Source organism: Platichthys flesus, chromosome 18, assembly GCF_949316205.1.
Source record: "Platichthys flesus chromosome 18, fPlaFle2.1, whole genome shotgun sequence".
Lineage (NCBI taxonomy): Eukaryota > Metazoa > Chordata > Actinopteri > Pleuronectiformes > Pleuronectidae > Platichthys > Platichthys flesus.
The window spans coordinates 4,901,568-5,159,070 of record NC_084962.1 but is presented as its reverse complement, the minus strand read 5'-3'; the positions used below and the strand labels follow the sequence as shown (position 1 = coordinate 5,159,070).

The 257,503-nt window shown below is 41.4% G+C and overlaps 8 protein-coding genes and 2 long non-coding RNA genes across 24 annotated transcripts; 4 read left to right on the top strand and 6 right to left on the bottom strand.

Moving 5' to 3' along the window:
* Positions 1-18,501: 18,501 nt before the first annotated feature.
* si:ch211-63o20.7 (Serine/threonine-protein kinase pdik1l-B-like) lies at positions 18,502-27,915 on the top strand. 2 transcript variants are annotated; one of them, XM_062411644.1, is made up of 4 exons: positions 18,502-18,660; positions 19,037-19,795; positions 20,488-20,713; positions 24,652-27,915. In XM_062411644.1, the coding sequence occupies exons 2-4, from the start codon at positions 19,055-19,057 to the stop codon at positions 24,894-24,896; spliced, it is 1,212 nt and encodes a 403-aa protein (XP_062267628.1). In that variant the 5' UTR covers positions 18,502-18,660; positions 19,037-19,054; the 3' UTR covers positions 24,897-27,915. The 2 variants fall into 2 exon arrangements, with proteins under 2 accessions (XP_062267628.1, XP_062267627.1); XM_062411643.1 differs by having other exon boundaries at positions 18,503-18,664.
* Positions 27,916-29,471: 1,556 nt separating this feature from the next.
* On the bottom strand, positions 29,472-50,714 carry elp3 (elongator acetyltransferase complex subunit 3). The gene is made up of 15 exons (XM_062411637.1): positions 50,446-50,714; positions 49,811-49,910; positions 49,331-49,469; positions 49,141-49,211; positions 48,817-48,880; positions 48,396-48,464; positions 47,754-47,908; positions 42,405-42,566; positions 42,133-42,259; positions 34,931-35,124; positions 34,470-34,560; positions 32,948-33,013; positions 31,867-32,094; positions 31,547-31,628; positions 29,472-30,497 (listed from the first exon to the last, which is right to left on the bottom strand). Exons 1-15 carry the CDS (start codon positions 50,465-50,467, stop codon positions 30,406-30,408), a joined length of 1,662 nt encoding a protein of 553 aa, XP_062267621.1. The 5' UTR covers positions 50,468-50,714; the 3' UTR covers positions 29,472-30,405.
* Positions 50,715-50,866: 152 nt separating this feature from the next.
* Positions 50,867-84,770, top strand: LOC133973650 (kinesin-like protein KIF13B). Of its 5 annotated transcripts, XM_062411633.1 has the most exons (42): positions 50,952-50,967; positions 51,086-51,181; positions 52,362-52,444; positions 53,593-53,686; positions 59,461-59,473; positions 59,567-59,627; positions 60,159-60,251; positions 61,367-61,547; positions 62,035-62,122; positions 62,281-62,415; positions 63,174-63,286; positions 64,140-64,251; positions 64,746-64,958; positions 65,059-65,169; positions 65,363-65,497; positions 65,631-65,761; positions 66,530-66,616; positions 66,824-67,014; positions 67,402-67,606; positions 67,713-67,875; positions 67,978-68,124; positions 68,234-68,383; positions 69,083-69,214; positions 69,672-69,845; positions 69,917-70,074; positions 71,092-71,224; positions 71,378-71,524; positions 71,614-71,643; positions 71,785-71,884; positions 72,753-72,879; positions 73,235-73,290; positions 73,375-73,493; positions 73,616-73,792; positions 73,929-74,021; positions 74,260-74,412; positions 74,662-74,739; positions 76,216-76,272; positions 76,893-76,986; positions 77,245-77,363; positions 81,328-81,399; positions 82,057-83,380; positions 83,457-84,770. In XM_062411633.1, exons 3-42 carry the CDS (start codon positions 52,375-52,377, stop codon positions 83,705-83,707), a joined length of 6,087 nt encoding a protein of 2,028 aa, XP_062267617.1. In that variant the 5' UTR covers positions 50,952-50,967; positions 51,086-51,181; positions 52,362-52,374; the 3' UTR covers positions 83,708-84,770. The 5 variants fall into 5 exon arrangements, with proteins under 5 accessions (XP_062267616.1, XP_062267618.1, XP_062267619.1 ...); XM_062411632.1 differs by having other exon boundaries at positions 50,867-51,181; XM_062411634.1 differs by having other exon boundaries at positions 50,868-51,181; positions 77,281-77,363.
* A 72-nt stretch (positions 84,771-84,842) lies between these two features.
* On the bottom strand, positions 84,843-107,366 carry hmbox1b (homeobox containing 1 b). 6 transcript variants are annotated; one of them, XM_062411642.1, is made up of 11 exons: positions 107,169-107,294; positions 104,371-105,054; positions 99,722-99,807; positions 98,350-98,460; positions 94,052-94,205; positions 93,679-93,761; positions 93,001-93,096; positions 92,046-92,140; positions 91,213-91,298; positions 91,038-91,131; positions 84,843-89,161 (listed from the first exon to the last, which is right to left on the bottom strand). In XM_062411642.1, the coding sequence occupies exons 2-11, from the start codon at positions 105,045-105,047 to the stop codon at positions 89,018-89,020; spliced, it is 1,626 nt and encodes a 541-aa protein (XP_062267626.1). In that variant the 5' UTR covers positions 105,048-105,054; positions 107,169-107,294; the 3' UTR covers positions 84,843-89,017. The 6 variants fall into 6 exon arrangements, 5 of the variants coding, with proteins under 5 accessions (XP_062267626.1, XP_062267622.1, XP_062267624.1 ...); XM_062411638.1 differs by lacking the exon at positions 91,038-91,131 and having other exon boundaries at positions 91,215-91,298; positions 99,722-99,810; positions 107,169-107,351; XM_062411640.1 differs by lacking the exon at positions 91,038-91,131 and having other exon boundaries at positions 91,215-91,298; positions 92,046-92,137; positions 99,722-99,810; positions 107,169-107,350.
* Positions 107,367-116,012: 8,646 nt separating this feature from the next.
* On the top strand, positions 116,013-204,611 carry disp1 (dispatched homolog 1 (Drosophila)). Of its 2 annotated transcripts, XM_062411717.1 has the most exons (12): positions 116,013-116,220; positions 118,316-118,400; positions 145,707-145,785; positions 177,187-177,931; positions 195,518-195,547; positions 196,052-196,175; positions 196,373-196,500; positions 198,596-198,690; positions 199,135-199,232; positions 199,356-200,945; positions 201,807-202,070; positions 202,219-204,611. In XM_062411717.1, exons 4-12 carry the CDS (start codon positions 177,228-177,230, stop codon positions 204,016-204,018), a joined length of 4,833 nt encoding a protein of 1,610 aa, XP_062267701.1. In that variant the 5' UTR covers positions 116,013-116,220; positions 118,316-118,400; positions 145,707-145,785; positions 177,187-177,227; the 3' UTR covers positions 204,019-204,611. The 2 variants fall into 2 exon arrangements, with proteins under 2 accessions (XP_062267701.1, XP_062267702.1); XM_062411718.1 differs by lacking the exons at positions 116,013-116,220; positions 118,316-118,400; positions 145,707-145,785 and adding an exon at positions 170,727-170,969.
* On the bottom strand, positions 125,123-128,217 carry LOC133973774 (uncharacterized). The gene is made up of 4 exons (XR_009924607.1): positions 128,148-128,217; positions 127,130-127,269; positions 126,663-126,752; positions 125,123-125,808 (listed from the first exon to the last, which is right to left on the bottom strand). It is a non-coding gene; the product is annotated as an uncharacterized LOC133973774 (long non-coding RNA).
* A 4,900-nt stretch (positions 204,612-209,511) lies between the features above and the next one.
* LOC133973537 (toll-like receptor 5) lies at positions 209,512-215,755 on the bottom strand. Of its 3 annotated transcripts, none has more exons than XM_062411466.1 (5): positions 215,672-215,755; positions 214,707-215,589; positions 211,571-213,860; positions 210,726-210,814; positions 209,512-210,099 (listed from the first exon to the last, which is right to left on the bottom strand). In XM_062411466.1, the coding sequence occupies exons 2-5, from the start codon at positions 215,049-215,051 to the stop codon at positions 209,860-209,862; spliced, it is 2,964 nt and encodes a 987-aa protein (XP_062267450.1). In that variant the 5' UTR covers positions 215,052-215,589; positions 215,672-215,755; the 3' UTR covers positions 209,512-209,859. The 3 variants fall into 3 exon arrangements, with proteins under 3 accessions (XP_062267450.1, XP_062267451.1, XP_062267447.1); XM_062411467.1 differs by having other exon boundaries at positions 214,707-214,766; positions 215,459-215,717; XM_062411463.1 differs by having other exon boundaries at positions 214,707-215,718.
* Positions 215,756-217,630: 1,875 nt separating this feature from the next.
* On the top strand, positions 217,631-220,298 carry LOC133973065 (uncharacterized). 2 transcript variants are annotated; one of them, XR_009924526.1, is made up of 4 exons: positions 217,631-218,290; positions 218,605-218,706; positions 219,015-219,107; positions 220,045-220,298. It is a non-coding gene; the product is annotated as an uncharacterized LOC133973065 (long non-coding RNA). The 2 variants fall into 2 exon arrangements; XR_009924525.1 differs by having other exon boundaries at positions 218,630-218,706; positions 220,045-220,296.
* Positions 220,299-224,112: 3,814 nt separating this feature from the next.
* LOC133973692 (thrombomodulin-like) lies at positions 224,113-226,223 on the bottom strand. Its single transcript, XM_062411706.1, has one exon. It carries the CDS (start codon positions 226,038-226,040, stop codon positions 224,418-224,420), a length of 1,623 nt encoding a protein of 540 aa, XP_062267690.1. The 5' UTR covers positions 226,041-226,223; the 3' UTR covers positions 224,113-224,417.
* Positions 226,224-226,485: 262 nt separating this feature from the next.
* On the bottom strand, positions 226,486-230,253 carry LOC133973693 (thrombomodulin-like). Its single transcript, XM_062411707.1, has one exon. It carries the CDS (start codon positions 230,124-230,126, stop codon positions 228,552-228,554), a length of 1,575 nt encoding a protein of 524 aa, XP_062267691.1. The 5' UTR covers positions 230,127-230,253; the 3' UTR covers positions 226,486-228,551.
* Positions 230,254-257,503: the final 27,250 nt, after the last annotated feature.

Sequence of the window (257,503 nt, the reverse complement as noted above, 5' to 3'; positions counted from 1 at the left end):
ACAATTAGCAGAACTAGGCTTTAATGCTCTGTATAGCTGAAGAGGACAGTCGATTTGTGTTGAAATTCACCATAAATTCCACCTTCCAATTATCAATATGAATATAATCATGGTCTAGATATTCAACCCCTAATAGCCCTTGACATCTGCCTGCAGTGTATGAGCAATGCGTGGGAGAGAAAGTAGCTTTGAGTTTTCATCAAGACTAGAATTTCCCTATATAAATACAGAGCATTTACCATGTATCAATATAATGAAAGCTGGATAATAGTGTACTATATTCAGCTAATAGATCCCTTTATCAAGGGTATAAACCAGAATCACATGTATAAGCATGCAGCGCTCGTCTTCGGTTTCTCAGAAATTCCCGTTCTCGTTAGTTCTCTCCCCCTAGGGAATAATCTCTGACCTGTTAATAGATGAGTGAGGAACATTGATCTTCATCTTTAGGCATGTCCTTACTAATTTATGAATTCATAATTTCATTTTCATTATACGCTCAGACACATGTAGTCATGTCCTTCTAAACCACGGGATGAGGGACGTTGTTTTTGCCTCCGGTCACAACCTCTCTATATAATGTGTGTTTGACTCCTGCAAGTCAGACTTCACTTTTGGCTTGTGGTGTCTCCGGGTCTCTGGAGCTCGTCCTCACCTGTAGAACTTCTTTGTAATAAACTTTACTATGCAAGCAAGTTCTGGGTCCACGGAGAATTCTTCCTTCACCATCATCGACATCTCTGCTGTTCAGAATATACCATAATAGCAGCCATAAAGAGTTCCACAACAGAACCTTCTCTAAAAGCACTGAATAGTACAATGTTGTGCAGGAACATAGCCATTCCCATTCATGGTGAATAAAATATTGTATTTCAGGAGAAGCATTGGTCTCATGGCCTCATCTGGTTTATGTTTTTACTGTTAGTCGTCTTGATGACTTAATGACTTGCTCTAAGGAGCTGATGCAGGAAACCATGTTCCAGGTTCTCCTGTTACTAGAAAGGAACTGATAATAAAATCTAAAAGCAAGGGACAGTGCAAAAAGTCAGTGTTCAGTAGATACACTTCCAAATAATAAACTAAGTGTAACCTGGAGTCTTCGGACGTTGTACAAGGGAACCTGGGCAACTGGACTTGGTTGACTTACTTCACAAGCAAGTCCAGTTGCCTATATCCACGTGTTCAACGTCTGAAGATACCAGGCCCTGGAAGACTGCAAATCTTCCCAGATGACTATGCACAGCATTTCAGATGAGCAAAGGAAATGTGAACCGGTATGTCCAATTATCAATAGTTCACAGATTAAAGTTGACCGTAAAATTCCCAGCGGTTTATTTCTGAAGAAGCTGCCACTGGAATTAACCAATCAGCTTAACTCTATGAGACCATTGTTTCCATTGTTCCTGTGATTAGCACCAAATGACAAAAGCCCCTAAGGTCTTTACAAGAAACTTACAGAGATATTATTATTATTATGGAATAATGGGACCCATAAAACAAAGCAGGGACTTTTACACTTTGTATGCAGCTGATGGATCAGCACTGTTGGGGCATTGTGTACTGCATGTTACTGTATGTTACTGCTCTTGTTTATAATTGAAGCTGTTTTAATTTGATTGGTTTACATTTGTATATGAAATTTTATAGTTTATTAAATCTAATATATTTATTATTTTTCCATCTTTTTGATTGTGAACCTGTTGAGATGAGCTGCAAAACCGCATAATATGATATCAATAGCAGATTGCAGATAAAAAATGCTCTTAGTGCCTTGTTGACTCACACTTGGTCTAAGTGGAATTCACATCACAATGTTCTCACAGGTTTGATGAAGACAGAGGCTATTGGCAGAAGTCACAGCTCGGTAACGACACAACAATAAAAACCACAATGAGGACGTCACACTTGATGAAAGTCAATAGAGATCTTCGAACATGCAAGGAGTGCGCTGGAGTAGAAAAATAAATGAATACGCGAAAACTGGCACATTGTGACCATTCCCACTTTGGCACATTACCACTCGCAGTCAATAGCATATGGTTCAAGTCGAGTGTGACTCTGGCCCATTGAAAATGATATAAATGGCTTTATTGGAAATCATTAAAGGGGACATGTTTGTTTGCTTCACTGAGATGTTTTGTACCATGATCGTTTGCTAGCCTGCTGACTAAGCCCATTAGATATTGTTATGTTCTCCCTTAAGTGGCCCACACTACGTAAGTTGAACAAATGAGTGAACTGGCAGCGTGTAATGGCGTGGTAGGCCCGTGGATACGCTCCAGTATCACAGAAATCTGTCTTTCACACATTAATAATGTGTTTTAATATAAACATTCTTTTGAAAACCATTATTATTAATGCTCCATGTTTTGCAATGTCATGTTTTGAGAGATTTATTTTGGGGCAATGGACGTCCATTTATTCACTTTGACACATTCGGATGTTTTGTGAATATTGTGATTCAGGCTTTTAGCTGAACAATATGGAGACAGTATCAGGTCATCTGGGGTAAAACATTTTAACGCTTCCACAGCAGGCTTTGGAAAGTTTGTATTTTTATTTCCCATCATGTCAAAACTGTAAATCTGTATTATTAATAATATATGTTCTACTGTGACAACCAAACATCAGAGAAAGCTGCCTCTGAGTGCAATTCTTCTTTCTTTTTAAAGCCATGGCTCATTTAAATTAATCCTTGAAATGTTTAACTATCACCAAATATTCCATGGCCAGTTGATTTATTAATTCATTCATTCATCGGCTTTAATAATCCTGTTGATTTGCCGGACAGAGACGTGTGGAGCTGCCGCCAATAGTTGATGAAGTGTATAAATAGCAATTTATATCTGTCTGAATGCTCGGGGAATGAGTTGCAATGAGTGGAAGCCATTACAGTCGGCTAGAAACAATTGACAAGGATATTAAAGGTTAATGGGCTACGTTGTCATCAATCTGCAGCCTGGCGGTGTTTGTAGAGGGTATGATAGTGAGCTGGTTGTAATGATTTGCATTGATCAGCCCATTGACATGGGATGGGTTGATGTGTCTCCAGTCGCTCATTGGTTATTTATTACATACCCGCTCACATCTATTTGCACAGCTCGTGTTCCCACACAGCACCGCACCCTTTAGAGCCTGGTAATTTACCCCATTAACCAGAGCGCTGCCTGCTGTGGCTTCACTACACTGAACATGTATGTAGACCAATGTATGGGGTTATTTTGTTGGTAGCTCATGTTGTTGTAGTAGCGTGGTCTGTAGCTGTCATCAGGACAGTGCATGTGAGGGGATGTCAGCTTCTGTGAAAATTCATAGAGACCAACCAAAGATCAGGGTAGGTGAAAGAATAATTTTCTTCCACAGAGAATAAATTACATTTTAGATGTTAAAGGGACACTGCAGTGATTTTACATATTAACGTTAGTTTATTCATTATTAGAAGCACTACTGAACCTGTGAAAGCAGATAATATGGTCTTTGACACTTGAGGAGCTTTTCCAAAGTTTGAAAAAAACTGATGATGTGACCAGGGTTATCTCGAGAGACACTCGAGAGAGAGAAAGCCTACATCACAAACCTGGGGTTGTGGGTTTTGAAAGAAGTGCATTAGACAGGGAGCATCTTTTTAGTAGATGCTTTCTAGTTGCATCATGGGAAGTATAGGATTTTGTGTTTTGTAGCTTTACCAATAAGTGGAAACAAGAATCTGAATATCTCACCCTCTGCTGCTTCAGTTTTTAAAGCTCCTATTCCAACCTGTCCTTTGTCAGTCCCCAAACCTTTTTTTATCAGTAAATTGTTACTTTGATTGTGTTGGAGTGGATTGTTTTTATCTGTGATGGGCTTTAATAATAATATCAGGGGAGGAAGTATTGAAATCGGTCCAATAGCGATTTAGGGATGGAGCCATAGCATCAAAAATCGAATTAAAACCCAACTTATCTGAAACATTTGATATACATCCGTGTTATAAGAACTAACCCTAACCCAACAGAAACCATCTGTAAGAAATGTTAATTTGATTTGTTCTTTGACTTTTTAACTTTGGTCCAATGTCGCAAACAATAACATGGAGGTGATCGGATTTATGATCTATACTGTGGCCAGCCACCAGGAGGCAATCAGGACACTTTGGCTTCGTTTCTTTGGGGCAATCATGTCATCCATATTTATATAGAGTATATACTTGACAGTATTAGTCCACCTCTTGTCTCCACTTACTTTTTTTTAAACTTATAGGATGGATTTCCATGCTATTTCTATACCCACAGTCATGGTCCCCAGATGATATATCCTAATAGCTTTGGTCATCATCTGACTACTGCCAACCATAAGGTTTGTCTCACTAGCTATTTGATGGACCGTCTTCATATTGGTAACAAACATCCATGTCACACACAAGCAAACAATCTAATAAATGGTAAACATACATGATTGACGTCAGGAAATTAAAACCGTGTCCATGTTAGAATGTTGACACTACATGTAGCTCAAAGCTTAAGTACACAGTCACAAGTGGCTATAGGCTGTCAACTTTTAAAACCAAATACTTTGATAATCCACAATCCTTAAGTATCTCTCTTAATGCTCATGGAAGCAGAATAAAGAAGAAGCTTTACACAAAATGGAAATGTTGTATATAGTATAGTGTGAAAATGTTAAAATATGACTAAACTAAAACATCATGATCTGAATGGCAGGGACATATACAAGCTGTTGTTTCACCAAAAAACTTCTTCTACAGCCAAGATGAGATGAAGCCCATAAGTGGTAGTCTGTAATAGTTGACTTAAAAAAAAAGAAAAAGACAATTGCTTTTATCAGACAAGTGAGCCTGTCACCACACCCGGGAGCTGTTCACAGCCAGGGGCCACAAAGAGTCACAACTTTCCCACATCTCAATAACTTTAAATTGAAAGTGTGTGACACTTTGAGTCATGAACGTACACCCTCATCTCTCTGCTCCATTTCAGCAATGATTCCATTCTTGGTCTCCATATTGCCGCACGGTACATTTTAGCCACAATTGCCTATGAATTTGCATACTATTGCAGCTATATAAAATGCTTCATAAAATTTGCATAATCTGAAAGAGCAGGCAGTTGACTGGTTGCAGGGGGCTGATATATGATGTACTCTACATGGATAAAATGGTGATTTTGACGCCCCTTCGCACAAGACTTTTCCCCTGGGGCACCAACACAACATTATTCTTGAAGGAGTCTGGGACGTTAGTAAAGGAAGAGTGGCCTTTGAAAATATTTATCATCATCTTCATCATCATCTGTAAATAGCTTGCTCTTCAAAATGAACGTTGGCATGAATAGAAAATGGAATATAGCAAATGACCTAGTGTCCCTCCGTAAATAAGTTTTTCCATCTTACACAGATGAAAGCTTTTACCTTCCTCTTTCCGAAACAGATATGCTACTTTGTGCTCCTATAAGAGTTAGGTAAGACCCTGAAAATGTTTCAAGGGGATGCATCAACAGGAAGCAATCAGAGTATCCATAAAAGAGCCGCTGGTCTCAGGTTTTGCTGAGTACATCTCTTGCCGGAGCCTAAAATACATAAGAGCAGGAAAATCACGAGTATTGTTCCACCTGTTTCCATAAGGGTCTCTATGAAAATTATTAAATGTGAGGAGGGGGGGTTCAGAAAGAGTTGAGCTTTCTATCTTTTCTTTTTTTCAAAGCGAGGATAGTCTAGACTCTATAGAAATATCTATTACAAGGAAGAGGTTCTCAACTGAGTTCTCTCGATCATGGGTTTTTGTTTACAGTCTTTAGAACACTTAAAACACAAGTAAACACAAGTAAACGACAGCTTGGAGGAAAATTATAGTTCCTTGAAAAAAGTTCCTGAGACTAAAGGTTCCTGAGACTCCTGTTGGATTAAAAAGCTGTCGAGAGCGCAGGAGGATTTGAGAACTTGTACTTAACCTTTCCTTGTTTCAGTCATCTCGTAAGTCTGATCAGATTTACTGTTAAACAAACAGCACTTTACTCGAGAACTATTTTGTCATAAATACATCATTTTCAGGTATGAAGGTGAGGGACTTGTTTGGTCATTGGAGAGACTACATAGAATATATTAATCGCACGAGTGAAGCTCTTGCTATTTATGAAAATGAAATATTGGATTAGAAGCCTTTTTGCATGGTCCTTGGCAAACAAATGAGTGGACGAGAGCGGGATTTGAGAAGCCCGTGCGAGGCTGCAAAGTGTATTTATAAAGGTAATGGTGGGATGAATTAGCATTAGTGGCTTTAATGAAGGGTGGAGAACGGGCCAAGGTGTCGTGAATGTGAGCGCGGGAGAAGAAAAAGCTGTGTGCACGTCTCTGACAAAGCTGTGACTCACTCTGTCTCATCCATTAGTCGTCTGCATGAAGCTGAAAAGCACAAAGGAGTCTGCTAATGCATAGATAACCTAGAGGTCTCTCTCTGTCTATTTCTCTCTGTTTCTCTCTCGGTCCATCTTACGCATTCCCTCTCCCATTCCCGTTGTTCCATTCTTCGAACACTCAAACCTCTTTCTCCGCTCCTCTCCTCTCTCATCCCTCCATGTTTCTCCCTCTCGCTCCACACATCTGTGAATTATGGCTGAGATCTTTATCTTTGATTACGTATCGCAGAGGTTTCCAGCCGCTTCCAGTGGTGAGTAGATCTTAACTCCCCTTCCTTATGGCTGAGCTGAAGCGGTGGAAGACACCAAAGATGGATGCCACTTAAGTGGGAGGGAAAGTGATTAAAATTCATATTATACCTATTGAATCTCATGATGCATTAATAGTCCTTTACTCATTTCTCATAACCCGAGGAGACTCATGAGCGTTGTATCACTTAACACTCTGTTATTGCTTGTTTAAAATGCGTTGATCTGGGATAATGGGCCAATAAAGTGTGTTTTAGTGGAGAAGGAAGAAGAGAGGCATCATTATATCCATTCACAATTCAAAGTATTTCCACTCTGTTTCTGTAAAAGAGCTTATTTTCTTACTTATTTATTCTGGTTTCCAGCATTAAAATGCAGCCGGTTAGATTTGTATAAAGATAACAACGAAAATTGATATCAGATATTAAATCTGTCAAGTCACAAAACTGTTGATATTGAACATATTCTACCTAAGTGCTCATGGGCAACATGTTTCCCAGCATTGGAACTGTTGGGTTTCATTCATTTTTAAGGTCTTCACATTCTATGTAAAGTGAATTGAGATAATGTATACTTTGATTCGATGCTATACAAATAAAATTGAATTGAATTGAGTCTTTTCCCCAAAAATGTATTTTATATTTATAGTGTCTCTTTGAAGGTCCTCCACACCTCTTTGATGATAAATTGCCAATCACCAGCAGATATAGGGGATCACCAGAAGATGTAAGGTACATATCATAAGCTGTGTACTCAGTGTCTAGCTCAAGCTCTATATACTGTACATACAGACCATTTTGTCAGAGGGCCATTCAACCATATGTTCCATTAACATCTGTTTTCAAAGACACTATCCAACATGTTCTGTTTAATATCCAACATAATGGAGACAATGTGTCTGGTGAGGTATGTTTTTTTTTTATGTAATTCTTCTAAAATAACAATTTGATGCGAACGGCTCCAGGCGGCCCTCTCAGAAAAAATCTATATGATTCTTAATTTCCAAAATGACTTTAGCAATAAATCACATTACTAAAAAACATCATGTTGGTGCCCAGCCATATCTGCTGTACATCCCCATCTTCCACAGTTAACATAATTATCATTAACTCTTAGCAATCAGGCTTAGGTCCGCTCACAACTGCACCAATAAAGTGAAATCATTTATTTAGTCTTTTAAAAATCGGTTACAGACTTGCAGCCTGTCTCTATTCTGCTGGAGCTCCTCTCGTCCCTCATCAGAGTGGTTTGTTTAGAGAATCGATTGATGTGTGGACGCATGAATAGTTATTGTGAAAAGTAATTTGGATACAATGGCACAAAGAAACAAGAATTCAAATTATCACTGCGATAATTTCTATTATTACTAGAATCAACATTGTAAATGGCTGTTGTTGATATAGATGAGCTATGCAAGAGTCACTGTACTTATGTGTTTTTAACCACAGAGTCTTATAAATCAGGTTCACTGCTCATCATGTGGTGACTCATCAGACCAGCCAATGTTTCTCATAGGTCACTGATTGCCTGCAATCAAACTGTACTCAATACGCTCGTTTAAAATCCCAGCTCCAATCGAATTCCTTCTTCTGCATTTGTTATTATGCTTCTATAACTGGTTGGAGAACAATTTATGTGTATAGTGCTATAATGCACCATCTCCAACCACGGCCTCGGGTTGTGTTGAATTGTTTTTTTCTTTTCACCAGCTTTGTTTGTTTGTTTTTTTCAATCAAGGGAGGATTTGTCTAGTCTTTCAAATGACGAGAAAAAGACAATTTCCTGTGGCTCAGAGATGTTTTTATATTGCTGGTCCAAAAGTCAGAAACCTTGGTATTTCAGAACCCGACAACAACGAGTGTTTAGAAATCTTGCTTGACAATTTACTTTTACCTAAATTGACGTCACCCCTTTGTCACTGAGCGACTGTTCAACTCACATCAAAGCCCCAAAGAAAACCACAAGAATTATCACCTCTACTGGAATCGTCACCAGGTATTACCATGGTTGCCCAGTCAAACCACAGATAACAAGTCACTCCCACAAACACCCTTGGTTTGTGGAGGATTTGCACGCACACAGCAACAGGATCATCTGCCACACAGCAGCTTTAAATCCCCCCTGCGCAGCTACAGATAAACGGCATGCGACTCAGCGGAAAGTTTAGGCGGCCAGGACAGGAGCAGCGGAAGGTGCACTTGCAGTGGTCGCCTTTCCTTGCAGGAAGGTTCCTGAAATGACAGATTAATCCGATTTCACAATTGTGCCTGTTTACACGCAGGTGCATTCGAGTCCAGTTACCTACACACACACGCAGGGCTGATCGATTATGAGGATCTTGAGGGGAAAGAGGTCAAGATTAAAGCTGACTGAGGGAAGGGTGACGCTGTGCGAACATCAGGCGAATTAATACAACTGTGATAACATGCGATTATATGGATTCCTCTTATCATCTTTGCTCTTTTTGTCTTAATCTCTGCGTCTCCATATCTATCACAGCAATCTCAATTCCTGCTGCTGTCCTTTTATCTTGCATTGCTTTTTATCTCCTCTTATCTCGTGTAGACTGCAGAGAACACAAATTGAGTGAGAATAAGGTAAAGTGCAGCGCTTCTTATTCTCGCCCTGTATCCCGCGTGTACTCGCGTCATACACATTTAGCACAGATATTAGAGGAGATAGGATCCTCTTTATGTTTGTTTCAAGGCACCATCATATCAGATCAATTGAGCGAATCATTACTATTGTGTCCCTCTATTATATTTGCAGGGTTCCTCTTAATTGGGAACGTATTTGCACCCGCAGGCAGAGCTGCTCTGCAATCAGTCCCAGCATCAGGTACGTCCCAAGGTACGTCACAATGGAAAGCACACCAGCAATCGTCTCATTTAGCCCGCACGACGCTGCGTTAATTGCCCCCCAAATAATACACTCACAGCGCACACGCTCGTAGGTGCTGGTGGCACCACCAGGAGAGAGAAGAGCAGCAGCACAGACATGTCGGCTGATAAAAAGGATTGGAGGTGTGTGTGTGTGAGTCTGTGTGAAATGGATGTGTTAGAAGACGGGGGAAATAAAGGCTTGAAGCTGAGATTGCAGGGGGGTGCATTCATGTGAATCTCTGCATTCCCCCTAAGTTATTGATGGAGTTGAGGTTTATTTAGTTTAACCTGGAGAACAGAAAGAGGCAGTGAGACACAAAGTCATATCGTTGCTGAAATAAAACCAAACTGTTGATAATGCACCGAAAAAAAGTTGGGTGAAAAATATTGTGTATCAAACCCAAATCAGCTCCTGGAAAAAAACCTAATATGGACATTAAGCCCTGCAGCGTTTCCTCCCGCCAGCCTCAGAGTGTATAGCGCTGAAATTCTGCAGTGTTAGGCAGCTGACGTGGTGTCATCACTGATCTGGCCGCCGGTAAGCTGCGTTGACACCTGCACAAATCCATTGGACATGGAGCCCGGGCAAAAGGAATCTAGCGCGGCCACACGAGCCCCCAACTTTTACACCGGTCAGAACAGAGAGGCTGGAAAAGACGTGACGAACCGATGAAGTGCAGGATCTCTGAGCAGGGAGGGGTGGGTGGGAGAGAAAGCCACCCTTTCTCTCTATAAGGGAACTTTGCTGCTGTTATTCCTCAGTAAACCGTGAGTCACTGAGCGACTGATCACAAGGACGATACAAAGCAGTCTAAATTAATATTGGCAGAGAGGCCTGTAAACACAGTGTAATCACTTCAGTCAAGCTTTTGTAGCTGATTAGAGAGAGAATACATGTGATGATCTGGCAAGGAAACAATTGTTTTTACTAGACAGAATAAATAAATGTAAATTCAATTTTGTGCCTATAATGCGAGAAACGATTTGATTAAACCTTTTTAGATTTAGAGGAAATGTGGAATTGGATTTACAAAGATTTAATTAATATAGCACAGGCTTTTTTATATTTTTAAAACAACCAGATATTGAAAGGCCAAATATATAAATATAGATTTTGATGTATTTTCAATAAGAAAAAAGCAGATGCTCAAACGCAAAAAGGGATTCCTATGTGCATGAATGGACTTTCTCTTATATGCTCTGCATTCTGAATACAAAATCTGTGAAATGAATTTTTGTGAAATTGTTTTTCTATTTTATTCTCACACTATGCACTTAATTTGAATGCATAGTGTGATAAGCCTCCAAAATAGTGTGTCTCCCTCATCCTGTAAACATATTCCATTCTTCAGTGCACAGTCCCCCACTATGGAGTCATTTATCTGTGATCGGAACATTAACCACCCATTTTCTCCCCGGTCTGCGCTGGTATCGTCTTTACTGATAATGGGAAAAGATTATGCACATTCATTACCATTATCATTAAAATCATCATCATCATACGCTTAGCATAATAACGACATTCAAGCGATTCACTTCTCAAGTCTTTTCTCTCTACTTGTTGAGGTTGACATTGGGGCTGCTTTAATAGAATAAAACACATTTTGCCAGATTAAAGATTTCAAGATTCCATGTGTAATACTTAAATATTTATCTGATACCATAAATAAGCAGCGTTCAGAATAAAGACTGATAGAGGTTTAAATAACATCCACGTATATCTGTGTATACACTGCAGCATTTATAGTGTCATTAATCTACATTCCATTAATCTTAAACTTATTTATACATTTTATATATTCTGTATTCTCTATTTTAGCCCAATACAAAGTACAGCTTGAGTGACTGACGGCTTGCTCAGCACAAACTTGGACTTTCACTCTTGTAAATATGATAGTTATCAAGTGCGTTGTGGGTAATGCTGACCGTGACTGTGGTTCCTTTAGAGCCGCTGGGAGACGAGAGAGATGAAAAAAAATAAAAAATCTACTCCAGTTGAGGAAAGGGTTATTTACACGTGATCCATTTCTGGAGTCAAAACCCCAAATCAGAGCATCAGAAACAGAAATAGCAGAAATTAGAGAATCAGTAAAATGAAAGAGGAAAAAGAAAGAGGAAGAGTCCTCCCAGTTGTTGTCTTCAAACAACAACATTCCCCCAGGATCTATTAGTCATTAGTTTGTGCATACAAGAATCCTCTCCTAATGAACTACTTTTACATCTCTAAGCATTCACATTTTTTCCACACGACCACACAGGCAGGTTCACATTCAAATACAAAAAGGTCATACTCGCTTACCTGTATTGGTGACGTAAAGATATTCTCTCAGAGTTCTCCTCCTGTCAGAGAGTTTGGTGCTTCAGCTCGTATCCTTAGGCTAAGGGTTTCAACAACTGAACACATGCCTCCTCTGAGGCTTCTTATAATTGCACACCCCTTCCCTCCTGGCTCAGCCCTCCACCCCCCTCCTCCCCTCCCCTGTACATCACCATTCACACCAGCAGAGAGGAGAGTAAGGGAGAGAGAGAGAGAGAGAGAGAGAGGGGTGGATTCCCCCATTCTGTTACGCACAACCCGGGGACAGACACACACAACCCCGTTGCCCCGCGCTGACGTAGGAGGCGCTTGCCTACGCCACTGGTTTCGTCTTCATTGAGCCAACTAATGGGGCTCTAAAAATACGCATCATCCACCATGAGATTGATCCAGAAGCCCCGTGTCTAAGGTGTCCATAAAACCTGCAGCCTCAATGCCAACCTGCCGCCAAGGTCATGGAAACAATGGCACACTTCAGGTGGTTGATCCAGAAATGCTGGTTGAGCGCTGGTGAGAGGAGCGATGCCATGGAGATGAAGATGGGTCGATGAGGTTGTTTGTGCTGGAGACAGGGAAAACAACAAGCCCTATTTTTGGTGGTGATGGTTCACCTGAAGAGGACACTACATTCTCCTTGTAGGTTAAATAATATACAATAAAGGGCAGGGCAGTCAATGGACAGAGCATGCAGCATGCGGCCTGAGTCTGCAGACGGAAGTTTTGTATGAGTCATGCAGGAAATTTGGGGATGAAAAAAATATAAAAAACCTGCCCGAAAGGTCCCGTGGGGTTTCACTGTAGGCTACAGCCCATAATACTTGTTGAGTGTTTGGTTAAGGTGATGATGTTTATATCAACCACATACTATATCAAAAAATTTGAAGACGGAAACAAGTGGGGGTTTAAAATGAGGCTGATGAGGAAGCAGGAGACATGAAATGAAGATAAGAAAAAACAGATTAAGCAAGAATATATACCAAAAAAACAGCCTGTGTGGTTTTAACTCAGGTGCTGCAGTGGCTCGAGCAGTATTTACAAGGTATGGTGCAATAGTGAGATATGAACCAGGAAGTCCAGTTGGAGGAACAGGTGGCAGGGTGGCCGTGGTGGTGCAGTGGTTAGTACTGTCATCTCACAGGAGGAAGGTTCTGCCTGCATGGGTTTTATTCTCTGCGTCCAAATGTACCCTACCTCTCGCCCAATGTCAACCGGGATCGGCTCCAATCCCCCGTGCAACCCTCAAAGATTCAAATGAATCTGAGGCTGTACTTACTGATATCAGCAACATAACAAGCTTGCAGTGACAATACTAATATGCTAATGTTAGGCGGTCAATAATTAAAAGTTTTACCATCTTAGTTGTAATTTCTTAGCCTGCTAACATTTCAGTGGCGGATTGAGGATTTTTCTAAATTCTGAGCCACAAAGGGGCCGCAATTTACACAGAGTGGCCAATTAGATGTTCAACAAACATACACAATTCCTTATTTAGTAAGGTGCACATTTAAGGTACTCATTGTTTAATGATAGCTCGATAGCTTAAGCATTAGACAAATTGTGTACTTAAAGCTTAGAAAATAAAATATCTTAACAAATTGTCATACTCACGAGCATGTAAAAGACTACTGACAGGACAGGGGCACTCCAAGGGCTCATCAGGTTTCAGCCGGGGCCAATGTCCCCCCTGGCCCACCCTTAGTAATAATCAAAATTAGAGCTGAGGTTGATGAGGATATCATTAGTTTTGCTGATATTTGTTCATAAACTAAACAAATTGAAAATTTGACCTTTTAATGTCACAACAAAGTTCTATAGTTATTACAGGGTTATCCTGTTAGGGATGCAATACTACATTTCATGGTCCATCCAACATTTCTTGAGATTATTGTACTCCGAACCATGAATGCCAATCTCATGGTGGTGCAGTATTAAAGGTCAGGGTATCAGTACCTTCATTAGAATTCATTATCTGGGAACCATGAATGTGTGTTCCTCCTTTTGTGCCTTCGCATCTCGCAGATGTATAAAGTGATATAAGTGATTTTTTTCAAGAGGTGGCACTTGGAGAAAAGTCAGCGGATCAGTTATTAGGATTCTACCTCTCGGGCTATGTATGCTAGTGTGGGTAAAAAAATAAGGCTCAGTAGCCATTGACTGTACATGTGAAAGAGATAGTAATGCTTATGTCTCAGAAACATACTTTATGGTCTGTAAGTTACACTGCAGGATCAACTCCCTTGTGATCAGGAGTTGGCATGAGCATTTCCCTCCCTGTGAAAATGTGAACACTGGCCCTGAACCTGTGTGAGGTCTGATAGTGATAGATGAATTGGGTACATAGACAGAGCCCTCGGTGCAGCTGAGATAAGGAGCCCTGAGGAACAAGCAGCCATTGGGAGGCCTGTCTGTCATTGATATCGCTGTTATCCACTGGCTGTCCAGTGTACATAAATGCTTCCAAGAGGCTGAGCAAGAGGCCGAGATTACCTTGATGACACAGGAAGCCATGCTTAACTTGGCACAACATAACATTAAAACCCCAGAAGTCCAGATTTGGTTATGGTGTTTTGTAAAATGTCTTGTCGAGCCATAAAAGGTAAAACCCCTGTGAAATTGGAACTTTCAACAATGGTCATACTATACACACACTCAATTGCACATCTATAATGTCGTTCATATTGCACATATCTATTTCTCATTTTTATAACTTATATATAATACATTTTCTATTTCTATATTTAAGCTAAGCATGCAAATCTACTTAGCAATAAAGACTCATTTAGATTCTTCATAACTAGCAGTCATATAGTACCCTGCACATGTTTCTCTTTTGCACCCGTTATGACATATTTTGTCATTTAAAATAATTTCTAAAATGAGCTGAGGTATGATTTTAAACCGGGAATATAATTTCCAAGAACAAAACTTTATTTCTGTATTTAAATAAAGTGCAAAAAAGTGTTTCTTATTGGCTGAAGCGTTCCTCATTCACCAATTCTCCACATGGATTAGAAAAGCAAATATCCCTCTTTAGAAATTGGCTTCCAAATAGCTCTACGACAACATCTTACTACACAGGATATCTCAGCAGAGCGTCCAAAGATGATTAATTAATTCTGATGTATGTAAAGAAAACCTATTGATTTGTATCAATAGAAAAATGAGTACTTAAATCAGAGGAAAAACAATCCTTTTTTCCAAAATCTGAAAATGTCGAATATAAAGCCTTAATAAGAAAGAAATTCTTTTACCAGGTATTTACATGCACCATTTGAGAGATGTGAGAGGACTTATAGCTTATATAAAAGCAGAAGGTATTATCCAATCAGAATAAATGTATTATATGTTCCAAGACAGACAGCTATAATGAACTCAGTTTCCAAAGACACGTAGGCAAATGGGAAATCTGCATGCACTGTACATTCCTCTTTTTTAGATTTACCACCTGAAAATATAACTTTATGTCTTGCACTAACCGCTGGATTCAGAGGACTTTTAGAGATGCAAAAAAATGCTGACTGATGGCTCACGGGCCCCCCGCCAAAAGCAGTACATAAAACACACAGGCGGCTGCAACCAAACCTGGGCGGTGTTTGACTTGTGTCGCCGAGCTCCTCGTCCCCTCTCCATCTCACCCAGCTGAGGTGTTTTACCGTTATCCTCCACAATGAAACCCAACGATGTGGAACAGGGGGGAAAGGGAGGGCGGGGGAGGTCTCCGCGCTGGTTTATGGCAGCTCAGGACTTTCACCTGTCAAGACACAATTGATTGTTATAAACAGCAGGGCCGGAAAATGAATTCTTGACGGGAAAAACGAATACATTTCCCTCCCCAAAGGCCGCCTTAATTTTGCAATAGAGGAAGAATTACGCCGCTACTCAAAAATCCTGCAGCGTCAACCGACCCCCCAAAAAAGTCAGGGATATTTGATTTCAGAGCCAACGCATTGTCCTGGAAGTATTTCACATGTTTGTATATTTGTCGCTCTTACTGTATAAGTCCCTCAGGATATTTTCTTTTTAGTGGCACCTGCAGTTATCAGAAGGGTGCCTGAAGCCAGAGGGGCCATTTCCCCCCCTCATTGATAAGAGTGAACAGGATGGAATCAATCCAGGTAAATCCAAAGACACTGGGTTTGCACAATATAAAGACACCAGGAGTGCAGTTGCAGACAATGTGGCAGCATTTCTAATGAAGCTTGGATTTACTGATGAGTGAAATGATCATTTATAAAAGAGTGTCTGCTGTGAAATTGAGTAGGGGATGCTGAGAAGGTGTTTACTGACGTTTACTCTGTGTGTGAGGGGAGCTCAGGATAGACCTGAGGATTAAATGCAAGGGTTTTGACCTCAATCAGGGAAATAATTACTGTTGCCCCTGCTGTTGGTGGACTCAATAATTAGCAAGCAAAGCCCCGACAGAAAACACAATTACTCTGAAAACAGAGGTGATTAAAACTATAATTCTTATTTGACTCATAACAATCTCTTGTGTTTGGCTCTATAGCTTTATTGAATTTGTCGGGAGGTTCAACGTGGCTCCGACTGCTCCATTTCCACGAAATATTTCCCAATAAATTCCTCAGCCAGGAAGCCTTTCATATTATGCCCAATGTCTTTACCCAGATATCTGTCAAAGCCAGTGAGGGGGGATAATTGAATAGAGGACATTTGCTTCCAGATAAAAATAAGTCAAGTGTGACTGACTCCATCTTCCTCAAGTAATGAAGAGTATTCATGATTGGCACCATTGATAAAAAGCTATGGATCTCACACACATACACGCACACACACACACACACCCACACACATACACACACACACATACACACACATGCACACACACGTACACACACGTACCCTTCAAAGCTCTTTTTTTCAGTGGGATTCAATGCAATGAATCGCAATGTTTCCTATTATATTCTCTCAGAAGAACAAACACACACACACAGCTTTTATCTGTCATCACCACTGGAACCACTCCTCCACCAAAAAACTGTCGATACGATACCGATGCAGCACCCACTCATTTCATGTGTGTATGTGTGTGTGTGTATGGATGTGTGTGTATGTTTGTGTGTGGGTTTGCTCGCTTTGTTCAGACTGTGATTAAACTGGACTGCATACAATGATGGAAGTTTGGTGTTTCTTCCCTTGAAAGACATGATAACAAGACCTTTTAACAGACCAGGGATTCAGATTAGTATCCGAAGTGAGACACTCTCAGAATCTCTGTCACAACCGCAGGGAAAAAATAAAGAATCTACCAAGATATCTAAACATACCTGAGACCAGGTTCTAATATTTGATCCTGTCTCTGAGCAGGTTTATCGATGGCCAACTGTGTCTAACTGGCCTTTGCTGATAGCATCCATCTACCTACTAATTCTACAAATGTCTTTCTGTCTGACTGTTTGTATGTATCTGAAATGCATATCTCACGAACTGTTCATCTTTTCAGCTTAACACTAATTTTGTGCAATTTGGACAGGTGACATTGGATATTAATAAAAATGGAATAAACAGGCGACCAGCACTCTGAACTGGTCAGTGGTGCCTTCAGTCAGTGGACCGAGTTGAATCTTCATCTACGTCATGAATTAACTATATAGGTGGTCAGCAACTGGCTGTCAGAAGTAATAATCCCCGGTCCGCCAGATCATTTTGATAATCTGATTATTTTAATTTCCCAATATCGTATCTCTTCCTTTTCAGCAAGCTGTCTACATTCTAAAAGCACAATGTTTGTTTTGTTGCTGAAATTCTTATATCGATCCATGTCAGAGCTTTTATTTCGATAATTTGTAAGCCTGGGTCTGAAGATTGTGTCCATCGCTTAAAGGGAGAGATCGTTCAAAAAGGAAGATTCACTCATTATCTACTCCCCATTTTGCCGATGGAGGGGTGGGTGAAGTGTTTGAGTCCAGTTTCAGGGTTAAACAGAGCTTCTGAAATAGCCGACACAAAACGTACGACAAAAATAACAACAGATAAGTAAATGGTCCAAACCCTTCATGTGAACAGTAAAGCAAATACATTTTGAATTTGTGAATTGTATGAGTGCCAACTATAACATCTTAAATGCAGATAACCCAGGTAGGATGAGCATAGTGTTTCTTACTTCACTCTGCAACCATAGACCGTTTATAACTAAATCTCTGCACACAACATCCACCACAGTAAATAAAAGTATATTGTTGAATTGTTTGAGGGGGACTCACAAACAAGCAGAGCAATCAGCACTGCACTTGTCTTAATAACTTTGTTAATTGTCACTACAGTGCATTTAAATTCAACTGTTAGCATTTGGGTTTAATCATGGACTGTATATTAAGATTATTTCCTATCAGGGGTTTAACCTGAGAAAACCTACTGCTTTAGAAAACTGTATCATTTAGCATTGCTGCTGCCTTAATAGTATTATTGCTTAAAGTAAAAGCTTAATTATATACTTTCTTTCCTTTTTTAAAACAATAGAAATTTCCCTTACCTTTAAAACCCTCACCTAATTGGCAGCACCTTCCAACTTCCTCATAAACACCACCAACCTGGACTGGCGTCTGTCTGCGAACAACCAATCAAAATTTGTGACGCGATTCAATTTAGAGCCAATCACGATGCACGTCTGCCCAGAGCGGGACGTTACAAAAGTAGACCCGGAAGTTTTCCTCTGCCTACTTATTTGCGTAGTTTAATAACAAATTAAAAAGAGCTATACTCGTAGAACATGGCGCCGAGCGGCTCGTCAGACGTGTAGATCACAGATTCACGTCGAGGTATAGCTCGTGAAACCAGCCGCAGAATCGTGGGTAAGTTTATTTAAAATAACGAGAGTTTACCTGAAGCGAGAGGCTTTTTGTTTCGCTTCCCTTTTAAACCAGGGTCTACAGACAGCGCCATGTTGAATTCATTCAGTAAATAAATAGCGAACTAAAGATTGTGTGTTGTAGTTAAAACATTTTAAAATTGTTATTTTTAGACCTAGCAGTCAGTGACGTTAGCGACGTTAGCTGTAGCTCATACGATAGTTGTGATTATACCTCGGTGTTGATAATCCTAGATGATCCTGTCAGAACACGCTTCAAATCACAAGGACAGTCTGGTGAAGTGCTGTAAACTGTTTCAATGTTAGTAACATGGTGTAGTTATCTCACTAACCCGAGTTATTTTCCTCCTCTCAGGTCCAGCTCCTGTAAAGCATGGAGGAGCTCTACACTTTAGAGAAGGAGGTAGGACGAGGCAGCTATGGCGTGGTCTTTGAGGGACATATGGTCAAAACAGGACAGAAGGTGGCCATTAAGCGGCTGCCCTGCAGCAACCCGGAGTGCATTGAGCTCTACCTGCAAGAGCTGTGGGCCATGAGAGCCACAGCCAAGAACCACATCAACGTCATTGCACTCCACAGCTGCCTCCTGCAGACAGGCCCCAGAAGCTTGAAGCCCCTGAAACCAGGGAAACTGCCTCTACGTCTGGTTGAGAGTGTGCTGAAGGGCAGTGTGGTGGGGGCAGCACAAAGTCAGGAAAGGATTCACGCCCAATCGACCGCCATGAAGAGGACGTATTCTCTCCCCAGGCTTCAGGACAGGACCAACACTGTCCAAGTCAGGCCTAAGCTCCAGGACACAACAAAATCAAATGCATCTGATGCTACAACCCCGCAACGGCCTCAAAACCAAGCCAGAAAGAGACGGGCCCAGAGCGAGGGGGAGCAGCCGGGACCCCTGCGATGCCTGGCCCTGTGGCTCGTGATGGAGTACTGTGACGGGGGCGACTTGAATCAGTACCTGCTCTCCAGGCCGCCAGATGCCCAGCGTAACCACAGTGTGGTGCGACAGCTTTGCCGAGCTGTGGCCTTCCTGCATGGCCTTGGCATCACCCATCGAGACCTGAAGCCCGACAATGTGCTGGTGTGTGTCACATCAAAAGGCCCTGTCGTCAAGGTAGGCAGATGCTGACGTGTGACCCCTTTTTATATCAGATTAGATGACACGGATGCAGTGGAACAAGCATGTCTGTGGTGTCAGTATTATTAGCAGTACCATACTCTATGTAGGCGATGTAACCTCGACACTACCAACTAATTGCCAACTCTGTAGAGCTCTCATTACTTAACCAATATAACAAAAAAATGATTCTACAATCAACACAATGACACTTGTAAATAAACAGTTTGTTATGCTAATTACATTTAGAGCAAGCTGTGCATTTTGTAAATATCACATGTCCCACCCGTTTTATTGTCTTCCAGCTGCATGTGTCATGTGATTATTGAGGGTGCAATCTGGCCTGTCATCAGATTGATTTAGCTCAAGATGGTCGCGCAGATACACAAACAGACACATTCACATTAGCATTGGAACATTTTGTTAAAACATTATGTCTAGGCTATAAATCAACCAATGAATTTGGAGAATTGTTAATTACATATTGTCTGACAACCTAATTTAGAAAACAGTTTTATAATTTTAATCGTAACCCAATACATAAAATACAAGTGTCACTTTTTTGCTGTATATTTTATCTTAATTTTATCTTGAGTAAAGGCCTGATATTTAAAAACGATATTTACCCCTTGTGTCTATATGAATGAACTTCAGCTGTGTCAAGACACATTTCCCTGTCCAACCTCTAGGTGGCAGACTTTGGTCTGAGCAAGATGAGTGAAGGTCTGGTGGACGGGGTTGAAAACATGCAGCACTTCTCATCCACCTGTGGCTCCGACTTTTACATGGCTCCAGAGGTGTGGGGAGGACTGACCTACACGGCCCAGGCGGACATCTTCTCGCTAGGTGTGATGTTCTGGGCGGTTCTGGAAAGAATAACCTTTCTGCAAGAAGGGACCACACAGGAACAGCTGGGTAAGAAAATGAATCATCAGTGTAGACCAGAGAGGAAGAATACCTGATGTTACGAAACAGAATGATAATGCAAACCAACACTACCCCAACAACTATAACAGGGCGGTTAAGATAAACAGGCCAGTAGTCTCAGACTACTGGACCCCACCTTAGTCTTAAATAAACGAGAATCCAGAATTTGTCAGTTACTATTTAGGTATAGGGTTGTCATGTGATGTGCTGCTCACCAATAGGAGGCCTCTCAGAAAGGTTGTGTGTGTGGCCAGGCAGCTTGATGACGCATCGCACTGAATCGAGTTTGACTTAATTAACTGGCACATATTAAAAATGTCACATGCTATACATCATACATTCATCAGCCATGGACAGAACAATCTTGAATCTAAATGGCAAAGATATGAATGATAATTTATGCACCGTAAGTTTGGATACAGATCTTGGTAGCTCTGCTTCTTATAATAAAATCTGACACTTTGTGATTAAGCATTCCTTACACCTCGAAGTGTTGTTGTTGGCAGCAGGTGCGATACCAGCTTGTTCAGAATAATACGTTATAAGTTTGTTTATATATTTATTTTATCGTATTTCCTTTGTTTTCTGATCAAGTTGTTTTGATAACATCAATTTACATCAATGAAGATCAGTCACATTCTCATGGTAAAGCAAAGATGAAAATTTGTTGCGTCCTGTTAATTCATTTGCTGTCTTTGTTCTAAATTAAGCTTGTCTTCACATAGAAGGTCGGTGTAGGGAAATGAACCCATAAACTCTAGCCGGCAGAGGCAGTGTGCCCAGCTCTCCAGGAGAGCTCTGGGATTTTAATCTATTTGTTTAATGTCCTTTTTTCCTACCCTGTCAAAATCCTGAGTGGCCATAACATGAGGCAGTGTCTTAATGTTCAGGAGTACAGGGCCCTGTCCTGCACTCCACTATCAGATAGGAATGAAACGGCTGTAATACAGACGTCTCCTTTTATTCACCAAATGGCTCTGATCAGCGGCGACCTGGCATCAGGGGAATATGAACCATTATCCCAAAGTTTAGTGCGTGAGAAGCTCCCTGAGTCATTGATGCTCCCATTAAGCTGAATGCAACAGTTATTTTGACTGGGGGTGTTTCAGCAGATTTAAAAAACAACAAAATGGCATTTAGCATCTCCGATCACAATCCTCTTTGTCAGTGAGAAAATGGGAAGAGGCAGCTGGAGGCTTTTTCGCAGACCGATAAAATGGTCTATTATTTTTACTTTATCCCCTCTCAAGACCCGTACACCCACACACTTATTTGACCAGGCAGGGGAGCGGGGAGAAATCGTAAGGGAGGGAGAGTCACTCTCTCCTGTTTGTCCTCTAGGCCTTGAAGTCTAGAGATTTTGTTATTTTAATTTTTTTTGCTGAGGTAGTTGAGGGAATCGTGACTTGCCTTCACCAGGACAGACCTGGACTTGACTATAAACTTCACCCGCAGTGATTAAATCAGGCTTTACTGATGGGAATCGGCAGAAAGAGACGCCTTGTATGACAGATGTGCTTCAATCAGGTTTTCATTAGAGTTAATTTATACTCCAACAAGAGATGGTCTCAAGGAACCTTGAGTTTAATTTGAATTGATGTATTTTTAACCACTTTCATAGATACTTCTTGTTAATCTTTATGTTTACCACCTTTTTAATGAGATTTTCTTCTTCATTAATCTACAAATTCAATTGATCATGTCGTAACAGAAAATGTCAAACAAAGACAAATGACCAATTGAGGTTGTTGAGCACAAATTTTTACCTTCCTAATTATTCTTATGAGCAGCCAAGAAATCAAGGTATTAAAGGAAGAAGAGGGAGCTAATCATGGTACTTGATCCATTTCAAATGAGTGCTGGGTGGTGGGTGAGTTTAGGGTTCCAAAATTCCCGGAATATTCAAAGTTGGAAACTTTCCAAGGGAATTAAAGGGAATATATATGGGAATATATATGGGAATATACGGGAAATAACGAGAATAAACTGGAATTTGTGTGGGTAATTTATACTAACTGTATTTACCTTGTCATATACAGACATAAATATAAACATTTTGTTTGTCATAGGCTGATTTGAGCCCTAAGGAGACTTTGGGCACTTGACTATATGCTTCTGCATCTTTGTGTCATTCTTAACATAGGTCTTTGCACACTATTTGCAAATGTACACAGCCTTTCCTTCTACATTGGCTGGGGGAAATGTCTCCACACATGAGAGAGTGCACGACACGTGGCATTGTTCTGTAGAATAAGATGAGAAAAATGCTTGTAAAAAAAGACTAAAACATGATAGAGATATAAATAGTTGGCCGAACAATTGGAATCGTCTGTCAAATATTTTAAAATTGATGGATAAATGAATAGAAATAGGCTAGATGAACAGATGAACAATCCTCAATCAGCATGCTAATATATTTTCCCCAGTAATATCATTGAAACTTACCTGACTAGTCCTGCACACTACAGCAGGCCTCTATAGCCCTGTGCAGGATGCTGGGAATTATCTGTGAATGTGATGGAGAAATGCACAGTGGAGGGTTGAAATTCAACGTGCAGCGTGTGCTGCATTCCATACATCTTTAAAATTGAGTTTTGAATGATGTTTTTTTTGCTCAGCGTTTAATTTGCGTATTTTTATTTATTTTTAATTTACCGGAAATTGTCCGCCCCTTCGCAACCCTAGGTGAGTTACACTAACCTTATGGTTTTATAATTCAATAAATATGTCGAGACAATCTTTAATCAGGAAATCAAATGCCCATTGTGGTTAGGTTGAATGGAGTGGGCGTGAATGTGGGTATGAATGGTTTTTGTTCTCTATATGATGGCGCTGTAATGGACTGGGACCCGTCCAGGGTGCGTCCTGTCTGTCACCCGATGTCTGCTCGGAATGGCTCCCCATCGAAAGGACGATCACTAGAGATAATGGTTAGATGGAAAAGGTAGTTAAGGAGTTTTGTTGTTTACATCAAACTATTCAAAACCCCCAACGTTAAGTGTAGTTTTCTGACATGGAAATGGAGAGGTTTCACCATCTTCTACAGTTTTGTTTTATTTTTTAACAGTGAGCAGCTCCTCCAGTTCTTATTCTGACTGTGTATTTCATGTCGCTCTTCCAGTGTTAACACATTCTCAAAAACCTGTTAAGTTTAGCGGACGTTATTAGTAATAATATGGAATGAGAACAGTCCTGAGGAGGCACTATAAGTGTGTGTGTGGGTTTGCTAATGGTCTGTCGGGGCTTTAACAGCACTTTGTCAGTGTTTTCTGTATAAAAATTAGCACTTCAAGAAAAGGTTTTCAGACCCGATAACATTCAAGTTTACGTGCTATCACGCTTCATGTCTGCAACCTCTAGTTCGGTGTTATATCAGGATTGTGCATCATGGCACATGCATATTGTGCTTGAGAATAAGCAAAACAAGGACATACTGATGAAAACATTGATCCATTGTGCTGCTGTTTTTTTAACTGTTAAAGGAATAGTGTATTAACTATTGTAGCACAGATATGCAGAGTGTCAGTGTGACTGCTGCATCTCTTTGAGTTAAGCTGGTAAAGTGTATTAGACAAACTCTATGTGAAGGAGTCCCTTTAACCGTCCCTTGGCTGCAGCTGATCACAAAACAAAGCACTGCTTATTGTTGCAGCAATGACAAGACAAAACCTTGATTTACCTCCAAATGTTGTGTTTTGAAAACATATCTTGTCATTTTGGCTCTTTTCCTTTATAAATATTTAAGTCATAGACTAATATAAAACTGCTAGATACATTAAGCCTCTCATAGCTTTATGTTTGCAGACTCTTTGAGCACTTCATTGCATGTTAACTTTTGTTTTGGCAAGTGATCGTCCTGCAGTCTGTCTTGTTGCTTTCAGCCTGATGACTTACCTCATCATCCTTTTTGTATTTTCTCCTGTTAGGCGCCTACGTGTGTAAGGGTCGCTCGGGCTGGTTGATGCCGCTGGGGGAAGCCTTGTGGGAGAACGCCGACCTCCAGCTGTGTATCCCAATGAAGTTTAAGAGAGCACCCCCGCTGCCACCCCCTCCCGGTCCATCTACGTGCACTCTGCTTTTAGACATGCTCGCCTCAAACCCGGATGCCCGGCCCCCGGCAGACCAGCTGGAGGCCAGAGTGCGATCCGCTCTCAAAGAGGACTCCCACTGACACAAAGTGCGCTTAAGCGACCATTATGGCTCTTACCACTGTACCCACTACACAGAAATATTGACTGTGCGCCCTCGGACCACAGTGCTTCCTATGTGTGTCAACAGGAACCACTTTGCTGCCACTGGGAAGTGGGGATAACAAATATGTATGATTATATGAAATTGAAGGTGCTATTTCTGTCACTGAAACGCCAGTGTGGTTTAGAAAACCATGTAGAAAAACCAGAAAAAGGGAAAATGGGGTTGAAATAGAAGTGGTCCCTTTTGACCCCCGAGAGCCTCTCGAGGAAATCAGTCTATTGGCCTTGGACCCCTGTAATGCACTGCAGACTAAACACGCAATGATACTCAAGCAAGTCTTTCTAGAGATCCAGAGGGACTCGCTGAGTTTCCTGTAAGCACCGTGCTGTTTAGGTACACAGGCGTTTGACAGAGAAAATCTATTTTGGTAAGTATAGAGCAGAAATTAATAAAATGGTTTGATGTTAGTGCTTGTGAACAGACCAGTGTTTGACTGACTCGCCATCCTGCTGTGTTTCTATTACTGAATTTGACATTGATTTTTTTTATATTGTTTTAACTTAATTTGTACTGGCCTTCCTGGCCGAGGTATTTCCACCTCATACTGATGTGGCATGGATTGAACAGTCTGCTTGGTTTCCAGATGTATTAAATACGTAAAGAGATGAAACAGATGTCTGTCAGTTGTAATGCCAGAATAGAGTCCTGTAATAAAACCCATCTGTAACACAACTTATCCAAAACTATATTGAGGGTTTTATGTCAACAGTAGTTCAGTCGTGAGGCTGTAGTGTTTTATGGAATGCATAATACAGTGACATGTTTCTAACATTTGTAGTATATGTAAATGAGCGGCTCCCAAATAATACCACCTCAATATAATGAACTTGATCTCTACACAATCTAAAAAAAGAGTAGGAGCCAAATGGTTGTAAGTTAGAAAGTTGTGTGAGAATGTATTTATTGCAAGGCTTTAATATTCTAATGTTAATTCCGCTTTCTTTAATTAGCTTTTTATTGATGTAAGAATGCGTCTTAAGAGATGATTGTGTTTGACACATTTTGCTTCATGCTCGAGCTGAGCGATAAGGCCAACAATTATTTCAAGTTTACATCAGTCGATATCAAAAATTCTCAATAAATGTCACATTATTTCTTAAGTTTAAGGACTTAATTCTTGTCTTGAGTGAAGGCGTTGGTTTCAAGTTATTCTATAGGAGTATGACCACCACTAGATAAACAACAGAACATTTAAACATCTGTAAATAATTACATGTTGTACCTCCTTATTGTATCTTCACAATGCCTACAGATTATCTGTATATTGCTTTTTTCGATGCTGTGATCATAATTTTATGTCCCAGCCTTTCTTTATACATAATTTTAAGAACAGATTGTGGGTCTTATTGAGATTTTTTTTCATTCTCTTTCACCAGTTTCTCTTTGGTTCAGTAACATTTTCTGCTGCTGCTTTTTAAAAGTAGAAGTTGACTCCAACTGTGTGACTGATTCCTGTGACGTGCATGTGTGAAACGTGCGATCAGCGAGAGACTTGACAATGAAAGTCGGCAATATAACATCCTCTCATTAACAGGAAATTAAAGCAGGCATTAGGATTGTTGCTGATCATATCAAAAACATTTATTACTGGCCATCGACCTCAGTCTCTGATCGTCCAAATGTTTCTGCCCATGTGACTGAAGAAAAGTTTATATGCATTCCGACATGCCGTGCCATACACACAGACATCGCCCGTCCTGTTCATTTGATTGTGATGTTTCAGAATCACCCCGTGGAAATTTGGCACAAACGATCACTTGACCTCAAGCATGAAGCGAACTTGGTGGTTAAAGGTCACACACTTTTGGCCATAAATCAGGATTGACATGTTTATTATACACTTACAAAATACCCATAAACCTTCATTATATGTAGTAGGTTCTACAGAATAGCTGCTATCAGACATGCACTGTTGTAAAAACTCTGTAGAATGTCCGAATAATGTGGTGCGAGAAAACAGAAGAGATCCTCGGCAGGATTTACAGCAATTACAGGATGAAGATGTCAAGAGAGAGCTTTTGGTGATAAGGGCCGACACTCGTGTCCTTGTGCTGTAAACAAAAACCAATACGTTACTTCGCCAACCCTCCCCTTAAAGCAGATTTCTGTGTTGTTGAGAATGCGTCCGAGTGGACAATCTCCTGCTGCATTGTACATGTGTGAAAGGAAGTGGTAATTATAATTCTACTCAAATGTAATTTAAATCAAATAAATGAACGAGACAAATGAAATTGTTATTCATGTTTTACAGTCTGGCAGGAAGTCGACCTCCAGGGGACAACATTTTAGTAAAGAAATGACAAAGCAGCAGTGATGGGACAGTAACCACTCACCTGTTCTATCACTCTGCCTGTGATAAGGCTCCTGAGCTCAATGACTGTGATGTAGAGATTTAAACCAGTGAGCTCGGCTTCCTCTCTCCCCGCTCAGTGAGGTGGTCTCTGACTGATCTGTGTCAACCTGCAGTGGTATGAGAGGGACCCCACCCCTTCTGCTGGCCAGACCTTCCTGCGTCCCAAGTCCTTTTACTGAACAGGAATGGAGGGTTCTTTCTATGTTTGAGTTTCGAATGTGTTTAGTATATAAAGGTTTCATACTTGTTCATGACTCATGGAACATGTGTTCTGTCCACACTGGCTGACAGGTGATGCCCCCTTCGCAGGACTTCAGTGTCAAAGATGTTAACAAAACCACTGCAATTTTTCATGGTGGGTGGTGACATGAAGGAGGGCTCTGTACTGGCAGAGGGTATTTTTCATGTCAGACACATTGTAACAGGACTCAATGAGGGCTGAGGTCCCCCCCCCATTTCTCAGAATAGGAATACTATTATGAAGGAATCAATTTTCCAGCCAGAGTGGACAGGATGAATGATTGCTGTGATTAAAATGTTCGATGTTCTGATGGACATGTGAAATAATGTAGAGTTGTCCTCAAGCATAATAAAAACATCACCCAAAATTTTCAAAATTTTAATTCTTTTAAATCTTTCTTAAAGGTCCAGTGTGTTGGAACGAGGGGGATCTAATTGCAGAGTTGATATAATATTCACAATTATGATTTCATTAGTGTATAATCACCTGAAATTATTGCTACCTCCGAATGAGCCTTTTATATTAATGCCAGGAGCAGATCCACCTCCACAAAATCTTTCAATATGTTTCACTTGAATATTTTCTTGGTTAATGTCAATCTACACTCACTACCTGGTCATTTTTTACTTTTGACACTGCTCTGGTCCACTTTAGGTGTAACATTTTAAATCAATTGTAAATTGTAAGACTTTTTTAACCCAAAATTAAATTAAAAGAAAGAAAGAAAAAGTAAAACAAGTTTTTTTCCTCGCTCAATGGCAGTTGCTACGTTACAATATTGGATCTATGAATTTGCTGCAGTTATATATTTATATATACTACACCTTTATATACACTAGGTGTTGGTGCCTGTTAAATTGATTTTACTCTTTAACTATTCTTGTGTTAAATGTGGCATTGATATTTATTTTTGTGTCAATCAGATTTTAACATTTGATACTTTTACTCTTTATGGGTTTATTTATGACATATTGTAAGGTGTCTAGAAAGGCACCAAAATCAATTATTCCTATTCTTATTATAGCCCCAAAGTGGTAAAACTTTACATTGTATAACTTCAGTGATGTGAAAAAAAACAATTAATTATGTGCCTTTATTGAGCTATTATATTATATATAAGGATTAACGAGGCATTGAGTGGAGAAGTGATATACAGACCTCAGCAGCCCCAGACCCTTTTCCACTCACCTTCCACTGGTAATTGTAGTAAACAAGTTCTGTAACCTTCACTTCAGCAGAGTTTAACTGAACCTGCTACACCTCCGCTCATGTTGCAGTGAAGATTAGACCAAAGTCTACCTCCTCCTACAGCACCAATCAGCTCAGCACAGACTCAGCGAGTCAGAGCGGGAGGAAAGTCCTTTCAGATTTCACAGCTGATTGCAGGAGTGAGCAAGCGTGGAGAGCAAGCCCCCCGCCCCCCCGCAAAAAAATGCCTTATCCCTCACTGCGTCAGGACTGCAACACACACACAGCACAGCACAGTCACGACACCGTGGCCGCATCCGGGAAATTACGCATGGCCGTTCAGCTTCACTCGCCCCCGTGCAGTCGGGATCTCTATGAGACATAGGTCGGTGCATGAGCCTCTCGTGCTTTACTGGTAGCTATTTTTCAAATGACAAACACTTTTCAGTAAGAGTGCGGCTGAACGCAGCATTCAGTCAGTGTTCACTAGACAGGTAACGGATGGAAATGTAATTGCAAAGGCTGTATCAAATGAGCCATTGAAACCCTCTCATAGGGCAATCATCAGGGGCCCACACCCTTGACACTGGGGAACACATTATAGGCCCCACTCTCACGACGTGACCTTTCTTTGGAAGCTAAAACCTCTTTTCCCATTAAAGTTTAATTATTATTAAAATGTCTTAAGAGACAACCAGCAGGACACAAAATGGTAACTGAAATATACTTTATTCTCTGAGGGCAAAAAAACAAAACGACGGTCAAGTGATGTGTCAACATCTGGAATTAACCAGAATACATGTAGCCCAAGAACACATGAAAGTAAAAACCAGAAACAGGATTAACTGTGGAGCTTTAAAAGGCTATTTATGTAATATTGAATTTCCTGCCCTATAAATCAAAATTGTGCAATTACACAACGGCTGCCCAGTGAGGACACTTCCCACTGTTCATTCATCCACTGCCAGCCGTTAATGAACGCTTGACTCATAATGGGTTTTCCATTTAGTTGCAACATAAACATGATTAACTCAAACTGTGATGCTTAACACATCTCTCGTCCTAAATCAACACCGAAACGTAATATTTCAGTGGCGGTAAAAAAATGCCTCGGCAGCCCTGTTGTCATTTTCTGGTCAAAGCGACTCAATGCTGCTCGCTGAAACCGAGGTCATACACGCGACAGTGGCGGCAAACGTTCATTTCAATGTGTGAAGCTAAAAGTACCAACACTGTTTGTCTTATTTTGGTGCATGTTTAGAAAAAGAAACGGCTTAAATGTAACATTGAAAATGTCAAATGTCCACATCCACCTGAGGGCATCTCAGCCTGAACTCCAAACCTCGTTCCCAAGATGCTCGTATAACTTTCTCTCACTCCCGACGTCGTCACACTGTCTCCTTATCTAAACAAAACAGAAGACAGTGCAACAGCGTTTCTCGAGTGTGTCCCAGATAAAAAGCAGATGCCTGAGCTGAGAGGGGAAAAAAAACACACCCAACCACTATCTCCTCTGACGCTTGAAAAACAGAGAACTAAAAATACCACAGGAGGAATATTGTCCTGATAAATAACACAATTTGTGCGTGTACGCGCGTCTGCTTTGTTTGCACTTGTCCAGATAAAAAAAGACGTTGACGAGCTTCAGTCCATTCCAGGTTCATACAGGTCCTTCACCATGTAGGGTCCCTCCAGCTCGTAGCCCATCTTCCTGTAGTAGTTCCGTGTTCCCACTCCTGCAGAACAAACCAGGGACAGAGGACATCAAAACAACTTACTGTAAAAGCATCACACGAACAAGGAAAAACTATTTTCTTGTAGGTTATTGATAAAAATAGAAACGTCCCTTTTTTACTTAGGAGCACAAAGTCGCTAAAGCCAAAACCAATACTCGAGCATGGCTTATCTCCTATCTGCACTAGTCTTTAGAGCTGCAGTGACAGGACGTTAGAGGACATTATAGAGATACTGCACACTTAGTCATCACACATTATTGGTGGTTTTAAAAAAACATTTAATATCAAGTTCGCTCATTTATAATTCAATGTTGACTCACGCACTACCACACACACACACCAACGCCCGACCACCCACCCACACACACGCACGCACGCACGCACGCACGCCAAGAAAATCTGGAGGCGAGCAGCCTCTACTTCATTTGACATTTCTGTCGAAAAGCTGTGTGTGCTGCTACTGTAGTCATTGCTCATAGCTAGACAACCTAGATAACTTTGCAATTGGTATTTTGTATGCTTGTGCATGTGTGTATGTGCATGTGTGTGTGTCTTAGCCCCGCATCCCAGCTCAGCGTTGTCAAGGCAATTTTCAATTTCCAGGCAGGCAATTCACAATTCATTCCAGGGGTGAAGTTACACTTGAAGAAACGTATGCTATTCACGATATAATCCACTTTATTCACCTTCCATCATTTTAACATATAACTGTTGATAATGATGCAAAATGAAAATTGTTCATGTGCGTCAGAAATGTCCTTCTATTGAAACATGTGTTTTGCAATTGGTCTAAATTAATCCAACTGAATTTATTAAAAATTGAACCTAACTTTTGAACCTGATATGGAAATATTGTGAAGTTTTTGAAAATACATCTCAAATATTCAACCCATCAAAAGAATGCATGAAGGAATTAAAAACCATTAAGCGGCTGTGTGGCGTAATACTCACATATTAAAGTCATATATGGGCTAAGTACTGCAAAAGTTTGTGCTCTGATGTCTTTGGAAAGGAGAAATGATTCCCTGATGTGCTGTTGTGTTTCTTACCGGAGATGACGGCCAGTTTTCCAGAGCCGTGTTCATCTTTGGCAATTCTTGCTGCCTCCTCCATCAGCATCATACCGAAGCCCTACACAGGGAGGACAAATGACGACAGACACAGAAGAAAACATTGTAAAACCAGTATTTCCACAACATCTGACCTACTTATCCCTGATTTTGAGCTTAATCCCAGTGTTTAACTTTTCCAGTCCAGCACGGGGAGGGAAAGTACAGACCAGGAGAGATGTCTCAGTGTTGGGAGGGAAAACAATCAGATTCACAGCTGGTGGAAAAACCAAGGTGGTTGGGGGGGTAATCATAGCCACCTGATGCTGGAACTTGCTGGGGTCTCGGCTGCTGACCGGGACGACGCTGCCGTAAACATGCAGCTCACGCACGATGGACACGCCCCCTTTCAGCTCGGGACGGAAGGACTGTGGGGAGCAGCGGCGCAGCCGCAGCAAGCCAATCAGGATGTCCTGCTCCGGGTCCTCGTAGGAGAGGAAGGTCTCCCAGCTGCCGTTAGCCACGTAGTCCCTCCGCACGAGCTCCACCTGGGAACACGTTTGTGTTCATGTTAATCTTAAAGAGGAATTTTGTTACCTTTCAAACGACCTGGGCCATTTGTTTATAAATGGGGTTGAGTAAATGAATGGTACCTAATTTTGAGGAATCTGTTAGAAAGAATGTCTCCGCCTGCAGTCGCAACAAAGCTGCAGTGGATGTAATGTAAAGTTATGGGGCAACTGCGTCAATTAACGAAAGTTCCATTAAAAGTGCTTTCTCACCAATACAAGGCTCAAGTTGTTGTTCTGGGTCTTTGCTATGACTGGCAAAATTATAAGTCTCACACAACTAGAAGTCTCACTCGCTCCGTGGCAGCAGCTCGTTGTCCATCCTCTGCATGTTGCCTCTCTCTCCAAGTGGTAAAAGCTCTTGGTGAGTACTGCAGCTCGAACAAAGTGAAGTCAAATGCTACATAAACATTGTCCACATCAGAAAAGGATATGTCAGCCATAATAGATTTTCTCTGTAAAAAAATCCAATCTCCCCTCTCTTATTACACTGCCACTTCTGACGTCTTGCAACAACCCGAGTCTCACGAGAATTGAGAGCGAAATATGTGTAAAGCTGCCAGACTCTTAGCAAAGACCCAGAACCCAAGTTTGAGCCTTTTATTGGTGAAAAAAAAAACTTTAGTGTACATTTATATATTTAATGTCACAGTTGCCCCATAAGGTTACATTGTAGCCACTGCTGCTGGGATTGCGGCTGAGAGCAGAGGCAATCATCTGGACTGATTCCAAAAGTTTTTGAAACCATTTATTTACGCACCCACACTTATTAGGAAAGAGCTTTGGTCATCAGTCTTGAATGATACAAGATTGTACTGGTGCTGCCTGTTACCTGGTAAGGTCTGACTTTGTGGTGGATCTCCTGAATGCCCACTTCTCGGGTTCTCACATCTCGACACTGCAAATACAGAAAAATGTTAATGGTAAAACCAGTTTAGAAGCTCGAGGGACTCGTACATCAGGTTGATTTTCACTATAAAGACTAAAACTATAAAACATGCACAAATCAAGCTTTAGTTTAATTTAATTGTATGTGTAAATATCTATATGTTATAATATATGTTTGAAATGTGTCAGAGTGTAAAAAAGAAAAGTAGAAGCAGTAACAGTGAGCCGTTAGATGAAGAGCTGCATATTAAACTCAGCTGACCTATGAACTCTGCAGCAAGTTAACGAACATGAAATCAGATTGTGTTACTAAAAAACTGTGAGTAATTTTGGCTGCTCTGTTCTTCAGTTCTGAAGGTGTGTTCACTGTAGTATTAAAACAATAGTGTAAAATTAACTGAAACTGAAATTTTAATGATTACAACCTTTTCACTTACTTGGATGAGCCTCAATATTTCTACTAATTCAATCTTCCTCTTTACCTTCACACTTGGCATTGGTATTACTAAAGCCCGGTGAAAATGTATTGTCGAATTTGTTGCAATTTGGGCTTGTACAATATTAATAAACTTAGAATAGAGAAGACCAGCAGCAGAGTACGTGATGTCATGGGGGTTCTGCGCTCTAAGTGGACCTCCAATAAACATGGTGAACAGCTCTTTGTGCAGCAGCAGTGGTGCAGCTTCAGGGTCTTTACTGCCTGCATCTGTTATGGCAGGTCACTTTTACAGTTTCAAAACGAAAGCATCTAGCATAACCACAGGCCAAGCAAACAGTCCATTCAAACAGGCAGGTTTACACTGGGAAAGGCAACCGTTACAGCTCTGGACATTACAGATCTCTTTAAACACGATAAAGATTAAGTTAATGGAAACTAGGTCAAAGTTACAAACCATTAAGAAATTATATTTCCGAACTTAAAAACTATAAAATGTTTGACTTAGAGGGGGGTGGAGACCAGAGGTGTGTGGGTGGTATTCCAGTTTCATGGTCAATAAATGCCTTGGTTGTTTCTAATTGAAGCAAACAGGGGGCTCTTCACCCCATAGGTGTTGTCTGAGTCTTTTAATGGAAGTTAGTGAGGGGTCTTCTGCCTGGTGTGCCTAGTTGGCGTTTCTGCAAGATGAACCCTGGCCTGGTGTTTTCAGCCTGAATGAGCTCACCCTTTACTAAAGTTGTCAAATTCAATATATGTGCAGGTTGTGATGAGGGGGGTGCTTCAGTTGCATGCTCCAAAAGCTCTAAACTATACCGGAGAGGTTTTTTAATCTGTCAATTTACCCTATAACAGCAATGCATGCAAATTACTCCGACAGTCAGCATTTGTCCGTTGGCAACTTCCACAGCCCGAGTACGGCTGTGACCGTTTGGATCGCATCCCAGCTGGGAAAGTCTATTAGCTCCCTTGCTGAGAATGAGCTGACACAGACTCTTTCAGTTTAATATGGGAGGCCTTTGAGTCTCACCTCAGTGCCCATGTCCTTCATCCTGGCCAGTGCCAGCTCTCTCAGGTTTCCATGCTCCACTCCGGAGCTCACCAGCGGCATGGGGATGTCCCTGGTGAGGTGTGCGAGAGCAGAGATGATGGGAGTAAAGCTTTATAATTTGAGATTACAGAAACACCCACAGAATGAAATACATCTATAACAGATCATTTATCTACAAAATATGCAGCTAATGTATCTGGTCACTGATACAAATAATTATTTTATCTATACTTTGAGATGGTAAGGAGGGAGCCAGTTATTATACACTAATAACGGTAATGATAAGGTAAGGAGGTAGTGTGTTCTGCTGTTGGGCTAACAATGGACATCGTCAATTGAGACAGTTGTATCAATGTTTATGTCATCAATATTGACTAATGGAGTTCTAAACTATAGTGTCCCGTGCATTTCCATCTCCTCAAGCCTGTTTATTCTCTTACCTCTGTACCCTGTACACTCGTGTCCAGGGCGGCACCAGCGCCAGAATTCGGGCCACGAGGTCCACGAGGGCGCTGGGCGTGTAGCTCTTGTAGCGACCCGTCTTCCACAACTCATACAGCCCCGTGCCCCGGATCACCAGGGTCGGGTACAGCTTCAAACCATCTGGCCTGAAAGCTGGGTTCTCAAAAAACTCCTGCAAAGAAACAGACAGATGCATGTGGCCCATTAAAGCATATTTAATGCGAAGGCGAAGACAATGAAAACGTGAGGGCTGAATAACACTGAACGAGTCTCCAGCTCACAAAGTCAAAGCTTCCATTACAACTTGTTTCCCATCAGTCTCCTGAAATTGTTTTCCGACACAATCGGGAAGTGAATTCAAAAATACTTATGTATTTCAAAATGAATCAACATTATCCCTTTTACTACAGGTCATTGTGTTGTCATATCACTATGTAATACACTTTATGGACTTAAACTGATATACACTGCTATATTTGCAGTGTTAGCACTCACACCTGGACGTATAAAGTACGCAAAGAAGAAATACCCACATTTCTTTTCACTTGAATCATCCAGTTTTTTCTACACAGCAAAGACAAGTGTCTGAACATTCAACAAAGCTTCTACAGCACTGAGGGAACATAAAAGACATCGCCTCAGCGTATGGAAAGCAGATATCACAGATGACAGCGCAGCGGAGCTCAGTTATTCAATTGAAGGAAACAAATCTCGCTGTACAGTTCAGTGCATTGAGGGGAATCAGAGGGATTTCCAGTCATTCTCTTCCCTCTGTAGTGACTATCACATGATCACAACCATGAAGATTTGGAATTGAGGCCCATTCTCGAAAAACAGGCCGTGTTATCATCGTTTCTCTCTTGTCACAGCTTTTAATCACATGAGGACAAGGGACCACTTCACTAAATCTAAAGGAAGGGAGGGGGGGGGGAACGCAATCTGATAAATAAAAATCCTTCAGTGGCGTGAAAAAAAGAGGAGTCTGGAGACTATTTTAGAGATTTTGCACCTGCTACCATCACAGAAAATCCTATCCGTCGGTGGAGAGGAGAACACGGAGCATCTGTGCACAAGAGATAAGTGAGAGAGGATATCAGGCCGGGGAGGGGGGGGGGATGTAATCGAATTTAATTATCAGGGAAGTCAGAATTTACGCAAGGAGGATGCAAAGTTCTCCTACTGCCCTCTGCCGCTCATCAACTGGTCTGTGACCCAGGCTGACACACAAGAGCTAGAAAAGGATGAACGCTTGAATGGGAGATCCCTTCTTCCTTGAACTGGCATTCAATGGTGAAGAGCTCTGTATCGAGCAGGCCTGCATGTCATTATGATGATCATTAATTTACCAATTTCATGGAGTTCTCCAAGTAAACATCCCTCCACTGAAATCTCAGCCCTTGTTTGCATCATAGTTGCAGCATTTGCCTCCCTATATGGACACTGCAGGCAGACAAAGATGTCTGGAATTTCCCTTGATGCCATCCATTCTTTCTCTTAATCCTTTTTAAGGGTTACCAGGCAGCTGCAGTCACAGCGTAGGATAGGCGGCGTTATTACAGCTAAAATTATTAAAAACTCATCTATATTCTTGCTACAGAATCATTTATTTTCCTCTTAAAACAGCTAACATCCACATTTCTCTAAAAAATGACCTAAAACGACACAGTGAAAACAATGTTAAGGTGAGGTTTGGTGTTGCTTGAGGTGATGAATCACCAGAACAGAGCTCTATAGGGAGTAACAGCTCGTCATTAATCTGTCTGACCCTCAGCGGAACTGTTCACGTTCACGTCACCGTTGTCGGTCGCCGCAGGCACCTGTTTCCAGCAAGAAAAAAACTCTGTCCCTGCTCAGCACCTAACAGCAGGCATTTGTTGCCCATGACTGTTTGTTAGTCAGCAGGATTGCACAAAAGCTACTTGGTGGACGGATGCTGTACGGGTCAAGGGAGAAGCCATTACAATGTATGTGCTGATCCGGATCAGGGGATGGATCCAGGAACATTTTTGTGCATTAAGGGGACCAATACCTATGTCTGTGTGAAATGTGGTGCATCTTGATTGAATTGAAGGGGACTCTCGGTGTTTGTGTTAAGCAGGTGAACACAGTAGAGCATTAACATCTGAAGTGCCAGATTATTTTCTTATAAAAGGAGGCAATACAGTAAACTATGTTCCCTTTAATCTTATAACTAGAATATCAAACAATAGAGTGCCTACCTAAGCCTACCTATTCATTCGTCGAATCAGAAACTACAGCCATTTTAATTCGGGTAAGTCATTTTAGGCGTTCTTGCTCCAAAGTTGTGAGAGTGGAAGAGGATAAGGCAGACTACATTAGAACAATGCGAGTTTAGTCCGCACAAATTTGTAAATTTGCACAAATAAAAGTCATATGAGTAGTTAGGGTGGTACAAGGCCACCACTTCCTTATGAGTAATACATCAATTCTTAATCTTACGAAAAACTATTCATATAGTTTATATTTGACCATCAGAATAGCATGATAACCTCCACCTCCAGCCGTCCCTCCACCGAGGCAGAACATTGCCCTTAAATTCAATCAAGCTGCACCAAATTTCAAACACTCATATATATCACTTTATATTATCAAGACCCATGAATTATTCCCTGGGAAGTCAGTGAAAATGTCAAACAATTACTTATTTCACATTGTCAAAGAAATTAAAAGAATCTTGCAACAAAATGCTCAGTTTTCTTTCTCAGCAAATGTCCCATCATCCTTCCACCAAGTTTTGTGGAAAACCATTAAATTGTTTTCGCATAATCGCGCTGATAAACAAACGTACAGGGTGTTAAACATAATGCCCTCGATGGAGGTATTGCATCTGTAAGAGTATGTGTCCAAATGATAAACTTGCCGCACGATTTGTAGCAGGATGCAAACTAAGCAATTTGATTTTTCCTTGAGATGCCATTTTGGATCCTGGGTTTAAGATGTTCAAAAGCCTGCATTTCCCCCCACTTGCTAGCAGGAATCTTGTCATGGAAGATTAGACATGATGAGGAGGAGCAAAGGGGAGCCACACAAAACCTGCATAATCTGGAGGTGTGATAAGATAGGAGGGCGGAAAGGCAGACGCATTGACAGTGTGATTGGAAGAGGACAGAGATGAGAGTGGGCAGATAGATGACGTGAGCGCAGAGATGAGAAGAAGACAGAAACTTTAAAAACTAGAGAGAAGAGAGAAGGAAAAGATAAAGTCAACGATAATGGAGAGGAAAGAAACTGCGGGGGAAAAGAGACAGACAAGGAGACAGGAGAGAGAAAATACGGTTCTCCCAAAAGACAGAGGAGAAGGGAGAAAGTAAGGGCAGGGAGGAGAAAAGTGACAAAAGAAATGTTACAAGAAAGGAGAGGAGGAGGCTGTGAGGGCTGAGGACACATTTAATCTGCTTCCCCTCACTGTGTCGACCTGCGGCTGCCCTCCTTATTACCATCAAACACACAAATCCCCCCACACTAGTGGCTCAGGAAACAAACACCCACCCACACCCCCACACACACCCACACAAACAGAGGGGTAATGTAACAAATCTGCGGGAGGACACGGAGTCTTCTCCCCGACTTAAATCTCCTGTGAAAAATGAAGCACTCAGAGTTGTTGATGCTGAGGAGATTGGGGGGGGGGGGGGGGGGGGGTGTCCTCACTGCCTTCATTGCTACACATTCTCATTTTACACACTCAGCACTGACAGCACACAAAAGGAACCAGACAACCCTCAAATAGTTTTCAGGAAAAACTACAAGACAAAAGAATCATTTCGTGCCGGAAACGGTGCGTCTGGTCAGCTGAGGGACAGACGTGTGGCTTCATCTGCTGAGTCTCAGCTCATTAAACTTCCAATCTACTCCTGCCCTCTGTGGGATCTACACTATATTGTGATTTCATTAGAGCCCAGCCAATACATATAAACCAATGCAAGCTAACTGGACATATAGTATATCAGCACCATCCCACATGCGGCTGATACGTAGGAAAATGCAACTGCAGATGTCATTTAAGATGTTTTTTTATTCTTAAGTTTGTCAACCATAGACAGGTTTATACTTACATAAAAATGTATAGAAATATAAATATACATGTATTATCTATTTTATATCTATTTGCCTAGGAAGACCACTGCTAGTTGGTCTAGTTGTATCACAGCTGCATCATTGCTCTTAATGTTTTGTGAAATGACCCTGTCCAAATTCCCCAACCAAAAGAGAACCAGGTATGACAATGACCAATGATATCATTGTGGTAGTGTTGGCTTTACTTGTTATAGAATCTCTAGGTGGTTACTGTTTTATCAGATTCTACTCATCACTTGCCAGCATGGATTATATTTTATTTGATCAGATTTATCAGATTGAATTGGTAAAGTCATATTTGCAGCCTTGTTTTTTAAGTGATTGATGATTTGATTTTGCAAGCACACTGGCGTGGTCAGTGTGCTATGAGCTGAGACATTTCGAAAAAAATATAGCTGGTGAGGTGGGAGGCATATGAGACATCAAAGTAAAAGTTACATTTTTTGTTGTGTAAAAAGTATTCAAATGTATTCCATCACGATTAATGCTAAAAGTGAGAATATTGAGATTAGCTGATCATGAATTCTTTGGGTGTGTTAGGACTGTGGAAGAAAATATGTAACATACACACAAAATGTGTTTTAATCAAATTATGTAAACTGAAATGTATCTACATATCTGGCCTACAGAGTCGGTCCCATAATGGTGTGTGTGATCCACAGAACCTGATTGAACAGTTACCACCAATAAGGGACACTGTAAGAAGTAAAGTACTAGGGCATCGTTGATTTCAGTGGGAAGAAATCAACACTGCACAAACAGTGTATCGAGTGCAGACGCAGAGGACTGTGCACGTGACCAGGCACTATTCAACAGAGAGGGCAGGTTTGGCGGGAAAGCGTTACAAAATCTGAGCGTGAAATGAAGAAATAATGCTGTCGGGAAAAAAAACCATGCCATTGCCTTTAAAAAAAAAAGACAGTTGTATCGATCTCCTCATCTTACTCGGCACCAAAAAATAAAGCATTTTCCTTAAAGTCAAACTCATTAAGGAGGTGTGACTGGCTGCGTTACAAGGTAATTTAACCACAAGAGAGCAGATTAAAACAAATCTGGAGAGAGCTGGAGCCAATCCCAGTTGACACTGGGCGAGAGGAGGGGTACACTGGATTCGGTCCCCAGCGTATCGCAAGGTCAACATAAGGAGACAAGCAACCAGTCACACTTTCACACCTAAGGTCAATTTAGAGTCTCCATTTAACCTGAGGAAACTGGAGCACCCAGAGAAAACCCACTCAGACATGGGAGGGACGTGCAAACTCCACACCGGAGGAACAGGAGACTTCTTGAAGCGAGGCAACAGTGCTAACCACCGCACCACTGTAATGCCCTAACATTAATAAATAATAATATTTCGGATTTACCGGCTTGATGTTGTCCTACTCTGAATACCCCCAGCAGAATTAAACTGTTTTTGCATCACATGTGAGGGTTCCATCTCTCTGTGTTGTCTCCTCATGTTTAATTAGGATCTCATTACACGGGAACATTGAGAGTTTGAACTTCTTCACCTCTGCAGAAGACTGAAGACTGTTCCTTTGTAATGCAACACGCAGTGGGTCCCCCCCCCCCCCCCAGGCCACTGATCACACACAGTTGAATAAATTGTGACGTAAGCGAGAGAGAGAGAGAGAGAGAGAGAGAGAGAGAGAGTTTTCACTGTTGCTGGTTCTGACACATTCTCTCACAACTTCAGATACTTACCTGCACATATTAGTAATACACCCTTTCCTTTCATTGTCGTCTTAAATCGCTTGATTTCTGTGTCACATGCATGAGCCGAGCTTCAAACAGAGTCTTCATTTACATCCCACAGTCAGTCGTGTTGGGCGGCAGCACCGTCTCATTCTGCACTTTCATATTAGAGCCGTACTTCCAATCAGAGCTCTAGAGTAAGCCTGCTGTTGAGACGCTTCTGACAGGAGTTTCACATCACAGCTGGGACTGTGAGTCGACTGTCACCGGTACACCGATTCTATTTTCAGACGCTACACGTAGGACTTGCTTGTTACATACCACTGCGAGACAAATAGTAATGACGCACTCTGATGCGAAGAGATGGCGAAGCGAGGTGATCACTAATGTCACAAACAATAAAACTAATGATAAGCCTGCTGTATAAAGTTACTGGTGTTATTTTTAGATTTAAAAATATCTCATATGTTACTTTACGCAACTTCGTCCACATGGAACTCAGAAACTCTCCTACAATATTTTAATATTTTAACTGATTAAAACATTCATTAAAAGGGGACTGAATATTACACAAAATTTGGGTGATGACAAATTCAACAAATATATAGCACTTTGAATAAGAAAATATATTTTCTATACTGGTTTTACACTGTTTTATCTGCATGATCTAATAAGAAACTTCTGGAAAAGGCTCATATTGGAGGATTTCTTATTCATCGACTTTTAGTCGGCGAGGCTCCATTATGTAGACAATTAGAAGTGACACACAGTCGTCTAGAATCGTACTAATCTCATTCATAAGCCCAAACCAAATGACTGTGAATCTGAAGATTGTTTAAAAGTGAGATCTAATTGGCGTCCTGGTGATGTGGAGGTTTAACCACCATGTTGCCAGTTCACCTCGAGCCATTTGCACTCCCAGAGGAAATGGATGGAAAACTCGCACTCAATCATGTGCATATTGACACCTCTGTCACTTTCATCACTCTGTTGACTTCTCAATGAGAAGAACAGTGAAGAAGTACAGGTTGTATTTTGTGCTGCACCAGTGAGGTTCTCCAACAACAATACATTATGCTGAAAAGCTTTTAATTTAGCTTTTGAATTGGGACAGACTGGTCGCGCCGCTGTGAAGCAATCAGTCTACTAACGCAGCCAAAGAAGGATGCGGCGGATGTTTGCTCTTACAGATTGTGTAACAGGTACACAGACTAAAGAGTTAAAGAAAAGTTCTCGGATGAGAGAGAACTCTACTGCATGCCAATTGCCACCACGCACATTACTGCAGCTGAAAGGATGAGGTCGGACTGTCTGTGTGGACGGTAAAAATGCGTGGTTCTGTTAAAGGAAGTGTTAAAATGAACAACAAAATAAGGTCAGTGCTTACAATGAACTGCTCCACATCCCTCTCCATCCCCACGTTGGGCAGGTCCGGCATCATGTGGGCGACCACTTTGAAGCCGGCGTCCTTTGCCAGGTGGAAGGACTCGCACACAGCTCGCACCGTGTGGCCTCTGCAAGAATCACAACTGTCACATGAGTCATTTCAAAATAAAAAGCCTGCAGGTAAACTGCACACGTCATCAGACCAGCTGCCTTTACGTAACATCTGCTTTCTTATCTGCATCTGTCCATTCCTTCCCTCCCTCACCCACTGACCTGTTCGTGTCTCGGGCCACGTCTTCGAAGACACTCTGGACTCCTATCTCCAGCCGGGTGCAACCGTAGCCCAGCATGTCACTGAGGTGTCGCTTCAGGCAGTAGTCCGGCCGCGTCTCAATAGTGATTCCCACACACTTGGTGTTACTGCGCTCAGAGTACCTGCAGAAGGAAACAGTAATTTCCGTTGAGCGTTATTTCTGCTCATAATATGTATCTTATAGCTTATAATACAGCTCCTGCTTATTTTAATATGTTTTTTTAATTAGACTATTTAGTCAGAGCCCTCACTCAGTGTTGGAGGGCACTATACATGCTGGGATCATTTAGCAACATCAATTCACCCGCTGCGAGTTTGCACGGCTCATTATCCAAACATTTAACACTAACCTCACATTAAAGACACACTAAAGCAATAAAGAACACTGATGACATGCAAAAAAAAAATGCTAAATGCTTGAATTGCTCACTCACGTATAAGTCATGAAAGTGGGGGGATGTGGATGATTAAGTCTCAAGCATTTCAAACAAGTTATTCTTTAGTCATGGGCTAAGATCTGTTTCTCTGTTTTCCACACGGGCTGAGAATTAAAGCATCAAAACCCAAATTCTTTATGATAACAATGGTTCAAATGACAGAAAGCAAAGTGAGGTCCCTTGTAATGATGAACCACCATTTACCAATCATCTCTGCACTTCCCCTCTGCACTGCACAGCGCTTTAGTGTCTTTCAGCTCATCGTTTTGATTTTAAAGCGACAGTATTTGACTTTAACCAAGCAACAGGGTCACAACGCTACCATTGTGTTGACCGCAGCTCTGACTGAGTAGTCCCACTCACTGAACTGAAACACATATTACCCATGATCCCCAGTTTCGTGAATTCTTCATATTTTAAACGTTTTTTATAAGACCTCTAAGTCTTTTTTATCTGATCTACAGTTCAGCCTTACTCTGGAAATTACTGGGCCTGATAGTTTAAGCTGCGACTATCAGTCACACTCACTCACAGGAGATTGTACCCGCTCACCAAAGTTACATAAAAGGTCAAAAAAGTTGTATAGTTGCAAATAGTCCACACTTGGTTTTGTTGTCTAGCTTAATCCCACTGCTTTTATTAGTCCAATTTCCAGGAGCAGGCAGCTGAAAGCTCTACAAAATAAAACTACTGTGCATCAACAGTTGACAACGTTAACTTTAACAGGCATCGCAATAACATAGAGGCTTTTAGATGCTAAAGAGCAGGAGTCAGCTGTGAAAAATCATTTGTTCCCATGCTACCATACAAATTCACATTCAATAATGTTCAATTTCAACCTCATTTACAGACGCTTTTAAAAGAAGAAAACATTCAAAATACAAACCCAATTATTTCTGAGTACCCAAATCAATTTTACACATGCGGTGCAATTTTATCTGAAAATCTATCTGATATAAAATATTGAACTAGTGTTCACTTATTTCCTTTGTGATCCAGTGATGTTTTTCTCTCTTAACTGACAGAAAGTATGTTACTTTCTGTACATCATAATGAGCACAACTCAGAATGTGAAGTGGTGATAGTCCGAAGGTTTCTGGGGCCAGACACTTTATCCTATTTATAACTACTCCCTCACAATAAATTTAACCGTCGTAAGTTTGGTATTCACAGTAAGGACATCTGTTTTAAGATATGCAAAGACAATGTTTGTCAGTGATGACATTCATACCTGCCTCTCATCATTCAACCACTGGCCATCGAGGTGGTGCCCAGCCAATAACATGAGCTGAGTAGATAGGACAACAATGCCTCTGGTCTTATTATGAGCAAAGGCATTTATCCAACGGCGGAAAGGAGCAGCTCCCATATCTGGAAATCTGACCGTCACCAGGAGAGAAGCGTAGCAGCCTTACACGCTTCCCTGCGCTTCCATTAGAGCAGTCACCCACCCAAAACCCCACAGAGACCGTTTCTGTGCCCCCCCCCCCCCCCCCGACCTCCTAAATTAATGTTGTCTAAAGTAAGCCCAAGATTAGCTTCATACATAAAAAACGAACTAATAAAAGTAACATCACCACTATCGGAGAATGAAAAGTGGCCACTTCAACATTTGATCTCACCTACAGCAAGACAAGTAAACAATCTAATATCAGATTATCTTATATAGATTTATTTTGTCTTTAAGAAAGTTGCCTGTGTCATGATGGATATGTTAGTCCAAATGAATCCACATTTTGTTGGTTTTTATACACTTATATTAAAACTTGCATTCCTCAAAGCAGGTGCCTAGGAGGTGGAGCTAAGGCCATTTTCAACTCAAGCCTATTAAATCAAAACTAAAGTCAGTCATAACTCGTAGGAAAGCCTGGAAAACACTAAAGCCAGTTCTATTTGCTATTGCTGACCTGCAGTCTGAATATTTATCTGAACTACCTGAGGTTTTATCAAGTTCAGCTAAAGTCAACAGAGAAGGGGATTTCCTATGGACGTCGGCAATGATAGCCTGACCTTAAATCTCTGTAACTAATTATCAGATGAGTTTTGAACTGCACGCAGCGTGACAGGGACTTATTAAAAACTATTTTGCCCACACAGCAGTAGGTCTGCTGATTAAAGAAGCACTAAGGCGTGAAGAGAAGCAGCCAGATGCAGGAAGAGATGAGATAGTGCTATACATCGCCTTCTTTAAATGTTATTACTTTTCAACAACTGATCCAGACTCCTGAGCAGTGAAGGAAATCCCAACTACAAATACCCTTTCAAATAATTATCATGACAATACTTTAATGTTTTCAGTGGCATCCTCGGTGGCATTTTTTATTGAGACTGTTCTGTTCTTATTTTTAACAAAATATATAGTATAGGCACAGTTAATGATGTAATAGATCTTTATTCAAGAGAAGGTTCTTTCAATTTGAGAGCAGAACAGTGTGGATTTCACTATCAGATTCTGTAATGCTCGGATTGAAAATGTTACGCTCACACTCAAATATACCCTCCTTGTGCTTATCTGCTTTCAGTGCATTGGCTTTACTTCTTTGTGACTGCTGTGCTAACGCTTACATTAACCGGGTTGATGCACTACTGCCCTCCGCGGCTTCCTGCCAGTGTGCTAGAAGGAAATCGACGACACCCTCACGGAGGTTGAGTGTAGGCAAAATCAAGCGTCTTAAGTTGTTTTACTACTTTATGGGAACACTGTTGCTAGCAACTACAAAACTAAATGGATACAGCTAAAGTAACCAAAACGAGGGAGATCAAAAACTTGTCATCATTAAAACTGGCATTCTATTGGTTTAGACAGAATAGACGAAAAGTAGCGAGAAGAAGAGCTGAAGCTGAAGTGAAGGAAATCTAAGCATAAGCAGGGTATATTTGAGTACAAGCGCAGGGTTTTGAGTGAGAGCATTTCAAAATCTTTCGGTAAAATCAATAATATTACTAAAGAAGAAAAGTTAATGTGGTACTTTTAAGTAAAATCATTGCGTACTTTCCACTACTCCCTTTTTAGTTTCCAACTTATTTGAAATAAAAATCTCACAAACAGCACAAACAGACACATCTCAATCTGTCACACGGTTCAGACGTTTATTTTCACTCCTGCTGCTCCAGTGACCATTAGCTCTCCACATGCCAGCTCATGTTCCTTCAGATTCTGTCTCTGCTAGCAATAAATGTCCATCTTTTACAGTCTGCTGGCTGATTTACACCAATTACACAAGTTTATGCTCGAGAGAGGATGATCAGATTGTATGAGATGAATCAATAAAAAGTCTATTATCTCAGGCGATTATCTCAAGGTATCTGGCTGCTGTGATCACATCAGGTGCCGGGTGAGGGTGGGGAGCGGCAGAGAAGTGAGTGTGTTTCTAAAAAGACACATCACAAACATAAAAAAAAAACACACCCGCACAGGCACCCGCACACGCACACTCACACACTCACACACAGGCAGAGATACGGCCTGTTCCTACCCAGACCAAGAGCCTCCTCCTTCTCAAACTCAGCAGCCGCCGCCACAATTACTGCAATCACAGGATCTTAACGAACTATGCTGATAACAAAGCAGCAGCAGATTCAGGCCCACACACACCTACCAGCTTACTGACACAAACACACGCACACACACGCACCTTTTGCGTCTTATCTGAGTTTAGGAAAGTAAATAGCCACTGCTGACAACCAGCCTCAGTCCTGGGAAAAAGCCATTATTTGCTCCAATCATCTGTCTGACTTCTTCAACAAATGGGTATTTGTACTTTGACTTTGAATCTTCTCCAAGTCATCTAGAAAGTTGCACCTAATCCATACTGAGCAGACGTGTGCCCAATTCCACCGACAGCTGGTCCAACTCCGTAATTGAGAAATCGATATATGCAGGTGTGGAGGACTTATTCAAAGCTCCCTAACTTTATCTTGCTCTTGAATTCGTAATGTGTTCATTCAACGACCTTATATGTGCAAATGGTCATGACATCTTAGCTTCCTAATGGATGTTTAGTGTTTAACTATGCTAAGTTCAATTGAGAGGGGGAGGGTAGAGTCAAGTGAGAACAAATGAGTGCTAATAAAGATTTGGCACAATACTCTGCATGCTTCACAAAAGACAAAGAAACAACCTTTTTTTTTTTTTTTTTTTACATTGAAAATGGTTGAAAGGGTGACTACAGGGGAATAATGTATAGTGATGTAAAGCTTCTTTACTTTATTAAAAATGGTTTTGGCTGAAATAATTAGAAGAATAGTGGAATAGTTCATATACAGAAACAAAATTGATAAAAATTATGATTTTCTACTTGATACTTTTATCCTACAAAACAAGAAACTTGTCAATATTTCTTCAGGCTCAGGGAAATGAGGATGAGCATTTTTATTTAGTTTCTGAAAATGTATTAACTAAAAAGAATGAAAGACTAATCAATAAACTCACAGCTTAACTGAAAATGAAATTAATCAAAATTTGTGAAGAAAAACTTGCATAAAAAGTCTGGAAGATGAATTTTCATTTCTAACATATAGTTTTGTGATTGGGAAAAAATAATCCATCTGAAGAGGAGGGCTAAAGGGAAAGAATGTAATGGCTGCTAAAAGAATAGTGGAATAGCTCCCTCTGGTGGATATAATACTTGTTACCCACAGCAAATACAAACAGTTAATAGGGTTTATAGAGATGAATATAAATAATATAAATATGCCATGAACATACTTGGTTTTAAGACTTTTCGTGCCAAGACCAATTGACAGATGAAAAAGAATAAATAGTTAGAATCGATCACATAACTAAAAGTTATGAAATCTGCAGACACTACGGCCACTCCTTGGGGGTCTGGGAGTTATTTATAAGTGGGAAACAAAATTTCCTAACAGTACCTGACAGCTTCGGCCACATTGTTGGAGGTGTGTCCCGACAGAGCATCGTGTAGGTTCCTGATGAAATAGTCTCTGTACTCTTCAGGCAAAGCCATGAAGGTGCCGCCCATCACGATAAACTCCACCTTGTCGACACTGTGTCCCAGCTGCTTCAGCTATACATCACAAAGAGAACACACACAAGTTTTGTACAACTAGGAAAATAAAATGCCACATTTTATAGGTTGTAATTGGGGGTAGACAAACATGCAGTGAAGCATAGTAAAATAATGTTGTTCTCTAGAATGATGGTTATTAAGAATAATCATAAAATCTTACGAAATAGATTGGAATTATACCTTGTGCAGGAGTTGTACATAAAACTGACTTCCAACAACCATGAAGAAAATGAGAGCTGTGGCAAATTAACACTTCTACATAAACTGTTGCTCTAATACATCGTTTTGCTCTCTTGAATTAAACTAATGTGGCCATAAATTTAAATAACAGGGGAATGGTCTTGGTAGGAGTTTAAAAGCCATGAGCTATCATAACTTTAGACTAACACAATGCTGTCAGCCATCAGCGATGGACAACTCAATCAACTAGTTAAATTAAATGATGCAGAGCAACTGAAGAAAAATATAACATGAATACACTGACCTGCTCCACCCGATGTCTAGTCTGGAGGTAGGGGTCATAGCGGGCTCGGATGGCTCTCATGGATGTTGGCTGTCAGGGAGAAAAACAAAAATGATCACAACTATGACAAATATGACCAGCTTAAAGGAAAGATCAGAGCAAAACAAAATTAATTTGAGCATTATAGAGCTTGAGCAGTAGAAACAGCGACTACCAAAACAAGACTCCATTAATGATATAGAAAAAGGCCAAAATAAAAGCAGCTTTAATAGTAAATATAAGACATTGTTACCAACTTATCATGAAAATAAGGTAATTAATGCAAAAATAAGACAACTTATCTTTTTCCAAAGACAAATGAAACCAGAATATGTGTATTTCAGCAGATAACTGTGTGAATATAAACTAACAGAAAACCTGCCTGGTTTAGATATCAACTTACCTCATAACCAGTGTAAGACTGTGTAGAGTACTCAAAGTCTGAGTCCGGTCCACCAGGACAGTAGCTGCCAGAGAAGAGATTGATTTAAGAGCTACATATAACTCTGTTAACATGTAAAAAACATTGTCTCAAATACGCAATTAAAACTGATCCTCCTGTCTTACAGTCCCTAAAATTAAAATCAACATAATAATGATCGACCATATCTGCAGTGACCATTTTTCAAGTGACGAAAACATATTACAATATAATTAATACTACATAATAAAGTAATTCTTATCTGAAACAAAACTGAGTAAGTTTAAACAACACAGAAATCCATACACGCAGATGTTGCCAGTAAAGCTGATATGTGGACATCGGTGAGGTTTGCACATCACAGCCACAACTGCAATCTGTGAAAGAGAGAAGCATTATATAAATTACAACATCAGTACTCTTCTATAATTTAATAAATCAGGTGTCTGTCTAATACCAGTACTCAGTTAAAGTCAGGAGAGTGAGGGCTACATACCCCGCTGGCAGTGCGTATAGGTTTGGCCTTTAGTTTGGGCACAAGAGCACGACGGTATTGTTGAGGTACAGCAGCAATGATATCAACCAGGCGGGGCTGAGATTCAAGTCCATATTTAGCTGAGGTCTTAGTCTTCACTCTGAAAACAGAATATGACTTATTATGAGTTGTATAAAGAAGGAGCATAGAGGATAAAGGACAAAGAAGAGCACTGAGATGAGTAGCCAAAAAACAAACATATAGAATGTATAATATACTCTACTATACCAAAGGCCAATACTGATCCAGACATTACATTTACACATGCAAAACATGGAAGTATAGAGCTTAAATACATATGTACTGAAACATTAACACTGACATATATGTCAAGATATTAAACCTTAACAGAAAAACAAAGCTTTCCTATGAATAGATACAATAGAGGTCCATGAATACCTATGCAAAAGTGTCTGTATGTTTGAACAGGGTAAGACTTACTTATTGAGATTGATGTCTTTGCCCTCCTCATGGGCTTCAAGAAGCTGGTTAATGACGTCAGCGATGGTCATCATCATCAGCTCGGCTCGACTGAGGTCACCTGACAAACACCAATGACCAATAAAGTGAGATTTAATATATTGGACATAATTATGGAAATAAAAAATATGAGTTCATAAGATAAGCTAGTCCTCTCTCAGTATTGCTGTGGGGATTTTTACCATGTTACAGCAAAAAAGGGGATAGTGATTTATATTGAGTAAAAGCAGTAAATACGTACAAAATACAGGAACTATAACATTTGAAATGTAATATGTACAATGTAAACTGAATAAATACACTGTTATAGTAGTAACTGTACATGAGTAGCAAGCAGCAAGGTTAGTTTATACTGGTTATTACTCAGCAGCCCACTGTCCTTAACCAGACGTTAATAACTACATGAAATAGGTCTGTAGTGTGTTGTCCTTGCAATAGTGACCCACATTTAACGTCAAAAAACAGAGTTAAGTCACTGGCCAGCTACGAAACAGTCGCAAAGTAAACTTACAGCTAGCATTAGCATCAAGCTACAACCGGCTCAGGCAGTTTATAAAGACGTTCTGGACATTTAAACCGTTTTGTCACACACTCACTCTTTTTCTTTGGCTTCCCCATGTCTCCCTTTACACCAACAGTCCAATTTCAAACGAGTGTCGATCGGTCAGAGGCTCAATGTGAACTCAATAGTCCACGAGAGGGCTGTCAGGGATGGTAAACAACTCCACGCTGCGTCCGACCGAACACGGCTTCTGTCGTAAGGCGCCGGCGTGTGTCGTCAAGTGTCGTAAAGGCCCGTTAAGACCAGCAGCTTCATTAAGTTTCTAATAAGATTCAACGGCACAGTTTGATGTCTGTGATACAAAGTGTGAGTAACTTTAATCCGAGTCTGATTGTGTGTGTGTGCGCGCGCGTGTGAAAGTGTGTTTGTGTTTATGCGTGTGCGTGTGCGTGTGTGTGTGTAGGTGCGTGCGTGTGAACCTGAAGCTCACTTAAATCTCAAATCCCTTTAGCTGCGAGTCGACATGGGTTGACTGGTCTCTGCGGGAAGTTTCAGGAAATGCAACAGGTGGAGTCGGGAGAATGAGCCGAGCCCTGCCGCGAGGGTGTCATTTCATGTAAGGTTTCATTTGACAGAGACGCCATGGATTCTGTAGTTCACTGTCTTGCGGCGCTCCATTTATGAACGGTCATTTTGAGCGTGTTTGAACGTCCTCTCCGTGTTGGGCTCTGTAGCGTCCCATGCTAGCTGCTGCTGCTTTCTGCCGCTGCTGCTGTGTGCGCACTCGAAGAAGCCTGCGGGACAGAAGCCACTGCGCGCTGCTCAACCCGGTCAGTTCCCTGCTCTTATTGTATTTACACTTTATGTCTGCGTGTGTGTGTTTTCCATGAGCTGCTTTTGAAGGTGCGATTGAATAGAGCTGTCATTGAATTAAGCAGCGGTCGCTCTCTCCCGGGGGGTTTATTTATAGAGACGTCGTATCTCGCGCAAAGAAGTTTCAGGAGCTAAATAATTGTAGGATGCGTTCAGGTGTAATTCAAGGGAATTAGTGAAAGAAGTAATTAGATCTTTTACTCGAATAAAGGAATAATAACTCCACACTTTACAAGTAGAAGTATTCCATTCAACACGTTACTTAGGTAAAAGTATGTGTCAGGAAAATGTACTTAAAGTATGGTCAGTAAAAGGTCTCATGGTGCAGTAAAATGTTTTACCATTCTGTCTGATGCATTCGGGTTAATATCCCTGCTGCATTCATTCAAATGTTTAAAGATGAGCTCATTTGAACTACTTTACATACTTAGTTTGTTTAATCTACTGCAATGCATAATGTTCTATAAGATCCTCACCAGGAGATCATCAGATTTCAGTGAGAACCATGTTTCTCTAAAAAGTCTTGTTTTCATGAGCTCAGAAAAAAGCAGCCTGATTACATAATTGTGATGAAGCACTTTCCAGCAAATGCAAGAGGCTTTTTAGTCGGTTGATTTCGAATTTTTCTCAACACAAAAAATAAACACTCCAGTCTTCGGTTTATCGCAAACACTGAACATGAAGATATCTGGTGGTTTATACTGTCATCTGAAAAGTTACCAAAGCTGTTGGACAAGGAAGTTTCAGGAAGGAAAAACGACAAAGTTAGGGGTCGATGCCATTACTAATATAAAGTACAAGTACCTCAAATGTGAACGTCATCAATTTAAACCTACCAGGGACAACTGGTGGTGTCCTTGTGGAAAAAATGAATGGATGGAAACAGAAAAGGAGCTGCTCTCCTGCAGCGGATTTCCAAGTCCAGCATGTGTGACATTACACAAAGGCTTTGAGCCACATATGAACAGAGGGCTGTTGGAGACGTAGTTCAGGATTACTTGAGTAAATTAACTTAATAACTGTCCATTGCTGTAAAAAAAAAAACTGCATCTAACCGTACTTTAAGAGTTTGATATGAGTACATACAGTACATACTGTAACTGGTTTCACTTATGTCCATTCATTCAAATACCACAGGTCCAGTGGCATCATGGATGACAACAGCCTCAGTGACTCCAATGTAAAGGTCGCTGTTCGTGTGCGACCCATGAACAGGAGAGGTGAGTGTAATAATGTCCGAGAAACCATGTGTGACACCTTTTCTGTTGTGAGTCCATACGGCAACACATTCATGTGATTTTCCCTGAGTTAACCACCATGTCCACCTCTCTGACGGAACTTTATCAGCTCTGCAGTGGACCATATCTGTTTTGGTGTTTGCTCTCTTTCTGAGTTTGCGAGGCCATGGCTAATTTAGTTAGTTTAGTTAGTCTTGGACAAACATGTGGCTCCATTCCTCTCTTTTACAGTTCCTACTTCTTCTCTGTCAGGCTCTGAAAAGGTCTATTTTGCCCCTTCTTTTGGGAAAGTTTGGCAGGAGTGCCAACGGAGTGAAAGTGGAAAATTTAGAGGAGAAACTGACATCACATCCTGACAGTAAATGGACTGTTATGCCTACTGAGGGACCTGTTAAATGCACTGTCACTGGCCTAAATAACTCTGACAACAGCTGAGCAGGACCAAGGCTTCAGCTTACAGACGTTTGTGTTCCTGAACAACAGTAACATGATTCACTACCCTTTACTGTCCTTTTACATATGCATAAAGATTTACGGTTTTTTTTTTCAGAAAAATAAATATACCTTTCCAAGATTAACCATGACCTCACAAGAATGCATGATACATATGCCTTGTCTCCAGCTCTGATTGGAAGCTCCAGTGCTGTCCTCACCTTTTAAAACCTCCCACTGCAGTACAGGAATGAGGAAGAGGCGTGACAATGCTTTCCCTTATTGTCTGAGTAGTAAACTGGTCGTAGTGTTTGCAGGAAGGAGTCCTGTAAGAGTCATCATCAATGAAAGTAGTTTTTGCCTCTCCTCGTTGGCCTGTTTGCATTTCGATCTCGAGTACAACTGATACACGCTAATAAACACATGCCACTTGTTATTCTGCAGTAAGAGCTGTGTCAGAGACAACATTTAGGATATATACGAACAATGCATCTTAAACTCTTTTACTATGTGCATTATTAAGATTAGAGAATGTGTTTTTACCGCACATTTCACATCTATATTTTAGGTCAAAAATATAATATGTTTTACTCAGCTCACCTGTAAACATTATATCAATGATTGTTTGAGGTTGTTTATGTTTTCATTTTATCCTTAAAAATGCATTATTTTTCTTCTTGTCTTCTGTTTAAATCCAGAAAAAGACCTAAAAACAAAATGTGTGGTGGAGATGGAGGGGAACCAGACCGTTCTGCACCCGGCCCTCACCAACATGAACAAAGGAGACCCTCGGTAAGGCGCAGGTTTTTAGATGCTACCTTAAAAAAACGTTGTCTTCCTTTGGTGCTCAGTTCATAAACCTGATGATTATATATCTGATTTGACAGAATAAAAAAAAGTAATTAATAACTCAACTTTAATGTTACATTAATTCTGTTGAGGGGCACAAAACACAAAACACAGAAGGCTCCACCCAGGTATTGAATTTGGACTTGTCTCTGAACTTGTTGTTATTGATTTGGGATTCACTTGTTTTCACCTGGAGCTTGAATTGGGACTTGATGTTTTTGACCTGGGATTTGGTATAAATGTTAAATGGTCTGTATTTATAAAGAGCTTTTTTCCAGTTTTGATAACCACTCAAAGTGCTGTACAGTACAGGCTACTGCCATTCACCCACTCACAAACACATTCAAGCAGTGCATCAATTGGCAGGGAAACTTGTTAGTCTTCATTTGGGACCTGACATGGGTCTTTTTGTATTGACTTGTGATTTAGGATTTTAATTGGGGACTTGTTGGTCTCAACTTGGTGCTGGACTCGGGATTTGTCTTATAGGACTTGTTGGTCTTGACTCAAGATTTACTGGTCTTCATTTAGAACTTGAATCAAGACCCATCCCCTTGGACGTTGTAACTGAGGATTGAGACTTGTGACTTGCAAAACAATTGTTTTACGAAACAATCGCTTGATAAAATTAGGTATAATAATCTGCAAGAAAAAATATATAATCCTTCATAGTCTTCCTGCCTTGACAGAATCTGAACACAAACAATTTTTTATAACAATTACTTTTCTCTGCTTTCTCTTTGCGTTAGGATGGCAACAGCAGGGTGTCACTACTTAGATCCAAGCTCAGTTTTCCCTTGTTTAATTGTGCCCACATTATACAGCATATACAGTTCAGGAGTTCCATTGATTTATTTCCCTCAGGATTGCCGGCAGGGGAGTTTGCACAGACTCGCACTAGTTAGCACACAGTTGTTTGGAAGAAGCTCTGATCTAAAGGCTCACCCCGCCCAACCTCCTTCTATTACTCCTTCCCTACATCATTCCTCTCTTTACAAAGGGTGTGACTGTTCCAGCTCAGTCCTGCTCCGTCAAGCCCTGATTAAAAGCAATAAGAACAAAAGAGAGGAGGACAGTATCAGGAGTCACATTCAGGATTCAGAAAGGAATTACTTTGTCTTTGGTTTGCTGGTACGATATCAAACCTCACATCACAGGAGTGTATCAAAAAGCAACACAATAATAGATGTTGTGGCTACAAAATGTGCATTGATTGTGTTGCATCCCTCCTTGTACGCTTGCTGTTGACAAAGCAGTCCAGACTTCCTCCTCTCCTCCTGTAGCAGTGAGTCAGAGCACTGCAGGTACATGCTCCATGGAGGCTTTCTCAGGTTACCTTCTTCAGTAAAAAGTATTTTGGCAACCCTCCACTCACTTGATGGTATGAATGAGTGTCTTTGTGGACAGACATAGGCTCGTATTTCATAGAAATCCTATGCCTCTTTTTCTTTATCAAATGTGTGAATGTATCTTTAAGTCTATTTTCTGCCCCGACACGCTTCAGCGGTATGTTTCTTCGTTGGGGCTTAGAAGTGAACAGGTTTTACAGGCTTGGTGCAACACACACAAGCACTTCTATGGGTCTAGAACAGCACCGTTTTTTACCATCCCAAATTTGAGATAAAGTACAAAAATGTAGATATGCAGAAAGGATCTTACATGATTTTATCACCTCATGCCTTAATGACTGCAAACAGCCTTTTCTCTGGTGTTAATCAGTAAACCCTGAACCCATTGCAGTCAAAATTCAGCAGCTATAGGCTTCTAACTATATTGGGGGGGGGGGAGCATTTGCCATCAGGGCCCCAAGGCCCTGTATGAGGCTGTCTGAGTCAGTCTCTTCATTGAAATCTCAACTAAATAAAATACATATTGGAAGGCACATTCCTGAATTGTGTCAGGCTATTTTCGTCTTTTATTTCTATTATTTTACTACTACTATAATTTATGTACTTCCTACTGTATTTTAACCATTTGCTCTCTTGTTGTGAAGCACTTTTGACTTTGTTTTCATGGATAAAGTTATTGTAATTCAAGTGATTACCTGTTTCGTATGGTAGCAGAAGTGTAAGAATGAACCATTAAGCAACTATTTAACAAGCATTTGAACTGGATGGTGTTGGTTTCTACTTGGTTGATTAGTTTTCCAGTAGACTTTATTCTATTATGAGTATCTGTGCTCAGAAAAGCTTTGTTTGCTGGGGGAGTCACATGCAGCGCTACACAGTTTTTGGTTAAGTCAGCTCACTGCCTGACAGGTTTAACTGAACCGCTATGCTCAGCCCTCAGGGGGTGTTAATATATTACTACACCCTTGGTACCTGCAAACAGGCGCATACAGCGGGGGCTGTCAGACCCTGTGGTGGAGATTAATGAAGCCTTGTTTCTGCTTTCAAAACTCCAGGGCTCCCAAATAGTTGGCAAACCTGTAACACAAATTAAAAGCACATTTTCATTAATCCCAGTTTCCCACTCATGCTGAAAACATGCCTCGAATTGTTGCAGGGATGTTTATCAGGATAATGAAACTAAAATTGTGTGACTTTCTTGTTTGGGCTTGGCTCTGATAAGAACCGACTTTTTTTGATCTGTCTGAAGCATTGCAAATGTTTTTGTTTCATATCCTTACTTGGAGAACTGGTATGTAAAGTATCTGCAATATCCACCCATGCAGAGGGGATGTGTGTTATCAAACGACTCCGATCTGTGATTGTGTTGTTTAGTCGGCCTGTTGGTCAGAGACCTGACCCACAGTCCTCCTCCCTCTCTTTTGGTGACTCCTTGGAGCTGCGAGGCTCTGCCAGTTATCTCAGGAATGTCCCTGCCAGTCAAGCAGAGGACAGGACTTAATGTTGCTCTTTCATGCACCAGCCAAGGCTCACATAGGGAGGCCTTGTTTCCAAATAGTCCCCTCATGTGTGTGGCCATGACTATGTTTGCAGCCTTTTTTAACCCCAAACCGATATTTCTGCCCAAGCAAAGAATCCGCGTTGTGTGCGTTTTGAGTTATGAGTGGTACTATGGTACAAATGGGGTTTCCCTGGGGACTGGGTACTAATGTTAAAAGATGATTTATTTCACCCCAAGAAACACAACTATGGTACCACAGTTTAAACACATTTTGTAGCCTATCCCAACATGATTTTCCATTTTGTTATTATATCTTCCTTTTTAAATAATTGTGTTTACAACCTAAATTCCCAGCATTATACAAGACATATCAACCAAGGAAATTGTAATCAGTTTTATTTTTATCTGTCTTTATTCTCTGTGGTTTTTAGTTCAATTCTGGAGCAGCCTTTTTTCCTTCGTCATGGTTAAATGTCCTTGTTCTAGGACAGTGTCTATCACCGTGACTCGAGTAAAACTTTCAACTAGCAGTTCTTGTTATTGAGTTCGTTGCTGCTGTGACACAGCACCTTTTTTTTATATGGCAAACTGTAAGCAAAACAGAATCATGTTTCTGGCCATGTGACAAAGGTACAGAATATGAGTGAGTACAATGTTCACTCTCCTTATATCTGAGTCGTGAGCTGATATATAACTGACTTTGTTCACAGGCTAACTTAGCTACATATAGTTATCTTAGTCTTTTAGCCAAATGGTGCCTGCTGTTCCCCCAGTACGTTATGTTCAACATCACGATCGCACCGAAAACTTAAACAGACTCCTAACTCTGTCTAATACAAATGTGTGATGTGATGGACATCACCATGGAGCTGTGCTGGAGCATAGAAGATGTTTGACAATTAAGTTTGACGTTTGCTTGCTGGAATGTGGAGATCTGTGAACTGAGTGATGCGTGGGATACTATTGTTGTCTGCTCTGGGATGAACGTAAAACATAGTGACAACTGTGTTTTTAAAATGTTCTGGTATGAATGCAGAGATTTAGGCCTGACCTTTGACACTGGGAGACACTGAGCTTGATTCTCAGCGAACCAAGAGGATCGACAGATTCTCAGGCTTCACTGCACTCACAACTCCTTTTGATTCCTTATCCTTGAAACTCTCCCTTTTTACTCCACCGACTTTGACCTGCAGTTGCGTCACTTTTTTTTTGCTAGCGCTGCTGTTCCTGCTCTGGTGGCGTGGTCTGTTGTACTGTTCTTAACAAAGAGTGAACAAGTATCTGCTTGGGAACGTCGAGTCACAGCATTGACACGTCACTCATTTTAATGAGTCACTCCTCAAGCAGAGAGACAGGCTGGAGCAAATCCAGATAAGCATGGACGATTTTAAGAAAATGGGATCCCCTAAAACAAACAAACAAACACACACGAACGCACACACACACGAATGAACGCACGCGCACACACACACACACACACACACACACACACACACACACACACACACACACACACACACACACACACACACATTCTGGTACTTCTATCTTAGTGACATTGACATATGGGGCGGCTGTGGCTGAGGGGCTGAGGGGTAGAGTGGTTGTCCTTCAACCTGAAGGTCGGCAGTTCGATCCCCAGTCTGACCCATCTGCATGCCGAAGTGTCCTTTGGTAAGATAATTAACCCTGAATGGCCCCCCATAGAACTAAGTGCTGCAAATAGATGCACTGTATGAATGTGTGTGTGTGAATGTAGAACTGTACTGTAAAGCGCTTTGAGTGGTCATCCAGACTAGAAAAGCGCTATATAAATACAAAACCATTTACCGTTTACATAATGCATTCTCCAGCCCCTTACCCTTACCTTAATCACACCTAAATGCCCAACACACTAACCTTCTAACCCTAAGCCTAAAAGGAAGTCTTAACCCGCGAACAAGCCTTCGAAAAAGTGAAGACCAGGCAAAGTGTCCTACATTTCCCAAATTGTCCTCACTCTCTAAGGTCTATTCTCAAAATTGTCCTCACAAATACATTATATAATATAATAACTACAAGTGTACACACACACACACAGTTCTTCTCTCATTTTGCTTCCTTTATTCAATTAAAAGAGAATGCCCTGAGGTAGAAAACTAAAATGAATAAAATAACGTATTTCATAAGAAAGCATTTATTTTGAGAAATAGCTTTTATTCGGGTGGTTTGTGGATTTTTGGGGCAGACTTGCCAGAACATTTGAACCAAGGCATCACCTTGAAGTCTTGGAAATTAAAATGGACATTTTAAAATTTCCCTAAACTTGAAAAAAAAATGTTTGCAGATAAATAGACAGAATTCTTTCAAATGCTACTGCACATCATATCAGAGCCTTGTAACCCACTAAAATTAGTTTGTGACACCACCTGAAAAAAATGGATGGAGTCTTGTGACTAAAAGGTCAGTGACTCAAGGCTCCCCAGACTTGCTGAGAAAATGTCACTGTGAAAATAAAGAAATAGAATACTCTCCAGCTGTGAATGTGTGATTCTGACTAAAAGTGAAGTGAGAGGTCTGCTGAATCACGACTCTATGATAATTTATCACATTCAGCAAAATTCCCTTTGCTTAGGTCAGACTCAGCTGGACCACAGTGCTGGTATTGTTAGTGTTGCCTCTGTTGCCATGTGATAAATATTTTCATCTTGTTATTATCTTGGCACGTTCCAAGCTTGCTATGTTTCCTCTGGTGTGTGAGTCCACATGGCTCTGATAGAGTCACAGTCAAATTATAAACCGCTTAGTTTGTTTACAAGTTCATTTTTATTGTAGCACCAGTTATTTACTGTGATTTTTTTTTTATTTTTCCTCTCTTCTGTCCCCAGGAATCAGCCAAAGGTAAGTGTTTAATTTGAACAACATTAAAAATATTGTGCTGATTTGATGGCCTCTATTCCTAATAATTGTGTATTTGTGTTTCTTTGTCATCAGGCTTTTGCCTATGATTACTGCTTCTGGTCCATGGATGAATCTCAAAAGGACAAGTTTGAAGGTCCGCTACATTTCCACAGTGACACAGAGTTTCATACTCTGCTTGATTTGTTGCTCTGTTTTTAGCTCATGTGTAACTTCACTTGCTCGGTGACTCATTCCTCCATCTTATCTCCTGACAGAGTGTTTCCTGATATTCACAACTATTTATGGAGTGTAGGAAAGGGACTGGATGGAGAGTTACAAACCATTTACATTTTGATTAGTTCTGTGGGCCTATAGACTGTAATGGTCTCGAACAAAACAATTGTCAGGGGGTTTCTGAACAGTAATATTTCAGCAGCCACAGTCAGATGGATTTAACGTGAATAAAATTCCCACCATGTCTATTCTGAGATAAGAGTCTTCTGTTGAAAATGAGAGACCAGTAAATCCCACACTTATCTCCCCAGAAAAGTGCTTTTTTTTGTTTTTTACTGTCTTTCAGTTGTCTACTCGTACTTTCAGGATTTTTACTGAAAATATAAACATAGATTTCTGCCTGTCCTTTGTTTTGAGGTATTAAAGTGATTGTTTTCTGATTTATGTGCAGGTCAGGATGTGGTGTTCCAGTGCCTTGGAGAGAGCCTGCTGGACAACGCCTTCTTGGGCTACAATGCCTGCATCTTTGCCTATGGACAGACAGGTAAATGTGCAAACATCTAAGAACTAGGGTACATGACCTATGATAGTGTTGTGGCGTGCAGTGTCACTGTTTCTGTTAAACCTACAGAATATTATTGCACCTAGTGAGCCTAAGTGCCATTTCATTTCTACAATTACAGTGGTAATTTGTTGGTGGGCAATGTTGCCTATCAGCAAGAAGGTACTTGATAAAATCCCAGCCCGACCGAGGTGTTCCTGTGTTGAGTTTGCACGTTCTCCCCGTGTCGGCTTGGGTTTTGTTCAGGGACTCCCACTTCCTCCCACAGTCCCAAAAAATGTGGATTGGTGTTAAGTTGATTGGAGATTTTAAATCATCTTTAGCAAGCGCAAATGTTTTTCTCTATAGCAGTTTTTTGACATGTCCTGCTGAGGATCGCTGGAGAATTGTGTCCAGACCTTCTCAGCATTTTGTCTTTCACACTTGCACAACGCAGAGGGAGGTTCTCTGCTCAGATATGTTCTCAACAGTAACAAATCCTCTACAGGATTCAGATCAGATTCAAGATCTCTGAAATACTTTCTCGAGAAATGGACACAAATAAAAAAGTAATTTTTGCTGAATCCGGGTAACAAACAAACAAAAAGTGTAATAAGTATTGCGGTATGGTTTCATTAATAGGACCAAAAGAGGTATGAGACACATCATTGTTTTGATGGTTGAATGATGCCCTGTAATCATCCACACTGCTGTTCACCTGGAAGAGTCAGAGTCGTCTCTTCACATTTCCAGACACATTTTTTGTCTCAACAAGCCATTCAATTAGCTTTTTATTCAAGGGTGTCTCACTTTGCACCACATCTGAATTGTCGCCTCTCAGACACTGTTAATTTGTTCTTATCACATTTTCATGAAGGCTGAAGAAGTGTTGTGTTGTTTATTTATAGTCATACAGATTTTTCTCTGCTGGAATCATTAACAGTACTCCCCAGAATATATTAATTTACACTTGGCCTGTTTTATTTTTGCACTTGTTTATATGCAGCAAATCCCTGAAATCTGTCCCCACAGACAACCCATGTTGATTTGCTGACACAGTTTCATTCATTGTAGACATTTGGAGTTATATGCAGTAACTGTGTTGTGTGTATCTCCAGGCTCTGGGAAGTCGTACACCATGATGGGCTCGGCGGAGCAGCCTGGTCTGATCCCTCGGCTCTGCAGCTCCCTGTTCAGCCGGACTGTGCAGGAGGCCCGAGAGGGAGAAAGCTTCACTGTGGAGGTCTCATACATGGAGATTTACAACGAGAAGGTCAGGGACCTGCTCGACCCCAAAGGGTGAGAAACCTGTTTTTTTTGTACAGCTGACTTTAAAATGGGGAGCACTAAAATATTGAATGTGCCTGACCCGACATATATCATCTGTGAGCCCTGCTGTGGCTCTGTTTTGAGATCAGCTGGTCCTCCTGGTCCTCCTAATTTATTTTTCAACTTGTCTAATACAAAAACAACTTTATTAGACCTTCTTGTCAGTTGAGTCCTCCCATGAATTAGTGCTCACTGTTTTTTAGTTAAAATACTCACTCTATTCACTGTATATATTTCAGTTTGGAGCAAAGTTCTCGGTTCATATATGTGGGTGATCAGATGATGGTATATCTATCTCCTGGTTGTAGTGTTTTTAATTTCTTTCTTCTAAGATAGTATATTTTGATCTGTTGTATAAGGGCTGCTGTTGAAAAAATACTGTATTATTTGATTTTCAAACACATTTCAATTTATCATTTGTGTTACATACGTGTCTTCTGTCTTCCTTTTTCTGTAGAAGTCGACAAGCGCTGAGAGTTAGAGAGCACAAAGTTTTAGGGCCTTACGTTGACGGCCTGTCCCGGCTGGCTGTGGCCTGCTACAAGGTACTGCAGGATTTTATGGGAAAACACTTTATGAATTTTATCTAATTTCTGTTTTCTTTTGCTTTCAATACATTTGGTTGACTATGGAGGAAAATTGTATGTCATAATCGTGGATATGGATTAGACATGTTTGTTTGTGTTGTCTCCGTCTCTGACAGGACGTTGAGTCCCTGATGTCAGAGGGAAATAAATCTCGCACAGTGGCGGCCACAAACATGAACGAAGAGAGCAGCAGATCACACGGCGTGTTCAACATCATCCTCACACACACACTCATGGACATGCACTCTGGAGTAAGACACACACACACTTTGACACCACATGGTCATAACAATCCTTACACTAATAATATATTTACTGGTAAAAAATAAAAAAGATTCATCACAAAAGACAAACACTCAAATAAATGCATGAAAGAAAGAACAAATGGATGATCTAAAAGACCCCAAAGTGTCACCAGCGTAACAGAGCTCCAAATGAATCCATTAACAGAATGTCATGAATGACAGTAACTGGTGTTATTTGCAGAAACTTTGCGAATCATTCAGACGAGTAGAGATTTAGGTTTTACATAAAATATTCACTGTCAACATTAATTTGATTTAAGACTGTGATAACAATTCCATCACAGTTTCCCAGAGCCCGAGTTGATGTCTTCAAGGTGATTGTTTTGTCTGACCGTCCAAACCACACGTATATTTACTTTCCACGGATATAAAAGAGAGGAAAGAAGCAAATGTTCACATCGGAGATGCTGAAAACTAATCATGTTTAAGTAGTTTACATAATGGATAGCAACTAAATGTTTATGCTGTATGGGTTCAACTTGATATCATCTTATAATGTCTCAGTCATTTAGTGTTATGAATTTGACTTTTAAATATGATGAGCAGAATTTTGCAATTATGTCTGCAGCATGGCTCCATCAATTTCAAAGACAGAATTGGTAACAGTGGATCTGATGGACTGACGGATTTTAGAAGTAAATTTGAATTTAATGTAATTTGATTCGATGAACATTTGTTTGTCTGCGTGTTTCTGTTTTTGCTAGACGACTGGCGAGAAAGTGAGCAAGCTGAGTCTGGTGGATCTGGCCGGCAGCGAGCGGGCAGCGAAGACTGGAGCAGCAGGGGAACGACTGAAAGAAGGCAGCAACATCAATAAGTACGACAACCACCAATTCTCTGGGTTTGATTACTGGATAGAATCATGTCTGTGTTCCTTAGAAATTTTGGTTTTACAATACTCACTGGTTTGGGTCTTTCTGGAACGTTGTTGATCTCAGGTTATGTCCACACTGCTACGTATTTATTTGAAAACGGCCCTTTAAAACTAAAACAATCTCTCTTCGCACAGACTGAGTATAATCCCCATTTTCAACACGCCTGAAATCTCAGACCACGCGACCACTTATGTACACTGGTCACGGGCAGGCATGTGTGTCCTTCTGGACATGGGAATTGTTGCAGATTGCTCGTAACAGCTCATCTCCTACACATGTAAACAGTGTGCTATTGTAAAATGCAGAATTAAATTTCACAATAGCTGTTAGCAAAGACAACGGGGTCAGCGACACTTTTTTATACAATATCCACACTGGTAGCTGAGCCCAATGCTAGTTATTTTCATGTGATAGGAGCCTGACTAATCAGCGAAGGCTATGTCGTGACTGAAAAGACCCAATCAGCAAGCAGTTGTGAGTGTCTATGTCAGTTTCCAAACATCTCTGTCTCTGCCCATCCAGTCTAAAACATAGCCCTGGAATTTTCAAACTAAAACAGGTCCAGCAGCGTTTCCAAACTGCTATGTTTCAGCAGCTCTAAAGCTCGTAGGACACTGTGTACCGCACTTTTAACTGTATCAACATGAAGAGTACTTCACATGTTTGCACTGCAGTCTTTCAGGCCAATATTGCCTTGATGTATTAGAGTCTCTGACCCTTCTCTGTTTTCTTCTCTACCCATTACCCTTCTCTGCCGCCCCCCTTTAACCCCCTCCCCTGCGTCCCCTTCTCCAGGTCTCTCAGCACTCTAGGGTTAGTTATCTCTGCCTTGGCTGACCAGGGAGCAGGGAAGAACAGGAGCAAGTTTGTTCCATACAGAGACTCTGTGCTCACCTGGCTGCTCAAGGTACACAGAGAAAATGACAGACCTTCTTAAAATGGATTCCACAACGGGAGAATGTTTTCTGTGCACGACGTTCATCTTGTTGTTGATTAATTCACCCTCTTCTGTTTTCCTCCTTACCTTTGCCATATTTCCCATACTGAACAGTGTTCAAGTATTTAGAAGATAACCAGTTCCTGCTCTCCATGCCTTTTTGAATACACAACAGGGTAGTCTACAATATGTTTTTCTTTAAATCTGGTGTGCTTCTTTGTTATTTTGTCTTTTAAACTTCAAGTGGAAAAAGGCTCCTATTGTTTTCGTCTTTAATTTCCAGCTCCAGATGGAATGATAATATTTATATGTTGTTTATAAAACCCTGATTTCCTCAAAACTCCAATGCTCATAAATCATAAGACTTTAACACATGGATAATTTTATTTCCAAATCAAACTGGTGGACTTTATTGTGTAATTTTCATAATTGTCCCTGAGGTTATGGGTTATTTCTGAATGCAGGACAGCCTGGGAGGGAACAGCCGCACAGCCATGGTCGCCACCATCAGCCCATCAGCGGACAATTACGATGAGACGCTGTCTACCCTGCGGTACGCGGACAGGGCAAAGAGCATCATCAACCACGCTGTGGTCAACGAAGACCCCAACGCCAGGATCATCCGAGAGCTGCGCGAGGAAGTGGAGAAACTGAGGGAGCAGCTCACAGAGGCTGAGGTGCAGATGGATTCTCCTTTGTTCAGCATGTACAAGTAGTATGATTATTGAATACTGTGAAAAACACAGCGGGGTATGAAACTCTCTCTGTCCCTCTCAGTCTATGAAGGCTCCAGAGCTGAAGGAACGACTGGAGGAATCAGAGAAACTGATCCAGGAAATGACAGTGACATGGGAGCAGAAACTCAGGAAGACTGAGGCTGTCGCGCAGGTAACACACACGCACACACACATGCACAGACACACTTTCTCTCTTGTGCTCTCTTTCTTGTCAATTCTTTTTACTCAGTAAAGTCCAGCAGATGCATTAATCAAACTGAATAGATTAACAGCGACAGAATAGAATAATTACCAATTGAAGTATTCAGTTCATGTATTAAATATTGAGCATGTGTTTCCTTTAGGAGCGTCAGAAGCAGCTGGAGAGTCTAGGAATATCTCTGCAGTCTTCTGGAATCAGATTGGTGGATGACAAGTGTTTCCTTGTCAACCTTAATGCTGACCCTGCCCTCAACGAGCTACTGGTCTACTACCTGAAGGTACACACACGCACACAGAGACAGTGCCGTTGTCTGTACTGGGCCTTTTTTTAAGAGGCTAACGGACGTACACAGATACATTGTTTGAAAACACACCGGTGGTCCGACAGTCCTCTCTGTGTCTCATGTCCAGGATCACACATGCGTGGGCTCAGCCAACTCCCAGGACATCCAGTTGTGTGGGATGGCCATCCAAAGTGAGCACTGCGTGATCGACATCACTGAAAACAACAGCGTGGTGCTCACTCCTCACCGCAGCGCTCGGTAAGTGGTCAAGCCGATGAAATATAAGTCCTCTTTGGTTCACGGTCATAGAGGCTGTGATGTCAGGGGGGGGGGGGAAGTTCAAGTTGTTCACAAGATTGTTCATCAATTAATTAATTAATTAATAAATCAATTATTGACTGGGTCAGAAATGACTATGTATCATATGGAAGTGGTTGCTGATAGTGATCAACACATGCTTCACATGCTTTTTCTCATTTATCTCTGTCTAAAGGACATTTAAATAAGTTTGGTTTATTCTTTTCAGTGTCCAAGACAACTTAAAACAAATAAATCTATATATATTTATATAAACTTACAATCTGATGCATGAAAAAAGTAGCAAGAAGAAAAATCTTATATAAACCTGCTATAAATAATATAACTTAAATGCGTATATATGAGGTTCTGAATGTGAACAGCCATCCTCACATTGATTTAGTCTGAAATGCTGAGAATTGTTTTTTTAAATCAGGAATCATGTGATTGAACTAAAAAGACAAACATAATCTGAGTGTCCATGGTCACTTTTCAGAGGAAACATTTTGAATGAGCACTGTAGATTCAAATTTCAGTCATTATTAAGTTAAAGCAACACACACATACAAACCTGATGTTTAGTAGAGAAAGGATTGCAAAAATCATGTTTGTATGTACATATTTAATAGTGGACCTTGCAAATAAATAAACTGTCAGTGGAGTGTATTTCGTTATCATCTGAAACAGTGTGTTGCGTGATGTGTAATGCTTGTTGTTTCCTCTTGGTAGAACATGTGTAAATGGTGCTGTAGTCACCAGTCCAGTGCAGCTGCATCATGGTTACAGAATTCTATGGGGAAATAACCATTTCTTCAGGTGTGTATCAGCTGCACAGTGTTGAGTTTGATTTCATGTAGCGATTGATTTTTCCTAAACATATATTTGCATGTTACATAACAACCTTTGAATTGTGCCTCTTCCTGTTTTTCACTGTATGGTTCTTCCTATGTCTCTCACTCGCTCTTCCCTCACCTGCATCGATATGCAACCACCGCCTATTCGTCGATCCACATACACACACAGGATCAACTTGCCCAGGCATATGGTTCATGCAGGGGTTGAGGATGAGGAGGACGGTGCTGTGATGAAGGCATGTTTGGACACAGACCGGGTAGAGTTGGAATTCGGTTCGTCCAGCGACGTGTCGAGCGAGCGGAGCTTCAGTTATGAGTTGGCCCAGACCGAGGTCATGATGAAAGGCATGGGCAGCAACGGTGAGTCTGACTGAGCAGGGAACAAGGTACATACTTGATCAACATAGGTTCTGGTTAATAACTACTATACATGTTCAGATTTGGTTTGGTTGTTCTAGTTAATGGTTGTGGAAGTCAGTAAACTATGGAGCCCCTCTGGTGACATTTGGGGAAAACTTTGTGATAATAACAAATGGGAACAATTTAATATCACTTGACCACAAGTTATTGCATTCCCACGACTTATTATCTAGTTCCCATGTGTTATTATTTCGTGTCTTGTCAACTTGCTGCAAATCATAGATGCCATTTTCAGTTTGATAAGAATAGAAACTTCTTTACACTCAATCTTCCTCTTTTCCCTCTCTCAATTCTTCCATCAACTGGCGGCTCCTCCTCCTTCCTCAGACCCCCTACAGTCAGTATTGCAGACACTGGAGAGGCAGCATGAGGAGGAGAAGCGTTGCGCCCTGGAGCGTCAGAGGCAGATGTATGAGCAGGAGCTGGAGCAGCTCCGCCAGAGACTGGACGCATCAGGTCTCCCGGTCAGTGCTGGTGCTGCTGTAACATCGCCCGGCTACCAAAAACGCTTGCGACGCTGGAGTGAGGACAGGTGAGACTGGACTGGACAGATCTCAACTGAACAGTCTAGTGCTTCAAGTGAAGAAGTATCCAGATACATTGTAAATCCTGCCTGGTTGTGTCTGATTGTGGTGCAGGGAAGCGATGATGACTCGCACCCTGCGGCGCCTGAGGGAGCAGATAGTTCGGGCCAACCTGCTGGCTCAGGAGGCCGGCTTGATCGCAGAGGAACTCAACAAGAGAACAGAGTACCTGGTCACTCTTCAGATACCTGCCTCGAACCTGGATGCCAACAGGAAGGTAGAGTGGCGTCTGAAAATAAATAGAAGAAGAATAAAAATACATCGTCTGACACACATGAATATACACATGCATTTCCCCCCTCCCTCTCTGTCTTCATAGCGTGACGTGGTGCTGAGCGAGCCGGCCATCCAGGTCCGTCGTAAAGGTAAAGGAAAGCAGATCTGGGCTCTGGAGAAGATGGAGAACAGGCTGGTGGACATGAGGGATCTTTACCAGGAGTGGAAGGACTTTGATGAAGACAACGCTGTGAGTGAAGAGCGACAGATTACTACTTCCAAAGGACCCTGGAGTCAAACATGCGGTTTATTCACCGATCTCGCACCATCCTGACTTCTCTTCTTTGACTCTGATGCAGGTGATGCGGTCCTATTTCAAACGTGCTGACCCGTTCTTCGATGAGCAGGAGAACCACAGTCTGATCGGTGTGGCCAATGTCTTCCTGGCCTGCCTGTTCTACGACGTCAAGCTGCAGTATGCAGTGCCCATCATCAACCAGAAGGGAGAGGTAGGACCTGACTGTTAACAATGGATAGTCTGCTGCTAAACATGGTTTATTTCAGAAGTTTGTATTGTATAATACTCCCTGAAACCTGTTATGTCCATTCACTTAAACTGTTCTTTTGAATCACAAAGGGCTACTGGTAACAATATTTTTTATTGAACACTAGCAACTGTTTTGAAGATAGCTGAATTCGTTTATAGCTGCACTCGTTCATATTTTATAGTGACAAACCCACAGAAAATTATCACTCATCTTAATTCAGGAAATTGTTTGGGCTTTCTATGTTTTCCCTGTTAGTGCCTTGTTTTCAACCATAGCTTTTTTCAGTGTAATAACCCTAGTTCACAAACCAGCAACTGTACAAATTTGTAATTATTAAGGTTAGCCAGTTAGGGAGAAAAGGTGAAAATGCTAATCAAGCTCACCAGGTACATAAAAGGAAATCAATAATTTTCTGACATAATACTGAAATAAATGTTTTCATGAAGTCTTTTTTTGATAACTTTAATAGTATGTCCTAAAGTATGACGAAGTCATGAGTCTGCCTCTATGAGTAATATAAACCTCTGGGACCACAAGATAAATTAATGTAGAGAAACCACTTAACAAAAAAAAATGGACAAAGTTAAGAAAGATGTGCTGAGTTCTTGCCAAGGGAAGAAAGAGAAATGTGTTTTTCTGTGTGTGTGATGTGTGTATCAGGTGGCAGGTCGGCTGCATGTGGATTTGTGGCGGGGAAAAGAGGGTTCTGAGGAGGAGAGTCCAGATCAGCCTGACGCTCAGGAGATCCACAACACAGACGGAGATCAAACGGAGCGTAAACTGAAATGTGTGGTGAGAACACGTAGCTTCATTAACTGCTCGGATTATCCTGACGTCAAAGATGAACAAGTCAAATCCAGAGAGACATCTGATGAAGTATATATTTTTTTTCTTATGGACATATAAATCTTAAGCTTACACTCAGTATAAGGGAGGGTAACTTCAGTTTAAGGTGTTGCCAGTGGTAAAATAGTCTCTGCTTAATAATGGATCTGGCAGAGAGGCAGAATGTTGACTGCTCTGTATCTTGTCTTCCTCCAGTTAACTGCTCTGTGAAACGTTTAATTAACTCTGAGTCGACCCAGCGTGGTTATCTATTGCTTCTGTTGTCTTATGATGAAATGAAATAAAAACAAAGTCAGTCTTTGCCTCGAATTCTTTCATATAGATCTAAAGAACCAATAAACTAATTTCTTGAGAGAGCAAACAAAAAGGTTTAACAGTTCTTTCCTTCTTCTCTTTCTCTCAGGTGAAAATCCTCCAGGCCACTGGTCTTCCTCGCCATCTGTCCAACTTTGTCTTCTGCCAGTACCACTTCTGGGGGCAGGAGGAGCCTGTGTTCATCGCTCCAGAGGTGGCGCCATCCAGCTCATCATCAGCCTTTAGAGACCCTCAGTGCACTGTGGTCTTTGACAGTGCCAAGGTAAACACTTTGGTGGTAAACAACTATCAAAGTGATGATAGAACAGAAGATGTAAATTACTGTCTTTGCAGGAGTTGTCTGTGTCAGTATCAGATGACCTTGTGGAGTTTCTGGCTGAGGGAGCTGTGGCCATTGAAGTGTACGGCCACAAACAGGCCAACCACCGCAGAAACCTGGCTCTGTGGGACCTCGGAGTTATTCAAGCTAAGACCAGATCGCTCAGAGAGAGGTAGCTTATCACAAAAGCTAAAAAAAATGCCAACATTTTCACTTACACTCAAAGATTCACCAATTACATCTGGGTGGTCAAAGGTCAGACTCATATGATTTAAATCTGGGGGAAAAAATTATGTAGACTAAAACAGCACTGGTTGGCGCAGGGATGCAACCACAGGGCAGATGTTTCCAGTTTACGGTATACTGTACTCTTTAACGTTTTCTAAACAGTTGCAGATTAAAATAAGCAATTGTAGTTTTCCTCATCTTTCATAACTAGGAATAGTATCAGCTAGAATGGCACTCAGTAGAGCCCAATATTCCCCTGAAATCGAATCAAGCTGCACAGATTTCACACACTCATAGATATCAGCTCCCTCAATATGCCATATTTTTCTCATCAAGATGCAAAAAAAGAAAGTGTGAACATGTCAAAAACTGCACTATAATCTCACAAAGGTACAGAAAGTAGAAACATATTCCTGGATCTGACCCATGACCCAAATATGCACCAACATTTAATGAGTTCTTCCCTGGCCCAAACCACATCCTTCCACCAAGTTTTGTGGTAATTCGTAAAGTCGTTTTTGGATAATCTTCCTAATTAACAAACAGACAAACAAAAACAGAGGAAAACATAAGTCCCTTGGCGGAGGTAAAAATCAACCATGGTCAGCTTTAATGATGAATACGTTTATTTACACTCTATGATTTTGCTTCAATAGATAGTGGTAGCAGCCATCACAGGAAATAAAGCGGAGATATGTCTGCTTGACTCTGGGTGTGTTTCTGGTCATGATTAGTGTCTTAATCCCTTAAAGAGCGTCCCAGTTAGTCTTACTTTAGATGAGTTCAGTCATGCATTATCTCTCAACATGGTGAAAGTATTAAGGGTAAAATTGTCCAAAAACATTGAATCATGCTGAACGAAATACCGTAATATGTGTCACAACATGATGAATGAAGGTATTACTTAGTGCTACATTTGGCTCAGTTGTGATGCTGTAGTGTTTCCTCGTCCCACCTGCAGATGGAGTGAGGTGACCCGTCGACTGGAGATGTGGGTGCAGCTGATGGAGCTGAATGAGGCTGGACAGTTCACAGCTGTGGAGGTTCTTCCTGCCAAAGACGTACGCACTGGAGGAATCTTCCAGCTTAAACAGGTTAAAATACTTTTTCATTTATTACTATTTGGATATGTGATTCATTTATTCATTATCTCTATTATTAGAATCATCGTACTGATTATTTGAGCTTGAGAATGATTATATAAACTGAGAATTAAATGTAACGTAAATGTAAATCTGTACCTCCAGGGTCAGTCCCGTCGAGTTCAGGTGGAGGTGCGCTCGGTGTCTGACTCGGGCACCATGCCCCTTATCACTGCCTCCATCCTCTCTGTGTCCATTGGAAATGTCCAAGTCCGACAGGCACATGTCTCCAGAGGCAGCGAATCACAATGGGTGAGGAGGGAATGTTGAATGTAGCCATTAAATTACACGTTTCTTAGACGGTCACTCTTGAACAGTTTCTCTTTCTGTTTACATTTCAGGCTGGTGATGAAGACATGGACAGTTACCAAGTAAGTAGATGATCATTAAAAAATCTGCATAATGGGCTGATAAAATGTGTTTCTCTTGTTTGAACAGTGAAATAAAAAATTCTGGTTCAGCTGAACTGAATGTGTGTCTCTGCCTGTGTGTCTTTGTGTGTGTGTTCATAGGAGGTGGACCTGGAGAGGATGAGGGAACAGTGGCTGTTCACACTCACTCAGAGGCAGGAGTATTTGGACCAGCATCTGCAGAAGGTCGTCTCCAAACCAGGTGAAGCTGCAAAACACATTCAGCCTGAAAACAAATGAGAATTTGTGACCACAGCTCTGATGTGGAGACAAAGATAACAGCAGCAACATTTCCAGTCATTTATTTATCTACTCTGTATCCCCATTTTTTATGGTAACATGTAATTTCCTGCCAACGCACAGTGTGATTCAGCTGTGAAAGATGACTCAGACTTAATTTTACCTTCTCATTTTCCTTCATGAAAATGTTTTTGTCAGTGTATAATTCTGAAGTACAAGTGTTGCCTTTGCTGATTCTTTCTCACAACCAACTGACAGTGATCTAGAGCTCGGCAGCAAAGAAAAATACAAATTTTGATTATCAGCTATAATATCATAACCATCCAATCAAGACTTACCACAAGCTACAGGACTGTGAAACAATGTTATGTGCTCCGGTAGAAGCCACAACTCGACATTATATCAACAGCTTTTTAAGAAAAACGTGTTGGATTTGCGATGTCACAGAGAAGTTCTGCACTAACCACAACCCTCAGGTGTAAGAGCAATGTCTCTGATTGGTGGAGCTAATCTTTAACCATGGTATTGTATATCACAGTTTTCGGAAATCATGTCGGCTACGATTGGATGGTACAATGTAACATTATCTTGACCACCCAGTGATCATGCTTTCGTTTTTTAACATACTCTGGTTTTTTAGAGATGAGGAAAACAGTCTAAAGGTGAAAATCACTACAACAAGGTTAAATTCAAGAAGAAGCAGCTGGAAGTCCAATATCATATTTTAATAGGGATTTTCTGAAATGTAAAATATAAGAAAAGGAATGCACTTTTAAGATCCTTTAATGTCCCTCTGTTTATCTCTTTTCCACTGTGTGCATGTCCTGTAGATAAGTCCGAGGATGATGTTGAAAGGGAGTCTCAGTTGCTGGAGTGTCGTCTGACTCTCACAGAAGAAAGAAATGCCGTCCTAGTGCCCTCAGCCGGCAGCGGCATCCCTGGAGCACCAGCAGAAAGGTGTGTGTTGGTAAAGGAGAAAACTACGAGCTTTAAGCCATCTGTTTATCCCATTCACTTTATCCCATGATGCTTTAGTTTGCTGATCATATTTATACTCCACTGACCCTCACACCCAGATTGGCCTTGGGCTTTAGTCTTTCCTGTAGCAGTTAAAATGAGTGCTACAGAGTTTGTTATTTAGGGTGAAACCATGCCAACTCACTCATTTGATCTAGTGGCCCTACACACCTCTAATCATCAGATAGTTGGATATTAAATGCTTTCTATGCCTCGATGACAACTGAGGTGTCAGTCTCTCTGTGTCATGGACTGGGTGTTTCATTGCTTTAATGATGGTCCTGTTTCTCTGCAGGGTTCCTGTCCCTGGAATGGAAACCCACATTCCCGTCCTGTTTCTGGATCTCAGTGGTATGTTGTTCTCACAGTCTTCTGTCGTCCTTTTTATCTTTTAACTAACAGGTCACTCACGCTCTGTCTTTCTTCTCCCGCCAGCTGATGATTTCCAGTCCAATCTTTCAGCCCCATTATCTGGGGGTCTGGACGCGTTGCTGAGTGAGGAGGATGATGACGAATTCTTCGACCTTCATATTGTTAAACACTATGATCCAGAGGTATTGAGACTTGCATGCAGACTGTGTATTTGTATCTGTCTCTCAAGTTTCCAATTTAAATAGTTGGTCTACCTGACACAAGGTGGAGGGAATTCTTATGCCATTGATTTTCTGTGTTTCAGGTGAAGGTGGAGGCTTCCTGGGACTCAACGGTTCATGACTGCCCCCAGCTGAGTCGCGTGGCCTCTGCCGACCAGAGGGTCTACCTGACGGTCCTAGCAGTTGTTCAGCTGAGCCACCCGGCCCACATGCAGCTGATCCTCAGAAAACGCATCTGTGTTAATGTCACTGGAAGACAGGTGGGTGACGCCGGGAGGCATATTTGGAAGGAGTGAGCCGACACAACCACATCTTTGCATTCTCCTTTCAATAATTCCATGTTTGCTAATTAGATGAGTAGATATGAGAAAATTATATTGTGGGTTTGTGTGGCAGGGCTTTGCACAGAGTCTGCTGAAGAGGATGTCCCATCGCAGCACCATCCCCGGCTGTGGGGTCACATTTGAAATCGTGTCTAACATCCCAGGGGTAAGAACCAAATTAAATATTTAAAAAAAATGTATTATAAATAAACAATATCAAGATTTATGAGCAATTGCATATTCATCCCAGAATAATCTAGAAAACAAATAAACGGGGAGTGCAGATCTTGGATCAATAAATGATTAATGGATGAGGGATCTAAGAAAAATTTCAGATACAGACTAAGACTTTGATCAAATTGATCTCACACTAGCCCTAACGCTCTGTACCCCTGCTCTCACAGGACATCCATGGTCCAGAGGACAGGGAGATGTTGGCGCGGCTCGCTGCCAGCGCTGAGGACGACCAGTCAGCCGACAGTGAGGCGGCCATAGAGAAATACCTCCGTAGCGTCCTGGCTGTGGAGAACATCCTCACTCTTGACCGTCTCAGACAGGTCAGGAATTGTTCTTCACAAACACTAAGATGGATTAGATCAATCATTTTCTATTTGATGATCATTTAGCTCATTCTGAATACCAAGACGTCACTAGTCACTCATTAAACATGAGCACATTAAATCCTCAGTCTTTTTCATTTAGTTCATTATATTTTCGGAGTAAAAACGCAAAGTTGGAGTCTCTATAAATTTTGCAAATACATATTCTCATACAATTTCAAATTTATTTGGTGTGTGTGTGTATAGGAGGTGGCTGTAAAGGAGCAGATGGGGGTCAGAGGGAAACCTCCCAGACGCTGCCTAAGCTCTCCAAACATCAACCGGGTAAGAGAGAATTTATTCTGATCTCAACATTATAGGGTTAGTTCAGGTTTATTTTCAAACAGGAGGGTTGCGAAATATCGACATCTTCAGACCTGGCATTAGAGGACCCATCGTATTCACATTTTACCACAGTTGATATGGTTCCTTGGGGTCTTAATGAAATGTCTGTAGCATATTTTGGTAAAAATAGCACAAGGATCATAATAAATAAAACGGCCCTCCTCAGATTGACCTGTTTTGAGTGCCCCGCCCCCTCTCTAACCCTGATCTCACCTGCTATTCAATGTCATCCCGAATGTCACTCCTGTGACAACTTGTGATCAGATCGCACTGCCCCACTCTATAGCCAAATAATCACGTATGTCATTTCTATTTGCCATAACCAAATAATGTTGTTTTTACTCAGTTTGAGTTTAAAAATGTCTCCAATGTCACTTTGTTTGTGTGTGAGAGTGTTACTGTCTGTCTGTGTGTTGGCACAAGAGAAAGTGAGAGGAGTCAGGAGGGGTTGAATGAGTTTGATGAAGCCCTGCTTTGAAGAAGGATTTTTATCAATTTAATTATAATTAATAATATATTTTAAATATCAGTCATTATGTGGTGATCAGTGTTGATATTGTGACTCTGAACAAATCAACCTGTGGACACTGAGAAGTGTGAAAATATGTATGGTTAAGGTCAGAGTATGTCCGCTGAGCAGTCGGTCCTCTATATGTGGCCCAGGACTGTTTGTGTTCACACAGTTGTGGCCACATGCTTCCTTGACCACTTCCGAGTGTGGTTTGAGTGATCAGATCTGAGGATGTATTGAGGAAACCTTAAGGTGCGCTTGGAACTGAGAGTCGTCCAATTGAGATCACTCAGGACAAATGTTAATACCAGGTCTGAACGGGAGCAGACAGAAACCAAAAGCTGCAAATTCTATGAGTTACTTGCAATAGTATATAAAATACACTATACACTATATTAATATAATGTAAAAAAAAACTATTTGGGAAAAAAAGAAATGAGCAGCTTAGTTTGAGGCTGATCTGCTGTCCCCCTCTTTGTGTATTGGGGTCTTTTTCCCCTCCCTTTCTTAAAGGTTAGTGATGATGTTAGTTTATTTTTAGATGTCACAGAAATATAGAGTTAGGTTGGTCTAATGGTAATGATTTCAGAAAATGATTGGTCAGAGTTACAAGTACAAATCAGAGGAAACGAGAAGCAACACGTAACTACTGCTCACCACAACTTGCCTGTGGCTTGCTTCTGTTCTTGAGTGAAGGTGTTTTTACTTGAATCCTTACCGTGCTATTTACCAGTCTACCTGCTGTTAACCTGTCTGCCTGCTGTTACCCAGTCTACCTGTTAGTAACTAGTCTACCTGCTGTTAACCCGTCTACCTACTGTTAAGTAGTCTACCTGTTGGTAACCTGTCTACCCGCTGTTAACCTGCCTTACTAACACCTGAGCTCTGAACCTCTCTCTAACCAGCTGACAGCCAGTACTCTGGATCTCTACTCCACTTCTTATCAGCTCAATGACTTCACTGTGAGTCATGTCTACTAATCCTACTTTGTTTATCACCATTTCTTATAGTATTAACGCTGTTTTTCATCTTTTGTGAAAAATACTGGAATGTTTTACCTTTCCAGGCTAAGAACACTGAAGACTAAGGAGGGGAAATAAAATTTCTCATTGAGTTTTCTCATCTCTTAGATTGCTCATTGCTCTGAGACATTTTCTAAATGATAATAACGATTCATATATTGAATAGAGATGTGAAGGTAAGTGAAAAAATAAGCTTAAATTAATGGGTATTGGGTTGAACAATAAAGTTATAAAAAAAACAGATATATATAGATATTAGTGAATGAATTCATATATTAGATGAGAGGTTAAAATCAGTAACTCAAGTGTGACTTAATTACAGAACATATAAAGGCCATGCACTACTTATTTAAGTAAGTAGCTGAAACTAATGGATAAATGGTACATAACTGGAAAATGTCCCATCAGGGTTGTTGCAATTCTTTTTGTTACCAATAGAGTCTGCTAAAGTTCACCGATTATTGGAACGCTGCTTTCAGCTGTCGGTGTGGGTATGTAAGTGTGTGTCCTCTCTCATGTGTTTACCTTGTTTATGTGTGTGTGTGTGTGTGTGTGTGCAGAGCTGGAAGAGCCATCAGGATCTTTGTGTGGTTCCTCCTTCGTCCAGACGCACACTGCCCAGTTCCATTTCCCAGAGCCTGAACCCAGAAGCAGGTACGACTAATAAAACCATCATCTTCTAACCCATTCTCTCTGTGGCTTTCAATCATTTTCCTCCTTTTTTGCATCCTTCAATGTCATTAGGGCTCTTTTTGATGCTTTAGCCCGTGGCCAACTATATCTCTGCCTTTGCTCTGAATCTTCACTCAGCATTTGTTTCCCTCTTGGCTCAAACATTTCTCTCTGTTAATACTTTTATCTTTTATCTGTCCTTTCTTCCTCCACTTCTGCTCCTGTAACCTCCTCTATCAGTGCACTCAGGCTTCGCTGCCTCTTATCTCCCCCCAGTGAAGGCCGTGCCCAAGCTGCTGAAGTCACTGCTTCCTGGTGGGAAGGAAGATAGCGGCACCCAGTCAGTTGTCCATCAGCAGGTACGTTCATTCAGTCCGCTCATCATGCTTTGAAATGTATGCTCTTATTCCGCCTGCTTTTCTTATCTGGGATTTAAAGTTTATATGCGTCATTGCAGCCTGAATCTAAATATACCCTCTACTCATCAGCAGCAAGTCCTATTTCTTCCGTAGCCATGGAAACAGAGCTTATGTAGATGGAAACACAGATGATAAACAGATAAAGTGGAAATGCCTCAGTGCCCAAGATAAGTGGTTTTCAGAAGTTTGCAAAAATAAAGCCGATAAACCTCGTCATAAACAAGGAATACAAAAACTATGATTTGTGTCGACCTTAAATCATCTTTTTAAGGTTGTGAGGCAGAACTTTTTTTTTTTATTAAGTACACTAAGATACAATGGCTTCAATAAATAGACTATAGAGACTAGAGCCAGAAGTTAGCAAGGGAGTCACAGAAAAGTCGGCGAGAGGGTGGGATGTATCGCTTGTTATCTTTTCCTGGATTACCAACCCCAGCTTTAATTCAGTGGTTTGTAGAAGCCTCTGAAGAATAAATGCCAGCTTCCAGTCGTGTTGGGTGAGTCTCTACAAACTTTGAACTCCTGGATCATCCTCTCAGATCCTCTCAAGCTCCATCAGATTGGCTGGGAAGTGTCTGTGAACTGTCATCTTCAGGTTTTTCCACAAATGTTCTGTGGAGACTTTAGCAAGAACACTCCAGGAGAGTTTGAACCTCGTCCTGAAGTCATTCAAGCATTTCCTTGCTGTATCTAGTCCCAGGTTGTGTTCCCTCTAGGGCAGCTTTTCTTTTGTATTTGGCTCAATTACTCCCTACCTATATTCTGACCAGTTAACCAGTCTACCTGCCACTTATTAGAAGCCCCCCACAGCATGCACAGATGCGACCATCACCATGCTTCACAGCAGAAATGGTATAACCCATAGGGTTTGGATTTCTGCTCATTAAACCTGTGTCTAATCAGATGACCATCGTTTCCTTCTTGCTCTCTGAGTGCATAAAATGCCATTTTGCAAACTCCAACCAGGCGGTCATATGGCCTTTAGTTAAAGAGGGTTCTGTCTCGCTGCTCTACCATAAAAACCTGATTGATGAAGTGCTGCAGAGATGGTGGTTTAAACACGTTCTCCCATCTCTGCAGAGCAACTTCTGAAGCTCTGGAAGTGACTGTCGACCCCCTGACCAAGAACTTTCTTGTCTGGTTACTCAGTTCAGCTAATTTTCAAACTTTAAGAAGAGGTCCGATGGTTCCAAAGAACACTCAGAGCTTTAGACTTTATATGAGCTGTGCCTCATCAGTGTTACCTCAGACTACAGAGAATTCCTGAGACTCCAATCAAGTTTATGACAAGGATAACAAGGCAAACCGGATGACCACAGTTTGAAGTGACATAGCAAGCGGTCTGAATATTTTTGTAAATAAGAGATTTTTTAGAACATTTCTGAAAGCCCCTAATTTGTCTTTATGGTATTGATGGACAATTTTCCATTTGAAATCTACAACATAGCACAGTGTGCAAAAAAAATGAATGGTTCTGAATACTTTCTGAAGCCTCTGGATATTTACGTGTAGCGGAGGTAGTTTCTGGTTTCATCACATTTTCTTTGGTTTCATTTCTGGTCAATGCAAAAGTCAATTAACCAATCTTTTCTAAAAATAGAAAACATTACCATCATCTTCCCATTTATAAAGCCTGGGAGCATAGTTGAAAAGTTGGTAGATAGCCTTGGACCCTTCGGTTTGAAGTCGGTCCCTTGCATCCACAAGCTTCGTGGAAGTTCAATTCTAAATTGCTGGAGTACTCTTTACTACTTAGGTGGTGGAGATGAACTTTTTGAAACCACTCTCCTCAATCAAATGTTCCTGCAGTTTCTCATCTCAGTTTACAAATCGAATAATCAGCCAAAAAACATGAAAATCCTACTTTCAACTTACTGCAAATAAAAAGACGCTGTTATTATAAATAGCATCATTTCATTAACAGTAGTATTTGCTTCCAGTCACTGTTTTGTGGTTTCAGTTTCTGTTTTCTACAGAAAGTAATACACTGACAAATGTATCAAGAATGAACGTGACTTTTTGAGTCATTACATTTGTTGATCAAAACCAGGTAACTTGACAACTCGGGCAAAGATGAAATGATCAGTTCACATAGAACAAATTGGATTCACGTGAGTGATTGACATGCTGGTAAAATGTTTGTTATCAGAGCAGACAATCTGCAAACATCCCCCGCCGCAACGGCAGCACACTGTGTGTAGAGAAGGGTTCATTAGGAGCAGGTGGACTTCACCCCCCCACCCATAACACTCCTTCACCTCCTCCTCATGTGCTGATCTCCAATCATGTGCCAGAGAGACTGCAGAGTCTGCAGCTTTGTCAACGCAGCCACTGATTTGGCTGATTAGAAGCGTGAGTCGCTGGGGGAAGCTAATCTTGGAAATCACTTGCATTTGGTTGAAATGGAAATGAATCGGTCCTCGATGGTTCATTGTTTGAGGCCTGTCTCACTGCAGTATCGTGAACTTTGAATGGATGAGCTATTGATTGTAGCCGTGATCTTGAAATCAGGATCACTACAGTGAACAGATTCATGTTAAGCATCCCACATTGAAAGATTTAACATGTCTGGTGATGTAAGATTTTATTTATTTACACCTGATACTACTTCCTTTGAACTAATCCCGTGTTAGAAAACCCATTAACTGTGTGTAGACTAGCAGTCAGAGTCCCTTCACTCACAAAAATAAGAATTTGAGAGGTGACTCTTGTGTTATTCCTCATTTTTCATTCAAAGGTCCAAAACCAACAGTGCTTTACCATCACAGTACTGTTTTTATTGTATAAACATATATTAAGGTGTATGTATATATTTATGTATTTCATATTTTGAAAGGCCTCAGTCATTTCCTATAACATATTGGCACTGTATAAGATGTTGCTTGAACAGGGGTAAGGAGGACTTCAGTTGCCTCCAACAAGAAGGAAATATTTTCATCTGTTTGTCTGTTAGTCAGCAGCTTTACACAAAAACCCCAGGACAGATTACAATGAAGCACTAAATGTAAACGAGACATTTTAACAAATCCTGAGAATTAAGAGTTAATTCCCTCAGCATGTTGTGACGTCAGGGCTGCATCCGAGTTAAACAATCAACCTGATTAATATTCTGTGGCTGTTAAGCACACAGAAGAACAATTGTCCTAATTTATTAATTATCTTAAAATATCTTCAGATATTTGTTTTTTTTAATTACCATCGTCAAACCTAAAAAAAAATCGAATCACACAGTATTTAATCAGCTGACGGATCATATTGAGTGAGAAAGAGCTAACTTGAATACTGAATAGGGATAAATGATAATGGTTCAATTATAATTAGGGTGCAATTATCCTGATTGTTTTACCAGTTTATCTGAGTGATCTGATGAGCAAATGTTTTTATTACACTTACACTACGCTGCATCACATATCAACATCTTCGCTGCTGATTACTGAATTAAATGAATTATTTTAATCCTTTTCAATCTATTTGATAACAAACTGATTATTCACATTAATAAAACATGTCCGTGCAGCAGCAATAAAGTAGATGACCAACAGAGATGGATACGTAATGTAGATTAGTCTTCATTAAACCAGTACCTGCTGTCTAGTTAACTCCGAGATTAACTTCTTTCCTCCACTGACTCTATTTCTGTTCCACTGTCACACTGAAGCCTGATTCATAATTCTACCTGAGCAGCTAAACTTCACCTGACACACACATACACACACTCAGTCAGGTTAATGACTTGGTTTTGAGACCTACAGGCTCACATTAACATCTAATCTTCAGGTGGAGCCCAGCCAAAATGATACCGACTCGCTCACGACTCCATCTTGAAATCTTCTCGACAGCCTCTCAGTACAAATGTACAGATTGTTTTTCTCTGAAGTGACATTCATTTCTTTTGAACTTCCAGTCGCAGAACTTGCCGCGCATCGTTGTGCAGTCAGCCAGCGTTGAAGAGGGCATGAGCAAACATCAGCAGCTGGTAAGTTCTGGGGCCATTTGTTCTGTGGTAGGTGTCAGTGTGAACCAGGAGTGAGGGCCCTGAACTCTTTTATCTTCTGGGTGTGGCCAGGCTCTGCTCCCTCTCAGTGTTGGACTGTAAGTAAAGATGGATTAAGTGTCTCCACTTCCTCCCATTGTACTAAGGGAAAGCTAATATATCCCATATGCTGGTATCTTGCACTTTTTCCATCATTTGGAGCCAGAGTCTGCGCTGTACTCATCCTGGTGTCAAGATGGGGTATCAAGGTCCCGCCTTTACATGCTTAGCCAATCGTGTGCCAGGCTCATCTGTCAATTATGTCATGTCATTCTGTTTTTATAGCATCAGCGACTCAACTAAAGCCAAACTAATAACAGATTTGCTTATATATCAGTGTGAGAAGCACTACCTGAAATAAAAAATAGAAAATATCTTTAAGAAAAATTTATTTGAGGTGTTCTTTCACTTTTTAGTTTGGTCCCTGTCCCATCCTCTAACATGGAGGAGGCAGATGAGGGGGTGTAATGGAGAAGGTTATTTTTGTAGTCTAGTAGAGATGGAGTCTATTGCAGTGTTGATTTTGGAGAGTGTCAATGTTTCAAACAGGAAGTCAGCTTCTGGGTTACTAATACAATTGTTGCCTGCATCCGCCCCCAGGTTCCCATTGAGGAAATCATTCCTGCCGACATCCAATCACAGATGCCCCGATCCGTACATCTGCCCCCGCCCATCATCCCAGAACAGATGGAAGAATCCACCCATAGCCCAGTGAGCGAAGCCTCCAGTGGATACATGTCCACCAGCATATCTACAGTAACACTATCAGACGTCTACACGTTGAGCTGGGATCTGCCCCAGACATCCGGATTTGAGATGGTGCCTGATGAAGAGGAAGAGGACACTACATTGACACAATCTGTTACTTACCCAGAATCCCTCCTTGTGGAGCACACAGAGCCTCGGGAGGAATCGCAGGGTTTGAACGATGATGCAGCTGCAGAGGAGATTGACCTGCCACCGTCCGAATTACACAATACTCCATCAGATTCAAATCTGAGTCTTGAGGAACCACCTCAGTTTCCATCAGTCAGTTTGAAGGAGGAAGGAATGCCTGATCCCGCAGGAGAATCAGATCCACCAGACCAGGCAGAACCATCTGAAGACTCAACTGCTGACCAGATTGGATCAGACCATTCGGAGCCTCTCAGTGATTCAGTGGAAGTCGAGCAGAATGAAACCAAACAGGCAGAATCGTTGCAAACACCCGTCTCAGAATCAGAGACCCCACATGAGACAGAAGAATCCAAGCTGCCTGCTACAGATGAGACAGAAGCAGAAATCCCACTGCTTGATGAAACACAACCGTCAGGGCAGGAAGATCAAAGTCAGCCTCAGCAACCTGAAGAAGACGAGGCAACCATTGAGAGGTTTCAAGCTCCAAACCTGATCCCAGTTTTGTCATCAGGTGACTCAGTTCTTCAAGATTCATCAGAGCAACAATTAAAAGCTGAGGCCTCAGACCCTGTCGACACCTCAGTCCTGACCTCAACCTCAGCATCAGATGAAGTGCAAGAAGAATCGCCCGCTGATGAATCTGTGAACGCTCCAGAAGCTCCCACTCCTCTGTCCAGCATTCAACCTTCCAATCCTGCTGCCTCAGCGGCCAGCCCCTTCCAGATCCAGAAGGTCAAGTCTTCGGACCTCAAGTCCTTTCATGTCATAATGGATGAGGAGACGAGCGGGCACGAGGATGAGGCCAGCAGCCATGGAAGTGGACTCCACCTCTCTGTGCCAATGGACACCCTGGAGATCATCTCTGATTCTGAGGAAGGAGACGTAACTTCTATAATTATCCCTGAATGGTTGAAAGAAGGGGAGTTTGTAACTGTGGGGACCAATAAGAGTGGAACCGTGCGATATGTGGGACCCACGGATTTTGCGCAGGGTACCTGGGTGGGAGTGGAACTGGAGGTACCAGCAGGTGAGGACACCAGACCTAAGTCTACGTTTTTCTGTCAAATTAAACATCTAACCAACTTTTCTTGACCTTTCTCTAGGAAAGAACGACGGCTCCGTGGGCGGCAAGCAGTACTTCCAATGCAACCCCGGCTATGGGGTGTTGGTACGGCCCGACAGAGTGTCCCGCGGCGGTGCCAAACGCCATCGCCAACAGAAAAAGCGCCGCAGTGCCAACCTGTCGGGATCGAGCCCTAACCTGGCGGCCCTCACCGCTCTGGCCAAAGGCGAGCCCGGCGGGGCCATGGGCAGCCGCAGCAGAGGGGAGAACCGCAAGTCCTGGAACACCTGAGATGCTTCGTATCTAGGAACAGCTGACTGCTGCAAGCCCACTCAGACGTCACATAAGTTTTCAGAAGCCACGGTGTTTTATTTGAGCAGATTAACCACAGAATGCACTGAGATGTACGATTTGGGGCCATGAGTGGTCGCCTCTCACTCTTCTGTTGGACGCCCTGTTCAAGCTGTATTGCTGTTATTATACTACCAGATGTACCAAGTGATAGAAACCTTCAGAGAGCTGTTGAATGTCTTATTGGAAAATGTGAATGTTTTAGATATGCAAATTTCTCTTTAGTTAATTTAACTTTTAATGGTGGATGTTTCATTTTGTATTTATTCGACACACGTTAGATAACAGAGCACTGCCTCAAGATCATCAAATTTCTTTTATCTTTTAACATGTTAATGTCTTCCTGCCAGGAAAAAGTATCTTCTGTGTAAGGGTCAGTTATTAAAAGTAGTTTAAAAACACTGGATTATAACTCTAAGGCTGCACAACACCTTCATGTTTCTACTGTTCAAAAGAGAATATGCAGCTTGTTGTTTGGATGGACTTCACGTTTCACTTGTGCCTTGAAATACGACGACTACTACTACTCAGTACATGTGCCTCAGTGCCAAACCCCCAAATTCTATTGTCGACACATTGTTAAATAAACCTAACTAGGTATTGAATGTGTTTTTCTACAGTTTGTAAAACGTGCACTCTCTTTGCTGACAGATGCTACTGAAATGTTGCAACATATTTTTAAATCCACTTCCATCCAAGTGTTTGTGTGTGATGATTGATTGGAAGTGACTTCGTTTTTTAAAGAATTCGATTTTTTTGTTTATTAATTCAATTACATTGTGTGTGGGAGCCTTGTGATTCCTGCATGATGAGGACATTTGAGGGATTTTGTTTGTCGTAGTGAAATTGGTGAATCATTTTATGTATATACATTCAAGCTGATCATTTTGTCCACCTTAATGCTTATTTATTTAAAGATGAGGACACTTTGTTTATCGAAAGCAAAAATCGTCTTTTTTAATGTTTGAATTAATAAAAACAGTAAACTTCAGTTTGCTCCTCAGCTCCTGTGTCATGTTTATTTGTATACAGATTTGAATATTTGCAACCAACACAAGAGTAAACCCAGAAACAGTCTCGTTGATATAGCTTTATTCTCTTGTACATTATATATATCATACTAAAATAAACAGAAGATAAAAAAATGAACAAAGAAACTGTACAAAAAATGTTTATATACTACATCTTAATTACAGAACAGTCTACTGTCCAAAAAAGGCACTAAATTCTGAAATGGGCAATACAGTAATTTTGAACATAACTAGATCGAAGATTGATACAACAGCATTCAGTCTTTCTCAGAGCTATATCGGGATGAGGTGGATGGTGTTTCACCGGGGACACAGACAGACATGGAGACGTGTTGACCCTGACACACCACAAGAGGACACCCCTTCAGAGTAAGCACCGCTGATGGAGAAGAGCCCGTTTTAAGGTTTCAGGCTGTTTCGTTTTCCCTGTTTTCTCCTGGAAAAGCACAGAATCTTCACTTCCTGAGCACCTTAGGGTTCTTTCTTCCATCCCATGAACATTTCTGTCAAGCTCGAACACGCTCATAAAATACTGCCGGATTAAAACTTGTACTTGCTAAAGGGGCCGTGACGGCATCTCTCAAACATGAAGGCAATTAATAGAAGCTTTTGATACCGAGAGAATAATCTCTAAATGCGCTCTTCTGATTTGTTTTCCTTCCACACAGGTTTTATTTTACTATTTCTAACACACACTATTCTTTATTATTGTCACACCAAACCCTTCAAGTAGAAAACACACTCAGTGCTTGGCAAGTGAGGAGTGTGAATCAGTTAATAAAGGAGTTGATCAACTCCTGTTTAAGATTTAGTCTTTGTCCAAAACACAATTTTTGTGTTTCCATTAACTTCAATATTAGGGCAATGGAACACAATGTAACCTTGTATTTTCATACATGGAATCACTATCTAGTGATAAGATAGAATTGTAGTCAGAAATATAACAATATATTTGTGGCATATCATGATTTTAAATATATAAAGTCAATGTTAAAATGCTACATTTCTCTATGAAGTTTGGTGTGACATTTAAAAAAGAAAATCCACATTCTGGGGCTTTTATTTCATATGATTTCAGAAGCAACTGTGCTGAACTGTTTATTGACACCAGCCCCTTTATCGTATATTGGACGTTTTGTCTTTTCAAAGTGAGGCTTGCGGGAAGGAAGGTTAAACGTCAAGCTTAGTCTCAATTTTTCATAAGGTGCATCTTTTTTTCTTTAAATCTCTCACAAAATAGCTTACTAGCTCGGACACAAACAGGGGGGAGACTGTTGTTCAGCCGAACAAAGGGTGACCAAAAAGAAAAAGAAACGGTTTTAAATGATGATAGAACAATAAGTCAGGAGAAATTAAAAAGCAAACATAACAATAAAAGCATGTTTCATTTCAAAAACATATGTCATTCTTTTTTTGTTTACATTACCATAAAAACTGAGTATAAATACATATTGTTTTGAATCTTTCCACCCTTTCTTTTTGAAACAAAGGTCCCAGTCACTGTAACGCAGCTTTGTATATATGGAAGAAGTAGAATTAACTAGTTCACTAGACAGTTAGCACAGAGCTGGAAGATATCGTACTGACAGGATCCTCACACGAGATTATTTGATAGGCCGCTTTCTGTCCTGGTCGACTGCTTTGTTTAAATCCTGCTTTGTAGAATATTTTCCCACTTATCCAAAACCATCACTAAGGCAGCTGTTCCTTTAAAGAAATAGCTCGACATTCAGGGAAATGTGCTTCTCTGTTTTTTTTTTTGTTGCCAAATAGACAACGCTCTCATGTCGCTACGCTAAATAGGAAACCAAAGCTAGGAGTGTGTTAGCTTAGAAACGATTGGAAGCAGAGGGGGACGGTAGACTTGGCTAAATGTTAAAATAAGTCCACCTTCTTACAGCTCATTACTTAACACTTATTTCTGGTATGTTTAAATATACAAACACATGAACTGTAACTGGTGGGTGAAACTAAACGTGACGCTAAAGCTAAGGTTAACATGAAGACTGGAAGCAAGAGAAAAAAAAATTCTTCCTGATTCTGTCCTTAACTTTTTATTTGCTAGCACCTCTTTGTTTAAAAGCCTGAAATAGGGATTAGGAAGTCGCTGTTTATGGCCATAATAAAGTCAAACCACCATAACACAATGTCTTGTATTTTTTGCATGACTAACTACAGCATGCAAATGAGTGAGCTTCAGATATGCTAATAGGTTTTCCTTGAATGAATCAGACCAGCTGTTTCCCAGTCTTTGTGCTAAGCTAAGCTAAGGGCTACCGCTCTAGTTTCATATTTAGCACACGGACATGAGTGATAACAATCACATTTTCCCAAAAGATTCAAACTATTTTTAAATCTTACTTTACCTAAGGTAAAATCTGAAATATCAGTCTCAGACTGACAAAGTGCTAATACTTGACAAACACGGGTCTTAATACTCTGAAGGAACATTTCACTTCTGCACGTGACTTTACAATGACCTTTAGACAAAGATGGTTTTGGAAAATTTCCACACGGGGCAAATAAAATAATAAGAAAGAATACATGGTCGATAATTATCTTCCAAATCGCCACTTTAGGTATCTTGATTCGGATTCCCTTCAAAGTGCTGCTTCAACCATTGAGGCTTTAGAGAAGTAAAAAAATAAACAGACGCACAAGTCCTTCTGATGAACTCTTCACCAGTGAATTTAGTCTAATTTCAATACCACCGATAGGAATAAAAAAATCTTCTCAAAGCACTTTTCTTTAGGCGATTATAAAGAGGCAGCGTCACAGAACGAGTAACGAGTAGTAAATAGCTTAGGGGTATTTTATCATTATGTCTGGCTGCTAATACCCATCTTTACTGACACAGGCCAGCTGTAGGGTGAAGCCCACATGAGGCTTCACTGAACATGATTAAACTACTACGTACACCGAAGGAGTTAGTAGAAATCGCTTTGGATCGACATGAACACCATTTTTAGATTAGTCTTAGCTTTGCCTCTTAGCTTTTTGCTCCAAGCATCTTTTCCTTTGGCATGGATGACATTTAAAACAAAGCACAGTTCCCCTTATTATATTAGCTTAAGTTTGCGTAATTATCACATTGACCCTAAATTGATTCTCATAGCCTCAGGTATTCAACAACAGTATCACTGGGAAGCTAAATACCAAGGCAAAATGGCCGTATATCCAGTCACCAGTTGGGCTTAAAACAACAGGGAAATGCAATAAAAGAAGTAAAAACACTGCTGCTGTTGGATATAAACCTTCACATTAACATGTGCACTAAAAAGTTTATTATTCTTCCCTGTAAGGAAATAAACCTGCTGTATACGGCAAAAAGATAATGTGAGGTTGTCTGTATGGAATTAAGGCTACGTCTTTTTATAGGTTTTCATCCAAGAGCAGCTCTACAGTAGGAAAACAAAGCCATTCCACAGAGGAATGTTAACTATAGAGAATGAGGACAGTGACGGGACAGTTCTGTCTGCCAGTATGAGCCTTTCTGACAGCCTTGGTGCCAGAGAGCGAGAGAAGGATACGCCCTCCCTCCATCTTTCCCAAGACGATGGCTGGAGGCTGCCCTTTCGATGAATTGCACAATGAAGAAGGTAACATTTTGAGGGGTAGGTAGGTACCACACCGCGAGGTGAGTGTGACTGAGAACCATAAGAACCAGATATATATAAATATGTATTATATATACAGTACATGTTATTACTGAGGTTGACGTTGAGGTGAGATAGACAGAGGATCGGCTCAGACAACCAGGCTGGAGAGAGAGAGAGAGAGAGAGAGAGAGAGAGAGAGAGAGAGAGGAAAGAGAAGAGGTATCCTGTGAGGAGTGTGTCTATTGAGGAAGGAGAGGGGCGAGTTCCTGGGAGACACGATCCCAGAAGAGAGCCAGCATTTTGGGGTTAAAGGCCTGGATTGCCACCTTGACTCCTTTCCATGGAACATTGTCACAGAGCTCAGAGGACATAGAGTGACCATTCTCTACAAGCTGTGTCAATATATCGTGGAGGGTGGGGGGGTAATTACTGTTTACATGGCATGTGGGAGGAGGGAAGTGGAGGAGGGAGGCTGTGACAGGCAGCAGTTGGCAGGGGGGGCTGGCTGAGGGACCGATTCGTGAGGTTTACTAAGTAGAATAGGTTCAGTCTGTTTTTTTAAAGCCCTCCCCCGTTTCTAAACTCTTTTACTCCTCCCTACATCCCGGGTCCCGTGCGGTTCACTCGTCCTCCAGGGACTCCGTCTTGATGTCGCTGGGGACCCCTCCGGTTCTGGACAGGGCCAGGATCGTGTGGTTGACGGCGGCCATCTCTACAGCGAGAGAGATGGGGTCCTGGTGCTCGCTGTGTGCTGCGCTGTCATCCTGACACAGGGATGACACAAAACACAGCGGGGGTTCACAATGGGTTCGGAAAAAACCTGCCTCTAGTAGATCGGACCAATATTATACCTGTGTTTTCATTTACTGCTTTGTTTTTGCCATCACATTGATGATCTTACTAAGTATAATGAGGCCTTGCTGGTCTGTAAAATATTTGAGACAGTGTGTAATGAGAAAGGTACAATTCATTTAAAAGGGTAGTGAGGTTAATGTCTTCTTAAACTTTCTAAAGCAAAATGCAAAACAGGTAAGGTGCTGTCATTCGCATGTCCTGCTTACAACCCTACTGCCTACAAAAGTTACTGACATTCCTACATCTGGTATTAACCAGTGTTTATTTCGTTGACGAAAACTATGACAAAATATATTCGTTAACGACCCTTTTTCCATAACAAAGACGAAGACGTAACCAAAAACAAATCTTTGAAAATAAAAACTATGACTAAATCTATTTTTAACTTTCGTTAATGTTATGTTATCATATCAGGCCGTCATTTAGTATCAAGAGCGGGCGAGTGAGTCGGTGAGTCTGTGTGTGTCTGTGCGCTCCCAGATAGCGCACCGGCCCGTAGCTCCGCCCCCTGCCCCGCTCACTCACTCAGAGACACAAGATCAGAGCTAGTACACGTGAAGCAGCCTCTCAGTGACTGACTGCTTCTTAACTATGGAAACAGTGAAAACACAGAGTTTCTCTGGTTAGCTGATCAGAGATCAGCACCTCAGTTTCTTGATCAGAGCAGAAGCTGCAGTTGGTTACTACCGAGCTGCAGTTTCTGTGTTCGCCTCCAGTCTGACCTGCTCTCACTTTTTGTTTTCACATTTAAAATTAAATATATATTTTTGAGCTATTAGGCTGCAGCTATATGTTTTTATAGAAAAGGAGTTTAATGTGGCTATTAAATGTGACTAAAACTAGACTAAAATGGAATTAGTTTTCGTCGACTAAATCTAGACTAAAACTAAGAAGGATAAAAATGACTAAATGTGACTAAAACTAAAATGCATTTTCGTCAAAAGACTAAGAATAAATCAAAAATAGCTGCCAAAATTAACACTGGTACTAACACGCGTCCTGAGAGATCCAATCACACGTGGCCAGCGTTTAGTAAGTGTGTTCACACCTGGCATTAAATGTGTCCTGAATGTCTCACTTGTGATCGGTCTCACTTACCCGCTCTACATGAAGATATTCACGTACGTCATTTGTGTTAGTTAAGACCAAATGATGTTGTTTTGACCCAGTCTGAATATACAGATGAGTCCAATGTCACTGTTTGTGTGCGTTTGTGTGTGAGCACGAGAGAGAGGAGAAAAGAGAAAGGAGGTGCTGAATGAATCGTTGAATGTGGTCTGGCTTAATTGGATTGATATGTGATCTGAATGCGCTTACAACTGTACTTAGAGCTGTCCACTTCAGATCAGATCACAAAAAACACATGTTAATACTACATACTAATGTCATGTTACATGTTATGTGGTGCACTGCGTAGTTATAGTTTTGGCTAATGTTAGAAGTTCAATTCTCCTCTTTTAATATACAAGATTTCCTAACTAATATGCAAGTTCTCATCCTAGAGGCCATTTCTCGTGTTACTTTAGCAGTGAAAACATATGTAAGCTAAGCAGCCAAGCTTATATTAAAATGCAATAACTATAAATACAATTAGCTCTCCTCCTTAGCTCTAAGTTGGCTAAAAGACCTTTATTTGTATTGTTTCCATTTCCATGTTAGGGAGCCAGAAAAAAATGTTGAATCACGACATCAAGCATCAAACCATCTTCTTCATGATCATCTGATTGCTGTTGAGTGGAAGCTATTTAAAGACCTGCAATCACAGTATTATTGTGGTGACTGGGCCTTTTTAACCTCTGCCTGATTTGAGTTTCTCTTGGCCTCGTTTTGGACTCTTGCTGAGAGCGGTGCCCCCTGCAGCCACAGACACCGAGACATTCAGTCCCACACGGTGGAACAAGCAGTCCCAGATTATAAGAATGACGCGATGTGGCACATATGTTTCTGTGTGTGTGGGGTTACCTGTGTTGGGGAGGTGGGCTCCAGTCGGTAAAGGCCAAATGGTCGGCTGAGAGGTCTCTTGTCGAAATAGGGAAGGTCACAGGCCTGGAGGTTAATTGATAGAACAACAGAATTACTCAGTTAATCACATAGCATTTGAAAGTGTGAATTAAAGTTTAATTTAGGAAAAGTATTTCTGGTTCACAGTACTGCTTGACAAGAATAAATACTGCCCGTGTTCATCATTAGCTGCACTAGTTTAATGAAACTGGCTATTTATTTTGACATCCAGCTCCCATCAGGTACAGTTTAGCATGTGTGAAATCAAGACTTAACCTAGAGGGCTCCAACTTAAACAGTCCCCATCCGTAGGTTTCTACAATAATACACAGCATTACTTCTTTCCACTGCTGCAGCTTAGTTCCCATTGGCTACAGGAACAAATAGAATAGAATGAGCTTTTGTTAATTAATGTGCCTTGAGCAACACTTGCTCACAAAAAAAATAAAGAACTTAATGTGCAGAAAATGCAGCAGGTCAAAAGGTTTGTTATGAATTTTTACGTGAATGATGTATTTGTGAACAGTAATGTGCCAGGGAGGCTACAAGTAGCTGGTTTCAATTAACATGACCTGAACCACTAAGAGGGAAACTAATCAGTCAACTGATACATTGTTTGGTCCAACGAAAATTAGTCTATCAGCATATGAGGAATGACCCATAAACCAAAGTACAAAAATACATAAACCTTTAAACATAACGTTGGAATCCAGAGGAAAGGGACCTTAGATGAGTGGTTTAAAGAATAGTCTGGAACTAAAAAAACTTTTGGGACATTGAATCCCTCTGTACCTGCTCTGTGAAGTCATTTCCATCGATGTCGTCGCTGTTGGAGTGTCCTCCAGGACTCTGGACATCTATACCATGACTCTCCAGGATTGTGGCTTCTTGGAGGAAGACGATGGATCGTTAGATTTACGATGGATCACTGATAATATCATTAATTACAAACTGTGCAACGTGTTAGTTCAAAATTAACGACATTGTACTCAACAAGTACTTCTATAATTACTAGAGACTTGGACACCAGAAACCACAATCACTTGTAACGATGCTGATACTTTTGCTAGGGTGTAAACAAAATGCTGGTAAATCAATAATAGCAAAATACAATGTTTTCATATTGGCAATCAAACAAAGATACCGATACGTCTGTGAAAGGCTGGTATCAACCAATATATCAGCTGTGCTCTAATATAAAAACTACGCTGCAATGGAATACTGCCTTAAATATTCAGCTAAATGTTTTGCGTGAATGGCAAAAACAGATTGATTGAAATTTACTTGACACTGTGACAGTTTAACTAAATATAACTAAATAATCCCGGAATAACATTTAAATTTACATTCAAATTAACACATCTGAAACATGGCTGATACCAACATACGATAGCACATAAGTAAAGAGTTGATTGTAGTTAATACTTAGCACCTGATTCAGCACATGACAGAGGATTTACTTTATAAACATTTACGACATCTATGTAAATGCAAGCAGTATTCATTTCACGGCACTTATGGGGACATGTCAGCAAAGGTCATCACTGATATTAGGTGACTGATGAACGATTATTACTATAGTTGTTATAGTGGGGCGCTAAATTAACGGAGAGTCATTCAGTGCATAACAAAATTTTATAATTAATGTTATTAAATACGAAATAGTCCCATTAACACAAAGGAGGTAATTAAAAGTGCGGTGCATTGTAATCAAAGTCTTAGAGGTCCCTCCCCAAAGCCACGTTACCAATGTTGGCCCGTCTCTTGATCTCCTTGCGACGGTTGGCGAACCAGTTGTAAACTTTCAGCGAGGTGACCCGCTCCAGATCGGACAGCTTCTTCCCTGAAACAAATCGCAACACGCAAGAAGTCTCATCACTCAGCGCATCATGGAACGGTTCTTGGGGTCTGTCACAAGGTAAATCTGTGAACCATATACCCCGTCGACCTACTAATAGGGAAGAATGAAAGTATAAAGCTATGTCTGGTTATTCTGCCACCAACACACCAAGTAGTTGATCAATGCAGAAAGTCTGTGTTACTGTGAGCTCACTGCTCCAACGTGTCAGGTTGGTAATGTTCGGCTCCAGTAGCTGAAAATGGTTTATTATTCCCTTTGATGAGAATCTATATCTTGCTTAAAGATGCGCAACAGGATCCCTAAAGAACAGTACTGTGCTGTTTCAAAGTAATAGACTGGTCAGATTTTATACTGGTTGATGTCTTATCTCAGACTTAACCAGCTCTGGAGCATATAAACCATTCAGCATAAGTAACACTACCATGGTGCTATACCCTGATGAGAGGCGGATGAACTTCGTTGGACTGAAAACCCTGAAGTAAATCTGAAGTTACCCCGATAACCCCAAATCCTGCTTCGTGGTACAGGGCCCAGGTCCTGAATAACCTGGTTTGTGTGATGTACCTGGTTTCTGAATCACAGCGTTGCAGGCGTTTGCAATCTCCTCCCGTTTGGCCTCGTCTGGGTACTGGTTGTCGTTGAAGTAGCTATAAATAGCAGAAGAGCCACACTGATTAAATTCATTTCCCTACACAAGGACAATGTCAACAGAGCGGAGTCACTGCTGTCTGTAACGTACTGTGTGCACAACGACCAAGCCAATAATCTGAGTGTATGACAAGTCACAGGCTTTGTTTTGTCAATGTCCGGTTATTTTCGCAGACAGGTTGCAATGTTTCCTCAATTCCACAAGGAAATAAGGGACAAGTTATGAAACATACTCCCATTTATCATTTCTAATTTATTGCTTTTTCCTTGTCCCTCCTCCTTCGCTCACCTCTCCATCACAGCCAGGCACTCTTTCCTCCAAGTGAAGCGACTTCCCCGACGCAGCCGGAAGGTGCCGGGGGCAGTGGTGAGGGGGGGCGGGGTTTGCCTCCACTCCATCTCCTCCAGAGGCAACGGAGCCGGCCGCATGTTGAGGGTGGCACCTAGGGGCGGGACACAGCAGAGACACTGTTAAGTTACAACCCGAGACGGTGCATCAGTCGGGAAGAGACAGGCCTCAGATAGATACAGTCTGCAGGTGTGTTTGTGATTTGGAATCACAAAACTCCGAAAGGCTGCAATCTGAAGTGAGAATATGAGAAAATGTAGAGCAGGTTGTGTCAGATGAACTGAGCCCAACATACAACAGCACAGAAAGCCCATCCCTCATGAAAATGTGTGCGAGAACGCACGTCGCCTTATGCAAATCTCACAATATATTCTGATTATAAACTCCAGTGAATAGTGCTGACAAAGACGCTGCTGCCTCATCTCGAATCATGAACACAGCAGAAAGGATATCTGCACAAAAGCCTTGATTTGCAATCACAACTCGTAAAACTGGAAGCCTAAAGACTAAAAGCCTGGGTATAGAAAGGGGTGCGCAGCTCACCAGTATCGTCCTAACCTAACCCGACACACACATTATCAACGTTGCCTAACTAGGTCACCCTGCAAGAGTCCAGGTTATCAGAACAGTCGTGAATAGGCCTTCTCTTTTCTCTGCAGCAGTGACAGAGGCATGTGCACAGAGTTAGGATGAGCTGAGCTGAGCCGGGCCGGGCCGGGCCCAGTCTGGCCATAAATAGCATAAAGCAGTTTCTAGTGCTGACAGTGCTGGCAGGGCTCCACCGAGGAACATGCCGCAGAGGACAAGGCGTGGGATGGCTGCTGCCTGGCTATAGGTTGAAACATCATGTCCACGTATATTATCACGTGTGCACGTTTGTGCACAGTCAGGATCCAAAGACAACAGGAGGCCCATTGTTAAGTGTGAGTTTAAAGTTGTGTGCAAGACAACACTAAGATATTTTCAGACTGGGACTTGTCTCTACAGCAGCAAACTAAAATATAACTAACTCACATCCAAGTTTCATTTCGGTCACATATGTAAACTTTGGTTTCTCTTGAAAACAGGTTTGAGAAGACTTAGATCTAAGTTCTGTCATTAAAGTGAGAAATTGTGACATTAGGCATTAAAAAAAAATGTTTTAACTTCTGAACGTCTCAAAGTTGATGATGAGACAAGTTTTAAAAAGATTCTATGCATTTTCAATGATTTGGTCTTTGGCCTTAACTATGAACAAATCATAATGGACAAATAAATCATTCAAATGAATGTGAAAAGACCCACGTAGCAGCATAATAAACATTATAAAACTGATGCTGTTCAGCCAAAGTGTTTCCTCATATCAGCTATCAGAAAGTTTGGGGTCATGTTTATCTGTTTATCGATTGTTTCTTTGCTAGTTTCCATGATTTAGTGCATCAACAAAAATAACAAACGTGGCCTTGTTTCTGATTTGGCAACAAACACAGCTTATAGCGTTCATACAAAATAAATTTTAAAATAATATTTTACCTTTTCTTATCTTCTAAGGCTGGTTTTTTGTATTTAGAATAAAAAAGTCATTTTCTTATGAAGATGATACTCATAAACCTTCTCTCACAAACTTTAAACTTACTTGCTATGTATTAAGACTAAATCAGTAGCATAAAAAATTACATTTTTATTATGTATATTAAGTCAATAATTACAGGCACTACTTTCACAAATGCATTTCTTGCTTCAGATTCGTGAGCCAGTCCAGCAAAAATAAACCTGGCAGGAAAAGAGCGGGGCTCATACAAATCACATGGATCTGAGGGACACACAGTCACACCAGCGAGTGGATGATGTCCAGCTGCTACAATGTGAAACAGATGGACGCTCATCTGCTCAGAGTGATACTTTTCTTGAGCAGGCATACAGAGATGCAGGGTTTGATTAGATTGACAGAGGGAGAAGGAACTGCTTTAAATTGAGGAGTCACTTGCGCTAATTAAGTGCATCATGGCTTAGGGTTAAGTGTTAGGATTGTATGCAGAACCCCCTCAATATTGGAAGAGCAAGGCTGTTTCTTTTTTTTTTTCACACGGACGATGTGGATTTTAGATCACCAGATGAATATGAGCAATAAACATTTCAGAATTTCAGTTTTCACTTCATAGTATTTACATCTAGATGTGTTAAATAACTCAAGAAGTAGCACTTTTTGTCTGAATTCACCACTTTTTCAAATGAACAAAAATACTGGGACATGTCACTGACAGGTTTTTCTTGTTGTCCAGGTGTTGCCTTTTAGCTTGACTGTTTAAACATTGAAAAGCTCTGAATGTTTGCTCTTGGTTTCAGGCTTAAGATTTACCCGTGAACACTGTGTTTATGTGAAAGACCATAAACCAACATTGGACAGATGTGAAGAAACAAAGAACAAGACAATGCACACACAACACAGAACTTTATAAGGGGGGAAATTAGACATCGCTACTTGACCAAGTCAATTCACTGGACTTCACTTCATGAAGATGAGCGTGAAGAAAGACGCATAACCCTGAACCAACAGGAACTGAAAGAGGCTGCAGGAAAAGGTGGAAAAAGGTTAACAAAAGTTTGTAAATGTAAGTGAGTTGCAGGCTTAATGCAATTACTGCAAGCAAGAGTTATGCAACCAAATATGCAATTGTCTTTACTTTCAGACTACAGCGAATTCAAGACATACAAAAAATGCTGGCCATTTTTCTTAAATTTTCCAGAGCGACAGTATGTGAGAAGTCAAATGTCAGAGGCTCCAGCCCCTCTCCAGAGCGATGTCTGAAACATCCTTACATTCTGCTCACCTAAGATTAGGGTGGTCTAATAAGAAAAAGGTAATCTGTCCTAGGTTGTTTACCACATTTAGTCATAAACAACAACAGGATAGAATCTTTTGTCTCATATTTATCTTAACACAGGAACAGGCTTTAGTCATTCCAATACTTTTTAAGAGCAATGTAATAGACTGTCACAGTTCTCTGAGCGAACTTTATGACTTCATCATCACTGGAAATAAGTTGCACAAGTGTCCACCTAATATCTTGCAAGTCTGGGACACACTTGTTGACTTGTATTGACCTTAGATGGCTTCATGTGTGTTTGTATACAGTTTCTATTAGCAGGAATCTTATTGGTTGAGCTACTGCGACTATTCGTTTATAGAAACTAAAACAGAGGAACTGGTTCTTTAGGTGGTTTTCCAGGATGCGACTCTCTTGCTATTATACCACATCCCCTCATATTCTCTGATGATATTTCTTCCACTGCAGTAGCAGTAGTCAGCTCCTACTATCTGTGGCTCTTACGATCCTGCTCTACTCTGTGTCCATCAGCCTCCACTTCATTACACGACTCAAGCTGCTTGTGCTCATGTACAAGATATATCACGTGGAACTGAGCCATCATATACATCACATCCCACCGCACCACATGTACCACAGTATGCTAACTACTTCTACTTACATCATTAACAGCCCAACAGGAAACTGCTGGTAGCTGAACGTTTTCCCGCTGTGCTTTCTCTCTTTGGAGCCGTTTCCCTGCTACCACAACTTAGTATTCACACCGACTCCATGAACTTAGTTTCTTTGGCCCCGTTCAGAGCTGGTATTAACGTCCGTCCTGAGTAATCCGATCACAAGTGGATAACGTTAAGTTGGTGTTTGTGCAAATAATCATGATGACATTTTGTTTGTTAAGACCAAAGATATGTTTTTTACCCAGTCTGAGTTTACAGATGTTTGTGTGTGTCGGCACAAGTTAGAGAGAGAGAGATAAAGAGAGATAAAGAGCGAGCGTATACAGGAAAGAATGCTTGCAGCTATGAAGCAAGATTAGAACAATTTAAGAATATTGCGGCCCCTCATGTTTGGCCTAGGATGCATTTGCGTTCACACAGTTGAAAGAATGTAGCGACATATGGTTCTCAGGAACCTGAAGTTAGTGCTGTCCACTCGGATCACTCAGGATAGATGTGAATACCCGTTCTGAACGAGGCCTGGGATGACCTTGACGATGACACTGACAATGTTGGCCCTGTTTGCGAGGTTCACACGTCTTCATCTTATGTTTACTTGGAATATTTATTTTGTTGCCTTTTGCATACCACACCATCCTGGAATGGGAGGAGAGGAATCTTCTCCGATCCCCGTCCAAAATTTCCTTCAATCTTAAACCACATACCTTTAACAAGCTACAGAAATAAGAGAGAGAGAGAGAGAGAGGAAATGTACCTGGTGTGGTTTTCTCCAGCGTGTACCAGCGGTAGAAGGCCCTCTTCTTCTGCTCGCTTAGGTCAGAGCCATGCTGCAGCAGCCAATGGGAGATCCTGCTCTGGCTGATGCCTGGAGAGCAACCAGACATCGAATTACAACAGAGTGTTCTGCATCAACCGCCGGCACAGTCTCTAGACAACCCTTAGAATAAGTCAAGAGAGACAGAGTGGAATACTAGAGGAGAATACTCTTTTCTCTCTCCTTAGCTCCGACTTTATTTCTTCCCCAATCACTTGTCTCTCTCTCAGGCTGCAGACGCACAAGCACTGCTGGGCACTTGCATTTGTTGGTACTGATTACCTCTTAAACTCAACATTAGAGCTTGACTGATGTGGGGTTGTCACTAGAACATTACAAAGATCCAGTCCAACTCCAACTATTCATCTTTGAAAACATCCAATAAAACTTCTTCAGATGCAACAAGAATCTTTTTATTACGTTATTGAAGGGCAAATAATCTTATTTTTCTCTTATCAAAAGGCTATATTAGCCTAACTGGTCCTGGTTAATGTAGTATCTTCCAAGTCAAGTTGCGCTTGACTTTTAAATTGAATTTCTATTTCAAATTTGTTATGTGCTTGTATTATAAATAGATTTGGGGGATTTTATACAAACACCCAATATCATATCAATGATGTTTTTCTTCTGTGTATTTCACCTATGATTAGGAGAAATGTGTTTATTTTCACCTTGCCCAAGTCAAATTACTGTCCATTGTTCCACAATAAAACTCCAGCTCAGTTTCAGTGCATCCTGTTTGTAGCTCAGATATAAAACCATATCCTATTTTACCAAAGAATGTCTTTCAGATATCGGGTTTAGACTCAGTAGAGGAGGTTAATTCTGGTAGTTTAGCCATCTTTGACATTCAGCTCTGAAACAGAGAACAGGAACTAACTGCACTGCACTGCCCTTCATATTCCAACTACACATACTCAGGTCATAGAAGGCAAGGCAGCATTTGTGAAAGTTTACAACATCCTTTCATTTTGTTATCATTCTTGGCTCTCTGTACGAATAAATAGAAGTGATTGACTGATAAAATGATATTCGACTTACGAGGCTTCTCAACTGATGATTTGAATCATCATTGTTTGAGAGGAAACTCAGCAAATGATTATAGGAATCCACAAAGGAATGGAGCATTTTAGCTTTCCACCTGAGCCAATATAAAATGCTAAACACACACATGCAAATTAACTGGAGAAGGACAATTAACAGTGAGTACATGTGCATGACAGACAAAAAGTGGCATCCTTATTGCAACAGAAAACATCTCAAATGAATAACGTTGTTCCATAGTGTGTCAGAATGTGTATGCATTACTCACCGGTAACTTGTGCCACGACTGCCTGAGAGATCCTCCTGTTCCCCAGGAACGCTTTGATCTCCTCCTTCACCATACTGCTGTCCCTCCTGCTGACACACAACACGAACGAGAACACAGCCGTGCCATTTAATACACTGTCAGCACCAAGAGCCTGAGCACCAATGTTTTATTCTACACAAGCCCACATACAAAGATTCACCTAAAATGTGAATTTGATTAAAGTTGTAAAATTGAACTGACAGACTAAGAACAAAACGATGAGTTGCAGAGATAATATTCCTGGATGACTGGACAGAATTTATTATCTACTTCGTTCCTTTTTTATGGTTTGAGCAGGACTTGCATGTTTAATTCTGGTGAAAGCTGCTGTATCATCATCGACCCAGCGCTGTTGATGAAGCGCTCCTTTACATCAGACTTATAAGAGCTGTGTACGCTGCAATGACTGATGCCTTTGTTTCATTTCAGATAATCTATGTGCTTATTTGTACTTCACCTATTTATGGGAGAACGATTAAAATGAGGCTCCATTTTAGTCGCAGCTGCATGCTGACAGTATTATTGCTGTAGTGTTCTCTGGTTTTATGGCTCCCACATAATCAATGCTGCATTTCAGAGGAATACAAACGGGCTCTGAGAATTCAAAGGAACTGAAGCACCATCAACTTATCTGTATTTTCCAAATGTATGTGCTGGACAGGTTTCCACTATCTTAGTTGTCAGTGGGGAGAAAATAAAACATGCAGAGACATGCAAGATTGGAGGGCGCTGAGTGAACATGTGCAGTCACACAGTGTGCCCACCCTGCTTTTTGGCATCATGCCCAATTCCCTCCCCTATACATACACAATAACACACACACAGACACACAGGCACACACCGAGCTTATGAATTTCTCGGCTTTAATTCCTCATCCTGGTACAGATTGTGAACACCTGTCTCATCCTGACTTATCCATACTAATACTGCACACTCTTCTTTTTTTCTTTTCCAAACACAGGAAGGCATTTCCAGGGAGCGCCTTCACCACCCAACTTTAACAGCACTGCTGCTCAACCCATACAATCAGAGCATTCTTTGAACCAGTCAGTATCCCAGACTCACACAGTCAAAATGGAGAACGCATCAAAGTCATGAGAGCTCCACATTTCTGAAATGAAAATGCGTCACGACTCTTGACATCCGGCATCAATATCCTCCACACCAGCCTCCTGCGGATCAGGCTAAAATTAGAGCTCAAAAACGCTGCTTGTATCGACACCAGCGAATCAATGTGGCACAAGCTGCTGTACAAGACTGAGGGAGTGTGGGAAGTGGAGGAGGGAGAAGGGCGGAGATGGAGCGGGGGGGGGGGGGGGGGGGGGGGTGAAAAACTCAAAAGGCCGAACCCCTGCAGAGACTGAAATGTGCACTTAAAAGTGAGACAAGTCAGAGGGGCGCTGTGGGATTGTTGACAAGCTGAAACCTCGTGTCACGCCCCCGCAGCCCTGCTGAGCGAGACGCTGGAGAGGCCTGGGCGCGGCAAGGACGAGGGCTTTTGAACGCTTCTTAACTTCACGGCTGTCTAAAGAGGACATGTAATTTAATGCAGAGGCAGCATGAATGAGGAGTGGGACAACCAGAGCAGCACCGGGGATACAGCCTTAGCTCTAAGTGTCAATTCTTATTCTGACTGGGCAGCTGGAAGGCGGCAGGAGCCCACAGAAGGCGACAAACGTGTTAAGTGCAAGGGAGGAGAAGAAGAGAGGAGGTGGCTAACATGTGGACTGTGATGGAATACGATCACTGAAACTGCCAGAGTAACGAGCTGTAACTAATTACTGACGTGATTTCAAACATCAGTGGTTACTGGACGTTAAACGTCATCGGATGTTCCTGTATGCAATTTCCTGTAGTTTGCAGAGGTGCACAAGTGAAAGTTGTGTTCTTTCCCCCTCCTTGGGAAATTTTCTCCAACGTTTCCCGCAAGACACTTCCCCTTTTTATGCAATAATATCTTTCCTGCCTGCACACATTATCTCATCAAGAATGCCTTCATGACGCCTTGTTATTTTGATATACTCCATTACAGGATGTACATCTTTGTGTGGTACATGCTGTTCCAAGACAATGTACTAATCACAACTGTCATGTGGTGCTGCTGTGCTCGAGATTTGGAATCCCTGCTAGCTTTTCTGTATTTGCTCAAGTCTGAATCTGTAGCTGTCAGCACAGTTAAAAAATGCTAGTGAACTGTTTCTAAACTCACGAGAGAACTGTAATGAAGGCTCAGTCCTCCATCTGCATCAAGCGGAAATTTACCGATTTGTCAATTAGTCAATCAGCAGGAGGTTAATCAGCAACTACATTATCAGTTGCACTAAAGTCCTTTCTCAAACCAGACCTTAACCACTTGGTAGTCACACTCTCAGCTCGATGAAGGAACCTTTTTTAGGCGTATAGTTTAGTACAAATAAAGTAGCAAACTTCAGGACGAACTTCCTCTCCTCTCTACGGCAGAAACACTCCCACATAATAATGTTTTATCTGGCTTATAATTCTAATGTTTGTAAGCTGCTTAGTTTTTTTAAATGTTTGTACAGGTAGCCACACTGACATTTGCACAGAGCTCCTTTAACGATTAACTCAACTCAGTGTTCTGTTTTTGCAAGTTTTTGTAAACGCGAGTAAAACTGCTAAAAAGAAGATTTGACTCCTTTCCCAAATGAAGGGGGGGGGGGGGGGGTACTGTAACACATTGTTCCCAAAACAATTAGTAGACAACGATTCATGGCTATTTTAGCACAAATGTTCCGAAGTTCAATGCACATCATAATGTTGCACAGAAAATGTGCAGCGTCTAGACTGAAAATGAATGTGTCCCTCTGGTGTCATGTTTCCATCCCTGCCGATTGGAGACAGAGCTGATAATGTGTGTCTAAAAGTCATTTGAACCGGGAATGAATGACAATTGTGTCCATTCACATTGCAGACCAGTGGAAAAAATGGGTTCAAGTCAGCATTGATGCAGACTTGCTTGTTGTAGAGTTGTACTCCCCACTATTTGGAATGGGACAGCACTCAATGTGACAGACCCTCCATGCAAACCGAGAGGAAGAGGATAGGGAGACGGTGTAAGATGAAGGATGTGGTCTGAAAAAGGGCCTGAGTCACCAAGTCTTTGTCATGCACAGATGCCAGTTATTGACTTGTTCCAGCTTTTCCACTGTGAGGATCTGCAGCTTTGTTTTTCCTTACGTGTTAATCTTTTGGGTTTGATTTAATTGTTTGACAAAAGAACATGTGAAGACGTCACATTACGCTTCAGAAAAATGTGATTTCTCTGACTGTTTTCTATAAACCAAACTGCTATCCACATTGATCCATTGAGAAAATAATTAGAGAATTTATTGACAATAACAACAATTATTTGCACGGCTATAGTCAAGGCGTGGTGCTGAATACTGCACGATTAAAGGGCCAGCTCACTGCACTGCCCTAAAAAATGCAAACTGTACATCATGGCTCCATGGAGCCCATACGAACTATCACTGACAAGCTTCCTTATCATGAACAAATAGTTGGTTCAAGAGAATTTGAACAGCACTGAGGACCAAATGTTGGGTTTCTCAGCCGGCAAACACACTTCAACTGCAAAACTTTGCTTTGCAGAGATACCACTGAGATAATGAAACATGTACGACACTGCAAACTCTGAATTTCTTGTGGCACCAATATTAGTGGCATTGGTTTAACTACACAAATAAGGATTGGCATGGAACTCACCAATGATAATCATTTCGTCACATCACTGAGCGTTAGTTTGGTTATCAAAACTTTTCAGCCTTTCCAAATGATGACAAAGAATAACAAAAACATTATGTGATCTGATTCTGTGGCCATATCAAAGTAGCTCAGCAGGTATCTCAGCCATTTTTCTTACTCGGATCAGCTGCTGAACTCTGGTGAGTAATATTTTCTCTGCTGCTTTCAAGATATGAACTTTGAACCTCTGCTTTAAAGCCTGCATGGACAAAAAAGTACTCAGAAAAACGAAAAACAACAATTCCATGGCAAGTACGAAAACTTCATCTGTTCATGAAGTTTGTGTTTTAAGGTCAAAAGCTCCAGAAGTAAATGTGGTCTCACTTATTTGTAGCAAATTTGTTTCCCAAATGTCAATTTTCAAGGTCAAGAATAAACTTTGAAGCTCAGTTTCCAGCAGCACCCGCACATAATGGAGCTTCAGTGGAGTTTCCCGTTGGTACCATTTAATCAGGCCTGATATAAACTGTGCTTTGTTCTGTCCTCACTGTGAGCATTACTGCCAATAATGAAGAATCCCCGGCTCCAACCAAGTGGCCTCTGCAACACTCAGGCAGTTCCAAGTAACAATGCATCATTCAGAAAGGATGGATAATAGATGTCAATAAAGCTTTTAAAGGACCTTCAATACTTTCCATCCAGTGTCCTTTATACATAAAGGTAACACAATGGATTAAAAAAGATAATCTAATGAAATACTTGAGAACCACGTTCTCTGATGACACACTCTCATAAGGCTACACACATGTTGTCCAGTTCTGCCAAACTAAATTTGGACAATTGGCCCCTAGGAAAAAGTTACCAACAACAAGTTATAGAGCTCACGTTGCCCGGACACCACTGACCTGATCAGTTCCTCCACCTTGTCGTCAATGTCCAGGTCTTCCTCTGTGGCTTCGAACCCAAAGGCCCTCGCTGCGGCCGCGCTGTTCACTGGATACCGTGGAGGAGACAGCTTCCCGTTGGGTGTAGCAGCTAAGCTATCACGCCCGTTCTGCGACAGCGCCACCAGGCTGACTGGTGATGGCAGAATGGCGGAGGGCGGTGGCGGCCCTGGAGGCGGGGAGGTGTCGTAACTGTTGCTAGGAGACAGCGAGAGGCCCCCGCTGCTGCCGAGCTGCGTCTGTGTGGCGGTGGAGATTTTGGAGGTTGTAGAAGTGGCGGCCGCCGCAGAGTGAACGCCAGCGCTTCTTTCGACGTTGCTGATGGCGCCGCTGTTGCCGTTGCATGTCACAGAAGAGGTGGTTGTTGCCGAGGCAGTGTTGTTATTGTTGAATGTGGTATTTGTGTTCGAGGCAGAATTGTTGTTGCAGCTGCTTGCCCCGCCTACTCCGTAGGAGGATGAGGAAGATGAGGAAGAAGAGGTGCGGCGACCAAACTTGTCGCCATGCTCCCGGTCCAGCCGGTCCAGAGTGTCGAGCGCATGCAGGATCTCCTGCTTGGTCATGCCGGAGTGCCGCAGCCGCTGCAGCAGATCTATCTGCTCAATAGTGAAGCGCGGCTCCTCGCTAAACTCAGACATCCTGCTGCTGGATGGGAGACAAGACAGACAGGTTGTGAGACAGAGGAGGAATAAGATGAAGGAAAAGGAAACAAGAAATGCAGGGGGAAGTTAAGGAAAGGAAGTGGAAGCTCAAGATGTAGAGGGGAAAACTGGAGAGAAAAGAGAGATGGAGAAAAGGAGGAGCAAGGAGGAAAGTCAGGCTGAAATGAGACAGATGAAGGGATGGAGAAGGCAAGGAGGAAATGAGGGGATTAAGTAGAAAAGACAGGAAAGGAACAGTTGCAGAAAATGAGAAAGATGGGTGAAGGGAAGTGAGGCAGAGAAAGGTAGTGGAGGAGAGTTTGAGGGGTAAAGTAGAAAGAGACGGGCGGGAGAGGAGAAAAACTGCAAGAGGAAAATAAAGAGGCAGCAGATAAGAAAAGGAAGACAAGAGCGAGAGATAGAAGTGTGAAAGAAAAAGAGAGGGAGGGGCAGGGTATAAAAATCTGCTATTTTTGGGAACCAGCAGGCAACACACGCAGAGTGCCAGAGTCACCTTGACAGCTGATGCTATCTTAACATTCTGACTGCTGTTCTTTAAGAGCTGCAATACATCCCCGGCTCAGCACACCACCCACGCTGTACGTTTTTCATAAGCAATTTGCTGTGCTCAAAATCAATGCAACTGGAATCAGACTGCGGCAGATTTTCCATCGTCTGTGCCGGCCCGACCTTATGCTGATATGATAAATGGTTTTCAAAGGGGTCACCTGCATGCTTAAACATCCCTGTCGGACGAACCAGCCCAGAGGACAGAGGAAAAAAAGACTGTATGACCTGAGAGTGCATAGAGTGTTATTGGTTATCGTGTAGGAAAGTAATACAAGTGTAGAAGCTTGAGAGGCTTTTAAAGACATTTTTTCAGACAGATAGAGGGAGAGTCACTTTGGGTCAACACTGAAATACTTCCATACCATTGGCCAGCTTCATAGCAAGGGTGAACGTGAACTAGTCTCTGAAGTTGTCATTAGAAATTCATATGGAACACTACTCAGGTGTCAATCATTATCAAGCCCAGTTGCACTGCAAAGCCTGTCACATTGCACACGGAGACATCAGACACATGAAACTGTCCCTGTCTGACTGCTTTACACCAGAACACCACTGCTTTCGACACACGTAGACGCAAACACACAAAGAAAGTCAATGCTGTGATTATGAGCTATTCCAACACAGTCATATAGTGTGTGGTAAAGCGATGGGTGAGAGATCATTGATCACTCTGTTTAACTATTCACCAAGTTAACTATTCACTTTTGCTCAAGCTGGTTTGACTGGTTGAGACACCTTTAGCAACTCAACCTATTACATTCTTAAACTGTGGGGGAAACAGCACAGGGTGGACAGGTGCTAACCAAGAAGAAGAAGTATTAGTTTAAGACTGACTCTTCATTCTAACCGAATGTGAGAAGATGCTAAAGCAAACTTTCCTTTATCCACATTCTTGACAGGTTTGATTATGAATTAAAAACAGGTGAAACAAAGTTCAAGACCTCAGAGATAAAAAAAAAAAAAAAAAAATTACAGCTCCATCGTTTAGTTCTTCCCCATGCAACCAGCACTTAACTACAGGCTGCGTGCATCAACTGTTCCCACCGCAAACCAAACTCCTGTCCCGGTCCTAAATGTGACCCTGGTCCCTGCTGACTCTTCCGCCTCCATGTGTTGCTGTCTCTGGGGCCTGCAGCGGGGAGGCACCAAACATCGGCGGCTGGAGTCAGCGCAGCGGGCGAGCCGCCGGTGCTGATGCCAGCTTTCACGCCCTTTGCCCGAAAGCTAACGTTAGCTAAAGGTTTCTGTCGCACACGGACGATGTCCGCTAACGTCAAAGCAGCCGGAGTCAAATCTCTCTAACCCCAAGTATCACTTTACCTTCTTCAGCACCACTTTGCACTGACACCAGCCCGGAGGCATCACAGAGGACGATAACCACTTCGACACGGGGGTATTTCGGTAGCATCGGGGCTGATTAGCATAACTGGCTAGCCGTGCCAGCGCGGACAGTAGCTGTCGTTAGCCACTGACTGTCGCGGGGCTAGCGGGCGTCTGATATTAATAACATCACTTTGAGCGGTGCGCGCAGCTAAGTAGGAGACTCACCTCGGTTCAGATCGTCCGCTCAACCATTTAACTTTGCAACCAGAGCGAAGAGCCGCTGCGTCTTCCACCGCAGCCGAGACGTCCAGCTGTCTGACGAACGGTGCCCTGTCCGACCCGCTCCCAAGGATTTCTAATCAGAGGCGAATTATTTGCCTCTCCGCTTTGTCTGTCTGACAACAGCCATATTGACAACTAACACCTCCGAGCAGCTCTGAGGGAACTGTAGTCTCCCTCTCGCCCGGGCATCAACCACGCGGTGTAGCCCATCGCACCGAAGACTACAAATCCCAGAGAGCAAAGCGCGCGGGGAGCTGATGGCTCACTGATCTACAGTTGTCACAAAAGACGATGCAGTTTTTAATGTGGCCACAGAGGCAGAGGACGGCTGCTCGTCTTCACCCTGAGACTCCTGCTGCTGCTTCAGCTGCAGGAGTCAACCGGTCAGGGTGTCTGCAACCAAGCCACAAACACTCTGACCTAACTGATCTGTTCACATATGTTTTTACAGCTTTAACAAAGTTGTTGCTCATTTCAAACAAGGAATATATGACTTTAAACAAATGAAAGGTTGCAAATGTAGTAATCAAGCCAACCATAGGGATTAAAAGAATGTCCGAGGGAGAGCCTCCGGAGTTTCAGCAGTCTCTCTCCACCTGGCCCCCTAGTATAAAGGCTGAAAAAACGCCGGAGGAGCCAATGTAAGACACAGCAAGGGGTCCTTTTTTGTTATTTTGGGGGGGCTGCTGACACTTCTAACGCTTTGGTGGTAAGAACCGAAGTCAGCGTCAATGTGCTGTAGACAGAAACACGTGATCTCCGCAGCAGAATGAATATGATTTATCCTGCCTCTGTCTGCTGCTCCTCCTCTCACCTGAATCCTCGGGAGGATTGTTATACTTTTGCGAACATGTCTTAGCTGAGCTGCGTTGTTTGTGTGAGACAGTTAGAGTCTGCAGAAAGTTTGGACCCAAATCTGCGAACATTCTCGGGAGTTAATCGTTAAAAATGACTTGTGCAAATTGAGGCCCCTTTATGGCCCCCAATTTAGAAAAATCCTTGATCAGCTACTGCCCAGACTCCCAGATGTATAAACCTGCCTCAGTAACCACAACATTATTAACTTCAAAGTGAATGTTTGTTAGGACTCATAATGTAAGAAAGTAATGGATATTTTCAAGCCTGGATTAGCAACTGCAAAAAGAGGGAACCGCTGCCAAAGCAGGGCAACACACCCATAACAGCTCATGTTTGCAGATGAATAATGTGTTAGGTGTGAGCAATGATGTGGCGATTTTTCTAGAGACTAGATCCACCTAAATTACAATCCTTGCAAACATACAAGACCATTAAAATATTTTAATTTAATTTTTAAAGTTTCCGTTGTACTGAGCCAAGCTTTGTATACTCTGCTGGGTATAGCAGGAAGAGGAACAGCAATAAGGAGAAATGAAAAAGTGCTGAATTCTGCAGAGTAAATGGGTGCAGGTGGCTTATTGAGCATTGCGTAACAATCAGACATTTCAACTGAAAACCACAGCCCGTTTAAGTTAACCCCTCCTATTTGTTTTTTCTGGACTGTTTCTGCTTCATTTCAGCCAGCACCTGCTTCGCCTCCGCAGAGTTGTACAATTATGATCAATCTCCAGAAAAACAAGAGGTGACGCCATGTTGTTGCCTGTTTTGCAGCTTAAACAAACAGTTTATTCTTAAACTCACTGTTATGGGATAGGCTAATAAGCTGTTTTTTGTGTCAGGGTACATTTCTATAAATGATCATTATTTCTAAATGCACAGTTTGATCAAGAGGTCATGCTGGGTAAATCAGAGCAGGCCAGAAGTGACTGACAAGTGCTCTGCTCTCATTTGACTGCACAAAGAGCTTTTGAACAAAATGGTCGGCTCCATTATCTGCCACAGCGACAGTGGTCAGACGCATTGGAAAACATTTGTATTGCAAAGTAGAATATGATTAATATTAATGCTGTTAGAGCAGGCGTCTGTGACCTAACTGTCATGCATAATGCATAATGGACTTGTATAAAGGTGCTTATGATGCCATATTTACAGTCTGCTGTATGAGAGGCACTATAGCTTCCACTCAGAATGGAACACCACACATTCTGTAAGCGAGGTGTGAATGCTGTTATGCAGAATCTGTGCGATTTACTGAACAGCCTGGCAGCCATACTGCCCCCATGTGACAACTATTGTCCCAAAAAAGTAGCAGAGGAGAATGAATGAATCAGTTTGTATATTTGGCATCATGTGCTGTAAAGATATATACCCCCTCGGGTTATCATTTATGGATTTTAACAATTAAATGATTATATATCAGTGTAGATGTGGGGGAAAAATACAGTAAAAGGCTGTATGTGCAGTAGAAGGATATTTATGGGATTTCTTTTATGTTCTTTATACAGTTTGTTTCTTCCCTACAATCAAAGCTTTTCAGACTAATCAAATGAGATTTCTTCAACTCAAAATATATATATTTTTATAATAAAGATAACACATTTTATCTGTCTCGGGCTTTTTTAAGGAACTCAAAGACACTTTACATGGAGTTAAAAGAAAGAAACACTAAACATAAAAACATGACATCGTTACACATTGATTGATTGAATGGGGTCATAGTGAGAAGGCTCTGTCAACCTGATTATATCTAAATGCCATCAATGATAACTAGCTGTGCTTTCAACTCTTTATTTTGAGAAACAATAATGTGTGTATGCTGTGATGTTTGTTTGATGACAATTGTGATATCTGTCCATGAAACACTTGCTTTTCCTGAATAAAGTAATAAACTGTTATGCACCTTTTGACATGTGAGTCTTTTCAAAAACAAGGGTTGTTTTTTTTGTCAGAAAAAAAACATTTATATACGTGAAGGTTTTGCTCCTAGCACTGGATTTTTTAACAAAACTAGATTGCCCCCGATATAATGTGAAACTTTGATCATTGTGGGGGTTTCAGGAATATTGTTGGTTAAAGGAGTTTTAATTTATTTTTGTTTTCTCCTGCAGGCCTACGGGTGGATGCCACGCTTCAAACGAATATCATTGTTCATTCTCTGAACCTGAGTCCAATGTGAAGCTTTTATGTGGTTTCATATGCAAACATTATTGCTGCAGTGTGATGTATTATATTGGTTTCTTTGGCCTTGGGCTGGAACAGTGAGTCTCTGAAGTCGCACAGGAACACAGAGCTCTCCTCTGTGTTATAGAGAGAATCTATGATGACAGAATATGTGCACGTGCAGCAGCACAGAGCTGCCTCTGTGGACTGAGAATGCACTTTATAGTGGGAGAGCGGGGCCTAGGGGATAGAGCGGGTGCTCTGCAACAAGAAGGTTGCCGGTTCGAATCCCACTCTATCCCATCTGCATGCCTAAGTGTCCTTGGTAAGATACTGAACCCCTAAATGGCCCCTCATAAATGCTGAGTGTTCTAAAAATGTAAGTCGCTTTGGATAAAAGCGTCAGCTAAATGACATGTAATGAAATAATGGGTTTACATACAGGTTGATACATATGGGATATACTGGAAACCAAACTATTGTAGTAAGATTATCTGTAGACAAGAAATTGGGACTGCATACTGGAAATAAATGCACTTTTCAACAGCTTTTTTTTTGTTACAATTCTTCTCATATCTTCTGCTCATATATTGTGGTTTGCAAAACGCTTTTGTCAACACTCACTCTCATCTCATCACTCATCGTCATCCGCTTATCCGGGGTCGGGTCGCGGGGGAGCAGCTCAAGCAGGGGGCCCCAGACTTCCCTTTCCCGGGCCACATTGACCAGCTCTGACGGGGGGATCCCGAGGCGTTCCCAGGCCAGTGTTGAGATATAATCTCTCCACCTAGTCCTGGGTCTTCCCCGTGGTCTCCTCCACGGGGAAGACCCAGGACCCAGGAGCTTCTCCTCCCCACTGGACGTGCCTGAAAAACCTCCCAAGGGAGGCGCCCAGTGGGCATCCTTACCAGATGCCCGAACCACCTCAGCTGACTCCTTTCTAAGTAAAGGAGCAGCGGCTCTAATCCGAGTTCCTCACGGATGACTGAGCTTCTCACCCTATCCCTAAGGGAGACGCCAGCCACCCTTCTGAGAAAACTCATCTTGGCCGCTTGTACCCGCGATCTCGTCCTTTCGGTCATCACCCAGCCCTCATGACCATAGGTGAGGATAGGAACGAAGATCGACCGGTAGATCGAGAGCTTTGCCTTGCGGCTCAGCTCTCTTTTTGTTACAACGGTGCGGTAAAGCGAACGCAATACCGCCCCCGCTGCTCTGATTCTCCGGCCAATCTCACGCTCCATAGTACCCTCACTCGCGAACAAGACCCCGAATTACTTGAACTCCTTCACTTGGGCTAAGGACTCATTTCCTACCCGGAGTAAGCAATCCATCGGTTTCCTGCTAAGAGTCATGGCCTCAGATTTAGCGGTGCTGATCCTCATCCCAGCCACTTCACACTCGGCCACCAGCCGATCCAGTGAGTGCTGAAGGTCACAAGCCGATGATCCAATGAGGACCACATCATCCGCAAAAAGCAGTGACGAGATCCTCAGACCACCGAACTGCAACCCCTCCCCACCACGACTACGCCCCGATATCCTGTCCATGTATATCACAAACAGGATTGGAGACAAGGCTTAGCCCTGGCGGAGACCAGCACCCACTGAGAATGAAACTGACTGGCTGCCGAGGACCCGACCAGCTCTCGCTTTGGGAGTACAGAGATTGGATGGCCCTGAGGAGAGACCCCCTTACCCCATACTCCCGCAGCACCTCCCACAGTTTCTCCCGGGGGACCCGGTCATACGCCTTCTCCAGATCCACAAAACACAAGTGGACCGGATGGGCATACTCCCAGGCCCCCTCCAGGATCCTTGCGAGAGTGAAGAGCTGGTCCGTAGTTCCACGTCCGGGGTGAAAACCGCATTGTTTCTCTTCAATCTGAGGTTCGACGATCGGCCCAACCCTCCTTTCCAGCACCTTGGAGTAGACTTTACCAGGGAGGCTGAGAAGTGTGATACCCCGGTAATTGGTACACACTCTCTGGTCCCCCTTTTTGAGCAGGGGAACCACCACCCCGGTTTGCCACTCCTTTGGCACTGTACCCGACTCCCACGTGATGTTGAATAGGCCTGTCAACCATTCAGCCCCTCAACACCCAGAGCCTTTAGCATTTCTGGCTGGATCTCATCAATCCCTGGGGCTTTGCCACTGCGGAGATGTTTGACTACCTCAGTGACCTCCACCAGGGAAATTGACGACGAAACACCATCAACCTCGAGCTCTGCCTCCAACATAGAGGGCGTGTTATTCAGATTCAGGAGTTCCTCAAAGTGTTCCTTCCAACGTCCGACGACCTCCTCAGTTGAGGTCAACAGAGTCCCATCCTTACTGTACACAGCTTGGATGGTTCCCCGTTTCCCCCTCCTGAGGTGCCGGATGGTCTTTCAGAAACACTTTGGTGCCGACCGAAAGTCCTTCTCCATGGCCTCTCCGAACTTCTCCCACACCCGCTGCTTAGCCTCCGACACGGCAGCAGCTGCAGCCCTTCGGGCCTGTCGGTACCCTGCAACCGAGTCCGGAGTCCTCCAGGATATCATATCCCGGAAGGCCTCCTTCTTCAATCGGACGGCTTCCCTGACGACCGGTGTCCACCACGGTGTCTGAGGGTTACCGCCCCTTGAGGAGCCTAAGACCCTGAGGCCACAGCTAGCCACCGCAGCTTCAGCAATGGAGGCTTTGAACACCGCCCACTCTGGCTCAATGCCCCCAACCTCCACAGGAATGCCAGAAAAACTCCGCCGGAGGTGTGAGTTGAAGATACCTAGGACGGGGGCCTCCTCCAGACGTTCCCAGTTCACCCGCACTACTCGTTTGGGCTTACCAGGTCTATCCGAAAATTTCCCCCATTCCCTGATCCAACTCACAACCAGATGGTGGTCGGTTGACAGTTCCGCCCCTCTCTTTACCCGAGTGTCGAAATCATGCGGCCTCAGATCAGATGACACAATCACAAAATCGATCATTGATCTTCAGCCTAGGGTACTCTGGTCTGGATAATCCATGACTAGCACAGAAGTCCAATAACAAACGACCGCTCGGGTTTAGATCAGGGAGGCCGTTCCTCCCCACCACGCCTCTCCAGGTGTCTCCATCGTTGCCCACATGGGCGTTGAAGTCACCCAGCAGAACTACGGAGTCCCCTACTGGAGCCCCATACAGGACTCCATTCAGGGTCTCCAAGAAGGCCGAGTACTCTGAGATGCTGTTTGGTGCATACGCACCAAACAGAGTTTTCCCCCCTACAACCCTTAGGCGCAGGGAGGCGACCCTCTCGTCTACCGGGGTAAACTCCAACACTGCGGCGCTCAGCCGGGGATTTATGAGTATCCCCACACCCGCCCGGCGCCTCACGCCCTCGGCAACTCCGGAGAAGAATAGAGTCCAACCCTTATCAAGGAGTACGGTACCAGAGCTGAGACTGTGCGTGGAGGTAAGCCCCACCAGATCTAACTGATAGCGCTCCACCTCCCTCACAAGCTCCGGTTCCTTTCCCCACAGCGAGGTGACGTTCCACGTCCCCAGAGCCAGCTTCTGCCGCCCGGGTCTGGTCCGTCGAGACCCCTGACCTTCGCTGCCACCCATGTGGCTGCGCACCTGACCCCAACGGGTCTTCCCACAGGTGGTGGGCCCAAGGGATGAGGAGAGGGCGGAGTGCCACGTAGTTTGTTCGGGCTATGCCCGACCGGGCTCCGTGGCAAACCCGGCCACCAGGCGCTCGCCATCGAGCCCTCCGTCTGGGCCTAGCTCCAGACGGGGGCCCCGGGCTTCCTCCGGGCCGGGTCACATCTCCTCTTTTTCCGTTATTCATTGAGGTTTTTTGAACCATTCTTAGTCTGGCCCCTCACCTAAGACCACTCTGCCATGAGAGACCCTACCAGGAGCACAAGGCTCCAGACAACACAGCCCTCAGGTTCATAGGGACACGCAAACCTCTCCACCACGACAAGGTGACGGTTCCAGGAGAGGCTTGTCAACACATTTCTGCCATATAAATTATTGAAGACCTGGGTGGCAAAATGAATCTATGAAATATTATCTATGATGAAGGACAGCATCACGTAGCAGCAATAATGTCTGTCTGTCAAAACTGGAATGTCTTTTCATTAGTTCCTTTCTGTTCCTCCCTTTTCCTGCGGTGGCCTTTATAAATTTGTAACCACTGATTTATCATAGGGTCTAGTCCCCAGTTGTATTACAGAAACACTCACCCCCTATGCTCCAAGCTGTACAATCTTCCAACCAACACTTACTAGTAGTTTCTAAATCAAGGATGGTAACTGGTTGTTGAGAGTACCACAAGAAGAATATATCATTCTTGTTACTTCTTAAATCTTGTTACTTTCACATTAGATATATAGTCAAAATAAAATCAGCTCTGTCTTTTGCTGAACTAGAAAAGCTTATTCACTCCTTTGTCTTCACACTCCAGCACTACTGCAATGCACTTTTTACATTTACCAGTCAATCGTGTCTCCGCCTCAGCTTGAGCAGAATGCTGCTGCTTGCATTTGATCCACCACTAAGTTAAATTTTGAATTTGTTAATTTTATCCTTTCAATAACTTTTAAAGCCCAGCACGGTCTGGCCCCTAGTTATATCACGGAGCTACTAACCGTCATCAGGGCCCTGAGGCTCTGAATGCCTTGCCAGATGGGATTAGATCAGTCAGAACGTTACCTGTTTTTAAATCACTGATCTTCAACTGGTTTTAAAGCTAGGGTTGGTAATCCTGTTACATTTTGCAAGAGACACTTCAAAAATATGCAGCCGATACATTTCACCCTCTCCCATCTGCTCTTTCGTCAAAGATACGCTCCCAAAACACATGAACATGCACTCCTCGCCAACTGCTGAAAGCCGACTTGTCTGTGACTTGTTCGCTTATCACATGGCTCTCGTTTCTGCTTCAACGAATGTAACCTTGTAGCTCTCGGTTCACTTCCAATCCCAACGAGCGAGGAGGCAAATAAAACATTCACTCTTTGTGGCGAAGCAAATGCTTAACATAGCTTTGTGTGGAGGTCAACTTTGGAGAACTTTGACTTACTATGTAAATTTTGATATTATGTGTCAGGGCACATAAATAAGAAGTTGCAAAGTGAATATCTTGGGATCACCTATGCCTCTCTGGCTGAAGACTCTGAAGAAGTTGACCAATCATTTAATTTGGACCCAGTGAAATTGGGTCAAAAACTACTAAATATATAAAATTACTATATCACTACACAGGCTAAAAGGAGATAAGAGTCCATGGTACACTGTCCCTCTAAAGTGCCTTTCTAAGTTCCCTACAAATGTCCAGAAACCTCCTACCAACAACAATCACCTTCAGGAAAAAAATGACTGTCCCTTCCTTTCCATGTTATACTTTTTATTTTTGTTTTATTCTGTGTTGTTTTTACTCCCATGAATTCATAAATGTGTTCTATTATTATTATACCCAGAGTACATCGTGATAATAAAAAGACAAATTACTTCATCACTACACAGACTAAAAGAAGATAGGAGTCGAATGGGTGTTGTTTTTATTAGTGGATTCTCTAAAGAACTTTGTTTACACCTAACCAAAAAAAATGACTTAGCCCTGTTGTCATTTAAAGGTGTATTCAGGCCACTTAATAAAGCAACTGTCTACGTTATTTGATTCATCATAATGAAAACCACTGGAATAACATAAACATGCTTCCCCCCCTGCACAGGGTGAGGGAGGGGATGAGAGGTTAGGGCACACTGTTCCCTCCTAGGGCCCTTCCAAGTTCCCTACGTCTTTCCAGAAAGCTCCTAATGGCTCTGGAGTGAGAACAAGTCGTCAGTGCGCAGCTGCCCACTCAACAGGGTTTGATGCTTGTGTAGTTGATACATCAGCATCCGGCAAGAAGGAAAACCACAGTGGAGGAGCAGGGATACGCGTGTGTTCCTCTGGAAGTTCTCACCCTGTGCTCCATCGCCTTCACAGCGGCTCTGCGCTCATGTGAGTATCCGCACAGAAAGCAGCGAGCGGCCGCTATTGTTTAGCCAGCTGTTTTGGCCGGGAGGGGAGGTTAGCTTAGCAGCGTCCGCCGGCTAACGCCAACTGAGCTGCACCTCGGCCAGAGCCAACCGCAGAGTGTGGGTTTGTTCGGCTGCTAAACATGTCGGGAGGGAGGAGGCTTCGTCTGCCAGCAGACACACGCTTCGCTTCAGTCTTATGAAGGTTTACGCCAGCGGGGGGGAAGTGAGAGGGTCAGCTGTGATTTGACGTAAGGCCGAAGCTGGGGTGATAACGCCATCTTTCGCTGCGAAAACACGCTCCAGCACGAAACTCAACAGTAAAAAGTCAGAAGACACCGCTGCGTTTAACACACGCGCTAGTTTGTAGTGGCTCTTTTTGCTGTGGCTGCGTTAAGTCGTAAGAATAAACTGAGCGCTATTTGCATGTGTGTCAGTTTTTGCTTTGTTAGTTGGCTCAAAGTTGTCTCTCAAACATCACCTGATGGACAGACCCGGTGCTCTGAACCCTGGATCATCTCCGGAGTTCATGAATGAAAACGGCCTCTCTCTTCCATGTGTTGTTCCTGTAGTTTTGTCTTATTTGTCCTGGGTTTGAAAGGGAAGTTGCTCAACTCGTGTATTTGAACACCTGCCTGTGGGAGTCGTGTTTGCAGGGGAGGGAAGTGTCAGACAACCCTTTATCGCTGAAGCAATTATCGGTGCAACACCTCCATTTCCCAATATATATATACAGTATATAGCCATTTCTTGAAACCCCTGCTGTTTAATCCTCATATTATTATATTCCTAGCCTCGTGTTTTTCACCAAATCAGTTATAATCAGCAATGATCCAGAGAAATCTGCACAGATGTCTGATGGTTGAATTTCCAATTAGCTATCAAAGTGGTGAATAAGCTACCGTTGCTCTTACTTGAATATTGTATATGAGTTTATTACAACATGGATCTGCCGATGTAGAAGATTCTTGGTCTATTTTACATGTGGAAGGTCAAACCGAAAAACTAACAGCAGAAACATTTCAGTATCAAACTGTATGGGAGCGAGCAGATAGCAGAACAAGTCATGTCAATTTATGCCCATTATCCTCATTAGGTGCAGACTCTAAAGGTTCACCTTATGACAACTACCAAAACAAAACAAAAGCATCCAACCTAAAGCACTCCCGCAGAGGCCTTCAGACCTCTAAGGTCAACCACCAGGCATTATTTAAGTCATACACAAGAGTATAGGTATTAGAATGTGTATGAGTAGCACATCCCTTGACAAATAAAGTATTTATTTTCATTCTGTAATTTAAAAATAATCACATCCCTGAAATGTTCCGTTCACCTCAAAACTCTATTCTGTCAGTCCTTTTGATTTTAAAGCCTCTGTTAGATGTTCAGAGTCATCCTGACGGGCGACATGGCAAATATTGGATTCAGTGTTAGTGGTCTGACCTCTCTGAACCTGATATGATATGATTGACGAGAAATTCTGTGACCATTACCAAGCCAGACCTAACCACTGACCTTCACTTGTTAATGCTGTGGTGTACGTCACCATGACTCAAATCCTTCACTTCATTCAATCACACAGCAACATTACAGGAGTGTCAGTCAAAGTGGTTCTAGGAGCAATGACTTGTTTATGGAAAAAGTAAGGAGATCTTAAATTCCCGGCGCGTTTGGACTTTGCACATGGTGTTGTTGCTTTGTCGTGCAAGTGTTTCTCTCACGAGCATTAGCAAACTAATCCACTACTTATAGCCTCTCAACATCATATGAACAAGACCAGCAGCTTCCGAGCCAATAAAACTGTTTTCAGTAACAGAGGTGGAATATGAAAAGGCAAAGAGCACCAGGTCAATGGGTACAGAAGGAAAACTTTTAAAATGTGCGTGGATGTCTTTCTCTTTTCTTTTCTTTTCATTTCTAAATTAATATTTTTTTGGTTTTTAACATTATAAACATCTGTTCCCATCTCTGACAATTTCCTTCATCAAGTTTTTTTTCTGAAAGGTCAAGTCCACCCATATGTTGTATAATGATGGCTGGCGCAATGTGAATTCTAAATATCTTTCCCCTCTTATCAGAGTTCTTCGGAGGCTGTCAGGTGTGTTCGTCACGTTGCTGCTGGAAGCGCTTGGAAACACAGAGAACTCATCTCAAGAATTTACAGTAAGCATCTGGAGCAAAACATTTCCCACACCTCAAACACCCACGACCATGTAGGATGCTTCCCATATAATGTTCCAAAACGAGTGTATAAGCATTGGAGCAGCATACGTCAACAAATTATACACAAACCGCCCTTAGCCATATGTTGGGAGCACCATGGTTACCCTGTCCATATGTGAAATTTTAAAGTGTGTTATCTGGGTTTTTAGAGATCAGCAGTGGCAAACCATTGGGTGTATTTGTATAGCCTGCAGCTTTATGGTTCTTCTCTCTCCTCTTGGAAGCTGCTTGTCTACTCAAGGAAAGGCCACCAGGGGGCTCCATTGGGCTGGATATTATAACATCAGCCCCAGCGGTCCAAAATGTCCTGAGGCTTTTCCTGTGAGACGCCCCTCTTGAGATTTCATGTTTGATGTTAAGAAAAAAAGTTCTCCATTGCACTGTTAACAATCCTGTCCAGCTCAGTGCTAACTTAAAGTCAACATGGTGGCTAATTTGTATGTCAATAATCTTTGATTAGTTGGATGCCCATATGAACTACCTGCATGTCATTATGCAAGGTTTAATGCTACATTTAATACTGCATTAAAGTCAGAAGTGGCTGTAAATCCTTATTTGATCCTTTGATTACAGTAAAGAGAGGAGTCAAGCATGGTAATACCTCCAATTAATATGCTGCCATGCACCATCAGCAGTATTAAACTCCTGATCACTAATGGGCCACCGAAGTGATGAAGGCTTTGATGCAGCAATTAGCCAGCACTGTGTATATTTAGATATACTTATACAGATTAAGAGGAGACTAAAGGCTTGATAATAAATCTAATCTAATCAATAGACTCATTTGGTCTTTTAGTCATGAAAGTGTTATTACTTAGATAGCAATGGCTTGTACAACAAACTATTTTAGTGCAATCATTATTCTACCGCTGCTCAAGGAAATGGATACGTTGTTTATGTCAAATTGATCTGTTTGATTTGTTGGTTTTTTAATGCAACAGCAAGGAAGTGGAGATTATTCACACAGCAGCCATTTGTCCACAATCTGCAATTTAAAAAAGCTGCAACGTAGAACACAGCCAAGTCTGGGCCTTGTGATGTCTACAGATAAATGTGTCGCACTCTAAAATCACTGAACACACACCTCTTCCTTTTAAATCAATAGTTTTTTTCCACTTTTCCTCCCTCCCTGTCACCCTTCATTGTTATATCCGTGCCCCCTCCAATCCCAAATGTCTCTGAATCCCTCCATCCTGTCCTCCCTTGTTCTTATGAACAACTGGCCAGGACAGCTGGCTTCAACAGCTGCCTGCCATCTCATTTTTGGCCCATCTCCATCTGGACAACTTTTCCCATAGTGCTGGCCTTTTCGTAAGCCGGTCATTTTGTTTCTATATCAGTATTTGTTCTATCTTTGTGTCAGCAATCATCAAAAAGTATGCTAAAACCAAACTCCAGTTCTTTCTTTTATTATTATACGTTTTGATGCTGTAAGCTTTTATGATGCTTCCTCTTGCTCATGTGGCCGAGATGTGTCTGTAAAATCCGCTACCTTCAGCAGAATACATACTCCTGGAAGAAAATAAGGGTTCACAAAATTGCTATTGTCTGCATCAGCCGCTATTGGTTTATCATTCTTTCTTTGTTTCCTTTTACTCCATTTACCACTCCTTCTCTTTACTCACAACATCACTATTCTTTCCCGCTGCCTCAGAATGAATCCCATGTGTCATCCACGCTGTAACCCCCGGTCTGAATCGTCTTTTGTCCATCTGCTGATAATATGGTGTAATCTTTCTTGGTTGTAACTGCTGATGTTAAGTCGAGGGAAATGTTCCCCTGAGCAGTGGCAGTCAAGGAAGAGTGAGGGACTGCACGAACAATCTGAAAATACATTTCTTGTTTGGAAATAAGTCGGGACTCATACCTGTAAGTGATCATGAGATCACAACAATGGGCCCCTTCAGGGCAACAGAAACAACAACTTCACTTGCTAGAGCTCAATTACTATTGGTCTCTTTGACAGTTTTAAGCTGCTTTCAGACATGCACTGAAATCCAGAGAGCCTCCACAGTTTCTGCAGACTTTCTCTGCCTGGCCCCCTAGTACACAGTCAGCCGAAGGTCCACAGAATCTGATGAGTTCTTCGTGAGCGAGTGAGGGGCCGGACCCAATTCTCTTGAGTTCCTTCACAGGACTTCACATGTGCCTCAAACTGGAGGTGAGGAATTGAGCCATCAAATTGCTGCAGGACCTCAGTGACTCTTTGTCCGGTGTCTGATGTGCAGTTGTTGGTACTGTAATTTATCTTGCCCTGCTATGAGCTGTATCCTCTGCTCTCCCTCCTCGGGTTGGCAACGAAGTTAGTCGGGCCGGGACTTGTTGCCACTGGAGGCATGACTGCATACTTGCTGTCTATCATTCAAACTGTTGCACCGCACTCTTTGATGTTGAGCTGAGGCATGGAGACGCTGGTGGATCTTGTGGACCATGGCACCGGCATGCCTAATCTCTTTCTGTCTTTGTAGAGACTTCAAACTGCTACACAGTTTGGATTTGTGTCTGTTTTGGTCCTGACAGGCCAGCAGGTCACATCCACTGAAAGACAGAGGGAGAGATGTTCTCCTAGCTCCGATGAGACAAAGCTTTTCACTATCAGGCCTGTCAAAGACATGGATTTAGATCAGTCTGAGATAAATATTTAGATCTCAGTACGAATGAAATCCAATCCAGGACTCAAATTTCAAAGTTGTAGACCTGGCGTGTGAGGATTGTCCAACCCTGTGAGAAGATTTGCTGTATAGAAAAATGGTAGCCAAACAGTTTGATGTATACATTTTTTAAGTAATAAAGCTTATTAAAATGTGCACATGGGCTTATTTTTGCAAATTTCAATACGCTTTTATTTATTGTGTCTCATCCTCAGCTACCCGGGTTCGATTATGATCTATTGATGGAGGACTGATTGGCCGGAGTGGAGGAAAATGTGCTAATCAAGTCCGGCTGAGATGTGAGCAAATGAATGAGATAAACAGGCAGATTTGGGCTTTGATATAGAGGTGGTGAAAACCTTACATTTACTTGATGTGGAATTCAAGTAACAAGGATGGATCAAATCCAAGATGAGACACCACGACTTGTTAACTGTTTCGCTCTGTGAGATAACCCAATCATCAAGGTACAGTCTTAAAATAGATTTTCCTGTGTGATTGGTCCAATTACAAGTGTTGCATTTGAACTTTGTTAAATAATAAAAATAATAACAAATGTTCCAAGTAACAGTCTTGAAGTTCTGACGGAAAGCATTGAATGACACAAGGACCTGGTTAATGGTCACTATGCCGCCATGAATAACCGCCATGGATTTAATTTTATTTATTTACTCACAGAAATGTAACTAGTTAGCTCATGGTTGTAGTTTTCTTTTAATCTCATCATCCATGTAGGATTTCACTATGATTTATAGAAAGTTGTAAACTCAACTTTTATTAAAGTTACACGCACAGCTTGTGACACAGCAGCTGATTTTGCCCTGTATTCGACTGTAACTTTACATGCACATTTAAAATAGATGTTCAGTGCGCATAAAACATAAATTATTTAATTTACGACATAAGAAATCCAATGTAATAACCAATACACTGACATTCAATTTCATGGGGAATAAGATATCATAACTAAAAAATGTTGTTATTGCAGTTTAAATTTAGTGCAGCTAGTTTTGGTGGAGATGCCAAAAGCAGTTAATATAAAAGGAAGTGAAAAGGAACTCTTATTTACACGTCCTCTGCATTTCATTGTCTTTCTTAAAACCCAGTAGATAGCAGGGACAAATAAAGTGATGACTAACTAAAATAATGTGGTGTATAAGTGAGTCTCATGTTCCCTGTGAGCTGAAAATAGATGTTTTTATTCCAAACTAAGTGTCTGAACCACTAGATGAGTTCTGACTCATGCACTCACACATGCATACTGTGTAATTTACTGGAAATCATTTAGGCGAAGTTCAGGCTCCAGCCGCCACGTCCTTCATTTTTATCTCTTCTCATTGAAGAATGAATCCCTTGATCAGAAGTAGAGCCACAGGTCTCTCTTTTTCTCTCTAGTTTTCTTGTCCTTCTTTATCCCTTTAAAACAATCGTGTTTAAGGGCATCTCTTCCCCACCCATTTTTTTAATGTGATTGTCAGTTCTGATTATTTCACTGACAAGACATTTTAAATGCCACTCAGCTGTGAAGATGCGTACGGGCAAATCCTCGATACTCAAGCCTAATCCTTCTACTTGTTGATTACACCCCTTGATTTAGGGTTGGGGCGTGTCTCTGGCATGTAGATGATCCCACCAGGCAGGCTGGAGCCTAAGCAGACAGAGGCATGGACCCCATCATGGCATTTCACCGACCATCCATCACATCAGCCCCTATCTCAATGTCTTTATACAGACCTCGTAATTGAAAGCAGGTGGCCCCCATAGGCCTTTTTTCCTGTTGGGGTCCCAGCTTTAGATTAAAGAAATCGATAGCGCCTGCTGCTCCTCAGAAACCACATGTGAAATGTTACAGGCTCTGGCCACTGCACTCTGCTTTCAGCTATCTGACCCAGGGAGGGTCTCTCCACCCGTTGTGAATACAAGTGCTTGAAGAAACGACCCTTGGCTCGTTCTGTCTCATCGGCCAGGCCCACAGCGTCGCCATATCACCACAGCTGTCATTGTTTGTATATTTGATATAGTGACGGATGCCGACAAGGAACAGGTGCTGCTCATTAGGGCCACTATATTATTTCACCCCCCGGAAAAAGAAGTGGATTGCGGCCAATAGAGTTGTCAGAGTGTATCATAGTAACATATGGCAATGTGACTTTTAAACTGAGCTTTGTTAAAAAGCATTACCTCTACAGATTTCCTTAGGAAAAGGAAGAGGCACAGAGAGAGAACAGGAATTAATGTGGTTCAGGTGGACTGACCCCAAAGACGGATCTCAGAGACAGAAACATGGGAATGTCTTTGAACATCGACCCTTTTCCCTCCTGCTGTCTCCTCTCGGTACGTTATGCTGGCCTGTATTGAGTTTGTAGAAATACCAACCACAGATGGAAACTCTTTCATATTTGGTTTTGACATTTATGTCCACTATACTTGAATATTATTCCACAGGCCTATCTGATAATTTCCGTGTTAAACTCATTGAATGTCACAGCTATAAAACCCAACTCATGAACTGAACAAGCTGAGGACTTACTATTATACTTTCACCATACTGAGTCTTCCCATACTGCAAGCAGCTTAACCAAATATGTACTGTATTCTGTCATTGGGCCATCATTCTGCTTGATTTTTTTTTCTTGATTCGTTGCGTGAAGATATTTTTTAATCCCCTGCCTTGCACCGGCCTGCAGAACAGTTTGGCTTCCCTCACCTCATTAGTCTTGGTTTGTGTGTACGAAACGGAGAGTGAGAGTGTGAGCGAGCACGTCGCTTCACTGCATCTTTCCTTGGTTGTTTAGCTCTGCAGACAAATCTCCACAGACAGGAGCCGGGCTCCCCCCATAGAGGATAGCCTCATTAGGATTTGTTGCACAAACTGGAAAATGTTGACTGGCTGAGGGAGCAACAAGGCCTTCACTCGCAGGGACACATGTTCCTCACTGCGGCATGACCCCGGAGTTCTAGGCCTTGTCGAATCACATTTGGCTCAGATCCCTCCCAGCCAGGGGCTAGGTTACCCTGGGATCAACCTTTCTGCTCCTTCACTGAGGCCTGTATGCAAATTTGAGCTTACGTTTTTAGTACACAGAGAAACTTGTTGAGGCAACACTTGGAGCTGATGTTGCGATCACGAGGTGTGAAGTTGAGTCATCTTTGCCCCCTATGTTGTTACTCTTAGGGTGTTATTTTTAATCAAGGTGTAGTGAAAGAGAACTGCAGTGTATAAGAGTCAGGTGATGCATTGAGTGCACTGAGTACCCAGGCTCTTATAGTAACCGATATGGCGGCGCGTGTAGACGCAGCGACCACTCGCGCTCCCAACAAAGCGGTGTTTTGTCCGGAAGTTTTCCGTGTTCGTCTCGTCTGTCTGCGTCGGATTATAAGTACAGTCAACAGGCTCTGTTAGACATCTGCAAGAGCAAGATTAACAACGGGTTGGATACAAAAACAGAGGCAACCATCAAGTTTTCATTACTATAGTAATAATCATGACTAATTGCATTCACTGTAAAAAAAGAAAAGTTGAGCTAACTTAAAAAAGTAAAGCAACCAGCTGCAAGGCTTTTTTAAGTTCGCTTAACTAACTCAAGTTAGTTGGGTTAACTTAAACTATGAAGTTTGCCCAAAGTGCTATTTTAAGTTGGTCTAGCCTAACATTACTATTCAGGTCTACTCATATATCTAAGTTAAAAGTACTTAAAATATTAAATATGCTAAACTGGCATGTGTGTCTTCTTATAAATTGAAAACACAAGTCAATGGCACTACATAGCTTTAGTTGAGAGAACTGTAGTTTAAACCTAAAATGTTGTATTAATTCAACTTTACTGCCCATAAGTTCAGGGTACTTAAAGAAATTATTTACTCTTTTGCCTTACTTTCAAAAGGATTAGACATTCGTTATGACAAGTCAATAATAAAAGACAGCATCATTCTTCAAACATGATCTATTTATTATGAACAATTGGTAAACATTTAGTACAAACAATTATAAAATCAATAAATTAACTGCCAACATAGTCAACATTGCAATTGTAACAGCAGACATTTTGAGTGACACTGTTAACCTAATGGTTCCATCGCACAATTCTTATCAAAACAAAGCCTATGAAAGTCAAACTGTATATGTAACAGAACAACACATTAAAACTTAAAGTGATAGTTTGCAGAAAAATGAAAATCAGTCATTATCTACTCACCACTATGCTGATAGAGGGGTGGATAAAGTGTCCAGAGTCCAGAATTATATATTTTTTAACATTTCATGCCTCCATACTGCTCCTGTGTTGTCATCGAAGTGTCCAGACACCTCAACATTCAACAGCGTAATTTCCTGTTTTGGTTAACCATCCCTTTTAGCAAAGGATCATTACTTCATACCTACCATTTATGTTTTAACTTTTTTGAGAAACAATTCCAGCAGAGAAGAAACACTGAATACAGATAGGATGGTTAAAACACACTGACATGAATGTATGGGTGTGTGCGTGTGTTTTCATGGCTGGCTACAACAAAAAAATGTTGTTCAGAGCCTGAGCACTCCGTACCAAAGTTCATGAAAGGACTCAAGTTTGCAATTCTATGGGGTAGTCCAAGTTGAGAGAGTAGATAAGTCCAAGCAGAAGGATGAAGGCAGTTGTCAAGTCACAGATGACAATGAGTTCATCCCCTTTGACCCACATTTCCTTCGAGTCTGTATCCTACAGAAAAACAAACAGACAAATATAAATATCATTTTATTCTTTAAAGTTTCATCCCCCCCATTATTAGGTCTAAGTAAAAAAAATTGCCAAATTTGTCATTATTTTCTCAATGTGTTCTCACAATTCAGATACTTTGCTGTTTCCAACTTCTAAGGTATATTGATCTTGCTCAATAGTGGACAAATGATTTTAGTTCTTAAAAGTGATGTATCCACCGAAAAAGGAAAAATTACTTATTTGCACACCACTGTGATAGAGGGATGTGTGACGTGTTTGCATCCACCAATAACCTTTGGTGTTTCAGGTATAAACAGTCTTGCAGGCAAATCCATTACAATTGAAGTAACTGGCAAAACAACAGATTTTTTTTTAAAGTTCCTCATTAATGCTGCTATGGTGTCATCCAAGTATCTGTAAGCCCCATAAAACTTTTTCGACTACATGTGCTCTGATATCTTCCTCTATTGCCACACCCAAATCTGCACACAAGCTCTCGCACCCGATGGGCGTATGGAGTGCGTGTAAGCATCGCTACTTCTGCAAGCAGACTTTTAGTCTAAAAATATGGTGTAAATGACATTTCAAGTCGAATTTGATTGTCTGTTGACTCAAACACTTCACCCACGCCTCCATCAGCACAGTGGTGAGTAAATAATGAGTGAACTTTCAATTTTCAGGGAACGATCTTTTTAAATTTAAAGATAAAAACATGGATTTGTTTTATGGCAAATTGCTATCAAATTAGTCTGTTTGCTCCCTAACCAGAGATTTACTGGCCCGTTGTATATTTATAATGGCAAAGCAGTCAAAAATTAAAACAACCTTAATGGCATAAACCAAAGTTGTCTTACCAGACATGTCTTCAGAGGGTTGTCCTCCCTCATGAAGAAGGTCAGACTTCTGAGATATGTGGCCTTTCTTTGTGCAAGCACGTCAGCTGTCTGAAAGATACAAAATTAAAAAATCAAATGGACTGAAAATTAAATCAGTCTCTCATTTATGCACAACTTATGTTTATTTGTTTTCCAGAGCACTTCTTATAAAGACAACAGCATTGGTGTTTAATGCAAAGATATTCAACAACTACATGAACCATGGTTTTCCCCATTGTAAACCTGGTCAACATATTTTTTCTGATATTACTAACCATCATATTCCACAGGAAAGGTAATGATAATGTTCAGAAGGTTCAGTCACAGCACAAGTGTAAAAAAATATATATTCTGTTGCTTGCTTAAACACCTGTATATTAAAGCATCGTTAACCAAATATATGACGTATGAACATAGGGGGAACCGTGCATTAATCTCCTACTTACATTTCCTGGTCATCAAATATGTCCAGAAGGGCCCTGAGGCCTTTTCCAAGTGCTTCGCGTGATCTTGACAGCTTTATCAACTGTGATGAATGAGTGTGCGTCCAATGATGACAACATTTCCCAGTTCCACTTTACTAATTCTAAAAAAGAGAGAGGACAGTGTTCAAATACATGTCAAATATAGTTGCTGCGGTGGTCAAGACAGACATTCTGATCATATTCTCTGCACACATTACATGACTAAGAGATAAAAATGCATACAAATCTGAGAACAATTTAACTATTTTGATTTTAAAACAATTATAAAACTTTCACAAAAACTTAAGCAATTAACTGTATCAAGTAGTAATAGCACCCTAGCTTTGATTAAAAAAGGAGACATTAAAAGATGACATATACGGCATATATAAAGAACATGACTCAATTAACATAAAAAGCTACCATTATTTAACCTTCATCGTTAACTATTTGTAAGTCAAGAAATAATGTTTTGAAAATAATATTTATAATCCAACACAAAAGCCTTATTGCAGCCCTCTCCTCAAACTTGTCAACATTTAGGGGGTGAGGGGTTCATTAAAAAAAAAACGATACATTATAATAATTCAAATTAAAATCATATACAAGCTTTTTGTGATTTATCACAAGGACAAGTACTTGTAGATGAACGTCACATGCACACGGGCTGACTGGAAGTGGCACCGCATCAACTAGCACAGCAGTTTGCCGCTAAATGTTAGCATGCTAATCAAAACAGCTAACACTGCAATCGTCGTCAAAAAGTTGTGCGTGGACATGGAAAGTACAACCTTTAAAACACACAACAATGCGCACACTCCTTCGATAAGACAATAACGTAACACGTGGGTAGTTTCTTAACTCTAGCACGGTGAGGTAGCTAACAGGTAGCAAACACAGGAGGCTCCTCTGGATAGCTTCTACAAGTAGCTTACATTCAAAAGACACCGGGTGGCAGAATAAGCTGTAAACCAGCGGTAACTGGAGCACAGAGTCTTACCTAGTTCACGTGAGCGGGAGGAGAGGCGGAGCGCCAACAGCACGGGGACGTGTGTGGACATGTCCTGTCGGGCTGACGGCGCGAGTGTTTGAAAATGCGCATGCGCAGAGACACTGACTAGGTGGCGACTTCCCGTCACGCAAGTGCACTCCTAAACACACTTTAACTAAGAAATATGAACATACGCCCCCTCCCCACACACACATCATTTGTATATATATATATATATATATAGATATATCTAAATATACAGAACCTGTGTATGTGTGTTAGGACATATGATTATATATATATATAAATATATAATAATATAAATATAAATGTCTTGCTTGTTTTGTAGAGCACTTTGTGACTTTGGTTTTGAAAGGTGCTATTTCAATTAAGGTATATATATATAAACATTTTCAGTGAGCTGCATTACTTATCTGTAAACTTGGATTTTTAAGTTAGGCCAACATCATTTGCTCACTCAACTCCGAAAACAAAATTAGATCAACGATTTTGAAGTTGGGTTTTTTACAGTGTTTGCTTTACTTTTCTCTTTATTACATATAGTACTGATAGTTAATGAAGTTGTTAGGAGTGACCTTAGACTTTATGATAAGATGGACAACATGATGGCTCCCCAAAAATGAAGCCAAATCAACTTGATCAGCTCCTAGTGGCTGGTAAATTGTTATTTGATGCTATATAAACAGGGTGAAACATAGTGATTGAAAGCTGAGACCGACTCGCGATTGGTCAAGGTCACGCCAATTCAGGCGCTTGACCTATTGCAATACAGTCTCAGGGAGGAATTCAAGGTGTGGTATCCATGAGAGGGACAGACATTTCTTTACACATATTCTTATCCAGCATTTCCATCCATCCGTTATCATTATAGATTGTCCTTTTGAGGGTCACAGGGGAGCTGAAGCCATTCCTAGCTGACATCAGGCGAGAGGTTGGGTACACACTGGACAGGTTTACAGCAGCAAGAGGGAAAAATTGGGTTAAATATACTATACCATAAACAAACTGCCAAAGGCCAATGCATTTTTTCCTTTAAAATGTTCAAGATATCAAGGAATATTGCACCTTTTTTATTTCACACTTTCTTAGTGACTTTATTAACAACATTTTGGCGTTCTGAGGGACACCTGCAATACAGTACAATACATTTAGCAGAGGCTATTATCCAATAAGTGCATTCAAGGGTACAAACCCAGAACAACAAGAATCAAGAAAGTACAATTTCTTCAAAACTAGAGCAAAACTACAAAGTGCTATAATTAAGTTCCATTTAAGTGCTACTAAATTGTTGGTTTCCCCCCAAAAAAATTATATATATATATATTTTTTTGAGGCAGGCCAATTTAAAATCGATGGTGGGCCGCAGATGGCCCGCGGGCCGTAGTTTGGACACCCCTGCTTTACGTGGTAGAGAAAGAATGAATGAAGAAGCTCTCGGAAAAAATAACCCCTGTCTCTGTCTTGCTCATCAGCCAGGTCCAGAGCCTTGCTGTATCACCGCAGCTGTATTTGATACTGCCGAAAAGTAACAGGATGGAAAAACACGTCTGCTGAGAACTTTACATGGTTACATAAACCCAACTGTACCGAAATAATTACGTTTTATGACCACTCTTGATTCTGTTTTACTGTTGTATATCATGTTGTTATTGCAGCTGTTGGTCTTAGTTTGTTGAATAAGTTTTGAAGATATTGCCATTTCCCCCCTCGTTGACGTGCGTTTTGTAACTTTGTGTTGGCACGAGAGCACATTTCACCATTTACGTGATATTCAAGGATAATAAAAGTAGGCTTTACATTGCACTATTTCGGCATTGCACATTTTGAAGGTTAGATTGCAGATGTGCGAGTCATGTCGTGATGATGTCCTTGACAGACAGAGGTAAAGCACACAGGTCACCTCTGTCTCTTCTCAACCATCTCAGCTTGATAATATCACTGTCAGTCATGTGTGGCATTGACTGTCAGAGCTCTGATTAAAAAGGGCGGTGCAGATGGACAGTGTCACCTTCACCTTGGAGAAGCAAATGGAGAAAATCAAAGACTTATGTGACGGAATTCCATGGAAAACAATATCAAGAAAGAATCAGTTTTAGTGCCTTAAATGTTTTCCATAATACAGGGATGAAGGAACAGAGATGTTGATTGTCTCCTCTTCTCAGCACTGTTGAATTATTCCCACCTCTGCCAGTCTCTACTCCCACCACCGTCTTGTACCTCACACCACACAGTCATTCCGCAAAGGTGCCCTGAAGTCTTACTCTCTTTCAGCTCATTAGCGTGGAATGGTTGAAAGGGCTCCCTCCCACAGGAACCGCTGCTAGCCAATGTTGAGTAACACCGGACATATGGAAGATGTAACTCGCCACTGAGTCTCAGGGACTCTTCAACACATAACCTCTGGTTTCAACCAGACCTTTGTCTCGGTCACTTAACGTAGCACACATTTCCTCCAAAGAATGACCAACTAAAAAAATTTAACTACCCTTTTCCCTTTATGAAGAAAAGCAATTTCCTGTTGGACAAACCAGAGACACCATGCAAATCAATAACCAGGAGAGCCTTGTTCTTGTCCAGTTGGCACGGTTCAAACACTGCAAGAGGCATGAAAAGAATTAAGAAAAGGAGGGGGGAAAAGATGTCACTGAGAATTCACTCCTGCTTCTCTGAGCGCTGACAAAAGTCAAGTGATGACAGGTTTTACTCGCTGCACCTAGAGTTAAGTTGACTTTGGCATATAAAATTGGATCAATGACACTAGCTCATTTTCTTTTATTCTTGGTTTTACCATGCAGGCTAGACCTTGTCTGAGCATCTCTGAATCCGCCTGGTAGAGTACTGGAGGAGATTGCTTTTCAGGGTATGTTCAACTGCTTCAACATGTTTTTTTTAGTCTATAACTAGCAGACGTAATCGTTTTTTTGCCTGTAATTTTGAGGTGAAAGAAACATGGATTCTGTATTTATCTGTTTCTTGTTAATGGTTCAGTTTTACTTTTCTGAGCTGAGATTGAAAAGTGACAGTGAAGGTGCACAAACACTGTTCAATTATATTTAATAATACTGTGGCCAGAAACATGCTGATGCTGGTCTCGGATGTGCTGTAAACAAAATTCAACGTTACGTGCTGCCACCCGCCGGCTCTACAAAAGCGCCTAAATGGTCTGGAGACTTATGCGTTGTTGTGAAGGCGTCTGACCAGAGAATCTCCTGCTGCAATCTTCAAATGTCAAAGTTATAAATGGGATCCAATTTCTGGAGTTCATGAGTTTAGACTAAGGAGCCCGACTTTTCCTTTGCTACTATGAAATCTGCTACCAACTGCTGCTAAGTGTTCAGGAAGGATTGGCACTGAAAATGGCAAGAAGCTCATGGATGATGAATGATTGACCGGCAAGGGTCTAAGTTCTAAATGGGATGTTTCTGAATCCACAATTCTCCATTCTTTCTATTGTTATCCAACCTGAAAGTGGTGTTAAATTATCATCTTTCACACCTCATTTATTGCAATCAGTATAATTACCTTTTCTTTTTCATGCTTGTCTTTGCTGATATATTTCTCACATGTAATCCCATTAACCACTGGAACTTATTGTAGTATAAGTGGCACAGAACACAGCTGCCCTGCACCATCGACCTTCTCAATGCTGATGGAGAGAATTTCAAATTCTGTCAATAATTCACACCAAATCGCCCTAAACCATATAATAATTACAGACGTGACTGTGGCAGTTAAACAAAATATTTAATTGAGTGAATGTGCTACTTCTTTACAGTATATTCCCAAATACTGAAGGAAATCAACGTTAGAAAATAAGGAATTTAAAAGATCAGCCTCTCCTCTGTGCCTTTCTTGATTTTAAGGGCAATTGGCACAATGAACTGTGAACTTGACATTTTAACTCTTTTGAAAGTCTCTATTCTACGAAGCTCTTGTCATTACTCTGTCAACTCACACAATGCCTGCATTATATGACTGAAGGCTTTGCTCTGAGACCCTAAGTTGAAATTGGCGATTCTTGAATGCTGTAGAAACCTATAATACCTGAGAGTGTGCCCCTGTGACAGAGCCGAGAGGCAGCTTGGATGGAAAACTGGACCATAGTGATCACAGATGGAAAACTGGCTTACCCTAACCCCTACAGAACAAACTCTTTTCCTCCTCTGGCTTCTTTCACCACAGCCAGAACATTGGTACATTCAACAAGTGGTTTGCCACAAACTGGGTTTGCTTGAGTTGTCCATGGCACTACTTCCACAGTAAAGGCTTTGGACTTTATGACAATTTATAACCGGTAAACCTAGGGGAAACACTTAAATTGGGGTCTCAGTTCGACTGAATCATCAGAGTAGGCCGTGTTCCCACCACCAGCACTATCATCATCATCATATATTACCTATCATTCTCACGATGAAGCTGTTTCAGGAGGAATAGCACAGACATGCGTAGCTCTCTCTCACTTTGTCTTTCTCTTCCTCCGCTGGTATATTCTCCTTAAAGGCGTCCAGCAGTCTGAGGCCTTAATTCAATAAGAGATAAATTGGAAAAATGTGCAAATGTGAGGCATATTTTGGGTTCCCTGGTCAGAACATTTTGAGAGTGCTTTTTCTGACTCCCCTTTGCAACTTAACTGCCCTCCTCCCTCCATATTCTCACTCTTTGTGCTGTGCTGTAAATCGTCGCAGAGATCCATCTGCTCCCTTGCTGGACTGCAGTTAGGAGTCTGTTCATTAGACTGACACAAACCAGGGAGGGTCAGGCCTGCGATGGAAGGCAGGGACGGATAAATCTTGGCCCAGGCCCAAGCCGCTGACCCTGGGGAGCTTGTTGTTTGGGTCACTGTACAGAGGTGGATGGTTATGTACAGATGGCGTGATGGAGAGGCAGGGGGGTCTCGTCCATCTCTTTTGTTTCCCTTGTTGAAGTTCTTGGTGAAGCTTGAGCCCAATCGCAAACTGGACACAAAGGCAGAATGTGGAGCTGCTGCCAAACATGCAAGCATTTCAACATGACTGCCTCCTTTCTTTGTCACTCCATCCCTCTCTATCTGATTTTCCCCTTCTTATCTCTATCCTGTATATCTCTCTCTTCCTCTGTCGTTCTCGTCGACTTTCTTATCTTCATGTTATCTTGCTCTGCGCTGAGTGCTCTCCTTTCCCCTTTAGAGAGCGGCAGGCATTACTTTTGCAAAAATGTAATTGCGTAAATCATTAATTATGTTAAAAGTTGTTAAACTTTTGCATTTTTAGCCTCCTACGGAGGAACCAGATATTTTACTTTCTCAGCCAACAACTTTCCCTTGTGTTATTTGGATTGTAGTTGATAAAGAGCATTCTCACTCTCCTGCATGCCTCTTTGAGAAAGTTATATGGACACACCTGCATGCAGACAATCGTATATGGTACACACACTTGCACAGTCCTTTGTAGCAGAAGGGTGGTGTAGATTGGATAGGAACCCATAAGGGACACAGCACTTCAAAGCACTCTGTTTTAGTAGCGTTCCTCTAATGCTTTTTTTGTTTTGGATTCCTGGTTGACACAGCAGCTCTATGAGCAGAGCAGTGCTCTGAGTGGCTGACTTTGACCCTGGCCAGTCTCAGGCTCGCGTCTGTGGTGAGCTGAGGGTTCTGGCAGAGCTGCTCAGGGCTGGCTTCAGGGTATATTTCCTAAATGCGCTCACTCAGGATCTTGGCAACTCCTCAATCCCCTCTATATGGTCTCTGTGGTTCATGCTGCATGATTCTGTAGAGGCAAGATATACAGAGCAGTTTTCTAACACAGGATTGACCTCCAAGTACACAACTGAGCATCACCTTTTTGTAGTAGATCTGTAACTAATGATGATCTTGATCATTGATGAAATGTCCATTTCTTTAACTAATAGTCTAAACCCAACTGAATTCACCTTCAGACAAAAAATAAGACAAAACAACAGAATGATACGGCAAGGCTCAACTGTACCCTTAAATTCTTCAACAAATATGTCATGGAAATTCAATAAATGCAGATTTTTATTATGCATTCAAGTTTTTCCATCAAGGTTGTTGCATTCCCTGAGAAAATTATGGAAATGTAAAAAGAATCCTGCACTATCTCAAAATGCGAAAGTGATAAGATAAATCCTGGATCCATGCCAAAATGTGATGGGTTCTTTCTGGGCCCATGTCCAATCCTTCTATAAAGTGTCCTGCAAATGTTTTCAGTAGTTTTTGTGTAAACCTGCTGACAAACAAACATACACCGGAGTGTAACATGAGCTCCTTGGCAGAGGTGATAACCTTAGAAGTGCCACATTATCTTGGAGACTTCAAAGTTCTGCTTTGAATATAACTGAAGTTATTATTATTAAAGTTCATTTTTAAACTAGACCTGTTTGAATGCCAGGAAGCTTTGCTTAAGATATATGGTCAGTGTTTGGATTGAAGTCTTGGCAAAAGTATGTTATAGACGCTGCAGAAATTATTATATTTATTATGTGTTGCTGTTTGACTATTATACCTTTGTCAGTTACTGGTTTAGTGGTCTTTAATGGGAAATGCTCTGCTCATCAATACTTGATACAAGACGAGCTGTCATTTGGTTATAGAGAGTAACTTAACACACCCTTACTGTAACGATACTTTTAAAATAAAAGTTTAACAAGAATCACTTATATGAGACTGGTGTTCAATGATTCGTAGTTGCGTACTAATTTGAAATGTATTGCATCAACTTGATTAAAACAATTCCTCTTTATAGTGGCTTTGGAACTTGGGCCATTTAGTTGTTTCCTGTCTTCTTTAGACAGCAAGGCCGATAAGGACATGGGGCTTCAAGCCAGATAACTCTCTCCCCAAAAGCATCACAGCCCATACATGTGCAGATGAACGCACACAACTCTTGGCGAGGATCTCCAAGTCTCACGTCACCCTGTAGGACTCTACATCATCTCTGGCTACCAGCACAGACTTGAGCCCTCTTACACAATGTCCTCAGCTGTGAAGGCCAGCTCAAGAGGTGTGTGTGTGTGTGTGTGTGTGTGTGTGTGTGTGTGTGTGTGTGTGTGTGTGTGTGTGTGTGTGTGTGTGTGTGTGTGTGTGTGTGTGTGTGTGTGTGTGTGTGTGTGTGTGTGTGTGTGTGTGTGTGTGTGTGTGTGTGTGTGTGTGTGTGTGTGTGTGTGTGTGTGTGTGTGTGTGTGTGTGTGTGTGTGTGTGTGTGTGTGTGTGTGCACACTCTGGTCTACCAATGATGTGTGTTTGAGATGAAGGGTTGAGGTTCGATGATGTCAGACTGATCCCTCTGGCCTGCCCATTTTTTTTCCTCACATAGAATCGAATCAATTATACATAATAAAGAAAGGAAAAAGCTACACTGTTAGATAAAGCTTTAAAAAACAAATTACAGATCATGCATTGCATTAATCGCTTTGGATGTGTGCATTAAAAGCTGTGTCCTCCCTGTTAAACAATGAGTGCCAAACATAAAAGCATACTTGCATAGTAGAGCTTCAGTGAGAAAAACTGCATGTAGGGGGGCAGAGAAAGACATTTAAAAACATCAATTGGTAAGTGTTTACCTACAGTTTTGCCAAACTTGTTGTAGATTTGTGATATGCCAGTGTTCCTCAGCATATCTGTCACACGGTTCTGGGGACATCTTCACAAATTTTGTTTTTAAAATGAGTGACTTTTTGACATCTTTCTAGATTTTTTGTACCTTCTAACATATTTAAAACTTTTTAAAATCGCAATACATGCTGAATCGGTACCGAAGTATCATGGTAGTATAGAATCAGGAAATTACTGTATTGTCCCATTCCTACTTTTTTATGTACAAGATATTAATACAAAATGTATGCCAAGTAGATTAAAGTGAAATTACAATGAGGATAAATTCGAGAACTTAACTATCACCTAATGTAAGTGAATATTCCGTGATTTATACTAACAAACCGGTACTTTATATTAACAAACCAAGTCAACAGTTAAGCAATTTTAAAGCCAGGTATTTAGTATTTTTACCAATCCGTTACTGTATAATGTACATTTAAATGTATAATTCATACCATTATATCATTGTTATATGTAGCATGCGATACAATATATACAAGGAACACACTGTAAGATTATCATAGCAGACAAAGTGGCCCAAAGTGGTCTGACCGACTGACTGACTTAACACAACAGTGGCTTTAATATCTGTGCAAAAAATGTACTATTGAAGTTACATATGCACAAAAAGAAAAGGTCTGTACACTTATTTTCATTATAACTACCATTATTATAATATTATTATATTGTGGATTGAGTCGGAAAATACAAAATGAAAAGGTTAGAGAAATGTGCTGCTATATATCTTGTCACGTGGTTTATATGTTATCAGAGAAAAATCGATAACAAAAACAAATTGACTGGAGTGGTCTTAAAGTAGTAGTGTAGTCATACTGCCAGATTACACTCCTGATCAAAATCTTAAGACCAGTTAAAAAATTGCATGAATTTGCATTTTGCACTGTTGAATCTTAGGAAGGTTCTAAGTAGAGTTTCAAAATGCAAAAAGAAGAAATGGGAACAAGAGTCCAAAAGTTGTGAGCAGGCAATTTATTGAAAACAACAATTTAACTCAAATAGGCTGTTCATCAGCTGATCAAAAGTTTAAGACCACAGCCTTTAAAAGCCAAAATCTGTGCAAAAATTTGGATTCCATGTCATTTCCTGTCACACTGTGAAGATCTCTTGATGGCAAAGGCAAAAAAGCTCACCGTCTTTGAACGTGGTAGGATTGTTGAACTGCATAAACAAGGCCTCTCACAACGTGCCATCGCTGCTGAGGTTGGACGCAGTAAGACAGTCATTTTGCATTTCTTAAAAGATCCTCAGGGTTATGGAACAAAAAAATCAAGTGGTAGACCCAAAAAAATCTCACCGGCACTGAGCCGGAGGATCTGAATTGCTGTCCGTCAAGACACGGGACGATCCTCGTCCCAAATTAAGCCCATTACTGGTGCTGACTGCAGCCCATAACCATCAGACGGCATTTGCGAAGGAAGGGCTTCAAAAACAAGAAACGTCTTCAAAGCCCACGTCTCCTTCAACGCCACAAAATTGCCCGTTTAGACTTTGCAAGGGAGCACCAAACATTGGACAGTCAAAGGTGGAAGAAAGTTTTATTCTCTGACGAGAAAAAATGTAACCTTGATGGTCCTGATGGCTTCCAACGTTACTGGCATGACAAGGAGATGCCACCTGAGATGTTTTCTACGCGGCACAGTGGAGGGGGCGCCATCATGATCTGGGGTGCTTTTTCCTTCAATGGAACAATGGAGCTCCAGGTTGTGCAGGGGAGTCAAACAGCAGCTGGCTATGTGGAGATGTTGCAGCAGGCATACCTCATGACTGAGGGCCCTCGTCTGTGTGGTAACGACTGGGTTTTTCAGCAGGACAACGCTCCAATTCACAATGCCCGTCTGACCAAAACTTTTTTCCAGGAGAATAACATCACTCTTTTGGACCATCCTGCGTGTTCCCCTGATCTTAATCCAATTGAGAACATTTGGGGATGGATGGCAAGGGAAGTTTACAAAAATGGACTTCAGTTCCAGACAGTGGATGCCCTTCGTGAAGCCATCTTCACCACTTCACCGCAACATTCGCACTAGCCTTTTGGAAACACTTGCATCAAGCATGCCAAAACGAATTTTTTGAAGTGATCAACAATAATGGTGGAGCTACTCATTACTGAGTCAGTTTTTGACACTTTAATTTCTGATTTAGGAGTTTTTTTGTTTTTTTTTGAGCTGCGGTCTTAAACTTTTGATCAGCTGATGAACAGCCTACTTCAGTTAAATTGTTGTTTTCAATAAATTGCCTGCTCACAACTTTTGGTCTCTTGTTCCCATTTCTTCTTTTTGCATTTTGAAACTCTACTTGGAACCTTCCTAAGATTCAACAGTGCAAAATGCAAATTCATGCAATTTTTTAACTGGTCTTAAGATTTTGATCAGGAGTGTATATGTTGAAATACTGGTTGCACTCTTGCAAGTTCCAGTGCGCACTTGGGTCTGCTCTCTGTCAGCTGTCAACAATACTTTGGCAGCTTTGACCTGAGCTGTGCCATCCCTTCTGTTACCGTAAGCACAGCAGGTTTATAGACCTCTGTTGACGCCGCCCTTTTGTCAGGCCTGCTGCTTCATTTTGGTGACGTTAATTGTGATTTCTGGAGTTTTCGTGCCTGGGTTCAATCCCCTTCTCATTTGGTGACTCACTGTGCTTCAGGTTAATGTTGTGATTACCCTAGCATGTCATGGATGGGTGAATTTTTCAGTGACGTGCTTTGAGTCTGATTTAAAACGTAAAACCCCCTTTCCCATCTTTGCTGCCACTTTTTTTGGAGATGCAGTCCAGTGGGAGATGCTTTGAAAACATGATAAATGGATCGGTGCATTTCAGAGCAATAACAGACGCTACAAATGCAGTTTGCACATCATCTACATGAAAGCATTGGCTTAGCTCCTCTATATACATTTGTCTTTTTTGAGTGCATGTGTCTTACCTAGAATAATAAAGTATAGTGGCTAATTAGTTGAGGTTTACTAAATAGCTTTAATAACCAGGAGTTATTTTTCCTAATTCCCTGGAATCTCTCAAATAATGGCTTATTATTGCAAAACTGCTGTCACGCTCACGTCCATCACACCCTTCTTTCTTCCATCCTCTCTAATAAGAAAAACAGACCTAGCTTTGTTTTTGTAAAAAATCACTTGGGCCTAAATTACATTTCCGAAGCTCGGAGGTCACAACAACTTCCCCTTGGGGTTTCATTTAAGTGGCACTTAGGCCTGCTACTGTAGCTAATCACACGGATTTATAGTGTATCACCAAGAGGCCAGAGGAACTAGGAATATTTGCTGGCACCCTGCTGCAGGTGTTACAAACCTCTTTTCTTTTGTCCCGTCTTACTTTGCCCTTGTCTGCTATAGATGCTTATGGAAGGCAGCTGGAAGACCTTGCTTGTTCTCCACTTCTTGGGTTAAAAGGGGTCTCTGTTGGTGGAGCATAATGCTGGCAGCACCCTCCTCCTCCTCCTGTCACTACCCAGTCCGGAAAGTCCTCAGTGTAAAGCATTCATAATTACATTGATCTAAAGGGGATGCAGGCTTTTACAACCTGCTGACGCATTCAATCACATTTCAACATGGCCCTTTGTGAGGGCTCCTGTGTATAGCATATTCCGACTTCATGCTCAGTCGTTAGCGGTTCTCGTGTTTCTGATAATTGGGAGTTTTCACATGGCCCTGAAGGTGAGGAGTAAAGGTTAGAGGATGGAGGATGACGCAAACAAGAGGGGGAGGGAGCAGCTTCGATGTACCGAGGGGGGGGGTTGCTCATGTGAGAGGACGACTGTCAGAAACTCCAGAGGCATGCACTATGAGATCCAGATGTTGTAACCCCCAACAGTCACCGCCCTGTCATCCTCATGTCTAATGTACGTAACCATAACGATGGATTATGTTGTGTCTTTTTGAATAGCACTTGGGTTCGCACCATTGTGCATGGTGCCCCTCTGTTTTATTTTCCACGCCACACAGAGGAAGTAATTTTAAGGCTCTGCCTTATCCAAGGAAACATATCTTTATCCCCTCTCCTTCCTCCTTCCTCTGGCCCTCTTTGAATTTCCACCCGATCACGTCTTTGGTCTGTTTTGAGTGAATGCAACAGCAGGCCAGAGCTAATGAGCTTGCTGTGATCTAAGAGCAAGCAATGACATCTATAGGCATTCATCTCAGCCTGTGCCAAATGCCAAACACTTAACCTAGAACCAGGACGAAGTGATAGAGGGGAATCCTCACATTAGAGCCCTAAAGAGGCCTCATTTGCAGAATCAAGATCTGATTGTTTGCTCGGATTGACCTCCAGAAAGTCACACAGAGTGAGAATCCAGGAACAACCAGGTCCAAGATGGATGATGAGGTTAAATTAATGTGAGGGGTGAGGTAGGAGAATTGTTCTTGGATTTAACTCTAGATCATCTTCTCCACGCCTCTCTTTCCTCTTAATCTCCCCCTCCTCTTCCCCAACCTCCTCTTCTCCAAGTAACCTTTGGCATGAGAGGTCAGCATTGTGTTCCACCAGGCTGACCTTTGGTAATGAGAAGGCAGGTTAGCAGGCGACCTGGAAGCGCTTTGTCCACCTCTCCTGGGAACACAAACAGTGACGATAGTAAGGCACACAGGAACAGCTGCAGGGTTGCCGGGCTTGTGTGCTCTGGCCTGCTATGATGCCCATTTGTCATTTCACACACAAAAAAACTGAAATATAAACAGAAGAAATCTTCTTAACTGGTTCTCTTCAGCTGTCAGAACACTCTTCTGAACTCTGCAAATTCTGTGTGACTTTTGGTAAAGTACTGCCATTTGAAAATGTATTGAAGTTAAGTTAATGTATTGTTTACTTAAGAAATACTTGTTGATATGTTAATGTTAATAATTAATTTATTAATAATATCAGATTATTCATTTCCTTCTGGCTAAGGCCTCAAGCCAGTGGCTAGTTTTTAAAGAACTATTTATTTTATGATCTCTGAAAAGCTGTTTCTACCAGCTCTCTTAAAATCGTAAAATGTATTGAGGGTTATTCATGCACAGAGGAAAGAGGTGACAGGGTGGATACACCCTTCCCTGCAGTTGTAGGTATTTTTTCATCTGCGTTATTTTAGTTAAAATATGATGTTATTATCGTTGTTATATTATAACTGTATTTTGAAGGTAGGTTCAGTCCGGCAGTTTATGTAGTCTGTAATTGGATTAACTCTGAGGGCTGACTTTACTTTTTAAGGTCATTCATCCCTTTTAACCCCAACTCCTTCATCCAATGATTATTTAATTTGTTTAGTCCACGTTAACATAGCCTATTTTCGTCTTGCTGTTGCTTCTTCTGACTCACTCTCCCCACTGCTTTCATCACTGGAGATTTCTCATGTTGATATCCCCATGTCATCTGATACCGGTTGAATTTATTTATTTTTTTGCTTTTAAATTCTGACTTAACCTGTATAAGCTCCTGTGTACTTTACATATCTGGCATGAAATCGCAGAGCGGAAAAAAGAAACAAGTGGAGAGAGGAGCAGGGTACATACTTCTTGGCCGGTCTTCTTGAAGCGCAAAGATTGCTAATCTGTGTGCACAGTCCGTTCCATTTCTCTTTTCCTTGACATTTGTGAGCACTTGAGAAAAAGGGCATCCTTCAGTGCATTTTTAAACTACACGTGGCATTCTACTAGCATGTAAATTCATGACATGTCATTGACATGCCAGTGGAAAATATGATGGAAATCCAAAGGGAGAATTAAGGTTAATGGCAAAGCACTGAAATCCTTGGCATTTATCCCCTATTGAACAAGCAAAGTTTTCTCAAGGCTGCTTGAGTTGGAGAGGATTTTTGTCAGAGAAGCCTGCTTCTCTGCTTTTCACATTTTCATTGTCTACTTGAAAGTGGTGCACTTATGAGGCTACTTTGATCCCTTACAATCTGATGAGCTTTTCATTTGTACAGTCGGAAGATGGTTAGCCTTTTGGATTCCTATAGGTAATTAGCTGTTTCTTTGAGGTGCAACTAAATATAATAAGAGGGATTTGAGTGTGCTGAAAGATAGTTAGCGTCTTCCTCCAGAGCCAGTCAGGTACATTTATCGTCTTTATAGATAATGGTTGGGTTTCACTTATCATTCAGTTAAAAAAAGAAGTGATGAGTGAATGCCTTTTATCCTTGTTGAATCTAATGAGGTCACTGGGAAAACAAATCTTTTATGACTGATTCAGAGTGTTTCTGTCTTTGTGTGCATCAGGGAACTACATGTTTGCTACTGGTTATGAATAATAGAATGAATGCATTGTTAGCCCAGATGTATTTGTGAGAGAATTCATATAACAGAGTGCCCCATGACAGAGACATCAGTGAGTAACATGTCTGGACACTTGCTAACCTGGAGCCAGAGGCCCAGGAATAAACCAGACTTCAGTGATGTCTTTTCTGTCTGGAAATGGCTCTCACTCATAGGAAATGAGTCTATGTTACACAGGCATTGCTCAAATTCCTCCTCTTGTGTCATCGCAGCTAAAGCAAATAGCGGCTTAAGGAAAAGGATTCTACCACTGAATCAACAGATTGTTTGTGTCTTCACAGGCTCAAAGGGAACATTTTACAGAATTGTGGAAAGATAGGAATTTGGGGAGTAGTTTCTTTGAGCTTCACCCTCCCCTTGTGAAACCTGCGACTTGAGTTAGCCGTGTATAGTGTGATTGCTAAACCTTAGCAATCACACTATATGAAGGGAGTTTGGCATTGGGAGGCAGATTTCTCGACTTGACTCCAGAATTTGACTGACTCCTTTGGAAATGAGAACAGACTGGGACTCTAGCCATTGGATTAATTGGTGCTCGCTTGTTTGGCCTGGGCCTAGACCTGGGGTTGATTAGAATTGTCTGCAAGATCATTGCATGCCAAAGAATTAGGGTCAGTGTGGTATGAAATCAGCATGGAGCCCTTTCCACTGCAACACACTATATTCCCATTTTTGTAGACAACAATTAAGAAAATAATCCTTTGTAGCACTTCTACATTATCAAGAACCTTGATAACAAATTTTAGGGCCCTCTTCCTTTTTCAATTTTTTGTTTGTTGTCCTATCTACCTACATTTTAAGCTGCTTATAGACAAGCACTGAACTTAGATCCGATATATTTTCTCTTTTATGTCAACGCAAAAGTCCAAGCGGGAGGCTCCAGATTATCTGCAGACTTTCTCTGCCTGTCCTCCAAGTATAAAGTCTATAGAAAGTCATGAGAATTCAACAGGAGATCCCTCTGGATTCACCACAAACAAGTGGGGGAGTTGATTGTAACATGTGTAAGGTTAAAAAATAAAGAAAACAAATATCTCCCTGTGAAAAGCGGACACACACATGGAAAGACACCGACGAAGATGTCTGTTTGTGGGGACCATCATCTTATTTTTATATCTTAATATCTGCGTCAGTGACGTCGAACTTGATTTATGACCCTGTGAGATATCGATTTCTTTACATTTGTTTGACCACATGGGACAGAAAGTAATATTTGAAAACAAAAAATTGCATCATATGCTTACACTCTTATGCCAACATGTGAAAACTGTGAGTATTTGAGCAGTTGTTTCAAAGCTGCTACACTAATTCTAAGTAATAATAGTTTTTTTTTTTGATTTGAGAAATTTATTTGTGAGACAGAAACTGTAGAGCAACATTGAACCATTGTGTTAGCTTAAAAAATGTTCCTTTGACTTGAGGTTGTTACTCTCAATTGGTTAAAAGTCCCCCTCTCCTCATCTGTCCGTATTTAAACTCCCTCTGTGGCTACCACTCTCTTCATCTTCTCCCTATCGTCGCACACCTTGGTAATTGGTGATGTGGACCATATGTTGGCTTTGAATGGCCTCTTGTTCGGCAGGGACTTCTGACACACTCAAGGTCATATCAGAACCTTTTCGTTAGGCTACCTGTTCTGTCCTGGATTGGCGTCAAAGGCAGGGGATATAGTTTCTCAGTCTTATCCCCTCCTGTCAAACCTTCTTATCTTCTCATCTGTCAAATCATCCCCTACAGCCTCTAGTATGTGTGACTGGATTTTGTTCAGTCATTATGTGTAATCCTCATCATTAAGTGACTTTTGAAATGTTCTATAAATGATAAAGGTGCTGTTTTTGCGAGACCCCTGCCTGCACAAGACCTTTGAAATTAAAGTAAAAAGTCACCTTAAGCTTTCTCGCTGCTTGGTTTGAGTCCCAATGTATTAAGTCTGAAGTTTGGTTTCTCTCTCTGACCAATTGAACGGCCACATAGACATAACCACGTAATTCAGGGGGTAGTGTAATTGTTTTTGACATGTTCTTGGTACTTTGGGACAAAATGTGAATATTTTGACTATATGATACAATCAAATCCAAGATGTATGTTTGTAAGTTAGTATGTTGACATGCTGTCTAAAAGACAAACATTCAAGTAATTCCAATTTGACACTGGTATGTGCCGGATTTTTTTTTGCAAAAATCCCTAATAAAAGTAAAGATATCATTGTGGGCATAACTGACTATTTGTTGGTTTCAATTATATTAGAAAAGCTAAGATTTCTGTGTAAGAAAAGTAGGCTGATAATTTAAGCCCTTCAGAGTGTCCTATATGATTTGCGGCCAGTCCCCAATCCATCTATCAAACCTGGACGTTTGAACAGGAAAAGGTAATTGATACAAAGGGACTTTTCTGATCATTAAAAATTTGATTTTGTCTTTGGGAACCTTAACAAGTCTGTAACTCTGTTGGCAGTTCTGCGAGATGAAAGTCAAAATAAGGGCCTCATCTGTATTATATAATCTGTTCTATATTGTGCCCAAGTGTCTGAGAGTCTCAGTGGGTAAGTGCAATCAATCAGGTTTAAAGACAGTAGTTGGCCCCAAAGAAGGTCACTTCTGTATTCAAAGGACCGTGTATTGATCATGAATTTTCAGCTCAGACAAAATTTTTCTGTGCCCCTTTTTGAAAGTTGGAATAGATACCTAGAATTCAAGGATTTTTACAGTTCTTTTACAGTATTTCCCAAGTACTGCTGTAAACTGAGTTCTGGGGAAATGGTGGACATTGAACAGCTGCAAACCTGACTGGTAGTGTTGCCTTATGACACTCAGGGGATAGATCTGGATTTATCACCATGGACGGTTTTTCTAGCCTTAGCTTTGAAGGAGGTTTTAGTGGGTGGAGGATTTCCCTCTGGTTTTTCCCACTTTAATTTGTCGCCGATCCTTTTCCCCTGCGACTCCTTCAGGCATGGTGTGGAACAGGAGCCTGCTGAGCATCTTGCAGCTTGAGCTGCAGCATTAGAGGTCAGGGTTGGAAATTGCTCCTCATCTAGTGTTTCCACACATTGTCCTGGGACTAAAAGAGTTTATGCAATGATGTTGACTTTTCCCATGCCAGTTGCTGAAGTCGAAACTGTAGACTTGGATCGCATGTATTTCTATCATTTTGAGGGTCTCTTCCAGTTCTCTTAGTATGTTCCACCTGGCTCAGATTAAATATTCATCAAACTTCCATGGCTCTGACTTTCTGTCCAGGGTACAATCCTTTCAATCCTTTCAGCATGCTTCACCCCAGGCACAACAATAATGTTGTATAAAGCAACAGGTTGTCCCACCCAGTCCACAGAACACCTTAATTCTTAATTCTCTGAAAGAAGGAGGCTGACATGTTAACATCAGTTATTAAGGCTGTTTGTCTGGGTTTTGCAGGCACCAAGCTCTGTGTGGGGCTCCTCGTCTTGTCCATCCTTCTCCTGTGTTTTTCTTCCATCACTTGTTTTGCAAAGCAGTCTCTGTAGCCGGAACATTTTATGTTTGCTTGTTTCCAATAAGTTTTTTCTTTTCAAGGTAGTCCATATACACCAATACTAGAAACCTGGAGGAGGATTTGTTCATAATTGTGATCCTAATGTATCCTGAAAAAAGAAACAAGGAAGGATTAATGTTTTCTTTTTGTCCACAGATTTATTTGTTTCTCTGAGGTATTCAAGTGCCCTGAACGCATGAATAGATGCAGAGCATGCTACATTGTCATCCTACAGGTAAGCCATGTACACAATACACATCAAATGTCTTTTAACTGAGTAAAGCATATCATTATATAGTTTATAACTCTAAATAGTACATATTTCAAGAGCCTTGGCGAGTCGGCACTATTGAGTTTCCCCTAACACAGGTTTACCTAAGTAGCATGTCAGTAGTGTTTTTTTAATGAATAAAGAAAGAATTGTTAGTAGACAATATATCCCACTTTTGGACAGATTATTGTTATTTTATTGACTGACAAATGCTGTAGTTTAATAGTTGTGATCAGCCTGAGATACATTTGTGAGTGCAGTTAGGGGAACTGTTCATGTACTTGCTCATGTATAAACCAATTCAGTTGCAAGAGAATATCCTGTAGCCACACTACTGGCATCATCTCTTTGCTCACTTTTCATCTAAAACCGTCACCAGTTCCAAATGTTTACTTTGTGAAATACTCGATTTTTGACATTCCCATCAGCCTCTGCTGTCCTTTCAACACTCAAAATATGAGAAAAAGTAAATTGTTCTACTGCGACACCTGACTTTTGTGACCTTCCTAGTACCTCAGCTATACATTGCACAGACTAATTTAGAGCATCCAAGTGGAAAATGTCTATCCCTCAATCAGTGTCTTAATCACAAGCAGCCAGACAAAGAAAAAGGCTGTTTGTATATAAGAGTAAAGCACCTACTGCCGGTCTTCTTCCTTTCACCCTGTCCCTCTCTCCTGCGAGTCCAGACAAGCCTCAGGTAAACGTTGAGGATGTTTGTTCTTCACGTTGCTACAACTGGGTCAGTGAGCAGGATAAAGCTGTTTATCTCAGACTCATAACTCACAGTTCCCCTTGCACCCTCAGACCTTTTTTAATTGGATTCATATTCTGGGAAGATGTATCAGGAAAACGTATATCTTTCAACCACTTTTACAATATGTACATTGGTTTAATTAAATTCTGCTCATTTTAATTTAAGGATAACTTTCGAAGCATGATTGTTGGATTACTTGTGGTTACAGCAGAGTGCTAAGGCTTTTGACTGTTCCCATATTATCATAGAAACACGATATCAACAGTTCTGGTTCTCGTGTGTCCTCTTACTTTGTCCAGCACATGACTTTTGTTCAAGTATATGTCTTAAGTCAGGCAGCAGAGCAGCCTTACGTTGACATGCAATCACCAGCAGAAACACACTTCTCTCACTAACCCAATTCTTCTGGACTTCCTACACACACACACACACACACACGCACACACACACACACACACACACACACACACTCGTCTCTCACACTCGCTCATTCGGTCTTTCTTCTTCATTCTGCCCTGACCTGCTGAAAGCTTTTCAGTGCCGTGTCAGTCAGCCAACAACTCTCTCCGTTCAGAATCTCAGCAGGTTCAAGTTGGACGCCAGCCTGTCCTCCCTCCTCGTTCTTTCACATTGGCTGCTTTGTCACGTTAATATCGAGAGAACTTAAACTGGTGTGTGTGCCTATGCATTAAATGGATGCTTTAGCGTAAGAGTTCAGTGTTGGCTAGGTGCATGCAAAGAGGTTTGCGAGTGCACACACATCTTTAAAAGTCTGACTGTGCGTGCCTGGCTCCATTTATTATTATGTTTAGTCATTGTGTGTGTGTTCATTGAATTCATGAATTAAAAGAACAGTTTGGAAAAAAATCAGCTGAGGCTGTTTTGAAACATGGATAGCGTCTGTTGTTGATTGTGCAGGACTGGAGGTTTCAGCTGTGCCAGCCCAACTTCTCCTGCCTGCAGCAGCTCGGACTCTCCCTTCACTAGATTTCATGGCCTGGGAAAAGCTTTGTAGAGCCCGAGACAAAGAAAACACTGGCCTTATTTATCAAGTTATATAGCGTAAATCTGCAAATAATAATTGTTATTTATTGAATTTTTTTTTGTTGACATGTGTTCAGCAGTTTTTTGGCAGCTTTTATTCTGTTACATCAACTTGAATCATTTCCCTCCGCATGTTTTCTCCCAGTTTGAGAGTCAGCAAATTGGGAAGCAAATTGTGGTCATAATTAAGTAAACCAAAATTACAGCGAATGAGGTAGTGGTGGTTGCTTGAGGGAAGTAAATTGAAGTAGCTGGGGAAGAAGCTAAAAATAAATGTGATCAACAAATTAAACGGATATTAGTTGTGGTAGTACAATCCTCAATTAACTTAATCATTAAATAACTCAATGCAATGAAATGTTAAATGCCCATTGATACATTCTGTGGACTATTCCTCTGGTTATGATGTGACCTCAATGCTTTTAATCCTGTACATTGGCTGTACAGCACTAGATCATCAAACTTCACACTATCGTAACATCTGTCAATCTGCTGCTTGTGCTCCTCTGCTTGTGGGGTTCGTTTTTCCTTATTGTAACTGATAAAGTTTCTTGCTTTTGTTTCCCAACTTCACAAACTTCTTTCCCTGACATTATGATATTGCTTTGTTTAATGACCACAAAGCGAATGTATAATAGTTATTGAACATCAGCATACCCTGCTGAGCTAGATCAGACATACCTGACACATCTCCTGTTCAGTTCAGCTCATAGATGAAGTTCTAAATTTAGCTACTCATCCAAATGCACTGAGCTCTTGATATTTTCCTGAAAATGTCCGATGTTGTTCATATGTGAAAGGCAATGTTTGTATAATATCTGGGCCCAAATGTCTGGACATTTTCCAGCTTTCATGTCTGAAAAGGGCTTAAGTTTCTCATTAGGTGGTGTTTCAAATGTGTATTTCGTTTCTTATGCACATCTGGCGTGAAGTCCAGACATTGCAAGAGGCTGTTGCCCATGGCACAACATCTGGCAAAGAATCGCAAAGATGGAAGGAGATGACGCCCGCCGTTTACCCTTCCCGTCTGCATTGACTTGGCCACAATTTGCATGGTCAAACCTATGTATAAGTTATGAGTAATGAAATCTGTCGTTACCTGCTGAAATATTCACTTTCAGCATTTGTGATTGTGATCATATTGCAAAGCCCCAATATGCAGTGTGAAAATATTCACAGCTGTGTTCATTCAATCATTAAATAATAGCCTGGCCTAATATACACAAGAAACATGCCAAGTGAGTGATTGAAAAACCGCAGGAAGGTAGTTAAAGGGAAAGTTAAAAAGGTTTTTGTGATTTACTCTAATGTCTCCTAGCTTGCTGACTCAACAAATCTGCCAGTAACCAGCGATTGATCCACCCTCTCTGCTCTCCACAGCTGTGTTGACTGTCTCGTGCATGGGAACCCTTGATTACTAGGTTGGGTGTACATTTGGGCTGAACCTGGCAGCCAGCTTATTGTGCCTCCCTCTTCCACACACACACACACACACACACACACACACACACACACACACACACACACACACACACACACACACACACACACACACTCACACACCCTTTGAAACTTTGATCCTGTAGAGTTGTAAATGACTGCTGCGTCATCATCCAGTGCCTCAGGTTGTCCACCGGACTTTAATGGCCTCATGAATGGTTTTGGATGTTTATCTACTACAGTACGTCTGTCTGAAGATCCCTCCGGCGGCTGTTTCATGTCCAATTAGCTTATGTTGGCAGATAGTTGCGGGCTTTTTGCTTCATTAGAAGCCTCAGCTGTGATGGCTGAGGATGATGCCATCATTAAAGTTTATGATTTGTTGATTTTAATAATCTGTTGTGGTCCTCGGTGTGATTGTTGGAGGGGCATTTGGAAAACACGACTCATTATAACAAGGCGCAGGTGTCATGAAATGACATCAGCGTGAAAAATGAAGTGGAGGTGGCTCTTCAGCCAAATTATGATTTTTACTTGGAGCGTGTCCACAGTTTATGACATAGCTGAAAATTTCTGGTGTAATGAGACCAGGTAATGTCAAGGGACAATACATGTGATGGAAAAACTGCTATTGTTGAAACATTCTGTAATTTGTCAATGGAGTCTCTGTTAGTTATCAATAACAAATCCTAAGGCTTGATTGTCCCAATATTAAGAACATTAGGGTTAGGCGTATATCCGCCAACAAGGAATCTATTTAACAATCTAAATCCACAAATATGGGTTAGGGTTAGGGTTAGATATTTCTGCTTTTTCAGTGTTCAAAGTATCAAGTGTAGCAAAGAGTTGTCCTCTAAAAGCACAATTCACTTGCATTCAGTTGTTGCAATAGATGGGTGACTGGCCAAAAGAAAATGACCATACCCTAATTACCAGCTCTGTATTACAAGCATACCAGAGCACTCCCTGCAGGTTATATAATAAAATCTAAAATATTAGACATGAGCCATCTGGCGGGAGTCTCATGAGGTTATAAGAGGAAAAATATACAGTACGCTCAGTGAAAGTTCAATGAACCACATTGAATCCTCTTTGTCTCCAATACAGATGCTCATTCTGTTTTTGGATGTTGTACTCATACCAGATGTTGTGTCGAGCCATGTTGTTTGGTTAAGTTATTATGCACAATAATAGTTATATAATACAAATTGTAATGCAGATGTTGTTTTTAGCTTTTCTGTCCGTGACATGATCTCTGTGCGACATTTTGGGGGGGGGGGGGGGGGGGGGGGAATTGGTGGCCTCCACAACTCAACGTCCCCTCCACTGAACACTTCCATTACAGCTCCTCACCATCTGAAGTGTTGACAACATTAGCATAGAAGTGACCATATAAGTAGCATGAATTCTGATAAATCTATATAACCCATTTGTAATGCCACAAAGCCGGTAATGTACATTATAGTGTGACATTTTAAGCGCATGTGAACAGGGCTCCACATTTTTGCAATGGTGATGTCACTTAAACACTTAGTTTGAGCAAAAACACATCATGCTCTGAAGTATGAGCGAGCGGAAGGGTTGATGATGCTTCTAAGGAGTGACAATGTGAGAAATATATAAAAAAAGAAAACAAATATCTCAGTGAAAAAATAGTGTCATACAATTAGAAGACCTCAACAAAGATTTTTAGAGAGTTTGTGTTGATAAGAGCTGACTCCGATGTCTGTGTGTTGTACAGAAAAATCACATGGTCTCCGCATCAGAGCAAATAAGTCACTTCCTGCCTCTGTCAGTCAGTGGCCCAAATCAGTATTGAAAATGGCAAATTCAAAGTGGAATTATTTTCTTTGATTTATAAAAATGTATCTACAGTTCAGTTATTGGTTTACTCAAATTATTACGAATTTGAATATGTTGTCGTTATCTGGCAGAATCCCGGATTATTCTTTATGTTACGTTTATGCATTTTATGCTGTCAATTGTTCCATCATGGCTACTAGGCCACCTGAGTACAAAAAAATTGGAATGTATTTACTCCAAATTCCAAGTCTTAGGACATTTTATTAAAAGCCTTTTGATAGAGTAGAGCAAAAGCTACATTCCCTCCCCCACAGTTCACCAAGAGTGTGAACACTAACTGTATCTATGTGATGTAGTGTCTGCTGGACTTTCTTCTGTCATAGATACACAGTATGTAGTTTCACTAGTCTCATGTATAATTCAACTCTTAGTCTGAGAAATGCTTGCTTTGAATTCACTGACCTTGTACTTATATACAAGCCTCTCTCAGACAGGAAACAACTGTTATAACCAGGGAATGGGACAGGAAATGATAAATGAAGGAAAGGCACGGATACGCTGATTCACATCAATGCAAATCCGAGCTCTGTTTATTGTTCTAGGTGCTGAGGTTTTGTTAGAGAAAAACTGTTTGATCGCAGCAGTAAGAAGCTTGACCTGTACATGCGTGTTTGACACCTAGTTGACTTGCTGGTTATGGGCATATACATAAAAGATCATTCTTTCAGTAACAGATATTTATACACATTTATCACCCTGCGATTAAAATGAACTGTTTCTCTTCTTCAGCTCTTAATGGGGAAACTATTGAAGGAAACTTGGGGGGGGGGGATTGGGAGGCGCAGTTGATCTAGAGCTGGGGTGGTGAACATCCGGGTTGCACATCTGAAAATGTCAGTAAGGTTTCAAAACACCCTAAGGCATTTGATGAGAGGATTCAGCAGACTATTCACAGTAAACTGAAGGAAGTGAATATATTTGCTACGCCCTTCAGTAAAGAGCCAGCTGATGTTCCTTACAAACTACGGCCTAAAATTATTGACCTACCAAGCAACCACAAACTCAAAGCTACGAACAACAACTTCCCACTGCTCAGGCATGCACTGAACTTCTGTTTGCGACAACCTATGGCTTTGAGAATCTTTTGATAACTGAAGCTTGAAAAGACTCGATGCAGCTCAAAGCTGACTGACCCAAACCTGGAAAACCAGCTGTGCATAGCCCATTCAAGACTACCATTTGGCATCAGATATTTTGCCAAAGATAAGCAGTTCCAACCAGCACATTAGAGGTTAGTCGGATATGCTTTAATATGGCCCTTAAATGATGTTTCAAATCTTAAGACCCTTAAAAGGAAAATCATTCCCGACACCTGATCTACAGGTTTGACCTGAATGCTCAGGCTAGTGAGGAGGTAAGTAATCTCCCTTCTCACATCCAGACTATGACCAACAGCCACTCTTTCATTTCGTAAAAATAACAAAAACTAAACAGCTATTGATACTTTGACATAGACAATTAAATTTGGATGCCCCTGGAAAGCCCTGTTTTGTTCGGCCTAAGAAAGTGACTATTTGGTTTCCTTTGTCGAGGAGTGGGTATGTGGGGAGACGAAGCCCGGAGGGACATGTGTATTCATAACACTAGAGCCTCTTTCTCTCTATCTGTGTTGTCTGGTGTTGTGGATCCCCCTTTGCTCTATTGTCTTGTGAGTTCTGCTGGTGGTCTGTCATCTCTCAGAGGGGAACCTTCTTTATCCTTATATTTCCAAAGCACTTTTTTATCTGGGCCTGCGCCTTTTTTGCCGGTCTGCCTGTCTATGTCTCTTTTCCCCATCCCGCTATGTTCCTCCATCACCATCACACCCCCACTCACACAAACATCCCAGCTTTAACCATTACTGGCAGTGGATCTTAGACTGAAAAGTGTATTGGGGTTTTGAGTGCCAGTGGGGAAGGAAGGACCCTGCTGGCTTGTCAGCATCTCTGACCCCTCTGTCACAATGGGTCCCTTTCCCCTCCCACTCATTTCCCTGCCAAGCTGGGAAGAGTAAATATTTATCAGCCCTCACGACAATGGCCAGCTCGGAGGAGAAAGAGACTTTGACCAGAGCTCATGCAAGGCCTGTATAGGCAACACTTGTGTCTGTCGGGGCCTAAAGATGGCTGGCAGAAAGATTAGAATGGAGCCTTTGAATCATTTTAATTAAAAAATAAATTCCTTAAGTTTGTGGTTATGTTACTCAGCTTGAATTGTACTGATTCTAAAGGCTGAATCTAAGACTGGCCGAGTTGGTAAAAAGCAGAACAAGCTTTACACAGAAGATTATACAAATCTAGCTCTTGAGTGACTGTCAGTTAAACCCTAAAACTTGGAAAAACAATGTTGGGACCAATAATTGCATAATGATTGATTACCTTAAATTATATATAGTATTTTAATTTAGCCAAACCACTAGCATGGCTCCAGGGATGGCAATATGGGTCAGATGGTTGGTCCACCACTTAAATCCACGCTGTAATAATTACTTAAGCGGTTGGTCCATATGGAGATTTTTCTATTTGTCTATTCATTTTGAAATATGCAATCATAAGGTAGAGATGTTCATTTGTTGAGTTTTTAAATGACAAAAACCCATACCTGTACTTGGGTTACGTAGCCATTAGCAAATGTTAGCATGTTTCCAGATTTTCTTGAATAAATGCATTATTCAACAGTTTTCACAACGGCAGTCAAACCAGATGGAGGACATAAGTAGCTACTTGCCTCCATAGATAGATCTGCATCGAGACGTATATATTTAAGATCTGGTGTGAAGTAGCCGGGAGTGGAGGGTTTGCTGGTGCCGGCCAGAAAACATTGTTTTTCAAGAAACGTGACTTAGGTTCTGTGGGTTTAAGGATCTGTGTGTAGGATCGTACATGTGGTTAGATTTTTCTGTATGGTTTAAAGTTCTGAATGCACATGTTAGCCATAAACGGGATTAGGCAGTATAGAGATGCATTGATACCGTTTTTTTGGTCGAATGTCGGGAGAGGTTTTGGCCTAAATCATATCAGAAGTGTGCTACCATGTGCTTTCTTTTTTTTTTCAGGACTGAGTAAGTGGAGGTACAGACATGAAAAATTCAAGGGTACCTGTACCTTTGTAGAAGATTGAGTGTAATTAGCAGGGAAACTGCAGCTGTACAATGTGGAAAACATCAACAGTCTTGGCAGATGACCGAGCATGCAGAGATCCGGAAGAAGAACCTCTTTCCAATGCTGCTGGAATTCATTCATCTTTTTGTCACTGTAGGTCTGGCTTCTTAATATGGAAATAATATATAGAACAGCTGAAGTGCAAATATGCATCCTAAGACCACATGTGAAAATCACAAAGCATGATCTTGGTAACCAAACGCAGGCATTGGTGCATTTGAGGCATTATTCTAACTTCTTTCTACTAGCAAACATGCCAAATTTAACTGTGAAAGCACTAATTTAAACTTCAGTTGAACTATATTGAGTAGCGTGTGTTTATCTGTACAAAATAACTCTCCAACACCTGGATGGATTTTCAAGTTCAATGATAAGATTGTTCGAGACACAATTTAAAGCTCATAGTGATCAGAGTAGTATTCATTGTGATACAATGTCTTATGATTAGTGATGAAGTCACGAAGAAGTCAGAAGATGAAATTATGCATAGTTCAAATTGTTATTTTTCCCAGGATCGTTCAACCCCCTCGGACTACAGACACAACCTCCGGTTGTATAAAATGATCGATTGATCATATGGAATATTTTCATGATAACATCTCCACGATGAAACCAATAAGATTGGAGACTCTACATCTTATTTAGATTAACCGATCATTTGTTTTCAATTGGTATAAATGATTCAATTTAAAACGGCATTATTACAATAAAAAAAAAGAGCATTGCCTGATTGAGGTACAGAGCGCGTGCAGGGTAATCATCGCCCCTCCGATGCTTTTCATTATACCTTTTGGGGAGAGGCCCATTGACCCTAAGCATGATGTAATTCCATAAGCCTGTCACTAATAATTTCCCACTCATTTTTAATGACTCTGAGATTAATGCCAGACTAGGCTTGGCCTCCGTCACATTCAGGGTGTGGAGTGTTTTTTTAATCCCCTTGTCTGCTTTTGTATTAATTTTATACTGTTTATAAATATTTATGGACATATACAGACAGCTAATAAAGTTAGCATTGGCTAAAGGAAACTGGACAACTTTGCACTTATTTTCAGTTTTGGAGCATCTCTGCTGCCCCGCTTCACGGTGCCAAAAAGCTCTACCCACCATTGGGGTCGTAGTAATAAAAACTTGTTTTCTCACATAAGAAGAAAAAAAAAAAAAGGGAAATATTGAAAACAGACCTGTATGCAAGTATGCATCTACATGCATGGTGGGGATAAACATACCCTCATGTGTTAACGTGTCCATTGATGGATAGGCTGAGCGAAACATACACCCACCTGTACTTGCCCGCACATTTTCACACAGCCCCTGTGCATACTGTGACACACACACACACACACACACACACACCTCTAGCCCCTCTCTGCCCTTGTTTTATAGTATCAGTTTTCTGTTTGATGTCGAATTTGTTTTTGGTTGTCGAGGCTCAGTGCCCACAGGGGAGTCAGATGTTGTGTGAAGCGGATGAGCTGTTAGTAGGAGAAAGGGGGCACCATTATTGTCATAGTACAGTGTGTTTATTCTTAAACATGCCATCTTTGACGATTTCTTCCGGTGGAGTTTAGAAAAGGGAAAACATCCACCATTCCTCTTTTCTTTCATTTTGTCTTTCCACACACACTGTATTAAATGCACTCTTTCAACTGTATTGAAGCCACCTTTGCGTGCAGGTGTTTGTGTATTTATGTAAAAAGTAGCCATGCGTATATAGGATTATTTCAAGGGTCCATTTGGCAAAGTACACATTTATCATGGAGCCCTCTGATGTCAGACCTGCAGCATTCCCACCACGTCTCCATTACTCTCTGCTGGTACTCGCTTAGACACTCTACACCTATTCATACACAAACACTTCTCCACAGAAAAATGCATGCAAACACACATCTGCACACCATTACTCTACTAGACCCCGGCTAGAGAAGATGAAAGGTATACCATTTAAAAAAAACAGAAACTGAATAAAAACGGAATCAGAAAAATACCCCATTCTGAAAATTTAACATAATTTAATAAAACCCCTTTTTTCCCCCCAAAAAAGTAAGATTCCTCATTTCCTTTTTCTTCTTTCCTTTAATTTACTTCAATCTGATTCAGTGAAGATCTCCTGGAGTCTAAATGCATTGCAGGCTTGTTTTGCATTCGGTCCCTGCAGTGCATTTTAGTAATGAGACTGGATTCCACCCTGATTATTTTTACCATTCATGTTGTGCTGAAATTTCCGTGAACTGGAACCATGAACTCGCAGAGCATCCTTCAGCTGCTTCTCAACCAGAGGGTCTGGCAGCTGGCGGCTGGCAGCTGTCCTGACAGCGGCATCTGCTCTGTGTAAGTGTCTTTGAGCAACACACTGTCCCTGCAGAGCTGTAAAAAGATCATGTCTCTAACCTGCCAGAGAGTACCATATTCTGTTGTATTTCTGTTGCATACTTATTTCAAATATTTTGTCAATTAGCTGGTTCCTGAGCCAGATTTCTCCTGGAAGCAAGTACTAGCTAGACATGGATGGGGAAAGTGACCTTTGAGCAGCTCATAGACAATTTTTTATTTCACTGACTGAGATGCTCTTAAAATAATTATATCCAAATTTAGACTAGAAAATGTTGGATTCCATTGCTGAATAATTTGTTAAAGTCTAACCTGGTGTATTCAGGACAGCTGAATACCCTCCTCAAAGACACCACCTCATTTATTCACATGAAAGTTTCTTGGTCACAAACACTCCTCGTTCCTGCACATTTTTTGGTGTTAATCAAGTATTGACTAGAATCCTTCAACCCTTCGAGACGGTTTAAAGCATGCACATCTGAGACTTGTGGTCAGACTCCCTGATGACTTCCTGCACACTTGCATAAGTAGTTGGATATAGTTATTTTATACTCTCCAAATCTTAACGGATGAAATTCTGAGAGTAAAAACAAAAATCATTCTGGGCGTTTGAGACACTCAAAGAATGCAGTCACCGTTTTACAATGCTCCTTTTCCAGTGATTGCATGCGAGGAAAAATACTTTTTGAGCCAGTGTGCGTCATATGATGAACAGGAAAGTTGCAATAACCTGTAGTGCCAAAATCACGGAGGGTTGGGAAGAGCTCAGTTCTAAAACTGCCTTTGCACCTGAGAACCAGTACTGATGCAGTTTTCTTCATTTATTTTGTGTTTCTTTTTTCTATGTGCAGCTTATCACTGTAATTCTGTTATGTTGTTACTTACTTAATGCACCCTGTGACACAACTTCTCTGTTTTATTTTATTTTGTCAGCTCAGATACCAACAAATTAAGAGAGAGAGTGTGTGAGAAAGACACATAGGAGGCAATAACAGAGATCTAAAAGTGTGTGTGCTTGTGCATGTTTGTGTGTGATTGTGTGTGTGAGCAGCTGCAGAGGCCCTGGTTCCCTTCTTGCTGGCGCACACCTCTCCACAGGGAGTAAGCAGGGCTCCAAGTGCCCTGAGCTCAGCTCTAACCGCCTCCAGAACCGGAGACAACCCTCACACACACAACCACACACGCATGCTTATATACTCTACATTACGAGCACAGATACTTCTTACTCATGGGTCCCCACTTGTTTTCTACCTTATTTCATCTGTAATTGAGTATTTTTGGCCCTCTGTATCATTTTCAGTTCAATTAAGTTCAGCAAACCTTACTGGCATTCATAATATTTCGACAGCACCCAGGCACATTAGGCTAAAGAGGCAATATTTAGGATAACAATAGAACTTATGCTCAGATATATATTCTCTCTGTCTCTTGCATGGAGAGCAGTTTTCTTGAGCCAGAAAGCCATTTTAGTAAATTTAATTCAGCTCCTTCTTCCCGGCTCCGCACCCCATGAACCCTCAGAAGGCCCTCCCAGAGTCCACTTGTCCTTCAGTGAGATGACACGGATGAAGTCACTCCATTTGCTTTGGCACCGGCACCTTTGTTTCAGGCACTGCGTTGATGTGCCAAGGGCTATGTTCCCACAGCACAGTGTTCTGCCCAGTTCCCTGTGAGCGGGACAAGGCCATAAAAACTGAAGTACCGTCTGTGTAGCACAACAACTGGTTGTGTAGAATGGAGCGTGTCAAGCTAGAGCATGGCAGGAAACTTTTCTTTGTCGTGTCATCCAAAGAGTTCACTTCATTGTTCAAATCAACTATGCTACTATTTTACCGGCCAAACACATAACAAAATATAGTATGGTTGACAAATGATTGTTGATTGATGATGTTTCTGTCAGCAAAGAGTAATGCACAAAACATTCAGGCAGTCAGTTAGTCTTATCTCAACACTAAGATAAGATTAAGATGAGATAAGGTAAGATAAGCTTTGATCCCTTGCCAAGGAAATTCACATGTTCACATTCACAGTAGAAGGTAGTCAGAATGAAGTAGACAAGAGAATAAAATAGGCCAAAATATACATAATATACACAATCATTATTATTATACTAAAATCATTATTTAATGAGAAATGTACTATACTAACCATTCAATGTTAAGTTTGTAAATAGTAATGAGTTCAGAGTTTCATGCAATATTTGAGATGTGTCCAGCCTCACCTGAAAGTGACTGATCACATGAGAAGAAGTTTTAAATATTTGATAAACATATTATCTTTAGCTTCAGGGAAATGTGTATGCTTCATTAAACAGCAATGGATGGGATCTATATAGCTGCTTTCAGACATGCAATGGACTCTGCCGAACCTCCGTACCTTCTACGTAGGAAGTGCATGTATGAAAGCAAATGTCTGAGTCAGACACTCCTCAGTTTCTACAGACTTTATCGACCTGGCCCCCTAATAGTAAGTCCGTAGAAATCCAGGAGAAGTTGATGGGTGAACGCAGCAGGAGATCCTCTGGATAATAAAATAGAGGAGACCTGGATCTCATTCTAGTTCTGAGTTCATGAGCAGCAGGTTTTGCAGAGGTGGAGCATGTACAATCAATCAATTAGTGTAACATCACTTTTAACTGTTACTTCAATAGTACAAATAAATATTAATGCTAAAACAATTTACACATTATGTGCAATCTCTGCAAAAATTGGATGAACAACTTTTTAAAGCGTAACACTATGGCATAGCTGTTGTATTGAGTTACAATGGATTGTAAAGGTGTGTTTTGTTCTCAAATATTGGGTTTAATGATGATTTATGTTAGTGAAACGTTGTTGAAAGATGAATCTAAAAAGATTCTGAAAGAGTTGGAAACAATTCAGATCTGATTATCAGATTCATTACTGGATTCCCATTCCATAAAATGCTGTTGAGCTTGAACACTGTGCCTGGCAGCTTTTTGTACCGCTTCACCTTGAACTCAAACAGTCCCTGAGAGATTGCTTAGCAATAAATGAGCTGCCATTCGTTATACCACATGCTGGTGATTTTCCTAATGTAGTATTATTAGCTGGAAACTCTAAGCCCTTGCTATAACAGTGTCTTGGCTTTGCTGGAGGAACAATAGAGAATAGAGGAAAACAGAAATGCTGTGACTTGTCTAAACAGCGTGAAAACTTTGCAGTGATACAGGTCTTTGTGTCATTTTGTGGTGGCTGCATCTGGGAAGAATAAGACACCAAACGCTATGAAACAGACAGTCAGTATTAGAAATGTGTTTGTGGCAACCTTTTGTCACATTTTGTGGTCAGTCACAAATAACACATTCTACTTTTTGAAAAACATTGCATTGGATAAGATCTGGCCATGTGATGGAAACCAGAGGAAAACTGAGCGTGTTATGAACCTCCTGTCATATAAAGTGTACCTCGTATATCAAGCTCATCTGTCCACAATAAAGTTGGCCATGCGAGTGTCCTTGGAGAGCAGATGATGATTCAGATGCAGAGATTGTTTTGAAGTGGCCTGGAAGTCTAGGAGAAGTTTCTACACTGACCTTGCCTGCATTACGACTGCTGAGTGAGGTGATACTGCAGCATTTCCAGTCTGTACTGTATGTAGTTTGTCTCTCTCGCCGCCTCTCCCTTCCTCTCACCCTTATGCCCTTTCCATCCTTCTTTCTCTGCCCCTTCCAATAAAACTCGCCTTCGTTTCATCCGCTCACTGCCTCTCCTGCACATGTTCACCTCTGCCTCTGCGTCTCTGACTGCCAAAAGGGTTTATGACAGCAAGATGTGATCTCGCACCTCCTTCTGCTTTTTCAACCACACAAGAAATCTTATGATTTTCTTTACGTATTTTCCGCCGTGAGGCCTTCCAGTCCCCCACCCTCTGGGAGACTGTGGCCCCCAGAGAAATTTGACACATGGATGCGATCTGTCAAATTTTATCAGTTTTTTTCCACCAGAGACGTTTCTGCTTTGGATTCTCTGTGTCAGACATTAAGAGCTCCACTGTTCAGGCCTTTGTCTGCTGCCCGGAAATGACTCAAATGGCAATAATTTCATAATTTCCTTGGGGTCACTGTTTCCTTACATTATTATTGGAATTTTCCGTAGGGGAATCATTCTGTACATTCTTTTTCGGGTCAGCTGAAGTAAGTCAGTGGTTCTTGCATAAGACAAAATGCTCCAAAAAATGACTTTTACCAGCTTCTCAAATTTATGTGAAATATTTTTCAGCTCAGAGGGCTAGTCAGACCAGGCAAGCAATTTAAATCAGCATCACCCTGCGGACTTGTACATTATTTTAACTCTAATCAATATATTGCAGATGTCATCAGTTTACTGCAGTGGCAGCTAGTGATACAGTTTTTTGGAGGGGTGCCGTGTTGGGGGGGAGGAGACAAACAAACTGAAGCCAGACTTAACAAAACAACACAATATGCCATTCCTGTAGCCTTCATCGAGCTGCTGAGCAATGCTAAGCCTGCCACAAAAATGTCGCCTCATTGTCTTGTCTAAGTGACTGTGGCAACTTTCATGCCGTTTGCATATTTCAGAGAGATGTTTTAGGTCTCACACCCGCGTCGTTGTCCGCAGTACCTCTGTGTTGACACTTTGAAACAGCAAACAGGGAAAGCAGTAAAATACATTTCTTATTACTTACACCACATCTAGTTAGCCAGCTCTGTTTCTCATAACAAAAGAGGGAGAAGCCCCAGGAGTGAATACCTTGTTAAAAGGGTGTTTTTGTAAATAAATGAAGGGTCAGTCTGCAGTGGAGGTAACTCAGAACGGCAGATGTACCTGAGACGGTGTCGAGGATTGACCAATCACATTAGACAGGAAAGTAATAAGTATTGATATAGTTTTTTCATTAATTCGCTGTAAATAAAAGAGCGCGTCAGGTCCTGTGGTTGCCAAAAATTAATTTTAAATTTTTTTTTTTTCTCAGGTTGCTTGAAACAATCACTGCTTAAAGAGAAAATATTTAAAAGTATTTATAACTATAAAATTTAATAATTATACCATTATATGTATTTGTATAGTTAAACAAAATATATTATATTTATTTACATGTTTGTATATTTATACAGTGATAAGCTGCATATTTATGTATGTTTATATGGGACCAATAAACCTAATATTATTTTAATTTTGATCCAAAACCAAATAAAACAGTTGCGTTACCACAGTGTTAAATTTAAAATATATTTTTTAAATTCTATGAATAAATTATGGAGCTCATAAATAATATTGTCCCTGGTGCATTTCCTTGACCGAGCTTAAGGGCAGCCTGTGCATATCCTGAACAGCAACATTTTAAAAAGGTGTCACAAAGCTCAAGAGGACACTTCCTGAGAAAGTTTCAGCAATTCTCGTAAACTGCACCACAAATGAAATGAACATGTCTCTTCCCTCCGCTGAGGAAATTCTGCCTCTTCATTCTTGCGTATTCTCACAAATATAAAATAGTTTCTGGACAGGGAAATACACGTGTTGGCATAAGCACGTGGACACAGTTGCGCAAAAATACCCCTGCTCCTTTCCCAAAGGGTGGACAACCCACTCAAAGACACACACACTTTGTGTTTGTTGAGTGGAGGCTGGGCGGGATGTTGAGTGTAAAAAAGCTGCTGGCCGTGTGTGTGTTTGGGCAATTCCTCAAAGACCGTTGTCCTTTTGATGAGCAAACGCTAACTTCGCTCCCCTCAAAGCCTCTCATCCCTCTCTCCTTCCAACTTTCCCTCTCTCCACTCTGCATAACTTCCCTGTTGTCCTGTTTGTGTCGGAGATCAAACCAAGGCTCCGTTCAAACAAATCCAGATCTCTTCTGTGCTTTGCAGACTCTCCTCATTTGCTGGACTCTTCTGTGCTTCCTCTCTTCAACTGGATAAGAACCTGCGTTTGCATTCCATCCCTCTCCCTCTTTACTCTCTGCTCTCTTGGTCTGTCCCTCCCCTCTCCACTTCTGTCCCTCTCAAAGACAGAAGAAAGAAGAGTTTTGATGGAGTTGTGTCTTTTCCCATACTAGAAAAGTTACTCAGGAACTTGGGAAGAAGTAGAGGTAGTGAGGAGTGGCGGGAAGAAAGGCAGGGGTGATCCGTGTTAAAGAACAACAAAGGCCTGGTTGAGCTGCTCTAAAGCCCATGACTACATGTGAAATCCTTAGGAAAAACAGATGTAATTAGAAGGCTGAGCCTAGTTTTGTGCCAAAAGTGTGCATACTTTAATGCGTTAAAGCAACAGCAGTAAAACAACAGGCCTCTGTTTCTAATTTCTTAATACCGTAGTGTTCGTCTGCCAAATAATAGCAGCTTGCCACTATTGATGCTGCATGCAATTCAAAAACCTGATGGTAGTTCCTGGATCTGTCATCACATTGAGGTCTGTTTCTTCTAAATATTTTTTGTCAAGAATCGTGATGGAATTCTCTTGTTTTATTTTTATTAGTTATTATTACTGATTTTTAAACTTTGAAAAAAATCTTTTCTCCCCCATCCAGACACCAAACTGCTTCTTTGTATGGGTGGGGATTTTGAAAAAAGCAGATTTGAAAATAATTTTAAGATTTAAAAAAATCCCTCTATGTTGTGACCCTTGGGAAGGGTCATTTAGCCAATCCGCACAGCCATCTAGTGCCGAATCATTCTCTTGTTTTGTGAACCTTCATTTGCACAAGTCATTGTTTTTCATTTGCTGCAATCACAATAATATTAACTAATTTATAACAGAAAGGAAAATTTGGGTATATTAGAATCTCGTTGATTAAAAGGGATCCATATTTAAGACAGAATACAAAACTTTATTAACCAAATTTGAATACTTCTAAAGTTATTTGATTGTTGCCTTTTTTTTTACAGGATCATTTTTGTAAATTTGGGCTTTTTCTCTCCCAATACTGTGTTTGAGCCAATTGTTTTAGCTCATTGGAGAAGAGTCGAACAGCTCTGTCAATTCTGTTAATAAAATGAGTTGAGTGATGGAAGGGAAAGCATTTTGGCTGCGGTTCATTAATCTAAAATTGCTGTAAGATCATAGCACATTAAAATCATTTTATCATCCACAAATCAACGAGTATTATTGCCTTTGGGTTTTGCACCCGCCAACCCTTGTTAATCGAACATGTGCATTAGACGTCTTCTGCATCTTCGAGTTGCCAACACATCGGAGAAGAATGATGACTAGAAGTGGACCTAAAATCCTCTGCCAATCTCTAAAAGATGTAGCCAACCGCTTTCCCTTTTTTCTGCTTTCCTCTCACCCTTGTATCTGTCATTTTCTTTTATCTCCATGCTGTGTATGAAAGGAAATGATAAGAAGCAGACCGATGGGTCAACTGGTTTCAGCATGTCTCTGCACAACCACAACCACATGGCTGCCCCACTCGCTCGTTCTGCACCCGCCCTACAAAGTGTCACTAAGTCCAGATACCCTCTGTTTGTCACAGGTCAGGTGTCGACCCACAGACGGCACAATGTGTGTCAAGTCACTGAGCTGCAACTCATTTTTTTACATCAGAAATCTATACTGTGCAGCTGTATAATGCAGCTGTGTCATAAACCTGAACAACCTGTATCATAAACCAGACCAAAGGCAGAGGCCTCGCCAACATATGTAAAAGCAAAGTTTCAACCCAAATATGTTCTTTTTAATGTACTCACTGGATAGACTTTTCCAAAATAAAGTAAAAAAAATCTACCTTCTGTACAAAATATCTCTTTAGACCTTTGGGAACCTATGTTGTTCACCAGTTCCAAACCATCTTCACAGGGCTGGTCTTTGAGGTGACATCCACACTATTTCGTTTAGTTTTAAAATACATCACTGTTGTTTAAATGCTAAGTTGTATGTCTCTGGGGCACATTGTATGAACTTGCATAAACCAAGACGTTGTCAAAACTGCTTGTGATTGGTCCACAACTCAAATTAATACATCAACATTTACCTAAGGTCAAACTCGAGATGGACATATTACTCAGATTGACTTTACCCTGTTAATCAGAACCTACTGCAGAAATTATTTTGAAATTAATTAATTAATTTTATATAGTTATTGCGACATCTGCCCAAACTCGACAAAAGGCCCTGAATCAAGCCAACCACATGTTTACCTAACGCTGACGTCAAAACATGAAGACAGTTATCGTTAGGCTTACTCCACAGCTCCAAAATACGTCTTTATCCCAAGCACCATACATATAGACGGACAGACAGAGCTACAGACAGGCTCTCAGGGGCAGCTTAACAAAGAAAGAGACAATAGTTTGTTCAAGAAACCATCTCTACACAACAAAGTAAAGCAAATGGACATGGGAGACACATGGTTCAAAGATTTGAAATACTTCAACTTCCCCCATGGGCTTTTCAGGCAGTGTTCCAAGAAAAATGTAGAAACTAGGGAGTAAATGTTCACACATCCAGGGATTATAGGACAAAACGTCGTCCACCACAGGATAAAAGAGGAGGTCTGCACACTGTTAAGTTCCCAACTGATATTATTCTCTAGTTTAACAGCTCTATCTACAGCATAAAGTAAAAGATGCAATACCAAAAATGTTATCGATATGATTGATCTGTCCTCACAAACATTGGAAGGACCCATTGCGGTCTAAAAACTGCAAATATCTAAATGAGAACTATGGAATTCAATCCTGGTAATGAAAACTGGATAAGTTATGTGTGTTATTGATGTGTTTTCTGGCTGTTTTCCCTGTTTATATTTGAATTTAACTCTTGAGGCTTTTGTCTGTGGAATTCATTGATAACATTGGGTTAATAGATTCCAAAAACACCAGCATAGCATAGTGGGGGGATTAAAACTCACTCAATGATCCTGACACTCCAAAACAATAGTCTTTTCCCTTGAGAAAAAGCCTCAGTCATACAGGTGCTGGAGGTCATTAAGAAGAGCATTAGTCATCTTGTGGCACAGCTTGAGTCCTGATTCAGTTATTTCTCGTACATTTTATGTATAATAAATGTTTATGTATAATTCGCTTTTTGGGATTCACATTTTTTAGCAGGGGACATAAAAGAAACCAAACTATACACATAAGGCCTCCTGTCGCTAAAATGGCATGTATCTCAAACATAAGCTGTCATTCATGTTGCAGCCATTCCTCAGCCCCCTTGGGTCCTTCTGGGCAGACATCAGGGAGCTAAGCACTAATTGGGTCGGAGATGTCCGTCCTCACTGCCAAGGTGTCGAAGGGATTGGGTTTCCCTGTTTTCCGAATCTCTGACCTATGGAAGCCAGAGAGCAGCCTGATCAGTGTGCCAGGCAGCGGCTGTCTGCTTTTTGTCTCGGTCTCGTATTCATCCAGTCAATTAAAGTTGCACCTTTTTCTTTTTCCTCTTTCTTCAGTCAACAACCCACAATCACCCAAGCAACACCTTCTTAATGCAGTCTCTCAGCTCTCACTTCTTCATTGATTGCCCCCCTCTCTCCTTTAATTTCACAGACAGACATTATCACATGCAGGGGTGGGTGAAAAAGTCAGTGGGGCTTCTAGGATTACCTGCTTCTTTCCTGCCTATGTCAAAGCACATGACAATCCAGCACCTGAATGCTCAGCCATTAGAGGACTGTTAACATGCTTTTAAGGCATACAATGAGTTTGGTCATTAAACCTACAGTTTTTTTTTTTTCTGTTTTTCTTTTTTGCAGATGTATAAAGTGTTTTGTTGGGCATAGAGAGAAATCAACAGTAATTGTTTGAGTTGCTTGTTTGCTTCATTCATTCCAAAAATGAAAGGGACTGATGGCTGTGGAATTGGCTCTCTAAAAATGATGTGAAACCATGATGGACCACGTTGAGCATTATTTTTTTACATGTCAATGATTCAAAAACATCTTGTCCTCTATCTTTCTCTACCTCATTCTTGTCTCTCCCCCCTCCTTTTAAGTTGCTAAACCTGTCACTTTGAAGAGTTGTGGGCAATCATCACAGGCCGTTGGGCTTCCACCAGGGCCTCTGTCCTTCCTGGTACAGTGTGGCCTTTGATGTGGTTCCTTCTTTAGCAGGCAGACCTTGGCCCAGGCTGGCAAAACCAAAACCCAGTTTCTCTAATGTTTAACCCCACAAATCAACTCTGTGTTAATCCTAGTGGAGGTATGACGCTAGACACAGTGTTGGAAGCGCTGAAATACTTTGGTGCTGTGATTTCAAAGGACTGCCCTGAGCTGACAGGGCGCATGACCACCATCAGTGAGCCGGTGATGGGGAGTGTAATAATTCACAAACTGCTCTGTCACTGCTGCACTCACAGGGAGCTGGCTCTGAGCCTCAGCAGCATGATATGAAGCGTGTTTTGGAGTTGAAAATATGTTTGTAAAAGGCTGTAGCATGGGACCAAAACTCCTTTTCTGTGTTGTTAATTCTTGGAAAATGGCAATGATATAAATATAAGTGGCCTTTTCAAGCCCAAATGTAAGCTGATCTCTACCAACCTATTTTTTGCGATTTCTGTTACAACAGGCTCAATATACAAGCATAAATATACACAAAGAAAGACAGTCATGCAACTTGATCTATTGAATGCATAATATTTGCTTTGACATCTGTTCAATACAAACTATTAATCTTTACAGCATCTGTTCAGTATTCTTCTCAGTTCAACAATAAGTTCTGCAACGGAGCTAACTACTGTATTTTTTCTTGTTTAAAAGTAATCCTGAGTGCTCAAATACATACCAGTACTATAAAGTATGTAGCCTTGTATCTTCCGCTTCTCCACATATTTCACAGTTTCAACAGAAACGAGTGCTTTTATTTTGAAACGGGTACAGGAAGTGACATATCCGACAGATAAACATTAAAACTCAGGTGAAAGAAAATGTTCACTGTCTATTCTGCTGTGAACTGCATGGCTGTCCAACTTTTGAATATGTCACAAACATACATATTTGCAATACTTCCTGTACCTGTCACAAATCAAAAGCACTCAAGCGTTTCTGTTGACTCAATCCATACGTTTTTTTAACAAGGCTTGATTGTTATTGCAAGACCGGAAGATGCACAGCTTCATACAGTAGTGTTCTGGCATTTAGTTGAATACAGTACCCGACCTTTATTCAAGGTAAATACAGAATTTTTACCAGCAGTACCCTATTAGACACGCTGCCAGTGTGGACAACACACAACAGCGACATGAAGCAGATCCACAGCGAAACCACAGCCAGTGTGTCCCAAGCAGTGAGGGAACCAACATCGAAGGCTTTCCAGATAGAGCTGCCTCTTGTGCTCGACCTGCTGGTTACCTCTGATCTAAAATATATCCCTTGGTATCTATATGCACAAAATCTAAATGTTACTTCTTTTTCAAATAAAAGAGAATCACAATTCAACACAACAAGCTCTACACAACTTATCAATAGGGGGCTATTATCATTAGAGAAAACTACAAAGCACTAAATGGCCTAGGCTTTGACTGCGCCTTGGGGCCATCTGCGAGTACCTCACCACTGCAGATGATTACAGCTGGCTATATGAACCATGTCCTAATCCTGGTGGACAGCTGAAATTAAAGCCAGGTATGGCCCTCTGTCTTCCCAGCATTCCCTGTAGTGAACTTCCTCCCCTGCTGAGAGGAATCAGTTGTTTGTGAGCAAAAAAAAAATTCCAGAAGAGTCTGTAGTCTGTAAATATGAGGCACTTCTTAAAGCAAATCAGGGGCCACTGATGGAACTGCCAGATCAAAATGATTATTTTCCATTTGGTTCCTGCTTTGTTTCCCGCCTGAGATCAGAATTTGTGTGTGAAACTTCCAACTTTGCAGACCTTATGTGGACTTGTATCTTCATAGTTATTTCCTGTTCATAACCTCTTAATCAAAGACATAAGTAATTTTACTCTATACGGCTTGACATAATAGACAACAGCAGCAACAGGACATAAAATGAACACACTTATCTGACCTCATTTATCACTTGAAATACTTTCTTTGCGGTAAACTGGTATCTACAATCATATGTTCTGAAAGAGGGTTGAACTTCCTGAAACTCTTTAAAAAAAATGCATTTTTGTTCATGAACTATCAAAACTCTGAGTATGAACTGTGGCCTGAACCTGGATAAAGAAGATAGTTAAATGAAACGTATTAAATTCAGGATTTATTGACTTGGACAGTTCCACCCTCTCTGAGGTTTGATTGAACATACTTATCCAGAGCATTTGTTGCCTTGGGTAGGGATAGACAGACGAAAGAGAGCATGTTCAAATAGTTATTAAACTAAACCTAGAAGAGGAGCCAACACATCTGAACAGTAATCTATAATTTAAGTAAACCGTGTGTGTGAAGAACGGGTGCAGCCATATTAAGGAATTATGTGGTCGAATGTCTGATAATTAAAGGATGTTTACTGTGACTTTAAGTAGGGCTGTTGCAAGCCTACTGTGGTCATTTTGTTAACATCAACTCAATAGAATAAATGCTATCCGACGCTCCTGTTTGATCTACTGTAGTGTTTGTCTCGTAAAAAATACTAATCTTATCTCGGGTCGGATTTTGTCTCCTATACTGGGGACTGTGATTAGCAAACTACAAGGTTTAGGGGTTTCATTCAGGACTCTGCCTTTCAAGTCAAAATGTTGAACCTTAATAAGAATACTCTAAATTATCCAGGTAAGATACAGATTTAGCTCTGCTGTATTGAACAGCCTGTCCATTTTGTTTTGACCGTAAGCCATCTGCAATGTTATTGAGTTTAATGAACTTAAAATTTGACATTTGGAAGAATATAGTTTTCAGTGTGATGATGATTTTGTATGGCTACCAGGGAATAAGCACCACCCAATAGTTTCCTTGACAAAAAAGCCAATGGAAATGTTTATCAAGGCTTTAGGATAATTGCGGGAAATAAATATCACGATAATGACTTCCATGTTTGGTTCAGGAAGCTAATCTTCGCACATGTACGAAGCCTAAAAACAGCACCAGAATTACATCGCCAATGTTAGGCTACAAACAAACTATACCACAGTCACATGACCTACTCGTCACCACTTCCAACTTATAATTTGATATTGAATGCTTGCATATTTTGCAAGAGCCTTTCCCTTGTAAAAAAAAAATATTTTTAAGAGCGGGGGTATAAACACAACAAGGCTGTAAATGTAGACTAGTGAATGGCTAGTTTGAATGTATAGCCACTTGTTGTAAAACTGCCTTTTTAAGACACATAACATAAGAAAGCCACAGGTGGGTTTGTTACCAATTTTTTCATGTTGTAGTAAAAATATTACTGCACGTGAGCAGTTAACACATGGCTCTGGCAGCAAGAACCATTATTCTACAGTTAGCTAGTAGCTCAAACGGTCAAAAGACTGGATGTATTTCACACAAAAAGAAATGTCTCAAAGCAATTTCGTGTAAAGGGAGGAATGCGACAAACCTAATTGGCGACGCACCGGACACACTTGAAAGTAAAGGGATGCTCCATATTTGACTGTTTGCGTGAATCCTGTATTAAGCGCTGAAACTGTTATTTAATGTTAAACGATAGTAGTTGGATTAGCTTTAATTTACTATGTAATTACAACAACTAACGAACTGATCACGTTGTTCTATATAACTATTTGATAGCTGTTAACAGTTAATCTGTTAAATTACAAAAAAAGGGAATTGCCCCTGGCATCGATCAGGCCAACGGTTCAGGCAAGTTAAAAAAAATTATACCCAACCCTAAGTCTCTTTTAGCCCTATGTTGTCCAGCTTCTTATTTAAGGCACGTAAAAGCATAACATAGTCATAGTGACATTGTTACTGATGTATTTCATCTTGTAAAATTGGGAAATAAACACAGACCTTATTCAGGCATCTAAACAGTAGCCTAAACAGTAAAAAAAACTGTCCAAACTTGTTGCCAGGTTTTATTACGTATTCGTGCAGCATGAACGGTGTGTTGAAAATAAATGGAAACCTCTTCACCTGTTCATTCACTTATGCACATGTGGGACTGTCCACATCCTGATATCAGATATTAACAGTGTATATTAATAGTGGACCTTTATGTTTGTATTTATCTGTATATACTAATGTATAGTTGTTAACACTCCGGTGTTTTTCTGAGGCTTGTTGTAGATGTTTTCCTTGGAAGATTTTTGTTGAAGCTTTGGCAGCGAGAGGGTTAAAGCTCACCGTGTGACCGTCCTATCAGTGCTGCTCCTCGGTGCAGTCCCAGCCCACCGCCTCCTCCGTCCCTCTGGAGAGAGCCGCGGTCTGTGTGTGTGTTTGTGTGTGTCTGTCTGTGTGTGTGTGTGTGTGTGTGTGTGTTTGTCGTCCTGGCAGGACACACTCCATGAGAAGCATCTGTCTCTCTCTCTCTCTCTCTCTCTCTCTCTCTCTCTCTCTCTCTCTCTCAGAGACGTGTAGCTGCCTTCTCCCCGGGCTGCGCTGTTTGCTTAAGAGCCTCGCGGATATTTTAACCCAAAGTGGAGGAGTCCAGTCCGTGTGTGTGTCCGTGTGTGTGTGTCAGTCGGTGAGTTTCCTCTCTTGGTGGATACGAAGCGCCGCGTGCTGCAGATCGCCCGGCGACAAGAACCGCGCAGGAAGAAAGCCGAAAACACGGTAGGATACAGGCTGAATCCCGGCTGCTCTTCTACGTGTCCATGTTCTCCCGGCTGTTTTAAAAGGCGTGGGAGTGGGTGAGTGAGGATCACGGTGCGGGTTCGTGTGTTGGGAAGTTGCGGGGAAAGGAAGGATCTGGAGTCGTGTGCGTTCCGGCTCCATGCGTGTCCTCTGGTTGCGTTTGGATGTGAAGCTAGAATATGTTAATCTCTTCTAGAGCTGATGTTTCTACACTTAAAAAAGTAGCAGGACCACAGAGTAAATGAATAAAAAGATATGTATCGTCCGAAGGGACTCATTAAAGGAGAGTGTATAACAACTTACTCTTTGAAAACCACACATTTTTATTCAAAGGAACAGCTGTTGTGAACTTCTTCGTGCACATCTTTACCAATTAACCTTGATCCATTGACTAGCCCAACCCTAACTTAGTTCAGTATGAGGGCGTAGGAGGTAGAACGGGTCTTCCACAAACCTGAAGGTCTGCGATCCCATCCCAGTCTCAATCCCAGTCTTCTTTATTCTGCCTGCCTAAGTGTCTTTGGGCAAGATACTGAATCCCCTGGTGCCAGCAGTGTGTGGGTGATAAAGTGGGTCACATCGATGCACTCTGTGTGTGAATTGGTAATTGGCCACATTTTAGTGGTCATCAAGACTAGAAAAGTGGTTTATAAATACAGACCATTTATTACATAGTTGCTATTATGTCGTGCTCATCGAGAATCATCATCCGTTCTTAAAAATCAGCCAAAGTTAAGTGAATTTACCACTTATTCCAGAATCTGATGCTGTTTTTACGTTATCATGACTTCTTTAGTCTGAATGATGATGCTGATGTAAATATGAGGCAGGGAAGGTTTTCGTTTTTCATTTGATTGTACATGTTTCTTCTACTATTATTACCATGTCTATTAGTACTATCTTATGTAGTAACAGTCCTAAATCAATCAATCAAATTTAATTTGAAGAGCACATATTTACATCTCAGAGTTTCGCTCATTGGGCCTTACAAGGTGTAACGTCCTCTAGACTTCGCCCTAGAGAAGAGACAAAAACAAACTTGATCATAAACTTTAAAAGTGTTTTAGTTACATTTGCAGCATCTTATGTGCATGCAAGGTGTTTTAACATAGTTATAAGGAATAAGTTAATCCCTCTAATTCTTACTTTTATGATTCAAATGTCATTGTATTTGACATCTTTGGGTTGATGATGATACGAGCGGCAGGTTGACTCAGTGCGTTCCTCTCATTTACTCGGAGACTCTGTGCTGTAGCCTTGAGCCAGCACCATCAAATTGGTATGTATAACATGCCAGCTGTGAAAGAGAAGCGCCCTCAGGGGGTCGAATCTGCACCATATCTCTCCTGACAACCAGAGAGTTGTCCAAAGAAGCGTACCTCGCAGGGACGCCTGCCTGCTGTTGTGTATGTTGTTATTATTATTATTATTAGAAGCAGCGTGTGGTTATTAACCGTCTCTTGACTGATTCCTGGTAATTGCCACCTATTAGTTTTAATTAAAGGGATGCAGGATGCCTCGTCTTATGTTGCGTATAGCTGCCTGTCGCCTGAGGTCTCTCTATTTCTCTCACACCCCATAATCATAAAGTTCACATGAAAGACGGTTAAAAAAGCGCTTCGTCATCACCTGCACTCAACCCAACCTGGAATCAGTAAAAATGTGGGTTTTTATTCCACTTTTTGGGGTTATTTATAAGTTTAATGGACCGTAAAAATGTTTTGTAACAATGCAGATGTGCAGTTTTTAAAGTTGCAGGTTTTTTTCTGAAAATAAGACACACTTCCACATTTGGACTCCAAGACAGAGTTTGAACTGTCGGATTTAACTGAGAGTGATGATGTGTGAAGACAAATGCGACAGTGAGATAAAAAAATTTAAGGAAGGAAATCTTGCTTCCACTTAATATCCCTCCCTTGCTAGCCAGCTTAACTTTTCTCTTTTGTTGCCGTTGATTACTACCAGGCTACACTCGCTGAAGAGCTAATGTACTTTAATTCAGTTATTCCGGCTCTGTAATCAAGCTATATTTGCATCCTGCATAAATAGATGGAACTGTGGAAGGTGCCGTGTTTGAGCCTCGGTTCCAGTCGTCTGTGGTGTCAGCTTTTATTTTGAAGAGAGACACAAGAGTCTGCCTATGTCCACACAGACCATCCTAGATGTCTCACCTGCCTGTCAGCGCTCTTCATCGGTGTATGCACACACACAGTGTTGAGTCTGAATTCCTTTCCCATCTAGACGTCAGGAACACTTGGCTGCACATTTATGATACAAACCTTATTCTTCTCCTACGGTTTTAATACTTAATCTCCATGAATCCTTCCTGGTTCCTTCCAGCCTCCTTCAGTCATTACAGGCTCTTGACAGCTGTGGGAGCCTCACTAATGGCTTCATCTGGACTTCCCTCAGCACTCCGCTATTCTGAGCACTCGGAGCTCCGGAGTCATTCTTCCTCTACTTCCTTTTTCTCAGCCCCTCACCCCCCAGGCACCCCTGACCCAACGGGTCTGTCATGCTCATGTTTCACCGCTCACTCATGTGGAGGTGTCACAGAGCACATTGGTCGCATACGCAGCACGCTTGAGGTCGGATGGGAAAAACAGGCCAGTGTGATGTATCGCTTGGCGCGCAAATGCAAGTGCATCCATTTTGCGGCAAAATATTTTTCAGGGGTCACGACGCATAGGTGAAATGAAAACCTGTGTTTGTGTGTGTGCATAGGTTTCATGGAAGACTAGCTAAGGTTAAACTCAAGGTGCTTATGTTACTTTAGATTCAACTATAAAATAATTGAATCCATCCATTTTCCTCAGTTTATCTGAGGTCCGGTCAGGAGTCAGTAGTCTAACCAAGGTATTCCAGATGTCCTTCCCTCCAGCAAAGCTTCCTTGCTCCTCCTAGGGGAACTTAAGAATCCAAGTTCTTCAACAAGACGAGGTCAAAACCATGAATCTGGCTGGGCCATGTAGGTTCATTCCACGTTTTCCCCATATACACATAAAGTTGTATACATTGCGTATTTCTCCTGCTGGGTTGCTGACAGTGTTGTCAGCTGATGTTAATTTGGCACAACAACCGTAGTTTTTGCTTTAGCTGTGTGCGTTCCCACAACTGGGATGCAGAACTATGCATAACACCTGACATTTGATCTGAGAGTATTGGAGCTGCTAACAGTGAGGAGTAACATACCATGATGATGCAGAAATAATTGTTTGTGCCAAATCTTTTGAAAGAGCAGCAGCCAATGGGAAAAGTCCTACACCAACTTTCTCAATCATGCACATTCACATTTGAAGGGGTGGCAAAAATATTGTTTAGTTACATGTTGCAGATGACCAAATAAGATATATGACCTCTTATTCATTCTGAAGTGGCTCCAGTGACGGTGACTGAGTGGATATTGTGACGGCACAAAGAAATCAGTCTTTACAGGATATGGGTGCAATGGACCACAGTAATCCGTTTAGGTCTGCAGCATCTGAAACATTATCCACGTCATCAGCCTCCAGGTCAGGGTCTTATCTCTTGATGGCATCACAGATAGTGGAGTCTCGGCTCTGTCTTCACGCCTCAGAACTGAGTTATCCACAATTGACCTAGAGGCAAACTCAAATATATGATGTTTTTAAGTTCTACACTAATGTATTACATCTTCATAATGTCAAATAGTAGCAGTCGCAGATGTGATCTGTGCTCACTTCAAACATCTTGACTTTTTCTTTAGTAACTGTACAGTGGTTAGACCTTTCAAGCCAAAACCATTGTTCAAATGTGTAAGAACATTTAATTTGTTTTAAAGTCACAATTTACATTACATTTTTTGTTCTTTAATTCACCCAAACTTTGAGTTGCTTAATCTACCTTCCAGTGTGATTCTTTGCTGTTTTCCTCAGTTTTACATCATTTTATATTAAAAATATCTTTGGGTTTAGAATACTGCTGGCCAGACTGAACAAGGCATTTGAAGATTTCCCCTGGCAATCTTATAACAGAGAAATGAACTGTCATGCCCAGATCAGGTGATGTGTTATTAGACAATAGACATCCATAACATTAACTGACAATTTCTCCAGACATGTTCATCATTAAAGATGATTTTATAGATATGGAGATATTTACAAAAGGCCGTCGGTAGAATCTGGTCAAGGATGTTGCGTTTGTGTGCTGTTTACATCTTTACCACTTTTCCACAGCGGCTATCCGATCAAGCATTTTTCACCCAGCCTACTCCATCTTGAGCTTACATATTTTAGAGGCTTAACAGCTGATTATATTCATAAGTGTTTACTCTACTAATTATTTTTGTCAAATAGCAAGTTATTTTCACAAGTGTTGACAAACGCATGTTCCCAGAGCACAGTGTGAGGTATTAAATGTTTCCTTTATCCAACCATGAGTTTAACGCTGAAACATTTATAAGTTAGTGTCATATAGGAGATTTGAATCCACATTTGACAAGCTAAAGTTTCTTCCTCTGTGCTGCCTTGACTTGTTGTGTGGACCTTTCTTTGTGGTTACACTGTATCCACTTTGAATCGCTCGCAGTTTTCATTCATGGTTTGAGTCCAGATGGAAGTTAAATTACAGTTGTGATTTGGTTTCATCCAGTGTTCCAGATTTTCTTCTTTGGTTGGTGTAATAATTAGGTTTGCTCTGGTCAGTGGTTAGAAAGTGGCGCTGGTAAATCGGTTGACAGACTTTTTTTAGGGTTCGGTTCTTGGGTTCATAGTTCCTGAAATGTCTGTGTCTTCGGAGCTCAGTCTGAGAGGAACCAAGAATTAAGTGATCTGTTTTCTGGTTTAATGGCCTAGTTCTCCATTGACTGTCATTTTTTCTTGGATGTTTAAGGTGGATGTTCAGACTTATGCAAGGCCTCTATGCAGTGCGTGCCCTCTCTCGTGTGTTCCACCCTGTGCAACTATAGGTCATGGGCTCTGATCTAGCCCACCCCACCTCGACCCCACATTACCTGTGAAACACAACTCAGCTGCTTTTGATATGCATCAAGCACATCAGAGCACAAAGCTGCGGATACTGTTTTTTTGTCTCTGCTCTCTTTCTCCCGAGCTTCACTAGACTAGCCCACGGAATCTCATTTTAACATCCCCTTATCCTGTGAGCATTTTGTAGTTCAGACAAAAGCATCAGGGCTGAAACTGTAGCATCAGGGCTGAAATTTCTCAACCTGGAACCCTTTCCAAGGCAGGACTGATTCATGCTTTGTTACCTGCAGTATATGAACACAGCCTGTTCGTGCTGGGCCCTTTCATGCTGCATAAATCTGAATTTCCCACGGGATTAATAAAGTATCCATCTATCTATCTATCTATCTAAATAATAGTGACCTGAAATCAGATAAGTTTCTTAAATGAAACTGTGGCAATTGAAGAAGCCACCGGGGTCTCCCAGCAACTCTCCCTGGTTCACATGGAGTAGCTCTATCGAAAGACCTCCACAGAAACGTATCTAACTTTACTGGGCCGATGTCTTTTTACAGATGTGTCTCGTTTAAGCTTATCTGGTGAAGTGCATATTTTTCACTCTCTTTCAGTAAGTGGGTCAATTTCGTGCCAAACTGGGCATTGCACAAGCTCTAACTTGTGTGTTGGCAAATTTTAAAATATTTCAAGGCCGTCTCTGTCCTCTCTCACCTGTTGCTCCTCATTCTGAAGACTGGTGCTTTTGAGTTTAAGAGAGAAAAAAAGAGAAGGCTGTTTTACACTGAAGGTTTGATATTTATTATTATTATTATTAGTTAATTACCAGATGAACAGATCCCACATGCACACAGAATTTTACCTACACTTCACCTGGGTGTTTCAGTCCAATCATCATCTGTCCTCTTCTCATACATAATACTTTTATCTTATCTTTTTGGGGATTGTGTGGAACATCTATTCAGATCCTCCTTTATGAATTTTTTGTTTGTGTATTGTATCAGTATCGAGGATATGTGTGTGAATAACCTGTTCTTTTCATTTAATAGATTTTGATCTGAAAAGAATGTATCCCAAAAATAAATTTAACATTAAGAATTTAATTAAATATTGTAATACACTAATCCTTTTAGTTTTCACTACCACCAGTAGCAACTTTCTGTTTAACTTGGCATAAAGACTGGAAATGGGGGGGGTCATAACAACATAAGCTTTGCCTAATGGTGTTTCTCTTCACTTTTCTTCTTCCCTCCCAGAGGAGTGACAGTGTCCCTGCCAGGCCCGCTGGGAGAGGACCATGGCCCTGAGTGATGCGAGCGGAGACCCTGTGGCCTTCAGTAATGGAAGGCACCATCCCCTCGGCTCCAATGGCAATGCCCCTTCAAACACCTGTACACTTGTCAGCAACAGCCAGGACCCTCTCACAGCTGCCTGTAGTAGTGACTGTCTCTCCGCAGATGGCGGTGAAGACGTTACAGTAAAGGACGTAGCATCTAAAGTGCAGCAGAAGCAGCAGAAACCAGTAGTTGTCAAACGAACAAATAGGCTTAGCCAAAACAGTGCGACGGTCAAACAGAACGGCTCCCTGAAGAACCTTCCACCTTCCTCCACTGCCTCCTCTTCCTCCTCCACCGGCGCCGTCACAGACACCCAGAAACTGTCCGACTTCCACCTTCCCTCCACCCATTCTTCGTCCTCCTCCTCATCTCCTCTCCAGCCCCCACCACTCTGCTGCCAGCACTGTCACTTCCACTCCGCCTTCTGCTGCCCCTGCGGACAGCAAGAGTGCCCGCTCTTTCAGAATCCAAGCACAGGCACCGTCCCCGGCTCGGTTCCCCAACCCGGGACCACTTCATCCTGCCCGTGCTGCGCCTCTGGCTGCACATACTCCCATCCCCACTCCCATCCTCCTCACTCATCCTCCCCTCTCTGTCTTCATCACCACCATCACCAGCGCTGGCAGGAGCACCTCCAGAGTCATCCACATGCAACTGGAATCAGGTACGGGGAAGGGGAAGGAAGAGTCTTTCTGATGTGTTTGTGTGTGTCTGTGTATGTGTGGATGATTGTGTATTAAGCGCAAACGCATCACCAGTTTGGGCACTAGGGTCTTTCCCACAACCTGCTCCCCTGAGGGATCATGCTGGGCCTGAGACTTTGGAGGAGGTGGTAGCAGCTCAGAACACAATGTTTTGGTTTTACCGATAGAGGCCTGATGCATAATTTAACCACTAGTTGATTACATGCTTTTCACTGCCATGTTAAAGGAATAACACCAAGTGATTATTGGAATATTATTGCTCATATACTGCTTAATGTCTTGACCTAATGGTTTTAACTTATATACATTTCATGAGCTTTAGTCTGAGTTAGTTTTTTTCTGTTTTAAGTTAAAGTGTGTCTTGATTTTTGTGCTTCAAATTGATTGCAGTAGCAGGTTTTGGTTGAATCTCAAGCTGAAGCTCTAAATCAACGCATCAAGTGTTAATCTGTTGATTTTTTTTTTGGGGGGGGGTAAATAATTAATATTTAAGCTAAAAAAAGATAATGATGAAAAAAAAAAACATTTGAATAAGTCACTTTTAGTCACAGTTATGATAGAGATTCAGATTTGTTGATGGTGTGTAGACCATTGAAAAGGTTAGTAGGGATCACCTTGTTTAGTCTTTGATTCAAATTATTTCAGTTTTTCAAATGTGCCTGTGTCCTGAATGTTCCAATGTTGAACACAGGCTTCTAGAATCATGTATAGTCCACTAACAGTGTTTGGAAATAGGAAGTGGGTTGGAGTTCAAGTTTTGCCCTTTGTGGTTGACAATGAGGACCCTGGTGTTGTTATACTGACGTTTTTGGGGACTTTTTATGGCTTGGGTGCTCAAACCTCCTGGCTGTCGGGATACAAACAGCCAAAGCAAAGTTTATCCACCAGATGAGAAAGGAGTTTTCCAAGTTTTTCTTCAAATTATGTGAAAACTGCAAGCAAAGCACACACACACGTATACAAATGTGGCGACCATCCCTTCTCCGTTCAGAAGTGAATGTTAGCATTGAACTCATTGGTTTGCTAACTCTGCCTACTTTCCTCAACTGATCCATATTTAGTGAGTTTCTCTTTTACTCCAAAACCACAGGCCTTCCACCGCATTTGAAACTGGAACCATTTAATGCCTTGCATAATCATTTGCATAATCCCGTATTTACCATCTCCACGGAGCAGGGGTGCAGAAGGTGAAAGCTTTGCAGCAGTAATTATTTACTCATGTCAGCTCCTTTTTTAACAGTAGCGGCGCGTTGTGGGGAATCTGAGAGATGAGACTTTATTTCTCCTCATTTACTCGATGTGGAATTTTCCTGAGTCAAATTAAGTCGGATCTCCCCTCATAACCATTTCATTAGACAGAGGGGCATTGTGGGTGGTGCTGAAAGATGAGGTTTGTGTAACCACAGTGGGTATGTTCACCAAACCTGGTGTGCACACATTAAACCCTGGGTGGGCAGAGAGAGGCAAAACAGTATTGTGTTGCAGGCATCTTCTCCAAGCCCTCCACTACTCGGTTTGTTTTTTCTTTCTCAGATTTTCCTCCTACTCTATTAACACTCATTCTTTCTTAATTCCCCCCTCTCTCTCAGTCTGTCCCTCCCTCCTCCATCTCTTGTTCCACATGAGAATGGGGAGCAGATGTGGCGTGGGATGTATGCGTCTCTAATGTTGAACTGCTCTCTTATTTACCAAACAGGTCGCTCTTGTTCAGCAATGACAGGTTTGAATTACAGGGCCTGGGTTTGCTCCAAGACTACCCAACTCCCCCCTTTCCTGTTCTGTGGTGTTTAAGTGTGTGCATACGCGTGCGTGTGAGTGCGTTTGCGTGTGTGTGATGCTGAGAATAGACATATAGGAAACAATATACCTGCCTCGGTTGTGTAGTTTTGCCCTGAACCCAGACATTAACAAAAAAAACTTCAGACCTTGTCTCCTTTTTTTCCCAGTCCATCGCCCCTTAACTGACGGGTGCTGGCGTTTGCTACTTAAATATATCTTACACAGACTCACTCACACACTCACACATATACACACACACAAACCATGGCCTTCTATATTCCTAATACCCCTGATAATTTGAGGGTATATAGTCAGACAAGATGGTGTCAGATATCGGTTTGATCTGCCTCAGGGCTGTGATTTGCCAGATTAGCCGTAGGATTACTTCTGTGATCACAGCACACTTATGTCTAATGCACACACACACAGTAATAAGTTGTAACATTAGCTCTTCGCGGAGACCGTTTTATGTGTGTTTCACAACAGGGGGATTTTTCCTCAGTTCTCAGCTTCGCAAAACATTAATCCATTTACCAAGATTAGCTCATTCTTTAGCTGCCTTGATTTTCTATTTTGAGAACGATCAAAAGCCTTCAAGCCCCAAAAGCTGAGGAACAACTCAGCAGGTTCTGTTAAGTGTCTAAAAAAACAAATTCAGAGATCCATTGCATATGAGTCGCTCTTTTCTCCCTCTCTCTCTCTCTCACTCTCACTGGGTCTGTTAAAGGCATTAGGAACATGTCTGTGACTCTGCTGTAAGATTAGCTCTCACAGCCATTTCATGTGTATTATTCAAGATATGAAGGGGGGTGTCTTTGACATGTCAGCGGTCTGGGTCAGGTCAGTGAGCCGTCAGGTTTGAAAGGCCTCAGGAGAAAGCCTTTAAGCCAGTGTGGAAATGGCTGGACCCCAGTTGTGCGACTGAATGTGTTGCCACTCATGAGCTCTGAGTTTCAAAACTCGTAGGAGTAAAAGTAAAAGTAAAATTTAGCACACATTTATTTTGGGTTTAGTTTTCTGATTCAACTTTTTGGAAGTCAACCAGTCGCTGCTGTTGACCAAAAGCTCGGAGTTTGCAATCCAGACTTGTTAATCTGGAGTTAAGTAGACACACTTAGACCAGAGCCACAGTTTCAAGACTGTACTTTGGGATTAAAGTGCACACTTTAAAAAATGTCATTATGCGTAGCTTCAGGGCAAGTGAGGTTCAGCTAACCTGCTTCTACCTGCACTGATGACCCCACATGAGCCACCAAACAGCTCACCCCCACTCAACCATCCAGGGTCAGGTCGAATATTTAACCTCACTCATTTCCCTCCTGGAGCAAAATGTTTCTGCCCTCCTCACCGATACCTCTTGCTGCGCCTCTAGTTGTTTATGGCAACCACAACGTTTGGTTTATATTCATGTCTTGTCAGATAGCGAGAATTCCTGTGTCTCACTCCCACCGACGCTGCCTCAGGAAAGGTCAGCTTTTATTATCTTGAGCAAGTTGGAGTGGTGTATTTGTAGGCTGCAGGTGGTTTGGTTGCTATGACGCATGGGAGAAACTGTATGAAAACATGACAAGTCCAAAGTGCTGAGCAGTTCATCATGTGTGATTTAGCAACTTTTTATCATCTGGATGGGGCTAAATACTTTTGGTGGACAATGTTCCTGCACCTTCCTGAGCTCCATATACTGCAAAGCCTTTTATTGTTAATTTCTATGTTGTTTACACCAAAATACGAATCTCTAGATTTTTCTTTACATACTGTTTGTCTTATATTCTTTCTCTCTATCCTTACCACCCTTATTTTCTGTGCCTCAATCCCTTGCTCTCTGTCAGACAACCAGTATCTGAGAGTGATCTGCGTGCTCTGCATTTGAGGGTGTCAACTTGACAAGGCTTTGCACATTATCAAGAATAACAACTGTATGCAAGGCCTTTGAAGGCGGTGTATTGTCTGATATTTCGGTCGCCTGGACGAAATAAGTCCTTCTGGTTCTTATTGATGAGATTTGCATTGCTTCTCTTCAGAGCTACATTTCCATTGAAAACCTATGTGAGTGCTGTGGGTCTCCCCTTATGTGAGTCCACTGTTGAGTTTCAAGGTGTTATTTTATCAAAATATTCATTAGGATTTATAAATAATAGTAATAATACAATTTGTACATATTTAACACAAAGTAGAATGTGCCGCAGAACAGAAAACTAATTATCAGAGTGCCTAGAGAATAAAGGTAATTCTAATTCTAATAGACATAAAAGAACAGAAATAACCTGGCACCCAAGTAAATTCAAGAACATGCCCCCTGAAAAAGATTTTAGCTGACACTTAAAAGAAGACTCCAAGTCAGACATCCTTATTTCCTTGCAAAAAACATGTTATTTTGCAATGGTCCGTGAGATTGAAGTGTTATTATTTGATTCAAGTGCAGCAATATCTAGTTTTGTTTCTATATCTGCCAGTAATGTTTTTAACTGCAGTAGAAATTTCAGTAGTTTTTGATGTAAGCACACAGGAAACTAATAGTTTTTTGAAGCTTGTATAGACGCTAATTCTGAAGATCTGCAATAATGTGAGTGAGTGTTGACACACAAATTGGAGTAGTTAATCAGACAAACCTGCAGGCTTTGTGAAGGGCAACACTCTAAGTGTGGAGTTCTAAGATTTGTTTTTTTACAAATGCAGTATACCAACAAACGCACACTCTGTTTGGAATTCCCTCTGACACTGAAACTACAGTGCCTTGCATAAGTATTCACCCCCTTTGGACTTTTCTACATTTTGTCATGGTATAACCTCAGATTAAAATTTATTTCATCGTGAGTTTATGTGATGGACCAACACAAAATAGTGCATCATTTGGAAGTGGGGGGAAATATTACATGGATTTCACAATTATTTACAAATAAAATCTGAAAAGTGTTGAGTGCATATGTATTCACCCCCTTTACTGTGAAACCCCTAACAAAGATCTGGTGCGACCAATTGCATTCACAAGTCACATTTGCAAGTCACATAATTAGTAAATAGGGTCCACCTGTCTGCAATTTAATCTCAGTATAAATACACCTGTTCTGTGACGGACTCAGAGTTTGTTGGAGATCATTACTGAACAAACAGCATCATGAAGACCAAGGAGCTCACCAAACAGGTCAGGGATAAAGTTGTGGAGAAATATGAAGCAGGGTTAGGTTATAAAAAAATATCCAGAGCTTTGAACATCTCTCTGAGCACCATAAAATCCATCATAAGAAAATGGAAAGAATATGGCACAACCGCAAACCTACCATGAGGAGGCCGTCCACCCAAACTGAAGAGTCGGACAAGGAGAAAATTAATCAGAGAAGCAACCAGGAGGCCCATGGTTACTCTGGAGGAGTTGCAGAGATCCACAGCTGAGGTGGGATCTCTGCAACCGAATCTGTCCACAGGACAACTATTAGTCGTCTACTCCACAAATCTGGCCTTTATGGAAGAGTGGCAAGAAGAAAGCCATTGTTGAAAGAGATCCATAAAAAATCCCGTTTGGAGTTTGCCAGAAGCCATGTGGGAGACACAGCAAACATGTGGAAGAAGGTGCTCTGGTCAGATGAGACCAAAATGGAACTTTTTGGCCTCAATGCAAAACGCTATGTGTGGCGAAAACCCAACACTGCCCATCACCCTGAGCACACCATCCAAACAGTGAAACATGGTGGTGGGGATGCTTCTCTTCAGCAGGTACAGGGAAACTGGTCAGAATAGAGGGAAAGATGGATGGAGCCAAATACAGGGAAATCCTTGAAGAAAATCTGATGCAGTCTGCAAAAGACTTGAGACTGGGGCGGAGGTTCGTCTTCCAGCAGGACAATGACCCTAAACTTTCAGCCAGAGCTACACAGGAATGGTTTGGATTAAATAATGTTAATGTCTTAAAATGGCCCAGTCAAAGCCCAGACCTCCATTCAATAGAGAATCTATGGCAAGACTTGAAGATTGCGGTTCACAGACGGTCTCCATCCAATCTGACTGAGCTTCATCTTTTTTGCCAAGAAGAATGGACAAACCTTTCCATCTCTAGATGTGCAAAGCTGGTAGAGACATACACCAAAAGACTTGCAGCTGTAATTGCAGCGAAAGGGGGTTCTACCAAGTATTGACACAGGGGGGTGAATACTTATGCACCCAACAGATGTCAACTTTTTTGTTCTCATTATTGTTTGTGTCACAATAAAATTTATTTTGCTAGTACTCTGCATGTTTTGTTGATCAAACGGGAAAAAGTTTATTTAAGTCTATTTGAATTCCAGTTAGTAACAGTACATAATGGGAAAAAGTCCAATGGGGGTGAATACTTATGTAAGGCACTGTATTCTGTGTTGAACAGGGATTTTGCTTCATGCTTTCCTCTACACAGAACCCACAGAAGCAGGTCAGAAAGAGCTTTTTCTTCCCTCAGGGAACCGTTCATCACCAGCTTTGACAGTTAAAGACTTTAACATGAATATTTTAAGCATTTAGCTCAGTTTCTGCTTCAGAGCAGATAATGAGTGTAGCAGTAACATAAGCTGCTGTACTCGTCATTATTTGTCTGCCACTGCAGGGAGATCACAGAACAGAATAATTTACAAGAAAAAGGGACATTAAAAAAAAAATCTATAATGTGAAAGCAGAGGAAAGGTCTATGTTGGAGCAGGTGATGGGGGGGTGCATCTCAAGGACACCTCTGCTGGTTGTAATATAGGGATAATATGTGACCCTGAGGGCCCCTTCACCTTCACAGTTAATCTGCAAGGAGAGAAACAAGCAATCTGGGTGTCTTAAAAGCTTGTTTCTTGTCCTTTTACTCTGTTGTTTGTTGCCTCTTTATATGTGTCAAGTTACACTTTATTAAACTCACCTGAGAAGATGAGATTGTGTTTGGAAAGAGTTTATATTGTGTGGCCCCTGGGGTTTGTGTGAACGCTCTGTGATAGATAGCTACTGACATCCTGTGTCTAATCCCCTCTGTGCTGCAGCAGAACAAAGACAGCTACAAGGTTAGGGCAGGATAAATGTGTGATGCATACAAACATTCAGTAGAAAACAAAGATTTACAGCACAGGGATGATTGTTTGGATGATTGTGCGTTCTGTATTTTATAATTAAATGGAATAATTGAACACTACCAATCAGTCTACACTCGATAACCCTTAATGACAAAGTGAAAAGGGATTTTTGCAAATATTATAGAAAATATTACATTTATATAATTCCCATTTACCAAGTATTCTGTCCCTTGTTTATAGCACTTTAAGTAGTAGTCCGTTGTATCCCGTTAACCTTACAATTATTGAGATGTATCCAGGACAGGATTCATCAACACTCCAGAGTTTTCAAACCCTCCAGTCACTTCCTGGTAGGGTTTTATCTGTCACAACATATCCTTACCTAATTTGTCACATTCCTACGACATGACTCTTTTCCATAAGAAAACAAATGGCATCAATCTAACTGACCAACAGTGTTGAATGCAACATGAGTGAAAAGTGTGACCAACCTTGTTGCTAGCAACTGTTGTGAATGTAAATCCAGCATATTTCTATAGCACACACATGTATACGTGAATGGCCATAATAAATTGGATTTATATGACACCTTTGAAACATAAAATATATGGATTAATGAAGCACTACCTTAGGGGCTCTTAAACATGTTTTCACTTTGTCACAAAGGGGTTTTCAAACAAAGATAATATTAATAAAAAAATGATTTACAACATTACATTACATTATTACATTACATGTCATTTGTCCAAAGCGAGTTACAATTACTACACTCAACATTCATGAGGGGCCATGCATAGAATGCATAAAACGTGACTGGTTCTAAATACTAAAATAGTAATTTTCATCTCTGTGTGTAGTTCTCTTGTGGTGCTCAGTCGTACGCTACAGTTCCTGTGTATGAGGCAAAGCCCATAAAGATAGCTGTCGCGGATCAAAGTCCCATGCTCTCCCATAAAGCATGATCAAAGCCCCTATTGAGCACAGCGTTGTCATAACTTCTCATAAGCTGGCCGAGCAGCTCGCCAGGCCTCAGCTGGATAAAGATGACTTGTTGCTCCTGCCTGGTTAAGATTATTACCACACTGTGAAGGGGATAAACCACTACATGTGTCCAGACTGGCAACGTGTAGTAGACTTTGTGAACCTAAATTGTAACTAAGGGACATTATCCATACAATCTATACAATAAAACAAATATATATTCAGGATGAAATATTGTGTCAAATAGTAAAGGTGATTGTCTGAAACCTCTCTAACTGGTTGTTAGCAAAAGTCATCATTTCAAGTTTTCATTGTAAATACTGTGTTGTGCTTTCCCTTTAAGACCAACGAGGTTCGGTGCTTTCGTCCTAAACAGGAGCTGTTTGTCGCTGTGGCGGCAGAAGGCTCACAGATAAAAAGAAAGAGCAGTGGCCACTTGGAGTGGGGGGGGGGAGTGGCCTGGTGCGAACAAGCCTTTACTCTTATTCCAAATCAACCGACCAAAAACATCGTCACCACTCACAGAAATAACTGAACCACAGTTACAGCACATTGACACCAGCATTGGCCCTTATCACCAAAAGTTCTCTTGACACATTTTTATATCTGTGGTGTATAAAGAGCCGCCTTGAATGCACTCATTCACAGTGAATCCTGCAGAAGATCTCCTGCTGTGTTTCAAAAAAGGGTCATTCTGATATTCTGGAATTTTTTTTAACTTCAGAGCTGGGCGGAGATAGTCCGGTAAAAGTCTGGAGCCTCTCACTCCGACATTTGTTTTTTCACAAAAAGCCCCTCCGGAGAATGTCTGGAGATTATCCAGAGTTCAGTGCGTGTGCATTGCCAAATAATACATTGTTTTGAAAGCTGCGAGTCTTCTGATTATATCTGTGCAAAGTGTTTTAACATCCCTGTATCGCAGTAACAGCTGTTGGCATAGAATTAGTTCAGACTTGTGGCTGCGGCTCCAAACTGTTTTTCAAACAAAAGGTTAAACTTCAGGCTTTATGTTTCCTTTTTATGCCAAGAAAAATGGGTGAGGCAAAACCAAACTGTCATGTTTGTGACTCTGTAGATTTGGTTCATTATCTTTCTCTAACTCTTAAAATTTACTGAGTTTCAAAGGAGACCAGCATGTATTTTAGGTACTTAAGTTTCTGGCTTGTGCACAAAACTGTGGGGTGTGTTTTAAGGGTTAAAACAAACTGACGGGGGTGATTATAGATGAGCACAACATTTCAAGTGGTTCAGAGTGACATATTGCCTCAAAGGGACCATTAGGTTCAGTTCAAGTTCAGCTTAAATTCACTTAACAAAAGTTTGGCTTCAAATATTTAGGTAATACGTGTTGTAAATCAACATTGTATCACTTGGACTTCACTCTAATGTAGTACATGCAGCAGAATGGAGCTGCCATTTTAAAACAAAAGTCAAGTTTTGAATAAATGGAAACTGGCACTTTATTCATTCACACTAGTTTGATTGCAGTCCATCGACCATACCACAGGCTAATTATGCTCACACAGGACTTTTCACATTTGTTGTCACAGAGTAAGCTAACACCTTGTTGAAAAAAGTTGTTGATTAACAGTCTCATGGTTTTCTGTTATTTTTCTGACTATGACAAATCCCCAAAACTCCACATGATGCTGGATCTTTTGTAGCCGTAATTATAAGGTCAGCATGGCTTTGTTCTCAAGTTTCCCCCTGGATTTCTATTAATGAGTAATCATTTTTACAATGCCCTCTGCTAGACCTTAACACAAACTAATTGAAATTATCTAATTTGTTTCTTAAAGGAATCATTTACAGAAAGATTCAAATTCACTCATTATCTTCAAACGCAGACAAAACAAAAAACCCAAGAAGTGCTAGATTAATAGTTGTCATTGCATTTGTTACCAGAATTATTTTGGCATATTTATTCTTAATGGAATATAAAGAAAACTATAGATAATATATATTAGCATTTATATAATAAGAGTTATTTATGACTATTATATTCATGGCACTGGCAACACATATGTTTTCAGATAAACAACACTTTGTGAACTTTTACTTGGAATTTTCCAGACACCTCCATTACCAACACAGACACACACCTTCCTAACAAATGCACACACAAATACACAGTGTCTGTCCCTACTCACAGGAGTAGGGATGACAGGTTTTGACTCAACCATCATCATTAACTCTTCTGACCTCTGGTCCTCAGCTGTCGCCAGGTCTCCTGAAATCATCTTGGTCAAAATAGTGTCTGATATCATCTTTGTTCCATTTCATCTTCATGAAACACAGTTGATCTTTAAGTTGCTAATGATAAATGAGATGGGAGCAACAGGCACAGCTGCACCAGGCGTCTTTTTATCATCAGACAAGTCTGAGATGTCACAGCTCCAAAAGCAGAAAAGCAAACAACATAAAAATCCTGCCATACAAAAGGTTGGCAAATGATCGAAGAGGGAGTGCCAGAGAAAAGGAAAGAGAAGAAGCGTTGACCCCTGCAGCTATAACGCCCTTAGATGGCCCATATTCAGACAAAGCAAGAACAAGTAAAAGCACAGAGGAAAAAAGATTTATGGTGTGCGATGAGGTAATAACAGAGGAAGAAAAGCGGTGCAGAAAAATCTGCCTTTTCTTTCCCTACTTTGTTAATGAATGACATCAAAAGAAGCGTCAAACTGAAGCTACAGGCTGCCATTGAGTGAACATGAGATCATATGTCAACACAGGAAGGTGGAATTAGTGATTTAAGGGAATTTGTGGCAACACAATCCAAGTATGATGACAGTAATGTGTTTGTTATTATGGCTTCTATGGACTTTATTTTAATTAAGACAGTGACTTTGACTGTGAGGTTCAAGTGACTTTAAGCTTTGAAGTTGTGATAGTGTATTGGTTGTGTGGCCAAGGACTAGTATCCTGTTTTGCCTTTGGAACAGTGTATTCAAAGTACTAGAGGGTTCATTGTTCTTTGTCTTTTTTTTTATATTGTGACTTTAAATTCAACTCATGCTGAAAAAGTAAGTTGCCAAATCTCAAAATTGATGTGCTCAAATTGTACAGTCCGATCATCAAGCCAAGCTCCTTGACCCATCGACTCCTCCAGACTTCCAATTGTCGAGGAAATAGAAGTTGATTTGCTTTCAAAACTACGGGAAAAACCTGCTGGCTTGTCTATATGTCTCATTCTGTGTGCCAAAATGTAAATATATATTTAAAACAGATTTCACATTTCTCTCTGGTATGTCTTTTGTGATCGGAGGAGGAAACCTCAAACAGGCAGGAATGATGTTGCAACCGCTCAACCAATCTCATGTCGCTATGTCCCAAAAAGCACTGAGTTTGAGGGATTGTCAGATATTCAACTAACTGTCCGGCGCACCTTATCGCCCCTCCCGTTTCCCTGTGCACTGCACAACACACAACAAACTCATGCGTCTCAGAAATGGGGCCAAAAGCATGCTTAAATTGCATTAAGCATAAGACTTGTTACTTAAATAGGTCACTGTCTAAATTGTCTCTCAAATGAAACATGGCGACTTTGCCTAGACGCGTGTCTTCATCTTTTATGCATCGTAAACACTGTTTAATTGAATGAAATGACTCATCTCGTTTTAATACAGTGTCTTGGCTTTAACAGGGGAACAAGCTGCCTATAATAAATGGGCTTTTTATCAGTGCAAGACATTTCTCTGTCTGTACTGTCGGTCATGTAGTTCTTTGGTTTTTGTTCCTGTCACTGTGACCATGTTCAATTAGATCTCCTGCTCTCTGGTCACTGCTCAGCAGGTGTTGTTGCACTTCTTTTTTGCCCGTTGGAGGAAGTTAAAGGGTCGTCGGTGCAGAGACAGGTGTAAAGGATTAGTTCAAAGTCTGGGGGTCTTCTAAGAAAGCCTGCTGCTCTCACTGACCACACATAACCATTTCTGGCTGGCATGCTTAAATTGCACTGAACCATGCAGTGTGAGGTTGGCAGGTTAAAAAGGATTTCTCGATTCATTCCATTCCTCTGGAACGAAGATTCCTTCTGGCACTTTTCTCCTTTTGCAGACGGTCGTCTTTTCTGCTGTAATTATAGATTTTGATAGCACAGGATCCAAAAAGACGTACCCCCCCTTTTCAATCCTTGCCTGAGCACAGGGCTGGATCTATGAGCTCTCGTTAAGATGTGACTTGGAAGAGCCCTAATATAGATGTCATGCTGACTGACAGCTTGTAACTATTGGCTACGGTGCTCAAGTCCTGCCTGTATGTCTGGAATTTGTGCGTACCCGTATTTCATCTCCCAAGAATTCAGGGGAATGGCAGGTGCAACCAGAAAAGGCTATGCTCACCGTCTATTCAGCTATTGAGAACAATGTCCTCCCACACATGTTACCACGTAGACAACAATTTTTCAATTAGATTGATTGATAACTCTGAAATGTATCAGCAACTGTCTTTCACACAGAAAACAGAAATTCAGGCGAGAGCCCAGTGTCAACTGGGATTGGCTCCAGCCCCCCCCCCCCCCCACAATCTTCAGGCCATACGTCTTCTTTGGAAGCCGGACATAAAATCTTTCTGTTTTCATCATATCTTCACAAATGGCACATGACACATGAGGCATGTGTTTGATTATGGAAACATAGAAGCCTATGGTTTCTCCTCTAAGTCAAATGCAGCATCTAGACACGGCTGGTGTATGAAAATGTACCCATGCTCATACATGATGTTGAATGTACACAGGGATGAGTAACAGAATCTCCTCTACTCACTGGTTATTGCACTTAAACTCTGGTTGTGTTGCCCTCCATGTCATAATGAGTGTGTCCCCAGCTGACCTCCATTTAAACTCTGTGTTTGAACAGCACTGGCCTGATCCAGTGTTTATTGGAGGCCTGCTGGAAACACGATGCCCTGTGAATCACACTGTGTCGCTGCTGAAGCGAATGTGACAGGTCCTCCTGTAACTTATCACCAACACTGATCCCTGATTTGTGATGCAACAGTGGCCTTAAGTTTTGAGATATTCTTTCCTTTTTTAATGTTAAGGTTTTGGGGAGGTTTATTAGAGAAAATATTAAAGGCTTATTTATATTTGTGATAGATATACATTTAATGTGCAAGACTGTGTACATAATTTCTTTATAAGAGTGATGGAACTACACATCCCAGAAAACATTGTGAATGACCCCCTCTCCAATGACTTAAATTAGTATAGTGTTGCGAAATATATTATGGTCTGTCTCTTGTTTGTAGGTATATAGCGTTTAATAACCTAGTAAAGTCATGCTGAATGATCCAATCACTACCGATCATATATAGCCTATATAGCATCATTTTCCCAGTTGTGGTAAACATTTCCCTGTTAACAACAAGCTCCAACAATCAAACGCGTCTCTATTACACTTAAGATTATGTATAAAATATAAATATATACTCAAAGTTTATCTGCTCTCATTCAGACATAAGGTTTAATTATTGAACTGCTTGTTTCACACGCCATTAGCTCTGCTGTGGTTTAATCCTTTACTCCTGTGGTTCTTTTTAATATTTACCGTCTTATTAATGTCATCCTGCTGCACACACAGGCTCACTTTGGGGGATTGTTAATATCCCTCTCAGTATCTGCTTTTTCCACAAGAGACGTTGTGTAAGCGCACACAAACTCACACCCAGGCCTACTTATCAGGCACAGTGCAGTGTTTTTTTGCCTTAACTAGTCTCATGATGTCATTCGTACGGGAGCGCTGGTAGCCCGGGCCTATTTCACGGCTAGGTCGAGCCCCTAATTGTGTGCAGCGTTCCAGCGAGGCACTAATCAGGGCGAGGCAGCCCCAGCAGCCTGACGCTTGACACTAATTGCTCCTGCTCAGACCTGAAGGCCTTGTTCATGAAATATTTACCCACCCATCTGTTGACAGTTAACCCCCGCCTCGTCTCTGATCCTTCAGCCCCCGGTACAGATAGAGACGCTCATGTTCAATAACAAGCACACAGACACACACAAAGGCCAAGTATGGTTACGTTTATTTGCATCACAGATGATCTACATCAATATCTTATGTTAACTGAAAACATCACATACTTATACAAACACTTATACTGCTACTACACTGTGTGTGTACAAACATCCCACCCCATATATCACACATACAATAAATAATCTCACACATCTATTTGCGCACATATCCTTGGTCCCTATACTTAATATTTGACATGCCATGCACAATAATCCTGCCATTAGTTCAATGAGGTAGGTCTATTGGTGTCCGGGTCACAAGGTTGTTTCTGACTGTATAATGTCAGTCTTGTGTCAGTTCAGATTGAACGATGATTGTTTATTCACACTACAGAGTGAATAAACAGAAACAATTCAAGCAGAAACCGCTACTTTAAACAAAATTGTGAAAAGGCCAAACCCCCCCTTTTTTTTCAGGTTTTTCTTCTTTCTTCTGTTAGAATTTCACAAACTTTGAATCAGGTTGTCTTGGTGCTTGTTATATTTTTGAACAGGGTCTCAGGAAGTACTCACACCTGTTACATTGTTTAACATGGTTTCAAATTGTAGTTTAGGGACCAAACCCTTGTGGTTTGATCCGGACTGAGACCACCTCTGAGACCACCAACTACATATTGTCATTTCGCTTTATCGAAACCAGTACAACAGTGGGAAACTGTGAGAGGAGACCCCCATGTGTTAAATTCATCAAGTATCCCCTCCCTCTATAGTCAGGTCCTTCAAGTCTGGCTGCTCAAAACAACTATAAACACTATTGCCTTTAGAGACTGTAAGAAAATACCAATGCCAAACCCATTCTCTGGTTCATTAATATACTGTACATCTCCCACACCATTTTGGAATTGACCAAATATTTCACCACATCTTACCCCAGCACTGCGGAGCTTTTAGGGCCTGTAAGCAGACACACATACACATGGTTTACTCTCAATCACACTCAGTCCCAAGTGCTTCTCTGTTTCTCTCCTCTGTCAGCGCAGCGATGAGTGAGCGGCTGGTGGTCTGTGTTTACCTTATTAATTAGCCCAGTGATCCAGAAACACTCTCCCTCTGGTAAATAGAATAACACTGAAAGGTTAGTCAGGGCCCGGAGGAGAGTGTAAAGAAAATAAGAGAGGGCAGGAGGCGGGGAAAAGAAGAGAGAGAGAGAGGTAGAGAGACTTGGATAGAAAGAGAGGGAGGGAGTGTGCCAGCATTTTAAGTTTGCTTTTGAGCCGTCATGAGTAGAAGTGATCAGAGTCGGGGGGGAAACCTGACGCGCTGGGTTGTCATGTTGCAGAATTTAGAGCCTCTGTGATCATCAGTCAACACCATGTCTTTCTTCTTCAACCACACTACCACCTGGCCTTTTCTTTACCCCTTTCATTTATATTTGAATCTTGGATGCACTGTAATGGAGAATCCTTTATTTTCTGCTTTTTGTAGACAACCGACAAATTGAGGCTAAAATCACAATCGAAGGACCAGATATTAATCTCATCTGGATAAATCTGAAATCAATCCCTTAAAACTGCTACGAAAAAAATCACATGACATTATGCGAGGAATAGGATAAATAATTACTGTTGACGGGACAGATTCTTGATCCATCTCATCTTCGTCGTTTTAAGAGTCTGGGCCCTAATGGCGGGAGCAGGTATGCTATGCATCTTTCCAGTTGGCTGAAGTGGATACAAATGGGAGCAGCGCAGACCAAAATTTAAAACAGGCCTTTAGTAGACAAATAGATATGCCTGAGAGCACTGTTATGAATCCATTCCAACTATTTCCAATAACTCGGCTCCTCCATTTCAGGCCACATATCTGTCCTGAGGTTCAAGGCCATACATGGAAAGCTGAGAGAGGGAAAGAGTGCAGTGAAAAGAATTACATTAGCAATACAGAGTTTTCCCGTGGTTACTAGTTCAAAGCAGGGCGGAGGAAATGTGGTTTTGATTTAGCATAGTTGGTTTAAAGTAGGTTAAAGGTCACTTTAAAAGTCCGCTTTACAGAAAAACAGCTTTTTTTAACTCATGAATTATTTATTGTGTTGTAGCACACAAGCCGCCCAAAGCTAAAATCCAAAAGAAGCATGATTTAATAACTCATGTTTTCACATATGTATCCAGATGCTTTGTGTGTGTGTACTTTTAGACTGTGCTCTAAAGGGGTGCCACTTGACATCTGGCTGTCATGTGAATGTGTCCAGTGAAACTTGAAGGGATTTACGGCCGTTCTCCCCCATGGAGTGAAATTCCTTGCCAATAGCTCGAGTTAATTTGCGCCTTCCCATTACCACTAATTACAGCATTCCAAAGATTTTACTCTGACGGCAAAACAGGCTAAAATACGACAACAACCCTTTTGCCTCTTTGGCCAGACTGCTTAAATCGCAGTTGCAAACGTCTTGAGTGCTAAGGACCCGATTGGCTGTGGACGAGAGCGACCACTGCGCTCACTTCCTGGTCCTTGGTGCCATTTGCCGGATAAATTGAGGCCGCTTTATAGTAGGTTTGTAAATCCAGCCTGTGATGCACAATAAAATGTTTTTTAAATAAAACTGAAGATTTATCTTTTACAAATTAGGGTTATCTGAAATTTAAGTGTTCCATCTGTGCTGCCCCCTCTACTCTGTGTCTGTGGTAAAGTCTAGCTTTATTGACATCTCAGTGAAGTGTCAACTCTACTCTCCCTCAAACCTCCACAACTGAAAATGCCCACAATGAGAATCCGGGCAGAGGATATCCAACATAGAAATAGTTTTTCCTCTTGTGATAAAATCTGTAAGTGGATATTAATCATAGCCACACAATTATATAAATAGATATATCGTGTGTGCTGTGAAAAATGTAACATCTATTCATTTCCTGAAATCTTTTGTATGGTTAGACCAATATTATCTAAGTATATTAAGTAGGTTTATGCCCTTTGTAAAACTTTTACTTTTAGGATTTTTGCAGATTTAAGGATATCTCAGGATCTCCTGACTTTTTGACCTTACTTCTTCTCACATACACCAGTGTCTCCCCCATTTAGCCTTTATCATTTATCTCCAGCAGCCCTGCTGGGATCACATGGCCATATCTGATTCTCCTACTTCCTCTTCTTCCCTCCTCCTCACCACCAACCGGTGTGTCCGTTGCTCACAGCATACCGGACGCTACTGCATGGCTCCCATGAGGAGCTAACGAGAAGTCCAGATAGACGTTAAGCAGCTGAAGGCTTCGCGTGCGTGCATGCGCGTGTGTGTGTTCCTATGCTTAAACCATTTTAAGCATAGGACGTTTTTGGAAAGTGAGGACATTTTTGACTGGTCCCCACTTCTTCAAAGGGCTGTTTAAGGGTTAGAATTAGATAAGGGTTAGGCATTTGTCTAACCATTGACAAATCATTGGGACCTTTGGTTTGAATTCAGTCAGAAATCCTTTAGAATAATCTTTAGCCCGGCAGGAATTTCTTGATCAAATCAATCAGTGTAAATGTTTATTTATTGCTTATGTCTTACATTGTCTGCAGGAGGAATATGTGGATAATAAAAAGAATTAAGATTTTATTTCACATCTTAAAAGGAATTTGAGTATTATGGTGAGATCACTGAAAAGTTTTGACAGCCGTGTCAGTTTTCATGTCTTCAGTGATCCTGTACAAAAAAGCGTGTGCTGCAGAAGGCAGATCATGAAGAGAAGATCTTGCTTAGAAGTCTCAGAAAGTCTGTTTTGGGTTGGCTATTGCTTTGACTCAAAAATATAAACCTGATTTATCTCCCTCTTTTTGTTTTTCAGCCCTGCAAGGCCCTTTCGATTCCCCAAAAGGTAAGACCTGCCAAAATAGCTTTCGCCCCTGTTGATGATCTGGATTGCAAAGCTCTCTCCTCCTCCTCCTCCTCCCTTTATTCCTGACATCCATCCATTACTGCTCCTGTGGAGCTATCATTCCTTAGTAGTGAGTCATGAAAGCTATTGATGGGAGTTGTGAGACTCGTTGTGTACCTGGCCTCTGTTACTCATGGGCCTAGAACTCTTCATCCCTGCATTATGCAATAGTAAATGCTGCTGCCTCAACTTTAATCAAGGAGAATGATCGATAGAGGATTAAAGCTTTTCCAAGGTTTTTGGGTTACAAAATCACATATTCGTTGAGTTTTGCATACAGATGAAGTCTAAGACCTGAGACTGCCTTTAATACGTACAATACAGTTAAACAGATAAAAGCCTCAAGCAAAAAGTAGAGGAAATAAGCAGCATTGGATATTTTACATCTTCTTTTCTTCTTACTGCCAGTTTGTTGAATAACTCCAAGTCTCCTCTTTGTTCCAGCTATTCTGAGCTGATAGCCGATTGGCCAGTTGTGGTGCTGGGGGTGTGCACAGTGCTCATTGTAGTGTGCGCCCTAGTGGGCGTCCTGGTGCCTGACCTCCCGGATTTCTCTGACCCATTGCTGGTGAGTGTAGACCTACAAGGCTCTCATTTCTGGATACATGTCATCCAGCCTCCTGCAACACAAAGCTTCCAAATAACCAGCCTCATCCCAGAGATGTAACATTGATGGTTTGATATTAATACTGGATAGTATGATATTGCAGTGTAATGAATGAATTTTCTTTTAAACACTTTGTATCCTTCTCTGTCTTCCCAAAGGGTTTTGAGCCACGGGGAACAGCCATTGGCCAGCGACTGGTCACATGGAACAACATGGTGAAGAACACAGGCTACAGAGCCACACTGGCTAACTACCCCTTCAAATATGCAGACGAGCAGGCCAAAAAGTAACTTCATGCAAATTACATTACATTTCATTCAGCTGACGCTTTTATCCAAATTGACTTACAATAAGTGCATTCAACCCAGAGGGTACAAAACCAGAACACCAAGAAACAAGAAAGTAAAATTTCTTCAAAAAAAGGGATACTAGATTGTTAGTTTCAAAATTTTATTCAAGGTATAGTCGGAAGTTTTTAATTTGCGGCGGACATCACATCTCTTACATTACCCACACAACGAAGAAAGATCAACTGTTGTTGTAGTTGAGTATAGGAAAATCTAAATATTTTTCAGTGTATCAATTGAAGGGTTTTTATCCAGAAATTGGATTATTTTTTTTTTTTTTATCCAGCTATTAATACTAGTCTCTTACTACCATCTCAGAATGTCCCTTCTTCTACAGAGGACCTGTAGACGAGGGTGGGAGACAGGGTTTGCGGGGGAGGAGAGTGTGAGAAGGATGAGGGGGGAGGAGGGGGCCGGAGGAGTTGAGGGATGCTGTTGATAGACACACTGAAAAGTCTGAATCCCCTCCTGAAAGAAAGGGGCACGATGTAGAGATATGTCCGTCTGCAAGGTCGTCCTCTGTCCTGTCAGGGGGAGTCTGTTCACTAATCAAGTGCAGGTCTTTGCGTGTTTGTCTCTGTCTGTCCCTCTGTCAATCTGTCCCTCTATCGTCTCTCTGGGTCTGTCTCTGTATGAGTGTTCATGCTCGATTTTAAATAATTGCTCAGAACTGATATGTTAATATATATGAATGAATATGTAAACACAATCTTTATTGATACCAGAATATTTTGATTATTGTGTGTCGCTGAGCTGAGATTGAATCACTTCATCTCCTCCACTTTGACGTGCAGTTTGAATGACATTGACGTGAGGTCACATCGTTCTGAATCCGATTTTCTATCCACGTGGCTAAGATTAGAAATTCAAAAATGCGGCTCCACTCTGCTGATTAAAAAATTGATCCTTTCAGCAGCAGCCCGTCTCTTGTCTCTTGCCGTTTTTGTCTTCCTCTCGGTCGCGCTCCACATGTCTGTCTGCAGATGTAATTGTGTACTTATACATGTACGGTGTACCAGAGGCCTCTGCTGCTGTCAGCAAGCTTCCCCCTGCTTCATCCCCTTTATCTGTCAACCACTCTGTCTCTCTCTCTGACAGTCACCTGATTGCTCTGCCTTTCCTGTTTGTAGCTCAGGATGTGCGCACGTACACACACGTATACACACACACAACACAGAGGGTCTGAGCCATAATCCTCGGTTGAAATACGCAACACACAGCACACAACACTACTTGGCTGCAGTATTATTATTGCAAGATCACATATTTCATAGTCCTCCATGCTCAATCAGAGCCACCATTATGATTATTATAATAATGTCAGGAGTATCCCAGAACTGTAGGGAATCATTCATCTGATTTTGGAGGGAAGAGCAATTACTGCTGCTTATTTCATCACCGAGCTTCAAATCCGCTTCCTTCGTTTTGTCTCATGCTGAGTTTTGGACATGTCAACGTCTCTGTTCACTGTTTGCCTAAGTTCATAAAAGACCAAGCGGGCTCCAACGGGGTGGGGAATCATGAGATGCTTAGGTGCTTTTCCCACTTGTAGGGGATGTTTTCATCTAAAAAATTCTCAAAAGCACACAGAACACTGGGTGCTGGACAGAATTAGTGAAAATCAGAGGACGAGAAAGACTGCACACCAATGAATTCTTCCATGAACTTTTTTGTTTAGCCTCCCAGGTAGCTAACGTTTCGAACACAGGCCCTCACTTAGGTCTGAACTGCCGTGCGGGTGACCTCGTGCTCCGACTTTGGGATTTTCATCTCAAGCCTTTTTAACATTGTTTAGTTTATGATAAATTATCTTAAATATACTCCATCAATGTGAAAAGAACCATAAAGCTCAAAGAACAATACATGCATTGTCAAGGACTCAAGGTCCCAAACTCTTATCTATTGTTATTTTAACTAACTGCTAAACTGAAGATTATTTCTTGACCAACCTTTTCAATGTTGCCATTGAGGCATTTTTTTCATAAAGTTTACATCTGAGTAATGTTAACATTGCCAAACTTTGCTGTCTTGCAGTCACCAGGAGCCCCGGTGGCCAGAGGACCACTTTGACAGAGACAAACGATCAGCAGAGTGGGATTTCAGCAAAGAGTTTTTCTGTGATGTGCCAGGTACTTTTCTTAAATACACCGACATACAGCAAAACAGGTTACGGGTAAAACTGAAGCAAAACCTTTTGAATTTCCACGCAACTCCCAAAGGAAAAACATTGTGTTCTTTAAAATAATATATATTTTAAAAATCGTATTTATTATTAGTATTCATTTATTGATGTATTTTTTAAAAGACTACTGACAGCACAGGGGGCCCTCAGATTTCACTGGCCCTGCCCTTGGAAATGCCTCTGTCTTATTGGACATGTACTTTCCACATATGAGAAAAAAAAAATATTGATAACTAAATACTAATTCTGCCCAAATGAGTCACATTAGTATGGGCTAGTGTTCTGCTACTAGTTCTTTTCCGGTCTGATTGGTTGTCTCTTATTTCCCAGCTATTCAAGTTTCAGGGAAACATTTTCTTCCCTTAAAGTAATGACACTTTATTTAATGCAGGTGACAGTTACTCTCGATTGGTGTTCACATCAGCTGAGGGGAAGAACCTGTGGAATATTCAGGCCATCAAATCAATGTGCAACCTGGACAACACAAGGGTAGGTACATGAGACAGCACAAACCTTGATCATGGTCAGTACTGAGTGATGCAGTATAAGTCATCATTAGTTTATTTCTTTCTTTTAACCCACTTGTGTGTTATTGTTTTTTCTTCGTCTCAGGTACGTTCTCACCGGGACTATTGGAGTCTTTGTCAGCGCACCAATGACGCCTCCTGTTGCCCCAGCTGGACGCTTGGTAACTACATCGCAGTCCTCACCAACAGGTCGTCCTGCCAGAAGATCACTGAGCGCGATGTGGCGCACACGCTCAAGATCCTACGCTCGTGCGCCAAGTACTACCACAATGGCACACTGGCTTCTGATTGCTGGGACATGACCCTGCGGCGAAAAGACCAGCTGAAGTGTGCCAGTGTTCCCCGGAAGTGCACCAAGTACAACGCCGTCTACCAAATCCTGCACTTCCTGGTGGACAAGGACTTCCTCAGTCCCAAGAGCTTGGAGTTTCCTCCGCCTGTGCTCAAGTACAGCATGCTCTTCTCCCCCACAGAGAAAGGAGAGTCCATGATGAACATTTACTTAGACAATTTTGAGAACTGGAACTCGTCAGATGGCGTCACCACGGTCACAGGGATCGAGTTTGGCATCAAACACGACCTCTTCCAGGACTACCTCCTCACAGACACAGTGTACCCTGCCATAGCCATAGTGATCGTCCTAGTGGTCATGTGTGTGTACACGCGGTCAGTTTTCATCACACTAATGACAATAATTGCCATCATCAGCTCTCTGATTGTGTCTTACTTTCTTTACCGAATGGTCTTCAACTTTGAGTTCTTCCCCTTCATGAACCTCACGGCTCTCATCATCCTGGTAGGCATTGGTGCCGACGACGCCTTTGTGCTTTGTGATGTGTGGAACTACACCAAGTTTGACAAACCCCATGCCGAGCTGTCAGAGACAGTCAGTGTGACCCTGCAACATGCCGCCCTCTCTATGTTTGTCACCAGCTTCACTACTGCTGCAGCATTTTATGCCAACTATGTCAGCAACATCACTGCCATACGCTGTTTTGGTGTCTACGCTGGGACTGCCATTTTGGTCAACTATATCCTCATGGTGACATGGCTCCCAGCTGTGGTTGTGCTACATGAGCGCTACCTGCCCACCATGTTCACCTGCACCAAGCCTCCGCACCCGCAAAGTGGTTATTGCACCCGCACTTTTTGGGCAGGACTCTGCCAGAAGGCCAACAAATGCCTGTTCTCTGTTTCTGAGGCATCCAGGATCTTCTTTGAGAAGGTGCTGCCCTGCATTGTCATCAAGCTGCGCTACCTCTGGCTATTCTGGTTCCTCGCCATCACCGTGGGCGGGGCCTACGTAGTCTGTGTCAACCCAAAAATGAAGCTGCCATCTCTGGAGCTGGCAGAGTTTCAGGTGTTCCGATCTTCGCACCCGTTTGAGCGCTATGACGCAGAATACAAGAAGCTCTTCATGTTCGAGAGGGTTCACCATGGCGAGGACCTTCACATGCCAATAACCATCATCTGGGGGGTGACCCCTTTGGATAATGGAGACAACTTGAACCCCAAAAACAAGGGGAAGCTGATGCTGGATAACACCTTCAACATTTCCAGTCCAGCGTCTCAGCTGTGGATTCTCAACTTCTGCCAGAGGCTGAGGAACCAGACTTTTATCTTTCAGTCAGAGGAGCAGGACTTTACCAGCTGCTTCATTGAGACATTCAAACAGGTCAGTGCTGCATGTGCACTAAATATCCAAAAGTATTACAGTAGTAAGTTCAGTGCCAGTTCTAATCCTGGCAGTTCTCTTGTTCTGTGTTAAAGCTCTGGAGCTAGTTCAGAATTATTCTGTATCATTAGTGTCAACTCCTCAAACAGTTCTACAATATGCTGTCACTGCTAATGTCTGTGTGCTGGGCATTGTGTACAGTTTAAGGAGCAGAGTGAAGTTAGAAAACTTTGTGTTTATCTGACTTAGTTTATCTGCAATGAAGATTGTATAGTCGATGTTTTCTTTCAAATTAAATTTTTATTTTTTACTGTTCACTTGTGGTTTATATATAAGTTTGAAAGATTTACTGAACTGCTTTAATTTACATACATTGACTATTGGCTATTTCAGACGTCTATTAAGAAATCAACCAAACCTTCAGTCCCAAGCTCTCAACCTTTCCAAATAAAAGCCCTGTAATTCAGCTGATATACAGCAGTACAGCAATTGAATTGATGTTGTGCTTATACTGAGTAGACAAATAACTTAAGAGGAAGTGATTCAATGAATGTTGTTACCATGACACAGATCAGCACCTGACAATGTTTGTGTCAGTCCAATATGGTGAAATATAAATATCTAATCATATTATTATTATTATTATTATTATTATTATCATCATCTAAAAATGATATGGATGCTATCTTGACAATTGTGGAAGTAGTCAGTATATGTTTTCAATATGACCCCAGTATAATGCAAATTCCCGAATGTGACCTGATAAATTTACAAGTTTTTGAATGTCTGAAGTTTAAAAAAATGTAAAATGTAAGTGTCATGGGAGATAATAAACTGTTTACCTTTGCCCGATTTTAACAGTGGATGGAGAACCAGGACTGCACAGAGGGCTCTGTCTACCCCTGCTGCAGTCAGTCCACCTTCCCCTACAGGCCTGAGGTCTTTGAATTGTGCATCAAGAGAGCCATCATGGAGCTGGACCGCAGCACGAACTACCATCTGGACAGCAAGACCCCTGGGCCTCGCTTCGATATCAATGACACCATCAGAGCCATAGTGTTGGAGTTCCAGAGTACCTATCTCTTTACACTGGCCTATGAGAAGATGTACCAGTTCTACCTCGAGGTAGGCCCCATCATATTTCATATTTCATGTTCAATTGTGAGCATCATTTGCACACAAACGCTCTGCTAGCAGCGACTTGTACATTTTTGGGTAGACTTGCTCAGTACGTACATGATGAGTTTTCAGACGTGAATGCTTTGTGGTTTAGGTGGATGCCTGGATCACAGAGGAGCTACGCCACGCCCCTGCAGGCCTGAGTCACGGCTGGTTTATCAGCAACCTGGAGTTCTTTGACCTGCAGGACAGCCTGTCAGACGGCACGCTGGTTGCAATGGCGCTGTCCGTGGCTGTGGCTTTCAGTGTCATGCTCCTGACCACCTGGAACGTCATCATCAGTCTATATGCCATCCTGTCGATTGCTGGCACCATATTTGTCACAGTGGGCTCCTTGGTGCTCCTGGGCTGGGAGCTGAACGTCTTGGAGTCTGTGACCATCTCTGTGGCAGTGGGGCTGTCGGTGGACTTTGCAGTCCACTACGGCGTGGCCTACCGCCTCGCTCCAGAGCCCGACCGTGAGGGTAAGGTGATTTTCTCCCTCAGCCGCATGGGCTCTGCAATCGCCATGGCTGCACTGACCACCTTTGTTGCTGGGGCCATGATGATGCCCTCGACAGTGTTAGCCTACACCCAGCTGGGCACGTTCATGATGCTGATCATGTGCATCAGCTGGGCCTTTGCTACCTTCTTCTTTCAGTGCATGTGCCGCTGCCTGGGACCTCAGGGCACCTGTGGGCAGATTCCCCTGCCCAAAAACATGCAGTGTCAGGCCTTCACTGAGGCCACATCCACAGTCCCCTCAGCTCAGGGGAAAGGCTCTGGCCAGGCCAAGTACCAGCTGGACAGCAGAGATGGGCAGGTGGAGCATTATGAGTTGGAGCCGCTGGCGTCCAGTCAGAAAACTCAAGACAAACCTAGAGATGAGGATGAGGTCTGTACTAAGCTTTATAATGGAGTCCCGCCACACCACCACACAGCTCCTTATTCACACATTCATTATAAAAGCCAAACTGAGTCTGGGAGAGCTGGCACTGAGAACGGGTTTGTAGCCACACTGAGCGCACCTTCCAGGTGCCTGTATTCTCAAAACACGCCCTGCACCTGTGGGGACCCCACTACTCCTCACCCGTCTCAGCAGTTGGGTTCTCCATCCTGCGCTCAGCCTCCCCAGGACTCTACTTCCTGTCCTCCCACCCCTCAGCTCTTTCCTCACTCAGGAAACACACCATGCAAACAAAACACTTCTATCTTACCTGCAAATGTGGACCCAGTCTACACACACATCGAGTGCCGCATGCACTACATACACTGTCACCCCACCCACTTCCACCACTGTTCACAGGGAAGAGTGGCCCCTAGACAAGGACCTGTGCACAACTGCCATCTCAGGAAGTACTGCATCCACGCTGCAGACCTGCAGGCTGGTTCAGCCAGAGAACAAAGGTCCACAGGCTCAGCCTCTGGCTCAGACTCTGCTGGACAGGATGAGTATCAGAGACATGAAATAAGTCAGTCAAGTCTTGACCAAAATACCAGCGACAAAACCCAAACGCAACCTCACCCTCAGTGCCCCTCCCCCTCACTGGACTCATCGCACACAGCCTGTCACGAAAGACAGAAGACGAGGGACAGAGTCCATTGTTGTGGTGATAACCACGTATCCATCACGACTGCAGAAACAACAACCCGATTGGATGCTTGTTGTCAAATCCCTGGCAACCAGGAGAAGCTTGAAAATATTTCCGTCACACGGGAGCAAAGTGTCAAAAAGTGCAAGAGGAGCTCCAAGAGTGAGCGGGCGTCCTCTGCCTCTCCAAAGAAGCTCTACTGTTTTAACAGGACGTTGAAAGTGAAGTGCAATTCAGCTTCAGAGTTTAACGTGCCAAAAAGTGAAACCAGCGTGCCTCCTATCGCAATAAACACAAATCCCTCATCTGAGAGCTTGTGTTGATGATGAGCGGATATTTTGATCTACTTGATCCAGAACAAATGGTATATGTCCAGAAAGAGAAACAACCTACTCAGTGTTTTTGTGCAATGAGACAGTGTTCGAGATGTGTTGGCTGATCAAGTGCCTCAATGTGTTTTATCAACCAGCACGGACCCACTTAACAATCTGTTTACATTCTCTTTTTTATTTGTACTCACCTTTTCTTCACATGACAGATTCTGTGCTTGATTTTACAGTGAAACACACACCATTGATATAAAGCTATATCACAGTGGGAAATAAATGTTCACTTTTTCTTCACAAAGACAACTCCATTGAAGTAAAGTGTTCAGTGGACAGCAGCCATTTGCACCGACAGGAAATCGTACAGTAAATGTTGTGATATTGTGTAATTATAGATATATACGTTGTCAGATACGATCGCACCAACTTCATCTAGAACGTGGCAGATTTTACAAGCTGATAAAAAAAGTCATTGCCGGACACTTTTTGTATTTTGTGGGAGCAAGTGTTGAAATCTCTATGTTGTGTTCAAGTCTCCACATGCCTCAGATAAAAGATGTACTTTATGATTAAAATGTCTTTTTTTATCACTATTGTCCTGCCGTCTGCTTTTGTCTGCTCTTTCTGTCTTGTCTACAAACACACACACACACACACACACACAAGACACACAACCAGGCCATGAAATGAGATGAGGCTAATTTCAAAGCAGGAATATCTTTAAGCATAACAGTGTACACCCGTTTCATTGTCTCATAACTGCTGGCGCCTCCAGTGATATCTGTTACATCTGGCCAGGACAGTGCCCGGATTTAAACGGGTCTGCCTGCTCTCTGGGCTCATGTCGGCTTCATTTACACAAGACTAATGGATCATATTTTATTACTGGTTGTGATACAGATCTCATCTTCTCAAGCCTGCAAGTCAGAGAACATCATCAGGGTTCCTACACAGGAACTGTTGACGTTTGAAAATGGGTTTGGGAATTTCCCTTTAAAGAAAACAATTATTTTGGGAAAGGTTTCATATATTTTTACAGAGAAAGCTGTGAGGGGGGGGGGGGGGGGTGAGGCTCATTCAATGTATTGTATAAAGTAAATGTAGTTCTGTGACAGCAGTCGTCGGCACTGGTTTAGCTTGTATGAAAAACTGGAATTTTAAATGAGTTGTGTAACATCAGAATAAACCCTCACATTGTAATAAACCTTTTTCATATCCAAATGAGTTTTCACAATCAGTGTTGAAGCAGCCTTAACTAACATTTTACAATAAAAATAGAGCAAATTATTTAAGTGTACGAAAGGTGTCTAAAAATTATTGAAGATGATCACTTGAATCTCCTTATCCATACATGTGTACTGAGCTTTAGTGTGTCTCGTCCTGTTTCGGTTTTTGGGCCTGTAACTCACTCTTGTGGCTTTTTTTTTTGCAAACTATTTTCAGTGAAATTTTTTGCATTCATAAATATCAGTTTCCAAACTTCATTAATTTTGTTGTCATTAAGATCTCACCATCATTTTTTTTTTTCAACTTTAAAATTTCCAGGAAAAACCCTGTCTCGATGCAATCATTTAGATTTAGGTCACCTCTCCAGCTAAAGAGAATGTTTAAGGTAAGGTAGAACACCGACATAATTGAAGAAAAAAAGTCAAATCTAGAGGCACAGTTTTAAAAAAAAAATTCTAATTAAATAAAAGATTAAAAAGGGCAGAATAAAAGCAGTAAAAATGATTAAAAGAGGTAAAAGGATCAATCTGTACGAGGAAAAAATGAATAAAAAGGTCCTGGAGGATTATAAACTAAAAACTACGAAATATGATGACGGTGTGACCTTATAAATTTGCTTTGTTAAATGCACTTGTGAGTAAAAAAATGTACAAACCTGGTTTTAAACTTTTAAATGAAAGGAGCATTCCTCAGATCATCAGGCAGCTGGTTCCAGTGCTGGGCTCCTTATTGACTTACAGCTGCTTCTCCATGTGTAGATTCTACCCAGGGCACCACTAGCAGTCCACTCCCCGCTGATGTCGGGTCCCGCAGGGTTATATTGGACTAACATGTCTGCTATGTATTTGGAAGCAGCTCCATTCAGAGATTTAAAACTGAGCAGTAAAACCTTCATATCAGTCCTCTGGCTTCCTGGCAGCCAGTGTAGAGATGACCCACGCTGTTTGTCAGTTTATGATGCTAAATGAAAAGACTTAAACGAAAGTGTTAAAATAATGAAAACATTACTATTATTAATTTGATAAAGTATTATTATTCCTATTATGATGATGATGATGATGTAAAGCAAGAGTTATCTTCCTACTTATCACAGATATGTGTGAGATCGGACAAGAGTTTGAACAAGGGAAAGAAGCCAACTTTTTTGGGGATAATAAAGAAGTATAATTAGTATGAAGTTAAGAATACCATTGCTGGACCAGCACAAAAACAACAGACCAGTCTAATCAGCAACAAGCTGCGGAAGTGTTTGCAGCTAAATATTTATATTTCTCCCTCTTCGTCGAGAACAAGGCTAAATGGTGAATCAGTATTGGACTGTGATCATTTATCGTTCATTAACTTCAGATGAATGTGAGCAACTGAAAATAAATGATCGTCTGGTTTTTAGGTAAATTACACTGCCCCCAAGTGGCCAATAAAAGCTCCACTAGTGCAGCTGGAGAAAGTTATTTGCTCAGAAGTCACATATGTTCCTTTCCTGTCTTTCCACACGATCGCCACCGAGCTAACACACAGAAGTGCCGCGTGTTGAGAAGTGTCCCTGATTGAGTTCTCTCTCCAAACAGCTGGCAGATGTAGACCTAACATCGCTCCTTTTTCATCCGTCTCTTCCTTCTCCTGACCCCCTCACCTTCCCCCCTTCTTTTCTGCTACCAAACCCCTTCCAACCGAAGTGCAGAAAACACCTGTTTCCTACGAGGTCAGCTGGGACGAGAAGCAGCCGTCCTCCCTGCTCGTCTTTCTGTCCCCTGTCCGTCCTCCGCTGAGGAATGTGAAGGCCAATCTGCTCCCACTGTAAGTTTATGGTGAGCTCCCCACTGGGTTCAGGCTGTTTTTGTCATGAAGGGTGGAACATATCCACTCACTGGGACATAGAGTTTGAGTTAGTCATCTCTGTTTTCTTCATCTTCTTCAGGCTTCAGATCCAAATCAAGTAGCCAACTCCTCCATTGATCCCAAGTTCCACTGTTTGTCTCTTGATGTGGAGCCTCACACCAATCTTCTGACTATATCCAAGGCCTGCTTTGAATTCTCTAATGTGGAGTTTCATCCTGCGGCACAGACACTTCTCACACTGAGGGGGATTTCTGTGGAAACCTAATTAACCCATCAAAAGGCATTAGTTTTAACACGAACTGCTGCTTTCTACCACAAGTCTGGCTCAGGGCTGCCGTTGGAAAATGGAGGGATGATGCACCAAAGGCTCAGTTTAGGCCGATGGTGCCAGAGGAGGGAGGAAAAGTACAGTGGGGCTTCTGCCGCTGCATCCCTCTAACGCCCGTCACAGCCCTTAACCCCAAAATCAGACTCCCACAAACAAACAAGTCGTATAAAGTCATTACATAAGACAACAAGCCACACTGGGCAAGCTTGATGCTTCTGTGTGGAAGGAAAGATTTTATTTTGGCTCGTAGGGCTCAGACTCGTGCCCCCCCCCCCCCCCCCGGCCTCAGATCCCCCACGGCTGTGTTTGTTCTCCCCCCTCTGCTGGGTCGCTGCAGGGAAGATGAGTCCGCTTCCCTCAGACGATCCCTCCTCCGGCTTGCGTGAGCATCCCTGTAATTATATTTACTTAAACAGAGGTCAAATATTAACTATGGCCGCGGGGCAGGGTTTATTACATTTCTCTTCAAGGGAGAATCTCAGAAGCATGTGTGTCTGTTCTAAGTATATTCCACAGGCCTGAAATAACTGTGAAGAGGCCGCCCGAGCTGGAGAGCTTGTTTACAAGGTAAACATTTGCTTCCACTTTTCAAATTAGATTTTGGTGGAGCTGCTGCACAGGGGCAGATTCATGGGCCAGAGTTTTTCTTCTTCCTTTGTTGATCGGTGGAGGAGACAAGTTGTTTTTTAACATCCATTTATTATTTTCTCACTTCTGCTCCATTGAATCCCACTCTGAAAATAAAGAGTGCTCATTAGTTTCTCCTTTTTTACCTCTTTTTTAATACCTCAGTTTATGTGTTGTTATTGCTGTGTACTAGCAGCATGGCCTTGTGAGGTGGACCAGTATTGATTGACCCAACGTTTACTACAAAATCTTGTACAGAAATGTATTTTCCCCAGAGGATGAACCTCATTCACTTTGATGGTTTCCTGATTGGTCCTGTAGCAACACAAGATTGGCATTTGTGGTTTTGAGCAAAATGTCTGGATTCTTATGTTACATGCACCTAAGCTTCATTGATTTGAGCCAAAGCTGTATCCCTGTCTATGAGAAGCAATATCCCTCTAAACTCAACGACTAAAAGGATTTTTTTAAACATCACACAGTTTTCACAAATAATGCCTGCTGCCTTTGGGGTCAATAACTGCAGAAGTTATTCCTGATAGTGGTGAAAATTCCAGATACTGCAAGAAGAAAAAAAAGAGAAGCACGGACAGATATTAATGGACTGTCAGCAGTGCATAAGCAGCAGGGGCCTGAGGAGCGGCTGTAATGTTCTGAGCAGCTGGCTCATAAAGGCCGGGAGGATGGCGGCTGCTGGGGCCAACAGGACGGAAGCTTTCCTCTGCCCAGTAGCTTCCTGTTTTCAGACACACAGCTCGAATGAGAGGGAAGCCGCTGACACCGGCCTCACTCTCATCTTACAGGCCGACCAACCCCAGCGCTTTGGGACAGGGTATCATGTGCAGTGGCTGTTGGAGAAGGAGCAGCGTCATTTTGCGACACACCCAGTGCAATTGTAAACAGTCTTCATGTGTTTCTCTCAACAAGTAACACTGAGTTGTCCCTGATCAACCGAGGCTGACATGAAGGGTCAGTACACATGGGCTAACTCACGCTATCTAGTGGCGAAAGTACTAAATTCAAATCCAAATTCGGTTCTGAATAATACAATTATTAATTAATATAGTTTATATATTACATGAATCCACTCAAACATCATTACTAAGTTCTGTGTTTAGTTATTTTATGTCTTTTCACTATGTTGTGTCTTTATCTGTGCTTATGTATATTGTTAAATATCAGAAAATAGTGAAACGACAAATATACATAAACAATTTGCTGTTTACTTATATATATACTGCCCAGTTCTTTAGGGGCTGCTAATAAGACATTAATAAAACAAATGACAATAAAGAGCTGATCTATTGTAGTTTTAGAATAAAAAATCAGATTAATTTAAATTTGAATGATCAAATCAATCATACAACTCAAATTAATTAAGAGATATTAAGAGAATATTTATCAATTATTAATTTGAACCACTGAAAAATATATATTCTACAGTATATCCATCAGGAATCAAACAGCCGTCCAGCAGGAGTCACCTTTATTACTTTTTTTAAAGGCTCATTCAAATAAATAATACAAAATTTAAAGAGAAATGTAAAAAAAATCTAGAAAAATCACAGTTTTTGGTCACTATAAAAACAGACAAGGAAATTATTAAATACACTGTAATAACACTAATCACCCTAATAACATACAATTTTAATAATTTCAAAAACATAGACAATGGTGTGTTTGCATTGTGCATGTGATTGAACCTTGGAGTGTTGTAAATACTTGAAATGCCTAAAATCTTTCTTCACCCTTATTCTAGTTCTAGTTTACTGGTGAAACTGCAGCAGGGTTTCAGTCCCGATTCTGTGACACAGAGTTCACATGGCAACAGCTCGGATGTCCTCCAGCTCGATTCTGTCCTCATTCTGAGGCTGCGGCTGCGCAGCCTGAGGTTTGTCCTCTGCGAACATTTTCATCTTGGTGTTTCGGAGGATCTGTGAGATCAGTCGCTCATAAAACCAGTCCAGGTCCTGAGGGTCCTCTGGCCATGTCAGGTACTCTCTCTTCTGAACGAATTCTCTGATTGCATTGTACCTCATCAGCTTGTAGTGAGCCACCTTTGGTTGTATTTCAAATGGAAAAGAGATTTCGGTCAGCATTGAAAATCTCTCTGTTTTCAATACGAGAACAAACAGCACAGCAACAGCTTTCTGGCCTGATTGAAGGAATGTTCATTTAAATGTGACTGAAGCCTGCCATCTACTGTTGAAAAGTAGGCATTGAAGCTGCAGACCTTAGGTTCTACATGGTCTGTAGTCCCCTGGCACAAGACACAAACAGAGTTTGGTAATTGTTGCCTCGAACCAATGATTGTATATTAACAATGTATGACATGAATACTTGAAAATGAAAGACGTTCCCTGTAGTTCACATTTTTAGTGTGTGCAGGCTCAATAGTTTTACAACCCACAGCCATCATTAGTGTTGTTATTGGCAGCAGATCAGCTAAAATTATATTTTAACAGGGAAATGTCATGTACTTCTTTCAGGAGTGGGTCGAGACTGCATTAGAAGCAGGGAATATTGGGCTTACATTTGTCAGGTTTTCAGAAAAATCCCTCCAAACTGGTTATAGTGGTGCTCATTAACAGTTTGCTCACTCACACACAGGGATAATCTGTCAATGTTGTGTGTACAAGTAATGAACCATGTTCAGTCACTGACTCAGCTGCCTCATACACACCTTCCCTATCACCAGCAGAATCAGGACGTTTTTCAGCTCCTCCACCATCCGGCTTTGGGCCAAGGTAAACGCCTCCAGGCACCAGCCATCTAGACAGAGACACATACACACATTGTTTTTCTAAGGCTTTGATATCTTTGATTTGGTGCTTAATTTTGTAATTCAGAAAAAAAAGATGACGGAATCCGAGCCTTAGCTGGCAATGGTATTAGTTAGAATGACAGCTTTCAGAAATCAGGATTGGATTAAAGGTGGGGTTGTTTATTTGGTTCGGAAACACTTTCTATTTTATTTGTTGAAAGCCTTTTTACTTCGGGACAGCCATCAATAAATATAATCATCTGAAAAAAATCAATGTTAAGCAAGTGTCTGTGGTCATCCCATGTCTGACAAAAACCAACCGGATCATCTCATTCAGTCCGAATAAAGTGATTGGCTGTCATACCCGTCTGTCACGTACCAACCTCACCTATGTTGCTCCCTTACAGGATTACCAACCCTAGCTTCAAGGGTCTTTGTTTGACATAAGGATAATATCAGTGTTCACAGCCTTAGATGAAACCACTTTCACATCTGTCTATTAAATATGAAGCCAGCAGCAGGGTAGTTAAGATTAAAGACTTTAAGGCATCGATACAGCTAGCCTTGGTCTCGTCCAAAGATCGCGAAAAAATATAGCTTGGTTGTTTAATCTATCCAGAAACCTACAGACTTAATGCTAGGCTTACATTAGATAAGCTAAGCTGTGGCTTCATATTTAATGTACATTTGTTGAACTATTCCTTGAAAGAAAGACCAGAACCCAAACGGCCAGTGTAGCCGTGTGAAAATAAGATGAGCTGTACCTTTGAGGAACTCCTGGGAGATGACGCACACCGTCTTCCTGCTGCCCCAAATGGCATCTCTGATGTTTGTCAAGTGATCCTCACCGGGCAGGAAGTCTCTGGCCTCGAAACAACAGTGTAAGACGTTCTCCTCTGAAAATTGGTCGTCAAGTTTATTCAGTAAAGCAGCCTCCACCCACTTATAGTCGCTATTGCTGAAGCAGAAGAAGACGTCGTACTGCATTTCTTCGATACAAGGCGAAACTTTCGGCCCCTCGAGAACCCTTCCGACGATCTTCTTGTAGATCACGAATATTTGCCCTCTTAGACGGGCGTAGACGACCCCACTTAGGGTTACAGTCATAATAAGGAGGGCAGAGAAGATGAAGAGGGCAAACTTAAGATCTTGGACGTCCTTTTCATCGTCCTTCTCACATGGTTCTACGATGGTGGCATAGTCCAGCAGGGGAAGGTTACGGACAGCAGCTGGAAACTCACATCTGTAACCCTCGGCTGGGCTCAGGACGGTTACATTCGTCACATTGAGCCATTGCAAGAAGCTCTCCAGATTACAATCACAGTAGAACCGATTATTTGCCAGGTTGAGAAAGAGGAGAGACTGAAAAGTCATAGGATCTGGGTAAGCTAGGAAGTTGTTCGAGAGGTCGACTCTTTTCAGGCTGACCGGAAAGACATCCGGCTGCAGGAAGGTCAAGGAATTAGTCGAGAGGTCTAGATCTATCATCGAGCTGAGGCCTCTGAAAATCCCTTGTGGGAGTGCAGTGAGCAAGTTGGAGCTTATACTGAGGCCAAGAAGATTATTAAGATGATCAAACAGGTCAAGGCATTTCCCCTGTGCCCAAATTATCTGCAAGGAACTGTCACTAAGAAATAACACTTCCAAAGTGTTATTATAAGGTATAGTAATATTCTTGTTTAGTGTGCACCCCTTGATGAGGTTGCTGCTGTAGAAGAAAGTATTGAGACGCTTGAAATTGGTCACTGTTGAATAAACCTCCTCTAAGTTCGTTAATCGGTTTTCGCTGACGTCCACATAGGTGCTGTTCATACCCAAGTCAGCGATATTGAACAGTGACTTCAACTTGTTGTCACCCAAAAGGAGGAACTCTAGGTTTGGTAATGATGCCGGAGAACCCAGCCTTCGCAGCGAGTTCCCTGTCAGATATAACTCTCGTAATTTAGGAAGATCACTGAAGGCTCGGTATCCCAACGCACCGATGTGGTTGTAAGACAAGTCCAGTACTCTTAAGTCTTCCAGATTGGCGAATGTGTCGGAATATATTTCTCCGAGTAGGTTGGATGAAAGATTGAGCATCCTTAAATGTCCCTGAAGACCACTGAAGGCATTTTTGTTTATCTGATTGATTTTGTTTTTGGAAATGTCAATGATTATCGCAGTCTTCAGGGGACTGAAAATAGACTTCTGCAAAACAAATATAAAGTTCGTAGACAGATTAAAGATTTTAACGGCACTGTTCGAGAGGCCTTCGAATGTGCTTTCATCCGGATCAGGTAAGTTCTCAAATGAAAAGCCTTGACCTATACTTCCAGACAATATGAGATTAGCGATCCGAGTCCCCTGTATCGCATTGAAAAATCTTCTCATTTGGTTGATGTTGAAGCCGTTGGTTGATAAGTCCAAGGTGTCAAAGGCCATATCTCTGAAAGGGTTTCCACAACTGCCCTCGTCAAAGTGGCCTTCATACATTTTAGCCAAGTGGTTGGAGTTCAGGTTCAGGGTTTCAAAGTATTTCCCCCTGAAGCCAACAAGATCCTCTTCACACAATCTTACGATCGGATTCAATTTGAGGTTTAAGTGTGTGAAATTAGTGAGTCTTGAAAAGAACAGTCCAGGTTTGAGTCTCTCTATTTGGTTCCCGAAGAGATCAAGCATTTCTAAGGAGACAAGGCTCTGCAGGTAGCTGTCAGCCAGGATGGACTCATTCAATCTGCAATAGTCCAAAAACAGCATTTGCAATTTGAACAGTCCTGCAAATGCCCTCGGCTCCAGCTGAAGCCCAATGTTGTGGCCTAGAACCAACTTGATCAGTTTTCTCTGTCTGAAGAAAGCGTTGTTCCTGATGACGAGCGGCACTCCCTGCATGCCCAGATCTAATTCCTGCAGCTGCTCGTACAGACTGAGCGAGGTGCTGTTGATCTCACTGATGTAGTTCATTTCCAGGTACAGGTGGGTGATGTTGGGAGGCAGAGCAGGAACCCAGTAGTGACCCCCGTATTGGCAAGCAGCTACAAGGCCATACAAAGGGCATGATTGGTAGCATGCGGTTACCTGCAGATTGGAAGATGAAATTATGTCTGTGAATAGACACCAAAACCCTGAACTTTCTGCAGTTGATGTATTTGGAATATACCCCAGCTCACGTTGTTACTCAGAGTATGATGAGATGCAAGGTGTAACTCTAATGTCTGCACAGAAACGTTGGGGCTGGAGCCAACAGCCTGTTAACTTAGCTTTGAAACAGGAGGAATGAGATACTTTTTAAGTGTTTGTACAATAAGTATAAAAACACACTGAGAGACTCAGGTCACTATTATAACTTAATTATTTTTTCTTTTTGTTTATTTATTTTCCATATCGGTCATGAGAGAAAAGGGAGTGAGGGGGAGGCTGTGTGGAAATGGGTTTAGAGGTATTTTTCTAGATGGGTTTAAAAAGGTAATTTATCCAACCTATCCAACACAACATAAACTAATTTAACTGAACTGATGTAATATAATTAACCCAAACTAACATAGTCTAACCTTATCTGACATAACTCAACCTCACTAACTAACCTAATCTTAGCTAACCTAACCTAGCCCAACCTCACTACCTAATCTAATCTCATCTAATCTAATCTAACCTAAAAAAACTTAACTAAACTAACAAATTATGTGCTGTAGTTTCCTATTTACCCAACAATATTAGAGCGCTATCTAATTTCTCATCTGAATCCTGAACATTTTGAATTCAATAAACATTGTTCCGAAAACACTGAACTGCCTCTTTTATTGTTGTCAGGCATGAATCCGAATGGTTTAACTTTTTTTGTCAGGTCAAGATCCACCAACTGTTTAGTTAGTGGAAAATAAAGTATAACTAATCCTTTGTGAGCTCCTTGTTATACAAACTTACCTGTACGTATAAACCAATGAAGGCAAACTGAGGGCCCAGTGTCCACATGCTGTCCTCGCCCTGAAGAGACGTCCAGAGAGAAAAGTCAGAAATGAGCAAAGCTTTAAGGATGCGGTGTTGTTGCATCGGGCTAGCAGTGCAAATATTAGTGAGGACAAAAAGGTGGGGGGGGATTGCCAGGCTGTTTGCTTTAGCAGGTTCATAGATAACTGGTGCTGCAGCTCCGCCATCCAACTGCTCAGTGCACAACCATTCATCAGTATGATACATGAGCTTTGATAAGGAAATAGTTTGGCATTGGTGCTTGTGGGAAACAGTTTTTGAATATCCCCTAACTTTGTACATATAAACAATCTCTGGAGTTGGCTACTTCTTAAATAATAACACATGGGTGGCATGATTTGAAATCAAGACATATTGGGATGGCCCATAATTCCGAGTCAAGGTTTTATACATCAGAGTATTGTCCTAACAGGTCAGCCTGCAGGGAGGTTTGGTCATCATGATATAACAGTATATTAAAAATATGTGCATTCTGCATTGCAGCTGTGGTATTTGATCACACTTGCAGCCCACTATATAGACCAAAGCAGTAATTATTACCACAACCTTCGCTCAGGAGTCTTTAAAAGTATTGACATATATCGTGATATTAATATTGCAGATGTATGGATCTTTTTTCATAAAGCTCACTTCTGTCTGTCAGCCACATGTTGCCTGCTCTCATGTTTCCGAGTCTTTTGCACTCTCACCTTGTAAATAGTGATAATGAATCAAAGATCCTCGAGCTGCAGCCGCTGAAATTCTCCAGCGAACGTTGCACAATGTGAGAAGTTTGAAGACGCGTCAAGTCGGAAACAAGACACAGACAAGTACTCACCAACTGTAAAGAACGTGTTCAGTAAGATTAAGTGTCTCAGTGGATCAACACATTAGTGAAGCAGGTAGCAAAGCAGAGATCTCACCCTCACTGGAAACCGTAGCGCTTCTTTCTCCGCCTGTTAAAAAACACCGCGGTCAAACCAGCCGCCCCTACATTTAAGTGCGCTCGTATTCCCAGCTTTACGGTTAATGAAGGTACGTCCCCCTTCATTTGAAGACAGGCTATGACCTCGTTATTGTCCCAAACCGCAAACACAATTTTAATCAATAAGTAAAGTAAGCAAGTCGTACTTCCGTTTTTAAAAATAAAGGGATAACACAGAGTATACACATAATACGGAAATAAGATCTGATTACTCTCCACTCTCTCTCTCTCTCTCTCTCTCTCTCTCTCTCTCTCTCTCTCTCTCTCTCTCTCTCTCTCTCTCTCTCTCTCTCTCTCTCTTTCTCTCTCATATGTAAGTTTGAATGATTTTTCATATGTTGCATGTTGACTATTCCAGATATCTGTAAAGCAAGTGGTGTAATCTTCAGTCCCAAATTCAAACCTTTTCAAATTAAAAGCTCTGCACTTCATCTCATCATCTTGTGCTTTGGAAGACAACTTGCTAAAGAGGAACTGATTCTATGAGTGTTGTTGCCATAATGGAGATCAGCACCCTTGACTCTTATTCTCTTATATACTCTTATTTATTATCATGCTCTATATGGTTTGGACTTGTGGATCATAAAGATTTCACCCTGTCTCTGTGTCTTTGGGGAATTGTTCTTGGAGGAGGTGGCTCATTTGACTGATACAGATGGTAGCTGACTTGACTGCAAGGTTTTTGAGTCGCAATCTACTTCCACATACATCAACCAATTTCAACCATTCAAACATCAAAGCATTCAGGGTATTAAGGACCTTTCAGGTTGCATACAACTTCTTCTTAAATGTTCAGTTTATTTGGTGGGTGACAACCAACTTGCATTACCGCCATCTACTGTATCATGATAAATCCGATAAAATTAGTTGAGCACTTCCTCTTCTTCCTCTCCCCCTACTCAGTCCACTAGCACGTGCATTGGTTGCCACCCGCCATTTCTGCTTGCATAATCTGGGTCGATGCAACGACCATAACAGGCAATTTTTCATCTTGGCAGTGTGACAAATCTCTTGGATCCTTTGATCGGATGTGGCATTATCACATGCCTTTGATCTAAAGCAGATCAAAGAAGAGGAAGACGGATGGCACAGTAGAACCGGTAATGCACCGAACAATGAAAGTAGGATTATTTGTTTGTTTCAACCAAGCATTTTAGAAGCTAAGCCGCAGAAAAGCATTTTGTCTCCTTAGTTACAGCATCCATGGCTAAAGACCCGCTAGCAAAGACAGGCATTTATTTTGATGAACTCAAGAACCTCACTGCAGTGGAGCCTGATGTCAGCCAGAAGACCACAGAGCTGCAGGAGGGGGCGAAAGACTTTGTGGACAGTGAGCGCTAAAGATTTTGTCGAGGCCATTTGGTCATGAGTGTTTCCCTCTGTCTATACCAACTTGATGTACATCTGTTGGAATTTGTTATATCCAGAAATTGAACATTTTCAGAAAATAGCTGCACACTGTAAAATCCAATAGCTGCCCTGACATACATTCATTAGTTAACTTTACTAGGTTATCAACAATATGCACTTATGACTGGTATTTATCAAGTAACAGTTACTTGCATGGTGAAAAGCGCAAAATACTTAGTGTTAAGAGTGAAGATTACTTTATTTAGAGTTATGCTCACTCGCAACAATAAGTAGCCAACACAGTCTCACTCCCACTGCGCATTCAAAGAAGAAGAAGAAGAAGTGTGCATGCGCAGTAGCAACATTCAGTCTCTCCCGCTCGCCAGTCCAGCACACAGGCCGGGACACTGAGGGCAGCCTGCTGACTCGACTTTTGCGCCGTCTTGTTTATTCTTTTGAAAAATAATAAGGTAAGTTATCAAGCAAGTGTTTCTGTTAATATGTTTTAATTACTGCTAGGACTGTTAGCGTTCGCTAGCTAGCGCTAGCGCTAGCGTTAGCGTTCGCTAGCTAGCGTTAGCCCTAACCCTAATTTTTAAATCATGACCTCTACCTCTGATATTTAAAAAGAAATCTTAAGACATCATTTTAGCCTGAATTTTAAGCAAGGTGCCTCCATTATTAGTTGATTTTGCCTAATGCTATCTTAATTTTTGTGCCCTTGCTCACCTGTGGTTTTTGTTTTTGTTGCAGTGTCTTTCTATCACGTGCAGCACATTGGGTGTAGACATGTGCTATATAAATTAAGATTGATTAATTACATGAATACCTTTGAGGTCTAATAAAATTAAAATGTTACATTTTCATATTTTTCCATCCGCTCCCATTCTAAGCTGCTGTGCCAATGTGAGGACAGAGAACTACTGCATAATAGGAGCAATAAAAAAAAAAATCTGATAATTTTTTTGACCAAAATTATTAGGAAACTATAGCCCAAGGTTGGATTTGCCTGAACTTGTACTTTATTATTAAAAACAGGTTCCTGTAATACCTGTGTTAAGCATGCACATATTAAGGAACGTGTCAGTAATCTACAAACCACGACATCACTGGAACTTCCTTGTAACTACAATATTTTTCTCTTTCAGAACAAGTGCTCAGAGCTACTGAAGAGCTGCTTTGACAACGTGGGCCCAGTGCACTGGAGGTGAGATGCCAGTAGTTTATATTATGGGGGACATTTCATTTTAAAAAATCCAAAAAACTTCTCGTGAGCCATAATCCATATGTCCAGAACCAGCGTCATGTAAATTTATGTGCAAAAGTTGCCATTTAATATATGTTTACAGGCTAAATCCGTCTGTATGCTGTTAGCTTTTAGGCACACGTGCACGAGCAGTCATTTTGTAATTTTGCATGTTGCGGGTTCCGGACATATGGATTATGGCTCATGAGAAGTTTGGAGGGTTTTAAACCTTTTTTGGGGGTACTTTTATTCGGTTTTGCCTGTGCTTACCGCAGACATCCATTGTTTGGAAAAATACAGGAAGCTGTTTCCCCGTGGAGCTCCAGCAGTGCTTAGAGGGCTAAAAAACCTTCACCTGACATCTTATCAGCAAGGGGGTGAGTAGATGATGACCGTATTTTCATTTTTGGGTGAACTATTCCTTTAAGGAGTTATAACCACCAGCAGTAGAACAGTTTTTGACAAAGTGCTGCACCTTAATTAGATTAAATTGAGAGACTATTCTTACTTATAATGTCCTTTGAAAATATTTCTTGCAGATGCTTTGGAACTGTAAGCAGTGCCTCTTTTCCGCAGACAAAAGAGGACAGTTGTTAAAACACTGTCGCCTAAAACATGGAGGTTTTACTGTAGCTTTTGAATGCTGCATTATCTATAGCTGAATTTGTTCATCATCCACTTCTAGAAACCAGATGTGACAGCGGTACGCACCGTTGTACTCCGAGGCCTCCCTGTTCTACTTGGTTATGACCCCAGTGACTTCTACAACACCTGCTTCGTAAGTTTTCATAGGAGCATCTTAAAGGAGCACACACAGTTATGGGGAAATTTGATTTGTATTTACCAGTGTCTCAATTAGAGTGAGATAAAAAAACAAAAAAAACGTAATACTGAATATATCCATGAGTTCAGTACAAACATTGGCATGGGCTGCTTGCTGACTGACAGTTTGATGTCTACCAGAAGTGTAAAATTACCAGCCTAGCTCCTGTGAAGTGAGAGGAATACCTTTCATCTCCAAAACTGAGTTATTTAAGTACAAGACCTTGTACATATTATTTTTTGTGGTTTCTGTTTTATTTTGAATGATGCAGTGGAGCGAAACAGTAAATCCAGGGGGAGGGAGAGGGGATAACATGCAGCAAATGGCCCAGGACAGATTCAAACCTGGGGTCACTGTGGTAAGGACACAGTAGGAGATGTGTCCCCCAGCAGTCTAAGCCTATAGCAGCGTAGCTATAAAATGGTTAAGGGCTACCTGAACCAGCCCTAATTAAAAGCTCTGTCATAGAGGAAGGTTTTAAGCCTGGACTTAAATGTAGAGAGAGCGTCTGCCTCTCTGACCCATTGAGAGAGCTGATTCCACAGTCACTATCAAATAAAGCAGAAATGCCTCAAAAAAATCTTAAATGTTTTCAACTTAGCTTAGTGCAAATCATGGCAGTGAATATTTTGTTCACTTTTACCGAGTATGCCACTGACTTCTATCCACTGCCATTGTTTGCGCTGAGCTAAGCCATGATGTTAAGAGCTGAAAGCCAGCTACTGGATGTACAGACACAAAAAAGGTATTGATCATGTTGTCTCACTATGAAAATGATAGAGAAAGTATTCCTTTAATGCACAAGGCTGGAAGGCAGTATAGGGCAGGACACAACAACTGCCAACAACATTTCCCTGTTGTAATGTAATGTTTTTGTTTGGTTTCATCACAGGATTGTGACACTGATGAGACCTGGGTAAAAGTATCTGTCGGGGTGCTGACTGTTCTCCCTGAAGATCTGCAACTCCTTCCAAATCAGCTCCACCTTCACCCAATGTCTACTGCCATCATTGTTGAGGGAGGTATTGTAATGGATGAACTCCAGAACCTACCTGAGGCACTTTGACTTTTGTTTGGAATGTCATACGCTTTGCATTTAGACCCTAAAGCCATGAAAAACACTTTCTGCTTCATTCAAAGAGTGATGCTTGGCTTGGGAGAGGACAAACTCCCACCAAATTACAAAGTCTTAAAAATCTCTTGTTGAGTTAGAATGCAAATGTAGAGTGGATTCAGTTGTTTTTTATTGTTCACTAAATTAACACACTCCACTCAAATTGTCAGCCCATGGGTTCATCAGCAAGTATAGAGGCTGTACATGTATGTATATTCATTCACATATATGTGAGATCCATTGCCAGTTATTACCCTGTCAGGTTTTTGCGCTCATTGAGTAAAGCCACTTTGCACTTTTTTTTTATTTTTTATATATATGTAGTTTTTATTTAGTGATTTTTGAGTAACATTATTCAGGAATACAAAAGTGCACTTGTCAGCTTGTGGGTTATTTCCCATTGGTGGGAAAGAACTGTTAGTTGTTACAGTTTTAAGGCTGTGTTTACTGTATTATTGATCTTGATATTGATATTGAGCTGTGTTTGTGGATGTCCTTCAAGGCAATCTTAAGAAAAAAAGTTGATATAAATGGAAGAAAAATTAAAAACAATTGATGTATTTGAACATTCAACTGTGTTATTACCTCGATTTATTATATTTAATTGTAACTCCGATTATTTTAGGAGATTGGAACCTTTTTTTCATTCCTGTATAGATATTTGAGCCACTTAGATTGTTGAAGTAACACTTACTTGTTTTTTTAAGTGCAATCGGTTTGCATGGTTTTAGCAAGTAAGTTAGATTGCTGTTCAAGTAAATATAACTTAGAAATGCTAAGTTAGTCCAACTTAGATAATTATGTTATATGGACTAAACACAGAGTAAATTTCACATGCAATGACTTAGTAGATTAAAATAGGAATTCTGAGTAGTCTTTACTAAGTCGAGAGTACATCTAAAGTAAGTTATCAAGCACACTCTACTTGATTGTTTTAGTTGCTTAAACTCATGTATAAGTATACTCTAATAAGGAAGCACTAGTTAGTACAACTTAAAATACCTAGTTCTCTTTACATGTTTTTTTAAGTGCAACCGGTTTGCATGCTTTTTTAAAGTAATGATAACTAATTGGATTTTACAGCAGGTTCGATTCAGCTGATTGATGAACTGCTCTCTTCACTGCAGATATTACGAAAATGGATTTCTGATCTAATGTTTTCATCCTGAATTTGATTATGATGCATTTTAGCTGTTCTCAGTCTAGAAATGAGATCTCTCTCCAAATCTCCCAGTGAGCCCACACACAAGAGTTACATTATTTTTGATGCATTCATAAATTCCATCATAAATGGTCGGACCATTTTGAATAGGAAATTTAGTTTTGCATTTATGAAATGTATATTTTTTTAAAAAGAAATCTAGAGCTGACCAGGTTGTGGGTTGTGTCATGGAGCCACTCATGAGTCTAGCACAATACAGTCATGTTCTATGTGGCAGCTTTCCAGTACAGTGTTTGATTTGTACTATTCGTTTTTATAACAGTAAATGATAATAGACACACATTTTAATATTAACATTTAGTAGGTAGCTAATGCCATGACATCATCTGGTGACTGTTGTGATGTAGCAAATTGTTACCATTTTAAATTGTTGTCTTCTATCATCATTTCTACTACACACAACATTCGTAATTGCTTTCCTGTGAGTGATGGGTGTTTTTATTTTGTATTGTATTAATTTGGTCATAACAGTTTGTTTACTGTTGTGTTTGCTTGACTCAGGTACCATATCGAGTATAAAGCCTTGTCCAAGGTGGAGTTAGAGCAGAACAAGCTCATCAACCGGTTCATTAAGCAGAAGTGAGGATGTGACTGGGAGACTGGGATGAGAACACAGTGTCTCTCTGTATGTCTGTCATTGATGACAGGGCGAGTAGATTTACTTCTTTTGATTAGATAAATTCTGTCAATTGGACAAGAAAAGTATCATGCTTCACTGAAAAGCTTCCTTTTTTTTAAACATTGTGTTATTATGTGTTGTTCCAATAAATATGACTTGATATCTATTATAACACTGCTGTCATGCAGCTAGACGAAAAAATGTATTTTCTCTAATTTGATTTCAGAATAGAAATAGTTGTTCAAAATATCTATTTCTGTATGGTAGCAGTTATAAGATTTTTTAAAACACCAATCATTCCTTGAAGTGCTTCATATTCAGTAAGAAAGTAGCTGCACCCTCACCTGTCAAGCATCAGTATCATCTCAACAGGAAGGCACAGAAACAGGGTGGTAGAAATATCCTGTCTTTTCGACTCCTTTTTTTGAATCAACCTCCAAAATTCCTATTCCTACATTTCCCATAATGCAACAAGAACAAGGATGACAAGGATTATATCTGAAGTAGCTCCAGAGCTTTAACACGGGTGAAGAGAACGAAACATTACAAAAAGGGAGGATTTACAATGGAAACTGTACTATTAATTGAAGTGTCAACGGACCGGAGCTTTTATTCTGAAATCATCTCTGACCCGCTGTTACCGTAATACCTGGTGTGTACACGCAACACTAAACAAAGTTTGACAGTGTAAATATCTGCTGCTCGCTACACTCAGTTCTACCTGACCTGCCCTCGACCCTGACAAAACAGAGGAATTTCACAACTTGGCCCTCTTCCTCTTTCACACACTCGTTTATCCTCCACTCACAGTTCCTGCTCAAACTCTGGTGACATCCACTAACTTCCAACTGTCTGATTACTTGTAAATCCCTCCTAACCCTAACCCCAACCCTAACCCTAACCTGCTTACTACCTCTAATATCACTGCTAAACACTACATGTAGTACTGCTACCCTTTGGTGAGAGGCAACCGACTACATTTACTGTGCTTTAAATGCCCATTTAATAATGTTGTATATGATATATATCAAGAATGATGGTTGTGTGGTTCCTTATGTTGCCTCTTAGATGATATATTATTTTCACACAGCTACATCTCATGGATATATGTAGATATACATTTATGTATAATACCAATTGTAAAATTAAATGAAGTTATATTTAAATATCTACACAATACATATTCTATATGATATGATATGCTATTTACACCGATGTTATTGATAAATATTTAAACATACATTTGTCCATCACTGTTTTTGTGTTTTTCCTACTTCTTTAGAGAAGTCATGACCACCTGGATTTAACTTGTGGGCACCAAACAATAATTTGGGGAAACTATTGGGTAAGCTCTATATATAAGTATATATGTATATGACAGTGAATTGCAGAATAAGTACTTTTCTTCATTCATACATTAAGTGTGTATTAATATACTTTTATCACTTCTAAACTTTATACAATAGACTTATTGTAGTGGAAAAGGCTACTAGCTTTTCATATATCTGTATTGGTACAGTCACACTGCAATAACTACTGCCTCACTGTATAAAATGGTACCAAGATTGTTTTATTACGACATTAGTCTCCAAAATAATTTGAATATGTAGAAATGCAGCCTGAGGTATCTAAGGGAGTTACTAATTTATTTATAAATGATTAATGTATTGTTTTTTAGTATTAATATGTTTCCTTGTTTTGTGTTTTTTAAGAGGCTACTGTTCAATACATTTTCACTTATACCTGTCTCTTTATGATCTTGGGTTGCTGTGAGTTATAAGTGCAATGTGTGCTGAAGTCATGGGTTTCTTGTGGTTCATCATTTGAAGGATTGTGTACATGTACCACTGATCTTTCAAACTTAAGTAATAATAAATAAAACCCATTTTGCAGCCGTTTCTCTGCCCTGGTGACCTGTAACTCAAGTGTTCGTCCACATGGTGGGGCACTCCGCCTGTGTCTGAAGGGAAAGAGACAAAAAAAAGAGAAACAGACTTTTCCTTCATTCAGATTTTTCAAATTTTATAGTTTCAGCACAAACTAAAAAACAAAAAAAACTCTATGTGTTTATTATTACAATGATTATGTTCTGTGTGAGTTGAATTGACGATATGTCGTCAGGGCAGTGGATGCTTACTAAAAAAAAAACTCGAGTTTGTGGAGAAATATTTGTTCTTGTGAGTTTAAAGTGACTTGTTGCTCCAATGACATAACAACATCCCCGTCCTCCCTATCTGTTATGATCTGTCCATGTCTCGGTGGCTCTGGACTCTCTCTCTCTCTCTCTTTCTCTCTCTCTCTCAGGTGTTTTTAAGTGTAACTTAGTTGACGTAAACCGTGCGCCTCATCCTCGCGCGCCGTGAGCGCACTGGCGCTGTCAATCTTCCCTCTGCGGTTCAGGATGTGATGCGCCAGGAAAACCAGCGACACGATAAAAAAGACAGTACACAATATAATCCCAACGAAAGCCCCCACTGACACCCCCGAGGGTCGACTCGTTGGGTCGGGGTAGGGTAAATATGTGGATGTAAATGGAGCTGTGGTCTCTGCTTCACCTGTGAAATCTTCGATTGCTACGCACATGTACTCTTCTTGCAGCTCATATCCTCGATAGCACGAGCACACGTAGCCACCGAATTTGTTTTCACAGCGTTGCTCACAAAACTGAAGGTCACACTCGTCCAAGTCAATGCAAACTGTCACGCCCCCTCTCTCCTCCGCGATGTAACCTGGGGGGCAGTAGCAGATATGCGCGTCATTCGGGTCGCACTCCGCCGCGCACCGCTCCATCCCGCAGTAGAGCCTACACTTGTCCGGCGCCTTTGGATCCACTTCATATCCATCGTAACACGAGCACAAGTAGCTGCCAGGAGTGTTTTTGCACGAGTGCTCGCAAGGGGCGGACGCGCACTCGTCCTGGTCCACGCACAGCCCGCTGGTCATCGTGTATCCAGCCTGGCAGACGCACTGGAACCCGCCCGGGGTGTTGACGCACATGAAATTCTCTCCGGGACACTGGCGCTGGTCCGTGCAGTCATTGAAGTCCACGCACGACCTGCCGTCCGCAGCCAGTTTAAAGCCGTGGTCGCACAAGCACGCGTAGGAATCTCCGGTCGCGTAACAGGCGTGCGTGCAGCTCAGGTCTTGGCACGGGTCTTCTATGCCCACTTCGCAAGTGACTTTATTTGCAGGGTTGACGGTTTGTCCCCTCGGACAGTAACAGGCGGGGACCCTGTTTGGGTCCGTTGCGCATTTGTGCTCACACCCGCCCTCGCTGATCTCGCAGCTCCAGGGCGCCTGCAGCCAATTCTCGGAGAAGCAGACGTATTTAATCTCAGATGGCATGCGGATGGCGGTGCTTCCAGGGGGCACAGACACCCAATCCTCGCCCCAAAACCCCATGGGGTTACTGTAGACGACTGACTCGCCCAGTGCAAGCTCCAGACCAGTGCACGGGTTACTGAAGTCGATCTCACAGAGGAACCCGGCCGCCTGCTCGCCACATGGCTCCTGGACCCATGTAAAGTCGCCCCCTCTGGTAACTGAGACGCAGCGAGGAGAAGAGCAGCTGCTGTCAAAACCCGGCGCCCAGTTGAAGAAGTCGCTCTGAATGTCCTTGGTCACCCACTGGAAGCCCCTCAGAGGTGGAACAACGTCAGGACAGTCGCTGCTTAAATGCAAACCGATCCAGAACCGCCCCGTCGAATTCCCCAACAAGATAAAAAGAACATCATGTGATACAGATGAGCGCACTGTCATTAACTGGCCCCCTTTAGATCTACATTGCCTCTGCGCTGTCGTGAAATCGCTGGACTCTTGGGCCACCGCGAAACACTTGGTCCCAATACAGTATCCGTTATTCTGCTCTATCCCGCCGGTTCTTCCCAACAGGAAAACCAACACGGCAGCAAACAGTCCCGTTACATCCCTCATGTTTGAACCTCTGTTGTTGTTGGAGCTGTGGCGCGGTCCAGCGGTCCTGGACGAGACGAGTTTGTCTGGCAAAGTGTTTAGCTCGCATTTATAAACCAGCCCCTGCTCCACACCAGTGCCGGCGGAGGAAGGAAGTCCCTCTTAATCAGCCTGCCGGGCCACTCACTGTCTCTTCAAACTTTCTCCTCTGCACGGCGGACCACATCCCCAATTACTCACGGCTTTTACGCACGTACGTAACCAGGACGCACGCACGCAAGAGGTGCCTCCACCCCAACGCCCCCTTCTCTTTTTACAGTTTGGCCCCTCCCAACTCTACTCAACACAGAATGTCAGTTTGAGTTAAGTTGTGTAGTTTTTGTTGAAAAGAGATGAGGTGACGACATGAAACTTTTTCCGTGCACATTTTCACTAGTATGAACGCATTAACATCGAAAATAAGGAGTTCGAGGAACTGTAATTTATTGGACAAGATAAAATGAGAGAAGAGGAAACAGAGAAAATGCAACAGAGGGTGAAAAGTGGTAAGGGTCAGAAGTTGAGATTCTGGTTTGTTTATATCTCTACCCAGAGTAAGAGATTAGGTTCTGCCAAGCTTGTTCTTCCTCCTACTCTTATTTTCTGTTGTAAGTATTATTTCAGGACCGTTGTTCCCACTTATACCACCCCCCCCCCCCATAGTTTCCTGTGAACTTTTTCAGCAGCAATGTGACTTTGCGTCTTGAGCTTACTATTGTCATGACTACAAGCCACAATATTCAAACTGAAAATAAACTCTTAATCAGTAAATTCAGATCATTATGAGAGGACATTGTGTAAATCATGTGAAGGAAAAAACTGTACAGGTGAAAAAGTCCATTTGCATTGCTTTGCATCTTTAAACAAATCTTTATGACTGGACATTATTGGGATTTGACTTGGTCAAACTTCAGCAACTGTTTTATATAATATTTAGGCAGCCACAACATATAAACAACTTTTTTTCTTCTCCTTACGGGCAACTCAGCCAAAGAGGGCAACGTTAGCCTTTTGCACGCATAAGGTAACAATGTTGGTCATGAGTCTTAGTCAGCTAAATGGAAACAGTAGAACAGTAAAATATTTAATAAACAGCAGATTTTTGTGTGTTAAATCTGCAGGGAGAGGTCATCAGAAGCCAGTGGAGGAAAATGAACTGAAACAAAAGCTAGAAAGAAATCTTTTGGGTGTAGAAAAACGGAAAAACATGAATAATTCAATTAATAAAAGAATGAATAAAATTTTTTTTACAGTATCATTAAATCAAAAAATATTTAAAAAAAACATCTTGCAGAAAGCCTGTTATACAGACAAAGAGACTGGGTGCATCAGGGGGTGCATGTGTGTTTTCTTTTACATAAATAGACGTTAGCAGCACAGTTTTACATTCGTGTTTAGCAGATCTGTCAGCAGCAGCTGGGTACACAGTGAATAACATACAGCTTCATGCTAAATCACAGCTTGTATAACATCTCTGCATCATCAGTGTGATAGATTTGCACAGTAGACTTATTCAACTTTTCATGATACACATCTTACAGGTCATTCCTAATAAAGTCTTTTTTGGGGGGATGTAAAGTATGGTATTTTCACAAGTCATAGCATTAAGAATCACAGTTTAATCTTCACTAAACATATCTGAAACAGAATTTGGGAATTTCAAATTTCAAATATATTCTACTTTTCTATTTCTCTTGGTGTAATATGATGATCAGAGGGAACCCAGCCATTGGTTTCAAGGTCCTGATGTCAGTTATTTTAAAGATGAAAATTCCAGAATGTGAATAAACCAACAGGCAAGAATGGTCCTGGGCTGTTTTGATAAAAACCTCTACGCCGGCTGCCATGCATGCTTCATGGAGCCAGTTAACACTATTAAAACCAACAGTGGTGGTCCAATGTCAGTGCTAACTACTGAGAGACTTTCTTCTTCTCTTGGGCTTTTTTCATCGATAATATGTCCAGTGTGACCTCATAAAAAGATGAAATACAGTAAAACAGCTGATTTGTGTAATAAAACATTAAATGCAAAGTAAAAATGTTGAGCAAAGACGAAAGCACATTTTGTTCTAAAGAATTAAATATAAAAAGCTTTTTATTCTTCTACATATATCAGCAAATACTTTCTTATCTAATCAAATTGAAGGAGCTTATTGTGTTACATGTGTGGTACTTTTACTTTCTTTTGAGTGCATTTAAAATGTTTAAACTGACCCCTCTTACGTTTTAGTACCATTACCTGACACTGTTGTAAAAGCATCTTGTTTGATATATACTGCTCTGACTGCTGGAAATCCATAATTGATGAACTTTTAAAACCATGAAGCAAATTTACAGCCAATTCCATATAGAAATCTGTAACACATCCAGGAAGCGTGAAGCGGTTTCTCCTTAAAGTCTTATTTTACCTCAACCATCGCTGCTGTTAAAAGTTTCTTATGACCGCTTTCTGGATAAGTGTGAAAAATAAAAGTCCCATATGCCAACTCCACATCACAGTCTTTGCAAGTCACTTTTGAACTGTTTGTCGAAGGACAGCCTCTTGTAAGTCTCCGAGGTCACCTGCTGCAGGTAGAAGACATCTATGTCTGGACGTCTGAAAGAGGAGAGCTTGAACCTGCCGCAGCGTTTCACCATGGTGTGCACCAGCAGACACAGCAGCGCCGCGCACAGTGCCATGAACACGGTGATGCCCAGGACGCTGCCGGTCCTGATGGAGGAGGGCACCGCGGCTGGGTGAGCGGTGGCCGGTATGGGCTGTGTAGGAGGAGCGCCTGACTCACCCTCCTCCAGCTCCTCGGTTTGCACACACATGGAGTCACCCTGCAGCCTGAAGCCCTCGAAGCACGAACACCTGTGACCACCGAACGTGTTTTCACACTTGTGGTCACACATCCTTTCCGTCTCACACTCATCGATGTCCGTGCAAAGGTCCTTGCCGTCTCTGATGTAGCCCTCGGGGCATTCGCAGTGTCGCATCTCCGGGCTCTGCACATCTGCGTCGTCGGTGCACACGGCCTCGCAGTCTCTCTCAGTGCAGTGTCGGTCGCACTTGGTGGGGTCCTTGGCTGACACCCTGAACCCGTCCATGCACGCACACTCGTACACCCCAGTGGGCTTCACGCACTGCATGTGCTCGCACCTGGAGCAGATCGCCACGTCTATGCACGCCCCATTCTCCAAATCAAAGCCATCTCTGCACCTGCACTCGAACCCTCCATCCGTGTTCAGACACTCCTGGCCCTCGGCTGTGCACGGGTCCTCCCCCTCCTTGCACTCGTCCACGTCCACGCAGCTTTTCCCGTCCTGCGCCGGCTTTTTGCCCATGGTGCAGGAAAGGACAGGGTGAGGAAAGCCATCCGACGGGTCCACGGCGCAGGTGATGCCGTTGGGGTGGAGGGCTTGTCCCTCGGGGCAGATGCAGGTGCCAGTGGTTTCGTTGCAGCTGTGCTCGCATCCTCCCTTCAACACCTCACATTTCCAGGGAGCGCGCATCCACCCCCCAAAGGCACACAAATGTTTCGAGTCCAGATATTTCTCACCGACCTTGTCCGCCACAGCGAAGGTTCCTGGTGGAAACGCTTTAGAATCGTTGACGTCGAACCCCATTTGAGTGGTATACCTCACCTGTGCGCCCCCGTCCGCCTCGATGCGACTGCAAGGCTTCTCGTACGTGTACTGGCACAGAAACCCGTCCAGTACGTTGCGACACTGCTTCGCGGACACCAGGATGTTCCCTTCCCCCGACATGGAGACGGAGGAGCAGTTTCCAAGAACTGCCGTGGCTTCCTGTGGCTTCTTGCCGGTGCCCTGCAGCTCCAGCCAGTAACTCCCGTTTTCCCCGCTCAGGAGACCCGTTAATGTCTCCTCCGCTTGTTCAGAGCTGATCGTGAGCAACTGTCCCCCCGTGCCACTGCAGTTTCTCTGCGCCCCCGGAAAGTCCTCGGATTGGCGTAAAAGCACAAAACACCGATTGTCGGCGCAGTGTCCGCTCAGGGCGAGCACCGCGTCCTCCAGCCCGAAGAGGAAAACCACGCAAATCAGCAGAGCTTGTGTTGTAGGACTCATGATGTCGATGTTAGAAAAACCCAAGATGGTGTGAAACTCAGTGCTCGACGATCCGACTCTGATCCAGTGACTGAGAGCTGAACATAGTCCCCATTTATAAAGGCCTCCAGCTGAGTGTGTTTTTTTTTTTTTTGTTGGACCAGGCCAGGAAGGAAGTTCCGTCCTGGTTTGTGGTTTAAGCCCTGGTCTGATTGCTCAACCCCCACACTTATCAGAGAGAGACTAGCCCACCAACACACACAAACACTCACACAGACACACCCACACTGGAGTAGAGGGACTTTAATGAGATGAGCCCAATCCCATGAGATGAGTAAAAGTTGACCTTCTTTATCTAGATGATAAATTGAAAGTTTAAGTCTCATGGGAAGAAAAATATTTGCCAAACATCCAGTTCTCACAGAGTTCATGTTCAAGTATAATCTTTATTTTGCCCAGCCCTCACACACAATTAATTGTATTTAAAAGTTATTTCAGTCTTTTAAGCAGATTATTTATAAATGTTACACTCTCCATAATGTCATCATGTCACATTATAATGTTAAAAAGTGCATTTCTGGATAAAGCTAAAGGTGAGAGATTGTTTTGAGGCAGAGCCCAGTGTATCATCAGAGGTAAATCGATATAATATTATAAATAATACCGTGCACAGATGTTAAGATAATTCTCATAAAAGTAATAATAGATCGTACTCAGAAATGCAATAAAATAAATCAGATAAAAGAATAACAATAAAATAAAAATAAAACTAAAAATGCCATACTGGTAACTTTTAATTGTTGTTTTAAAATGAGCCGTTGAATCACGAAACAGCGTTTGATGCTCTGTCCTCGGGGGTTTAATTTATGAAATAAAAAGCGGATGATTTAAGGTTAAGTTGTTCGGATACACTGTTTGTAAAGGATCTTGCTGCTTTATTCTTTACCAACTTTATTTATGTAAATTATTAAGTATTAATCAACAGCCTGTTGAAAATGGACTCGACCAAATTGTTGATGAGAGACCTAGCTTATAATAGAAACAAGTCTCCAGGAGCAGGCACTGACTCACAGATTCTCGAAGTAGACAGACTTCCTTGAGGCACAATAATAGCTACAGAGGTAGAAAGTCAATTGTCTGACTTATGGTAAGTCTAAATCAATCATAGCTCTTCCTAAATTGTTCAATGTCTTCTCTTCATCAGCACAGCAGAGGAGGAAGAGAGCTACCTTCCACTTTCCTCAGGGGAGGAAGTGACTGGACGTAGAGGAGGAAGTAGAAACAAGGGAGCTGGACGGACGTCCTATAGCCGCAGGGGCAATACGTGACAACCACATTATTTAAAGTGTTTTTTTGTGTTGTTATTCCTTGAGCTGCTGTATTTCAAGGTGGAGTCTTGGTTGAGTAGGTTTGAAGGAACGTGATCACATCCGACTGATTCCCTCCCAGAGTGACTCAGAAGATGAAAGACCTGTTTGTGTGGGGAAAGTTAGAATCATAAAGACGTTACTATGTAGCTGTAAGCTAACTTTTATACGTAGAGATCAGAAAACAGACTTATCACTGTGATTACAGACATTCATGACACAGTGAGTAACTGTAGATAATTCACGAGGTGTTAGACTCAGTGCCCCCGCACTTCCCCTACGAAAGGGGTGTGGTGCAATGGGATGGGGTGGAGGGGATGTGAGCTTTGTTCGTGCTGCAGCAACAAAATAATCAGTTCACTGTTTTTATTTGGGTAGGGAATGTTGGATTTTTTTATTATAACCTTTGCAAGGACGCCCACCACTGGATGGCATAGATGATAGATTAAGTCCAAAGCAGTGACACACACTTCTGTGTAACGGTAACACAAAGTCAAATCAGTGACAAAAACCAGGCCGCACGGCCCCGATACATGTTTTTCTCTGATTTCTAACTTTAATGGCATCGCTGAGTTTACTCTGGAGGATGTTGAAGCGATCCTGAAGACTATTTTCATTGTTCTAAATCAAACACTGTTCTTTCCCGTTGTTGCTTCAATGGGATTTCACAGTAAAACCTTGAGATGCACTTGAACAAGGTTTAGTGACAGTGCCAATAACAACATTCTCAGTACAGCTATGTTTTTAGTTGGATATTTGTGACATTGCTTCATTTTCTGTTTAAATTTGTAAGATCCATTACGCCTTGCCTGACTAACGCTGTGTGGGCTTTGACGGTTTTCCTGCTCCCTGTGAAAGACTTAATACGTCCAACTGAGGGCCAAATGTTAAGGTCCCCTTCTTTATCATATCGGTGCAGTAAAAAGACGTCAACGGCCAATGAGTAATATTTGCTCCCTCTACTGCAGGGGTGTAACTCAAAGGTCTGGGTACTCCCAGTGGGCCCCCATTGCCTGTTGAATGATTCTTTGCCATGCTTGTAGAAGTTAAAACATTATTATTTGTAACCCCATGTATTTGTAGAAGATATAATGGTAAATATTAATAGTCTATTAATCCATTAAGACCTGATGCACCAAATATAAACCCACTGTGAGAGTTGTGTGAAAAAGATCCCCTAAAACCGGACAGTTTTCTTAAGAGCTGGCAGATTTAACCCCGTTTACAAACCCGTTTCTCAGCCTCTGAAGCAGATATAGACATGAAATGAAAATAAATGATAGATTCAATATTTGGCTCTCATTCTTAACAATTGTCGTTTCCCTAAACTTTGTGAACATTCAAAAATTGTTGTATTGGACAGCTGTGGTGAAAAACGAGCTGAGCCGCAGGTCAAAACTTTCACTTTCACTATGTTTGATCTAGGCTCTAACCTTCAACTATGGTCAATAGCTCTGTGTAGTGACTGGAAGATTGAGGTTTCAAATGCCTGCAGCCAAACTAAGTTTTCTGTATCACGTTTCTGGGCTAAGCCTGAGAGATAGGGTGGGTCATCTGGAAGGACCTCGGAGTACAACTCCTGGGTGCCTTCAATTGGGCCTTTACTGGGCGTAGTAATAGTATAAAATATGATGTACATGACTGACAGTATGTTAGAGCTGTATAATACCCTGAGTGAAAGGTGGAAGGTCATCTACATCCAGAGAGTATTACTCTTTACATATATGTAATCAAACAAGGATCTCTGGGTAGCCTAGGCGGTTGCAGTATAGAGTTATCATAATAAAACATTGGAAACCTAAAGACACAATCCATAGATATATGAGAGAGGTATTCGGAGTATTGAACCTGAGCCCTGCTGTTGCTCTCAAAGTGACTGGTGCTGATGCATTACTAAAAAATAATAAAGTGTGAGCTATTCAACTCTTCTGCTGATTCTGAAGGTTTGTTCCATCATAAAGACTCATCAAAACATTACAGTGAAATGATGGTGTTTAAAAAGTTATTACTTCAAGACATGTCAGGCATCTTAAAATGTAAATTTAAATAATGTTGTGCAAAATAAATAGTTGAAAATGTCTGTTTGAAATAACTTGTCTGCATAATAACACGATGGACCTGCTGCTGATTCATTCTGTGTGGCTCAGCCAACAATAATAGTTGCCTATTTGCCTGTTCAACAATGTTGAAATCATGGATGAAAACAATTTCAATTCATGTGCAACATGTGTTTTTTCTGCAAAACATCTGTGTCCTCATTGAATGAACTTTCTTGTTGTACTAGAAACATTTGTCAGACACTGAGTTGCTCTGCCAACACTCTAGCTGAACCGGTTCCATTGGGAAGAAATTAAATCATGAAAAAAACACTGTGACAGTGTTGAAGTAACAAGGAAAACACTCCCACATCGTGTAACATATACAAATTTAAAAAAGTAGAACAGTACGACTGTGAGCTGGGCTTTTACACTGTATTTTCGAGCCCTTACTGATGGAGACGGTAGGAAGTGGTGAGGATGACATCACAAAAGTGGTTTCTTGTTGTCTTTTCACTGGTTGAGTTGAGTTTTTGGGAAGCCACGTGTGCTTCTCTGTAAAAAAGTATGTTGAAATATTTTAGACATCCAGGCAGGTCAGGCCCCAAACAATTGCCTGGGGCCTGACCTAAGAAGGGGGCCCGAGAACGAATCATCCATAGCAACAACAATGTGGTTAGCACCCCCTTCTAAGATCAGCTTTGCACAGGAGACTGCATGGTCAGACCCCTTCAAATGAGTCTGAATGCCACCAACTTTCTGCCATTCACTTTTATTCAATCTTGGGTGTTGTTAATACGGGCATGGGGTGTTGATGCGCTGTAAACAGAAACACTGGATCCCATTGGAATGAATCTGTTACGTCCTACCTCCTGCATGCTGCCGCAACCCCTCTGTCCTTGATGAGGATGAAAGGAATAGAGAAGATACCTCACCACACACACACACACACACACACCCACCCCTGAGATTTCAGTTTGATAAGAACTATCTTAAAGAACAGAAAACCATCGTGACCCGTGTCCAGTCCAACACCTTGGAGGTGGCAGCTTATGACCTATATACTGCAGCAAGCCATAAGGTGGTGATCAAGACACTTGGCCTAACTTTTTGGAGTTGTCATGCTGTTCAACTTTATATATAATCTATGATAAAAAAGACACAGACACACACACACACGCACACCCACACACACACACACACACAAAGAGTCTACTTAATACAGAATTCCCTATTTGTATAGCTCACCCCAGCACGTCAACCAGGGATCCTATCTCTTCTTAATGGTACCTATCATTGGCGCGATGTACTGTATGATCACATGTTTCAGTAAATATTTTGGCTGTCATTCAATCTCAGCCAGTCACCGTTATGAAATTTGGCAGAGGCTTGCTTTCCTTCTCTGACCCTAGCTGACCTTCGAGGAACTTGCTCTGAGGATATTGTGTTTCCCCATCTGAGACACACAGATAAATATTAACAGTGTAAATCATGTCCTGTGTTGAGGTGCAGGGGTGGAAAGGTAGGTCCACTGCCTCAATGGCAGGAAATGCCCCCTGGGGACTCTTGCGTGATATCACAGGACTTTGGGTTAAAAAAGCAAACTATATTCCAGCTTTGTCATCTTTAATGTCCTTGTTTTCACCCGAGTGACTCTGTTTGATAACTGACGCGCAAAAAAAGAAAAGAATAAGAGGAATCAAATAACAAACTATGAATTAATTTATATCATACTACTAATCAGAAAGAAATTATTTGTACATTCATGGTTAATTAAACTGTTGAAACAGAATACATCTAGGTATGTGGATATAATTATTCTGTCTCGTTTTTTGAGCAGAAGCTCAGCGGATATGAAAGATATTTTACACTGAACACAGGAAATTATTGTATGAAATTATGTGACCTGGGTTTTCCTTCTCAGGGATTGTAATAAATAATAAGATAAGGACCCAAATATTTGTTATTGTGACTGTGAGTAAATAATTCTAGTTATTATAATTTCTTACAACATGTGGCCTTAGATTTGTTTTGTTTAGCCCTAAATCCAAAATCAACCAAACCTGAAGTTTTCTAAACTTAAAGCTGCATTACCTGGTTCCAAGAACCACTAGATGGCAACACTAATTGTAAACACATCGATATACACTCCTGATCAAAATCTTAAGACCAGTTAAAAAATTGCATGAATTTGCATTTTGCACTGTTGAATCTTAGGAAGGTTCTAAGTAGAGTTTCAAAATGCAAAAAGAAGAAATGGGAACAAGAGCCCAAAAGTTGTGAGCAGGCAATTTATTGATAACAACAACTAACTGAAGTAGGCTGTTCATCAGCTGACCAAAAGTTTAAGACCACAGCTAAAAAAAAAAAAAAACCTCCTAAAACAGAAATTAAAGTGTCGAAAACTGACTCAGTAATGAGTAGCTCCACCATTATTGTTGATCACTTAAAAAATTTGTGTTGGCATGCTTGATGCAAGTGTTTCCAAAAGGCTAGTGTGAATGTTGCGCCAAGTGGTGAAGATGGCTTCACGAAGGGCATCCACTGTCTTGAACTGAAGTCCATTTTTGTAAACTTCCCTTGCCATCCATCCCCAAATGTTCTCAATTGGATTAAGATCAGAGGAACACACAGGATGGTCCAAAAGAGTGATGTTATTCTCCTGGAAAAAAGTCTTGGTCAGACGGGCATTGTGAATTGGAGCGTTGTCCTGCTGAAAAACCCAGTCGTTACCACACAGACGAGGGCCCTCAGTCATGAGGGATTCCCGCTGCAACATCTCCACATAGCCAGCTGCTGTTTGACGCCCCTGCACAACCTGGAGCTCCATTGCTCCATTGAGGGAAAAAGCACCCCAGATCATGATGGCGCCCCCTCCACTGTGCCGCGTAGAAAACATCTCAGGTGGCATCTCCTTGTCATGCCAGTAACGTTGGAAGCCATCAGGACCATCAAGGTTACATTTTTTCTCGTCAGAGAATAAAACTTTCTTCCACCTTTGAATGTCCCATGTTTGGTGCTCCCTTGCAAAGTCTAAACGGTCTAAACAATTTTGTGGCGTTGAAGGAGACGTGGGCTTTGAAGACGTTTCTTGTTTTTGAAGCCCTTCCTTCGCAGATGTCGTCTGATGGTTATTGGGCTGCAGTCAGCACCAGTAATGGGCTTAATTTGGGACGAGGATCGTCCCGTGTCTTGACGGACAGCGCCGGTGAGATTTTTTTGGGTCTACCACTTGATTTTTTTGTTCCATAACCCTGAGGATCTTTTAAGAAATGCAAAATGACTGTCTTACTGTGTCCAACCTCAGCAGCGATGGCACGTTGTGAGAGGCCTTGTTTATGCAGTTCAACAATCCTACCAAGTTCAAAGACGGTGAGCTTTTTTGCCTTTGCCATCAAGAGATCTTCACAGTGTGATTTCTTGACAGGAAATGACATGGAATCCAAATTTTTGCACAGATTTTGGCTTTTAAAGGCTGTGGTCTTTAACTTTTGATCAGCTGATGAACAGCCTCTTTGAGTTAAATTGTTGTTTTCAATAAATTGCCTGCTCACAACTTTTGGTCTCCTGTTCACATTTCTTCTTTTTGCATTTTGAAGCTCTACTTAGAACCTTCCTAAGATCCAACAGTGCAAAATGCAAATTCATGCAATTTTTGAACTGGTCTTAAGATTTTTATCAGGAGTGTATTATCCTCTCTTGCTAGGTAAGTCCAATCAGGAGAACTGGAAGTCAGCCAAAGTTGGGGATGCTAAGAGAAAGCAGACATTTGTAATATGACTTTGTGATAGAGTTTAAATGGCATAACATTTTCCTGGAGTACCTGCTCCAGGAAAATGTATTATTCCTCTCATGAGTTGGTTTCCACCAACTCATGAGAGGAATAATGGTTTCTTTACCCACAATATGAGTTTACCAGCTGTTCTCTAACTGTCTGCGATTATTTTCTAGAAAATAAGTATAGATTTACTATGGTTTGTCACATAGAACAATCGAAAAAGGTTTTGTTAGAAACTGTTCTCTCTGTTGACTGGAATCTTTGGAGATCCTCTCTTAATGTCCCAGTGAATCACCACAATCCACCAGCGTCATCTCACACAGCCAGATTATTCCCAGTTTGAGCTTTTTTTGAGAGAAGTAGATGAAAGCCAAATGGAGGTATGTGTTCTTAACGAGAAACTGAGGCTCTTGTCCTAGTCACTACGTCCAACAGGGAATCACAGTGAAACATTGCACCTCTGCCTGTTATCATTTAAAAATTGTCGAGAGGTGTGTTCACACAAAGTTGAGTTTATTGCCTCGTCACTATTTAGACCATTTCTAATGTGATGAAAGGAAGCGAGTGAGTGACCACACTTTTAAAACATGCTCTACAACATACAAAACATTTTACACACTCTGTAAATTGGGACTGATACAATACCAAGACAAAGACACAACAGCACTGATGATGGCGCTATCTGAGCAGCAGCTAAGACCTTACACTGGGGCTTCTACTCTTACTCAGTACTTAATCTAAAAATACCATATTCTCCTCAGCTTGGTAATACTCTCCCGCCCAACATGTTGTCCTCTTATTGAAAATCAAAAATCGAATAAAAAAACTTGTAATTCAGCCTAATTCCATTTTATGATTCTGGTAATGTACCATTTCTTTTGCACTGTTTTTACTCACTTACTTAACTTGTATTATTTATTTTGCTTTGTTTGTAAAGCACAACTATTGTTGCTTGTAAAGTGCTTTATAAATAAATCTGTCTTGGCTTCATTCCTAAAAGCAGTTTTGAAGCGAAAAGGATTTCCCTCTTAATCAGATCAGTAAAGCTGCACAATCTCCATGTTTATATTCACAATGAATAAAAACACTATATGTATTGTGAACAAGGTCAATCTCGGTGATGAACTAACTGATAATTATCGACTGGCCCGCCTTCCCTTCAGCTCAACAGTATGAAGCATAGCCCCTTGTTTTGGTTTTAAACAGGTTTGCTGGCATGTTCACGGCACCAACTTAATAATGGAGGAATGTCAATGTTTTTTCACACATGCTGCACTTTAATCTAAAAGCTGCAGTCGCTGCTGTTCTGCAAAACTGACATCAAACTGTGTTCTTGTGCGGGAGGGTAATAACGTAAATAATAATACTAAACGGTCTCAGCAAAGCACCTCTAAAAACAGGATGACAGTATGTCTGTGTTTTACAACCAACGCGCAAACATGCAGACTTTGACAGATTGATGCACAAAATATCGACTTCATTGTGTTTGCAGTTCCACAAACTCAGTGCCCCCTGTGCCTCATTACAAAGCCCAGTAACAACAGCTTTCCTCTTCACTGTTCCCAGTCCCACCTGGACGCTGCTGCTGGCTGGTGATGGATGGATGCATGGAACGATGTACAGGAACACCCCCTTCTCTCTACTTCTGGAGAAAAAACGCCTCCCCCCTCCTGAGGAGGCCACGCTGGCACACTGACAGAAATATTCTGAACTTCCTGCGACCTCAGTAAAAGAATAAACACCCTGGACCTTTCTAAGGAAGCGTCTCCAGTCTCTCAATCGCTTTTTCACACACACACACAAACACAAGCACGCACGCGCGCACACACATTTTATTACCCTGCTCGTCGCCATAGACATTAGGGTATTGTTTTGCTCCCTGGTCGTTTGTGTGTACAAAATTACACAATAACACATTGATAGACTTTTTTTTTTACCACTTTTGGTAATTACTTTGGAAGATGCACTTTTGTGAGCTGATGAGTCAAATGTCAAGATCAAGGTAAACAAAAACATGGTCTGACAAACACATTTCTAAGATTTCTAAGTAAGTGGTGGAGAGACAATCTACATCTTCTATTGGACACAAAATTATTCTCTGTCATGAAGTCAAAAGTAATGTTGTAGACATAACATGAACACATTTGGTTTACTATTATTTATACTCTAATATGTAGTACTAATATGCCTCACTTACATAGATGTGCTGGGAGACTATCTGACTAGGGTGATTATGGATTACTCACTCTGTTGGGCATCCCATTTAGTCACGCAGCTCAGCCATCTCAGACACTGTTGTGTGGTTTTGATCATAAGAGGTCGGTTAGTGTCCCTGTGCATGGTGAAGTAGCGTCGTGGAAAACAGTCGGTTTACCATGTCTTGAACGGTGGTCACCAAACGCCGTCAGCTGCAGTTGCACTCCTTTGTCTGGTGTGTTGCCATCAGACCAAGATAAATAAATAAACAAACCTCTCAATGGGTCTTTACAGATGTCATGAAGAAGTTACAAATAAGTCAGGTATGATGTCATACATAGTACAAAAATGTATTTTCATTTTTGCATCATTTAGGACTATAGACATGACACAAAGATTATATAGATTGAAAAAACATTATGATCATACAGAGAGGACATCACCAAGATATCACTATGAAGACAGAATAGTCATATAGTGTAATAATGCATTAACTACAAACAATAACATTAGATACGTAATCGTATGTTTTCTTTAGATTAGCAAGTAGTCCATAATCATATGATATAAATAGCATCATTATTAAATAATAATAATAATTATTTATATCGCACCTCCAAAACAAGGTGCTTTACATGATAAAAACAACAGGAATCATATAAGTGTTATCACAACAACAGTATCAATAGAGCAGTATAACAAGCAAAAACATATTTAGAGAGCATAATAAATAAGTACCTAACTAAAACATTAAGAGGATCACAGGAAGGCTGGTCTATAAAACTGTGTTTTAAGAATAGACTTTAACAAGGTGATACCTAAGGAGATCCAAGTTTCAACCACTATTGGTCCCTCTGGGCCCCATGACCCATGAGGTCACCATGCCAATATAAGGCCAGTTCTCCCCCTCTTCTTCCTCTATTCGACTCATCTCTTTCCACGAACCCTCTCAGAGGAGAAGGGTGTCTGTCATGCTCACTCTTTCAGCTCGACTCTCAGAAAGGAGGTCACCTGTCTATCTGCTTAACTTCAAATGGAGGAGAGGTGCAGCTTGTAGCTCACCTCGCCAAGGAAACCTCCTCCCAATCGTGGGAGGGGGGCGTTATCTTTTGAGTGGCCAGCTGCCATTTTGGAAGGATGCTCACTCACACAAAGCACAGACGTATACTCTGATACACATCTTTATTTAGCAAGTACACCGTTAGTAATTTGTGTTTTTATACTTTATTATATTATTTATATATTATATTATATTCAGGAGAATTTAAATTGAGGGGCGTCCAGCGTCAGCAGCTAAAACCAAGTCCTTCATTACTTTCAGAAGAGCAGTTTCAGTGCTGTGGTTTGCTCAGAAACCAGACTGAAGGGATTCAAACAATGAGTTTTGTGATATAAAAGCTTAAAGTTGATTTGCAACGATCTTCTCCAGGACTGTTGCAAAAAGGGACGTTTAGAGATGGATCTAAAATTGTTAAAATCAAGGGAGTTGAGCCCGGGGTTTATTTAAAGTGGAGAAGGAGCTATTTGAAACCTGTGTAAAATGACAGATTGTATAAAAAAATTCTTTAAGAAATCGAGTGGAAGAGTGTCAAGGGCGTTGAAAGAAGGATATATTTTTTTTAATGTATTGAACGTTGTAGGCTTGGAGACTGGAGTAAACACAATGAAGCAAATCTTAGGCCTAGTTGGTACATGGGATTTTTAGCGTATTAAAACTTTGAGGATCTGGGTATAAGCCAATGATTTTCATTGTATGGCTGTTTCCCCTTTCCCTGCATTGAAGACACTTGTGCACACACACATTGAATATCTGACTCTTTATGCACCTTTTGTTCTACAGAAAGGAAGACAAAAGTAAACACAGACCTGTGATAACAACCGAGCATCGTTTTCATGGTGCTTTGCTTTAGTTACAAGGCAACACAAGTGGTCAGAGTGCAGTATGAGGTTTAAACAAATCTTCTGTTTATACAAATTATTTAAACACTTTTATTTGGACTCATGCTATACAGCACAGCCGCCTGTGTTGCCTTTAACCTCCTGGTGTTCAGTCCTAGTCCCATGCTTAGATATGTGCATATATCAAGTCAAATCACAAGGTGCGAAATCCAGTGCCCTTAACCCTCGACTAGAGAGAGCAAACCCCCCTTCTCTAGTCGTGTGTTTGTGGGGGAAATTGTGGGACTGACTGTTTTGAGTTAATCGACCGAAATCCATATGAACCTTGCTTGACCTCAAAGGATCAATAGGCCGTGTTCATGTCCACATCCAGGGCAACTATTTCTGCAGAATTCATGTGAATTTCCCATGACTTCAAAGCATCTACAGTTCGTGTTCATGTCCACATGCAGGACAACTATTCATGCACATCCTGTGGTCTTGTCTCCATGGCTTTGCTGCATCAGATATGGTCATATTGTACTTAAAGGTCTTGTAAGACAGCTCAACTAAATCTATGTCTTTGAACGGGAAATGACCCATCTGCATGGATTAGTGTCATAACCAGTTCCCAAAAGTCCTAGCTGGAGATCAACAACCTGCGGGAAAGACAGATCCCTGGGAGGGTTTTCCAATTTCATCTTGCGAGCATGAGCACTTGGCGGGGGTCAAACTTGGCAGCCTCTGCTGCTTCAACACAATGTGCTTGAGAGTCTGAGACCATGGTTTTCCCACACAGCAAGGCCTCCCCATATAACCCCTGTGTAACCAAAAGTTCTCCCTAATGCTCAGACCTATATGTAGTCACAGAGCATGTTGTATGTCTAATTTGCACATGGCAAGAAGACAGTCCCTGTTTGGAAACTTGTTTCCTTCCAGCTGGACACATCTGAGGAGTGAACAGCTAAAGCACTGTGAAACACACTGAATGTTGAGAATGAGAAGAAAAACCTTTATACACTTGCCATCCATTAGAAATGTGACTTTGAGTTTACAAACATGTGGCTTTTGTGTTATCGCTCACATGTTAATATGATTCAAATTAATCATCTAATCATGTAATAACAAGGGTTGAATATGATAACGGGAGTTTGAACAATTATGTCTTTATAGGGTACATAATGGTTTGGTTGGCTGTTGCTGAGTGGGTAGAGCAGTTGTCTTCTAACCAAAAGGTCAGATCCCTGCCCATGCCCCTCATAGATGTTGAATGCATTCAATGTAAGTTGCTTTGGATAAAAGCGTCAGCTAAATGAAATGTAATGTTCTGAGACATGTGGTTGGAACTTCCAGGATTGAAAGTCTTCATTACTCATAATTCAAGTTTTGTAACTGAATTCTCAATATCCAACTTTCTCTATGTGTAAGTGAACATAATGGAAGTGAACGGTTCTCCACAGACCTTTACACATTTGATACCTCAAACTTTAACACTAAGACAGAGCATGTGAGGTGTCCACTTATGATGATAAGACTTAATAAATAAATAATCATAATATTTATCAACAGAGAAATCATTAAACATGGGCAGCACAGTAATGCAGTGGTCCCCCAACACCAAGATGGTTTGAATCCCACTCTCAGACTGTACTCCAGCTTCCTCCCACTGTCCTATGACATTGAAGATTAAAATTGACCATAGATGGGAATGTGAATGAAAGATTGTTTGTCTCTTTATGTTGGCCCTGCAATATTCTGGTGAGCGGTCCAGGCTGTGCCCCACCTCTCGCCCAATGTCTGCTGGGATTTGCTCCAACTCCTCCATCACGACCCTCAAAGGATAAGTAGTATAGATAGATATTAAAAATGCTGTATAATCCATCTTGGTACCAAAAGTTTTTTTTAAATGATATTACAGGGGTACTAGTTAATGTATTTGCAGCATGAACATATTTTAAATTACAAATTCTGTTAGGAATAAGGGGTGGAAGAATAATAAGTGGGTTGCGAGACAACATGACTAAAACCATTGTGCTCTTTTCGTAATCTGGCACTGTTTGTCTTTCAGGCTGATAAAATGGGAGTATTCTTGTATAAACACTGTGCCAGGTTCGAGGGTGAGAGCAACAACATTCAGTGGACAAAACGAAATGGAAATCTTGTTTTGGCTTTGTTGCAGCAGAGTGAGGTAAAGCAGCGAGTTGTGGGGCTGAAACACCCTTGGAGGACTGATATCATTAGGGGACAATGATGAAGTCATGTTGGCAATGGCACAATGTTATATTGAGGGTACAGACGCCCATTTGATCATTGTCTGACCATTAGGTTTGAAACATGAATGATACTGTGCAGTGATGTTAGGGACATTTGGTAAAGGCTGATCAATTTTGAATACTTCGTTGGAAAATTCCTGTGAAAATTATAGCTGCTGGATAAAGTTTCTCTCTTGGCCGTTCTTTCCTTATTGGGCAATTTCATGGATTAACCTTATAGGCTACTGAAACCAGTAATTTACTGTGAGGTTCCATTCCGTGGACTCTCCCCCATGTTTCCATTCAACACAAAAAAAGACCTGGAGCAGCATTTATCCTGCTAATACCCATTTATAAACTTTTATAATGTGGGTTTTAACTTCCCAAAACAAAGTCTTCAGTATTCTTTTTGACCAATCCAAATAGTGTCATGTTTATTTTAGTGTTCTTTTCTCTTAAAACTCACTTAAAGAAACCAGTTGTTAAGTTTAAATCTTTTTTTTCAAAACCTGCTGTTACAGAAGTTTTGGCCACCTGGGTGTAACAGAAACAAGATGTGACCTTAATATTGGTTCCTTTACCTTTTTAGCTGTGGACCTAACATGAAACAAATAAATCCCTATTTCCACATTACTTGGAAATGGAACTGCTTGGCATTTGCTTAAATAAATGCTTCTTGTCTTGGCCTGTGCTCCTGTCTGGTAAACATAGTGGTTCCTGGTTTTGTTTCCTTCAACTTGGCTTCTCATGTCTATCTTACGGATACAGGAGGCTGAAGCAGCTGCTGCTAAATGAAACAGTGACAGTAACAACATTATCAGCAAAGAAATCCGAAAAGAAAGCGAAGGCAGACATGTTGAGCCTGCAGGAAGCTTCACTATATTAATGGTATAAATTGACAATGTTCAAGACTCAAACAAACACTGACGATGGATGGATTATTGAAAACCAAATAGAAAACTATCTTTCACTTTTTTGTATGTCTAAATCACAAGACTGTATATTAAGATGAATGACAAGTCTCCAATTCCTCCCACTATCCAGAAATTAAGCAAAAACAACCAGGATATGAAAGCTGCTCTATCTCTTGCCAGAGTCTGTACAGATGTGATCTGTTGTGGAGCAGCTGTAGCAAGGTCCTGCTGATACACATGCAAGATCAATCCCAAGTTTGTCTCAACTTTACATTCATTTAACTTTAAATCACGATGTTTTACCCTGTTATTACAGAGTCAAATTTGCCTGATTTCATAGCTCCAAATAACTAATAAAATAACGAATAAAAAACAAACTTACCGGCTAACAAACATACTGTAAGTCTGTGTGATGACAACTACCTTAAATGACAGAAATCAGCTTTGAGAAAAAATATTTTGACCTGCTCTTTGACGTTTTTTGTTTGGTCCAAGTCCCAACCATTAACGTGGAGGAAGCAGACAATTTGACCTATACTTCAGACGGACACAAAGTGGTGCTAAAGATACTTTGGCTGAGTGAAAGCTAAACTATGACAATATCCCTGTGCACACTTTTAATGACAAGTGAGTTTGGCAGTCTCATTTGATTACAAATATATTTTAGGAACAGGAAACATATTAATCTAAATTAACTCCGAGATACATTTTATTAAAAAATGTAATCATGTCTTTGTATAAATAGAGGAGGCACATGTAGCAGCTGCATGCACTCACTGCTGTTAATATTTGTACGTCAAGTCCAACTCTTTCTGTCATGTCATCAATCAGGAGTCTAAAGTGTAAGAACAACTGCTGGTTTTAGTTCCAGAAAAGAAAAAAAAAAATCGCAAAACTTCACGTCTTGAAGTGTGAATTGAAAATACAAATGAAAAAGATGGGTTATGAACATATTAATTAATTTACATTTTACAGTGTGTGTTGTAATAAAGCTAGGGTTGGAAAAACTAGCAAGAGCAAGACACTTTGAAAATATACAACACATTTATCCCATCCTCTCCCATCAAACCCTCCAGTTAAAGCTACACATGAACTTGCACCAGGGTTCGAAATTACACAGCAGCTTTCTGGGGAGCCCTACTGTCCTGTGCGCACCACTCCAGTACTTAACATGTCAGATGAAGTCCTGGACACTGGGAGGATATAAACACTATGACTATAATTGATATTAGTTATTATAACTTTTATTACAGTAAGTTATGGAGATACAATTTTTTTTTGTCCTTTAAGGTTTTTAATGCTTTAATAAAAAGCATGTATTGTATTAAACTGAATACGCCTAAATCTGTTGACACTCCCATGTTGACTGTAAACTGTGATACTCAAATGTTCCAAATTAAGTTGCAAAATCCAACAAATCAAAATTCTGACATCACAAAGAACGTTACGGGTGTTTGTGGTTTATATGACATTTAATGATTCATGCCGGTCAGACGTCAAGTCAAAAGTCTTGTAATAATTCATTGATCTGAGGGTCATACAGTAAAGCTCATAGTTATTATGGAAATACTTTTTGTTATAAGCAGATAGTGATGGTCTCCCTGACTGTAAATCCCTGATATATTCATCAAAAAAAGGTCTGTGATGAAGAGTCATAACAGTTTGCATTAGATAAAGTGACCACAGGACTTTCTTTCCAGGGCTCAGCTCCAGTGCAACGTGCGTTGTGTTCTGCCAATGACGTCCTGGACAGTGAGTCGTATCTGAGTTAGCTGCCCGAAATGAAGAAATCTCTGGGAGGAAGAAAGTCCCTTGTGTGACAGTGTTACAGGCCTCGCCTTGGCGTCATCCATGACCTGCTGCTTCTGTCTGGCCTGGATCACTGTGTCAGTGAACGCTGGTCAAGTGTGCATGTGGAGAGATATTGAGGACTACCGCTGAGCTTGAATAGGCAGCATGTGTGTGAGTGAGTGTGCAGTTCCTATTTCAGATTGGCTGTGATACATAGAATAACAATGATTTATTAGTAATTCAGACAGAAAGAAGATTGGACGTCATGAACTTCATCATGATTTCCGGGACACACTTCACTTTTACTCACAGGAAGCTGAGTCACTTCCACAGAAAATAAAAGGTATATTCCTTAATTCTTCCCGAAATTAAAAATGTTCCACTTCAGAAATAATGAAAAAAATTGCCACAAGGGAAATGCATTACCCTGGAATCAAGAAAGTCTATAAAATTAGTTTTTGAGCTTCTTCCTTCGTGGAAAACATGTCTTGGGAAACCAAACTACTGGCAGCAAGCACGAGACTGTTAGATACGTCACCAAATTAGAGTTTGGTAATATTTTTGTGTACTTCTGATAAGAGAGCCTCGATTTAACTACCAATAAATCAACTTAGAAATATGTTTGCTAACTTAGAAAGATAACTTCCATCGGTAAAAAAGTAGTAATTTGAAGTTGTTGAAAATAAAGTTAACAAGTTGTATTGACACAACTATTTCAAATATCTCTGTGTTGTCAACTTCGGTATTTTATACGTGTTCTTCGTAAAAAAAAATGTAATACAATTTAAACTAAAACAAGGAAGCAGAATAACAGGAAAAAACATTCAGCAAAATTACAATATTACAACATTAGAAGAATGGCTGTTTGTAAATACGGAGCGCTGAATTGTCGCCAACTCCAACATCCTGAGACAAAAAAGCCTATATAAACATGTTACTAACATAACATAATTTTAATTGTATAACAATATTTTACTGGTACAATGCACCGGCTTCAATCTCCTTGTCCCCCTAACACTGCGTTCACTCAATAGTTTGTATCACCAGCCGCCACTGTATTAGAATAACATGACACACACATTACATTACATTTCATTTAGCTGACGCTTTTATCCAAAGCGACTTACAATAAGTGCATTCAAACCCGAGGGTACATAACAAGGACGACAAGAATCAAGAAAGTACAATTTCTTCAAGATAAAGCAAAACTACAAAGTGCTATAAGTAAGTGCCATTTAAGGGCTACTAAAGTGTTAGTTTCAAAAAGTTGTTGGTAGTTTTTTTTTTTTTTTTTTATTCAAGGTAAAGTCGGAAGAGGTATGTTTTTAGTTTTCGGCGGAAGATGTGTAAACTTTCTGATGTCCGGATGTCAATGGGGAGCTCATTCCACCATTTAGGAGCCAGGACGGAAAACAGTCGTATTTAGCTCGCAGACACATACTAAACTGAGATGTGAAGGTTAGTGTGGGCTAATTTTCAGTATCCTTTCTAGTTTTTCTGCTTGTACTTTAAACACAAATATATGGCTCTAGGTACATTTTAACATCCATAATGAATATTTCTGCAAACAACAATTCCTTTCAACTAGAATGACTGACCTTTGATTCTACTGAAATCAGTGAAAAAATATGAAACAAGAAAATCTTTCTCTTGTGATGCATTAGCCGCAATGATTATCATACCAGCTACTTGATAGCTGACTGTGACTGAAATGAGGGATCTATCAGTTACATACATCAGGCACCTATAGAGCTTCCAGCATATCAAAATAACCTTTAAATATTACATAAATAATTATCTGATATCATCTACTCGAGATGTAAACTTCTAAACATTTGATGCAACACAGTTTTTACATATGAGTATATTGATGTATATTTAATTTTTTTACTCTATTTTGTCTTTAACCAGGTTTTGGACGTTTAGTTGATTTTCTCACTATATGAGGTAAATTTAACACACCCATTTTGACTAAACTTCTGTGAAAAAAATAATAAACCGCATATCATAAAAAAAACATTTCATTCCCACATTGTAATTAATTAGAGTTTGAAAACCACATTAAAGGGTCATTTAATGTTCATTTTGTTGCCTCAGTTGTAAGATGACACTATTCTCCCCTTTGTTTTCCAGCACCAGACATCACCTGGCTCTGTGCAGTGGTCAGCTTACAGTCAAGGCGCGAGCAGATTAGCAGATACACCTGTCTCATGGTCTACAGCTTTGCAAGTTGTTGCAGTCCCCTGAAAGTATAAAAGTCTGTTTTTTATTTACAACACTTCACTTACGTCTATTATTTTACTGTGAGAGTATATGGAATGTGACTTTAACATTAAATGGGGACGGTCGTAATCCTGAATGCAAAGAGGATGGGAAATCACCATTCCCATTTGAGTAACAGTAAAATGTTTTGTAAGAACATTGTGTTTCTGCCAATATTAAAACCTACCAAAGTCATATTAAAAAATGACTTCCTGTCATTTTCCTCCTGAGCTGAAACAAAACAAATGCCTTCCCCTGTTGATCCCGGCACACAATTCATTTCCATGGGTCAGAGTGAAAATAACTTTTATTTTGTTGTTACATGTCATCACTCTTGGTGATTGTTCAAATACAGCCATTGAAAAATTACCTGTGTGACCTGTACATCAGTATTTTAAGAGGTTCTGGTTCCACCCTTTGTGCCTTTGTGGCCTTGAGCCTTTACTTAAGCGTGTGCCAGCTTTTGTTGCACAAAAAGTGACAATAACGTTCATTAGTCAACATATCGAAGGTCAGGAAAATCTACCCTCCCTAGGTGAGTTACCGGATTCTCACAGTCCTGCCAACAAACATTCCTTGGAAATACTTTTTATCAGGTGTTGATGTGAGAGGAAAGTTGTGTGGAGTCTTTGTCCACACAACTCCTTTGGCAGCGCTGTTTCTTCATGTCACTTTGGAAATAGTTTAATAACTAAAATACACCACTTATTTGCAGGGTTATAAATCCAGTACGACAATAGCTTGCAGCCATGCCAGTTTTTCCTTCTCCACCATGTGCAGATGTTTTCCAGAGCTAGTGGACGGTGATTTATGATTTAGTTCCACTGCTACCGAAACAGCAGAGGCGGATTTTATTGTTTCTTCACAGGTTTCTTTAAGACTTCAAGCTCTCCGTAATGCAAACCACAAAATAAAACAGCAATCATTGCAGAGGAAAGAAGTCTCACAAGCTGCTTCCAAAGAGCAGGGTTTGGTTAATTGGCATGGCGAGTCTTCTTATAAAACTTCCCGTGACGCCACAGCTCTGGAAATTACTCTGATCGTTCTCTGGACCAGTGTGAAGCTGCGGCGGACATGATTCATTCCATCCACAAACAAAGAGCCCAGTCACAGGCCAGACTTGGGAAAACTTTCTAAAATTTGTTTTGAAACTACATCTCAGTAGCGTGACTTGGCTGTGATAAATTTCTACACGTCTTTGTTCATGTCTGGTCCATAACACCCAAACATCAGCAGCCTGGTAGGTAAACTCAGTTTTAGTCTCCTACTGACAGCCAAAACAGAGTGAACATGGTTTGCATGTTCTAATGCACAGTAACCTGCACGCTAATTGACATGCACACATGGGATGTGATACGTACAATATATATTTTGTTTCCAGAGTTATTCACAGGGATTAAAGAAGAAGCAGTTGTGATGGGAGATTTTATATTTAGAAGTTTCATGCAAGGAATGACAGTTATAGAAGGAAATATTATTCTGATGTGTTCCTGTGTGTTTAAGACTGAAAACATGTGGGGGTCAGCTTGGCAGACTCAGATGTGTATTCGTTGGAGATTCCTCTGTGCCTCTGTTGAGACAAAAGGTATTCACACCTACAGTCTTTTATGGGTCATCCAGCAGAGACGGGGGTTCACTGAGTCTAAAGCAGAGCCTGATGTAAATGTGTAGTGAGACTTCGAAGGGGTCCTCATTCAGATGGGAGGTGACCAAATCTAAGCCTGAAGACAACACGCAGAGAGCTGATCTGTACAACAACATAATCTGTTGTTGTAGAATGAGAACTAGAAATTTAAAAGGAGACAAACACATTAAATTTCTGGTTGGTTGCTGTCTGTTCAGTTCCCCCGACCTTTAAATACTGTTTTAGCATTTTTTAAGTGAATTGCTTTGGTTTTATTACCGGCAGCTTTTCTGTTTTGGTTCACTGTCATCCGTCTGTTCAGCATTATCTCCAGCAGAGACAGCAGAATGTTGCTCCCTCTGCTAAGGAGGTTGTGTTTTCTCCCCTGTCCATTTAGTTGCTTTTTGTTTGTTGACAGGACAAAAGCTGTTGAACAGATTTCCATGATACTTTGGGTAAAAGTATCATCATTCAATCAATCAAATTGTATTTGTATCGCCCATAATCAAAATCACAATTTGTCTCATAGGGCTTTAACATGGTGTGACATCCTCTGTCCTTAACCCTCAAGTATAAAAGTACTCGTACAATGCACCTGGTGGACTGCAAGCGTCTTTGAGCATTCAATAGAAATTGTTTTCTAATTGTATATGGGTCATATACTTCCTGTTGTGGGGCGCCGGCCAAATGAGAATGGTCCTTAAAGTGATATTTCACAAAAAAATTGTAATTCACTCATCATCTACTCATCACTATGCCATGGAGGGGTGGGTGAAGTGTTTAAGTCCACAAAACACTTTAGGAGTGTCAGAGGTAAACAGTGTTGCAGCTAAATCCAATACAATTGAGGTCAGTGGGGTCCTCTTCTTCAGACGTAATAAAACAACTGAAAAAACACAAAATTCCTCTATACTGCTCGTGTGGTGTCATCCAAGTGTCCGCAAGCCTCGATGTTCACTCGACAAAGACAGGGAAAAAAACAGCAGACGCACAAGGAAGAAATATAAAAATAAAACAGGATATGATAAGAGTTCAAAAAGTCACTTTAGAGACATATCATGACAGATATTATGTGATAGTGTTTGTCATGGGTTGAAAGGAGGAGAAAAAGCTGTGAGAGTACCTTTTCTTGTGTGTTGACATCAACACACACAACAAGTGGTTACATTAACAGGCATGTAGTCAAGTATCTTGGAGAGACAGATGTTAAACTCTTGACACGATGACGGGAACATTTTACTAATTCATTTTTCGGATGCAGTGGCGGTCAAGTGCATGAAGACTGACTCATGTATACAGCTTAACCCAAAGTAGACCTTGACTGGAGCGTGGCCAGTGGCCGGGTCACTGTGTGCATGTTGTGTTAGTGTATTCAATCTTTCCTGCTGTTGTATGTTTATTTTCAATGATTTACTGAACATTCTGCGACAGCTGTGGTCTCGCTCTGACATGATGAGAAAGAAGAGAAAAGGGAACATGAGGAATAAAATAGAATGGAAGCTCAATTTTGCTGTGAACACCCATTTGACAAGCAAACCAGTCCTACCCAGGTTTTTCTTTCTTTCAGAATGATGCTGTGTTGTGTCTCTGTTTCTCTGGGTGACCTGACAACCACTGTGAAATTAATTTTACTCAGTTACAGGGAAACACATGATGTTTATGATCCAACATTACTCACAACATAACCTCATCTGATTCAAACCTTATGAGGAATCTCTGTTAGTATTCATCCTACAGTGTAATTTTACGGGGTGTCGGCTGACAGTGTGATACCTGACTAATAGGAATGAACCAGAGGAGCCCCAGCGCAACAATAGACGCTGTTATTGTTAATGTGCCAATTCTATGGTCCATAGTTATGCAACAGGCAGAGTATTACTCCATCCAGAAGAGGGGTTTCACCCGGCCTTGCACGTTTTGAAAGACTATATAAAACCCAGTCTTGTGGAATAACATCACAGCATATTTTACATTGCTGAAATCTGGCCTGGAATGTATTGCATGTTTCATACAGAGAAGAGGAACATGCATTCTTTAAAATCAGTGCTCAGATGAGAGCAACCATCTTAACGTGAAAAATGTCTCCACAGTTTTAAGAATGAATTGCACTCACAAAGCTTGTTACATTTCTGTAATTCATTTATTCACGGAGAGATAATTAATCCCCGACCACAGTTTGGAATAACTCCAAGCATTCCTTCATTTGGGCTATGCTTGCATGGACAGGAATGATTTTCAGGGGCTCTTCCAGTCCACAGAGTTCAGATCCTGCCAATGGTTTGTAGCCTCCCAGTAACAGGAAGAACATACAGTTCATCCTCTCAAGTTTTCCTCTCTGCCGACTGATCGGATCCCATTATAATTCCCATTTAACCCTTCTGCTTGCCATGAAATTCAAAACTTTCAGTGTTCATCTTCAGTATTCTTATATACTGGGTCATTTTTATTAAAAAGGATGTAAATTTGGTTTAATTGCCTCAAACTATATCACCATCTTCCCTCTCGCTTTGTGTTTCTCGTTTCTCTCTCTCTCTCGCCTCTATATTGCTGTTGGAATGAGCCTGCTTATTGCCTAATGCTATACTAATAACTATAATAATAGTGATAATAATAATACAAATACAATGGACTTGAGGAGTTTTTTCTGTAATGTGCTACAAAATGAAACTCTTGTTATTTGTATTTATCTCCTTGTCTTTGATTATCAATATTTATTTGATAATTCCAGTTTATTCTCTTCTGCCAAGTAGCTATGGTAGAGGCTAGAGTGAGTCTCCAGGAAGTCAATGCAAGTCAATATATTGTCCTCTGAAGTGTGTGTGTGTGTGTGTGTGTGTGTGTGTGTGTGTGTGTGTGTGTGTGTGTGTGTGTGTGTGTGTGTGTGTGTGTGTGTGGTGTGCGTGTGTGTGTGTGTGTGTGTGTGTGTGTGTGTGTGTGTGTGTGTGTGTGTAAAACATTACATTTTAAGTGGAAGGCATGTTTTAAGGTTACGTGTAGGTAAGGGTAAGGGTTACGAAAGTAACAACTATGGTAAAGGCTAGAGGGAGTCTCCAGGAAATCAATGTAAGTCAATATCCTCCGAAGTGGGTGTGTATGTGTGTGTGTGTGTGTGTGTGTGTGTGTGTGTGTGTATGTGTGTGTGTGTGTGTGTGTGTGTGCGTGTGTGTGTGTGTGTGTGTGTGTGTGTGTGTGTGTGAGATCAATAACCTAGTGATTATTATGCAGGTCAAAACTTTTAAGGGGTATGGTCTTTCAGTGTTGGTGTCCACCTCCGTCTCCTGCCCCTCCAGCAATCACACTCTATCAGCCATCCAACATTCCTCCCCTCTGTGACTCACAGTTCAACATCCCTCTGCCTCAGAGTTGTCAGGCGAACACTCGTAGCTTTAGCACTGGGCCAATCCACTCAGAGGGATCCAAGAGGCCTGAAACCAGATGTGGAGCTTCTGTTACACAATGTCCCATCTCACCATTGTGCCTTTCCACCATGCCAACAAATGCTGCTTAGACCATGAAGCACACTTTCCTCAAAATATAAGCTCCCTAATTCATATACACTTATAAAAGCCTTCTCAGCACTTTGTTTTGAACCAGGAGAATCTTTGTTAAGCCTAATTTACAGGGTGGATTCAGGACATGCCTCTCGGTGAACACTATCCGTGTGTATAAAGCTGTTTGCTCTCTGTCGGGCCCTCAATATCAATCGCAATCACAGACACTATAATGCTCAAAAACATTGCAGTTTGGCAGAAGTAAAGGGAGACACCCTGTAGTAAGTCAGTTTTGAATCATAGAACTGAAAAGCATTATTCACTCTTCACTTTCCAACCCTCCTCTCACTCCTCTCTCCCCCATTTTTCTCTGTCACCCCAAACTGGTCCGGGCAGATGCCAGAGGTATCTCCACATTAAAATGTTTGTTTTTTTCCTCTCAACAGTTGCCAGGTGTCTGCTTGTTGTTTGAATGGGTGGGTTTCTCTAAAGTGTAAAATTTCAACCTCGCTATGTAAGGTGCCTTAAGATAACGTATGCTGTGATTTGGCTCTATACAAATAAAAGTGAATTGAACTGACTTGTCTTTGCTTACCGAAGAAAAGAGGAATTCAGGGGGGAGGCATTTGGAAGGTTAAATCATCAGAGATTTTAGAAAAAAGCTAAGGTTATCCTCCTTAGCTGATCAACCCTCCTGTCAGAGGTGATCAGGATATTCTTGGTAGTCGTGATAGGAGTCTTCAGGTTGAATAATATATCAGTTGTTTTTGACACATACAGGCTTGGAAATTACCCCTAAATTCACAGTTGTTTGGTTCTGAAATCCATCAGTGAGGGATCAGAGGATGCTCTGGAGCAGGATGTGTGAGGTCTTCTGTGTTATTTTCTAACAAAAAAAAAGTTTGGAATAAGAAAGTTTTTTTATGCAGGACAATAAATTAGTATAAATTTACTGAAAACAACTCACTTACATCTATCATTTCAGAGTTTGATAAGGGGGACACTGCAGCACCTCCTCTGCTGATCCCTGCAGATCACACCTACAAACATTCACACAGATAAGCAAACATAACACTTCCAATGAACACACCCACATTTGTACTTCTATTTTAGTGAGGACATTCATTGGCATAATGCATTCCCTAGCCCCTTACCGTAACCTTAACCTTCACAGCTAAATGCCTAACCCAAAGCCAACCTAAACCTAATTATAACCCTAAAACCAAGTCTTAACCCCCAAACAGCCCATTAAAGTTAGAACAGAAAGTGAGGACCGGCACAAATGTCCTAAATCCATAGGTTGTAGGCTCAAAATGGTCTTCACAAAGATATCCTTACAAGAACACACACACACACACACACACACACACACACCTTCTCTTATTTCCTGTCATGAAAGATAAGCCAGGGGGTCAAAACAGGCATTCCCACATGACTAGCGTGCCCTCATCTGCTTTCACTTACTTCTCACCATCCCATGTCGTGACCCTGGCACAAAGTACAACTGGCCCAGCCGCTCGCTGTGTGGCTCAATCCGGCTTTCTTCTATGTATTTTTACCCTGTAAAAAGGGATTAAAGTAGTTTTTCCTTACTCTTGTTGAGGGTTAAGGACAGAGGATGTCACACCCTTTTGAAGCCCTATGCTTCTAGCCCCTGCAGGGCTGAGCTGCACTGTTGTGGGTTCGAGCACGATGAGGTCATCAGTTTAATTATCAGGCCATCATGCAAGGGATGTTTGCATTTTTTGACCGGTGGGACTGGTCGCAAATGCGTTCCAGTGCTTCAGTTAATTTTTAATTCCCCTGGTTGTTATGTCAACTGATCTGTATGAGAAGAGTTGGCACCAAACAAACATTCATTCCGTTTCTACCTTAAGCAAATCCTCTAAAACATCAGGACCAACTGTTAACAATTACCACAACCACAAATATTTGAAAAGCAAAAGTGGACTGGGGATCCAACCTCAACTCAAAGTCATACTCTGGTCAACAAGTCACGTTTTGGAACATCTTACTGAGCATGTTAATTAATAACAGCTATTGCACAAAAATGAAATGAAACATAAAAAATTCCACTTGGGGGCAGTGTAGCAGTCCGTCTTTAAAGACAACACATTCACGCTCTCATCTTAAGAAGTTTGTAATTTGTAAATAAAGCAGACTCCTAGAACATTAGCAATCTTTTAAACTCCTGAGGGAAATATCTCTTTAATGCGCTAAATACTCAATGTTCCGCAGCTAGATGCTAAGTTTGACGCTATGCAGTTCATTGCTAGACAGTTCATGTACAGCTGATATTCTTTTGCAGCTTTTTTTTTCTTTGTAAAGAAATCAGATTTTCTTTGATCTGTGAATGATGCTGGTGAGACTAAAATACCCAAACTGTAAGGTTCTGTGCCATATAACCAGCTAATTACTTAAGTAACAATTAGTTTAAAGTCAAAACAGCACTCTCTAAAACTAAGGGAGATTTCACTAGACCTTCCAACCTTTCAGTCTCTGCACTTTCCAGACCAACAGACCAAAATTGAGTCTGACCAACAGAGGTGGTCTCGGTCTTGATCAAAGTGAACCATGGTTTAGGCATGAAGGCATTGCACACTGCACAATGTTGATATGTCCTCCTCATGCTCCTCAGTCCTAGTCTCAGATTGTAACTTAACTCTGCAAACAGTTCTGATGTAAGCACAGGGAGGCACATGCAGAGTTAAGGCAGGGAAACTCCTCTGTGAATGTTGCTACTTTGTTATCCTCCAGTGTCTGACACATCCATCAACTGCTTTTGAACAAATCTTTTTATAAACCAACTTGTGGAAAGAATTGGTCAAATATGATGAGCTGCGAACAGCACCACCACAAAAACACAACATGAGGCTGGGATTCATTGTAGAAAGCTGGCGGCTGGATCTTCCTTCTCAACCCAGTCTCATCAGAAAACGTTCAGTGGCAACGTTGGTCCACTTGGAACGACGTTACCATCTCACATTCTGGCCTCTCAGAGTGTGAGATGGTAAAATTTTGTCAGCCCATTGTTTTGCATTGGCGTGTTCTCACGTCACGTGACTCACAAGCTCCCGTCTGCTGAGAGGAAAACATGGCGGATATTCCTTGTTTTCGCAGATAAAAATATAGTTTTGTAACTTAGTTTGTGCATAAAAATAGATTCTGACACCATTTCTAGCGAGAAATGTGTTCTTTGCTTCCACAGTCTTCACCCAGTTCGTGCTTATGATAAATATTTTAATAGTTATCACGAATGTTTTTATCGTTGCTATGAGGGTTGCTATGACGCTGCCATGCCAGCACGGCGCAGCGTGCTGTTAAAATCACCGTCCCTGCGTGGTGTCCTTCAGTGATCGTGAATGTTATTCACGTTATATAATATTAATATTTGAGGCTAGATTACACCTCTAATGCGAAGGATCCTGCGAGACCGTTCATCCCGAAGGGGGACCGACTGCGCCACGGACCGACTGGGTGAGCGGAACTGACGTGTGGCTTTTAGTAAACATCCGGACCTTTAACTCTGGGCTGCGTAATAGCCACCGAGCTCTTGGAAGACAAACGATGTCATCTTCCTTCTGTCAGGTGAGAAGTTTATTGTTTTTAAAGATCGTTACGATCTAGGTTTACAGTCCGAGAGCTGAGACAGCGGATGCGGAGTCCGTTGATACACACAATGCTAATCTTCAGCTAATACGCCATTGTTAGCCACATGCTACCACAATGTTTCCATGTTATGGAGTTGCAATTCATTTTATAAAACAATTCCTATGTTCTGTTTTTTAATCAAGAAAGATCCAAGTGAA

Coding starts and splice junctions, on each gene's coding strand:
- elp3 (XM_062411637.1), bottom strand. CDS start 50,467: ATGGGGAAGCCAAAGAAAAAGA. Junction 49,470..49,810: donor AAAGACATCAATCTCAATAA/GTAAGTCTTACC, acceptor TTCTGTTTTCAG/AGTGAAGACTAAGACCTCAG. Junction 47,909..48,395: donor CTAGACATCGGGTGGAGCAG/GTCAGTGTATTC, acceptor TGTGATGTATAG/CTGAAGCAGCTGGGACACAG.
- disp1 (XM_062411717.1), top strand. CDS start 177,228: ATGGCCCTGAGTGATGCGAGCGGAGACCCTGTGGCCTTCAGTAATGGA. Junction 196,176..196,372: donor ATTTCTCTGACCCATTGCTG/GTGAGTGTAGAC, acceptor GTCTTCCCAAAG/GGTTTTGAGCCACGGGGAAC. Junction 199,233..199,355: donor GCAACCTGGACAACACAAGG/GTAGGTACATGA, acceptor TCTTCGTCTCAG/GTACGTTCTCACCGGGACTA.
- LOC133973537 (XM_062411466.1), bottom strand. CDS start 215,051: ATGTACAAAGTTAGGGGATATTCAAAAACTGTTTCCCACAAGCACCAA. Junction 213,861..214,706: donor TCATTGGTTTATACGTACAG/GTAAGTTTGTAT, acceptor TCCAATCTGCAG/GTAACCGCATGCTACCAATC. Junction 210,815..211,570: donor CTCCCAGGAGTTCCTCAAAG/GTACAGCTCATC, acceptor GTCTCTGTCTAG/ATGGCTGGTGCCTGGAGGCG.
- LOC133973692 (XM_062411706.1), bottom strand. CDS start 226,040: ATGAGGGATGTAACGGGACTGTTTGCTGCCGTGTTGGTTTTCCTGTTG.
- hmbox1b (XM_062411642.1), bottom strand. CDS start 105,047: ATGTCTGAGTTTAGCGAGGAGCCGCGCTTCACTATTGAGCAGATAGAT. Junction 94,206..98,349: donor GCTGGAGAAAACCACACCAG/GTACATTTCCTC, acceptor TCCCGCCCCTAG/GTGCCACCCTCAACATGCGG. Junction 92,141..93,000: donor CAAGAGACGGGCCAACATTG/GTAACGTGGCTT, acceptor TCTTCCTCCAAG/AAGCCACAATCCTGGAGAGT.
- si:ch211-63o20.7 (XM_062411644.1), top strand. CDS start 19,055: ATGGAGGAGCTCTACACTTTAGAGAAGGAGGTAGGACGAGGCAGCTAT. Junction 19,796..20,487: donor CAAAAGGCCCTGTCGTCAAG/GTAGGCAGATGC, acceptor TCCAACCTCTAG/GTGGCAGACTTTGGTCTGAG. Junction 20,714..24,651: donor GACCACACAGGAACAGCTGG/GTAAGAAAATGA, acceptor TTCTCCTGTTAG/GCGCCTACGTGTGTAAGGGT.
- LOC133973693 (XM_062411707.1), bottom strand. CDS start 230,126: ATGAGTCCTACAACACAAGCTCTGCTGATTTGCGTGGTTTTCCTCTTC.
- LOC133973650 (XM_062411632.1), top strand. CDS start 52,375: ATGGATGACAACAGCCTCAGTGACTCCAATGTAAAGGTCGCTGTTCGT. Junction 67,607..67,712: donor CGACGCTGGAGTGAGGACAG/GTGAGACTGGAC, acceptor ATTGTGGTGCAG/GGAAGCGATGATGACTCGCA. Junction 70,075..71,091: donor ACCAGATCGCTCAGAGAGAG/GTAGCTTATCAC, acceptor TCCCACCTGCAG/ATGGAGTGAGGTGACCCGTC.